Genomic DNA, 219908 nt, shown 5'->3' with positions numbered 1-219908 from the left:
CTCTGCAGAGGTTTCCCCCCTGCCTTGTGGGTTATGTCCCGTTTACACACCCCAGTAGGATGTTTGATTTTCTCTTTGCGTGTGACAGCACGGCGCTGTTTGTGCTTGGCTCCTGATCATCAGGCTCCTCTCCTGCAGATTTGCTGTCTAGCAAGTTGTGTCTCCACTGTGTGTTCAGGCTGTTGACTTTTCCTATCTAACTGAAGCCCCGTTTTCACGGGGGTGTTGAACAGCTTTCTGCACCAGTTTGTGGAAGATCCTGCTGTCTGTCTCGATAAAGCTTTAATTCATGGGCTGGTTTCTGTCTGTTTAACAGAGAAGCAGATGCTCCTGGGATATTAAACTCCTACAGGTTTCATGGGAAGTGGTAGGTGGATGAAAGAGAGGAGCAGGCCACCGAGGGAAGGCTGCAGTGAGAGTTGGCCACCTGGTGCCTGGTTTGTGTTTAGGGGATATGGAAAGGAGATGTAGGTGTGCTAGGGCATGGGAAAGGGAAGAAGGAACTGCTTCTCACTATCAACTGTTAACAATAAATCTATGACGTAGCTTATCTGCCAATTTTGTGCTGTTTATCCTGGTTTTGATTTGGATTGTTTCCTTAGTTTGACCAAGAATACCTTGGGAGCCCACTCCACAAACCTTGGTAAAGTCAAGAATATATGATGCCTGCTGCTTATCCCTTCCCACAAGGTTTTCAGTCCTATTGCAAGGGAGATAGGTAGGTCTGCTTTGGTTTTGTTCAAAACAAAACAAAAAATTAGTAGGTTGGATTTTTTCTTGCATTCTTTTTAGTACTTTTAAGTACTTTGTATTTCCCTGGGGATTATAGTTGAAAAGATGGTGTTCAGTTTCCACTTCTTTTTAAACAGAATTTTGTCCTATTCACCTCACACCTCCTCAGATATTACCACAGCAAACTACTAATAGATGGCTTGACAGCTCATTCTTTATGTGGCTTAGGATGAACCTCATCAAGACCATCTTTCTAGTCAAAAATCTGAATTATTTAGGTTGCTACTCATTACCAGAATGGTGGAGACAGCCCCTACCCTACTGTAGAAGTCACATGTGTGGGTCAATCTCCAAAAGCTGTGTGAGCTCTCTGGGTGACCTGGGTTTGGTGCACCCCCAGAATTGTGCTGTCTCCCTCACTCAGCCACCTCAGGAGCCTATGGCAGGTCTGTGGAGGCATCTTTTATGCCATCTGATCTGCACACAAAAAGCTGCAGACTGCTGAAACATGAGGTTTTTTGTGTCTGGTGTACTGGGAGAAAAAGGTGGGCAGAGAGAGGGAGGTTTCTCCATCAACAGGGCACTTTCTTCTTCTGTGCTATTTTTGCTCAGTTAACCAGAGCCCCTATAAGTAGCAGCTTTCCATTCATGCAGGTGTAGAGGTTTTAATTTAAGCTTGTAAGTGTGCCTAGGGCCTTGATGAGAGGGTCTGCAAGGAGAATTTGTGTCTTTGCAGCGGTGGGCTTTTTACCCTATTTTTTCTTCTGGTTTTGCTGGGTCACTGCCAAACCTGTCAGCTTGGCTGAATGTTTAAGATGTATTTTTTTCCATGAGTGAACTTAGAGTTGGAACTTATTACAGCAAAAGCTCCAAAACTGTCCTGTTTTTAAAGAGAACATTCTGTCAGCTGAGGTAAATGTATGAGAAGGAAGAGGGTTGTGTGTGCTTGGTGGGACAGGGGGAGGGTGTCAGTTTTGCTGCTGAAGCTCCTGATCACCTTTACCCACCCCCATCAACACCATTTGCTTAAATTCAGCTTATGATATAAATTAGAACAGCTGATAAAATATATATTTAGCTGTTATACTCCCCACCTGAAGGGGAGAAAACTGTGCAGCAGCACAGCAGTGTCTGTGCTGTACCCTGTCCTCCACATGTGCCCTTGCCCAGGGAATGGATGTCCTGTGTGAGGGCAGCATGTGGCAGGGAGATCCAGGGTTCCTTCACAGGTTTTAAAGCAGTTTAAAAGGGTTACAGGGCAATGCAGGGCTTGGTCCATGAGGAGTTAATCCACTGGGAAGTGGTTGCATGGGGCTGTTAAAACAGAAGTGTTGTGTGGAATGTTTTCATACGAAGGTATGGAAACTGTAAGGCAAGGGGAGAGAAGCACACTCCTGCAGCTTGGATGGATGATGTGAGGGTGAGATGGATGGGAATATAACCCCTGCATTGTGTATCCTTCCTGGAATTCTCCTCTGGGCAGGAAAAAAGCCTGTGCTCAGTGATTTATCCAACATGCCAGGATCATGCCAGTGACTGACCTGCACTGAGGACTTATTTTGGCAAGAGGGAGGGTGGGTGATGAGCTGATTGCTGTACAAGAGTGGAGGGAAGTGATTTGCAAGCAAGGAGATCGTTTGTGGCTGATGGCTCAGGGTTTCCTGGCCTGCCCTGCTGCTCTGGAGCAGAGGGCACAAGAACAGAAGGATGTCCTGGACTGCCAAGGCAAGGCTGCTGAGGAAGGTTGCCAAACTTTTGATAAATTATTCCAAACAAATGACCTGGGGTTTTCCTGGGGTGCCCTCTCTCAAGCAGCATCTCTTCATTAGTTCCTATTAACTCTGAGTTGGTTTTCACATCTGACATTCAGTTTTCTTCCTATGATAAAATGTTTAAAAACTGGAAATAAAAGAAGTAATTTTTATTATGTGCTTTGGTCTCACTTGATGCTATTTTGCATTCCAGGTGTTCCCTGCAGCCCCTACCTGTTTAGTGTATCCTTTGGCCTTGGTCTTGGGCATTTAGACAAAGCAAAACCACTCATAGAACTCTGAACCTTCCTTAGCCATTAAGAAACTGCTGCACTGGATCTGCCTGCTGCTGGGTTTTTTGGTTCTTTTCAAATCACTTGCTCTTTTCTTCCAGCAGATAATATGGCATTATGTAATTATTGTTATAGCTGCAGTTGCACAGGGCAGAAGAGGAGTAATGCTTGGCAGGGCAGCAGCAGTACAGCTGTCAGGCTCGAGGTGTGAAGGATGGGTAAGAGGGGTAGGGTAGAATCTGGCTCAGTTTGCTGTCACAGCAGGCAGGGGGAACCAGCTCAGTGTCCTTTTAGCCACCTGCACTCCCCAGAGAAGATTCTGGTTGTGGTGGTGTGGGACTGACAAGACTAATGTGTGTACCTGTGCTGTACCTACTCCTTGTAGGGGTGAGAGGAACATTCCTTTCTAGGGCTGTCGACTAAGTGTGAAAATTGACCTGCTGGAGGGAGAACACTGGTTTTATCATTATTTTAAGCATGAGGGAATTAATGGGTGAATGTTGGAAGCTGTATGGCATACCAGGAGGGGCTGTGACTCCTCCCAGCCCCCTCGTGGGATGCTAATAGGGAGGAGAGGTCCACTGTCCCATTTGAAAGAGAAGGGCCATGACCAATCGATGTTAAATGCGGCGGCAATGCCTCACACGGTGGCCGCGGGATAAAAAGGCAGAGGCAGCCTGAACTGTAAAGACATTTCATTTCCCTGGTAATGAGGGAGACACACTGTGGCAATGAAACCAGGGAGAGAGAGGCTGCGAGATGCTAATTTCTGCTGCTGCTGCCGCTGCTGCTTTGATCTGAAGCAAATGCCCGTTTGAAATTGCAAACGGATGCGAGTCAGATATCATCCAGCCAGGGGCTTACAGGCTTAACGAAGTGGGACGTAGCTGCTGCCTGGTAATGTGAGCAGAGGCAGGCAATTCAGAGGGGAATTACTGAAGGTCTAAGGAGACCGGGAGCAAGGATGGGGGGTGTCACAGGCTAACTCTCAGTGTGGCACAGTGTCCCCTACTTTCTGTCCTTGGGAAGCCGTGCCTGTGGCTAAGCCCCCTCCAGCCCCTCTGTGCTTGGAGAGAAAGCCTGAGCAGGCTGTCCTGGTGTCACATGCCCACGTTTTAAGGCACGTATCCTGTGCAGGCAATGCAAGGTCATCCTGCTCTTTGGTCTCTGTCTTGGTTTGAAAAGACAGCAGTCTGTAAAGGAAGGCAAGAGCCTCCTGTGAAATGGAAAAGGTAAACCCCCTCCCTCCGAATTACCACAATTTCAAAATTAAAAGGCTCTCAGGCAAAGATATGGGAATGGGAATAACAGTTCTTTACTAGAAAAAAATCTAAATATAAAAAAAATGTAATTAGTACAAATAAAACTACTGATAGAGTCAGAACCCTGACACCCTGAGGAGTCAGGGTGTTGGTAATAGTCCAGTTAAATGGTGGCTGCTCCTCCTGCAGTGGCAGATGAAATGCTGCTGGAGCAGGGATCTGGAGAAGGGTGGAGTTTTCTCTGAAGGTCTAGTGTAGAGTAGATGGGCCTGGTCTTCCTCTGGGAATCCAGCAGGGAAGAAGCTGCTCCTCTGGGAATCCAGCAGGGAAGAAGCTGCTCCTCTGGGAATCCAGCAAAGGGGCTGCTCTGATGTCCCAAAAATGCTGGTTTTATGCAGATAGGGCTGCTTGGCTCCTCCCTCTGGGCGGAGCATCTCACAATGGGATGATGTAACTTTACCAGTCATGCAGTGAGTCATTCAATGGCCCATTAACAGAAGATATCTCCCCGGAGGGAGACATTGTTCTTGGAAGAGATAAGAAAACTGCCCAACCTTCAACAGATGGCAATAGAATACATGCTTATCTTACAGGTCAGGACAGTCTCAAGAGCATGAATATCAATTTGGGGCATTCTCCAGGTGAGGCAAAGGTACGGGAGGCTAGGTGTTGTTCATTTTCTACTATCATTTGGACATTTAATTGAACTTGGGCAAGACAACTGACGAAGATATTCTGGGACAGACCCAGGGGCTCCTTGGGATGGAGTCATTAATCCAGAAGCAGTGACCTGGAAGCCTGGGAGCTGATACTGGACAACGGCATCTTCTTGAGATTCTTTTGGGGAAAGATCAGAATTGTCTTGAAGAATGAGTGTGTAAAGGGGTATTTATTATACTCTTCACTAACACAAGGCTTTTGGGTTCTAGGATGAGGCTGGAGTTTGTTGTATGCCTCCTGTGGGTATTCAGAGGTTTGGATGTCTCAGCAAGATGCTGCACTTGACCAGGCAGACATGAGAAATCTTGGGGACCTGCAGGCACCTGCAGGGAGGATTGACCTCTGCACTAAGCAAAGAAATGGTCTGGCTATTGAAAAAGGCTCACAAATCTGCTAGGTCCTTTGAAGGAGTCAGCATGTTAATGGGAAAAATCTCGTGGCTGTAGTCTGTGTGGAGCCAAAAGAGACTCCACAATGTCCATGGTTATTACAAAAACTGAATAACGATAGGACAAAACTGGCAGCTCCTCGCAGGGTTAAGCTATTTGTTAAAAATACCAGGCAGAAAAGAAAGTAAGTGGTTCTGACAGAAAAGGGAGGTCACTAGCGATGAGACCTGTGCTGCTCAACGAACACAGAAATGGTCCAGAAAAGAGGATGATTGCTAAACAAAAAAGATAATATTAAGTTAATCAAGGTATTAGCAGTAAAGGCTGACTCTGATGAAATTCACAGGGTGTTATGAGACTTTTATGACATTTGTCTAGGTGGCTGTAAAGTGAGACATGGTGGCAAAAAATTAACCAGTCTGAGCTGATCATTCAGAAACAAAACCTTCATGTGAGAATAGCCAGGTGTATGTGACAGCTGCACGATGACCAGAGTAGCCAAGATAGCAAAAAAAAAAAAAAAAAAAAAAAAAAAAAAAAAAAAGAGTGAGTTATCAGGAAATAAAGACAAAACCATAATTTTGCTGCTGTGTACACCTGGGGAGCATTCACACCTTCCATGAAGGGCTGTTCCTCCTACCCCACAAAGGACAGCACATCTAGCTAGGGCACAGGGAGGGCTGTCAAACAGTTTTGGGTTTTTTCCTAAATACGCTTTTAAAAGCATTAGAATTCCCTTTCAGTGCAGTAAATCATGTTAATCTGTAGGCCACTAGGCAAGATGAAGATTTTAGATTATCCATTATCCTTTCTACAGCATTCAAGGACTTCACACTATCACAATAAGATAGTTGAGAATTTTTTCTGCTTAACAAATGAGGGAACGTAGAGATAGTGGTTTGCTGTGAAACAGGGAAAGAAGTAGGAAATCTGTTTTTCAAGAATATCTCTAGCAAAAGAGACAAGAGAAAAGACTGACTCTAATAGTGAGAATCAAAGGGAAAAATCTCTCTGCTGGATCCCAAATAAGTTTCCATAGAAACAGATTTTTCAGAGAATGAATTACTGCAGTATGAAATTAAGACTGTGGATCTAATTCTGCAAAATATTTAAGCATGTTCTTTGCTTATCCCTATTCAGCTCAAGATGCAAGCGTGTGATTTCCATGGACGCTTATGTGCTTTATTTGATGGAGGTAGAAATAAGGATAAGCTGCACTGAAGTGGGATCCAGGTTTTCTTGTGCTTCCTTATCACTGACAAACTTGCAACTTATTTTTTACGACAACATGTGTTGCTTTGCTGCCAGAAGTGTAGGCCCCAGTGCCTCAATTTGAGAGTTCAGCACAAAGTTCCATCAGACTCTCCACTGCTGGGGAGTGGAGTCAGCAGAGTTTTTACATTGTTGGGTACTTGATTGTTTTGTTAATTAACTTTTATTTTCTATTTACATGCAGGTTTAATTTTAAATGGGATACTTATTGAATGCCATGGTGATTATCAGATAATTAATTTGAGAAGTGATGGTACAAGAGGTTGAGATTTGCTCATAATCTGTCTTTTGTGTGCCTCTATTTGTGGCCCATAAATATTTTAAAGACAGGATAGATTCTTAATATTTTGCCTGCTAATTGCTTTTATTGTGTGTTCTGCTAAATGATTTGGTTTAATTTAAGCTATTTAAGATTGTTTTGTATATCTTTTTCTCCCCTCTCTCTGTTGTGACTATATTCTTAGCTGAATTAACAGGACAAGTAAGGTTTGACTCAGAGTTTTATTTCCATTTACTGTACTTGGAATAGATATAGCTCTTGTGTAGCCAAGCTGCAGCTACTCTTCTTCATGCAAACTTTCCATGTTCTTATTCCCTCTTTATTTCTCATTATCTTCTAGCTTTTTATTTGGGGAGGTGTATATTTGTAGACCCCCTTCCAAGAATTTCCCAGCAGCAGTACAGAGCCCAAAAAATGAACTTAAGCTAATGCTAATAGTGCTTTAGGACTCTGTTGAGATGATGCAGAACAAATAATCCTTATGGAAATTGCATGTAGTTTTTTTGTTCCCTTCTCTGAGCCTTTGCGCTTGTCCCAGCCAAAATAAACTCTCAAGGCATTTAAACAATCCATCTTCATGTGATGTTCATGTCAATGTTCCATCTTAATGTGGAAGCTCTTGGCTTGCTTGGGTCCAGATGAACTATTTCCCCCTGCTTGTCACCCACCAGGCCAGCTGTGGCTGCAGGGGGTTCTTGACTGCTGTGGGGTGGTGATGGTTGCAGATGGTGAACCTGATGCTGGAGCCCAAATTCTTAGCAGGGGAACAGCAGCAGCAGCAGCTGAAACTGTCCCCTAGCACTACTGAGCTTCAGTGTTCCCTTCCAGCTGGAAAGTATTCTTTCTCAAAATTTCCCCTGACAGGGAGATGGAAGACACACTTAATCTCCCAGAGACTGGGTTGTTCCTTGTGCTTGCTGAGAGCCACGCTCACTTTGCTGGCATCCTCCCCTCCTCCTCCTCCTCCTCCCTGCTTTGGGACACATTTTTTAGTTTAGTCAGTGCCTGCCACGCTAGTACCATCAAAAGGGCACATCAGAGGTGGCAGAAGTTATGCCTCTCCTTTGGTGGTGGTTTTCAGCTCCAAGCTTTTCAAGGTGTGAGGAAAGGATGCTGTCAAAGGATATTACATTCCTGCAGCAAGACCACTGAGGGGAGCCTAATGGACAGCTTTTCTTCTCAGATGATTTCAAATCCCTGAGGAGGCCATGACCTATGTCAGAGACCAAAATGTTGAACAGATTTGCATGAGAAAAGCAACTTTTACCCCCCTTTTGCTGCCTCCTCAGACCTCTGGCCCCACATGCCCAGCACCCAGTGCAGAAGCCAACCCTGCCCACTCTCCAGCCAGGCTTTTCCAAGTGCCCCCTGTGAGGCATCCCAGACCCATGACACAAACTGTGGAGCTGCACACACCTTCCTCTGTGCTTCAGACCTGAGCCAGGTGAGTACATCCCCACACAGACCAGCTTTTCTGGCCCCCAAGCCAGACACATTTCCCCTTTGAACTTGCAAAGCCTGCAGTTTGCATGCTCACTTGAAGCAATGGGAATGGATAAAACCAATCTATTTTTAATCCAGTGCAAGATCTCTTACTCTTGGCTATTTTTTTCATAATTGGTTCTGTTTTCTGCTAATGATCTGAAATTTAGCATCTATTTCTGCCTCAGATATTTTGATAACTGGTGTTGAGGAAGAAGATTAAGACTGTTTTTAGCACTGAAGGCTGCAGGACATATGGATGCTGCAGACCTGTTAGTGACAGACAGAAAGTTGTTTGGAGGCAACAGGACAGATTGTCTGGGATTCCTGGCTTAGTCCCAATGAAAGGCTGATGAGGTAAGTAGTGCTGGGAAAATCCTGTTAGGGAAGGAAAAGAGCAGACTGGAGCTGAGAGATCACTGGATGTGGTGTACTGAATATGCAGTTTATCTACAAAATTTAATTCACTTTTGGCACAAAAATGGGACTCGTATTTCTCTCCTTGGTGCACTTGCTTTGTTAGCAGGCTGGTAAGGCACTCTGGACTGTCCAGCTTTTAGTTTTTGGATTAAAACAAAAAACTTGTTCTGAACCATTGAGGCAGTTGGTTCAGGTTTGAATCAGACATTTCTGACTCCAACCCATTTGTAGATGCCATAGTGTGGGATGAAGCATCTGGAACAATATCCCTAGATCTGGTGCCTGTTGATATGATGGAGATCAGAACCTCCAGTGTAGAAACATTCCTTGCTGAGCTGGAGGGGACCTGCTTCCAAATTCAGGCAGGGCCTTTTGGGCAGTGGGAATGTGTACACACGCATTTGGTAACCACCAACACCATCCCTCCAATCCCACCATCCCTGGGAGCTGCTCTGGAGCTGCAGTCTGTGTTTCCATGTTGGGCATGTTTTACACTTCCCTGGTCCCTTTGGTCTATGGGTGATTTGTGCTCCTTCCTCTGCAATAAGTAGATTAGCTGTGATTTATTTGGGACAGGCTTGGGACTGGTGATTTGTGTGCTGCTGTGGGTGTAGGAGTTGTGTGATGTCATGCAAAGGGTGATTGCTGCAAAGCGCAAAGGCACAGATTAGGATAAATGACATTCTGGATCCAAGAGCTGAATGGGGATGTGGGTGGGATATCCCAAATCCTTCAGGTGCATTCTTAAATACATGCCCTTCCACTCCCTACACTCTTTTGATTAGGATCAACAAAGTGGTAGGATTGTCTCCCCTTTCATGCTCTGCTTTTTCAGGAGAAGGTGAGAGGAGAAGCAAAGGACCAAATACTTCTGCAGAAGAAAAGAAGCAGAAAATTGATCTGCAAGCAGAGAAAAGGCTTCTCCTGTCAAGGGCATGTGCTGTCTGGTCAAGACAGAGCCAGGATTCCCTCTAGTAGGAGGCAGGGGAGGGAATTCCAGGAGGGATGGATGGAGGCACTGTCCCTGAGGAGCAGGAGAAATGCACGGGAGGGGGTCTGCACAGGGGTCAGGAGAGGCAGGGAGCTGGAGGGAAGCTGGGGTCTGGAGATGGGACTAGTCTCAGAAGCACAGAACAGCCTGGGCTGGAAGAGACCTTGAAATATCATCTGGTTCCACCTTTCATGAGAAAGAGAGTGCAGACAAGATTCTCTGGTGCCCTGTCCAGTAACATCTTGAAAATTTCCAGCGATGAAGCTCCACCATGTCCCTGGGGAGTCACTCCAGTGATTGTTCTCACTGTAAAAAAGGTATTTGTTATATCAAGATTAAATCTCTCCTCCTACAACTTATACCAAACTTGTACCCTCTCCATGTGGTTCCTTGTGAAGACGGAACCTCTGTCTAAATTGTAGTCACCCTTTAGGTCCTGGAAAACTGCAATGAGGTTCCTCCCTGAGCCTTCTCCAGGAAAAAAAGACCTAATTACTTCAGTTTTTCCTCATACTGAAGGATCTCCAGCCCTTTGATAATCTTTGTGCCCTCCTTTGGCCCCTTTCCACTCTGTCAACATCTTTTTTGTTTGTGTTGTGGGGACCAGAAGAAGATACAGGATGACAGGTGTGACCTGGAAAAGCACCGAGGAGAGTGGGACAATCCCGTCTGTATTTCTGCTGGCAGTGTCCCTGTGGATGCAGCCCTTGGTCTGTTTTGCCTTTGTCACTGCAGTGCTGCACTCCCGACTCATGTTCAGCCTGTCCAGTGGGACCCCCTGGCCCTCTGAGTCCCCCTGTGCAGGTAAAGCCAGGAGAACGACAGGGAGCAGCTGGTTTGTGTCACTGCAGGGTTTGTGTCACTGCAGGGGCACTGCCACGCTGCAGGGTTTGTGTCACTGCAGGGTTTGTGTCACTGCAGGGGCACTGCCACGCTGCAGGGTTTGTGTCACTGCAGGGTTTGTGTCACTGCAGGGGCACTCCCACGCTGCAGGCCTCGACATCCCCCTGCAGAGAGGGGAGCTGGCCATGCATGCCAAGGCTTATTTGCACACTGAAGGTAGGCAAAACAATTGCAACATGGGTCAGGAAGATTTTGATGCAACAGGAACCCTAAGCCACCATGATGTGTCACCTCCCAGCCCTGCAGAGAAGCAGCTTCTCCTTTCCCATGAGAAGTGGGGGGGCTGGGGAGGCCAACAACACCCACGCTGTGGCTTCTGCCTTGCAAATCTGCTGCCTGCTGCTGCAGGCCCTGGATCTACACATCTTCCAGGCAAGGCTCTGTCCAGCTGGCATGGGCATTTGGAAAGCATTTTCCTGATGCTTGTAAAATGCCATTTTTCTTTTCAAAATCCCCATCTTCCACATCTCTGAGTGGCAGAGCTGACCCCTGGCATCCTAAATCTCCATATGGAGCCATCACTTTCCTGCCTGCCTGTCTTTTTCTTAGATTTTCATGCATCATGGGAGTGAGTGGAACAAGAGCCTTCCTGTTTCCCTAGCTGCAACTCAGCATCCTGCCAGCAACAGCAAACCTGCAAGAGGCTTGTCAAATTTTTCCTACAAATCCATATGAAAATCTGGCACCTGCATGAGCTGCAGATTCAGCAAGGTAAGCAACATCTGGCAATCGATAAATTTGGCTGCAACGACAACATGGAAAATGAGAAGTACTGTCGGGAACATGGGCACATCCCACAGCATCCAGCAGGCTGTGGTTGAATTGGGAGCTATCCTGCTCCTCTTCTGTAGACAGAGGGGAAGCAATGCTTGGACTCTGAAGTGAGATTTTGGGGAATGCAACCTGTGCCATCCTCCCCTCAAAGAGGTAGGATGGTGGGCAGGGAGGAGTGGCAGACTTCCATGTGAAGTCAAATAGCTGTTACCAGCTCAGCTGGCTCTTGAATCACAACTTTTCCCTTGAAAGACGATTAGTCTCTGTTTTTTAATCTTGTTCAAGAGGAAGTGAAGAAAGGTGGCTTGGAGACCTGTGACAGAGGCCCCAGGGCCATGACTCACAAAGGAATAAGGAGTGATCCAAGGAAATTAGGGTATTTTTGTGGTATCTGGTTAAGAAATGGAGAGGAAAGCTGCAGACCAATCTAGAATAAAGTCAGAACCATGGTTTGTTTCTTCAAGATGCTGAGAATCACCAAACCATGGCAGAACTAGAAAAAAACCACCATCTGAAAGGGTCAATGGGCTTTTGGTCTGGTGGTCAAAACCAACATTATAATCAGCGGAGACCTGAAAGTCTGAAGGGGTTTGTATCTGAAAATCAGGCCTCCAGCCTCATGAGCAATCACAAGAGTGAAATATTTTGTTGGCCTTGGGCAGGGCTCTGTCTAGGCCTGGATGAGCATCTGCTCAACCTAGAGCTCAGAGAAAGTTCTGCTAGGTCGGGGAGGGGGGGACACAGTGTGAGGCACAGTCTCTGTCCTGCAGCACAGCCCCTGGCTCTCCCTGTGGCTGGGCTCACAGCACACGGTTATTGCCCTGCCAGGCAGAAATCCTGTGTCCCCTGGGCTAGTGTCCAACACCTCTTACCCCTGGCCATGTCTGGGCAGCACAGTGCTGCTGGGGGGCTGGTCACCCGGCCACTGGGCTGACCAGCCTTGGCAGCTGTGTGTGCCAGGAGCTGGAGAGCAGCTAAGACTTGCACCCAGTGCCACCGACTGCCACCACCACCAGCTGTCCCTTGTGGTGGGACTTGCAGCTGCCACCTGACAGACAGCTCAGCATTGTGGTTGTTTCTCCACCCTGTTACCAGGCCACATGTCACATCTCTCTTGGTCACCTTTTAAAAGCTTTTACTGTGAGGTCCCAGATTTTGGGTCTTGGTTAGCCTTGCAAAGCTGCCAGAATGCTTTAGCTTTTCACTTGGATCCTTGTGTTAGGTCTCAATAATGTTGGAGTGATGGAGAAGTTAAGATGGAGAATCTCCAGCCCTCCTCTTGGTGTGAACTACAGTGGATAATTACCCTCCCCAGCTACGAGCACATGGCTTTTCTGACAGTCACTGAATTTTCTTTTACTTTTCTCCACCGAATCCTTAGACTGTTCTGAAAGCACTTGCTCAAAGCATCTCACAACTGGTTTTGGACAACTCAGACTAAGCTTTTCATGCTCTTCACCAGACAACATTTTTTTACCAGTCTTAGAAGATCAAAATGAGTTTCAGCATGCAGAAATTTAGAGGTAAAAACACTGATTTCCCACATAACCCATATACCGGGAAGTCTGCTTAAATATTTGAGGATTGAGTTACCTGTAGAGAGCAATTAAGGAAACTAAATATGTTCTTGAAGAGCTGAATAATTCCTTCACATCAGTACCCACTATGAGGATTGCTCTGGAGGTGTTTACTCAGATCTTGCCCTTTTCTGCAGCAGGAGCAAATAGCATCAGAGACTGAGAGAGGAGGAGCTAGAGCAACCAGTAAGTATTATTAAGCTTCCAGGTCATGATGGTGTACAGCCAAGAGGTCTTGGGGAACATGAAGATGAAAGGGTCGTATCTCAAGAAGAAATATTTCTCTTACTGAATTAAAATGAGCCCCACACTCACTTAAAAAAAATAAAATAAAAAAATGGAGAGTGTTTTAGTCACTTTTATCAGTTCTTGGGCTGATCTGGAGAATTACAGGCCTCTTTGACATGCATGCAAATGAATGCAATGCCTAGCAAATTAGGAAAATTGGCCATGAAGCTTACATGGCTTAAATTGCTTAGAGGTGCAACCTGCAGAGATTCTGCAAAAGGAAACCACATTTCCTGCATTCGTGCAAATCTTTGAACAAACCAGTGAAAAGAAGAGCTGCCTGACATAACTTAGTTACCTTTTTTGGCAGGCTTTTTGCAAGTACATCTTCAAGATGTGGCTGCAGACATCTCACCAACATCAGAGGAAACAGCTTATCACTGTGGCTCTGACACTGGCCAGGATATGGGAGAGCAGGTGGTCAGTGCTGGTGTGGGATGAGGTATCAGTAATATGCCTTGATCAGCCATGTCAACCTCTGGGGACAGGGAAAAACATGCCAAAGCTGCAGCAAAGCTCAAGAAGGTCACTCAAGAAAAAGGAGAGGTAGGTGGAAGACCTGAAGGAGGAAGCAATGGATTCAAAAGGGTACCTATGCCCAGAATGGTGCTATAAAGAGGTACTGAGGGGTGAAAGTTGTTGTCTCCTCAGCATTGTGTGTTTATGTCCCTGATGCTGGAGATCTGGGTGTATGGGACACCAGCAGGCTGGATGTGAGACAAAACTGCTTTGCCAGGCAATTTCAGGGGTCTATGCTAGACCTGTCCCAGGGGAAATGCTGAAAAAAATCCAGAATGGGACACAACCCAAAAAAGCAGTCTGTAAGAGGAAGAGAGTACCCCCTTCCTGAGTCAATAACCTCCAAGCATAGAGGACCGGGCTCTTGCTGAGCCACTGAAGCACAGCTGATCAATAACTCAAAGTCCCGACTTGCACATTAGCAGAGTCAATTATCAGCTCTGCCCTCTGCTTCCTTGATTATTATTTCAGCATGTAGCAGCTGCTTCACAAGCGTTATGGCCCATCGCACTCTGAAGGGACTGAGTTAAATGCAGATTATTGACCGATGAGGCCATAAGAATGTACTGTAAAATATACAGTCATGTTCGCCCATAAATCCCCAGTGAGAGTGCTTTCCAAAGCAATTCCTCTTCTGGTGGGACTCTGGGTCACTGTCAAGGCCATGAAAAATGTTTTTTTCCACCTTATTCCCGCCATCTCTGCTGGGGTGGTGTTGTCACTCTTGGCTTTACACCAGCTGTGAACGTGGGCTTCTCCCCACCTTGAGCTGTTCATCAGGACCCCTGAGCTTCTGCACCTGGGCTATGGCTGACTTTACACACGGGCAAAGTGAACTGTATGTAATATTTCTGTTCTGGCCCCAGGTTTTCTGCTGCTCCTGAGTTTCCCAAGTTCCTTCAAATCCCTCAGTTTTGGCTGTATTTGTGGGTTTATGATTTGCAGCAGACTGAATTCAGGCGAGCACAAGCGAGTTAAATCATGAGCTGTTTGAATGTCAGGTAATGACAGCTTTCAGTTCTCTGCCAGTCTGACGAACTGCTGGCCATCAGCCACGTGCTTCACCATGCCCTGCTCGTTTTGGTTTGCAAACCTCCTCAGCTTCAGCATACAAATCTGTTTCAAGGAAAGGGATGAATGCCTGTGGTGGTGAACTGGGAAAGCTGTGTGTCTGTACAGAAACTCTGTCTCCACTGAAGACACTGGTAGCTGGGCCAGCAGTGATGAGGTGCTCAGCAGCTCATTAGCTCAGTGCCCTTCATGTGGAACCTGAGAGCAGCCTGGACTCATCCTGGATAGATTGATGGTTGTTGTTTTTTTTTTTTTTAAGAGTTTTAAAGTTTTGGGGTTTTTTTTTAAGTTGTTTACACTTTCTGATGTTTACATATTTTTACTGAATTTTCTTACACTGTTCTTGTAAATAATGATTGTTTTGCATTCTTCTTCATAGGTAAAGAAAATGGATAAACTGTTAGTTTAACCAGTGTAGTTGGAGAAGTAGCAATTTCATCCTCCAATCGAATGTCACTTTTAATATTCTATAGATAGTAGAGTCAGAAAATAAAATCTCTTTTTAATTTCTTTTCTTTCCCCTTTTACTCTAGCGTCCATGTGTGAGTTATTTCATGTTGTACTGTAACAGATGGTTCATGGCAAGCATAGCACACACTGGCAGCTCACGTCCTTCTTCTGTGCTGCAGAGAACATTGCTCATTTTGACCATTGCCCCCAGGCTGAGACCTGCTGGTTTACCCCAGGCAGTAAAGTTTCATGCCCTTGAAGGTAGATCCCTGCTGCTGGCAGCCTGCTGAGGCTTCCTTAGTGCTTCTAAGGATTTCTTGATCTGCTTCTCCCTGGGGTGCTCCCCTTCCAAGGACAGCAGAGGATTCCACATGCTTTGAGCTGGAGAGATGGTTAATTCAGAGCTTGGCATGTTACAAAAGTTTGGGGGTTCTTAATGTAATTTTGATGTGACTCTGGGATGTTTTTTTCCCAAAGCTTTCCCAAAAGCAGTTTTTTTTCCCGAAGCTTTCCCAAGTTCTGGCCACAGTTCTGGCTGCAAGTGTTTTAAAAACCTTTCACTGTTGGATCCACTCAGATCCTCAGGACCAGGCCTCATGAATTCTCAGGGAGGCCTGAATCCACCAAGCTGAATCCACACATGAAACACCTTTAAATGTTTAAATATCAGCCTGGAAAAAGAGGTTTCCTGGTGATAGAGTTGTCTCCTTATCAAGGATATCATTACAGCAGGGCTGAACTCATCAAGGAAGGACAAAATCTTTTGAAGATTGTCCAGGAAAGGACCACTGTGAAGTGACCTCTGTCCCTTAAAAGGCCTGAGGTGCAGGGAAAAACCAACAAGCTACTGAATTTTTTTCTTGCTTGTCATTGTCATAGAAGTCTAGCCAGCTCATAGTTTCTTAATTGCCTCATGTAACCCATCTGGAGATCCAGACAATATCTCCAGCACATTATATATGCACTAATGTTCACTGCTGCCTTTGCCTGCTCTAGAAATGTCAGGCCACATGCCATGAGAGAGCCCTGTGGTGTGACATGAAACCTCAACACAAACTGCAAGCAACTGAAACCACGCTGCACCAGCACAAGCTGTTTGTGCCACGCTTCCAGCCTTGCAGCAGTGTTCAGAGTGGCTTTATCTCACTTCTTTTAAAACCTTCTATGTCCTCGCAGTCAAAGACTCGTGCTAGACCTGGAGCTGTCTCCTGGTTAATGCTGATGGGGGCATGCCAGACCTACACCTATTATACAGTGACTTTCAGGCTGAGCCCTCTCACATCTCCACAGATGTTTCTCATTGATCACCTTGGATATGTTCTTTGTCTTCAACCTGGGCCACCAGGGCAAGGGTAGGGAATGAGATATGGTTATATTGGCACTTTCAGGGATGCAGTTTAGGCCCCCATAACCCCAGCTGTGTCCTTTGAGAGCTGAGGGATGTGAAAACACTTCAGTTTTTGAAGAGGAGGAGGCTGTCAAAGAATACAAATAAGGTTTGCTAAGCCCACAGGCAGCAAACAGGGAGTTGTTCACCCAACCCTGCAGCACAGCCACTGTGAGACCCTCACTGAAACTCCTACACTTCTTTGGAAGAAGCTACAAGAGGAAGCACCTCTTCATGCAGCAGGTCCTGGATACCTGGCCCTCTGCCCTTTGGAGGCAGGCAGCCCCAGCAAGGTAAGAGGTATTTGAGGACAACAGCCTCAGGACTGGGGTACTCCAAGGGATGGGAAGTGCCCTCTCACACCCATGGCTTTGAGAGGATGGGAGCAGTGGGAGGATGGTGGGGACAGAACCCAGGAATGGTCAACCCTGTGTGCTCTTTCCCATGGCTACAGTGGGAGACCAGACTAGACAGCCTATCAGTGTGACCTGGACAGGCATCTCCTAGGAACCTAATTCCAAGATTTAAAGCCTTGAGAGAAATCTCCCTCTCTCTGAGAAAACTAAGGATTTGGAAGCTGAGAGGTAATACAGACTGAGGGAATTATCAGGAGGTTAAATATGTGAAATCACACTGGTGTCCTCAATTTTTCTGCTCTTGTTTCCTCTGCTGTGGCAATGTCCGAGCTTGAGTGTTTTCCTGCTGGGTGATGTCTCACCTTTTCTTGCTGCAACACGGAGGTCGTGGTTTGTGGTTGAGGGCCCTACTGGTGGCAGTGACCCAGAGAGAAATGAGCAAGCTGAACCTTCTGATTAAAAATGCCCCTGTGGGGAGGGAGGACATACTTACTGTGCCCTGGAGAGCTGTAGCTGCCTGGTGGCAGCTGAGCAAAGGCCAGTGTGATGGTGGGGGTCGCAATCCTCTATCTGCTTACTCACATTTGTGGAAATATAGCTGAGACTGCAACCCTTTCTATCAAATTTCATTGCAACTTGGAAGAAAGGGCAGTGAGAACACATCCATGGGGAGGGGCAAAACGTTCTCTCAGGCCTCCTTACTGATGAAACCAGCCTGGAAATAAACCTTGTCTGGAGCAAGGCTCCATCCAGGGCTGCTTTCGAGGCTGGCAGCTGCAGGGTGGCTGCAAACATCTCACAGCACTGCTGGGAGGGCACTGCCTGCCTGCTGCCAGCCAGGCTGGTGCCTGCACTGACACACAAACGTGCTCAGGCTGCAACTGCCAAAGATTTGATCAGATGTGTCAGCCAGGAGGGGCTGAAGGGGAGAGAGAAACCCCAGATGTGGGGCAGAGACCCTGGCAGCCAGAGGCACCACTGGCCCAACCTCATGAAGAGACAGGGATGTTTTAAAGCAAGGCTGAAACACCTGCATTCCCCCAAAAAGCAGGAAAGCATTATGGATGCTCGTGCCTGTGGAGTGCAAGGCAGGGGAGAGGTAAGGTAGCTGCATCCTGAGGTGAAGGCTGGAGGGACTGGAGACAGGGCTGAGATGCCTGCTGGAGGAGAGGGCTGGGATGGTGCTGCTTGGGAGCGTGTACAGAGAGGAGAGGCTGCTGTCAGACTGGGAAAGGTCCTCAGCATGCAAAGGCAGCTGGTCCAGCTGGCAGATTTGGGACTAGCCCTCAGAGCAGGGAGCAGGGTTTGGTGATACAATTCCCTGCATGAGGAGTGCAGGGGAAGCTGAGGGCACTTGCCAGGCAAAGCAAAGCTGGCCTGGCAGCTCTCTGCCTGACAGCTCCCACATTCAGGCTCCAGCATTAAGTCCCCTCCTGGAGCATTGGCTCTTTGTCCCAGCACTGCTTTCCAAGGGGGCCCTGCTCACTCAGCTCTCCCAGGCTCCTGGTCACAGGGGTGTGCTTGGAACCGTGGTTTCATGGTTTTAATAACACGTGGGTGAGTTTAGCTGTTGGGTGTAGATGAGGAATGGGTGGGCTCTCTGCCCTATAATTTAAAAGCTGACTTTTGTTTACCTGTGACTGCATCACCACCAGCTGGGAGCACCAAAGCCCATGTGGGTGCTTGAGGTCAGCAGTTTTCCATCCTGGTGTGGAGTTCCCTGGGGACATATCCTAATTTTTGGGGTCTGAGGCCCATGAGTTTGCTGTCTGCTGGCTGTCCTGCCAGACCAGTGCTGGATATTGAGGCACTCCCTCTGGCTGTCCCTGAAACACCCCTGTGTGGCTTCCCAGGCTGCTGGTCCGTGAGATGGCACAGCTTCCTGCATCTTCACCAGCCTCTGGCACCGTCCAGCTCACAGAGAGGTTTGGGAAAACATCACTGCTGTGAGAGTCTGAGGTACCCCTAAAAGGCTGGGGAGCCCTGTGGTTGGCAGGAAGGGCCTGAGCACAGGGGAAAGTCTGAACTGCCTTAGCAATGAAACTCTCCCTCTCCCTCCTCTGCTGGCATTTGACATGGAAATGATCCTGATTTATTCTGGAATAATAGGATGAAATGGTGCAAAGGAAATTTTTACACTGAGGATCGAGATAAATTGCCCAAAGCAAAGTCAGCCAAGAGAAGGGAGGGGGAAATTGCATTGCTCCAGAGCAAACATCGCAGTGGAAAATAAAATCGTTGGAAACAACGAGATGCCGGCCAAGGAGTGCTGGCTGAAGTCAGGGAGGTGGATGCCGATCTTCTCACAGCCTCCGAGGAATTACTACCGCTTGGTGCACGGCCTCCCAAAATCTCGCAGCCCTCCGTGCCCGTGGCACCCCCGGCGGCAGCTCCCGGCAGAGCCGGGCCGGGCTCCCGGAGGGTTTCTGACGGTCTGGCACCATCTGCTGGGGCTTTCCGGGACACGGAGCGGGCTCTGGGAGCGGCGGCTCCCGGGATGTGCCCGTGCTGGCTCTGCCGGCGAGCCGGAGATCCCAAAACCACGGAGTCCTTTCGGCTGGGAAGGACCGATAAGGTCACCGAGCCCAGCCGCCGACCCAGCGCCGCCGTGCTAAACCGAGTGCCACATCCTCCCGCCTTTGGAACGGCTGCAGGGGTGGCGATTCCGCGATTCCCGGGACAGCCTTTTCCAGTTCTAACCGCCCTTCCTGGGAAGAGGGTTCCCCGGTACCCAGTCCGGGGGAGCCGCTGCAGGAGGCCGGGGTGTGTCCTGGGCTCGCTCGGGTCCCGCTGCCCGGCACCCGCGGCCAGCCGAGCCGTGGGGACAGCGGGATCACCGCGCGATTGGCACGTGCTGGGCGTGGGATCCGCGCCTGGCGGGCACTGGCTTGGAGCGTGACCACGGCATGATGGACATAGCCTGTGCTGATCAGGCAATTCATGCGCGATCGATGTGATGGTCGCTGCACGAGCCTTCCGTGATTTTGGCGTGGTGCTGTGATCCTCACGTGAATGGCTCCCGATTGACACATGGTGGTGATTGATCTCACCTGAGCAGTGTGTGATTGGCACCTGCTCTGCACACGACTGGCTCGTGGTCATCCCGTGATCGACCCATGAGCATCGAATGACTGGGGCAGGATAAGTCTCTGATTAGTGTGTGATTGCTACGTGATGGGTGCGAGATTGGCATGGCACAGGCACCTTCCGTGGCCCTCACCATGTTTTGTGCCGGGATTTATCCATAGAATGAATTCACCCCTCTTAGCCAGGCTTTTCCTTGCCACCCAGATAAGTCTTTTTAGTCTTCCTCACTCTTTCACTAAAGCTGGCCCTCACGCAACTTGAGGCCATTTCCTTTTGTCCTATCGCTTGTTACTTCAGCCTCTCCTCCTCCTCCTCCTGGTCACTGCCTAGCAGTGAGTGTGTCCTCAGTAGCACAGTGGCAAAGGTGAATGATGGCCCAATTTAGGGACCTGGAGACAGCATCCAGCTAGGGTCAGCCTGGGGACCTCTCACTGCTTCACTTGGTTTAGCTGAGGGGCTGGGGCCATTCACATTTGGAGAAGGTGCCTGACTTTTCTTGGGCCTGGCAAGGTCAACCTTCTTGCTGGGGGGTTTCCTTCATATCCTTTCCCTTTCTCTTGTCTCTCCTTGCCCAAAGGTGGTGGCCACTCCTGTCCCAGTCCCTGGTTTGCTGCCCAAGCACTCTTGATCTATGCTCCAAAGCTGCTTTAACAATGGGAAGGCATTCCAGGGCCACTGGGATAGGGACATTCCTGGGAATGATGGAGTGAACTGAATCAAGTGCTTCCTCTGCCAGATGGGCCCCTGCTGGGGTGTGTCCTGGGGTTGGCATTGCTCCCTCCGGGAGGTCTGGGAAGGAGCAGCAGCAAGGTGAGCACACATTGAGGAGCACATCCCTGACTTGTGATCTGGCAGCAGGAGCTAGCACGGCTGTGTTTGCAGAAACCACCATCCTCTCTACTGCCTGTACCCTAGCTGGGCAGCAAGAACACCTCCCAGTTACAGCTACACTGCCCCTCCCCAAACTTGTCCACATCTACTGGATGAGGCTGTGCCTGGCCCCAGCCTCTGCCCCACGCAAGCAGCAGACAAGAGATGTCCCGGATTCACACACACTTGTCCTTATTAGAGGCTCCAGTGAAGCAGGGAGGGAGATGGAGAAAGGCAGAAGTCTGCCTCCAGCAAGACGGTCTGCACAAATGGACTGGCTTATAAATGAATTTATAAGTTGAAATTGGCCTATAATGAGAGAGTTACTGAGAAAAAAGAACTGTGCACTGCAAACCACTTAGGAATCGGAGATCTCGGTGCATTATGCGGAGCCAGAGGGGAAATGCTGGGTGCTGTGAGCAAAGGCATCACAGATTGCTGTGAGCAGTGACAGGCAAGCTAAGGCCAGTTATGCTGCCTACCCTGGAGCCCTTCACTGGCCCTGAATGGCTTCCCCAAAAATGCATTCCCCTCTGATTAAATTGCAAGAGTACTGGGCTCTTGAAACTGCTGCTAAATGCCGTCATTAGAAACGGTTTTATTTCAAGGCAGCTTTCACTAGTAATGGTTCTAGAGTCAGTTCTCCAGAGGAATATGCTTGTTTTAAGTTTTTAGGGTCTTTTTACTAAAAATAAAACAGTCTCCCAAGCCCACTGCTATGGCTGAGCTTTGTGCTTACAGGCTTCTGTTGACAGCTTGCTTGATGAATGAAGATGTGAGGGAAGAGAGCTTTTCAGTGAGGAGGCTGTGTGCTTCCCAGGGCTGGAATGGTAAACAAGACGTAAGCAGTGATTGAAAACATGACATCCTGCACTCAGTACTCCCCAACATATGCAGAATCAATTTCACCTTTTGAATTCCTTGAAACCAGAGAAGAAGCTGCTGTGCTTCCATGCATGTAACCTGTGAATTATCTGATTGGGAAGTCAGTGAAGATTCAGGTTTCTCTGAATTATTTTCTCTGAATTATGGAGGTGTGGGGAAAGTTCAGCCTACAATTTCCCTTCTCCCACAGCCATCTGATCCCCAAAGCTGTCCAGAAACCTCTTGTCTGATTTCACCCTCCCCCAGCCGCTCATCTCCACCTCAGGGCTGCCCTTCTGAGGTGCAGGGAATAAGCATTTCTCTCCTTTAAGTCTGAAATTATGTCAGGTGCCATCCCCAGCTGTGCACGTGAGGCATTCACACTGTCCTGTCACTGGAACTGTGTCTCACTCTGGTGCCTGCAGCCACGGGGGATGGAGACCAAGCAAGCTCACCAGGAGGGTGTGTTGTACCCTCATGCCTCCACACTCATTCCACGATAAATCCACTCTTTGCACGAGGGAAAGCCACACTTTTCTTGAAAGCTCAGCAAGCCTGGCCCCCTCTTAGCCAAGTGTGTCACTGGCATGATGGTGACCTGCTCTCCTTGCCTGTGCAAAGCTGCTTCTCCTTGCAGGGCTGCTGCCTTTCCCACAGCCTGACCTGGCATTTCTCTTCCCGTGCTGGGAATGTATTAGCATATTTTCTCTCCTTACTGTCACATGCAGCTATAAAATCTGCTCTCAAACAATTGGCCTGGGAGCTTCCAGAGACCACTAATAGAAAGAGAAAAACAGCATCTATATAAGGAAAATCAGCCTCAATATTCAGCTGGCATTGCTCAGAGCTGAAGGGCTTCAAACCTCCTCTGTGACAGGGAGGTCTTTGGCCATGGGAAGAAATGCCAAGCAAGGAGTAAAAGCCAGGGGCAGCAGCAAACCTCCTGGGAATGTCCCGTTTTCCTAGGGGGTACAGAGTGCAGACACACATCAGCTTCTGGAGTCATTTTTAAATGAGTTCTGCTATCAGAAGTGGTTCCCTGGCTCCTGCAGGATGAAAGGGGACCTGGAGGATGTTGGTGTGTATTGACCCAAAAGTGCACATCAAAGAGGATTCATTTGGTATCAGCCAGAAACCCAACAGAAATGTCTTTGTGGGTGCAAACATCCCGTGGATATGTGTGAACAACCAAATTTCTCTGGCTATGACCTCTCCTGGGAATAGCTAGGATAACACAGAGGCGTGATTTTTTCTTTAAAGTGCAGTGCATCTGTGTTTTCTGCTGAGGTCGATTGGAGCTGTGGGAGATCAGAGGCTGATGAAAGATGAGTGCCTTGCTATTGCCTTACCTCCAGAAGTAGTGATCATTTGTTTTCTGAGTTCTAGTAAAGCACTTATTGGGAGTCATGTGAAGAACTCTTGGCTGCTCTGCATCTTCCCCAGGGCAAGGAGGCAACCAGCTAAAGGAAGACAGAAGGAATGGCAGCTGGTTTGGGTTGGCCACCTCTCCTCCACCCCATTCCCAATGCAGTAGCATGTCCTAGAGGGCACGATCCTGTCAGTTCCTGGGACTTGCTTGCCCTAGGGGTGCTTGGCCCTTGCCTCCTGGTTTTTCAGCATCTGCAGATGCTGCGGGAAGCCCTCGGCCTTGGAGGAGGCATCGGTGCAGGAAGCACTGGTGCTGCTCTGGTATTTCCACTCTTGTTTTTAGTAGAGGAGCTGAAGCTCACCCTCTCCTTAGGTGGTGTGATCCCTGGGATTGCTGCCTGTGTCTCTCCTGGCTGGAAGAGACAAGGAGCCTCACAAAGGCTGCCTTCCTCTCTGCATGGCTCCTCAGAGCCCTGGCAGGGCACGAGGGAGGGAGGCAGGGATTTGCCTTGACACTGATGTGACTCTGCTCTTGGACATTCACCTGGAGGTACAACACCACCTGGAAGAACATAGTGCTCTCCCCCAAACACTAAGGACCAAGCAATGCTTGCTTGTTGCTTGGCTCACACTGCATCCTTCTATTCCCTGTGCCAAGGCTGCTGTGTTTTTGTCACTGGGGGAGAGCCAGGCAGCTGTTTGCTCTATGACAGTTGCCTGGCTGACATCCCAAAGTGTTTTGCTGCTTTCTTTCCTCTCCTGGCAGACAGATGAGTGGGATTATTTGGCTGAAGGAGGTTTTTTCTAGCACCAGCCTCTCTGGTGGCAGCCTTAGAACAGGGTCATCCATTTGGCAGTGAAAGAAAGGCAATGCCTTCCCTAGCACTGACACGTCCAACACGGCACTCCCTTGGCTGGCATCAACCTCCTGAATTCCACCAGAATTGGAGAGACCCCTGGACAGATGTCAAGACTGAAAGTTGCTATCTTTTGTTCACAGATACATGAGGGGAGCCCCTGGCAGCCAGGGGCAGGTACAGCCCAGAACTGGGGCACCTGGGAGAGGCAGATCCCCTGCTCAGGCTCTGCCTGGGGTGAGAAAGCAAGGATCACCCAAACCTTGATGGGAAAGAGGTCCCCAGCATGCCAGAGTCAAGTGTGGAGGAATTTAACACTTGCAATGCATTTCTGAGAAGTCCCTCTACTTGCTAACCATTCAAGGAAAGTCTGGAGGTCTGGCTTTGGCTAGAGCCATGTATGGAAATCTGGAGCTACAGCTGCTACTGTAGAACCTAAGAGACAGGAGAGAATGTCTGTGTGGTTTGGGAGCATTTTAGGCAGGTTTTATCCTATTCTGTCCACAAGTTTAGTAACTGTGGTAGCTGCAGGCACAGAGGGAGGGCAAAGGCCTTTTCTTGCACACACAGCACTGGTAGGGGCTGTGCTCCTCTTCACTGGCCCTGGGATATGTGCCCCTGGGAGAAGGGGGCCCTGCAAGCCAAGGAAGAGCTGACTGCAGCTGTGAGCCATGCCTGGTGCACGGCAGGGAATGCCAGAAGGAAATTTAACTAATGGCTCTGCCCTGAGCTGGCTTTTGTCACCTCAGCCTCCTGGCACAGGGGACTGCAGGGCTCCAGGGTTTGGCACCTCCCTCCTGCTTTTGTTTGCAGCAGCTGGAGGCAATGCCAGTGTGTCACAAGCTGATCCAAATGGCCACAAACTGGACAGGCTTTAACACATGTTTTTAATGCTTTGCAAATAGCCTCCCCTTCCCCATGCTCTAGCCACAGCTGCCTGAGAGGCTTCCCTTCTGCAGCTCCACAGACTTGCCCATCTTGTGTTTGCCTGAGGAGCCCAAAGCATGTGAGCAGGACAAGCAGCAGAACAGCCCAGAGTTTTTGGTCTCAAATGCAAGTGGAAAGCAACAACACTAATACTAGCAGGCAGACTCTCTGCAGCTTAGCTTCCCCTCACAACCCTGCAGAAGATGTGTGAGGTGAGCCTCCAGGCAGGAATTCTAGAAGGTGGACACCAGTTTGGCCCTGCTGCAGCCTTTCCCTTGCACAACTGCTCCATTGCTGACACTCAGAAATGCCCATAAAATTGGAAAGGATGTGTTGTTTCTCTGCTTGGAGCAAGAGGCAGGGCCCTTTCCAGGGAACACGTGGCTGTCTGCCCTTGATGTGCTAACTGTGTGCCAGCCTGGCTTTCCTCTGAGTGACAATGCTCAGACAGAAGAAATCCAGAGGAGAATTTCACCTGCTGACAGGGTCTTTCTGGAGCTTCTTGCACAGGATTCAGGAGCTGTGGCTGCTCCTGACTAGCCAGAGAGCCTGTTAATTTCTGAAGATGTGCCCCCTTTTGCTATGCCCTGGTGGCACGGTGGCAGTGTGGCTGTGCTGTGTGGTAAAGGCTGTGCTTTGTGTTTGCAGCTGGGGTAAAAGCAGGAGAAGGGAGAAAACCACAGCTCTCATGAAATACTGATAGGTAGGTAGGACAAATGAATCTCTACCTCACATGTGGGTGCTGGGTGTGGCAGTACTGACAGGTGAGGACACTAACCAATATAAAGCCTTTAATCAATAAAAAGGGCACGTGGGCTGGTAGCCTGGTTGGGAGTAGAGCATGTGCCTGCTAGGGGCTCAAAGCTGTGACATTTAAACTGGGGAAATTTCAACTGGGACTTGGGAAGTATTTCTTTAGAGAGGGTGCAGTCAAGCACTGGAATATGCTCCTTAGAGTGGCTGATGCCTCATCCCTGTCTGTGTTTAAGAGGCATCTAGACAAGGCCCTTGGTAACATGCTTTAACCTGAAATGGTCAAGCAGTTGACTAGGTGACCCTTTTATGTGTCTTACAACTGAAATGCTCTATTCTAATGTGCTCAGGCACAGAGAGAGCAGTGGCTCCCTCCTGGCAGAAGACACACTTTTTCTGTAGTGGTCTTGTGTGCCTGATAATCAAAACAGCACCTCTGGGCTGGTGCAAGGATTTGCTTGCTGGCCATCCCACCTAGCATCCACCCCTCTCTGTGGGACAACGCCTGAGCTGGTGCAGAAGCAGGGCTGTGACAAGGTAAGTCATGTGGGTGATGGGACCTTTACAGGCTGCTCGTGTTCAGGTGGTGGAGAAAGTAAAGCTGGGGATGAAGATTAGAGACAGGAAGAGGAAACACTGCCCTGGACTAGCAACAAATCAGCCTGGAGTAAGCTTCCAGTTCAGGGCCTGCCTTCTCTACCAAATCACAGCAGGTAATGTGTCCCTGGAAAGCAGAGCTGTGTGGTGGGAAAGGGATTTTTGCCAACTGGAGGTTACACTGTAGTGAAGACAGAGAACAAAAATTTTGGGGAAGGGATGGATGAAGTAAAGGATAGCTGCTGGCACTGCTTTTGACTCAGCAGTGCTGGAGCTCATCCTCACCCCTTTTTGTTGATAGGCCCTGTGGTTGCCAAATGCTTGCTATGGGTGCCTGGAAAGGTCTGAAGTGAGGAGGAAGGTGCTTAAGGAAGAGAAAGAAAACTTTAGATGGTTAAGTGCGTCTGTCCTAAAAAAAGATTGGGTACTCTTTGAATACTACATAATGGGTGTCAACAGGTTGAAGAGGGGAAGAGGACTTTTCTAACATTTGTGTCTCAGATATTATAAATGTTTCTTACTGCCCTGAGGCTCAGACAGATCATGGGATACTCTAAGCCAGGCAGTGCTGTGCCTGCCCTCCTTGTGCCAGGTGAGCCAGGCGAGTTGTGCTTTGTGTCAGCCTCAACTATCTCTTATCCTTCTTGTATTGCTGTTTCTTTCCCAGCACTTTTCTTTTGAAGCAGGCCAGAATTAAAGGTGGGGTTTATCACAGCCTGCCTTTGGGAATGGTAGATTTGTAGAGCAAAGACTCCTTGTGCTCTGAAAGGTGATCACACTAAAAGAGAGAAAGAAAAGCTTTAGTTCTTCCCGGCAGGGTGAGGTCTAGAAGAGCTGGCAACCTGGAGAGAGAAAGGTGTGGAGAGGAAGAGAAAGCTCCTAGAGGGAGGCATGGCCCCCTATCTGTTTCTGCATGGCTGTTATGCTAATGTAGAAGAACAGCCCTCAGGCCCTGGAGTCCTAAATCTTGAGCTTGTTATTAAACCCTCATGTACACAGCACTCCACAAAATAAGAGGATGCCTAGGCTGCGTTGTCACGGATGAGTTTGGGAGGCTCCTGCAGTGGTGCTCTCAGGGGAGGGGGTGTGTCTTTGCTTCTCTTTTCTCCTGTCACCTGCTGAGCTGCAGCAAAGAACCCTTCCAGCAGTGGGGGAAGGCTTTTCTTCCAACAATCCTTATCCGTGGGGACTGGGATTAAGCTACAGTACTCCACGACTCATTTACCACACTCCACCAAACAGCCTTCGGTCGGTAATAATTTTCACTCACTGCAGTTTTGTGTTTGGAGAATTAATTGCTTTAATAAGGAGCTTAATTAGAAGTGCAAAAGTAGAAGAAGCAGCAGAAATGTTGGATAAGAGCTGAAGACTGTTTCCATAAAGAGAAATGCTGCCCTCCTGGTAGGAAGAGATGTTGAGTCAAGCAATTGCATGGCTGTGTCCTGCAGCTGGGATTCACACCTGGCTGCTGCTTCTCCTGACAAAGCCACCCAGCAATGGTGTGGTGCAGGGGTCTGCGCTGAGGGGAGCTCTGATGAGCTGCTCTGGTTGGAAAAAATACGCTTTTTGCAGCCCTTGTGGCCAAACAGCATTTCCAGGCTGCCAGAGGCTTTCCCAACAGGTCTCTATGTACAATCCCATTTTTTTTTTATGTCCTGGGATGTTAGGATACCAGAGCAAAGGCAGGGACTGCAGCCTTCCTGATGCTAAAGCATAGAGCAGTGCACCTTTGCCACCCCTTGCCTGCAGGCTGTTTGCACGGCCTGGCCATTCCCACAGTGAAGATGAACATTTCTGACTCCAGCTGAGTTAAAGAGCTTCAGGAACAAATGAACTCCAAGGTAGAAATAGGCTATTTTCCCTTCTCCCCCCTGAAGCAGCTATCAGCAAGGAAAAAACCCCTCAATTTTCAGGGCAACTGAATCCATTTGCAAATGCATGTCAAGTGCGACAAATAGTTTGGGCTTAAATAATGGAGGGTGGCTTTTTTCAATCTAAGTGTTTTATTCCCACAGTTCCTAAACAAAACATTTCCCTTTTTCATTTTGAAATAATGTTCTGTTTTGAAACACGATTTTTTAAAAATGAGCATAAAACAAGACATAAGCCCTCAAAATGAAGTAAATGGCACTGCATTTCTCTGTCAAAAGCAAGGATTTAGCCAACTCAGTGTGTTTATTTTTTTCCATGGTAGGTGTCGGCAAGCAAACTGGAAAATCTGCATTTCTGGACAACCTAAAATTATTCTTCTTTTCCACTCCTAACAGAGAGCTCAGAAATCAATTTTCACAGGTTCATTTTCGGAGCAATCTCATCGCTGCTGTCAAAATGATCTCTCTACTCTTATTTGTACCCAAAATGGGAAGATAAAGAATATTCTTGACGAAGAGGTGCAATTCCTCTTCCTGTGTCAGCCAAGCCCATTGGCATTGCTCTGATCTAAATATGATGGATCTTTTCCCCCCCTTTCTCCCCAGAGCAGCTCATGTTTCAGGTGGTCACAGGATCAATGCCATCACCTTGTTCTCCCATAGCACCTGAACTTCCTGGGGCCCTTATTGTTTAATTAAGCCGGGCAGTGATGCTGTGAGATACACAAAGCACACACGGTGATTGCTGCCAAATCCTCATCTGTCAGTGATGCAGTCTTTTTTCTCTGTTGTTTTTTTTTTTTTTCCCCCTCTCTCAGCCTCACTTTGCACTTGGGCTTTTCCAGCCATTGCTGCCTGGTTCCTTTCTGACTCTGTGGGTAAATTGGCTGATGGCATATCTATCCCGTGCAGTCAGACAAATCACGCTGCTGCGAACTATTTATGGTCCCCTAAGCATTGCTTGATTAACTTACTTGGCTGGCGTGCAGGGCTGGCTTGCCAGCTGACACAGGGAGCCGATGACACAAGGTACTTTGGTTTGTTGTATCCCTTGCAAGCCTGGGGGAGGCAGAGGGCTGCGCAGGAAAAATCACAGGCGAAGCCCAACCACCAGCGAGGTGCCCTGCAGCTCTGGAGCCAGGGGCTGGCATGTCCCAGGCCAGGGCTCGGCTTGGAGTTTTAATTGTAGCCTGCAGACTACAGGGGGTACCTGTCAGCCAGTACCACGGTGCTTTAGCTCTGTTTCACAGGGGAAGTAGCGTAGGAAACCCCTGACTGCAGAAAGAGAAAGCTTCCCCTTTCTAGATGCTTCCCTGGGAGGCTCCTGAGCCAGCTGGGAGGGTCTGGTGCTTCGCTGCCGAGCACTCCCTGCCCAGCTCCTCTGCCTGCTGCGGGTGGGCGTCCGCTGCCCTGTACAGGTGCAAATGTGCTGTTCCACACGCTCGCAGGGCAAACGCAGCTCCGTGCCCTCTCCTCTTTGTTGCTCACACTTCTGTCCCATGTCTTTCCAGGCCCTGCACGGCCGGTTCCACGCTCGTTCCTCTCTTGCCCGGTGCCGGTGGCGCCCGGCCGCCCCTCACGCTGCAGCCGGGGGAAGGCGGGCGCAGCTGCCGAGAGATGGCGCAGGGGCACCGCCACTGCCGGGCCCTGGGCCGGCCTGAGGGGCCGCTCCGCACACCCGCTTCTGCCTCTGCCTGCGGGCACGGGGAAAGGGCCGGGCAGTGCTTTGCGGCTGCGAGGGCTGCACAGCCTGGTCTGCTCAGCGCCTGGGTGCCCGCATGGCTGTGCCCGGAGTGATGGAGCAGCTCGTGCTCTGTTTCTCCACGCATCCCAAACATTTGTGGGCGATCCCGGCACGAGTGTGTGGAGCAGGATGCTGGGGAAGGGGCCAGGAGAGTGCTTATTGTCCTGGTGGCTTTCTTACCCTTGCAGGGAGAGCGCAGGAGTGTCGTTTGGGGACAGCAGAGCGCGTTTTGTGTAGGTTGATGATGAGAGGGCAGGGCTCTCCTTTGCCTTTCTCTCCCCCAGCCTCAGAGACAGGCGAGGTCTGTGTCCTAAACTGCCCTCTGCTCATTGGGAATGTCCAAACCAGCTTCCTCTCTGTGGAGGTCTGCCAGCTCCACCTGCACCTCCAAGGGGAAGGCAGGGACTGTCACCAGCCAAAGCACACCCACCCACCCTCTAGGCTTGCATCAGCCAGGCTGGTGTTGCTCCTTGATGGAGGAAACCAGCCAACTGCTCTTTAAACAGCTGTCTGCACTGCCGGGACGAACAGCAACATTTATGGAAATGTATATATTATTTAAGGTGAAGCCAGGGTCAGCGCGTACCTCGGAGGAGAATCTCAGCCAGAGCATGAAAAGGATTTTGTGTTGATTTCTGAAATATTTTAGTGGTTTTTTCCGTAAGAGAGAATGCTGTATTTGAAAGTGAATGTTCAAAAGTAGAAGGCGAGGCTTTGTATTTGGGTAAAACCAACACAGGGTTTGTGACACCAGCTCATTCTGCATCTCCCAGAACGCCACTGAGCTCCGGGGCCTCTGATCCCTGGGGCTCTGCTCTCCTCTTTGGTAAGGGGTGATGTTCATACTGACCTGGGAAGTGCTGGGGAAGACAAATATCTGGACTTAGTCTAGCAGACCAGAATAGGCAGTGTTATGGCAATAAAATTCCAAATGCTAAAGCACAGGATTTATGTAGGGAAAACTGTTCTGAGCTGTTCTTTGGATGTAAAGACTTGCTGGATTGTAAATGGGTTTTTGACAGTGGCTTGATTTTCCTTGTGTTTGAGTGACAGCATCTGGATGTGCATCTGCCTGGCAAAAATTCACTGCTTTGGTTTTAGGCCTGGGCTTCACATTTCGGAGGCTGTGGATGCCTGTGGAATGGAGGGTGAGAACTGTGAGCTTGATCAGTGCAATGAGGAAGGAGTCAAAACACCAAGGCAGCTGTATTTGCTGCAAAGAAAATGGATGGAGGCTGCGGAAAGCAATCACTGTTAGGAGCAAGAGAGTGATGGTATCCAATCAGGAGACAAGGAAAGAGTTCATTTTGGAGCAGTAACTGGTGTTAGCTTCCCGTTAACAGTAATAATAACCATATCCTGGAGTGATGGCTGAGTTCATTTGGATCAGATACAATTATTGCTTTGTGTGCAACAAGCACCCTCAATTTGCTGTGCAATATTAGGCTGGAGTCAGCTTCCTTGCAGGCTATGGTTTCCAGAGGCTGGGCTGCTAACAAAGTGCCCTCTTGCTTTCACACACCATCACTCACCACACATTCACACACATCTATAGTCTCTGATAAAATCAGGGTCTTTGCAGCTAAATGCCAGGTGGTATTTCTTTCAGAAAAATCCCTGTCTTCCTGGCAGGAGCCTGGGACTCCCTCGCTGTCGACTCAGAGCACGCTGTGCTTTGCTAAAAAGCAGCCTGTTTGTCCAGTCCCCAAATCCCTGCCCCCCAGTTTGGGACTGGGGCAGTTGGGCTCTGTTGCAAGCATGTTTTGGGTGGAGAGTCTGGGAAAGCAGGGCACTCACCTGCCATTGGGAATGCTCTCATCAACCTTGGCAGCCTCGGTGCTTCCCCTGCCAAACTCAACAGAAGCCCTTGGGAATAATAAAACTGACACACCCCAAGTTTAAACTTGGACAAGCTTTTTAATACCCAGATGAAGAGATTACAGGAATGACCTACTTGTTTATACGTGGCAGATCTGTGAACTGTGCAGAAGGCTTTCTCATTAGAGGAGGTCTGCAGGGTGGAGTTGCCCCATCAGAGCCAGAGCTGCAGCCAAGCAGCAGATTAGATGGTGCCTCCAAGGAGCTGGGCTCTTTCATGTGTTTGGAAATTCCCCATGCCACCCCTAATTCCTAGACAAAATACTTGGTGTTGTGAGGCAGGAGTGGCTAATCCCAGCCTCTAAGGCCACCAGAGGTTTCCAAGCATTTCAGGCTCATCTGCGCAGCCAGTGCTGCCTTGTGCAGTAGACTTGGGATGTGCAGATCCATCAGTGGCATGCTTTTCCCTGCAAGGCCAAGTAGGTTCTGTGAGTGCCAAGGCATGCCATGGTGGAATCTGAGATCCACCACTCCCACATCCTGATCTTCCATATTGGCATTAATTAAAAGCCTTTTGGGCACATGCAACATCCTCTCTTTTCTTCAGGAGCTTCCATGTGCCCTGACTGATGCCCAAGATGCTCAATTTCTGAACAATTGAATTCCTGCCTAGCAGATGGCTCTTTGGGAGATTGCAAAATGCAAACAGGCACAAAAACAGTTTCCTTAGGGGAAGAGGTTTTTTTCTGCTGGCAGAAAGTACAAAGACCCCAGGAGCGTTACTGCTACCCAGGGGCTTACCCTGATCTGGATTTTGAGGACTTTCTGAGATGGGATCTACTGAAGGAGCCAGAACACGGGTTATGACTTGATAAATACAATAACTTGAGTGTTCTGTGCAATGATTGACCTCTCCCACAGCATGCCAGGCTGGGAGGTGCAGGAAAAAGGCTTCTGTGGTTCAGGTGATGAGAGAAGGGCACCCAGCTTATCCTCTGAGGGCCTTGAATACCCAGAGCCTCTGTGATGAGCAATGCTACAAGCTTGACTTGCTGTACATTCACCATTTGCTGGGGTGTTCCAAAGTGCTGCTGCAGTGGCTCTCCAACAGCTCATGGTCTTGTGACTAAGGAGGATGGACACATAGAGCTGGGACCTATCTGGAGGTGCAAGTGCTGAGCTTGGTGAGTCTCTCAGCAGGGAAGGAGGGCCAGTGAGAACCTTCCATGCTGTGAATCACCCAGAGCACACAAACATCTGCACTACTAAACTGCCGGACTTGGTGTGACCTGGGATGTGATTCTTGTGCTGTTCCCATTTGGGTCAGCCTGAGCCCACATTCCTCTGTGCCTGCTGCCTGCCTGTGAGGGACTCCAGGCTGGTACCACTGTGTGGGAAGGCAGGACAGGCCTGCTGGCGTATAGGTGGCACCTACAGGGGTTCTTATCCCTTTGCTGCTCCTCCTGCATCCCAGGCAATGAACCCAAAGCCTCCTGGGCAGCACTTAGCAGGCAGGCAAGCTGGATGGGCAGCAACAGCCATGGGGTCACAGCAGTGCAAATGCAGCCGCCGAGTCCTTGGGCCAGCGACAAGGAGGAAAAGTGTGTTGTTATAAATCTACAACCTGCTCTTAATGGCTTGGGGCTACAGGCATATAGATTAAATTTCAGTCCTATATTTCACAGAAGTCACACAGTGGCATGTCAAGGTGCTGCAAGTGAGCAGTCCTCTGATCGGGTTCTGGGCGTCTGGCGTGGGACTAACTAGAGCAATGAAATAAGGCATAACAACATGTAGACTGAAGAATGGGAGAATTTCATCCTGGCGAGATCAGGGCTGTAAAATAGCTTCTAGAGAAACTTATGGAAGCTTCTTCATGATTGGTTTATTTAAAAAAAAAAAAAAAAGATTGGTGTATATTAGCCTAGTGGTGTGAAAATCATTTCAGAAAAAGGATGACAGAAGGGTATGCTGTTCCATTTTCAGCAGTGTTACTCTGAATGTTGTTTACTTTTCTTTGGAGAGTTGGGAAGCAGGTTGTTTCATTATTTTGTGTTTGGGAACAGGAGGTTTCTTCAGTTGTCAATCTCAGAGAAAAAAGAAAGATATTTTAATTCTGAAGCATTTAGCCTGGGCACTTCCTTGTGGAGTCGAGGGGGACTGGAGGAAGGTAACTTGCACCCCACTGGTACAAGCTCCCCCCACAGAGGTTTGGACACAGTCCCTGCTGGTTGGACTGAAGGATGCCTCTCTGCAGCTCTCAGATGCAGGAATGGGAGGGGGAGACTGGCACAGACTGGATACCCATCGGGGGGTGCATGGCACAAGGATGGCGCCACCCTGCTGGGTGCTGCTCTGTGGCAGCTTCCTTTTGGGCTGCCCGGTTTTCTCTGTGCACGGATGTACAGGAAAGCTGCAGCACAGCAGACAAGGGGAGCAACAACCCAGTGATTTCCCAGCTGTGTTCCCTTGCAAAACCATCCTTGAGCACATCCTTACCCTTCTACATATCCCTGCTTCTCATATAGTCCCAGCATGGCTTTTCCCAGCCTGTGCATGGTGCTGTCAGCTCAGCCAGAGGAGAGGCCAGCAGGAAACATTTGGCCAGCGAGCAAAAGCAGCCCTTCCTCTAGTGCTGGAAGTGAAGGGTCTTTCTCTCCAGCAATAGCCTCCTTCAGCCTGTTCCTGACTCTCCTCTCCTGTGTAACAGCAGCAAGCCCCTTTATTTTTGGACACCCTGCCACAGCAGCCAGCTCTACCAAGGCCAGCAGTGACACTGTGCCCTCGGAGGGCTGCAGGGACCAGCCCACGGGGCCACCACAGAGCAGAGGAAAGTGCCCCTCACCCCAGGAAGGCTGCCTGGGTGTGCATGCTGGGGGAAGCTCAGTCCTCAGTATAAAGTGACGAGCTGGTAATAAATATTCAATTTATTTAGAATTGCAAATACCAGGGGAAGGAAACCAGTAAACAAAAGAGGCCGCAATTGTCATCGTGGCTAAAATTCTGGAATGTTGGGCTGCAGTGATGGATATAGGAGGAACAGAAGGCAGCGAGTGGTCAGCCAGCCTATGTGCTAGCAATTAAAACAAATTCAAGTCTAAGAAAGCAGAAACTCATAAAGGAAGCTGCTTAAGTTAGGCTCTTCTTAATGAGAGACAAATACACTAGAAAATATTGCCTGCTAACAGTATTCATAAGCTGCTCCCAAGATGTTTTGATTAAACCACAGTTGTCTTTCTAGTGTACTAATGGTTTTTAATCTCTCTTGATGCCTAGGGGCAAAGGGGTCTACTGATTCACAGCAGCTTGGTGAGCTGAAACTTGTCCCTGGTGAATGCATCTCTCATGCCAGAATCACGGCTTTTAATTTTTAAAAATGTAAGTTTTTAGCAAAGGGAGAACCCTTAGCATGTGAGTGGGGTGTAAGTGCCACGTGCTTGGATATGAAGAGAGTTCCTCTGGGAGAAAGATTCATGCTTCTCCCCCTTCTGCTGGGGGTGCACTGAATTATAATTCTGGCACTATTTCACTGCTGGGCAAAATCTAATTGCAGTTTCCTGCCTGGCTGGTGTGGAGGGGAAGAGGACAGTGCCGTGAATCCTGCAGCTGCCGTGCAGTGGGCAAGAACAGGGGTTGCACAAGGCAAGGAAGGTCAAGGTTCCTCTCAGGGGGCTTCCCACCTCTCCAAAAGCCATAGGGAATGATGCTGGGGTGGGTGATGCTGGGGGACTGTCAATACCTCTTCCTTCATGGGAGACCTCTCCTAAGCAGAGGGGGTCTGCTGTGTTTGCCAAAGCATTGGAGGCAGAGCACCACATGGGGAAGTGTGACAGCACAGCCATTCCTCAGCCAGAATTGCTGTGGGAGTGAGCTACAGGTGCTCAGTGTGGAGCATTTGTGCCAATCCCTCCCATTTATGCTTCCCTTCTTGCCAGCAGTTATGGGACAGCCCCAAGCCTTGACAGAGCTGCTCATGTCTTGGAAATTTGGCTTCATCTTCCCTGTGAGCATCATCTGGTTGTGCCACCTGGCTGGTTCATGGGCAGTGTTATGACTACAGAATTTTTTAAATTAAGAGATGGGATGTGAGAATGCTGATTTCTTATGTTCTGTGGCCCTCACGTCACACAGGAATGCTGGGAGATGAGGGCAGTGAGTTGGGCTTGATTTCTGGGCAATATGGGAAAGTAACCCTTTTTGTGCCCTAAAGCCATGCTCTGGGCTTATACCAAATCGGAAGCACACCTACCTGTTTGCCAGCAGGCTGTGTCTGTTGGGTGCTCAGCCTCCTATAGAGATGTCCATACCTCCCTCCTTTTTCCAGCCTCCCTGTTTATTCAGCATTCCTGGCCACCTTCCCTGACATGTGACTCTACCATGGGTGGGCAGCCAGGGCTCACCACCAGCCATGACCCCCTCTTTCTCAACTCATCCCAAAGCCCACAGCCAGCAACCTCTTCCCCTTCCATGCAGTTTTGTCCCCTCAGTTTCTTCCCCCAACCCCATCTTAGCAGCTTTCACAGAAAAACAGATGGGAAGGGAGAAAAGGTTTTTCTGTCAGCAGGTATGAGGGGAAAGTTCTGCCTGCCAGGGGCTTGCATGGCACATGGCATGGGCCTGCCTCCCACCTCCTATCTGGGCTGGGCACGAGGGAGCATCCCTGATGAGAGCAGACAGTTCCTCTGTCCTCTGGGTACAGTAGCTGCTTGTTGCTCACAGAGAATGAAAACATATTAAAGTACAAAACTGCTGCACTAGTCATTTTCCAATTCCCCACTTGGAGAACTGGCTTCCCAGGAAAATAGGTCACTTACATAAAAAGCACCTTATTATCACACCACAGCAGTGAAGGAAAGAGATGGCTCAAGAGACACTTTCATTTCGAGCCCCTGTTCCTGGGTACTTAGATATTTCTGGAAAATTGACCCTTTGGGCTGCAATTTCTCATGCTCGGTTTCAGCCCATAAGGTGAATTTCAGGACCTCATTCCCTCCACTGAGACAGATGAAGTTAGGGAGGGAAATGTGTTACATCTTAACCTTTGGGAGAGCTGTGGGTCCAAACTCACGCCTCTCTGTAGGGGTTGGAGTGAGCAACTATCTGATTTTTTATCAAGGGTGAGGAAGACTCACAGAGATTGTAGACTTGTCTCCTTCCACTTCCTCCTGCAGGAACCTCCTGCCTCCAACCCTCCCCAGAGATTCATCTGCTTTTCCCCTCTAAGCCCATAGTTCATGCTGATCCTGGGGGCACTGGAGATGTGGAAGGCCAAGCCCTTGTGAGGAAGGGACGTGGAAGTTATCTAATTTTCATTAAACCACTGGAGCTGAAAGAGGGAAAATGGGTGGGTGGAGAGAAAGGAACGACTCACTAAGGGCCTGTGTGGTTGGCTTTGGTTGGAGTCAGGTCTTCTTGAGTGGGAAAGGAGAGGTCTCTGTTGAGCAGCTTTGCCTTGGCTCACTTCAAAGCAGTGACATTGCCAAAGTGCTCATTAGTTCTATTTCTCAAAAATAAAAGCAGCTCTGACTTTGGTAAACAGGCTTCCTGAGAGACTCCAAGAAACAACATTCACCTCCTTGGTCCTGGTCTGGGTGCTGTGTTCTAACCCCATTTCAGCTGGGCGGTTCAAGGGCCAACAGGGAGTTTCCTCAGCCTCCCCTTTCTCATGGTTCTGGCTCCAGCCTTGGGCAGGATGCCCTTCCCACCGCTGTGCTGGTTATGCTGCAGAGGAGCTCGGCTTTCTGGCAGCCCTGTGCCCACTGGGCAGGCAGAAAGGGGCCAGGGTGCGAGGGAGCCCCAGAAGAAGACAATGAGGAGCAGGAAGTGGAAGGAGGAGTAGGACGGGAAGGAGTGAATACAATAAGGTGGGCAGATGGGATGGGAGGTCTGAAAGTCACAGCACAGTGAGAAAGCTGTGGAGAAACTTGGAAGCCAGGGAGGGCAGATGGAGGATGGGCCAAGAAAAGAGCAGCTTGCCAGCCTTCCACCCTTACCAGCCCCGTCCCCAGGAGGAGCTCACTGCTCTGGCACGCGGTGGGGAACATCCCTGCCACCAACACCTCCATGAGAACAGGGCACAAGACCTGGCGTCTTGGCATGGAGGAGGAGCTTCCAAAAAACATCAGCAATTACCTCCGCAGCAGCGGCAGCCAGCGAGTAATTTACATAGTAAGAGCCGGGAGATAGATGGCTCTTTAAACCAGATCTGTCATTCCCAGCTCTCTCCCTGTCTCTGACGCTTTGATGTTCCTCTTTGAAGAGCTCTCCTCGCTTGCTGTTCCCCGCTCCCTTGGTGCCGCTCCAGCTCTCCAAATGCCTTTCCCCGTCTCTCTGCCCGTGTGCCTGCGCTGCTGCGCCCGCATCCCGGCAGGAAGGATGCAGAGCAGGCCACAGCTGGCACCCTGAAAGCCAGCGGTGACAGGGGGCTGTGGGGAGGGCAGGTACTGTTCTGCACAAGGTCTGATGTGCCAGCAAAGAGGGGAATGTGAGACAATGACAGCAACGATGCCAAGCAGCTTTCGGTCGCTGTGTTGCCATCTGATGGAGGAATCCAAGTGTTCAGCCCAAAGGTACAAAAACTGAAGGTGAGTAGGGGGTTAGAGACCATGAAGTCCTGCTTCTCCAACCCTTCGAGGGTGCTGTGGGCCTCCCAGTATTTCAGCCCATGTGACATCTCTCACTTCCCCTGTGTCTCTGCTAGGTTCAAGTCCCTGGGTAAGGAAGTGAAAAGGAAGAATAGATTCATGTGAGAAATATGCTTTGGTGTGGTTGAAGTGATAGGGCACTTGGTGAAACAGCAGCCAGAGGCTCTTGTGAGCAGCAGCAGACATCAAGAAGCCTGTCACAGCAGCAAGGACCAGGTCAGAGGACTCTGTGTGCAGGAGGCACAGGGAAACAGCCAGGGGAAAGTGGGTTGGAGGAAGTAGATCTGTCTGCTGCAAGACACCTTCTGCCCTGAGCTCTTCCATCCTGAGGTGCTAGTAAATGAGGGCTTGGTTTCTTCAGTTTAGCAAAAAATCCCTTCACTACCTGCATAAGCAAAATAACAACCACAACTAAAAACAAAAGGCACTCCAATACCAGAATTACTGTCTCTTCAAGTTCTTAGTAAGGCTTAAATGCTGAAAGACATAAAAGCAGAGCACTTCTATTGGTGAAGGGGTAAAGAGGTCTCAATATAACTCTTTATTACATAAGAGATCCCTTGTGTGTGAACTTCATAGCCCAGTGGTGTGATACATGTGAGGATGGGTAAAGCTGGAGAGCAAACTACTGTCACAGAAACATGGACATACAAATGTTCTCTTGCTGGATATTTAACTTCTAAAATACTTTAAAAGGTCTATGCTTTGGAAATAAAAATCATCACAGTGTAGGCACTGTGCATGCAGAAATCCTAATTTGGTCTACTACTTTTAGAGGTACTTGGGTACTTGTTGCCCTTGAGAGCTGCACTTGAATTTTGGCTCAAGGTCCCAGGGCCAAGAGGTGTGAAGCAGATGTTTTGACTGCAGGCACTAAGCAAGAGTTTCTATTTCTGGTGCCAATTGGATGATGTCCATTAAGCCCAAATATCCACCTGCCTGGGAGGGAGTGTGTTTCCTTGCATCCCTGTGAAGAGTCTCAGTTTTTTTGGCAATACAGCCCAAATTTCTGAAAGTGAGCTCTGTCTTTCTAGGGCCACACTAAAGATTTGTTTTAGTTCCTCAGACAGGAGAGAGAGTTGTTTTGTGGCTCTCAGACAATTCATCTGCATCCTTTGCAGATGAATTGCCCTGTCCAGAGACTGTCTTTGGACACATTGGGCAGTGTCGGGAAAGGTTTGGAACAGCCTGTAATTTTTCAGCAAGGATCTCAGCCCTGTGCAGGGAACTTGGGAACACAGATCCCTCGTTGTGAACAGAGCCAAGTGGAGGCAGTCCATGTCTGATCTCCCTCCCTAACCACTCTTGCAAGTAGGATTTTTGTTTCTGCTCTCTGCTGTAAGCAGCTTCCCTGGTGACAGTACAGCCCTGAGTTCACCAGCTTGGAGGGATAAAACCCCAGCTGCATTCTGGATGCTCTGGCTGTATTGCCTGCTGTCAGCCATGCTGCAGGGGGCCATTGCTATTTCTCAGCCCCAGGTTTGCTGGCTAAGCTGTGCTTGCAATGCAGCAGAAGGGCTGATTCCCCTTCTGAATTGTTCTTCTGGCACAACAAAAGTGCTGCCTGACTACACGTGGTTAGGCACAGCACATCCAGTCACTGTGGCAGTCAGGCACAGATGTGGGTGAGGAGCACAGGCACTAACAATCAGCAGGCTCTGAGCTCTTTGGGCTTCCTTTTTAGTTTCTAAATAAGGATTGTTGCAAGAAGAGGGGTGGCAGTTGTTCAGGTGTGTGGCTGTCATCATTAGCACAAAACCCTGCCATGTTCAGAGACTGCTTTAATGAAAAACCATGTCAGGTTACACGTGTGGGTTAGGGACCCTCTGTCTGCTGCCAGCTCTGCAAATTAACTCCAGCCTGCCCCACAGGTAACCTGCTCTCCAGCAGGACAGCTATCCACGTGGCAGAGCAGCCAGGAGCAGGGGAAGTAGACTTGGTTTCTCTTGCACAAGTGAGGAGCTTGATTTTCTCTGTTGTGGTCTTGGGGCATGATGAGGGCAGAGTCTGGCCTTGGAGAACCAAGGCAAGCTGCAGCACCATGACATAGCAACTCTTACTCCTACCAAGATGCCTCAGGGCCAAATGACACCAGCTGTGTGCAGGTTTGGGGGAAGGATCATGGGGACACTGTTTGTCACAAATCCCCCCACCAGTGGCCTGGCAAGGGTCTCCCTGGAGAGGGGTTTGTGGCAGTGTGTCCAACAAGCTTGCAGCACCAAGAGGGAGCCACAATGCTGCTGCCTCCTTGCTTTTCTTATGTTTTCACTGTGGCTCATCTTCTCTTTCTTTTGGGTTGCAGAAGATTGGGAAGTTGGGCCCTCAAGGGAAATGAATCTCTGCGTCCTGGACCTCTGGTGTCACCTGTGGAGCAGAAGTATTGTCCCTTCCTGATGTGTACAACAATTCCTGTGACCACAGCCGCTCCAGCTGAGGTTAGGGAGGGGAAATGGCTCGGTGTAAACTGGTTGGTGAAGGAAACAAAGGATTATACTTCGTCCTGTGAGTACTAGTAAACAAACAGGCTATGAGCACTGCCAAGAAAATCTATAATTTGTAGAAAAAGAGCACTCTGACATTGTCACCTCACTTTAATCTCCTCTTGCCTTTAGTGATTATTTTCTCCTTGGCCATTGGAGACTATCTTGCTAGCAATAAGTACAGCTTACTCTCCTGTTCTGGTTCAACACTAACAGTTAATGATGTCAAGCTGTATTAAGCTTGAGCCACTCTGATCATCTCATTCTAAACATCCCTTGAATGCCATGGAGCAATTTTCTCTGTAAGAAGCTGTTGGTCAGTGGATTCATGCCTGCTTTGTCTTGCTGTTCTTGTCTTGAAAGGAAATTTTTGTGCTAAAAAATGTAGCTGCGTATGTGTTGCAGGAATAGAAAATGCCTGAAATGCACACTGACCTTCACTACATAAAGTGTTTTTATAAGGTTTTACAGACATAAATATTAGGGATCATCCTGCATTTTCAGAAAGGATAGAGGGCCAAGAGCTCAGCTGGTGTAAATCAGTGTAGTCTGCCTGAGAAGGGCTGAATTCTTCAGCTGAGAATTTGCTGAGTAGTTTTTGCTAGGGGTCTGTAAAAATCAGAAACAACATCAACAAGAGGGCAAGCAAGGAACACCATTGCCTAGTTGATGTCCTGGAAGAATAAAGGGGCACCAGGTAAAGCTGGCATGCTGGATTGTTCAAAACAGGGAGAAATTTCCACTGTTCATCTGGGGACTCCTTGCCAAGGTATGCTATGGGCTTGTGTTTACATGGTTCAGAAAGCATTTGGATAAATTCATGGATAAAAACCTCCTAAGGCTATTAAAAACCAGAACATACCTTCTTGCTCTGAAAGGTATTTCAGCTCAGGGCTTTCTGAGCTGCAAGTTATGAGAAACCAGGGAGAAATACATTAAAGAGGGCTTCTTGGGCTAGCTACACCTTAGAAAAGCAGGTTAGAAAAATCACTGAGGGCCTTTCAGTGTGTGGTAGAAGATGATATAGTAGAATGACCTCCCTGCTCATTCAAATTTTAGGCTGATTTTAAGGAAACAGGACACTGCACAACTAAAGCAGCCAGAAATTTCTCTCTCATTCTCTGAGATGGGCTGCTCAGGCAAAGACCAGCCATGTTATCAGGGGCTGGTCCATCACCACAGAGCTGGGAGAGCATTTTTGGCCAAGATTTCTTGCAGGTCTGCTGAGAAGGAGATGAGGTTCAATCCATCCAGACTCCCCCACTTCCTTCTGGGAGAGGACAGTAGGAGAGAATGTTGATACAACAGTGGAGGAGAGAGGAAGGGGAAGGCAATGGTAAGGGAAAGTCCTCCTAGGCAGGAATTGCAAACAGGAATGAGCCTCTGGCCAACCCATGATCTCAGGCTTCTCCTGAGAGAGGTGTTGAGAAATTTTAGCACCTAGAGGTCTGGAAAGCAGCAGCCTGAAGTTAAGGGTTGAAGAATAAGGGCTGTGTGAAAGGACAGGCAGTACCCTGTCATGAACTATCCAGAAATGAAACTTCTCCTGGGGCAAAAGAAAGGTGAGAAAAACAGAGGTGTTCTCCCTCCCTGAGTGAGTCTGACAGCCATATGGTGTAAGAATTGTTGTCATCACAATTAATTCATTTTTGACATTGCTCTGGCAGATGTCCACATGTCTGTAGGAGCAGGGCTGTCTTCTTAGCAGCTGCAGACAAGTGGAGTGAAAAATAAGTGGTAGGGAGGGTTGGTTCCTTTTGTTGTGCAGGCTAGCTGGGCTTGCATGAGATAGGATCATCTCTGAGGCTGAACAGATTCTTCTGTTTCTGTCTCTGCAGGCTATCAGAGGGACAGGGACTCCATTTTCTCACACTGTCACTCCAGCCCTGGGTTTCACCAGTGTTGCTGAAGCTGACACTTTAATATAAAGCAACTTGTGCCTTGCAACAAGGAAACAAAGCCAAATCAGAGCACCTATCTCAGGTAAACATAACCTTCATGTCTAGCAGTCATTTGACACTCTCTGCTAAAACACCTCTACCTCCAATTAGAATCACCTGAAGTGAGGGTTTTGAATTGCTGGGCACTAAGATTACAGCTCCAGAGGGACTAGTAAATGCATATGGGTTCCCCCTCTTGCTGCCTTTTGTGTCTCCTCTAAAGAAGGGTTCTTCATGAAACTGAAGTGGGGGAAGAAAGGCACTTTCAGATAGGCTAACCTTTCTGTTTCTAGTGTATCTTAACCATTAATCCCCATCTCTGGATTTCTGTGTACTGCCATGGTCCTTGCTCCCTGTGTTGTGTAGTAAAGGGCAGCCAGGGAGGCATACAGGTGGTGATTATGGACATTTCTGCTGTGCTTTCCATGCCATGGCTCTGGTGTGTTCTGGGGACATGACCTGTAATTGTGTGTTGGTTTGGGGTTGGTTTCAGCTACACCCCAGGCTTGAGACAGCTGTTATAGGCCTGGAAATCCTGAGTGCACATAGAGAACTCATCCCTTGAGGACACACACAGGGGACCAACAGCAGTCTTGCCTTGGCTGAGCTACCATTACATAGGGTTTTTTAAAAATTATAGAGGAGATGGATTACTGATGATTTTTTAAAGTGGCTGGTTCTTCGAAAGAGTCCAGTTTTCTACCTTTCATAGCGAGGATTTCCCTTTTGTGATTTGAAGCAGGGATTTTATTTTCCCTTCCCTTTGTGTAATTCCTGTTTATTACACAACCTCTCCTTATTGACATAGCATCTCTGGCTTATGCATCATTTATTGGTATCTGAACAGTTACTGGAAAGTGTTCCTGGGTAAGCTCTAGGGAGGCACAGTTGCCTCACTAATGGAGGAAAAACCTAACTACTTCCTAAATGAATTAGCCTGGGAGGCCAGAAGGCACGTCAGGCTGCTCTTGCCACGCTCACGTTCACACACCACAGTGGTCTGTGCTGTGGTGGTGGCACGGCACCCACAGACACACTCACTGCTCCCCACGTGGTCCCAGCCATGCTGGCAGCCAGACTGACATTTCCTGCTCAGAAATGTGTATTCCTATGTATCCATTCATTCCATACATCCCTGCTGCTGCACGTGCACTCATAACTCAGGGCTCAGCAGCTGCTGCTCCCCTGCCTGCCGCTGACCCATGGGGGACGTGTGCCTGTTCTCTAGCAGGCAGCCCAGGTCTCAGGCTGCAGCCATAAAAATTCCTGCTGTGTGACTCTGGAAGTCCTCAAGGTAATAGTCACCTCGTGTGCACATATATCCATAGAAAGCCCCTTTGTTCCTGCTGGCTGCAGGCAGGAAAGGGCTGCCTGCCTGCTGACAGACATCGCTGGCAGGGAAAGTAAAGGGGAATTTGGCAGAAGTCATTAGTGCTAATTATTGGCATGAATCCTGGGGTGAGACAGGGGTGTTGGGCTGCAGGGGAGCACACCTGACCGCAGTGCTGCCCTCAGCAAGCCAGGAGAGCCTCCAGCACTGAGCACAGGCAGAGGCCACCACAACACCTCCGCTCTTCGGCAAGAAGTGGGGCAGGACATTTGTCCCCCAAGGCCCTTGTACCTCCTGAGAGGGGGAGAGACAGCATGGGTGCTGTGGTGGGAGGGACTGAGAAAAGCCAACAGGCTGCAGATGGAGGAGATGCACAGGAGGAAGTAGACTGGTGAGTGTTGGGAAGTACAAAAGAAGGTTTGGAGCACAGGTATGAACAAATGCACAGTAGGAAGGTGAAGGCACTGAGTGGAAAGGCAAGAGAAGGGGCTGAGCAGAGAAGCAGGTGGGATAGAAGGGGAAAAAAAATGAAGCCAAGACAAAATGCTCAGCTAGAAAGCATGAAGACAAGTAGGGATTACTGGTAGGAGCTGGACTGCCTTCACGTGCTTCATCCAGGAGAGTGTCAACCCTGTGACTCCAAAACTGGAAGCTGGTGAATGAGAGGAACAAAGAGTTGGTGGCACAAGAATTTGTCTGTTCAGGAGGAGAAACATGGCTTAGAAGGAAGGAAAGAAAAAAGTGTAGAGCAAGACTGGGCTGGTGGCAGAGAGGATGTTTGGCAGATGTTTCTTCCATAGACCGTGCAGAGTTGGTGGGAAGGGGGATGTGGTTAACTGGATCTGGTTGAGCTGGGAATAAAAGTGTGAGGTCTCTGCAGTAGGGAGTAGAAGTGTAAAAGCCAAAAGAAAGAGGACCAGGTCAGGGCAGAGGGTGAAAGATGCCAGAGCTGTGAGCTTCAAGGAAACAAGAAGGATATTTCCTGATGAGTTTGAGTTCAGCTGCTAGGAAGGAAGTGGAGACACTGACCTGTATGTAACCTACAGAGATTCTGTTCCAGGAGGGAAGAGCTATTCAGGGAACAGACCTAGGCATCAATTTTGGGTGAGTCCCATCCCTGAAACAGCCACTGTGCAACAGGCAGGGCAGGGATGGGAAAGGAAGGTTAAGGCAAAGGAAGAGAAGGGAGTGCTGTGACTCCAGCTAGCACATTCCCAGGCCATATCAAATCCCCTCAGAAAATCCACAGGTATATTCCTGGCAAAGAGTAACATGCTCTGGACATAGTGCATGGTATCCCATGTCTGCACAGTGGTCCCTGGTTAACCCCAGGAGCTCCTGGGCAAGTTTCTCTCCTTGCCACCTGCCACAGGAGGAAGACCCCCAGCCTCAAGGTGCAGCCCAGGCTGAGGAGACCAGCAAACCTTATTTTCAGGGTTGTGCCACTGACTCTTGGCAGACATGAAAGGAAGCTGAATCACTGTATTATAATTTCAAGCTCCATTAAAGAAACATGGGGATAGTGGAGGGAAGGAGAGGACAGGGAGGGATGAAGAGAAAATTGAACAGAGCAGAGTAGCACTTGAAGGGGAAAGAAATGTTGCTCATAGGCTCAGAAGGGGGAATTGCAAACAGAGATGAGATTAAAAGGGAACCCTTGAGACTGTCTCTTTAAATACAGCAAGATTCACTTACTCCATGCTGAGCCAGGCTTGTTGAATGCTGGAGGCACGGTCCCACTGAGGTTTGCCTGCTGATGGAGCAGTGGAAATCTGTCTCTCCCAGTATACCAGCAACTTGCCCTCTTCCACCTATGTTATTTAGGAAGTCCCATTGCTAATAAATTTACTGCAGAGTGAGCCTAGTGGGGAAGCAGTTTTACTTGACTGCCCATCAGCACTGAGCATGTTAAATGATCCTTTTATCCAGAGGCCCATCAGACTTGGTACCGTGTGTCTGGGAGTGCAGAGTGGGGTGTCTGGGTGCAGCTTCTTGTTTGTTGAGAGTGTTCCCTTGCTGGTCCCAAAGGCAGGGAGGGAATCTACAGCTGCAAGAGGAAAAAGCAGAATGTGTAAGCATTACCCATGGCAGATATCACAGATTATTTTCAGAGCCAGGGGAAGGAGTGCTTTGGTGCAAAAGGGAATGAGGTGTCCAAGCCCTCTAGCTAAACCCCCAACCACTTCATTCTGCTTCAGGACAGCTGCAGGATGCTCACAGTGCAAACATTGATATGGCTGTGACTTGGGAGCAGCCTGGAAAGTCTTTGCCTGATTTGGCCTCTTACCTCCTTTAGGCATAATTTCAGCAGGTTTTTAATAGCTCACAGGGGTTGGCCAGGCCCAGAATTTGGGTGGGATGCAAATGGCAAGTTCCTTACAGCTGTAGTTGTCCCACAAGGGCTACAGGCTTCTTTTTCCTTCTCTGTACCCAGCAAAGGTCCTGTCCCCTGTGAGAGTGGCAGTGCTGCTGGCCAAATGAAAGGTGTGATGATGTGAAGAAACAATGAACTGAATGAGACCTGGTCATCTGAGCTGGTCTTGTCGATGTGCAAAGCACAGTGGTGCCCAGCCTAATGACCTGGTCAGATTGAATGTGTGTATTGGCATTCATGTTACACTGAATCTCCTCCGTATCCTCACATCCCATGCTTTGAATTTTTATGGCTTTGACAATTGAAAGAGGCTGGATTCCTTGGGATAGTAGCCTGTTTCCATTTGCTCTGACAAATGCTAATAGCGCTAAATAAATAGCAAAAAGTGCTTATAATGTAACAGGGTGCTCATTGCTGCATTTCCTGAGCTGTTGCCTGGTGCTGCTGTGTGCCGTTAGGTGTTTGCTAAATTATGTCTTAGGAGCTCCTGGGTCTTCGGGGTGTTTGCTTTGCAGAAATGAGAACGACTGGCAAGCTCCCCTGGCTTCAGTTTTGTCCGTGCGGCTCAGGCGGAGGCTCAGGAGACGGGCAGCAGCCAGCACGGATCGTGTTCCAGCCACGCTGCTCTCTTTCCCCATGGCCTTGCTGAGAGCTGAGCAGCTTGGAGGAGCAGGAGCTCAGGGGCTGACCTGCAAGAGGAGAGCTGTTCCTCCCCACCACCCTCCTTCAGGTGTGCCAGGGCAGAGAGGGGCTGCAAACCAAACACAGGTGAGGCTCTTCTTTATGCATGGGGGTCCTGGCAGACTTCATGATGTGTCTCCTTGTTTTCTGGACTTCCTTTTGATCTTGTGGGTGGTGATGGAATGGCCAGGATCCTCCATTAATCAGAAATAAAAGCAATCCTGCTACGGCCCTAAGCCTTTCCAAAGGCTGGTGGATCTGAAAAGGAGCAGTGTTCAGAACTGGTAGTGTTAAGGCACTAGGAAAGACTAAAACCCACAGGGCTAGAGACTCTTCTGTATTCACAACAATGCTTTTCCAAGGGAGTTTAAGCACACACCTTGTTTCCAGCTGTGAGTCTCCAGCTAAATATTCCCCACACCCAGAACAACTGCATCCTAATCCCAACAGAGGCCCCAGGGCACTATTGTAATGTAAATAATGATAAATAGCAGCAATAATAAAACTCCACTAGCACTTGCACCAGCTCCCTAGCAATCCCAAACCAGCCATAGCAAGCTTCATATCACCCAGGTTATGTAAAGGAGAGTGAGCAGTATGAGTGGAGCTGTCAGGGAGGTGACCAATTAGCTGGTGTAGCTGCCTCCTGCAGGCAGTAAATCTGCCTGTGGCATGTGGGCTGCCCCTGGGGCCGGGATGTGCTGGGCACAGGGCTCCTGCCCTGGCTCCCAGGGCTGCCCTGCAGGCATGGGGTGATAGCTCAGCCCAGCACTCGGGGTCATGTCCAAGTGGATGCCCCCCACCACCTCCATGGGGAGGACATTCTGGGGACAGCTTGGGGGTTATTGTTTCTGGCAGCCAGCTCTTCATGAGCACTGTGAAGGCTGGTGTCAGCAGGCAGACTGGCACAGGAGCTGTGGTTGCTGTGACCTGTGCTGCACACCTAGGCTGTCCCACAAGCACTGCTATCATTCCTTGTGTTATGTGTAGTAGATATAATTTGCGCCATTTCTAATATTTGTTGGAGTATACCCGTTTGTATTAGGACTCCCCGCACCCTTGCAGGCAAAACCTGGTGTATGTTGAAACCCAATTTACACGTAAAAGGATGTGGCTTGGCCAGGAGATGGGCCATGTCTGGAGAGATGGGGGTGGGACCCCATATGCTGATCGTACATGTGAATGCAGCATTCCATAAATTTCATCATGGGATTCAGCAACACCGGATACTGAATTGTTCTCCCTCATCACCAAAAAAGAATCTTATTAACATATGGACTCTGAATAGAAGAAAAGACTGATTGCTGAAATCTTGGCCTCAGGCAGAATTTTCCCTATAAAAACCGCTTGTGCCAGGATGGAGGTGTGTGGGCAAAACCTCTGCTGAGGCTGACTCCTTGTTGCACACCCAGGGCCGACCCTGGGCTCGGCTCTGTTCTTTCCTTGTGGCTGGCTAGATTAAATTTGATTGCAAAATAAGTATTTTATTTTTTCATATTAATTTGGCTGGACAAATTTTCATTTATAACACTTGGATTCTTTGTTGGGCTGGTTTCACCTGCAGAAGGAAGTTCAGTGCAGCAGCTGGCTGAGGTTAGAGGTGCCGCAAGAGCCACATTCCATCTATTCTCAGGAGTTGGTGGCTGTCAGTGGAAGCATCCCTCTGTGATGCCTTTTCTTCCCTGGATCCACAGACCCTGATCCTGTGCTCTTCAGACCCAGTCTTTCACACTGAGCTAATGAGTGTACAGAGGTGTTTTTATTTAGTAGTATTGTTGTATTTTACTTATCTCTGCTTTTAGTACTTACTCTGTCTTGGCTGTCAAGTATAAAGTAATAAGAAATTATGCTCTGGTGGCTGGGTGCTTCCCATAGGAGCTTCTCTCCTTGAGAGAAATTGTTAGATTAAGAGAAATTAGAAAATTCTGCCCTTTGGGCACTGAAATCTACTGCTACAGCTTTGGTCAGCCTTCTTCCACCTGTCCAGTGGAGAGCAGGAGGAGGGAGCAGGCAGGCACAGACAATTAGTAATAACCAAACTTCTCCTTCCTGCTTGCGGTTTGTTACAGCCCCACTTAAAAGAACATGCAAATGGGCAGCCTGGGACCCACTGAACGATTATCCTGCACTAGCTGTGGTGTGGTGTCAGAGGATGATAGGAATTGCTTAGGGAAGGAACATACTGAGAGGGTTAAAGCAGGCTGATGTGTCCTCGGGCAAACCTTCACGTCTCCAGGTTCAAACGCTTCCCAAGCAAAGGGACGTGCCTAGATTCCCTGCTGGAGCAGCTCCATCCAGGCCCAGCTTCTGTGCAGTTGCCTCTCAGCTCATTTGTCTTTCAGAATGTGAAACTGGATTATTTCTGCGAGGTGCTCAAAATCTGAGGGGTTTCTGCCACGTGGTGCCCTCGCAGTATATGGGAGCAGCAGGAGAGGACTCCAGGCAGAGAAGGAACAGCCCAAGGGGGCAAGGGGACTGCAGTGGTCACCAGGAACTGTGGTGCTGCTCGGCACAGCAAGCAGCCTGTGCTGTAGAAGGGGTTTGGAGGAGAAGGGGGAGGCAGTTTTTCAGATGTTTATGGGAAGTCTTCTCCAGTGTGAGGGACAAGGCAGAAAGCAACAACCAGTGAGCATGTCTGAAAATACGACACGTGAGCTGTAGGAGTTGGCACTTCCCTGGTGAAAGAGATGAGATGTAGGAGCAGAGGAGGTGTAGAGTCCCTCTTATCTCAGATACCCAGGGGAGAGTTTTTTGGAAACTGTGTGGATGTAAGTATTTATCCTCCCTGGAAAAGAACCAGGTGCTTTGGGGAGTGGATAGGAGGGAACTAGAAATCAAATTGCATCTCCTTGCACCAGCACCCAAACCCACACATCAAGGCCTCCTAGCAAATGCATGTAGGCTTCCTCTGTATTTCACACAATTAAAAGGGACCCTTTAAGTCTGAAATCAGGTTGAGGTGTGAAGCTCATTTAGATAAATCACAAAGGAGGCATCTCATTTGGAGTAACCACATGGCAGGGCCAAGGCACTGAGGTGGTGTGGTGGCAGGTTCAGGCTGGGTGTCTGGGAAGACAGGAGAGGTGTGAGCTGGGTGCACCTGGATTTGGCTGATTCCCACTCCTGTGGGGCTGCCCTGACTTGGCCCCAGCTCAGTCACGGCTTTGTCTGAGGTCTTCTCTTGCCCCCAAGCTGGGGATTTCAGTCCTGGGACCTATCAGTGCCATCAGGAGCCATGATGTAGCATGATAGGGTAAAATATATCTCAGCTATCTTCCTATTCAAATGGGGAAAACACACAGAGACACAACCAAACTCTCCTTAGAGACCTGCTGTTACCAAGACTCTGGAAACGAGGTGCCCTTGCACCAACCAAGTGTAATCAAGATGGGGAGGGCTGGGAGGGTCAGAGGCACTGGGGAAAAGGCTATGAAATCTCCTTTTTGATGGTGTCTTCTCCCTGAGGGCAGCCCCACTTACTGTGCTTGGCTCTAGCACAGGCTGAGGTGTAGCTGTGCTTTTGGGATAAGCTAAGAGAAGACTGTCAGCTGTTGGAATGGTTCAGTGTGGTAGCCCAGGGCTGCCTGGGCACCCACAGAGTGCACAGAGCAGCAGAGACCCTGGAGCTCTTCAATCCCAATAGTCTCTCCTTCCTAACAGCATGATTTAATTCTTCCTAGGGGCTTAAGTCCCTCTGCTAAATAGGTCAGCCTTGCAGGGAATGCAAGTACTCAAAATACACCTTTTAAAACATCATTCCCAGGATTTTTGCTCTTTTATTTACCTTGACCAAGTAATTCAAGCCCCAGATATAGGTGCCACTCCATTGCCACATCTTTGCATCACCCCCCAGTTGGATTTTTTTCTGTTTGGTGAACAGCATTTTTGGGTCTTACCAGACAAGCATGACTTTTGGAGACCTCGTGGGCTCAGGTACATTTTGTGCCTGGAAATGTGTCAACCCAAGTGAGGGTCCTCCTGGGAGTTATGGAGGCTGTGAGAAGAGTGGGCAGCCTTGCAGTCATGGGGCTCCTGTCACACACTGAAGCTAAAATGCCTGAAAGGACAGCTTAGCTGTACCATTTTTTTCTTCTCCCCTTTTGCCACACTTCAAATAATTTGATGTTGAATATTTAAGACTGTTTTGTTGTCTTCAGTTCACCTCATCTGACCTCAGGATCTTCAGGGTAATAGCAGATGATGATGCTGATAATACTCGGCTGTTTCACAGTGCCACTTCCCGAGACTCCGTGAGCCCTTCAGCAACGTTTACTTGTTAAGGCCTGCAAGTCATCTAAAATAGGTTAATTTATTATTCCTGCTCTGTGTATCGTGAGAAGCTGTGACCTGTTCAAGTGAGCTGCAACTTGACTTGTGGGCTTGAACCGTGGGGCGGGAAAGACCCTGAGTGCTCTCAGCACAGCTCCATGTCCCAAGGAAGGGCTTTTCCTACAGCAACTGGCATGAGAGCATGGAGGAAGTGAGGCTAGCCAGAGAGGAGAGAAGGTCCCTGAGGAGCTGAGAAAAAAAGCAACACATGTAACAATAGATAACAAGCTCCCACACTTTATCAACTGGACATTTGTATTGACTGCTGCAAAAAGGATGGTGATGGAGCTGTAGATTGATTGGAGATGAGGATGGTAGGTGGGAGGCTGGGTGAGCTACCAGGGCTCACGTACTAAGGGGCAAAATCCTGCATTCCTAAAATTAATTAGACCTTCCATTTTCCAGCCTGGCCACCCCTCCAGTGCAGCCCAGCTCGTGTTGGCTACAAACCCTCGACCCCGAGAGCCCCATCTCTGTGTGGGGTAGAGAGGCAAGGATCAGGCAGGAGAGGATCCCCCTGGCTCTTGGCAGACAGAAAGGAATAGCAAGGCTGTGGGAAGAGGGCAGGTCACTCCTGTTTTCTGTGGGATGCTGGAGGCAAGAGGCAGTGTGGATGGGAAGGGAAGAGCAGCACAATGGATGCTCTGACGGAGCAGGGAGTGCTCAGTTTGTGCCCCAGCTGCCTGGCAGTGATGGCTGTGCAGAGGCTGCTGGTGGGGATGGGAGGGCTGCCAGCCATGTGGCCCTCCGGGGGGCTGTATACTTGTTTTTCTTCTCTGTGACATTACATAATGCAAGGTAGAAAATGTTTGCACGGTAGCTGTATCGGTCCTTGGGGCCAGGGGAGAAAGGAAGGAGGCGGTGGATAATTTGAGGCTCTTTATTAGACCAATAAATCATTTATAATGCACCAGCTTTCAGGCTGGGCTCTTATTGCTCATGTCAGCCACAGGATGCTACCTGGTGACTGAAGCAGGCACAGCATGGGCTGGCTCCCCTAATTCAGAGGGGCAGAGCCCAGCTGCACAGGGCAGGCACGGCAAGGGCTCAGGGGGAGAGGAGACCCTGAGAGGAGCCCTGGGGACAAACCCCATGCAGCTGGTGGCAGGCATTTGGCCTTGCATGAAGCTTCTCCCAGCCAGAGTGAAGACAAAGTGTCAGGAGCAAGTCATAAGTGGGGGATCAGGTGGGCACCTGAGGGTGGGTGGGTCACCTGCCTTCCCCTCATCACCTGCAAGCAGAGATAGATATCACCCCTGTGGGTGATACACCCCAATGCCTCTCAGCCTGGCTGGAGGGGAGCAGAGGGCAAGACAGGTATTACTGGTGACAATACATCACCAAAGAGCATCCAGTGCCTCTTATCTTTGTGTTTTGGTGGAGCTTAGTGGAGCCTAAGGCTTGTCAGGCAAATATCTCCTACATTTCTTGTGTGCTCGGGGTGCCAGCGAGGTTGCTGAGGAGGAATGTCACCCATGTGGGAAGGGTTGTGCTCGCCACATCAGCTTGTGGTTTGCCACGTTTCACAGCTGTGTCTTGTTCAGGTTGAAGCCATCAAGTCCTGCAAAACCACACCTTTCAATAGCCTTTCTTATTCTCAGGTGCTTCAGAGAGCAGGAGTTGGCTTAATATTTTGACAAATTATATCCATATTGATTTCCCTCCTCCTTCTCCTTTCCTCCTCTCCCTCCTTCCACAGCAAAGAAACCACTTTTGATAACTCATCTCTGGAGCTAGGCAAACACAGCAGAGGAGACAGATGAATTCTCCTTTTAGAAGAGTTCCCACTAGGGTGGGCTCCCAGGTCATCTGAACAAACATGCTTCCCTGTTAACCAACCAAATGCTTTAGGAAGGGGGACCACTAAATTGGCAGAGCATGTGGTCCTGCTGGTGTGCTGGGATTTAAACCCCCTCCCCCCCAAAAAAAAATGCTGAACAGCTTCAAAGAAACCCAAAGTGGTTCCTAATGGGGAGCAGTAAATATAAAATATACTAATAAATACCATTCCCTCTTACGAAATGCACATCTGAGATGGGGGGAGTTGTACGGCACGCCTGTTTCTGTGGGATCTGATTTAACTGTAAGCTCTTTAATATGTTCTTTGTGTCCTCATGGACAGCCTGATGGAAGCAGCAGCTAAAAGCAAATCACAGGGTGAGAAGGTGAGTCTTGCTGGTGAGAATTAGCAGTGTCAGGAGGGAAATATCACACACCTTGCCGACTGAATTATGCATTATGCTGCAAAATCCCTGATGTCAATAGGCAAATGCTGTTCCTGTTGTTTTGCCTGTGATGATTGGCAGCAAAGGAATTCAAATCACATCCACACAGCAATTGTCCTTCTGTAACTAAGTCTCTCCTATTCAGGGGGGTATGCTTATGCAGGCAAAATCTATGCAGCATAGTGGGTGCTTTAGGAAGAGGTTTGGAAAAGGGTGGTGAGAATATTCTCATACTTTTAACAATACAAAATGTTGTCAGGTTAGCATGTACTGGATGTGGCAGCTTCTCTTTTTTTTCTCATGGGCACTAAACTCTGGGTATTACCTCAGACCTTGGGGGGTAAAGGAGAAGTCTGCACCCAGGTATTGAAAGTGATTTGAGGCACATGCCTCGATGGAAGGATTTCTCTCTCACCAAAAAAGGTAGGAGGATGGGAAGTAAAGCCAACCAAGATGTCATCCCTAATAAAAGAAGTAGTGGGTTCATCAGTATCCCTTCTCCATGTGGCTGGACTAAAGGCATTTTGAAATTACATGTAACAAATGGTAAGAAAATTATTCTTTTCATGAACACAAAAGTGTTAAAATTCCCTGCTATTAGATCTTGCTAGTGTGTTTGAAGAAGAGCAGATAACAAAGCTAGAAAACAGAATCTGCTTTTATTTGCTGCTTAAGTTGCTTTTGCCCTGCTACCAGCAGACATAAATCAATTACTAATTGCATTCCTAGTTTGAGGTGCTGTGAGCATTCATATGTTTAATCTGTCCCAGGTGCTTTTAGAAACAATTACAATTACAATTACTAAGGTGAGAATGTGAGTTGCACAGAATTTTCTTGCTCCTGTTAATATCTTACCTTTCACAGAATAAGGCTGTGTGAAAATCTGTGGGTTATTTTTTTTTCTGCTTGGTGACAAAATGAAAAATTTGGAATGAAGAAAAACAGACATCTGGGGTTTAAAATAACATTTTGTTTGCATTCTTCAGATGACACTCTCTTTCAGAACATAACTTCATCTTGAACCACCACTTCAAGATGTTTGGGAAACAACTAAACAAATCCAAAAATATTTTACCAATAAGCTCCTGCATTAGAATAGTTGCTGCAAAATGGAATTTTATTGCCTCCCCCACCCTCTCCAAGTGGAATAACCCATCTGCCTAAGGAATGTAGCCCTTCCCAGGTTATGAGCTCCTGAGAGGATTGTGTGATAGAAAAGAAAACATGGATTTGATTAGACGGAGACTGAGACCTCAAGCCCCTGTGGCACCACCACTGCCTGCCTGGCCCCTGAGCAAGAGGGGACAGGGGGGCAGGGGCTCAGCAGGGGGCTGGGAGACAACGTGGCAGGCATTCTCTCTGGGCTGGTGGGTCTGCCTGCTGCCATCCCCACGGGGCTGGGCAGGACCCTCGGTCCAGGGTCAGCCCTGCTCTCTCCATGGGGCTGGGGCTGCAGGGAGGGGGCATGAGCTGGCCCCTGCTGCAATCTGGGGTGGGGACAACTGGGAGGGGGGGAAGTGAGGGAAAGGAGGACTTAGGTCTGAAGAGTAAGCCAAGTTAAGAGGACAGGCAGAGTGGAAAAGGAATCTGGAAGTGCTGGAGGAGCCAAGCTAACAGAGGGTGGGAGAGGCTGTGTCTCCTCTAGGAGAGATTGGATACCATCAGCGCTGTCACACAGGCAACTTAAAATGAGCCTTCTGTTGGGAAGAAAGAGTTAAAACAATTTTGAGCCTTGCAAGACTCACAATCTCAAGTTATAACTGGTGAAGACTGGCAGCTGAGGATTATAAAGATAAGACCAGGGGTAACACACAAGAAGGAGCTGGTGGAGGATCAGACCACAGAGTACTAACAACAACTTCTCACAGGACAAAACATGGGCTATAATCCCTGGTCCAAGGAGCATAGAAATCATCCCAACGCCTTTGCTCAGACAGAGACCATCACCAGTCTCTTCTCCTTGAAGTTATGAGTGTCCACCTTTGGGATGCTGCTGGAGATGGGAGAAGCCCCTTGGTGCCTGCCCTTGCAGGGTTCAGCCCCCTGGCACAGGGCAGCAGGTCACTGTGGGCACTCTGTGGCATGGGCATTGCCTGCAGTGCCAGCAGCTGTGGCCTGGCAGCCTCCCCCGTGCCCACGTGCTCCTCGGCTGCTCCAGGTCAGAGCTGTCTCCTCTCATTTCAGCTGCTTCACTGCACATCAGGCATGCTGGGGAGCCAGGAAAAGATGGGGTAATCCAGGTCCACCTCCTGGTTTCCCACCTGAAATGCTCCCACCGGTCCTCAGCTGTCATTGCTCCTGCAAGTGGTCTGCCACATCCATGTCACCTGGCTGTCCTGGAGCTACCTGAGGGGTCCTGCTGGCCAGCAGGTCCTCCAGGATGAGCTGAGGGCATGCTTCAGGTCTGTGTTGTAACCAGGAGTCCTGGACATGGTTGTTCCAGGGCAAGGAGACCATGATGGTTTCTTCCAAAAGTGCTGGTGCTTCAGGTGTGCCAACGTGTCCTAATTTCTTGAACTGTACCCTTTTGCAAGGCAGTTTTTGACGCTGGCAGCAGCCTGACCTCTCTGTGAAGATCTGTGGGAGGAGTCCTGTGGCATAGATAGACCTGTGAAAATGATGGATTACGTTCATTCAGTCTATTTCAGGATCTGATTTCTGCTGGTAAAAGCTAAGGGAGTACATGGACATTCACATGGCTCAGCAAGACACTTGTCAGGCTTTTCTCACAATCTGGACTGACTTTCCTGTACCTTTCAGACACAACATTAAAGGCTCCATTATGGAAAGCTTGGGAGATGGCTCTGAGCAGAGAAAAACCTGCAGGTCTCCCACAGATGCAGTAAGGTGGAATTGCTTGGCATTTCCCAAAGATCTGAAAAGTTTGTGACTTTGATTAGCACCTGCAAAGTAAAGGAAAGCTAGAGTCAGGCCTGTGCTCACAGGCAGAGGAAGAAATGAGCAGAGCTGGGGTTTAGGCAGTTCAAGGATGACCTCTGGTGCAGGTCACAGGCTTACACAGGCTATCCCATCCCCAAACTGCTGGGTGCTTGGGCCCCTTGTTTTCTTACCAGGAGAGACAAACCCAAAGAGAGTGAGGCTTGCAACATGTGGGCTCCTGTCAACAGTGGAGACTTGTGAGATCTCCTGCGTCTGGGTCTGGGCAAGGAAGAGACCTTCCTTTCCAGCTCTGGAAAGAAGCTGCCTCATCCCTACATCACTCACCAGGAACAGCATGGGGGTTGTGCTCCAGCCCTACATCTTCCAAGCAAGCTTAGAGCAGCAGGCGTTTATCTCTCTGTTGTCTACCATGTCCTACTGCAGAGAGAATATGTCAAAATTTTGGGGAAAACCCATGGATTTCAGACTCCATTGCTTCTTGATAGGAGCACTGTCACTCCAGTGATAGTCACAGACACCCAGAAATGTGTCTGATGTGGGTGAGTCAGGGTCGTGGCAATACTGAAAGGGGCAATGTGCACATATTTGGGAAGAGCTGGAAAGACCAGAACTGTAGACATAGCTGGGATGCTTTGCTCCAGGCCCTTAGTGTAACAACCCTCAAGGACCATCACACAAAATAGCCCAGAACACAGATGCCTATCAAGAATCTTTTCTAGCAGTCCCTTTATGGAAAGGCCAAAACCATAAAACACTTCTCAATGACTGTGATCTTGGAGCAAGGATTTGCTCTGCACCACTTCCCTTTTGCAATGTGCTTTTTTCGTCTTCACAAAAGGCTTCCTTGGCAAAAGGGAGCTGCCAGCTGGCCAGATCCGGCCAAGAGGGTAACAAAAGTATTCAGCTCTACACAGTTAATGCCAGCAAAATTCTCTATTCAAAGAAAAGTCATAGTTTTGACTCTGTTTTTTCATCAGGGTTTATTACTCCAGGACCACTGCCAATATGATTTTTTTTTTTTTTTTTAGCTAATAAAGTAATTTAAAAAAAAATCCAAGCATGTTGAAGCCATACACTTTGAAAGCATCTCTCATCCTGGCTGATACCACTGCTGATTCCCATCCATGCTCCTTTTGATCCGAGTGGTCAATGCCTTTGCGATGCCACTTTGTTTCATCCCGGAAGTGGAGAGAAATGGTGACTTACCCCATTTCATTGAATTCCTATTATTAAACGTTAAAAACAATTTAATTCCTGATGGCTATAATGACATTCCTGCCTCCCTTTCTCCTTCCCTTTTTAAACCACCTCGAAATCTAGGGGATGGAACTGGCTGACAGGATTCCTTTAATTATCCCTGCTCCCAACACTCATCTCTTCCATGGTGCCTTCAAGGGACACCTCTATGAAAGGTTCTGTACACACAAGCACTACATCCACATCGAAGCAGAGAACAAAAATGAAATGTCAGAAAAGCCACCCTTATAGAAATTAATAACAAATACAAGCAGGCACATTCCATCCACCCCATTAGTCAGTAGTGCTCAGATACCATGGTGATGAGCCTCCCTATAAATACTCCCACAGCAGCAAAACTGCCTTAAAGGGGCTGCACAGCCTCTCCCATGCACCTGGGCAGATCCCATCTCCAGAGGCACCGCTGCGCTTCCCAGACTGCATGGCTGGCACCTGAGCCACGTGCCCAAGGAGGAAGCCAGTACCATCTGCTTTTCCTTTTCCTGTCACAAGCACCAGGAGCTGCACAGTCCTGGCATTGCGCCCCTCACTCTGCAATCCAACCCCAACCTGTTGCTGGGGAGGAGGGTGGTCTGCACTTTGCTGTGGAGCAGTTTCTCCGAGCCAAGGAGCCAGGCAAGCACAGCATTCCTTATCTGCACATCCTCAGCATCTCCAGCCTGAGCCCTCACCCTGCACAACCACAGACAGCAGCTTCAAGTGTGGAGCCAGACCTGTGCTTGTTTATCCTCCCAGAGGCAAATGTTTGTGGGGCAGAACAACACCTGATCAGGTTGTTGGGCATTTGAGAGCTCCTGTTCACAGATCCTCCAGAACAAAAAAGAGCCAAGCAAGAGGGGCAGGGAAGGGAGGGGAAAGAAACATGTGCTCAGATGTTTAGGTTGCTGCAGCCAACTTCTGCCCACGCTGGAGGAGAGCTTTGAGCTTCTTGCTCTTGATGTAACCACCACCAGGAATTTGTTTTCACAAAACCTTCTTGTATTGAAAGCTACAACTCACACCTCAGTACCTCCTCTGAGAAGAGATGAGTAGCCCTGTTATTAAGCTGTGGGCAGCATCACCTGGAGGGTGATTCTTCACACACCTGCCGCTCTTCAGAAATAGATGGGAAACTTTGTACTGCAAAATAATTTCAAAGGGCAGCAGCTCCAGTGGAATATGGATCATAAAAATAGAGAGTAATGATCATGTGAAGAAAAGCTGACCTAGACTTGATGCAGAAGACCCAGTGCATGGTTGCTCCTACTGCCTGTATAAACAAGATAGAAACCACTTGGAGCTGCTGACTTCCACATGATCCCAGCAGAAAGACTAGGAGAAGGAAGAAAAAAGAAAATAAATGTCTTTCCTATAACTTAGTGAATTCCTTGCAGGAATAGGAAGGAATGGGAACCTAAGCTTGTGCCCTCGTTGGGCCCCCTCCCACAACAGCTGTAACCAGTCACAAGGTAGGATAGAGCAGGGCAAGGTAAAGGTTGTGTGCAAATGCCTCGCTGAGCTTTCTGGTGTGGTCCTACAAGAGCACTTGGGGGTGAGGACTGAACTCTTTTGGTAAAAACAAGATTTTAACTGGTTGGACTGACTGCAGGGTGGGGAAGAGATGAAGAAACCTCTAGTCCTAACCAAGAAGCTGCTGCTCTCTTCCTCCATCACTGCAGGCAAGTTTCGTCTCTCCCCTATTTTCTCCCCCATTTCATCTTGCACCCTTCCTGGCCTTCTAGCCTGCTGTTTGTACAGTAGTTCCCAAGCACATCCTGGATGTATTTCATTTCCCTTAATTGCACTTTTTAAATGATACCTGGAGGTCCTCAGTAAATGGTAGCTGATGGTAGCTGAATGTGTGAGCAGTATGGAAGCACAGTGCCTGCCAGCCCCCAGGTGCTGGGGTATGTTGTTGAGTTGCTTGTCTGCCCTATTTACATGGAGACTAATCAGCTCTCCATGGAATTTCTGTTTGATCCTTTGGCCTGTCTCAAGGGAAACACAACACTAACTGACAAAATATGTATATTTTGGCTTTCAAAAACTATTACACTTTGCAAATGTCACCCAGACATTGAGCTTTGTGGTTGCCAGGGAAACATCATGGGAGATAACCTGATCGCAGCTGTGAACAGCATCCTTTCCTCTCCTGGTGTGAAACCTGCACTTCCAGAAATACCTGCTCTTGTCTTGGGGTATTTAATCTTTAGAAAGCAGAGGTCTGAAAAGTATTTATTGAAAAATAAGGTTATTTGCAGTCTAGAAGGTATTTCCTTCTGAAATGGAGCTATCTGTGGGGACTTGCTCCTAGGGCTCAAAGGCAATGGCTCAGCAGCAGAGGGTTTGTTGTGCCCCGATAATATCGGTGTCTGCTGGAAGAGCCACAGCCTTGTTCAGATAATGTGGGATAGAATCAATGGTGGGGGGGTTGTATAGTGTCAGCCTAGGGTTTGAAAAACTCGCTCTCCCTGGAGCTATCAGCTCAGAGGATCACAGGCTGGAGTCAGTGCTGGAGCTCCAGATAAGATAGATGGAGGCTCTTGTCTGTGACCTGGCATAAAAAGGGCTGTGCTGAGTGGTCCCAGAGGCTGTCAGGCATTGAGTGCCTCTTGCAGTGAGGGAACCTCAAGCTGTTGTTCCCAAAAAAACACGTTTCTGTTCTCCTCTTTAATAATGTGCTATGTGCTGTCAGGTGGAGGTGGGATGTCAGGGGATCTACTCTGACCTTCCCTCTGTGCCAGGTAGGGCCAACCCCCTGGGAAGGCAAAACTGCATCCTGCCTTGTAAGTGATAATAGCCCTGAGCATCTCTGCCTGTTCCTCCAACCTTTGAAGAGGTGCAGCAGCCCTGGGCACAGGTGGTGGTGAGCTCTGGGCTGGGGCTAGTGGGACACAGGCCATGGGTGTGCCACATGTGCTGGCAGCAGCTCTGGTGAGGGAGAAGGGGGGACGAGCACGTGGCCCCGGGGAAGCCTGATGTGTGTCTTCCCTTTCTGGTGTGACAGAATGGCACTTTAAAGATGTGAGATGCAGCTCTTTTCCCTACACTCAAAGAGCCAGTTGACAAGCTGCTGTCAGGGTAATGTTGTCTAACTCCCTTTCCCCCAATAATTTCCCTGGTAAAACTGCAGTGCAGTGGAATCAAATGGTGACAGAAACCAGTGGGGGAATATACGTGTTTTCTTTCTTTCTTTCTATTTTTTTTTCCAAGTGTGTGCCTGTATTGGGAGCCATGTGCACATCGGTAAATCTCGCCAGTTCAAAGAAATGTTTTTAGTGTTCATATTCAAACTTTAGCTCTTTCCCCTCTGCTAAAGAAACAACAAAGCCTTAAAGATGCTCCCAGCTTGCATGGGATTAAAAAGACATTGTGGCTGAAGTGAAAAACAGCATCTCATGTTTTTCCTTTGGGTTACATGTGCAGAAAAAGCCTCTCTGCTGCTCTTTTAGCTGGTGCTGTGAAAACTCTTCTCTGATGAGGAAAGGTAAACTGTAGGTGGAGGAGGGAGAAGAGGGCTATGGTTATAAAACTACCTTGCAGGCAGACAGCTCATGCCCTGGGTCATGCCAGAATTTCTGTGAGCAAACCTGGGAGTGGGACTGGCAGTGCTGGAGCGCTGCTGTGCACTTGGCCCTTGACGGCGTAATTACAATTAACGCCTCCTGTTTGCCCCAGTCATTTTCCTTAGGTGATTGGCTGTGGTTCACTGGTGGTTCCTCTCCTCGTTTCCAGAAAGAGGTGAGAATCTTCTGTGTGTACAGGGAGAGGGAAGGATCAAGAAGGCTGCAGCTTCCCACCAGCTTTGTGCAGTGCAGCTGGTGCTTCTCATTGCCTGATGCTGGAGTAGAAGTGTGGCTGCAAGTCTCCTCCTCTCATGCAGTGTCTTTCCTCTCTAAGGAAAGTCTCCATTATTCAATTTTGTTAGAAGCTTTTACTCTAAGAGCCCCTCTTTGCCATCCTAACTCCTGTCAGGCTTCACTAAGGGTTTTTAGAAGGGTCTTTCCTTACTTTTTAGTCTTTCCTCTAAGCTTAGCAGAGCAGAGAAGACCTGATTGTGTCCCTCAGAACGCTAACCATGACAGGCTGGTCAGCCCTCTCTTAGTATTCAAAGTAGGGTGTTTTACTCTTAGGATGGATGTAATTTGTTTTAAGGCAAATCCTTGGGGTTTCATTTTGCTTTCCAAAGTCCAACAGCTGCTTAGGCTACGTTTGCTCAAGAGCTGAAAACCCTGCAAGGGTTTGTCCATGAGTGCTGCCTTGGCTCATTAGGATTAATCTAAGCAATTGCCTCGCCCTTTCCTTCAAAGGGCTTAGGCCTATTTCACTCAGTGATGAATTTGACCCCAAAATTTAAAAATCTACTTATTTTGTACTTCCCATCCTCAAAAAACCCTAAAAAAAAAAAAAAAAAAAAATCAGATATCCTTTGGTAAAAGGGTACCGTAGTTTCTGCATAGAGCTAATAAGGCAGAGGGATGTGGAATTAATGAAATGCTGATTTTTGCCTTTTTTTTTGTTTTGTTTTGAATAAGCTACATCAAATTACTTATCACTCAGTCCTTAGGAACTGCATTAGCACAGTGGAAGAACTGATTGCATAAATGCCAGCTGTAACTCTCTTATTTTGGTAACAAGGCATTACTAAAGGCAGAAAGGCAGATTAATTCAGTGCCACGCTCCCATGAGACCAGTGTCCTTGTGTCTGAGCCTGGCTTAGGAACCCTCTGCTACCTGGTTTTTGCTTTCAGCCTTGGATGTGGGGATGGTAGTAGTGGTTCAAAATGCACATCTGTTTTTGCAGCAAGAAGTCATGAAGGGTGTGCACATATAGGTTAATTGTCAAGGGAAACCGACTTCAAGTACCATCAGACTGTTTTCAAATGTAATTGTGACATCTAAGAGGATGATCTTTGAAAGATCAGAGAGTAGAAATTATTCTCTTGCTTTGCACATCTGAGTGCAGTTTGGCTACAGTCAAAGTAGCTGTTTCAGCCTACACTGTCAGTTTGCTCTTATCTCCCTTTCCTCTTGTTGTATTATTAATAATAATGAAAAAAGTTAAAGACGGCGGTAAAGACCAATCTGCGTGGGGCAGGGCTGGAGCCAGCGACTGCTCTGAGTCATTGTGGATGGTGACCAGCGTTTGAGTGCCCCTCAAAGGGACGTGCGGGCCCCGGGGATGGCAGGGAGCTCTTTGCCACGCTGCCTGCGGGCGTTTGAAAGGCACGGCTGCTGGATTTGAGCTCGCTCGTTTGCTTCATCTTCCCTCCCTCTCTCCCCTCGCACAGCTGCAGTTAGTAATGAAGCTGGCAGCCTTAGAAAGTCACTAGAAGTAACCCAGCTGCCTCCGCGGGTTCACGGAGAGAACGACTTTGTAGCAGCTCTCAGTCAGTCCATTAATTGCACATAATAAGGCGTTTAGTGACAGAAGGATGGTTGATGAGCCTTAGCTGAAATAACAAGGGCCTGCCAAGGGCTGTGTTGCTTTGTCAGGGAGGGTTGTGGAGGGTCCTGGCGCTCAAGTGCGGAGCTGGAGCCGTGCAGGGATGAGAGCAGTGGGAACCTGCTGCTCCCTGATCTGGAGGGCGCAGAGCTGGCCCGGCACTGAGCAGGGAAGCACATCCATGCTGAAGGACTAGCAGGGCTGATCCGCTCTGGGGACAGCAGGTCTCTGCATCTCCAGCAGGGTCTGCCTGATGAAAGCCGTGGGGAGCTGCCCCACTGCCAGAGGGGCACCTGCTGGCTGCACCGCCAAGCACCTCGTGAGAGATGAGCTGCTCCAAATGGGCTGGATGTGGGACCTCCATCCCTGTGAGAAAGAGCAGGGCAGATTGCATGGGAAACCAGGGTGGACTGGGAAACTCGGGCTCTCTGGTTACCAAGCTGGCTCTCTTGGTTTTGATGGGAGAATGAGTAATGGGTTGAGGTGGGTGCTTGCCCCAGCTGTCTGACAGATTCTTTGTGAGCTGGCATGGGCCCAGAGAAGAGGAGGACAATGACATGGCAAGGGGATGCACTGGCAGTTGTTTCTGCAGGGAGGAGTGTGGGGGTGTCCACGCGATGCAGCCAGGCTTGCTTGGAGCAGCTCAGTCCCTCATTAATACAGCAGCTGTTCCCACAGCACCAAGCATTTCACCAGCATCAGCCCCTGGTGTTGTGGGGCTCCCTACCTCTCATTCCCAGCTCAGCTCTGTGGGCAAGCAAGCCCAGGAGTTGGCACATCAGAGCCACGCAGCTCCCATCCATCTCGGTGGGGAAACCGCTAGTGACAGCATCCACGCTGGAAGAACCCAGCCTGTGGAGGTAAAGAGGAGCCCAGGGTTGTCCCCCACAACTGGAGGGAGAGCAGGCTCTGCATGGCTGGCCCACAATGAGGGACACCCTGCAAGGGTGGGCATATGCAGGTGGTCCCTGGAGCCCACAGCTGGAACATCTGCCTCGATTTTGGTCTGTGCAGCTGCCTGGCTGGTTGGCACATCCCTCACCTGGCAGGTGGTCTGTGCTAGCAGTTGGCAGGAGGTGTTCCTTTGTCTGAATGAGCACTTGGGAATGTCAGCATTTCTCCAGGCTAGTTTACTGTTCTCCTTACCTATTTATTTTAATGTCTCTGTCATGTGCAGCACTACTTCTTCTAGAGGGTCTGGATGTTTCACAAAGAGATGTAAATATTACCCCTGCATGGAGAAACAAGGGTACAGCACAAATGATAGCTTTGAGCACAGGTTTTCCAGCCCTGAACTCTCACTCCATCATGCAAGGTCCAGAAGGAACAGGAGGCAGGTCTGGCACAGAAACCTGCAGGAGAGGGAACAACAGCTTTCCAGGTCAGATTACAGAGGTGGATTATGGCTTCTATGAAAGGTCTTAGGAAATGTGGGGAATTGGCAGCCCTGTTGGCTGTGACACCTCTGTGGATCTTTCATGCACCCCTTTACCATGGTAGAGGGGGACATGACCTGTCCCTCTGCTCAGATGGGAACATTCTGGGGGAGCTGTCCCATGAGCTGAGTGATACCATCCGCTCTGAGCAGTGGGTATTGATGCTGCCACCTTTATTACTATTTTTAATTAACACCCTGTCATGGCTTGGCAACATTCCCTGTGCCTCAGGACGTCTGGACAAGGTCTGGCTACCTTCCTCCCCAGGGCATTCCTGACAGCCAGCCCAGGGCTTGGAGGCAGACAGCTCCTTGGTGACATGATATCAAAGCTCACAGTTAAACAGCTGCTCCTGTCTGTGCTTTCTCCAGGGCTGTCCTTGTCCTCTTCCATGTCCTTCCAAGGAGAGAGGCAAGGACCTGGCACAGCTGGCCTGTCCCACTCCTGGCAGCAAGCATTGTGCTGATGTTTTGGGCAGCCCTGCTTTGCTGGTGTGCCTTATTTGTTGTACAGCTGAAGTGGACAGAACACAGGCTGACGTCAGATCTTTATCACCTACCTACAGCTTCCATTCATTGCTCTACTTCTCTCCATCTGGGAGGAAAGCTGGAAAGCTCTCCACCTTCTCTTTCTCTCTAAAGACTTCAGCCTCCTTCTACTCACCTAGTCTAGACAGCCTTGCTTTCATAGAGTTTTTGAGGTTTTGCCTTGAGCTTTTCAAAACCTGGAGACCTGAAGCATACACTGCTCATAGGAGTGTGAAGCTCTCTGGCCAGAACCCATGACTTTTGTTTGCTTTTCAACAGGGGAAACACGTCTGCAAATCCTCACATCAGAAATCCTGGGTAGATCATAACAGATCTTTGGTAGGATGCAAAGAAGTGGAATGTGTTTATTCACAGAAAATTGCAACTTCAGCTGGCAAATTATTTTGATTTATTCCAAAATAAAGTGTTACAGCTGGAATGGAGGGCTTTTTTTTTTTTTTTTTTTTTTTTTTGTAAATTTGTTGAAAGAGGGAGATTTGTCACACTTGTGCAAGCTAGATTTGGAGGGAAAGGTCTTGACCTTGCTTCCAAAAGGGGAAAAAAGAAGCATCAGGGCTCGCTTCTCCTGTTGTCTCACTTGACCTCCTTGACATCCTGCTTCATCCAGATGCAGCACGTGTAGAGACACCAGTTATGTTGCAGACAGGTGGTTGGAGGCCTTGGCTCAGGAGGCAGCAATCCAGAGGAGTTCCTGGGCATGTACTGCCCTCCTGGCTTTCCCATGTCTGCTGGGTAGAGGAAGAGCTCCCTCAAACACAGCAGTGGCTGAATGAAGCTCTTGATCTCCAAGCTTTGACCAAAAGCACCTCCCAAAAGGGAGACCAGGCATGACTCTGAGTCACACAAACATGTGGATTATTAAGAAAACAAAGCAGCATCTACCTTGGAAATCTTTCTGAAAGGGCTCTGCCCTGCCCCCAGCAGCAGAGACTGCTGAGCAAATAAATGGCATGCATATGGCATGCACAAGTGACCTTGTGGCTCTCCCAAACCTCCTGCGTGACGTTTCTCCCTCTCTCAGCCCCTAAATTATCAGGCTAGCCCAGAGATCTGAGGCCTTGAGGGGAGGAACATCAGGAGATGGGCAAAGATTTCCAAAAGAGGCTCTTACCCTGATGTAGTTGTCCAGCTCTTTTTATTGCATGGTCCAAGGGAAGAGCAGGGGAAAGAGGGCAAACAGAAAGGGACATCACCTTATCTAGGCTCTGGACAGGGAGGGCTCTTTTGGCTCTCTGCTAACCCTGTTGGGGCTGGAAGGAGGGATCTAGGTTTATCTGATTAGTGTCACAGGGGTCCTGGGAAATGGGGAAACATGGCTTGAGTGCACTGTAACACCTGTGTGCCCAGGAGACAGGCAGGGAGTGCTGCTCCTGGGCTGCCACAGCTGTGCGCAGCATCCTTGACCTCGGCGTGCTGGGGCAGCGTGCTCTGCCCTGATGCTCTGTGCTGCTCTGAAGCCTGAGCTAAAATAGGGAGGCCTGCCCAGAAGAGCTCACACACTGGAAATTCAGATCCTGGTGGCTGTGTCTGGAGCTGAGAGGTTCCTGGTGGGAGGCTCTTGCTGTAGGACAGGTCCATTATGGAGTGCTAGCTCATGAGCAGGGACTGCTGGAGCAAACTACTCTAGGAAACAGCCTTAATTCAATAAGTAGCTCTTACCTCCCAATCAATGCCAGACCTCTGCCCCCTCCCAGCCCTGTTGCTGGAAGTGCCATTCTTCTGGCAGAAGGCAACACTGACTCTGATAGCTCTGGCTTCAGCAAAGGAGCACAGAAGAGCCAGTGAGCCTCTGGGCTTGTGGAGTCCTCGCAGTTCTGGTGGCTCTGAGCTGCTCCTCTGGGCAGGTCTGAGGGTGCCTCAATTTACACATCAGACACTGCTGACTGAGGCCTTCCTCTCCGTTGCTTATTGTTCTGCCAGACCCCAAGTGCTGCAGCTGAGTATTTCAATGCCAAGTGTCTGCCCCAGGCTGATTTATCTTTTTTCCTTTAAACAGAAGCTTCAGCAATAATTGGATCTGTTGTTTCTCAGAGTGAGACTAAGGGAAAATATGTTCATAAAAAATGTTGCTATGCTGGAGAAATGCAATGCCTCTGGCCTCAGTGGGCATCTGCAGTCCCCACTCCTCTTACTTCGCACACAGAGTCATGAAGGGATGCCCAGCTGGCCACCTCTGCTCCACGTGCTGTTCCTCATGTTCTGGATGCTGGAGTCTCCTTTGGAGGGGTACAGAGCTGTCTGAGCATATCGAGGCAACCAAACTAATTTCCTCTTCATTTTGTACTGCCAGGACTAGTGGGTATCTCTGTGTCTCACCCCTCTTTCTCTCTGCTCTACAGGTCTTCAGGGAAAAATCAACTCATTTTAACATATGACATGAGCCCTGGTGCTGTAAGCATGACCTCAGGAGAACAGCTTGTGAAGAGAACTGTCACTGGGGAGACTGATGAGCAGCACACAGATGGCAAGGGGTACAGCCTCATTCCAAAGAGCAAGGCTAAACCTGTGTAAGGCCATACCTGTGCTTGTCAGGCAGTCCCATCCAGCCCAGCACTAAGTTAGGTAGGAAACCAGCACAGAAAAACATGCTGAAGAACCTGAGTTTCTTTTTTTCTACCTTCAGTTCCAGCTGTTATTCTTTTAGTGAGTGAGAGGAATTCAAGCTATTTGTTCCTGGCTGTCAGACCTTAGCTTCTGGGCTGTTGCCTCTTATTTGTTTTTAGTTGCCTGGCTCCTCACAGTGATCTATTTCTTCCTGTGTATTTGGTATTTCACCCTATGGGCAATGATTTCCCCTTTGTCACCAAAATATTGCATTACCATTCATCTATTTTTGTCTGTGCTAAGTTTGTTTAGAAAGCCAAGGAACAAGAAAACCAGCAGACTGAAAGGAGTTTCATCCCATCCTCTTTTCAGTGCTGCCTGCTACCAGCTCCTTTCTAGTCAGGTTGCTACTCATCTTCAGTGCTCACAGTAATTCTCAGCTTTGCTGGCTTAACTGTTAATTTTCCACTAGCAGGCATTTTCTGTAGAGTCCAGGCAGATGAGATCTGCTGCCATGCCTTTGTCTAGGGATGTATTTCACCAAACCAGTGCCATCTGTGTAGAATATGACTCACCTGTTGTAAAATCCACCTTGCCTCTGAATTTTGCTTAGCTTTGCCTTCCATGTAGGCCTTACCTTCTCAGGAGGTCTGCAAGGCTTATGTCCTGCCTGAGTGTTCAGGTCTGTGTATCCATCACGTGCTGTTCTTCAGTCTTCTAGTACCACATTTCCTCTTCATGCCCTGCTTGTTACATCCTTTAGAAACCCCTGCTACCAGCCCTTTGCTTTATTCTGGTATCTCCCTCTGAGTTTGGATTTGGAGTTTGTCTCACTGTCTCCTTCACTCAGTTAAAGCACATCAATTTTCTACTGGAAACTTTCATATCCAAGTCCTCCTCCCTATCAAACTTTGTACCTTTCCTCTTTTATTCCTGATCCTCCTCCTCACTGAGAACTTGACCTGATATTTCTTTCCTTTTAAGGTCAACTCTCAATTTTCTTTTTGACAAACAAAATAATTTGAGTGCTTTACATGCCTGCTGGAAAGCTTGGGGGTGTGGGGGGTGCCCCCTGGACCACTGAGATAATTTGGCTCCTTTCTAGATCCTCTTCTTCCAGCAATACTCTGAATGTTGTTACCACACTGGAGGCAGTGGGCTGGCATTCACATTACCAGCATGGATTACAGGTGTATTTGACTTGCTTCCTCATTATTCCCAGTGGAATGCCCATTACCTCTTGCCACAGCTTTATGCAGTTAGCTCATGTGCTGTCATGAGCTCCAAAACCCCTTCCAGAGCCTCTGCTTTCCAGTCACAGCATCCTAGGAGTCTGCCTGGAATTTCTTATTCCAGGAACAACTTCGAGTAGTAAAATGCCATTTAAGCGGGCTTTGCTCACTGAACTGTGGAGACTGCTGTGCATGGTTGCCCTGTGCTCCTCATTATTCATCACTTTGAATCTCTTTGTCATTTATGCACTGCAACAGCACTGAGATTTGCATCTGCTTCCCAGCCATGGAAATGCTGGAAAGTGTCAGGCCTCAAGCAGCTCCCCAAAGAGCCCTGCTTGAAACACTCCCATCTGTAGATGATTCACCACTGACAATTTCTTGTTGAGATCTGTCAGCCAGCTCTTAATGTAGTAAACGTGTGGTTTATTGATATTATATACTGCTGATTTTTTAATCAGAGTGTTGTACAGTCGAATGTCAAATGCCTTACAACAGTCCTCCCTAAAGCTGACTTGGAGCCAGCCTTGGAGTCAAGTGGTAGGTGTGATATGTGTCAAATAATTGTGTCATCTCATCAGGGAAAGCCCACAAATCTAGCTGAGCCAACTGTTAAATATATCCCCATCCTCTGCCATCACTTACCACCACAAAACTCTTGGGAAATTCATTCCAGTGTCTCCAAGCTTATTGCTGCCTCACTGTGTGCCCCCACATCCTCTGGAGCAGGAGTTTTGCTGCATCTTTCTTCCACCCAACATCAGTGTGGGCCTCTCCTCGGCCAGGCAGTGTACCTGATGCTCAGCACTGGGCAGGCCCCAAGGAAAATGGGAAGTGCAGTGGATGGTCCTCAACATCCTCTGTCTCCAAAGGCAGTTGAAGGTGTAATTATTGCTCTCCTCCCCCTGCTCCTTCTGGTGTGCACAAGCTGGAAACCTGGATTCTGGGGAAGCAGAGAGGATGCTGAAGAGGACCCAGTTCTACAGGAGATGTTCACTCATCCCAGAGCTGAACCCGAGACCGATGGGCCCAGCCAAACTTTTCCCTGCTGAAAAGACCAGTGATGCCATGTTCTTCCAGGGCCCTTGGTGGAGGTTGGAGAGACCATGTCCTGGGGGCTCTGGAGGAGCAGAGAGGGACAGGGGACAGGTGGTGCTCTGTCCCCTCTCTGCACTGCATTGTAACTCTGCTGCACTTAGTTTAAGTCAGCTGGTAATCGCATGCGGTGATAAATAGTGAGAGACAGGAGTTCGTTGCAAACAAATGAGCCTCAACTAACCTCATTTCTTCTTTTGACAGGATAACAAGCTTAGAGGATAAATTCTCCCCTGCCAGAATTTGTTTCTCTGCTGCCAGCCACCTCAGCATTTAGCAAAACCCCATTCTTTGCTCAATTCCAGGCTGCTTAAAGCAAAGGCGGGTTCAGACCACCCTCCTCAAGTTTTGGCTTCAGTCCCACAAGCTTTTTTCCTGCAGGCTGCTGTACTTGTTCCTAAGACCTTCATCTCTGGAGATGCTCAAGCCTCCCCACTGCCTGCAGCTGGCAGGAGAACTCTGGGGCAGGATGGCAGAGCCCACATTGACCTGAGACCCCGTGGCAGAACCAGCTGGGTGCATCAGCAGCAAGGCCATTTCTTCTCAGCAGCCCTTGCAGTGTATGAGAAGAGGCTGTTCCCGGGCAGCTCAGAAGTACTGGTAAGTAAATTGGCAAGAACTTGGGATTTTCCTTGGGTATCTGTCAGGTGTTGCTTGGTTTTGAGACATTGCTGGTGTTGGGCACTTTGGAAGTGCCTTTCCTACCCTTCTGGAAGTCATGCAGGCTCTCAGCTGTGTGTTGTGCCTGTTTTTAAAGGAGCTTTCTCTCAGCAGAACTTCAGAACCTCGCAAGAGTCCAGAAATGCCTGGAAATATATAAAGTACTTAGGAAAAGAGGCCAGGTTTGCAGAAATCTGAGAAGACCACTCAGAGGCTGGGGAGTTTGGGGTTCTCTGCCTGTGACTCAGTGTTTTGGAGTGCTCTGGTTATCCAGCGCCTCTAAAATACCCAGCTGTGAGATGCAGAGCAGAAAGTACATGAGTGAAAGTCTTCAGTAACTGAAGCACCCTGAAAGGACTTTGAAAAGGTCTTTCCACCCTGAAAATGTGGCCCTTTTCACAGTTCCTTTGTTGCAAATAAGAGCCTGGATCGTTATGTTCTCTTAGGCAAAGGTACTGGGTAAGTAGACATGATTAAATAATTAAAAAGTGCTTTTCTTCACTCATGGTCATTGCGTCACATCCTCTCTGAGCACAGCTCTGTGTGCAGTGCTAAACAGAGCCCTTTGCCAATTTCTCCCAATTGGTCAAGGTCTTGAAGAGTGAAATCAGCAGCATTCAAAATTAAGCAAAACTCTGCCAGCATTAGGTTTCGTTACAAAGTGAAATTTGCCCATGCTTAATTTTGAGGATTTGTTAAGGGGCGCAACCTGGGCCCCAATCCAAGCGGTGCTGGCGGGATAAAAGCCCTCCCCACGCCACCAAGGCAGACATTTCAGGGGCACCATTTGCAGTGTGGTGGTCCCTCTGTGCAAGGAAAATAGCTGTCCATTTCAACACAGGCTGACCTACTGCCTGCTCAGGGACTTGCCTGGCCTGTCTGTCTTTCTCCAGAAGTGCTGAGCATGTACAATTCCCACTGACTTCTTTGTGGGTAAGCTGTGGGTTTGACAGGTTAGATCCATAGTTTGGGGGATTTTTATCATATCTGGTGACATCTAAAAAATTTAAAATAGATTAAAATACAGTTCAATCTTAACCCTGCCTGCAGATTAGCATTTTAACCAAGTTCCCACCGTGCTGGATGAAGTGCGTCAGAGCGCCTTTCCTTATGAGAAACTACTGCTTGAGTGCAACTGTGATGCAAGAGCAGATCAATCTGCCCCCTTAGATTGCAGCTGCTCTAAAGTTTTGCACTTGTCCTGAATACAGAATTCAAAACAAAGCTTGAGAGCCTGCGTTGACTGAGAATAAGATTTGTGCAAACCCCTGCCAAGTGATAAGGCAGCTCCCCCTGGCTCTGAGAACGGAGCTTTCATCCCCAGCCATGCTCAGGTGCGAGGGGAAGCTGGAGCTTCTGTGAGAACACCCAGTCCTGCAGCTCTGGGGTATGTGGAGGCTCTTGAAAAGTGCAGACTGGGCGTCTTTCACCTGTGGTTTACCAGGGAGGCAAATCAACAATTTGCTTAAGAAAATATCTATACAATCCAGCACATCAATTATCAAATATGTAACGAATAGATGCTTGAAAGGTGCCTTGGTTTTGCATATCTCAGTTTGAATTTGTCTCCACAGAGACAATATGGTTTTCCCAAAGCTGCTTCCTGCTGTGTGTTTGCCTCAGGCTTAGATTGGTCACTGGGGCTCCAGATCACAAAAATCAGGTGGGATACACCTATCTTTGTTTTCAACAAAGGGACAAACTTTGCCCTTTGCAGTGCCTGCAGAGCAGTGAGCAATGAGTGTTTGTGGGAAGCTGGGCTAATAACCTGCCTGACCTTGCTGGGGAGAATCCCTGCTGCCCTTGAAAAAACGAAATTAGTCTCCCTCTGCAGCTGGGAGTCACCTGCCTTCAGGGAGTTTCACAGCAGAGGGCATGGGGAGATGCTGTGGGTGGGGGAGGCTCTCCCTGCCTGCCTCTGTGCCCTCTGAAGGTGCAGAATTGGAGGCTTTGCTGTGAGTATAGGCATGAACAGTCCACAGCCTTGCAAAACTTTATCTTAAAACAGAGACATTTCCCGATACAGCTGGAAAAAAGCTGTGCTCTGTTCTGCTACAACACTACCCAAGCTACCTGCTTTCAAACATCCCCCCTACCTCGTGTCTATTTTGGTGCTCCTTCTGCTCCCTTTTTCTGCTGCATGCTGTCCCTCTCCTGGCTTTGGTGGTGTTGTCCCTTCTGCAGCAAAATGCCTCTTGTCCAAAGAGGACTCTCGAGGCCCTCAGCTTTTGGGGACAGGCTCTGCATTATTGGGTGAGCTTCTACAGCACTTTCCTGTTCATAGGGTGGGTACATCAGCATATCTTCAGAGACTCTTGGGAGGTTTCTGTAGGACGAGAGGGTTTGCACCTGGAGCCTGGGTTCTCATTTTGGACTGCTCAAGGCCTTCCCGCTCGCAGAGAAGGTAGGAACTGGTTTCAGAGACTAACCCTGAGATTTAACTTTAGGATTCCCTTCAGGTGCCTGGCTTTGCCTGCCCATCTCCCCAGGAGAGTGTTACACTGCACCAGAGCAAGATCTGTGGCAACAGAGCTGGTGACCTCTCTTGCAGAGTCCCAGATACTGAGCTATCAAAAAGAAGTTAATGAGATAATCAGAGCTGACATGGAAACAAAATATTGCCCTCCAAAACTCTTCCTCTTGTCGTTTTCCTGCACGTCTCAGTGCATTTTGTCGTTTTCTGCACTGCTTGTGCACAGCAGCCCTGATAGCTGAGTCCACACCTCCTGGTGTGACTTGTCCTCCTCCATTCTTCTTGCTCAGCCCTCCCTCATCGAATCTGATTGACTCTGAGGCCATTGATTTTAAATAAGGTCTTGGGAGAAGGTCTGAGGGTTTTGCTCTGGTTGTGTGCAGCAGGCTTTGAGTTCTGGTTGGGAGCCACTGAGCACTGCTGCTATATTAAATGATGGTCAGCGATAGGAGCGCAGTCACCGCTTAATACCCCAAATTGCGGCTTTTAAGCGGGCAGGGTTTGGCTTCTGGCCAGATCTCTGTGCTCCTGGCAGAATGATTCATTACCTTGTTCTGGCAAATGTATTTTCATCTGCTAGTTTAAATCTGATTTCTAGTACTGTGTGTGGTTCTCACAGCTAAGGAATTTCCTGCCCTTTATCTGCCTGTTTTCTTCCAATCTAGGCTAAAATCAATACACTTAAATAAATAAAGCCATTGGGCTTGCGAGTACCTCCTGCTGTGTCAGCAGCAGAAGTAAAGCTGGGTGACCAAAGATTAGTTAAGCTATTTTCCTCTTCTTTAAGTAAATTTGCTGTTGTTGAGGCATGCTAGACCTCAGCAGGGTGTGTTTGCCAGCCAACAGATCCAACAGCATCTCTTGGCATCCCATCAGTGGCAGCTGCCTCCGTGGGGAAGAGTCCCTGTGCTGGTCTGTGGCCACCCCTGCCCATCAGGGCTTGGGTTCAGCATGGTTTTCTGGCATTTCTTAGTGCTTTGGGATAGAGATGTTCTGCCACTGAGCTCAAGAGGATGGGATCCACAGGGTGTAGCCCTGTCCTTTTACAGCACATCCCAGGTGTGGCTTTCACTTCTGCTCTTCCCTGGCAGACGTGATTTTCAGGTCTGCTTCTTCTGAGAGGGTTATACACTGCATGGCAGGGATTTGTTCCCACAGCTCCTGTCAGCCCTGCAGAGCGGGGTGCTGGCAGGAGCATCCCACACCAGGATTCACACATCCATTTCTTCTGGGGCCAGGGAAAAAGGGAAGGGTGGCATGAAATGAGGTCTTCTCTTTCTTCCCTAATGCCAGAAATTACCCCTGAAGCACTGAGTTCAAGGAGCAAAAAAAAACACACTTAGGATTTCTAGACCAAGCCCTAGGGTTTCTGCAGCCCTGCCCTTGTGTGTGGGGAGTGGACAAAATGGGGTTTTGTTGGTGAGTTATGAAGGGTATTCCCTGCCCTGGGTTGAGTTCACTGCTGTATGCTGGGCAGAGAAAACATTAGTGCAGTGGAAAACAGATCCTCTCCTGCCTTCCTGGGCAGTGCCCTCAGTTCCCCACAGAGCCCAGTAACTCAGCTTTGCATTCATGTGAAGAGCAGAAATTGTGCTCCTGGGCCTCAGTCTGGTGCCAGCTTCCAAATTACACTGTAAGCCCTCCTCCAAAGGTCTCCCCTTGACTCAGGGCAATCGTTCAGAGATGTCTCTGTGCAGCAGCTGCAAGGATGGAAGGAAACTGTCTTTTTAACATTCTCTGTATGTGCTGAGTTTTGTGTGTTTATGCTTTTTTGGTTTTTTTTTTTTTTTTTGTTTTGGTTTGGGTTTTTTTTGTTTGTTTCTTTTTTTTTTAAAGGAAAATTAGTTTTTACTAAATTGAAAATAGTGACAAACAAACATAAATTTTTTTATTAATAGAATCATAGAGTGGTTTGGGTTGGAAAGGACCTTTAAAGGTCATCTTCTCCAATCTCCCTGCCATCTGCAGGGACAGCTTCAATTTGATCAGTTTGCACAGAGCCCTGTCCAACCTGACCATGAGTATTTCCAGGGATAAGGCATCTAACTCTCTGGGCAACCTGTTCTTATGTTTTACCACACTCATTGTAAAAACTTTCTTCCATCAATCTAATCTGAACTGGCACTCCTCAGTGTAAAACCCCTTGCTCTATCACTACAGGCCCTGCTAAAGTTTGTCCTCATCTTTCTTGGGGGTCCCCTGTAAGTACTGAAAGGCTGCAATAGGGTCTCTCCAGAGCCTTTTCTTCTCCAGGCTGAACCACCCCAGTTCTCTCAGCCTGTGCTCACAGGAGAGGTGTTTCAACCCTCTGATCATCTTTGTGACCTCCTCTGGACTCACTCCCACAGGGCCCTGTCCTCCTTATGCTGGGGACCCCAGAGTTGGATGCAGGACTTCAGGTGGGATCTCAGGAGACCAAAGGGACAGAATCCCCTCACTCAACCCCCTGCCACGCTGCTCTGGATGCAGCCCAGGATGTGTTTGGCTTTCTGGGCTGCCAGTGCACCTGGCTGGCTCATGTCCAGCCTCTCAGCCACCAGTACCCCCAAGTGATCCTCAGTGGGGCTGTTGATCCATCCCTTCATGCCCTCACTTGTGTTGATTCCAGGATTCACCACGACCCAGCTGCAGCACCAGCACCTGGCCTTGTTGAAGATCATGAGATTCCCATGGAGCCACTTCTCAAGCTTGTCCAGGTCCCTTTGGATGGTATCTTTGGCACAGCCCTTCAGGCATGTCAGCTACACCACACAGCTTGGTGTCACCTTGCTGAGAGTGCCCTCGATCCCTTTGTCTGTGTCACTGATGGGACATTAAACAGTGCCTGTCCCAGTATGCCCCCCCTAGGGACACCACGGGTCACTGATGTCCATCAGGAGTCTGAGCACTGACCACCACCTTCTGGACATGATCTCCCCTTGATACTTGTTGCATGATGAAGAACAATTTCATAAAATTACTTCCCACTTTTTCTTCTGTTATCATCTACCCAGCTCTGGCTGCAGCTCACTCTTGGGAGCAGCTAGGATGTGTTACAGCCCAGCAGCCAAGCAAAGGCAAGGAATGAAAGCGGAATTCCTTCCCTCCTTCCTTGCCCATAATTGCAGGGCCTGGAGATGAAAGCACCGGGGGTTGCAGCATCAGGCTCATGGCACAGAGGTAAGTGGATGCCACATCATCACTGCAACCTTGCAATTTCCTGACAGTGGGTGGGATTTCCAGAGCCTGCCATCCCTTGGTCTCTCTGGACTGAGCTGGGATGCCCTCAGATGCCCAAGTTGGTGAGGTCACCATGCAGCTGGTTGAGCTGTGTGTGACAGGGCTGCCCCAGGAGTTCCTCTGAAGGTGAGCACAGGTATCACAAGCTGTGCTCCGATCTGGAGAGATGCAATGGAGTGGAAAGGAGACAGGCTCTGTTTACACACAGATACCTGTGCAGCCAGCAGTGTTAGTGAGAGAAAACAGAAAAGGACATGACAGTTACACTGGGTTTTCATTAAATATTAAATGGAGTGAAGTTTCCTAGAGTGTGTCTGGGCTGTTTTCAATTGTCTGTCTGATGGCATGAGAGAGAAACCAAGTGAGTGAACCCTGGGCCTGGAGGTGCAGGGTTTCCTGCTCAGGAGCTGTGCTGACAGGAAGCATTTGTGTGCAGGCTGCCCCAGGAGCTCATTTCACCCACAGCAGCAAACCTCCTCCAGCTGTCCCACTGCTGGTAGGGCCAGAGAGAGGAGTTAACTCTTGCAGGTGTCTCCAGCAAGAGTTGGCCCAGGCTGGAGCAGCAATGGCTAGCAGGAAACACTTACTGAGATGGGGAATTAACCACTCATGTACCCCCTTTCCACCAGGTTTAACACAGAGCAAATTCCCTGTGTGTAGGGAGTACTGAACAATTGCTATAGCTTCTTCGGTTTTTTTGGGGTTTTTTTTTTGTGCTTTCTTTCCCCACTTTTCCGCTGCCCCAGGAGCTGTAACACAGCCTGGGCACAGCCCATCCATCCCACTCCATCTCCTCAGCAGCCTTGCCTTTCCTTGTGCAGGAGCTTAGCAGGGCAGCAAGAAGGAATCTACTAACTTGGATTGGGTTAATAAGTTAAAATGCAGAGCCTTAATCCCTGCTGCTAAATCAGAATGTAATTCAGCTTATAACCACAGCCCAATCCATGTGAATTACAATCACTTTAAATACAGCCAGGACTAGCTGGGATTTAACATCCTCCCAAGAAATCCTGCAAATGAAAACTGGGACACTGCACTGCTCTGGGTGAACCTGCCATCAGAGGGAGCCGAGGCAGTGGGGCAGAGGGATTTTGTTACCCCCCAGGCCCCTCAAGAGAGGGAACCTTGGGTGCAACCCTCGGTCAGGGCACGTGGCTGGAAGATGCATGTGAGCCTCCTGCAAGGGCTTATCCCTGGGGAGGGGGACAGAGGCTGCCAGCAAACCCACAGCACTTTTATCTTTAATTTAGAATGTTTATCTCAAGAGATTCTTCCAGCTTTAAAACAAACATAAGGAGATCTTCATTTGCCTGGCAGCATCTGGCCTCTGAAAGCAGGCACGTACAGTACAGTCCCAGCAGCAGGGCTGATAGGGGAGGCTTGTTCTCTGCCTCCTTTCTCCCAACTTTGACCTCTGGCAGGATGAACCTTGCCTTCCCTCTTCCTGTTTCAGGAAACCACTAGAGAAAATGGGTCTTTCCAGAGCTGGAATCAACCGTGAGCACCTGGCAAGTGGTCCCATAAGTGCCTAGGAAGGTCTTTCACTGCTTTCACTGTTACTTGATGAAGTCCTGGCTTTCACAGCTTTGATGGGGAAAGAACAATTGGTCATAGTCTTCCTGCACCACCTCAGCCTGGGAAATGGGAGCAGCTGAGTCCTTCTGCCACCACTGACCCACAAGCTTTCCCAGGGAGCCTCAGGCAGTGTCTGGGAGCATGCAAATTAAAGGGTTCCACAGAAATTGAGGTTCTTAATGGATGCTCTTCCAAGCATTGAACTGGAAATTCCCTGTGGGAGCAAGGCATGACTCTTGTGGGCTGCCAGGCACAGATAAAGAGTTCAAGGCATCCAAGTTACTACTTAAATTAGTGGGTAGAGGTTAGAAAATAAGATCTTCTGCTCAGACTGGTGCCTATGTTTGAACCTTTTTAGGCAGAAACTGATGGTGTTTTTTTTCACATCACTCTTTTTTATGGTTTCTTCATATTTCTCTTTTTCCATTGGTGAAAGGCTAGTGCTGTTGTGCTATCACCTAGCCAGAATGAGAATGCATGGCAATTTCTCAAAGCTTGGCACGTAAAGTGCCTGGTGCACTGGGATGGAGAGTTTGTGAGTTTTCTGTGGGTGTGATGAGGCAATGGAAATTATCTGAGTTCTTGGGTGCTTTCCCAAACCCAAGCTAGCCAGTTTTCTATGTTTAGATATGGTTTACTTTGCAGCACTGCTAGAGTGGAGAGGAGAGCAGAGGATTTTCAGGCACCAACACTGCCTCCTGATGCAGCCTGAAACTGTTCCCTGCCCCAGCCTGTGCTGGGCTAGAACAGGGGGAACTTCCCAGCTCCTCCTCACACAAACAGCACACAAACTCCCAGCCATACTGCTCTTGGCTCTTTACAGAAATACACAATCATCTGATCAATCTCCTCCCAGGCAGCTGGGCCAGCTTGGCCCCACCGTTGTTCTGACATCCTCCCTATGTCCTCCAAGATGTGCCTCAGGGCCATTGTCCTTCTCAGCAGCTGCCTGGGCGTTCACCAGACTTAAGGGCAAGGGCTTTTTTTCTTTCCCACTGAAGTCATCAGAAAATTTTGAATTTTTGCAAGGCTTCACAATCACATTGTTAGTTTCTCCTGAGCTTTCAGAGGGAGCTGTGAGCAATGCTTCCCCTACTTTTGCTGGTCTAAGTGCAAAAAGGAGAGAGATCCTCATTTGAGTGTGACCAGGATGGCCCAGCTTTTATTCCTGAGAAAGGAGAACACACCACTTCCCATCAGGGCTGCCCATCTATGTGCACTGCATGTTGCAAATAGAAGTCACATCTTTCTATGGGTGACTCACAAAAGGTGCTTTGAAATGAGGGTGGTCCCAAGAACCACTTGTACTGCAGGAAGGGGCCATGCTGACCCTGGAGCTGGATTCTTGGCTTTGCCACCAGCAAGGCTCTGTCTGTGTCAGGGTAAGAGGTATGACAGAGTCCCAGGTGGCAGGCTGATCCATGCAGCCATCGTGGCTCAGGGCACAGGGATGTCATCTCTCTGCTGGTACCAGAGCTTGGACAGAGCCAGGGGCACCTCCTGCTTCCAGGCCTGGATGAGAGAGGTCTGGAGATGCTCACTTCTCCCAGGACATGGTGGTGGATTTGATCTCACTTAGTTAAATAATTTGCTTTTAATGGGCATGATGTCCTGGCTGGAGGTTCACACTTCCTGGGGAACTTCTGTGTACAGGCTCTGGCCCTTATTTGAGATTGCTGCTTCTATGCATGCCCAAGGATGCCTGGCTAGAGAACAGCCTGCAGCTGCCAATGGGCAGTTTAGGAGGGGTGTGTTTTCTTGGTTTTGTGTGGGAGGTTTATAGGCTGTTTTGCAAGGTTGCTTTTGAAGGCTTGAAGTCTCTTCCTATTGGGCTTTCTCTCAGGCTGAATGTTAATGGGCACTTCTTCCATCAGGAGACTCCAGAGCTCTCAGACTGGCAGTGGGCAGGCTGTCCCTGGAGAGGGCAGGTGCTGTATCCCTGCCATGCATCATGAAATGATCCCTTAGCCCACGTGCTGCCACACACAGGCGGGCATTGACAAAATAATGCTTGCAAGTGACTCGAACAGGGAATTACATCTGCGCCCTCCTTCATACAGGCTGCAATACTGGAAGGACTAAGCAATTTCATGTGAGTCTGGCCCCAGCTGCAGTTACTCCTGTGCTGGCAGAAATGTGAAGGCCAAAATGAAGGCTTCAGGGAGACCATCCTAAAACGGGGGGAGACTGGAGAAAGCAGGACCACTGTGTGCTGATCCCGCTCCCTACAGTGGAGTGAATGTAGAGGATAATGCCAGGACAGGTGACCCCTACTCTTGCCTTCTCCAAAGATGACCTCAGGACCAGAGCACTTTCATCAGCAATCAGACTGGTCCCTGCTGATGCTGAGACAGGGCAGGGTCCCAGACAGACACAGGACTTGATTCCTCTGTTCTGGATGTGCCTCTTGGCTGGGCCGCTGCTCAGCACCAGGATATCTCTTGTGAATAACAAATAACCAAAATGCTTTGTCAGCGTGGAAGCCCATCACACCAGCAGAGGCTGTGTCTGAAATACAGAAGCAGTGCAGTTTTTGCTGAGGAACTCCCCCAGAGACAGACAGCTCCTGCATTATTAACAAGGGTGCTGATGAATCCCTGTTAATGAGACATGCTCGCTCAGCCAGCCGGCCAAGAGGCCGTGGCCATGCTGTTCTCAGCTCCACACTGCAGCCTGTGCCTTGGGGAGCAAGAGATGATTGCTCTGGGGAGCAGTTGGCAAGGCTGTGCTGTAAGATTTGGCTACTCTCCCTAAAACTTGCACATGTCCTGCCAGACTTGAGCTAGGTAGATGTAGAAATCCTATGCTGGTTCTTTGGTGGCTGTAAAAAACGAGGTAAAATGCTGCCATCCCCTTGTGACTAAAGAGAAAGATCTGTGTTTTGGTGTGTGCTCTCTGCTCTAGAGAGCAATGTAGGCCATATTCTCTGGTCTATTCTTAAATGGCTCAACCAGGGGAGCTTCTTCTTCTCTCGCTCAACAGATTTCCATGTTAGGAGAAATCTTTATCCATTTTTTTTTTTTTAAGTCAATTTCATCTTGCTCCATTTATCAATTCTCCTTTTGGCTTCTGGAGGCAATTACTCTCCCACTGTGGTCATTATACCTCCTAGGATACTTGTAGAAGAGTATTTTATACAGCCTTAGCTGACGTTTGGCAAGGAAAGACATCTTATACTCTTTCAGTTTTTGCTAAGTCAAGCCTCCTCTGAGCTTTCCTAGCTGCATAATACTTTTTGATAGTATAGCACTGGGGATGGTATTTAGGAGCCTCTGTGTATACAGAAAGACTGGTCAACCTTCAGTGCATCACATAATGCCTCTGCAGTCCAGCACACTGTCGCCTGTTCCAATCAGACTGCAATCTGTGTTAATTCCCAGCAGTGCTGCCAAGATAATTCACTCTGCACTGCAGACACTCTGATGCCTTCTAGATACCACAGATGATGTCACATTCCCGATGTCATTGTTTCCTTATGCAGAACAAATCTGATAACCCAATCTGTTTGTGCTGCACCCTTCTGTCTGTTGGTGGGTTCCTGTAATGTGGAAGGTGTTGATCTCCAAAGTTTGTCTGTGCAAGTGGAGAGTAAAGCAAACCCGGCAGCTAAGAGGGCTGGTTAAGATTGCACAGGAGTAATTTAAGTAGCACTTCTCCTGTTGGTGGGGGTTTTTTATATTTTGAAGCAGAACTTCCTGCAAATCTTGTAAGGAGTCTGTGGAGTAAGGGCAATTTGGAGCCTGCAGAGCTGGGTCAATGAAATGAAAGGAGCAATGCTGGAAGAGCATCATGTCTCCCAACAAGATTGTGCAACACCAAAATGATTGATAAATTAAAAATATTGAAGTTACCTCTTTTATACTTTCAGATTTTAGATGTGTGACAAGAAGGTAGAAACAAGAAGGCCTAAGGTAGCCTTGAGGCCCTGGTTTTGGCAGCAGAGTTTTGCAATGTCCCTCTAAGCTCACATGAAACACCAAGAAACCCTGATGAGATCTTGTAGAAGCCTGCATCAACTGACAACCAAATCCAGAGGTGCTTTGGACTGAACCAGAGGGAGGAGAGATGGTTTGTTTTGGCATCAAGGTAGGCAGAGCTGAACCTTTGGAAGGGATCACAAAAGGAGAGATACTCTGAACGGGCTCTCTGCCACCTGGGAGGCAAAGTCTTATCTGTACGCAAAGTGGTGCAGTCCTGGGTAAAACATTACTGGTGTAGGAGTTGAACAGATCAGATGTGTAACAATGCAGAAACAGCCCTGCTAATGCTCAGGCTGCAAGAACAGCACTGCACAGACCCTCCTGTGCTCACCCTGTGTCTCCCAAGCAGAGGTGAATTCTTCTGCAGAGCAGCCTTGGGCAGTGCAGGGGAAACAGAGCCTGAAAAGGAGCCAGGAAGTCCCCGAGGGTGGGATGGGGAATGGGATTGAGGCCGTCTCCACTGAGCAAGAGATCAGCTTTCCTTCTTGCCTGCAGAAGCTGTAACTGTACTGACAGTCTGTGCCACGTGTTGAGTCCTCTGCAGGACTGAAATATCTTGCTTAATTGGTGGCAGCAGGTTATGCTATCTAAGTTTTGCAAGCCTATTGATCGTGCTCTAATCATCTTCAAAAAGGAACAGGTTAAAATGAGGCCTGCCACTGATCCCAGAGGTGCCCCACCACCCACCTCCTCAGTGCCCTGCCTCTCCAATTACCATCCCCTCGTGCTGCAGTCCTCCCGCTGGCTTTCTGTCGCTGTGGCAAAGCACCTGGAAAAGCCCCACTCAGTTCCCCTTGTGAAAGCACGGTTTCACCAGAGGGAACATGAGCACAGAGCCTGGCCTAGGAGAGCTGGGATGTGCTCCCAGGGCGTGGCCTGCAATTTGGATATCGCTACTTGTCCACCTTGTGCAGTGGGGCCGCTGCCTGCCAAGGGTCCCTGTTCCTCCATCATCCTCCTCACCTCTTGGCACTATTTCCCAGGCTTTGTGCTAGGAGCCTCTCTGTAGGGCCGGGTGATGCTGTGGGCAAGCAAGCCTGGTCCCCAGCACATCAGCTGCAAGGATGCTCTGGGGTGGTTTTGGGGCCCAGTGGTGCTGTCAGGGCGCTCCAGCTGTGCCCTGCCCCATGCGCCGTGAGCCTGCTGGAGCAAACCTGGAGGGCAGGGCGCGGAGCCCCGGCTTTCAGTCAGCGCCGCGATTTCGGGAGTAACCCATGGCAACCATCTGTGGAACCGGCGTTCCTGCTGGCTGGGGACAGGCAGCCGGGGTGAGATGGGGGCCGGGGCAGTGCGGGGGGAAGCTCGCAAGATTTGGGAAGGCAGCATCTCCTCGCTCCGGGTGCCTCTCTGCCCGCGCTGCCGCAGGAGCGGCCGTGGTGTCGGTGAGCCCGTTCGCATCCCACGCAGCTGGATAATTTATGGACAGCAGCAGCAGCTCACCGTCACTTTGTTTGCAATTCGCCTCTAAATATAGCTGTGCTTTAAGGGGGGAAGGCGAGCTCCTGCCCGCCGTCTGCCCGCGGCTCCTCCTGGGGGAGCGGGGCCGGGCAGGTGGGTCGCCCGTGTGGCACCTTTTCCATCCCGCATCCCACACACGCCCTGCCTCACTGGAGAAGGGCAGTGATGAGACACAGACCTCGGGCTGGTGGTTACACACTGGCGACAGTGTCCTGCCCGGCTGAGACTGGCGGCTTGCCTGGGTGCGCTGAGCCCGACCGCTTCCCAGAGAGAGCTCCCGTGGGAGGGCTTCTCGCCGCGCTTTTTTCCTTTCAGCAAAAAGTGCAGTAATGGCACCAGTCCTGACAGAGGTATAACACCAAGACTGGAGTAAAAGATTGCCTGTGGATATCACCTCAGCGAATTGCCACGCTAAAACCAAATCTGCTCTTGTTTATCCCCCTGCTGCAGGTGCCAGCCTTGCCAGTGAGCACAGCATGCTCCTGCAGACATGGGGACAGCACCCCAGTGGTGACAGCACCGCAGAGGTGACACCTCCCAGCCTGGGACAGGGGCCCTGCAGCAGCCCTGGGGCCAGGTAGGGAAGCATTCCGTGGCCTGGCATTCCTCATCCGCACGCAGGCAGGTAAGTGCAAGGCTCTCCTTTCCAGGCTTTGCGTTACCCCCAGCCCTGTGCTACCGGTGCTGGGGCTGCCAACCACAGTTCTGAGCAGGGTGACACATCAGGAGCTGAACCCAGCTCTGAGGCTGATGGCAAAGGAGAGGCACTGAAGTGCTGACGAGGCATTATAATAAGTACCAAGCAGAAATAAGAACCTACTTATGTTTTAAACATAACATTAATTAATAAAGAAAAGGGTACGCTGTAGATACTAAAAGCCCTCAGATAGTGAGGAGAAAAAAATCTCTTTTGCTCATAATTTAGAAACTGACAGAGCATGGTTCCCTAGACCTGGATGACAGCATGGTTACATCTGGGGAGGGGATCCCTCTGCAGTGGCACACACACACTTGCTCTGCCCCACAGAAGAAGAGCTCTCAGAAAAGAGTGTGAGGATAAGGGAAAAGGTCATTTTCAGACCGCACAACTCCATCACATCAACATTAATTCCTGTTGGTCCGTTACTTTGGACGTAACCGAATGCAGTGAAAAATGACTCTGTCCCAGTCTGGCAGTACACTTCAGCAAACCTATCTAATAGGTTTATTATAGTTTATTGAGCAAGTGTTAGCCCAGAGTAGATTGGAGCAACCGCTGAAATGCTAAATGGTCTCAGGGATGATGGCATTCCGGGAAGAATTATTGTGGCACGATGGGTAACTCAGTGTCTAGGGCCCCATGCTACCTCCATCACTGTCAGAGGAAATAATGGCCAAATTTCCTTCTGAGCCTCATGGCCCATTGGACTAATCTGCAAGGGCCAGTCTGTCCAGCATTTACAGAACCTTCAGCTCCACCAGCCTGGAGGATACTTTACAGTCCCTTTCTGTGAACAGATTATTCTCAGCATGAGAATCCATGATCCTGCTTCTCCTGCTACACACTGAATGGAAATTCCCTTTTCATGGTAAAGCAGCCAGTGTTACTGGACCACAACCCCTGTGGGGAAAATGTGAAACTTGTGTCCCAGCTCTTGGTAATGACACAATTAACTCTGGCTGGGAAAGACTTGAAAAACACTTTACCCTTTCTGAAAAAAAAAAAAAAATCTCTAAGCCTTGTAAAAAAAAATTGTCTTGAAAATCCTCTTTATAGAGAGACCATATTTTATTACCAGACAGAGTTAACGGCAAGGTTAGTTTACTACACCAACATAAAAGTTAAATGTCCAATTACTGTCTCTGGAAACAATGTTAGGGAGAGAGAAAACAGCAGAAGGCTCCACCAGCATCTGCCTGCAACCTTAACACCATCCTGCCCACCAGATCCAGATTTCTTTCATTCAGTGTCCAAAGCAAGGGTTTATTCTAAGAACACTCTCCCTGCAGAGGGAAGTTGCAAGAAACCACCCCTCCTTTCCTTACAGTCCATTATTTATGTCCCTATCTTTTCAGGAGAGTTGTAGAGTGAAAATAGAGTGCTGGATGTTGTCCTGGGGATTTTACAGCAGCTTGTGACGTTTCAGTGCAGGTCTCCAGAATCTCCTTATTTTCTGCTAATAAAGGGTCTCTACAGAGGGCTGTGGCTGCAGCCACCCAGCATTTGTGAGAATCCTAATGCAGCGCTTGCAATCTTATCTGAAAACAGACAGCTCTGCTGAGAAGAGAAACTCTGTAATCCTTATTCTCCAGCCTCTGCTTCCATCTCATCTCAGTCAGTTGATAAACTTTCATTGCATCAGTCTCCCAATTACTGAGTATATGAGTTCTCCAGCATCCCACAGCAGTTTCTCTTTTGGATGCTTCGTTTCTCAGCAGAATAACTTGCAACATGCTCTCTTAAGTGATTTCATAACAACCTGCAGAAAAATACTGTACTTTTTTTTTTCTGATTAAAACCCCCACCTCCCCATAACTAATGCACTCTTTCTGACACCCACAACCTGAATTACCCTAGTGCACTCCCACAGAGACTGCATCAGATGTATTAATGATGCCACCGACTGATTCAGCCCCTGGCATAGAACCATCTTCCCCACTGTCAGGTTATAAGGAACAGAGGTTTCCCTCACATTGGACCAGCTGTCAGCATAAGCCTGGTCTGAATTTTAAGCCCTTTCTGTTGTGCATGTGCTACCCAGGAGTACCTGCCTTGAGAAGTTTCCACTTGAAATACACCAGGATCAGGCATGGTTGTACAGGAGTGCAGAGGGTGGCAGTACCATGTACATATTCATACAGATATAAAAATCCCAGATAATGAGTTGACAGGACAAACTCAACTGAGTTTTGTGCTTAATGATGTTTCCAAGGAGTACTGCTTCTGCTGCTTGCAGAACTGGGGGTGCCAATGGCGCGTGTAATTGAGGTCTCTACTTGGTGTGCCTTGGTGAGTTATTCCAGGGAGCTGAAGGAGAAGGAAGAAGGCCAGAAGAAATCAAACGTGACCACACTTTTTCCACATATGACCATAATTGTTCATGCTACTTGAGTGATAGCACAGGGCCTGATGGCTTCTGGTGCTACTCTGTATTAACAACCAAAGAGGAACTCTGAGGCAATTTATCCTTAAGCCTTGTCTTGCTATTCCTCATGTCAGCAGCTAAGGGTATCCTTACCCTTATCCCAATTTTTTTTTTTTCCTTCAGGTAAGCAGAGAAATTGCCTTTTTCCACCTTGTTTTAATTACAGGAGCCATGTAACCCTTCCCTGGAGCAGCTGCCAAGGACCGTACCTAGTGCAAGATCACCAGGCCAGCAGACTCACAGAAAATATGTAAGTAGGTTACAGGGGGGTGGGGGAGGCTGTTAAACACAGCAGGATCTACTCAGCAGAGCACCTGTTAGGGGAACAGGCAGACACAGCAATACCTGCACAGCTCTCCTCTTTCCAACAAAACCTGGCTAGGCTCAAGGGGGCTGTAGGAGGCTGGCAGGGAAGGAGTTGAGGGTGTTTGGATGCTCTGGGCTGGGTGGCTGAGGACTCACACAGCTAACACCTCCCTGCTGCTGGTGGACAGCTTTTGCTGCAGGTGAGCAGGGAGCAGCTTGCCCTGAGCCCTTCTGTGGGCACAGGGGTGTTGTGACCTGTCCCCAGGGCAGGGAACAGTAGCAGTGAGGACAGAGCCAACACCCTGGCTTTAGACCTGGACTCCTTTGTAAAGGCTTTTAGGGATTTCAGGCAGATTTTCCTCATAAAATGTATGTAAATTCAAAGTTTTTAAGGGTGGTGTTTTGACATTGCCCTAAATAGCTTAAGGATTGCCTTATCTTTTGGAGAGAGGTTCCTCTGGCTACCTGGAGAGCATCTCTGGCATTTGACTAGCTGGGTGATGCTTTCCTTCTCCTTACCAAGGTAAAACTGCTCTTAGTTATGTGCAGTATGAGGAATTTTTTTCCCTTTAAATCTTGTATTTATATAATCTGTTTGCTGACAGATATAGCCAAATCAAACATCTAAATAGGATTAATGCAGGCAGCTTATTACTGGCTCTTGAGGAAGGCCAGGAATTATGGTTATCAACCATAACAGTGAAGTTGGGGTGACTGACCTCAACAACTTATATGTGAAAAATACTATACAAATATCTTCTGAACTGGTGAAAAGTAATTTCATATTCACTGAATAACAGAGAAGAGTGCAAACTAAAATAGCTAGATCTGAATATCAGAGTATATTTTGGTTTTGTTCTTGGTGACAGGAGGATGAACATAATTGTAAGTGAAATAAGTTTTGAGCCATATTTAACCCTCTCGACACCAACATCAAGACCAAACATAACTGTGTCAATCTTAACAAACATAATAAATTGCCTGACCACAGAAAACTACACGCCCTGTTTAGTTTTGGGTCCACTCTGCTATTGCAAGGGAAATATTCAGTGATGTCTCCTGCCCTTAGATGGGATTTAGCTGCAAAACCTGTGGAAAAGCTGCCTAGATGCCTCCTGGTTTACAGGGAGCCAGGTGGGGTGAGGTGCCCAGGACACTCCATATCAGGCTTATGGCTGGATGTGAAGGTCCTGCACAGTTTTGTGCTGGGGAATGTAGTGCACAAGGGCACGGTAACGAATGTACATTTTTTCCACTCCAGATGGCTCACTCAAATTAGTCCTGCAGTCACTGAGACTGGAAGTACAGTTCTTACCTCCTGATGGTTACCAGCAGCCTGTTTGAACAGAGCTGATGACTCCCAGTGGTGTTCTTGATGGGCAATGTCTCCATCTTTCAAAATCATCCTTACAGACAGGTGATTAGTTCCCTTATTGGCATTTTCACCTGCATAAATGAGAACTGAATGGGCTGAATGATCATTTTGCACAGTAATTTATGCATGTAGTCCAATATAGCTCATACTGAGGATCTATTCCTCTGTTATAATTGGGACAAATTCCATCTCTAGAAGCTCTTCTTCCAAGAGAGGATGAAATATCTAAGCCATCACCTGTCTAACACCATTCAGCTGGTATTTATTTCTGACATGTTCGTGTCAGTAGAAGGCTTTCCAAGCTCACAGAGATATTGGAAGGTTTCATTTATACAATACTGTGAGATTGCCTGATCAAAGGCATACAAGTGGAAATCATTACTGTTATTTTCAGACACATCTTTAATCACAGCCTCTCCCTATTCATCGCAATCATTGCAATTGTAAATCAGAAGTGAGTTCCCTCACCACCTGGCCACTTGGTGCTCTTTTAATTTCTGCCTGTTGCCTGTACAGTGAAATTCTCCTGCATTCCCCTCCACCTCTCTGTGACACAAACACGTGCACTAAAATTTGCTATGATAGCTCCACTTTATGTGGATTTGTTTCTGCAAAGAGAGGTGATATTGAAATTTCTGAATCTCTCCCACTAGGAAATGGGGATAATGCTTGGAGCTGTCAATGCAGGGACCATTCACCAGTGCCTGGAAACCTTGCTGAAGTGACTGAATTATATTCCTATCAACAGAAAGTAAGAAATGAGTTACAGTGACTTAAAGATGAGACTAGAGGAATTTGATCTTACTACAAAAAGAAATAAGCATGTTAACACCCTGTTTGCTTGATGATGTATATACTTTTTGTCTGATCATGCACTGAGCCCCAGTGCTGTGGTATCTTCTGGCCAGGAGAACTGAACTTACTCCTTTCTGTGGGATTTATGGCACATGATATTGTGGTAGAGCTGGTCTGTAGTCTCTCCCAAAACCAATGGGCACCTGACTTCAAGAAAGGAACTGAAGTGTTGGAGTGAGCCCAGAGAAAATCAAGAAAGGCACTGAAGTGCTGGAACTGGGGGAGGGTCTGGAGCCCAAGTCTGAGGAGCAGCTGAGAGATCTGGGGGTGTTCAGCCTGGAGAGGAAGAGGCTCAGGAGAGACATTTTCACTCTCTACTACCTGAAAGAAGGTTGTAGCCAGGTGGGGTTTGGCCTCTTTTCCCAGGCAGCAAGTGACAGCACAAGAGGACATGGCCTTAAGCTGTACCAGAGGAGGTTCAGGCTGGATATCAGGAAGAATTTATTAATGGCAAGAGTGGTTAACAATTGGAATGGGCTGCCTGGGAAGATGGGGAAGTTACCATCCCTAGAAGTGTACAAGAAATGACTGGATGTGGCACTTACTGCTGTTGAGTTTAGGTGCTTTAGGTGGTGATTGGTCAAAGGCTGGACTTTATGATCTTGGAGGTCTTTTCCAATGTTAATGGCTCTATCATTCAATGCACAGCCACTTGTTTTTTTCTCCTTTCTCTGTCACTGTAGAGACTTTGGGAAGTGTGGCAGGTGAGGGTGAAGAACCTGCAGAAAGGCCTATGTGAAAGTGCCCATTAGAATAATATGACAACTGTGCTGGAGATCCACTAGGGCCAAAGAAGACCATCTACTGCACTCCTGAGGTTTTTTTCAGAAGCTGGATATTTTATTTCCAAAAAGTTACAAGCACACAGAGTGGGGTATCTTTGCCCAGCAGCTCAGGCCAATCCAGGTTGACAATGGCAATGGAAATGTGTTTTGGTTTTGAGCCTGGCTTTGACTTGGGGCACTGGAAACCATGAGAGTGCAAAAAAAAAAAAGTTGATGTCGCTGATGACTGCCTCAGATGACAGCAAATCTTATACATCCTGAGCAGGGAAGTGCCTCCCTTCCAGCAGCTGCAGGTACTGACTGTTTCCATGTGTTTGTCTCATTTGGCTGAAGTCCTCTGTGGCTCTTTTATAAAGGCTAAGGTGTTTCCCAGCTCCCATAAGCAGAGATCAATGTCTCAGGAGGACAGGAATGGGAGGTAGAACCTTCCCATCTGAAATCACAAATTCTAGTCTGGGCCTAGGTCATCTGAAAGTTGTCATCACTTAGAATTTCAGCCAACTTGTATTTGCCCTGCATGATTAAATATTCATGCTGGGATATTGTGCCATGCACGATGAGAATACTCAATGTAACCTCACTGGAAAAACTATTCTGTGGATGTAGTCAATGTCCTGCTGCTTTCTGAAATGAATTCTACATTTGTCCATTCTCTAGCTTCTCTCTGATGAATGTCAGACTAGTCCCAAATGTCCGCATGATCATCCCATTCCGAGAGACTGATTTTTTGCACACAAACACCCTCCTTTTCTTGCCTGATATGGTAAAGGGGGTAACATGCTAAATATCTTTCTCATTCCCAGATCTGAGTGATCCATCTGAGAATGAAGAGAGTGCTGGGGAGCAAACCCTTTGCTCAGGATCACAGCAGAACAGCTTCCAGTGCAACTTAGCTGATGGCTAATTTGCTTGGGGCTGGCAGCCTGGTGCTTTCAACTGCCTGAACTTCGCTTAAAAAAATTATAGTGATTAAGTAAACACAGCTATAATGGAAATCTTTACTCTGCATATTACAAACCAAAATGGCCATGAAGGGAGCAATTATGAAATCTCAGGACTGTGGTGAGGGGAGGAATCGTTTGAGCTGTGCTGTTGTTTGTTTTTGTTCATCATTTATTTCCCCCGGGAAACTTGGCTCTGAAGCAGTCTCTGCTGCATTGAGAGATTCCTTACATTTTTGTAAGCCCAATTTCCCATCCAGTCTTAAGCAAGATGGGAGGAAATATAAGGGCTTTACATGAAATCACAAGACATGATGAGCTACCTTGGGGAAGGATTCCTAGATCCAGCTTCCAATTCCTATCCTAAGCCCCCAGCACAAGTTGCACACCAATTGCCCTCTCTCATTTTCTGTTAGTCATCACAGTGACATGACTGATTTTACAAAGACTTAAGGGAGTGGTGAAGATAATGCAGGAGTGGCAGTGTTACAGCTGTACTAGTGGGAATTGCAGTGATGATTCAGATGTAGTGGTCTCCTACCATTTCTGGGGATCTATGACTGGTCCTACTGGGTCTTTGTACTTGCCTGATTCAGGAAAATTATAGTGTAAAGCTGCACCAGGCTTTCAGCTTTAGCTGAGTTTTGCTGATATTTGTTCAAGACCAGAGAGAAATTAGCTGGTGGACTAGTCAGCTGTTAGTAGAAAATTGACGGAGAAATAGAGAACACAGCAGAGAAATAGCTGGCAAATGATGGGATGAGTGGTAATTCCTAGGTAGCAAAAAGATTGATGCAATCCAAAAGCCCAACATACTTCCCAAATGTGTATAATAATAGGAGTTAAAAAGCTGCTTCAAGGGCAGAAACCAACTTGGAGACCTTTTCCTTGATTCAACAGGCTTAAACAAAGAAAGAGGGTCCAGCATTTCCATTTGAGCCCTACTTAAAGCTGCAGAGCTATCAGCACAGGCGCTCAGTGTGGTGTACAAATATGACAGCTAAGCAAAGCCACAGGCTACCAACTGCTAATGGTCCAAGATCTCCATATGAGAACAAACATTCCCTGGTAAGGACTGAGTGTGCTTCAGGAATGGAGAGCAACCCACCCAGGCTTGGAAAAAGAGGCCAGAAATGTCTGGCAGTTCCCATCATATGGCTGTGTGTTAGCTAAGGGAGAAAACTGCCCAGGTAACCATCCAGACTTTCCCCTGGCATCATGGTGAGCACATCCCAGAGAGGTGGTGTGTGAAAAAAGACAACAAACTTTCTCCTTCCCAGGCAAAACACAATCACTTCAGGTACATGGCTTCAGAGCTGAGCTAGCTGGTTGCCAAGGCAGTCTGGAGCAGCAGCAAAGTGAGTGGTGTCTAGGGAATAAGGGACTGAGTTTGCTGGGAGAGGGACTGAGGAATAAAAGAAAGGACTTGATTTTTAGGGATGGGAGTGAATACGGCAGGATTTTGACAGCAGGCTATGGCTCTTGCCTCAGCAAACCAAGCAAAAAGAGGTAATCACTGCACACACACACTCTAAAGGACTTGTAACTATTGCTCCTATTCCAGTGCAATGATAAAACACATACCTGCAGGTTGGTCTGAAACCTCCTCCCCTGCTCTCCCTCACTTCTTCTGGAAGCCAATTAAGTCCTTCCTGAAGAGATGCTACATGAAACAGAGGTTTTCTGAGATTGGTAATGGCTGTCACCCCAGCAATAATCATAATGAATCACACTTGGGCTCCTGTTGAGTTCATATTTTCAAAGAGATGCTGGTTCTCGATCCATTCATTAATATTAATTAGCATGAAGTCACATTTCATTTCCCACTTATGTGCCCAACCTGCAGCATCCTTGTGTGTTCTGTGCTAAAGAACCAGATGCCATTTACGGCTGGCACAAAATAATTAGCTAATAGTTGAAGAATACGTATCTCAAGTTATTTAAATATTTATGCCAGACTTTTTACATTTTGGCTCCCAGCCCTCATCTGGGGGTTGCAATGCAATTTAGGGAGAATATGAGAAAGTTTTCACAGTTGTCTGCAGAAAGCTTTAATTATACATTCTCCATATGGATGCAAATGTTTGATGTTACACAGATGTTGGCACCAAGCTGACCACCAGGTACCAGAGGAGAAATAGCAAACTTCAGCAAGCAGATCAAAATCTAACTCCCATGTTGGGACTGGATGCTGCATAATGCAACAATCACTCTTTCACCTTCTATTCCACCCTCTTTTGCTCAGAGACCTCTTCTGCCAATACTTCCAGCCAAACCCTGCTCCTGGGGACCTCTGGAGGAAGCTGGGACCACAGAGATGTTATCGGTGAGAGCAAGGACATCCAGAACTCAGTGGAGCTGAGATTCCTAGTGTTTTGAGAAATTGAGGAGCATATCCCCCCTTCTGACTCAGTGTCACGCAGGGATTATTTGTGTGTGCAATTCCTGGTGTGGCTCCCACTAGGGAGCAGAGAAGGAGGCTGGCAGACAGGGATGACATAGGGCTGTTAGCTGGGTTTCTCCTTGAGGATATGCATAGAACATCTACTTTGTTTACTACTTTTTATGTGAATGACATTGATATATGAGGTCCCACTGAAGGCTGATTTTTGCTTAACTCACCTACCTCTCCTGTGTTCTGACCTTCCACTCTTAGCAGTGCAGAGATTCTTTGCTTTTGTATAGTCAGAAGAAACTCCAAATTATCTGTAATGTCTTGAGCACATAATTATATTAAGCTTATCGCTGTGATTCCTTGGCACTTTCACCTTACTATGCCCTCAGTGAACACAGTCCCTGAACCAGCTGTGGTGGAGATCCAGTTCTGCTGAATCTTTCATTTTTTGGAGCAGGTTTGGGCAGGGAAATGGTGGGAGGTGGGAAGGGGAAATGCTGGTTAATGCATATGTTAGATATGATACCAGGAGAAAAAAGTGCTTGTGATCAGTTCTCACATGAGTATCACGCCCTCTGATCAGGTAAGATGAGATGGCTGCTGTGTGAGGTGCATCTGGGTCCTGTGCAGGAGCAGTGACCCACACCTTTCCTGTTTCACCTGCAACCCTGGTGCTCCTGCCTCTGAGATTGCCCATTTTCACAAGTAAGCAGAAATGGGCTTACTCACTAGGTGGATGAAAGGACTTTAAGGAATATGTGGGTGCTCTAGTAGGTAGTGTTGCACTTCACTGAACAGAGCCCTTCCCTTTGAATCAGTCTCTGCTTTGGCGATTCAGCCTTTACAGGCAGCTCTTTTTTTATTTTTTTTTTATTTGGGCTAAGTTATGAAAACCGTGAAGGATTTCTCAAGGTTCCAGTTAAATTGCAGTTTTTGCCATTCCAATCCACTGTTCCATCTCTGCAGGCAAAAACAACTGCATTTTCCCTGCCACTCCTTCTGTGCTGTGAAATAGCTGTCAAGCTCTACCCCAGAGTTAGCTGCATTGTTGCGGGGGAAGAAATGGTTTTTTTCTGTCCATGCACGAAAGTGAATAGATAAATCTCTTTAGATGAAGAGGCAGTTATTTTGTCTTAAAGAGTGGGAAGTGAATGGAGGAAACAGTGAGAAGACTACAGCACGCTATAGCTCAAGAATCAGTTCAAGATATTTATTCCTTGCAGAGGCAAAGGAGAGCAATCCCACAATTTTTCTTCTCCTAGGTCAGGAACACAGGAGTGACACCACAGTAACTCACTTCTTCCCTCTTGAGGGATGGCTGTAAAGGCAGTGGTTTTAACTTATTGTATTTAATAAGGAGCTGAGAGACAATAAAGCAACAAAATGAAACTTCTGCCCACCACGTAGCGAGAAAGGGAAAGAGGTTAGACAAAAGTCAAAATGCCAAGTCTGAAAAGTGGAAAGCAGGGATGTACTACTTACAAATCACTTACACCACAGAGCTGGCCCTGAACACGATGGATGCATTCTCTTTTTCGTTGCCTACAGCTAACATCGCTCCCATCAACATTTTCTGCCATTTTGCCCTTTGCATTGCAATGCAGAACTGCAGGCACTAGGAAGAAGGAAAAGAAAAAGTAGTCTTGGCTGAGGGGTGAGACAGCCCTGCAGGGTTTAGTTATCAAGGACTGGTTTGTGTACTTTAATATGTCCATCACTAATTTGTAGTGCCTTGCTGGAAAGGATGCTTGTGCTGCAGCAGTGACCAGGGCACCAAAGCAATGCACAGGAGAGGCTCCTAAGGCCAGCCTTGAGAGCTATTCTCTGGATAAGGAGGTAGTCAGAGACACCTGGGAATGCTGTAATGCAGCTGCTTCTTTTTTCATTGCTCTATAAACTTCTGTAAAGGTGCAATATAGGCATTAGCCACACTGCCCACGGCATGAGAGGCCACGTTCTCAGTTGCAGAGAGGCTGACTGGAGGCCTGTGTGTGTTTCTGCTATCCCCGATTTGCACTTGAGAGCAGAATAGCTGATCTGCACCCCCAGGATGCTAAGGAAGAGTTAGGAGGAGGATTTCAGTTGGAAATATTCCCCTTGCCCTGGGTTTCCACAGGTATGTGCTTTGTCTCCTCTTCTGGAGAGTGCCTATCGCCGGCCAGGGGCTGTGTACAAGTCACGAACGGGACGGGACTGCTGTGGAACACGTCTCGAGCTGTTTATTTTTTAGCATCAGTCTCATTACATGGTTATGACAGTGGGAAGATGCCAGCAGCTCACATCCCAGGCAGCAGACCAAGAACTTAATGTTACAACTTACTTTGAAAGCTTTTTGACCAATCGCACAAAGAAAAAGCATACTGACAGTAGTTCTATCTAATCACTATAAATACATGTACCTTTGATTAAAACAATGCTTGCTTATTTCAAATACAATACTTGTTTGTAAACCTTAAGATACAATTCACAGAGCTCTATTATTAAACTTAGAACTTCCTACTATCTCACCAGAGATACTTTTCTGCAACTTAGGGAGTTATTCTACCCAAGCATTAATACACAGACCATTGTTCTATTTGTCGTTTCTTTCTACATCTTGTATAATTTTTCTGCTGACAAATCTTATAGCTACTGCTTGGCTCTAATCACCATCCTGCTGTCTCTGAGGCCTGCCTTTTGCAATGTGCCCAAAACCCTCTGATTTTAAGGAATCCCACAGGTGCCTCCTCTGCTCTTGGTTAAGCTGGAAAGAAGAAAGCATGGAAGTCCAAAACCAAGGAGTTGACTGAGCAGCTCTATAGGAGAAGTTCCTAAGTAAAGGAGAAATCCTCTCTCTCAGTCTGGTGAGAATAACACACGGTGCTCTAGTTACTGGGGGCACGGGTGAAGGAGCTCGTGAGGATGCCAGAAAAAGAGTGCAGCAGGCGTCATTGCATGGTGGTGATCTACTTTTAAGTGATACCAGAAAAACCTATTAAATATATAACCTCAGCACCCAGAAAAATGTGTTAAGAGGTTTATTCGTGTAGGAAAAGCTTCATCTTATAAATATAGATAAGGGCTTCTTTTTTTTTCCCCTTCTTCTTTTGGATTTCCTATACAGAAAACATATTTGGACTGTAATTTCCCTTCTGGGAAGCTCTACCTAGTTATGCTGCTTTCTGTCTGGCAGGACTCTGAGGTCCATGCTGAAAATGGGAGAGCTCAGTGTGCTGAGTTCTTCTGATCCCACTACATCCTGTTCCAGGCCCCATTCTACAGAGCTGTATGCCTGTGCTGCCCTGCAAGAGGGCTGGTAGTTTCACCAAGCAGACGTAGGACTGCTGTGTGAGGAGGGTGATGGATACCTGCTGTTCTTTTCAGGATGTATCTGCTCCTGATTCCCCTGAAAGAGAGGGAAAGATCCATAAAATTTGAAAAGACGGATCCCCCTCTTAGTTTCTCCTTCTCTCTCTCAGAATAGGCCCTGCAGAGTACATCAGCTGGAAATACTGTTGTGAAGATTAAGTAAACCTACTATCCTTCAGGTTGCCACTTCCTTCCTCAACAGTTCTCTTTCCTCTTTGAGAGGAAACAGTACCTCTCTGAGGTGCCCAGCCTAATCTACCAACAAAAGTCCAACTACTATCTTTATGCTGAACACAAATCAACCTGTATCTCACCTTTAAATCCATGTTCTCCAGTCCAAATTAAAATTTAATTCTGTTTCTTTATGGAGGGCTCCCAAAAGCTCAAGTTCAGCAATGCTAATGCTCTTGTTCACAATCCCCACATAGCTTGCACTCAGGGCTACCAGGCAACAGGTCCTTCCACCATGGCTGCCTTGCTGTCTTCCCCATCCCCACAACCTTGTCCTGTCTTGCTGATGTGCAGTCTTGCCTCATCCAGACACCTGACATCACATAATACCCCATGCCCTTTCCTCTGTCTCTATAGGAGAGTTTTGAAGAAACCCCTACCAAAGGATGCTGGACTGGGTCATCCTTGGTTTTTTGGCTTCCTCTCATTTGCCTTGACTTCCCAGGCCTTCACAGCTCCTCAGATGTTCCTGGGTTTCCCTGTTCCAAGTGACCTGGGGGGCACAGAGGCCTGTGCCAGCCTTCCCAGTGCAGTTGCTCAGACAAGCATGGTTGGGCTGTACCTGTATGACCGCTCTTGCCAGGGAGGAGCCTTCTGAGGACATCCACAATCATCTGCTGTCATCCCTTTTCACATCGCCTCTAAGTTCCTGAAATGTGTGTCTACAAACAAGTAAACTGATTATCTGCCAGTGTAGACACTCTTGGGGCTTAATCACAATGACTAACATTGCCTTATGGCTCCTTCATGCTCTTCTATCCACAACCATCTGCTCTTGCTTTGCTTACCAATCCATAACTCTGAATCAGGGCATTTCCTCTTCCCTTTTCCACCCCACCCCAATCTGCCTCTTTCTCCTAGGCGCTATGACAACTTCCAAAATCACCCCATTATCACAGGCAGGGCAACTCACGTCCTGTTGGTACAAGGAAGTTTCCTTTTATGAACGCTAAGGACCAGCCCTCCATGTGAGTTGTGAAACAAGATGACACCATGCTTGCATTAAAGTGCCATTGTATTTGGCATTATATTGGCTGAGGTGAAAGTGGAACTAGCTTATAGCCAGATTGCAAAACTCTTGCCTTGCTCCTTCTCAGGCGCTGTCATGGTCTGTGACACGCTTCCAAAAATCCCATTTCTGGTAGAGTGCTTTGGATATTTCTTTCTGGTTAGTTCTTTTGGGGGTTGAGGGGTTTTGTGTGTGGTTTATTGTGTTGCAATTTTTTTTTTAATTTTTGTTTTGGGAGTACGAAAATATCAAATCTGGTCTTTCAGGCTTTGTCCAGACTTCTGAGGTGAGACCTGTCTCTGCATCCATGCATCTCAAGTGCTAGTACAGGTGCTGGCAGCTCTTCTCCTTCTGGCAGGGGTGCTTGCCAGAAAATTCATGAGACACTGCAGAGACCATTACTTTTTCCTACTGGGGTGGAAACCAAGGCAAAGAGGGGTGCAGTATCCAGCTGATTATTCCAAAACAAGCCAGGAAGAAAGGTAAGGTTAGAGTACATGGCTTGGGCTGACCTCTTCCCACAAGCTGGGGCTCTTCCCACTGCTGCCATTTCTGCTGTCCCCCCCTGGGATGGGGCTGGTTCTGGTGGACAGGCAGCAGATGACCCTCTTTCCTCAGCTCCAAGTGCCCACTCTGGCATTAGCTCTGCCTGGCACATGTGTCTGCACAGGAATTCAAACAGTACTTGAAAGAAAACAAAGCAGAGCAAACGGCTCTTCTTGAAAAGCAGCTGGTGAACTCCACTGGCTGGAGCCAGAAGCCCTTTTAGGGCAAGTGGCAGCTCCCCTTCTCCCTTAGGGAAGAAGGATCTGCTGCTACAACAGAGGTTCCTCTGTAATGGGAGGTTGGCAGAGGAATGTGGCGTACGTTTAACCGGAGTAACGATTCAGATTTTCGGTTTACAGCAGCCCTGGTGTAAATCACATTTCCATGTGGGTGGGATGATCTGGGCAGCTCCAGCACTGCAGAAGAAAACCTGTCCGTGCTGGCTGGCCAGGGCAATTTGGCAGATAGCAAGTCAAAGTCAGCATCCCTTGGGTGTTTGTGAGGGGGCTGTGACTGAGTCCTGCCTCAGGGGAACCCATGACCTCAGTTCCCTCCTGCTGTGTCCCCTGATCTGTCTTTCCCTTCAAGGTAAAGTGGGAGTAAGATAATATCCCTAGGATTTGTTAACCATCTGTGTCGGGGCCAGCTTTAGTCACAGCAGTTGCTTTCAGGCAGGAAATTGCTGAGGACAGCAAATCATCCTGACAATAAACATCCTGCAAACCTGTTGCCTCTTTCCCCAGCTTTGCCCTGTGCCTGCTTCATCTCTATCTCTGCAGCTGATGCAGGAGGCAGAGTGCAGAGAGGGCAGCAGCAGAAGGCTTCCCTGGACTCCCTCCTCCCCCACCAGGGCCTCCGTGAAGAAGTGACAGGGTGCAGAGAGGGGGATCACACCAAAGAAGCTTCCAGGCTCAGGAAGTTATTTTTTCCTCGTTCTTGAGAAACAAATACCACATGACCTGTGTGGTGGAAGAGCTCTTCTCAGCACACGTCGAACAGCACTGAGAAGTGAAGAGTTGGCACAAAACCGTGTTGGCAGTTGACATTTCATGAGCACACTGCCATCAGGCTCAACTGAGAGAGCTGAGGAAACCCTGGAGCAGGATGGCCCCTTTGCATGGTGCCTCTGAGGGTGCAAGATATTGTCATGTGGGCAAGACACAAAGCTGTGAACCAAGGTCACCCCGGCTCCACACTGAAACTGGTGCCTTGTCCCCAATGTGGCTTCTTGTTTGCACAGAATTTAAGGTGGTGACACTGAAGTGCAGGAAGTAAAAGGTATTCCTGGTCCTCTGGAGTGGGTTTTTGACTGCATTTTGTTGTGGAAGTGTAAGTGTGCTTTTCCATCCACAGCCTGCCCTCCTGTAACTTTGTAAGGGTGACACAGGGATGCCTGGACAAGCTCCCACCATAGCTCACTGCAAGGAGAAGGGGCAGTGCTTACCCTGCCAGTGCACTAATTTAAACTACCTGGCTGCAGCACTAATACACAAAACCTGTTGCCTCCTTTGGGAGACTCTGGGAGCTGAGAAGTTGGAGGTGATGAGTCATTTGCAGTGTAGTAGAGAAGCCATTCATGGCCTGCCTGCATTGCAAGGTAGCTGGCTGCCTGTGCTCTGTGCTTTCAGTCCAGGTTGGAAGGGAAATAGCAAAGCCTGCTGTGTTTGGGAATGTCAGCCTCTTGGAGTGGGAGATTAAATGCTAAGGGAGAAAAAGAAGAAGGTGGTGGAGGGATAAACAGGGGACCAAGTCTTGTAATGTAACATTCAGGAACCTCAGTAGAAAGTGAGACTCCTGGGCTTTCATTCTAGCTGTCATGAATATTTCAAGGTTTCTATAATGATTCTTGAATGTAAAATGCAAAACAGTCGTGGGAGTAAGGGCATGGTGTCCTGGACTTCTTCCTCTTAGATGAATCCCAGACCATTTCTTATTACATAAAGGTGACCAACACCCACAGCACAATGCAAGCAGAATTGCTATCTTCTACTATCAGCTGCTACCTTGCTGTCAGGCCAATATTGAGAGAGGTATGAATTGGCTGCAGTCACAGAAATGAAGGTGTGGAGTCTGAAACCTAATGATAACATATTTCTTCCAGAGTAACAATGAAAGTGCTTATCATAGCTAACTGGATGAAAGAAATGTTTTAAGATAAATGACAGCAGCTGAGAGACTGCTTTTTTCTTTTTTCTTTTTTTTTTTTTTTTTTGTACAGTTGCCCAGAACTGTTTAGAAAGAATTCAGACACACCCAAAAAGTCTCACATTATTAGATTGGGCCAAGAAATTTAGATTTTCTTTCCTAAAAATGATTCTATGGAAAAATGGAAAGTGCAACCAGGAGCTAAAAGTCTTGCAAGATGAGAGGCTGAAAGTGTACTTGGCAAAGATGATTTATTCTTTCAATGTTTACTGCTGTAAACAGTAAACTTTCAATGAAACACCCTTTTTTTTTTGCTGGTTGCCAATGAAGAAATTAATAATGGAAATGTCCTCTTGCCCCTTTTTCTATGTCACTTTTCTTCCCAGGATGGAAGGAAAACAAAGATAAACCCCTGCTCCATCAGTGATTGTGAGGTTTGGAGTCAACCTTCTACTCACACACCTTATTCTAGCACTCTAAGTGTGGGGAGGTCTGAATTAACTGTCAAAACAGCACAAAACTGAGCTTGATGTTGGTAGGTATCAGGATTCGCAAACAAAAGCAGTGTGTTCATTCCCGCGTGGACTCCAGGCAGAGCCTACAGAAGTTTGGAAGGTCCCAGCAGCAGCTGCAGGTCTGGCTGGCCACGGAGCAGAGCTTACAGCAGCTTGCCAAGGAGTACCTGGGGCCTCGCCTCTGTCATCTGTGCCTAATGAGCCCAGCCTTCTTGGCCCTGAAGGGCTCTGCCCCTGTGATTTGTGCATACCCACGTCAGGACCAAGACATTACAGCAGTGCAGCACAGAAGAACAGCCTTATGGGCTGCTTTCTGCCTGTCCTCGGAGAGGAAGGATGCGACAGCTGAACGCTGCAGAACACAGCATCTGAGAGTTAAATCAGGAACAAGAAAAGCTTTGCCTTATTGTAGCTTTCTGCTCTCGCAGAGTGCTCCCAAGCTGCACTAATGCTCTAGCTGTGTCTGGAGGGGATGTGTGGGAGGACTCCTGCAGCTGTCCAAGCAGGGGTTTGAAACCAGAGCTGACCATAAGCCCAGCTGGGCAGCACCAGCCCTGTCCCCTGCACTGCCGTGGCTCAGCCCGGGAGGGATCCAGCAGCCAGCAGGAGTGTTGGAGAACTGCAGGCATGTAGTCAGTAGCCACCTTGTCTCTGGCCTTCTTCATCTTCAGGAAACATCCTTCACTCTGCACACGCTCCAAAGCTTGGAGCTGCTGCGTGTTTCTCGGAGAGATGTTTCCCTGATGTTATTTCCCAAGGTGGTAGTATAATGTTTTTCCTCGCAGATAGATCATAACCTCAGGCTGAGTGCAACATCAGACGTGGGTACATTTATGAAAAAAATTGGCATACTCTTCTGTCAAGCAACAGTTAAAAGAAAATCTGCAAAGGGATTAGCTGCCATACACTCTGGGGCTTGCTGACAGATGTCCTGAAAATCTGGAAATGTGTCGATCTATCTTTACACAGGGTTTTTGGTTTTTTTATTCATTCTCTCTCCTTCTCCCTCTTCTCATCCATCTTCCCAGGGCACACAAATGGGAATTCCTTCAAATCCATGGGGCTTCCTGGGAACTGCCTTGATGCCATCCACAGATCGGCATATGGGTCCTAGGGTGCAATCTGGGCTGAGTTAAACCCAAAACCTCAGTCTCGTTAGATGCCAGCTTCCCTGCAATGGCAGCAGTGCTGCTTTGTGCCAGGCCAGTTAGGGTTTTCTTTTTGTTCCAACTGCAACCTCTCAGCTCATTTTAAAGGAGCTTAAATGTTGGCCATTAAATATAAATATCTTCTTTTTCCTCTGGGTGAAACTGATGTTCAAAACTTCACAGAATAAATAAGGTCTGGAGAAAATGTTTTAGGCAATGATTCTGTCAAAATTAATGGCTCTGGCCGTTCCCCCCCATTTCAGATCAGAGCTCTAGGTGTATCTCCTCACTCTTTCACAATGTGGCAGAGGAGCTTTGACCTGATTGTGATGTTCCCCCAAGCACATCTTCAGACTTGAGACCCTGAGTTCTGTGGATTGTGTTGCATGATCTTGGGCAAATCACATAGGATAATTTTTTTAAAGTGCTTTCTGTTTCTGGATGGTTTGACCCTGATTGCTCAATCTGAAATGCTCAGGTGGCCTCTGAGAGAGAGATGTGGATACAGTCTCCTGTCTTTGAGCCATACAGTTTTTTCTGTTCTCCAGCTCTGGCCCAAGTCACTGCCCTCAGGGACAGAGTCAGTCCTGCAACTGCAGTTAGATCTCCCCCTCCTCTTTTCCCCCCACGATCTCTGCCTGCCCTACAGGAAGGAAATAATTTCTGCTGATTTACAGAGGAGTCAGGAGTCTCTTGCCTTGCTGAAAACAAGATGGGGTTGCCTTGCTCTGTTGAGTCCAGTCCCTCTTTTTGCTATAGTTTGTTACCACTAGCACCCAGGTTACTGCCTGCTCTGAAATCTAAGGATTGCAAATCTGTTTTGTGCCTTATTCCCTCTCCTACGTGCTAATCAGAGGAGTGGAGTAAATCCCAACTGGGTCCAAACTTGAGGGTGTGCAGTGTTTTGTCCTGAAAAAGGACCAGCATTGTTACTTCATAACGTACATAAGTTGCATTTCTGCCAAACCTCTTTTCTCTGAGGGCCAGACAATAATTCAACTTCACCGTTCATCTGTGGGCCACGGGAAGCCTGTGCTCATCGGGCAAGCAGCATGTTCAGAGTCTGGATGTTGATGTCACTCTGCTTCCCTCGGGCGAAGGACGCAGCTCTTGTCACAGCTGTTGTACTACAGCAGCCTCTGGCAATCCAGAGTTTGGGATGCATCTACCCTGATGGCCCTCGGCCACACAGCAGCCGCCCAGTCTCGCATCTCACTCAGGCACTCCTTGGTTGTGCTTCTGCTAGGAAAGGCAGGAGCATGGGTGTTGGAAAATCCCAGCTTTAGAGACGGGGCAGCTGAGAGGCATTTTAAAATATTTTATTCCATTATCAGTCTCACTGAAGGGTGAGACATATGAGGTGTAAAACTTAATGCCATTCTATCAGAAACCAATCTATTTCCTGGTTACAATACCTGATAAATGTTTTTCAGCCTATTAGCTTTTGCCACACAATGCTGCTAATATTTCTAACACAAATCCACAAATATTTTTACCCCACGTGGTCTTGCTACAATGCATCTTTCACAGTTCTAATTCTCTAAAATATCTGGTCTTTTTGCAAGGCCATCGTGTGCAACTTGTTTCTAGTTCAATCTCTCTCTTAACAATGTCATCTCTGCTCTGTGGCCTTCCTAAGCCAGCACATCTTATCTCAGTGTTTGCATACAAATGTACAAGACTGTGTGAGTTTTTAGCCAGGTTTTGAGAATCCTTTACAAATCCATTTCTCACACACAGGAAGTGCCTGCGACTTGGTATGAGCACTGAGCAGCCCAGCAAATGGCACCACGTGGGATCGTTTCCCCTTCTCCCGCTGCCCAGTCTCAAGTCCTGCCTGCCAAGGCAAGCCATAGGGAAGCAAGTCCCAGCACACTGCTGGCAATGATCGAGCACTGAGAAAGATGCTGGTGTGGGTTGTGACCTAATGAGTGTATCATCAGCATGGCTTGAGTCACGCCTGTCTGCCTCCAGCTCTTTCAGCTGCCCCGCTGCCAAAGAGCAACCGCGTGGCCCGACCAAAATGATCCGGCTGCTGCTGAGGACGGCGCTCCTGAATGACTCAGTTGTGCTGGGAGAACAAGGCAGCCCAGATCTGTCTTCCTGGAAAGCTGCTTCACGGTAACCTTGGGCTTGAAAGGGTCTTGTCTTTGAGGTGACTGTGATGCTCATTTCCATTCGGCCGCGTGAGTGAACCGCATGGACAGACAGACGTCCACAGGGAGCCAGAGCCCACCACGTGAGCCTGAAACACTGGAACCAAGCCCGAGGGAGGGCTGCCTGCCTCCCTGGGCTAGAAAAAGCTGTCCAGCCCGAGCCTCGGTTTCTCCACTGATGCAGAAGGGAGGCCAATGTTTTCCCCAAAAGACCAGAAGGTGTTTGTGAAGTTCTCTGAAGAGGGGCTCTCTCATGAACACCAAGCTATTTTTATTATTGGGGTCAGGGAGGAGAGCACATGCAAAGGTGATGAAGCTCTTGAAACACAGGTTCCCATTAATAGTCTTCAGCACACACAGTTCTTATTATAATCTAATTTGACTGGAATTGGATTAATCTTATAATGCTATAATGTCATTTTCATGGTCTTTTTATATTTTTATTGTTACTATGCATTAATGCAATACTCTGCAAGAGCTCTGAGAAGATGATGTGAGTTTAGTGAATCTCTGATAACATTTTTGCAGGGCATTTTTATGCTCCTGTTAGGCTTGTATGCTATAAAGTCACATAGTGCCTGGAAAATAGTAAGAATTCACATAAAATCATCTTGAATTATCTTCCAACAGGCTCCACTGGCAAAAGCAATGTATTCAGAGCCAAGACATCAGGCTTGTCCCTGACCTGTCCCAGGAAATCACCTGAATCATGCCAGGGTTTTTTCATCCTGTCTCTTCATTTGAGGATGGAAATAATGTGTCTACATAGGAATGTCATGAATCTGAGGTCTATATCCCTTGCCATCTAGAAAAACTACCTTGTATTCATGAAGCTTTAATACTTCCTGTTTTATTAAGTTTATCCTGCCTGTGCCCTGTATTTCTTAATTTGCCTTTTTTCTTTTGCTATTATTTATTTCTTTAGTATACATCTTCTGAAGCAAAAGAGTAAATTATCTTTATCCTGCATGAGCAAATGGTCTTTATCCTGCACCAGTTTAAAGATGTTGGATGTTTACTTCAAATAGCACCACCATTCTTGGTCCGAATACACGCAGACTTGTCCACGATGACTTACAATAGGACAAATGTGACAAATATTGGGTAAGCTGAGCAATATTACAGTGGATGACATTTCAGTCCTCAAATCATCTAAGAGAAAAGCCAAATAGACTGGTATTTTCCATGAATTCTTATCAACACCTCTGTTCCTTTTCCAAGTCTCACTTGAAGGCAGTCTCCATGCAATTAAAGCTTGAGGGCCAAAGTGTGAGCTTCACTTTCAGTGCAAGTACAACACTAACCCTTTCTCTCCCAGATCTCTGGTTATTCTGTTTTTTGGTTCCTCTGCTCAGAGAGCGTGGAAAAGCTTCAAATTAAACCTCCCACTCTGAAAACAGCACGCTTAACATTATTAGCCTGCAGAAACAGAATTTGCTGGGTCACTAGGAGCTGGCTACCAACGCATCTGCCATGACAGCCACGTTGGGAAGCAAGTCCATATGGTAATCCAGACAGATTCTGACTTCTGCTGGGTACAGCTTCTAAGGACTTGGCATCTTTTATTAGACAGTTTGGGTTTGTGCTGCTTTCTGCCTTTCTGTGGCATGAAAGGGTTGGGTTCCTACATTTGCATCACCAACACTTCACTGGGGACACTCCGTACGTAGGCAGAAGGGTCTCCTGTAGAGGATTCTTGCAGGATGGGAGCACTAGGAGGGTTACCTCATTCTGCTATTGCTGTCACTTCTGGCCTCTTTCTTATTTTTGTAAGCAAACAAGCAACTAGGAGTTTCATTTGGAAGGAAAATTGAAAGTCTGCACCCTTGAGAAGGGCTTTCTCATTCTCGTTTTATTTACAAACAGCCTCAGCCTCAGTGCCTAGTGTTGCCATATTTATGCATTTCAGTGTTTCGTGGATGTACTTTCAATGCACTTCTGCCACGGACACACTGTTGATTGACTGGGCAGCATCCCAAGTGCAGCAGTGCCCGCACACGGGGAGGGCTCACATCTGGCAGCCCGGCATTAATGCCAGCCCTGGATTCGGGTCTCGGCAACAGCGCATCGCAGCGGGACGGCCACGAGTTGATCGCAACTTGGAAAGCCCGGCCGCTATTTCTGGTTTGCATGGAAACAAAAGGGAGCATTTATACCATGTCCCAAGACGCCGGTTTTCCGATGAGCGCCCGAGGACCTTCTTTTTTTTTCCTTTTTTTTTTTTAATTGAATTATTTTTTCCCCTTAGAACAAAGGAACCCAGTTTATCCCTGCAGCTCCTTCACGACCCCTACCCCACGCCGCAACCTTCGCGAAGCCGCCTGGCCCCGCAGCGCCGTCCCAGCAGCGCCGCTCGCCGTGCCGGGCGGCGGGCGGGCCGGGGCGGGCCGGGGGCGGGGTCTGGCGGCGCGGAGGAAGCGCCGGGCGCCCGGCGGCGGCAGCGCGGGGCGGGCGGGCAGGTGAGGGCGGCGGGCCGGCAGGCTGCGGCCGCGGCGCCCCGCTTATTTTTGTAACTTTGCGGGGTGGGGTCTTTTTGTTGTCGCTCGTGCCTGCCCCCCGCCGCCTCTCGCCCGCACCTTCCCCGTGCGCTTTTTTTTTTGTTTTTTTTTTCCGCCCGTTGGAGGAGACGTTTTCTTCTCGCTCTCCTGCCTCTCCCGCGGGAGCCGGCGGCGCGGAGGGGAGGCGCGGCGGCCGCCCCGCTGCGGGGGCGATGCCCCCGCCTGCCTTGGCGCCTCCCCGTGCCGGCCCCGCCGCCTTCCCTTTGTGCCGCCGGGCCCGGCGCGACGCCTGCCCCGGGAGCCGGCGCCCCGCGGCGCCCCGCGGCGGGAGGTAAGGGCGGCCGCCGCCCCGCGCCCCGGTAGCCATGCGGACCCTGCGGCCGCAGCTCGCCTCCCTGCTGCTCCTCGGTAAGTGCCCGTCGCCGGCGGGGAGGGGCGGGACGGGACGGGACGGGGGTCTCCCGGTGCGGCGGGACGGGACGGGACCCCCGGTGGGCGCAGTCCGTCGCAAGGCGTGTCGGAGGATCGCCCCTTGTCAGAGCCGAGCGCCTGTCCCCAGGAGTTGTCACTGCCTGCGGTCGGAGAGGGGAGTGGCGAAAAAAAAAAGCCCTGTAAATATGTGTGTATGTACATATCTATATGCAAAATAAATCAGGGCTTCATCTCCAGCCGCAGCACCCCGGTGACCATTCCTTGCCGTGCCCCGGGGCGCGGCGCGGGGTCCGGCCGGGGCTGGGGACGGGCAGCTCCGGCTCCGGGCGGGCTCCGGCTGCAACTTGGGAAGGCGAGCGGCCGTCCAGGGGCTGCTGCTGGGGTCGGGGGAGTGTCTCGGAGGGGAACAGTAAGGGTAGGGAGTTACACGGGTCTGTGCTGAGCTTGCACAATGAAAGCGGAGAAAATGCCTGGGGTAAGGTAGGCTGCAGAAACAAAGTGCTCTGCTTGGCTCTGGAAGAGCGCGTTGAAATGTAGAGGGAAGGCAGTCCTTGCTGCCGTGAAATGCAATGTGATTGCTTTGTGCTGCCTCTCAAAGTCCTCCTGTAGTCCCTTCTCTCCACCGGCGTTTTGCACCCCGTGAACCGTTAAACGTGTGGTTTTGTCCCGTCCCACAAGTGCCTGCCCCAGGGATGACTGTATGCACTTCTGTAAAGTCCTTCGGGATCCCAGTGCTGGGTGAGAGATGCTGCGGGAATGCCAGATTCCTTCCTACAAATTTGGGAAAAACAGAAATACAAGACAGTTTAAACGCCTCTACGCTTCTTGCTGCGAACCGATGTGCGGGGCTTAAGCACTGATGAGTTGATAGGAACATTTGTGGGAAATACAGCAGGGCATCCTCACGCTGCTTTTTGCTTGTGTATGTGCAGAGCAGCTTCGGAGCTGTTTTGATTTGCCTTTTCATTGGTATGATTTTCTGCTGGCATTAATGCTATTGAGGGAAGAAGCGGCAGGGTTGGCAATTTTACTGTCTTGAGAATTGTCACATACATACCTGATCTACCAATTTGGAAACAAGATCTCTACTAGAATTGCAGTCATGCTTCACGTCTGTAATTTGGGGGTGGGGTGGGGGGGGGTTGGTGTGCTCTGCCTGTCTTTAGCAAAGAGAGAGAGCGAACTCTTTGAAATGGTTTTGGAGATGGCTCAAACTTCCCCTAACCACTAGCTTGCTTCCTTGGGTTCCCCGGGAAAAAAAGCCATCTCCGAGCTAAGTTTATCCAGGGTGCCTCTGCTCCGTGAGTGCAGGGAGGCTGTCGTAGCCCGCGAGATGGGTGTAGGCGAAGGGCACAGCGCTTGCTGCCTTGGCTTCGCACGCTCCATCTCCGCTGTTGAAGAACAATAGCACCATTCTGGATTAGGGATTCCTAATATGGAGCGCTCGGGTCTGTGGGTCGGTGCGCGCTCCCTCCGGAGCACGCCCAGCTGCTGCGGCGGAGGAGCAGCAGAGGGCATCCCTCCTCCTGCCCAGGGCATCCCTCCTCCTGCCCAGGGCATCCCTCCTCCTGCCCAGAGCATCCCTCCTCCTGCCCAGGGCATCCCTCCTCCTGCCCAGGGCATCCCTCCTCCTGCCCAGAGCATCCCTCCTCCTGCCCAGGGCTCCCCGCCGCTGGGACCCGCCAGCCCTGCGCTCCACACCCCGTGCTGGTGCTCACCCGGAGTCCTGCCTGCTGTCGAGGCTGCCCCGACCCCCCTGCTTGCAGGAATCATCTTTCTGCGTTTGACCTAAAAGTGGCTCTAACCTGCCTTGGTCCTCCCCGGGGAACGAGCTGCGAGCTGTCACCTGTCGCTTTGGAGGATAGCTTGCTTTTCAGTGGTCCCCAAATCCCATAGACATATTTAGTTCGTAAAAACATCGTGCTGGCCTCCCTGTGCTGAACGTGAGGCTGTATTTTAAGGGTAGGATGTGTACCATGTGTGTGCCTGGAGTTACTTTTCAGTCTTTTCACCTGGATTTCTTTAAGCTGGTTGTCCCCCGTTTGCCCAGCTGCCAGTTTTAATAAAGCTGGGGATGTGTGACAGTGCCTCAAAGCCACAAGTCACACAGAAGTGCTTTCATTGCCCCTTGTAGAACTGAGACATCATTTGATTTAGTCGAGTAAAGATGCATGTTTTGTAACGTAAATGTGTCTTACTAGAAAAGGACTGTTGCTTTCCAAACAAGCGATGTTAATGCTAGAATATGGTGATAAGATACCATGGATCAAATATGAAGAAAAAGAAATGCAACTCATTCTTTCCTTCCCCTTCTGCAAACTCATTAAAAGGAGGAACTGTGGTTATGGAAAGAGATGGGGGGTGAATTAATATAATATATCAAGATTAACTACCACCAAAATCCAAGTAACTGTGAAACTAGGGTCTGAAAACCCACATCTGGCATGTGGGTGTAACATTTGTAGATCTCTTTTTTTTCCCCCCTTCTTGCTGCAGTGTTTGTTACAGGGTTCTTTAAACAAGTGGCACTTCATCACAACAAGTACAAAATGGGAAAATAGAGCAAGTGCTGTAAATAATCCTCATGCAGCAATGAGACCATTAATACTTGTGCCAGCCAGTGCTAATCCTATGTGTAGTTGCAAGATTTACCTCCTTTTTTTTTTGCAGGGAGGGATGCAAAGTCTGGTACTCCTCATATTTATAGTGTAATATATAGGAAACACAATAGGCTTCTGGGAACGCTGAACTCATTCATGTCAGTGACTGGTTTATGAATAGTTCTGCTTTTGAGTCTCTTGCAGTCTCCAGAATACCACCTGTGAATGCAATTTATAGCTCTTTGTGTTCAAACATTGCATATGTATATATGTACATAGACTCATTACCCTCTTCCTCTCTCTATTCATGCATAGTAATTGGTGATTTATTTGTGATTCCTAGAGGGGAGCAGAGCATGCGTAAGGTCTTGAAAGCTGCAGCTCGCTTGTAGAACGGCATGTTGGAGTGAAATACCCATGCTGAGGTGACTCGTGGAGAATGGAGGGGTGATATTCCAGGCCTGTCTCCCAGAGGGGAAGGGATGCTGGCTGGGAAGCAGCAGTGTGCACTTGGCTGCCGCTCAAGAGTTCTGCTCCTGCACCCTCCCGCTCTTCTGCTGCCTGCCCAGGCGCACAAGTCTAGGTGCACTCGACCTGGGGACTGCTGGGCTGGAGGAACACATGGAGAAAACAGCGTGGTGGGTGTTTGCACACAGGGGGCTTGGGGGTGTTTTTGTTTACCACAGCTCGAGGCCCAGGAATGTTGCTGGCGCCTCATCTGCTCCTCGATGCATTGTCAGCAGCGGTGGCCAAGATCGTGCTTTCTCCATCTGCGTCTGCCCCGAGTCCCGCGCCGCGAGCTTCGTTCTGCCAGCCAATTCCGCTGCCCTCGCGCCTGCGCTCGCTGCTGTGTGTGCAGTGCCGGACCTGGGCTGATCCCGAGCGTGCTGGGCTGGGCTGTGCCTCTGCTTTATTTGGGGAACATCTCCTGGAATGTTCTCTGCAGATGGCTCTGGCCGTTGCCTCGTTCATGGCTCTCTGGGTGTCCCTAAGGTGGGAGACTGCTGCAGCCATTGGGGCTGGGCTGGCAGGCTCCGCTCCTGCGTGTCCCCAAGTGTGATTCTTCATGGGCAGACTCCTTCCCTGCAGTCTTGGCCAGACTGCCTGACATCCTGAGGCTCCTGCAGATCCTGTTTATTTACACAGGAGGTTTTGGTTTATGCGAATTGTTGTCTTTTAGTTGACCTTCCGTCAAGTTAGATGTCTTTATTAAAGCAGTTTTTATTGCAAATCGAATGTGTACTTAGAACACTTCTACCAGACCCATTATATAAAGTGAAAGGGAAAATAAACAGTGCTGCAGACCGCAGGGAAGGGGGTGGGAGAGAGAGGGTCATAGGGAGAGCATCACTTCAGTGTTGGGAGGCTTGTTGAGTTGGTTTTTTTTTTACCAGAAAATTGCCTTTTTTGAAAAAAAAAAAAAAAAAAAGAAAAATATTTTAAAGTTTTTTCTTTTGGTCATTCTTGGTTTCTTTCTTATCCGTACAAAACTGGTCATGCGGTCTGTCATTGATTTAAAGGTTATACAGTCTAGTTTGAAGCCAGAGGTGTTTTCATGGGTTTACCTTGGGTGAATCAGAGTGCTGTAACCTCAAACAGTGCTCTTTACTGTCCAACAGTTAGCCATCTGCAGGATTGCTGCAGGATTCCTCCTTCCCAGGAACTTAAAGCACCAGTAAAATCACCTGAAAGATTGGAAAATTTTCTAGCACAATAGGGTTTTCTTACTGCTGCCAGGGTTCTTCAGCTCATGATTTGACTTGTCTACTGGTATCAAGGGTGTTTAGGCCCTCCAACCAGTGTCTGGAAAACTACTGTACTGTGATTTGCCTCTGGCTTTGAAGTTCCTAAATACTTCTTAATGATAACCTGTTAAATGGGTTTTGTCTCCATTTTTATATTGGTATTTCTTTCCTAGTCATATAAAATCTTCTTAAGGAATAGTTCTCTGTGTTAGAATATTAGGAGACGTTTAGCATCTGTTTCTTATCAGCCATGGAGAGGCTAAAATGGAGCCTTTCCTGACAAAGCTGTGTTTGATCACATTGCAAGGCAAAGAAATTGAGTCTGCAGCTGCCTTTGGTGGGTCTGTAATGTCTCTGTGCATCTGTGTCATGTCCAGCTCTAACCTGTTGCTCACCCTGTCTCCATCAGGAGGAACATGTTTTAAATTATATAAGTCAGTAAGCTTTTTCTTGTTAGGTTTAATTAGCAAGTGGCAATGAGACAAGAGGAAGTCTTGCCTTTCTGACTGTTGCTAAAGTCACATTTCACTAAGTAATTGGACACGAGCACAAAACCAGATCATCTCAGTGAAGTGATGGGAAGCCTTTCTTGGAAAGGGAAAGCTTTGACACTCAGGACTCCTACCATTGCTGCACAGTACTTAAACAAATACCAAAAAGCAGGGATGCTCCTGAAAGGAGATGTTCCAGCCAGGTTCCTGCATGGTGTGGCAGGCAGGAGAGGGTGCAGGACAGGGTGCTGACATGAGGACCAGTTGGAGGGACTTGATTGATCTTAAAGCTAACTTGAGATCAATCAGTAAATATGTAGAGGGACTCTGTGTGTGTGTGTGTGTGTGTGTGTGTGATGAAAGTAAATCTGTTTTTCACATGGTCCTGCAGATGTTTGTGGGATTCCAAGGGAAGGGGGTACTGCAGAGGCTGGAGGGCATGGCAAGTTCTTAAATCTTACCAGCCCCCGACAGAGGCTGCCTGTTGTGTCCTGCTTAGCATTTCGTCTGTAGTTTCTGGCTGAAACAGTTGCCTGAATCCTCCTATGGCTCCTCTTTCCTGATTTTACTCCTGTGCTGGTAGTTCCCTGGTGTTTCTAGGTCCATTTCCTGCTCTAACTGGGTAATGATCCATAGGGAGGGAAAAGGTGATGTACTGCAAAGTGGAGGAGTGGGGTAAGGATCACAGACTGATGGAATTGTTTGGGCTGGAAGGGACCTAAAAGATCATCTAGTTCCACACCCCCTCCCTGCCATGGCCACCCACTACACCAGGTTGCTCAGGGCCCATCCAGCCTGGTCTTGTGTACTTCCAGGGATGGGGCATCCACAGCTCTAGGCAGCCTGTTCCAGTGCCTCAGCACCCTCTGAGTAAAGGATTTCCTCCTAACATCTAATCTAAATGTCCCCTTTTTTCATTTAAAATTGTTCCCCCTTGTCCTATCACAATCTGGCCATCTATAAAGTTGTTCTCCATCTTTTTTATAAGCCCCCTTTGAGTACTGAAGGGCTGCAATGATGTTTCCCTGGAGCCTTCTTTTCTCCAGGCTGTAAAAAAAAGAGAAAAAAGAAAAAAACAATAAATGAACTAAGGGAAAGAATAAGTGGGAGAAGGAAGGTGAAGAACCCAGCTGGTAAGAAAGATAGAGGAGAGCAGGCTCTGAAGGATGGATCTTGCCAAATGCCAGGCCTTACAGCATGCCAATAGCATTTCAAGTGTCAAAGAGTCCCGAGTACAAAAAAACTCAGATAGTGAGGATCTGTCTGTATTTGTCCTCTTCCTGAGCAGTGTACTTACCACTCCTCTTAGCTGACTTCTTTCCAAACAAGATATTGATTCCATCTGGGACTTGAAAAATCATCTAGCACTTCTCCTGTCTCTTCTGATTTTGGCAGACTTAAGACTTTGCTGGTCAGGAGGAGATGAGGTTGCTGCTGAAATGCAGGAATAAATAAGGAGGTTCCAGTGCAGTTTCTGGTGACAAAGTTGTCCCAGCTGGGATCCAGAGCAGCATCTGGGGCAGCTGCACAGCCATTAAAACTGTCAGGCATTTCACTAATGCCAGTTTTTGCTTTACTGTTCTGGATATTATTTTTCTTCCCCTTGCAAAACAGCTCATCAGTCTCTGATGTGTTTGGAGGTGATTTTTGATGACTGTTTGGGGCACTGCTAAGTTTTGGGGGGTTTTTAACTAGTGGCATGAATCTGGAATTGCTGTCATTTGCCTGGTGTTCCCTACTCTGCTTGCAGAAGTTGACAGTTTTGCTTCCCAGCAAATACGTTCTCTTTTAGAGTCATTGTGATTACAGGGGGAATAACAGGGAATGCTGGTGCATCTGGGGGATTTTTGGGGTGGTTTCTTCGGTTGTTCCTCCTACATTGCATTCCTGATGTATCTGCCTGAGGCCTGCTGTCACTTTTATGGCTTTTGGGCTTTGTGTGGAAGTTGATAAGCTTGTCAAAGGGAGATGGGAGCAGGGGGTGAGGTAGATCTATTTTTCAACAGACTCTGTAGTGCTTTGAGAGGGGCTCAGCAATGACCCAGGCTGCTCTGAAATGGGAGGTTTCTGAAGCTTTTAGAGAAATGGAAGGAGATACTGAGCCCCAAAATAGCAGAACTTTTGGTTGTTTCTTTGGGAAAGAAGGGCTCTGATCTCTCATGACAGCAAGGTTATTAAGATTTGGCTGCTTAGATAAATTAGGCTTTTTACATCTTGGATTAATCATTTTGTCTTCATTCAGCATCAGTACCATGAACATAGGAATCTGCCCAGATTCCTTTAAATCCCTCTGAAAGGGAGGCTGGACCTTGAGTATGACTATGAGAAGGCAGTTGTTTGTTGGCAGAAGTCGTCCAGAAGCTCAGTACTCTGGAAAATCATACTGCTGGAATCTGGCACTTATTAACTCGAGTTACCCAGTACCTAGGATCCAGCCAAAGGGCTCTGGCTGGCTGCCAAGCTGAAATTACCAACCTGGGTGTCAGGCCTTGTTGGTTCCTTCTTGATAGCTTGAAATAGGAGCTTCCCAACTAGCATTTGTGTGCTAGCCTCTTTTCTAGTCGTATTTCTTCTTACAGCTTTGTAAAGTGTTCCAGGTAATTATAGTACTTACTAATATTTATTCTGTTCTGAGCAATTATCCGAATGCGTTTATCTCCGGTGTGCTTTCAAAGTGCTCTGCCCCCTCGCACCGTATCATCTCATCTCCCTGACTCAGTGCTTTCTGCTCCTTCCCCTCTCATAGTCCTGGGCCCTCAGCTTCTTCCACCCTCCCAAATACGCTGTCGTGCTTTCTTTCCTCTCCTGGAGATTCCCAGATCCTGTTTTCCTGCTCCGCTGTCTAATCCCATTAGAGAGGAGGGATGTTTGCTCCTTGTGGGGGATGAGTGCTCAACCGCCCTGCCAGGTGCTGAGGAGCTTTCCAAGGAAGGACATGGATACCAAGGGAAGCTGGGCTGGCACTGTGCCACCTCCCAGCTCTTGGCTGGCTGCTCGTGGCCTGCAGACAATATCTGGAGAGCTCCTGCTGAAGGGTTTGACCTTTATGCCTGCAGTGTTACCCGGCGCCTACAGCAGGAATCACAGCGTGCAAATTCCAGTGCTTTCTTCTGACTTGAGATATGATGGTAGGCAAGTCACTCTGTCCCTGTTCTTGGCTGCTTGAATGAGAGAGAGAGTGGCTTAAAAGGTGTCATGGGATTTTTTGGGGAGGAGATACGCAGCGTTAGGGCTGAGGTCTCGTTTGCTGCCTGTAAGCAAACAGGCTGCTTTTCTTCTTACGCGTGGAAGAAAACGTGGCGTGGAAGAGATTGTTACGGCCTGATTGATTTCACTCTTGGTGTTAGAAAAAGAAGAAAATTGATTTTTACTTTGTGCTCTGCGGTGTTACCTACCTGCAGGAGCTCTCTTGCCCATCCTACCTGAAGGAGAGCTCTCCTCGCCGGCCCATGAGGCTGGTGGGGCACAGCCCGTGTGGCTGTAACGTGGAGCTGCTGTGATTCATGCCAGGCATCAGTGTCACAGCAGCACAATTAATCTGTGGGTCACTGGCACCTCAGGAGCTGTTACGTCTAATCAGTCCCATGCCATGAGCTGGCTGGCAGTTAAATCTAATCTAGAGTGTGTAGCTGCCAAATGCTTGAAGTTTGCCAAGCACTTACTCCTTTCTGCCGTGAATGAGCTGGACTTGAACAAGATCAGCTTCAGGTGCTTTTGCTGTGACTAGGACTCAGAGTCCAGCCTCAGATATCTGTGCTGCAGAGGGGCAAAAGTTGTGCAGAGTCCAAAGGGCTGCAAGGAGCGTGGCAATCTACCTGCTCATCTTCATATTTAGATATCAAAACATGCTTTTCTCATCTCACGTTGCTTTTTATCCCACCTCTTCCCCTTGCTTACATGTGAGGAGAGGTGTGTTCAGAGGTGATCTTTCAGCTACTGCCATCATCATTAGAACATAGAGGCACTTCATCTTGCATCTTTTATATGAATAAGCCTTGCCTGAGATGTCTAGTTTTTGGTTTTATTTCATAATTTCTGTTGCTCTTACATCTCATCCACTCCTCTGGAATTGTCCTGTTGTGCCTGCAGGGTCCCTCTGCAGATGCTACCCTGTGGCTGCCAAATGAAGGAAGGGCAGCACTTACTCAGTGGTTGTTCTGATTTGTGCCGCTGGTGTTTGGGCTAATTTTTTTGTCTTTCAGTCTTTGCAGGGAAGAATGTGGCTGCAAATGCATGGTGGGAAGGAGGTTTTTTTCCTCCTGGAGCAGTGGGGTAGTGAGAGAGAGTCTGAGACTGCCCTGAGAAGGATGGGGTAGTGTAGGGGAGGCAAGGGGCTCATCTCAAAGAGGTTTGTCACCTCTTCTCACAAGCCTGCCCCTGTTAAGCTTTTGTCACCCTTCTGGCTCTTATCTGCTTCTCCTTGGTTTTTTGAGCTGGCTTGTTTTGGGGGAGGGTGTAGGGAGGCGGGAGGTGAATGTGAGGAAAGATTTTGCTGTGTGTCAAATGCCTAATAGCTGCCGTAGCAGATCCACTGGGATACATTACTGAAAGCATCCTAATGATCTCAGTGTAATGGATTTGAGCCTTGGAAGCCCACTTGCTGGGAAGGGGATCCCAGAGCTTTGTGCTTGGCTCCTGGAGGTTGAGGGCTGGGTTCCTGGCAGCAGACAGGGCAGGCAGCAGGAGCTGCCTCAGAATCACAGAATCAATTAGGCTGGAAAAGCCCTCTGAGATCATTGAGTCCAGCCTATGACTGAGCACCACCCTGTCAGACCATGGAACTGAGTGCTGTGTCCAGTGGCACCTTCAAGGGTGGTGACTCCATCACCTCCCTGGGCAGCCCATTTCAATGTTTCATCACCCTCCTTAGGGTACCTGTCCCTCCATGAAGAAGTGTCAGAGAGAAGCCATATGCAGGGCTTTGGCATGGCAGAAAAATTACTCAGTAGGAGGCTTGGCCAAGCACCAACTCCTGCTCTTACCTCAGAAATGTAGATTACCAGAGGCTGCAGTTGTGTGGGTGCCAGCTAAGTCCCTGAAGAGATGTAATCTGAGGAAAGGGTAATTTTCCGTACAGAGATATCTGGGTGTTGGTGGAAGAGGGAAATGTGCAGAGGAGCATGACCATTAACTGGTACCAGCAGCCTCTAAACCTGGCTGCTGGCAGCACATGTGGGAGAGATGTGCTGGGGAGTGTGGCTCCCACCCCAGCTGCAGGAGCAGCACCTGGATCTGCTGCTCCCATTCCTCTAACCACTGCTCTTCCTGAGGTGGCACCAAGTAGCCTTCTCCTCCTGGTACTGGTGGTGGCCTGGGAAAGAGGTGGGCTGTTTCTTACCTGCAAAACTGACAGGATCAAGGCTCACATGAGAAAGGAAGGTTGATCAGTCCTGGAAGGTACTGGTGGAACTGTGAAGACCCCTACAGTATAGGTGGGGATGATGGAGAGGGGTAGAAATGAGGGTGGGAGACAGCAGGGATAGTTTTCCAGTGGATGGACAGATGTAAATGAAATGCATGTACATGATCTTAAAAGTGCTGCAGTAGAGATTCTCCATAGTTACTGGGGTGATCGGCATCATTTTCTAAATTGTCCTCCATATGTGGATGCGAATCTTGAGTGTGGGTAGGGTGAAGTGAGGCTTCTGGGGAAGTATGCTAGTGGGAGGCTAAAAATAAATTATCAAAAGAAAGAATTGAGAAATTAACAAAGCTAAACGGATGTATGCAGCTCTAAGAAAAGGGTGTCATATTTGAAAGCATATTTTTGAAAATCCATTTGCTTAGTCATCTTACAGATAACTTAGCTATTTTTGCCTTCTTTGCTCTGATGACACTTTACTGTCTATATAATAGGTTTAGCATCTGCATTCTTTTCTAGTGTAAAGGGAAAATGTATCTACTAATTTTGAGTTGGCTTTGTAGAATTGCTTTACCTTTTGGCTGTGAAATAAATAAGATACTGGTCCTAAAACTATTTTAAAGAGAATAGTTGGCATTATTTTCCTTCTAACTCATCTTTTTAACCCATCTGCCAATTCTGCAATCGAATTTGAATAGTGAATATATACCCTTGCTATTTCATGTGCAATAATAACTGTGCCCTCAACTGCTCCAGACATTAAAGTGATGATGTTTGGGTTCAGCACAGTAATCTACTGGGGAATGAATGCAAGATCAAGGACATTTGCAGGTTTTTATTTCTTTGTGTTTGCAGGGGCTGTGGCACTGCTAGTGGGTTGCTCACAAATGGTGTCTTAGATTACCTCTTTTGCAGGCAGCAAGATTTGCATCTTGCCATTCCTATTTGATCTGCAAGTGGTGATGAGAGCGGTATACTTGAATTCAGATTTTTCTGAGTAGCAGTCTGCAGTCATTAGGGCAGCACATGGACCCCAGAGGCTTTTTCCATGTTTTCATCCTGTTTCAGTAACCGTGTCTCTTGTTATCTTGTTCCTGAATATTTTCTCTAGTAAGAGAATGCTGTTTGTTGCAGCTGTTAAACCTCAAATGTCTTGAATCTCCCTTAGGGAAGAGAGGGGAGAGTTCCTGAGGTTTCTGTGTAAGCAGACTATAGAAACACCTACATGTCTTTCCCAAATATACAGCCGGGAGGTATTATTGGTGCTGTCCTACCAGCTGATGGAATCTGGCTGGTTCAGCCTGTGATTTCTCCCTCTTGCTGGCTCACTGTGTTGAAGAGGTTTAGTAAGGAAACAGGGATAACTAGGATTCTTTGGGTTTTTTTCCTTGGTGATTTTTTTTTTTTTTTTTTTTTTTGGCATGCAGTGGTACTGGATGGCTCTGGTTGCTTTTGTCAGAACAGTGTAGCTAGGAGGTGTCAAAGGAAATTATGGATGTTTGTTCGGTTTCCTGGCTGGATGTACCATGTGGGTTTTGGAGAAATGTGCATTGAATAAACATTGGGTAAATCTCCTAGGACTAGCATTGCCTGGGAGTGGTGTTGGGAGCTGTGCTTATCTTCATGGCAGGATTTAAAAAGAAACGTTTGTATGAGAAGAGTTTTGCACCCTGTGTTTGGTTCTCATCGGTTCAGTGATTTGTGATGTTGCTCAGTCTGTTCCCTTTAAAGCCAGCTGGCCAACCTTAGGAGAGGATTATCTGAGTAAAATTCTCCAAAGCCTATATTGCTGTCAGAATTATTTCTTTTCCTCCTCTTTCACAGTGCAAGAGGGCAGCCTGAGCCCAGGTGTGACCACTGCCACGTTTAAAATGTTGGGGCCAGCCCTTGGGATTTCTGGAGCCCCTTGGGAGACAGGTTGTGCCCCATTTGTTCCCCTTCACTGGGTGGCCGTGGGTGAGAGGGCATGACCTGGGCAGAGCCAGTGGGGATGGACACTGCCAGGAAGGGTGGGAGCTCTGTCCCAGGTGGTGACAGCTTGCTGCCTCTGCCAGGAGTGGCCTGTCCTGAGATGGAGCCCAAAGCAGTGTGTGCCATGGTCCCCTTGTCCCGGCTGCCCCCACAGGCCACGCTCCCTCCTCTCCAGGGGGATGCTTGGTGACAGGAAGAAGCCCTGTGGTGGCAAGAAGAAGCCCTGACAAGTGCCAGATGCCCCAGAACCTGGCAGGGAGCAGGTGTCTGTGTGGGCATAGGGGCACCTTCCCAGGCAAGGACAGCCTGGCTTGGGCATGGGGCTGGCTCCTGTGTTCTTTGGGACATTGGCCAGGAGCAGCCAAGTGGCTGTGGTGCTCAAGCCTTGCCTCACGAGCTTGTGCAGGACATTTAATTTTGCCTTCATCTTGGGAGGTGACATTTCACAGCTGTGCTAGTGAGTGCAACCCATGCCAACCCTCACCACCAGTCTGTTACTGCTGTGAGGTGAAGGAGGGGCATGGCCTCAGCAGCTCCTTTGGGATTGCAGTCCCACCAGCTTCCTGGCCCTGCAGCCCTCCCTTCTCCTTGTCTTTTTGCTGGTCTCCTCCAGCTGTGTGGGTCCCCGACAGATCTGGAGCGTGTGTGGTGTTTCGGTGCAGCTGCTGAATCTGTTCAGCTTGCATCAATTGGTCGCTGTTACGGCTTATAATCAGTGTAAAATCTCTAGGGTGCAGCTATTTGCAGGAAAAAAACAACCCACTGCACCCTTCCAGACTTGCATCAAACAAGAGTTTTATTCTCATTAATTGAATTCCTCTAGAGTCTGATAACTTGGGCATGTTGAAATCAGATAAATAAAACCCTCCCTCCCTGGTAGCTGTGTAAGCCTTTCCTTAACTCCCTGATCAGAGGGGACTAGCTTTGCTAAGTAAGTAGCTGAAGATGAAAACTTCTGCATACGTCTGCTCATTGGGGAGTGTAGGCAGGAGGATGCTCAGAGCGGTGTATTTAGGAACAGTTTACCATCCCCCACCCTTCCTTTTCTCAGTTGATTAGGAAAGGTTTTTTTGTTTAGTGACAAATGCTGTTTAGTTAGTCATGCTCAAACACATCGTCTGTGTCAAGAAGCTGGGACTCTGCTTTCTTTGAGACCTCCAGATAAACCTGCAGCCCTACAAAATGGCAAGTCTGCTCTTGCTGAGGTCAGGGTGTATTGCCTTTGGAGCATCTCTCGGGTTGTGCTGCCCCATCTCATCTTGTGGATGCCGAGACGGGCTGCTCTGGGAGGCAGAAGGGCATTTGGACTGGTGCCTGAGGGGTGGTGTGGCTAAGCTGATTCTGTAATCCTGAAAAAATCCAACTTGCAGCTTTTCCCAGACTCCATACATCAAATGAGACTTGCAGTCGTTAAGGTCATGTCCCTTTCTGTGTTGCCATCTCTCGTGTGTAGTTCTTGTCTTGGTGCTGAAGGCTGGGGCCCCTCTTGATCAGCAGATGCTGTTGGTTAGTCCAAAGTCATTCCTCCCTGTCCTGGGTCACCCATGCCCTAAGGAGGTACCTGGCTTGCCAGCCAGTCTTGATTTTCAGTCAGCACTGCTCCTCCCCTTCAGGGTCTTTCTGTTTTCCTCGTCCTCTGCCACTCTTGCTGCTGCTTTTTTTGTACACCCTGGATTTGGATTTCCCCCCACTCCTCTCTTTTTTGGCATTTCTCCCCAATAGCTGTTTACACCACCAGTGCAATGGCATCTCTCCTCATCCCCAGGACACTTTTTCTGCCCTCTCTCCCATCTCCAGCCCCACCATCTGCTGCTTCTGCTCCTGCTGTAGTGCAGTGGCATGAGGCTGGCATGAGTCCTCTGACCACGCTGACCTCCCCATCTCAGAGCTTGGCCTCTTCCCTCTCTGCCTTGTCTCTTGTCAACTGTTTTAATTTTTGCTGTACTGAATGATGATGGTGGTATTGCCCCCCAAGCTTGGATAGGCCCTTCTCCACCTTCAGATTTGTTCCTCAAGCTGTAACTTTATGAAGAGAACTGGCATACAAATGATTGTCTGTCTTCACCTGTTGGTTTTCTCTGTCCTGCTTTCCTTCTCCATGCTTTTCACAAAGAGAGAATTTCTGACCTTTCTGCTTGTCTTAAGGGTCTCAACTGATTTTACCTTGTCTCTGTCACTTGTTTTCCTGCTCATAGCTTCTTTCCTTCAATGCAAAGCTGCTTTATCCCCTCCTCCTCCAGCAGCTGCTGTGTCCTCTGTGAGCCCCATGGGATACTCTGGAGCATCCCAGCCTCCCAGCTCTGCCAGTTTAGTCTGTCTCTGTGATTTACTTCGCAAGGGCTTTCTTAATAGCCCCCACTGCTCTACATCTTGGTTGTGATCAAGTATTACTTTTCTTGACATTGTAATTGACCTTGCACTAACCAGTTTTGATCTCTTCCTGGAGAGATTTCCTCTAAGTTCTATTGTCTTTGCCTTTTCCTGCCTCTGACAGAGCTTTTCTTATGACCTCATGAGTTTACTCTGTATACCAGCTTCAGGTTTGTTCTTGTGTGCCTACAAGGGGTCTATTCTGTGACCCTGTCCACATCTTCCTACAGTCCCTGCCTCTCTGTAATTTTGTCCACTTCTAAAAATTGAAGTGGCCTCTCTCTGCTGGTGTTCCAGGCTTGTATATCTGTTCAATTCAAAATTCTAACCTCTGTCTCTAGTGCTTACTTACATGCATGTGCACACACCTGGGTCTTTCTGCTTAAGGAATGTAAGCTGCAGCATTTCCTATCCATCTCTGCCTCTGAAATTTGTTCAGGTTTTTTTTTTGTTGTCTGCTGGTTCCCCTGAACTCTCAAATTAGTTCCTCCTCCTCCTCTGCTGTGCCAAATGCAAGATGCGTGTCTTCTCTTTTAAAGCCCTTCTTAGCCTTGTTCTACCTTTTCTTTTTAGTGCTTCTTCCCTCTGTGGTTTTTGGTTCCCAGCCTCTGCCTCTCATTGCATTTCCTCAGGCTGGCTTCTCAGAGAAGGAGGGCTTATCTGATCATGCTGCCTCTGCCACCCTTTTCCAGATAACCTGGAAGCCCTTTGGCCAATTTTACGCAAATTTGACAGGAGCAGAGAGCTCGGAAATGAACAAGTTCCTGCAAGCCTTGTGAAGAGTAGGTGGCTGAGTCAGGGCAGTGACAGGGCACTGGAGGAGACCCTTTTCTTCAGGGCCTCAGCAGTGCTTCCAAATGCTGTGCCAGCTGTAGGAGAAGCTCCAGCTGGAGCTTGCAGTCAAGTCATTCATCTCAGAGACAGCCTCTCCCTCCTGCACGGGAAGCTAGGCTTCATTAAGTCTGCTGCTCTGAGGGTTGTTTGCTGAAAGTGGTGGCTTGGACCCCTTTTATTTTACTCTGTGTGATGGGGAGTAAGCTGCAGCGAGCACCTGCAGCACTCCTTCACTTGCTGCCTTTGCATAAGGCCTGCTAGAGACCATCAGGGGCTCCAGCAGAGAGAGACCCCGGCACTGGCTCCCACTCTGCCCTGCTCTCCTTCCCTGCCCATTCTGCACCCATCTGCTGGCTGGCTGAAGCTTCTGGCTCACAGTCTGGCTGGGCTGGTGCAGTGTCCCAGCTGCTAATGAAAAAGGTTGTTTGCCCCTATCCCCCAAAGGAAAAGGTGTTCCTGCTCTCTTGGTGAAAATTCTTTCCTTCGGTCATTCTTCTTTCAGCTCATGCAGAGGTCAAGCCTGGGGAGAGGAGCGTGTGTGTTTTGCTAGGAATAAAGTGAGTGGGAAAGCAAGACTGCTTTTTTGCCGTGGCAGCTGGTACCTAGATCAGCTTAACTGCATTGTGAAACCACATTTTTAAACTGAATCTCCTGGGATGAGGGTGTTTTTACCACCTTTTCGCTGTCGCTGCTGCAGTGAGGTCGCTCTGCATAGGTGTTTAGTGCTGAGCTAAGGTAACTGAGTTTACAGCAGTGGTGAAAGTGCAGTTTTGGAGAGTCCTTCACAGAGTATTGAGATTGGAAGGGACCTTCAGAGATCATCTGGTCCGAGTCCCTTGCAGGTTGCTCAGGATCATGTCCAGATAACTTTAAATTACCTCCAGGGTGGAGGCTCCACATTCGCTTGAAGCAGCCTGTGCCAGTGTGCAGTTACCACTCACTGTTGTGTGTTGGGTTTGTTTGTTGAGTATAAAAAGTGTTTTAAGTGTTTTCCTGTGCTTTCCAGCTGGTTGGTTCCCCCTGGTGCATGGGCTTGTTCCTCCTCAGGGAGGAGAATTGCATGATTGTCCTTCTTACTCACTGATAGTAGTACTGTGCTTAGAAGGAATGATTGTACCTTTCTCCCTCCCAGCCTGGAAGAAACAGTAACATAAATGCTTCTGCATCCCTCTGTTTTGTTTTGTTTTGGTTTTTTGTTTGGTTGGGTTTTTTTTGTTTGTTCTTTGGTTTTTGTGTGGTTTTTTTTTGTTTTGTTTTCCTTTCCAAATGCCAGAAAAGCTCCTGTCCTCCCATTTGAAATGAGAGCCTTGGTAGTTTGGTGACAACTGCTGATAGTCTGTGTAGCATGTCAAACTAATAAATTACAGTGTATGCAGATAAAGAGTTCTAACATCTTAATTAGCAGTAAAAGGGAGCAGGTAGCTGAAGAATCTTCCCTGCATCTTTGTCTGTCTTTCAGGGATGCTGTCTGACTGAATCACAAAAGTTTTGAGAGGCAGCATCTTGCTGCTGCTTAGTGAACAGGGAAGAATCCAGATGAATTTCTGGGGAGAAGATGGAAACTAACTGCTGCTATATGGCTGTAATTCATATTCCTGTGATCCTTTATGGTGGGGTGGGAAAACCATTTTGGAGAAATGTGTGATTTTAGCCAGTACCCTTTGTCTTTGGGGATATGTCAGTTTGCTGTTTACCTGAAAGCCCTTTTTGCTGAAGGAGTACAAGATGGCAGCTTTGCCTTGCACATGGAATGTTCTCTCTTGCTAATGGTCATGCTGAGGGGCACAAATGTTTCTTTAGCATGCCAGAAGGAAGAGATTGCCCCAGCTGCATTCTTTTCTAGATATTACATTTTAGGTGGTTTTTTTTAGTGTTATTTCTACATAGCTGTAGAAGAGAGGTGGGGAGCAGGTGCAGACCTGTGCCTGAGGATACAGCTGGAGTGCTGGAGGAATGGTGTGCCCTGGGAGGTAGGAAGGAATGTGCAGCAGGGCACTTTGTCATCAGCTCTTACAGCCTGCCAATATTTAATCGATTGTTGTTAAGTTTCTCTCTCTGGAAGGTAATCAATTCAGGGTTAAGCAATTAATAAATGGCTGCCTGAGGCTTCCAGTTTAGAGGTTGAAAAGGAGATGCTCCAGCCCTGCCCAGAAGAACAGAGATGCAAACAAAGTTTATAGAGAAGAGTAAGGGCGATGAACTACTTAGTGTCATCCTTACCAAAGCAAGGGAAAATCTGGAGTTGCTTGGAGAAACAGGAAGGGCAGGAAACCAAATAAGCAAGTTCAAGGAGTATGGAAAGATGGGCCAAAACACTGGTGTTTCTCTTAGGAGATGGAGGGAGGCACTTGTATGTCTGTCCTTCCTCCCTGTGTTTTAATAAAAGAGAACAAGAAGCTTTGTTTTTCTTTAGGAAAAATAAATTTGAGGGAAGGCAATAAACCAGGCTCTCCATGCATCAGATGTATTTTAAGAGATCTCATGAAAGAGAGGGAATCCCTTTAATGAAAGCTTGGGTAATAAATGCTGTTTCCTTTTGGCAAGGATAATGTGAAGGTGAGATTTGGGACTCCACACGCTTTTCTCCTGGGAGAGTATTTAAGCATCTGGGATGTTATGAGGTGAATTACAGCAATAATAGGGACATTCTGCTTTTTTTAATATTGGAAGGGATTGCAGAGCATGCAGGAAAACAAAAAAAGAAGTGACATTAAAACGTTATTGACTGTGAAACAAAATGAAGTTTCTTATTGTCTGAGAGTGAGTGATAGCACAGGGAATAATGCTTGACAATTCTTCGAATGACCCTAGACGTTGAACATGTAGGACTTGAAGACTAAAGAAGGATAATAAAAAGAAATACAGGAGCTGGAGGGCATAATGAACTAAGACAGAAATTTCCTGCCTAGCTTTGATGCTCAAAACAATTTCATTTCACCCCCTCCTCTTGATAGACTGGGACCACATACCAGCCAAGGGTTCAGCAGTCCAAAATGCTTCATAGTGTTGGTGCTTCATAGCATTGGTACTAAAATGGCAGTGCTGAATCTTTTAGAGGTCTGGGAGCAGTACTAGAGACACCAGGGTAAATGGTGTGTCCTTACATGTATTTTAACAGCTAGCTACAAGAACAGAAAGAAAAGTACACATAAAAATCTTAGGAGACTTCACTTTTTGTGCAGATCTGCACTAAATCTTACAGGGAGTGCATGAGGTGGCAGCTTCAAAACTCAAGCTGGGGATGTACTAATAAAGGCATCACTGCTTTCCATTGGAAAATATAAAAGTAGGCATTGCCTTGGGCATTCCAGCAGGCTGCTGTAAATGCTGCTTTGTATTGTAGTGCTTAACCAGACCTGGAACCAGCAGCAGTGATACAAGTCACTGGGGCATGGATTCAGTGGGCTGTGAGGAAGAAGAAACTCCTAAGAATAAGGCACGAGGAGCAGTGCAAGTCAGAAGTACTGCGTGGGCAAGACAACACTTCCTGCCTGCATACTCCCAATATAAGCAAAATCTGCCAGGGAGCTTCTGCTCTGTTCTTCCCATAGTGATAAGGGTAACAGTGCTACGTGTAAAGAACATGCTGATCTGGGAGATGGAAAAGGGCTGCAGAGGTCGTGTGCTGACCTTGGAAGAAGACAAACAGTTGATTAAGTGCTTCACAGGACAAGCTCTACCTCAGGTACAGAAAAAAGTTGGCATTCTGTGGGGTTAGTTAAAACGTTGGTGAATACAAGAATTGCAGGTTATAAGGCTTCTTTTTTCTCATCATCTTTGCAGGAAAGTATAAAACTGCAGTAAGCAGTAGGTGTGTTGCACAAAGATATTTGGGTCCCCAGCAGTCATTTACCATTCTGACTCTGAAGCAGCAGGGCAGCCAGCTCAGTCTGTCCCTCGTGCACCAGCGTGTGTTGTTACCTTTTACATCCAGGTACATCTTGTGCCACCAAGTACTTCAAAGCCCTTGTGAAGTAAGGAGGCTGAGCCCCATGAGCTCCAGAGCTCAGGGATCTGTGTGCAGAAGGACTGCCCAGCCATCCTCCTTCCTTTGGTTATTACGGGTATTGCTCTTTTTTCTGACCACAGGCGTGTCTGGCTGGCTTCTGGATGCTGAGTACTTTGACTTTTCAAAGTAAAGCCACACTAGATTAAAGAGTAGTCTCAGGCTTCTGTGCGAAGTAACTTTAAATATACTTTCTGGTGGGATGATTGAGAATGTTAGAACTGTAAGAGCAGGAAGGTCTTGTGTCATGCATCCCCTGGGACAGGTTCATCTCTGCCTTACGGTATCCTTGAAGAAAGTGTCTGTTAGAGGAAGCTATTGTGAGATGTCTTAGTCTCTCACAGAGCAGTCTCTCTGGTGCTTCACTTTCCTAGCTTCTGGGAAACTGAGCATTTAGCTTGCTCCCATGACCAGTCTGAATTTCCACTTTTCAAGTCCAAGCCTATTGTTTCTTGTCTTCTCAGTGTCCAACATAGATAGTGAATTATTATTTCATCCTTTCAGCATTTTTAGAAGTTTAAAGGTTGTAGCAATACAGTAACCTTGATCTGTGGCTCAAGAATATGCTGTTCTAAGGTGGTGTTAAAACTAGCATATTTTAACATACCTAATTGTAGAACAGGGAAGGAGCAGTTAGAGGAATGTGACATCCATATAGGATGTAGTTTGCTTAAAAAAGGGAGGGGAAGAAATCACAAGGGCAGATCACATTTCACACTGTGCATCTGCAGAATACCAATGCCATACTGGGGAAAATAAGGAAGTCTTCTGTCAATATAAGGGCCAGATCTGAGAAGAACCAAAGGATGTAAAATGGCTCTGATCTTGGCGAGGGGGTCGGATATCTGACTGGATGCATATTTATAGCAGAGGTACAAGACCTCTTTTACAGTCAGAACTTGGGAAGCTAGTCACAGGCCACAGCAATCTATGGTGATTAAAAGAAATGCCATCTCTTTCATATTTATTGAAAACATTTTTTTCTTAAAAGACAGTAAACATCTGCTGTGGAAGTGAGCGGCTGTGAGACGGAGCAGCGAGCAGAGATGAGGGAAGGCAGTGGTGTGGGAAGAACAAAGAGCTTCATTGGCAACTCCTGTCTGGTTTGCCCATGCTTTGATATTTTCCCACTGATTCTGATATTTCCATACCAATTATTGTATAAATTGCTCTTGGCTGACCTCGCCACTTAGCCATCCTTAGTTGGCTCAGTAGTGGGAAGAATTCAAATGAGGAATGATAATAGCGTTATGAGTTGGTTTAGGAAAGATGGCCCATGTGCTGGGAGTGTTGGGGTGGTGGCAGGAGTGGAGGAAGGGGAGGATAGGGGATCAGGCATCCATTTGGTTGCACCATTTGAACATTAAAGCAAAAGGGTGGAGGATAGGGACAGAGTTGTTCTGCAGGTGGCTCCAGCCAGCCTTTCAGTACACTCTGCTCTCTTAGCATGAGAAGAAATACCCCAGAAAGCACTGTATTTTCCCAGAATGAGGCTTTACCGTATTGGGGGAATTGTGGGGGCTTACCACATGTTTTCTTCTGATAGCATTGTTTTTATCCATCTGGCAGCAGGTTGCAGTGTATGGAGATTGTTCCTGCTGTGACTCATTTATGCAAAAATTAGGCTCAAACCTAATTTTTGGTTGTATGCTTAACAGGGGACTTCACAGAATAGCAGGTGTGTGCTGCTAAAAGATTGTCTCTGCTTTGGTGTTGCCTGGTGGGGCAGACTGTTTCCCTCAGAGATTTTATTAGTCTTCAGCCCATGGCAAAAAAAATTATGGTTGCTTGGGGAAGTATTCTCAGTGGCTGGACAATAGTGAGCTTGGAAGTGCCTTCTTGAAATATATTACTGTTTTGTGAGTGTCAGCCCTGCTGTGGAGTCCAGAGAAAAATCAGGGACTAAGTGAAGGACTGGGTTTGGCAAGAGGTGTCTACATGCTCTGTGGGTGACAGGAGGGAGAGAGGAAGTGCCATCCTCTGGGGAGCCTCGTGCATAAGCAAGACTGACAAATTAATCTGATTTAAGAGGGAATATGAGCTCAGAGGATGCTCACTGTCCCTGAGTATTTCACTGGCAGCAGAGGCCTGTGCAGGGCTCAGTGCTGCTGCTTTGGGGCAGGGCAGTCAGGGCACTGAGGAGGGGTGATGCCACAGCCTGCAGCTCCTGCGCAGCAGGACACGGGGAGCAGCAGGAGGAAGTCTGCTGGCACTTGCCTCACCTTAGATGGCACCATGCCATGCACTGGAGTGCAGTGGCCAGCTGGGTGGTCAGCCTGGGCTCCTGCAGGTCCCTGCAGTCCTGCAGTGGCCACAGCCTGTGGTGCACTTGCACCTGCTTTTGGGTTGAGCTTGACCGGAGCATCTCTGCGGCTCAGAATTAGGTGCTTTAGCATAACTGCCCTTTAACACTTATGTCTGAATTGTCTTCTTTACTGGGGACTTTCTGCCAGGTCCTGTGGTCTGCTGACGATGCTAATTTGTCATAGCCAAGTAGGATTTATGCATGTTCCCTTTCCCTCTCCTTCCCTTCATAGGGGCACAAGCTCCCCTGTCAGTTCTAAGGGTGTTTTGAGGGAACCAGTTCGGGTGTTCAGAGCAGAAATAGTCATGCTCTTAGAGAAGAAGCTGAAATGGTACCTTTTCTAGCTTCTGTTGTGGTATAACCAAGGCATAGTCTGCAGACCCACATTGCTGAAGAGTCCAGGCTGCAGTGACATGGGTTGTGAAGGGGCATGAGGACAGCTGTACCAGTTCAGAGTAAATCCTGTACCTTGCTCAGCATCATGCCCCAAAAAGCTGTAGGCAGGTAGCTGTGCAACTGTAGCTTGTTTTGGGAGCCTTATGAATCTGATGTGATTTACCTGTTTAGTTGTGCTTATCCCACTCATATTTTGACCCTTTTTCCATACCCACAGTATCCTTTGGCAAGGGCGTCCACAAGTCTGCTGTGTTCAGCTGCAAAAACTGCCTCACTTGTTATAAATCTGGATCTGACCAGTTTCAGTTGATAGCCCTTGGTATTTAAACTAGAAGAGATGGTAAAGGGTCAAATTCTTGACCATCCTTGACATGATATATATATATTTGTGAAAAAACCTTTACCAGATCCCCTTCAAGTCACCTTTTTTTTTTTCCTCCAGACTCCATTACTTCCGACAGAGAAGCCATTCCATAGTGTTCATCATCATTGTTGTTCTTCTCTTGACAGTTTCTCAGGAGCACCTGCAAGTTGAACAAACAATAGCGACAACAACAAAACCCAGATGTGTGCTGTGTATTTGTGAAAGGGAGAGGGATGTCCTTGTCTAATAACTGTAGTCAAAGGCACAAAGTAACTTTTAAAGGAAATTTAGGATTAGTATTGTCAGTTATTGACAAATAGTACTTTACAGAAGTTTTCCTTCACTGAGAATCTCTAAAGCTGCAGGGGTAGAAATATCCCCTCAAACCATGTAATCCGTTTGGTGTTCATCACTGCTAGCCCTGGTGCTTATAGAAGATATCTATATCAAGAAGATATGTATATCATTACTTTTTTAGTTGCTGCCTAGTGATTAGAGACCCAGGATAATACTCATAAGAGCTCGAGCTTCTCCTTCAGATGAAATGACTACTGGCAGTGAATATTGATATCGAAGATAACTTGGTACAACTGCTGCAGTACTTTTGGATGTGGTGCAGATGTAACCCATATGGTCTGAGATGGAGAGAATATTTGTGTGAGAGGCTCTTCATCATTCTGTCATGAGTTTTTATTTATTCTTTTGAGCTGTCAATGCTGTGGCAGAGTTTTTGTGTGCTCAGGCATCCTTTTATTACACCCACCTGTCCCTTGCAATCAGCCTTGAGTCAATGTTCTCAGCTAAAATTTTGCACACATGTTCTTCTGAAAGGGACCTGAGGGTCCACTTCCTTACCAGAAGGTAAATGTCACTTTCTGAAATGGGGCATCTTCAGAGTACTTTGGATCAGGCAGCTGAAATGACCAGCTGTGTGTGGAAAACCTGAGCTCTGAGCTCTGTGTGTGTCTCCGTGGAAAGGTCAGATCCTGCCCAAATCATCTGAGGCTGCTGTGGGGGTCCAGATTTTGCAAAGACACGGTGTACTCAGAAGCTGAGCTGCAGTACTGCTGGGGGAGATGCCTGGCTGGCAGGGATGCTTGACGCTCCTTTCTTGCCCTTTCTTTCTTGGAGAGACATTGAAATCCTGGCTGTGATGCGACAAGGGAGACTTGAATGGCTGTGTGACTCTGACATAGCATTTCTCTCTTGCCTTTCTTGTGCTTTTCAGAGCTGTTTCCCGTGACATTTGCAGTGGCCCTGCTGGGAGAGCTGGCATAGGGCAGGTGCAGGGACTGGGCACCTGGGGTTCCTGGGTCCTGGGCTGTCCCTTGCTGCTTCAGTCTAATCACCCGGCTGCACTGCTCCCTCTTGCCACTGCTCTTATCCCTCCAGGGCTTGGGAGATGGGTAAGCTGAGAGCTGCCTGGCTGTTGTTTGGCTTACTCCTAGCTCAAAAGGCTGGCAACAATAGCCTTGATCCATAGGGCATAAGGATCAGGGGATGGCTTCTTCCTTATCTCACGGGATTTGCTCTCTTTTGGAAAAAAACAGACGCACAGACCTGCAATTTCTTATTAATTTTAAAGTAGCACTTGGCTTACTACCTCCTCCCTATCAGCCCTTGCGTTGTCAGTAAATTATATTGGATTTGCAGTTAAAAGCCAGCTGTGCCAGTGCAGTACCAGCCAAATGCCACCATCACTGTCTCCTGAGTGTCCTAGGGAAGGTGTGGAGCACACGGCTCCTCCTGTAGTGAGCTCTTCTCTCACTTCAAGAGGGATTGATAAGAGTTTAAATGGGATCTCAGGCATGTTATTTTTGTTAATCAGAGCACTTGCTCACTAAGAAATGCAGTTCTCTTAATACTGTTTGTGGTGGATACAGCATTCTCAGAGCTTGCAAAATGCCAAATATCATGCAAAAGGTATCTGAGCACAACGTGTACTGGTGCATATCTGCCATATCCTATCAGGGTGATTGTTTTTCTTCTTTCCTTTCTTGATTAACATAGTTTTGGAGAAATACTTCTGCTTCTGCTGTTTGGGATATTTTAAAGTGTTGAAAAGCATTTGTGCCTACCTTTGTTGGAGCAGCAGTTTGCAGCCAGGCACAGTGAACAGCACCAAAGATGTGCTGCTCCTTCCTGCTCTGGAGATCCAGCCTGTTCATCCAACTTCTGAGCCTTTGTGTCTCACCTCTGGGACAGCAACCTGCTGCAAGTTGTAGCAAAAGCCTGACTGTTTTGTCTTCTGTCCATCCTGGAGCTGGGCAGGACTTAGGCTCCTGGAGCCAGAACGGGAAGCAAGGAGCCCTTTGGCTCTTAACTCGCTCACTTTTGGCTGCTTTAGGAAGGTGCAGCAATCCAGTGCAAGGGGAAATAGAAGAGGAGGAATGTAGAAAGTGGGTTTCTTCAGAACCTGGAGGAGGACTCCAGGTTAGAGTTATGGTGAAGGTCCTAAAAACCACTGGCAAGGGAAGAAGGAAGCCCAGGTCAGTGCTGGCTGTGAGGGTGGTGAGATTTGCCATCTACCAAAAATCTGTACTGTGGGTCCCTAGGGTTGTGGTCTTCCAGTGAGCTTTGGAAAGTTCGATACCCATCTCTGATAAAACACTATTTTTTAACTAGATAACTGGAAAACTCCTATTCAAAAAATCTAGCACCACGTTAAAACAAAGTTGTGCACTTAGCTGAGAAATACTTGATGGAGTGTTGTGTGTGAACTTCTAATTCCTACCACTGCATGTTTGCCTTGTGGTGCAATTTTGACTGCCATTGCAGGTGGGATATGTTGTTGTAGCAAGGCTACATGTGCATACAGAAATTGGATTATGGGCTGTCTTTAGGTGTGTAATAAAGATCTTGTCCTTCCTGCTGCTTTGAGAACAGTTCACTTCAAAGGCTGTAATATTTGCTTTGTCCTTTGGCCTTTGTGGTGTGAGAGAAGGGGCTGCCTGCACCATAGATGTGTTAGTTGTCTCTAGCAGTATCTTTCCCCAGGATGAAGAGATTGGTACAGCAAACAGTGGGGGAGTGTTTGCCTCTGTTGTTCCTCTCCCTGTTTGTTTCAAATGTGCTAGCTTTCCCTGTCCTCCCCTTAAATCACATTATTTCATAAAGAGTAAAAAGAAACATAATTTGGAGCAGCAGCAAGCTGAGCCCAAGTTAATAGTTTGAATTGCACTCCATCTGTTCAGCTGCATGCCCTGATGGATGTGCTGAACCCATTTTTCACAATTTGTTTTAAGCTGCTAAGAACCATCTCTCCTGGCTCCAGTCCAGGCTGGCTGTGGAGAAAAACTTCGTTTCTGGACATCGATGTTCAGAGGGCGGGATTGAATCAATAAACCCCAGATTCAAGGCTACCTCTTCCCTGCAAGATGCCAGCTTTTGAAAGCTTAAATTCTTCTCTGGACTTGAGCATTGTTATTGAAAATTAGAGGAGTGGGTGGGGGGGGATCCTCTGATGTACAGACGCACAGAGAGGATGAAATTTGCAAACGTGATTATGCAGGACCTGCTTTAAATCGGCTTATTGCTGTTTTATGATGGCAAGCAAGCAGGCACAGAAGCCAGGGTGATTGGCCTTGCCATGTGTGCATGCTGCTGGTAACTCAATAACCGGTGAACACCCACCGTGGTCTCCAGACCTCCAGCCTTTGATGTAGCAACAAACAAGATAGATTGCTGTAATTTATCTGGCCCCTGGAGGGCCGTGCTGGTAATGTGCCACGAGCCCAAGGGCCAGCCATCCATAATCTGTGTAAAAATACGGCGGATTGCGGTCACCATGCTGCGGGGCTGCCTTTGTTTTGTGCTGCACGTGTCTGTGTACAGCACCGGGCACCGGGCCCTGACTTCAGCAGCTTTCAGAGTGCAACGTGCCCACTCGCCCCGTTCACTTTAATTGGCTTTGTTACGTGCTAAAGGCACACCTTTCAAATAGGCTTGGGAAGGCAGTGCCAGCAACGTGATATTTCTCTGTGTGCCTTTACAAGCATAAGGGAGAATGGAGAAGGTGTGCTGGGTTTGGGGAAGAAGGGGGTTTTGTACCAGCTGAAGCCTCTGGCAGGTTTGCTGATGGAGGATGAGTGCCTGGGACATTGGGTTTGGGTGACCTAGCAACCAAAGGAGAGGGAGTGTAGCCCCCTGGCCACTCTCCATAAGAGTTGGAAAGTAAAAGTACTGAAAACAAAGACCTGTCACCTTGAGTTTCTGATTTGTTACTGCATGGTGCATTGCCCTTTCACACCTGGGTTCTTAAAACTTCCAAGCAAGGGGTTTATGTTACCTCAAAGCTGCTTCTTTCTCGGGGTGTTTTTTAAAACACTTCCATTGAGTCAGCAAGAATTCTGCAGTGTGACTCTGGGGTGCTGTGCCAGAACCTGCTGTGCCAGATGTAAAATGGGGTGTGAGGGCTTGCTTTGTCCAGCATGGCCGTGGAAGGGCAGGGATGTATCTGGGTGAAGGTGTGGGGATTGCCTGCGGGTCAGTAACGCTGGGCTCTTCTCTCCCACAGGCATGGCGCTGGCCCAGCGGCAAGTGACGGTGCAGGAGGGACCCCTCTACCGCACGGAGGGGTCCCACATCACCCTGTGGTGCAAGGTGAGCGGCTACCAGGGCCCGGCCGAGCAGAACTTCCAGTGGTCCATCTACCTGCCCTCGGCCCCCGAGCGGGAGGTGCAGATCGTCAGCACCGTGGACCCCTCGTTCCCCTACGCCATCTACACCCAGCGCGTGCGCGGGCGCGGCATCTTCGTGGAGCGGCTGCAGGGGGACGCCGTGCTGCTGCACATCACCGAGCTGCAGGACCGCGACGCCGGCCAGTACGAGTGCCACACGCCCAACACCGACGAGAGGTACTTCGGCAGCTACAGCGCCAAGATGAACCTCGTGGGTAAGCTGTCCTGCTCACGGCGTGGCTGCTGTCACACCCTTCAACCCCGCATGGGCAGTGTGGTCTGTATAGGCTGTCAGATAAAAATCCCGTGAGCGGGTGGCCCAGTGGTGTGAATTGCAGGAAATCACGGTGCAGAGGCACAGGAAATAGCGAGCTTTCTTCACTAATAAGGCCCTTATAACAATGAGACACCAGGCAGCATGAAAGCTAGACGGGCGTGGGACTGATTTACACAGAGGGAGAGGGCCAGGGAGTCTGTGTCAGATGGCACAAGTCACAGACCAAAGAGCTGCTTGCCAAAGGTGGTGAAATAACTGAGCAGGGAAGAGAGGAATAGTAATGAGCAGCACATAAAAGGGAACAGGGGAGATGGTCATCTTCAGGCTCTTACAGCAGTGCTCAATACGTCCTGAAACCACTGAGCAGATTGAGTTGTCTGTAGATTAGTGTGGAGAAGCTGGTTTGGGATTTTTTTTTTATTTTATTTTGGTTTTTTTTGTTTTGTTTGCGTTAGAAAAATCAAAACCAGGTAGTTTAAAATCTGGAGTATTTCCACAGCACCTCTTGACTAGAATATTTGACCTTTTCAAGCTTCAGCTTGCTTTCTGTATCTCAAAGCAGTATTTGAAGTGTCGAACTCGGCTAACAGCAGTCAAATGGCTCCCATCCAACTCTTTGGCTGAAGGACCCCTAAAAGAGCTCCTTTTCAACACAGACCCCTCTCTAGCAAATTCAAGCCCACAGACAGCAAGCAGGCTTGCTATCCTTAGGAGGTGTGTATGAGGCTGCAGCTTGAAACCACTTTGACATTATCCATCCCGTGGTGGTGTTCCTGGTTCAGGCTGTGTTGACACAAGAAATCCAGTGTGAAAGAAGCCAGGATATGATTTCAATCACAATAGCCTTACTTTGGGTTGAGCTTCTTGCCTCCAGCTTGCATGGCCTTGGCCTCTTTCCTTCAGAGGTGCAAGCCCAGTCACTCTCCTAGGTGGAGCTCCACAGCATGGGTGTAGGTGCTTATTTAGGAGCCATTTTTGCCACGAGTGGTTGGGGGGTAGATGCCTGAGTATTCTATTTTCTATTTGTAGGTCTGTGATTTGCTTTAGGTGGCCGGGTTTGCAGTTCCCACTGCAGTTTAAACAAGACTGAGTCAGCGCTGCTTTTGTTAAGTCACCCTGGGGAGTGAAACCCATTGAAACCAACACCCACTGAAAAAACGTGCCTGGGGGCAGGGTGGGGTTGGATGGATTCTGGGTGGCTCTGCCAAGGAGCTGGAGCTGAGCACAGTCAGCATATCCAGTGGCTGGGCAGTGGGAAGCTCCTCCACTGCTGTCCCAAAAGTCTGGGGAGCCAAAGCTGGGTTGATCTGTTTTTCCTCTGTCCTTCCCTTTCCACAGCTACAAGCCAGTAAGATCTGGGAGTCTGTGGACATGAACAGTGCTTGGAGGGCATTGGCTTTGGGGCTTACATGTGTCAGAGATACTCAAGAAAATTGATCTAAAGTAACTTCTAGTGGATTAGTTAAATCACATCCCCTTCATGGATGCTTGCACTCAGGATTTCGGGATCTAATTTTGTTTAGCTTAATTCATTTCTAAAAATTCACTTTGGGAATGACTTGGGGTCACTTGCATTTTGAACATGTGCATCTGTGTAGCTCCCTTTCTGTGGGTTAGCCAAACTCTTGACAGAAGCTGAATTTTTCAGAGTGTTCCAAGCAATGACCTGTAGACAGCAGCCCTTTACAGAAAACCTTCCTTCTGCCTCTCATTCATGGGAAGTGGTGCTGACTTCAACTTTGTTGGACCCTGAAGTCCTTCTGGGGAAATGGGCTCCTCTCTGCAGAGCTGGGTGGATCACAAGTCCTTTCTGTTTTCCTGTTATTTTAGCTCTAAACTATAGGTTGGCGTTTTTCAGGCTGGTTTTGTTTCTGCAGAGAATATCCAAGAAGAGGTACAGAAAAGAGTTACTGTTCTCATTTTCTCAGAAAAAGAACCAAACTTTTTTTTTTTTGTTTTCATTCATCCAGTTATGAATTTTTAATTGACTCATTAGATTGAGTGGCTCTTTTCTGGCAGCAGCAAAGCCTGAAGGGAGACAGGTTTGTTAGCATCTCTATTCTCTCCACTTATGTGTGAAGTGGATGGCTTTGAAGCAGTGTTGATTTTAGGCTTGCTGCTGTGGGACCTTGGAATTGTTGTGTCCTGTGGTTTGAGGAAAGAGCTGAAGGAGGAGTTTCTTCTCTTTCCCACCTTCATGATACAGCCCCGTGGCAGGGGAGCTGCATGGGATGCTGGTGCAGCAGCACGTGGGGCTGCTGTCTGCACCGGGGCATTTCAGCTTGCAGCAGAGCAGCTGGGATGTGTTCTGCTCCTGCCATCCAAGCATTCTTGAGGCTGCTAAAAAATCATATTGTCAGCTTCAGAGACATGCTAGTTTGGCTTGAAAGTACACTTCATCTCATGAACAGCAAGCATGCTTAGTTGTCCCTCTCCCGTTCTTAATGTCACCACTCCAGATTCCTTTTCCCTCACTGAGACTTTGGCCATGGTCTAGTACCACTTTGAGGACCTGATGTCTGTGGTGGCCTGGAGTAAGAAGTGCTCCCCAGGCACTCTGTGGGACTCTTATCTGAATTTTAGGCATGCAACACAAGTGCTAATCTCACTGAAGCTAGGAATGAGGCCAGTTGTGTGGTTCAAAGGCCTTCAGTCATGCAGGCATGTGTATCAAGGCTTAATCTTCTTCACCAGTCTTCAATTGCTTCAAAAACAAGCCTTTCTGTATTTTACTGCTCCTCTTCTCATCCCACTCTGAGCTGCACCTTTGTGATGATGGAGTTATGCCTGGGCTGTGAGATGTGTTAGGAGAAGAATTTAGGACATCTCAGGCTGAGTTTCAGGTGCTGAGGGAGGTGGAATAAATAAAAAAAAATTAAAAAAAAAAAAAGGGGTGCAGCTCTTTAGGATGTTGTGGAACCATGACCTTGTGACTGATTTATGAGAAAGGATTAGCCCATGTACAGAATCTGCAACTCAGTTTGCCTTCAGATTTCAGTTGCCTGAGGCTGACACAGAATTGCTGAGGCTAGTTCCTGCTCTTTTACTCAGGGTGGCGGGAAAATATTTTGGACGATTTTGTGAGTTGTCTGCCACCCATTTAACACCAGACTCGCTGCCTAAGGTAGATATCCAGGCAATATCTGCCATCAGAAGATAGAAAAAGACAAATCTAGAGAGCAGTCCATCTTTCTTTAAATTAAGTGCATCATTCTCTGTGTTGACTAAAGAGAGATCCTACATGTTAGCCTCGAGCTAGTCACTAGTGGCTGTAAATTTGGCTGCTTTTGAAGACTTGCCTTATCAGGCTTCTAAGCAACTGGTGGGAATTTTGACTTTGTGGTTGAATTGGAAGGACACTTGGGTTTACTGAAGAGGGGAGGTACAAAATTGAAATTGGGTTTAAATCACAGATCTGGGGACAATGCACACAGTCGTATTGGGGTCCTGCTTATTGCTGGCTGTGATAATTATGTGGACTGTCCCTTCACTTTTTTAAGACGTTAAGGGACAGCAAAGGATTTGCAAGTGAAGGAAAGCAGCATCCCAGAAGCACAGCATCACCACTGACAAGACAATGGTATTTTCCAGGTTGCCACTGGAATTATCCCTTTTCTTAATTCTTGAAATAAGGGCAGAAGAGGAGATTTCTGCACAGTAATTCAGTTGGTGAAGCTGCAGGGGTGCTATGCAAATTGAGGTGCTGGTTTGTGCTTCTCCTGTTGATGGGTAAACTTGTGTTTTGCTGCAGGGTAGAACTGAGCACATGGCAGTTCCTTCAAAGAGCGTGAGTCACTGCAAATTTGTACTCCACTATATCTCTGCGAGGAATTGTTTGTGTGCCTGTACCCTTACTTAGATAACAGTGAAGAGGCCCAGGTCTAACCTCTTCAGAAGTTTCAGACTTTTATCTCAGTGTTTTTTCATCTGTGCTCCCAAAAACGCTGAGATCTTTTTCAGAGTAAGTGATTTGAGGGAAGAAATCAAGCTTTGAGGTTTTTCTTAAACAGGTAGTGATTGAGCGGGAGGAAAGGTTTCAAAGCACTTGAGGAGGTGGCAGGTCTTTTAGTCTTTATTTTGGGGGAAGCAGCTGTACAGCATCAATCCTAAACAAGTTGAAGCAAAAAAATGAAAGGGGTTTGGATGGGAGGAAACCACAGTCCCCACGGTACCACAGACTGGGAAGAAGCAATGTCAGTGAATACTTGAGAAACAAGGAGCACTCAAACACAGCTGCCTTTGCAGTGGGCAGGGGCTGCTGTGGAGCTGGTGGTAGTGCCTGCAGGGATGGTCACCAGGACCTTCTTCCAGCTAGGCTTAGGTCACAGAGGGCAGAGAGGTTTTGGCTGGCTAGGTGCTATTCAGTGGCTGCCCTGTCAGCCTGGTCACACTTTTGCTCTCTGCTATTTCCCACTGGTCTTATCCTGCTTGGGTAGGTTGGTGCCTTGGCCTCTGTCCTGTTCTGTGTCCTTCATTACCTGTGATGGCTCCCAGGGAATCTGTGTGGTTTTTTGGCTGGTAGCCCCGTTGTGGTGAAGTTTCTACACCGTGCCAAGCTTGGCAGTGGTGGCGGGCAAGGGCATTGATGGGGTGAAAAGCCATCTGCCTCTCTGCCTGAGGTCAGGGCTGGCTGTGGCTCTGCGTGGTGGGGTCTTGTCTCCTAACGCTGAGCTGCCCAAGGCACTTGCAGCTCTCTGCAGAGCAGGACTCAGTCCATGGGCACTAAGACCATGCCTTTAGGAGTTGCCTTCAGGATCCTCTGAGCCCTGCAGCTGTGCCCTGTAACTGTGTGGCCACTTGGACGCCCATGGCTGGGGCAGGGAGGACTCGTGTAGGGTGTGTCTGAGAGGCTTTGGTGGCATGGGAGGTAGAAGAAAGATTTATGCAGGCCAGACACTTAGCACTAAAAAGAAGGGTGCTGCATGTGTCTCAGACAAGACTTCAAGAGAAGAAAGTGGGTCTCTTTTGTTGAATTTGCCACCAAAAACCTCCAGGATCTCTGTGCTGAGCGAAAGACTGTGTAACAAGCAAGAAAAAAAAAAAAAAAGAACTTTTATTATCCCATACCAGCTGCTGCTGCGTGTTGCCAGCAGCTTCCCTTGTTCTTCATCAAGTGCTGCCATACGTGATCTGTCTGAGCACAGAGTAGAGGGAGAAAGTCACATCACAGTTTGGATTTGGGAGAGCACAGTCTGCTCCTGGCAGCCTGGATGAGAACAGCCACTTCTCTCCATGTGGGGCACATGGACCTCGGTGGCTGCTGGTTTATTCCAGCTGTCAACAGGGCTGAAGGTGGCTTTGCTTGAGGCAGGTGTCAAGGAGAGAGATGGCAACCTCAGAGACAAGGACCTACCAGTTTTGATAGAAGTCTTTGGGGGCTCTTCTTTCTCTGTTGCATTTTTCTTCTTTGTCTTCACCTGAGAGACAGGGAAAAGTGTTTGTCACCATACTTGAATGAGCAGCTTGTGTCCTGGGGAGACCAGGCTTTTTGCAGATGAGCAGCAGTAGGGCAAAAATCAAAATAAGCAGTTCAGCCTGTCCTGAAAGGTTGCAAAGGCTTCCTCTCTGGAGGCTTTCAAGATGTGACAGGATCAAGCTCCGAGTGGCCTTGTCTGACCTTATAGCTGGCCCTGCTTGACCTGTAGCTGCACTGCAGACCCCCAAGGTCCCTTCCACCCTGAATTGTCCTGTGATGAGTTACTTGGCTGCACTGCAGAAAGGAACCACTGTTAGGCAGCATTTTGGAAGGTTGGTGCTAAATAAAGGAGTTTGGAGGGTCAGAGCTAAATAATGCCATAACATAGATGATCTCAACTAGGTGAGAACACCGAGGACCTCTTTTACATCCCCAAATAATATTTTTTTTTTTTCTGGCACTTTCTTTATATTTCATATTGTTCTTATTTCTCTAATGAGGTTGCAGGAGTTTGTCTCTATTGCTCTGCTCTGGTGTATGAAGGTGGAACTTGGAAATCCTAAGCACAGATGTCCTAATCTCTATTAGTCTGTCTTGGCAGCTTGGCTACCTCCATGAAACATGTGTGTGCCTTATCTGGCCAAGCTGTGTGAGTTAACCAAAGTGAGCTGCAGGATTGGTGTTGTGCTGTGTGAGTTACATTCATCTTTGCCTGTTTGGGCTGTGCTTGTTGCAGTAATTAGCTCCCCAGAGGAGTAAAATGTCCTTCACTTTCAAATTACCCTTTAGCTGGCATTAAAAAGGGATTTAAAAAAAAAAATCAAATGCCTTCTTATAGGTGGTCCTTTGCAGCTAGACACAGGGTATTTTGTTCTTACTGTCCTCTTTTACATGCCTAATTCTCTCTGTAGTAACCTTCACAAAAAATATTGACCTATGCTCCTCTGCTTTTTCTTTCTGTTCCTGCTATGGATGGAAGTGAAGTATTTGTCTGTTAATGGGGGAGGAGTGGGGAGGGATAAACATATTTACCTCTTGCAGTTCCTGTGGCCAGAGCCTGGGGAATTGCACCTGGTTTGAGATGCTACAGGCATTCAGCCCTGTTATGCTGCCAATTTGCTGCATATCCCTGGATATGGTGCAATCCATCTCTCTCACCATTTTCCAGCTGGTAAAATTAGGGATAATAGCACACAAGCCTTTTACAAAGTCTATGCTAAATAATTGTGATGGGCTTTGAGCTCCTCAGATAGCGGGAGTTAAAAACAAAGGCTTATATTTCAGCTCTGCCTGGTAATAATGCTGAATAGGATTCAGCTCCTGTCCTGCTTAGTCATTTTTGCTATCTTGAAAGTGTAGCTGCCTAAGCTCACACAGTTTTCCCCTGGCAGAAGCTGTGAGGCTGATAGGCACTGCCAGACTGGGGGGCCAGTGATCCGCAGTGCTGTGGGCAGGTACGTGGGAGCCCGGCACAGGCAACCCTGTGCTTTAGTCATGTACAGTCTGGCAGTGAATTCCATGGGCTGGTTATTCCTTGTGCTTCCTAAACCACTCTTTTTGTAGATGTCAGTCAGATTAGAGCTGGTGGCTTAAATCAGGAATCTCTGTGCATGTCCTCGCATAGTGGGACAGGGCTCGTTCATTTTGTGTGTCTTTATCTCATCCCATGTTACTGTGTTTTCCTGCTAAACACTTCCAGTTATTCCTGTTCTGTTGCAGTATGCAATCTCCTATTCTTTCCGGTTGGAATTGCTTGCCTGGCTTTTTCTTTCTTATTGTTGTATTACATTGCATCACTTCTGTACCTCTGAATGTGCAGGAGAAATGGAACAAATGGTGGGCAGACTATGCCTAAAAAATGGATAATCCATTGTATCCACTCTTTTGTTTCTTCAGTTTCTTCTTCCCCTCCCTCGCCTTTCTGCCTTGTCCTTCAAAACCTCAAGCAGCTTGGTGGCATGACATGCTTTGTGGGAAGGGCTCTCAGTTGGGGATCTGATTCTTTCTTTTTTTTAATGCCATCCACCTACCCATTTCTCAAAAACCTGGCATTAGACACATTTGGAACACATCACTGTATTCCATATGTTTTTCCTATATTGTCCCCTTTGAGGCAGAGGTACTTTCTTAAATTTAGCTAGCATGTGGAAAACAATTACAATGAGAATGCGTGTCCTTTTTTGGACAGACCTATACACTTCCACCGATGCATTGTAAGAAAAAAATGTATTCTAAAAGCTATTTCTAAATGTAAATTAATACAGCCTCAGGCAATTGCACAGCCCTCTGCTCACAGATCTAGGCTTGTTTTAAAATGAGCCCTCTTGCTTCCAGACTTTCTACATCCCTTCCTTGTCAGGAAGGCAGGTGTGGAACCCCGAATGCTGACTTGCCCTCAGACTGTAAAGAGCTGCGGTGTTTTGCTTGGGTGGGTTTCTGTGCAGTGCTGAGCCTGAATCGTAGCATCAGGGCAGTCAGCTAAAATGATCTTTGAAAACTAAGCAGCCTTTCCTGAAAAAGCCTTTTTTCCGAAGGCTCAGATTAATGCCCTCCAGTCTGCTCTCCAGCCGTGTCTGGCTCCTCTCAGGTGTCCCTCAGGGTGATGGGAATGTGGCACTTGCTCTTTGCTGAGCCCTGTGCCTCCTCAGTCTCAGTGAGGCTGCAGGGCTTGGGGTTCTCTGCTGCCCTGAAAGGAATTGCTGAAAACACAGCCCTGCTCAGACCATGTCTTCTTTGTGCTTCTCCTGCTGACTCTTCCCATGTGCTTTGCCGGTTCCTGGTAAAATGAGGTGTTTGGTAATCCTGATTGCCATGTTTTGTAGGATGCCTTTCAGTCTGTCCCCAAGTAGAGGGACTGGTGGCATAGCTAGTTGTGTGTATTGACATGATGTGCTGAGAAGAAGTAAAGGATACAGAGGTTTTTAAGAATAGGTCTTTAGGATAGAAGAATCTCTACTCAGAGATCCTGGTGCATTTGAAAACCAGCTCTACCACCAGTGAGTTATTCAGCAGCCTAGGTTCAAGCCCAGGGCAAAAGGTTGTCTGGTGTTAAAACAGTTTAATGCTATCTCCCATCCTGAATTCAACATTTCCTCCTAATGTTGTGTGGGCACTTCCAAACCCTTTTTTCTCCCCCACAAATGATTACTTTTTCACTATTACTTTTGCACAACCAAGAGAAGCTCTGAAATATAAGAAAAAAAATTACTGCACACAAAAGGAGAGCCAGAAGGAGCTGGGCTGGGTTGGGTGAGCAGGTGGTGGAGCCAGCAGGCTGCAAAGTGGGATGGGCAGAGCCTGGTACCTGCCTCCTACCTCCTGTGCACTCGGCAGCTTTCCAGGGGCTGGAGGGGAGCTCAGGGACACCCATCTCTTCTTCCACCTGCAGCTCCCTGCCAGTGCCAGGCATGGAGCAGCCAGCACGGCCTGTGGCTCCCTGGCACGGGGACCCTCTCCCGGTGTCACTGGCAGAGCCTGTTGGCATTTCTGGCAGCCTTTTTGGAGGGCTGGGTGGCGGGGGAGAGGCACAAAGTGTGCAGGTTTCTGTGCTCGTGTGCCTCCAAAGAGTCTCTCAGCGTTAAATGGGGAAAGCGACGACTGTGAGCGCAGCTGGTGACATATGGCACCCGTCCCCTGCCTTAGCAATTGCTCAGTGAACTCTGAAAGTGGAATACGGTCCCCGTGGCTCCAGCCAGCTGCAGCACTGAGAAATCCTGCAAAGGAGCGGCCCCTTACTCGATCACCACCAAAAAAGGTCATGTTCCACGTTGCCTATTTTTCCTGCTGTGCTTCCCTGGGGAGGTTTTTGCTGTTCTAACTCTTCCTCCCGCTCTTCTTTTTTTTTTAAATTTGTTTTCCCTGGAGGATTGTTTTATTTGTTCTTTAATTCCAGCCCCTCAGACTTGGTTGCTCTGCACTTCTGAGAGGCCGGGGCAGCTGTTTCTGCTGTTGATGTGGTGCTTTCCTTGAGTTCTCTTGGAGAGCAAGTAGGTCTGGGGATGAGCAGTGGAGTCTCCACGTAGCAGAGGATGAGTGCAGTGTCCATTGCTCAGCTCTGTGCCACAAAATGCTCCCTGTGGTGTGGATGTACATCTTATTGAAAAATAGCAAAACCAACAAAGTGAAAGTGGTGGCCAGTGCTCAAGCAAACTGCAGAGCAGCACAAGTTTCTCCTATGAGCATTACCAGTCTACATCAGATCTTTTCTGTCATCTCAGATAAGATAGCACTAAACTTGAAATCCTACTGCTTCTGTGCCACCCCTAGCTCCAATGATTTGGAATCCTTATCTCTAATTAGAGATGTTGCTATTGAGCATCTGGAGGAGAAGAGTTGGGGGAAGGGGGAGATGGGGAGATTTCTTTAAGTTTAATGCTCCAGAGGGTCTCTGCCCTGCTTATGCTACCCACAGGAGAGGTGGGAAAGGGAAGATAATTCTCTGGTGCTTTAGAGTCCCACAGCAGCCTGTTCCTCCTCCTTCTGCCCAAAGCCCTGGCAGGACTGGCCTTCCTCCCCTCTCCCTTCAGCTCCAGGTGGTGCAGGGCTTTGCTTTATGTGCTGAGAAGGAAACCTGACCTGCACTGGGACAGAGCTGACCCTCGGTAAGGAGAAGTTGGGGAGAGAAATTTTCCATCTTGATTCTGTGTCTGCCCTGTCAGTTTAGCCCCCTAACAGTTTTACAATCTTTATCTGATATAGGTTTAAGAGGATTTCCCTGGGCGCAGTGGGATTATTATAAGTCAGAGAGCAGTCTCCAGATGATATTCCTTCAGCAAGTATTTATTTTAAGTGGGTTTACCAGTATTTAATTTTAAAAAGACCCCCAACTTTCTGGGTTGTTTTTTTTTTTCATGGGTTGCAAGTAATTGTTTGTGCTATCAGAACAGTAGAGTCTGAATAAAATGAAGAAATGTATTATTGCTTTCCAAGCTGGGGGTGGTGGAAGGAAAGCAGCAGCTGGAGGTGGGGAGGACAGAAGATAACATAGTAATGTGGTGGGAAAAGTAACATTATTCCATGCAGCACTGATTAGTAATACTGCCAAACAGCTGTTTATAAATGGGAAATGTAATGGAGAGGGGGGCTGCAAGGAACATGAGAGTGCTGCAGGCACTGCTGGGTCATCATATGAGGAGGGGAATGACTTCTGTCAACCTTTTATCTGCCCCCTGGGGTATCAGGGGCTGTGCTGCTGCAGCCCCCAGGAGCATGGGGGGCTGGGGGTGTCCCATCTACCCTCCCTGGCCTTTGTGGGATGGTGCTCGCTTGTTTTTATACATAACTGGCTCCCACTGATTTAGTTTTGTGTCACCTTCAGAAAAGAGGAGCAATGACGACCTTTGGCTTTGGGAAGGCTGTGTCGGTAGGAAAAAAATCTCCTTTCCAGCCACATGTGGGCTGTTTCTTTATCCTCTTCCCCCCTCTGGCAGGCTTTATTGATGGCAGACGGCTCTGGGGCTGGATGTGTGTGCATGCATCCAGAAGTCAAGCTGTCTTAGTGAGAGCCGCCTTCTGGCCACCTGCACCCAGGCAGCATCCTAGTCCTTGGAGCATTTCAGAGGATGCTAATGGAATGGGATTAGCCGCCCCACTTGCCCTTGCCATCAACAAGAGATGCTTCTGGAGAGCCTACAAAGAAAAGCCAGAGCTAACAGGGCAAACCCGAACAAAGGCGCTTTAGAATGCAGAGAGGAGCGTGATTTTTACCCTGAGGAGGCAAGAGGTGGGGCTGCTCTGCTCCCCATCTGAAGTCTGAATGAGCCTCTGCCTTCAGGGATCCTGGATGACTGAGTTGGTGCTAATGGGCTGGATGCCCTTCAGTGTCCGGGCTCTGCCTTGCTCTGGTTCCTTGACATTGTGGTTCAGCATATTGCACCCTTCAGGGCTTTATTCCTTGCTGCTTGAGAGTTAAAATGATAACTTAGGGCTCTCCGAAGAAATGTAGAGCTAGGGATGCCTGCCCTGAGGAAGTGTGTCATGGCAGGGAGAGTGTTCTGGTCGGGAATGCCTCTGTGTGCTAGGCACGATGTGCTCTGAGCACTTAACTTTCTCAGACCCTGTCATCCTTCATTTTTAGCTGCCTATTCAAGAGAGCAATATTTTTATAAAGCCATTTCTTACCAAAAGCATTTCCTGATTGTAACTTGTAATGCCAAACATACTGAGGGTGAGAAGGTTTAGCAAGATCAGTTTTCTTTATGGCTTTGTGCTGCTGCATGGAAGTGAAGAGATCCAAAAGCAGCAGGTTACTTATCAGAGGGTTCATGTTGGTATCCGTGTCCACTGAAAAATTGCAAAAAACTTGCATCAGTATGCCACAGATGACCGCAGGTGCTCTGGCAGTCTGTTGTCACCTTTTAAGCTCTCTCAGGTGTACTGATGCCACCTGGCCACTGCCAGGAGTCCTTGCAGAACTGCAGGTGATGGTTGTGCCTGACGGGTGGCCCACCTGGCACTGTGGCTGGGAGAGGGAGCACTGGCACAGCGATGCTTACCCGTGGGGAAGGGAAAGTGGGTGGAGACGTGGCCTCATCAGGGCATGAATCCATAATTTTGAGAGATTCTGTGTTTTGAAAGAACTCCTTTGTTGTGGGTGCAGGCTGGAAGGGCTGCCCTGAGAGGGGCAGGTGCTCTGGGACAGAGTGAAAGGTGTGCTGTGGTCACGGGGGTGCTTCCAGTGTCTCCCCTTCTGCAGAAGCTGGGAGCACTGCCCATCGTCCAAACAGCCCCTCTCAAGTGCAACAGCCAGATGAGTGAATGAGCATATCCAGAGGAGTGGTGCAGGGAAAGGCACCCCTTTGCGTGAGGGGTTCCTGCCTCCAGGCAGAGTCCTGGGGTGCAGGGTAAGCTGAGCCAGAGATGGACCCCTTTGGCTGCTGTGGGGTAGGAGATTGCCCTTACTGAGGAAAGGGAAGGTTGTGGTCATCCCAGTGCTGAGCAGCATGAAGGAGAGCAAATGAAGGCATGCAAAGCAGAGTAAGTGGGCTGAGGGAGATTGAGGTGACAGGGTTAAAAACCAGGCAGAAGGTGAGAGGAGGGAAGAAAGGGATCAGGAAGCAAAGCAGTAACAGGCAAGAGGAAGAGAGACTGTAGAAGTGGCAGGTGGAAGACCTTGGGTGGGAGTTTTTGTGCTGCTAAGAGCAGTGGGGTGTATAGGTTGGCATCTTGGAGGCACTGAAGCAGGGAGAGCTGAAATGGGCATGACCAGAGAGGGACTGTGGTTGGGGTGAAAGGAATGTCCCTGCTTCCTCCTGCAATGGGAGAAGACCCCAGAACTGTCAGAGACATGAGTCTCTCTCCATCTGGCCTCCTTCTGCACAGCTTTGTGGGGACTCTTCCCCTACCCTTCCCATGTGTCCTTCGAGTGCCCTAGATGCTGTTTCAGGCTTTTGACTCTGGAGCAGACAATGGGGGTTTCAGTGCTGTCTTCCATCAGGGCTGTCAGGATGCAGTAATTACCTTTGCACTGCTGCCTCCTACCCTTTATTCCTCTCCCTTTGTGACTGGGATGTCAGAGGCAGTGATGGTGCTTTGAGGAGCTCCTTTTGAAGTGACTTTGTGAGTCACAGGACTGGTGAGCAGTGGGGAGGGAGACGCTGATGCCCAGCACTCTCTGATCCTTTCGGCTCTCTTGTGTCTGTGGCCAGAGCAGTGTGTCCTGTGTGCCCATCCTCAGAGACACCGGGCTCCTTGGATCTCATCTGCTTAGAGAGCCTCTTGGTGAGGGTTTGATGTGGATGGAGGGAAGGGGAGAGAAGGAACAGGACACCAGAGGCATGCTGGGCTGGGCAGCAGTGCTGTGGTTTTGGGTTGTGCCCATGGAGCTGGGCTCAGCCGGAGCCTGTTGCTGTGAAAAGCGCAGCGCTAGCTCAGGGTGCTGCATGGGTGCTGAGCTGCCCCTGGCAGAACTGGGATGAGTTTCTGCAGGCAGCCCTGTCACAGACCATCAGAGCAGCAGGATGGACTTGCTGTCTCCTGTGGTATGTTCGGGCCACAGGATGCTCTGGCAGGGCTCAGTTCAGCTGATCGCTGTGGGCAGTTTGCACTAATGAGATGTTTTAGATGACACGTGTGCCCCCAGGAGCCACTGTAGAACCCTCCCCTCCTCGACTCTCTCACTTAAAGGCTAGAAGGTGCTTTCCATCACTGCTAAAGTGTCATGAGTTAGAGCCAGGCACCATAGTCCCAGCCCTGTTACTGGTCCACTGAGCTGATGCCCACAGGGCCACCCGTCCTGTCCCTTACTATCTTCTTGCTGAAGTTGACAAGACTGAAATGTGAGTCCTCTCGTTGGCTGCTAGGACTTAGCACTGCTGTTGAGCGTTCAGGGATGCTGTGTGGAGCAGCAGGACAGCCAGCCAGCCTGTCTGTGAAACCCCTGTACGCCAGCCAGAGCAGAGCCTGATTAAGCTTATGAAACCTGACAAGATCACAGCCCAAGGTGGTATTGCTGGAGGCTGCTTGACTGGGAACCATGTTCCTGTTGCAGCAGCACGAGCATTAGGGATGTGTCTCTTGAAGCCTGTCATGACACACAGCTAGCCCCTGAGTAAGGAGCACGTCTCTCACAGCTTTATCCTGCCAGCAGAGTGCAGGAAGAGCCTGCTCCCAAAAGGAACCCTGGCAGCATCTGCTTGCAAATGAGGAGCAGTTCCTCCTCCTCTGCCATCTTGGCTTGGAATGGATGGTCCCCTGAACAAGTAAATGCTGACCAGGGCACTGCTGTTTTGGCTCTGCAGGTACAGCAACCCCTCCAGCTTGGCTGGTGTGTATCCCCAAAATAATCAGGCTTTGTGACCTGTGAAGGGCATCCCCATAGCCTGGCTGCTCCATCAATGGCCTGTGTGTCACTTTGACCCCAGATGAGAAGCTGTTGCCCATCTGTCAGGGCATGGCAGTCAGTGCTCAAGGGTGCTGTGTGCTGCCTGCTGTAGGTCTGGAAGCTGGCAGAGCAGGGACTGCTGTGGGAGGTTCTGTGCTCTGCTCACCATCAGCTAAAATAAGCTCTGAAGCTCGATGCATCCTGTACTATAACCTGGGTGGGAGACTACCTGACTCACTGCCTCTGCCTAGCAGCTATTGCAGGGATCTTTGTGCCACTTGTTGTGGATCTGCTTGAAATCAGAGGCTTATATTTCCTAGCAGTCAGTATTTCTCATGCAGGCACTACCCTCAGATTCCTCCTGGTCGGATTTGTGTTCATCTGGGAGAAGCAGCAGCAGCTTCTTAAACAGACCGGCTCTTACGCCTTTGTTTCCTTCAGCCCCACAGGGTTAATCTCCTTCTTGGCACCTGATTATTTGCTGCTGCAGGGTGTGTGTTTGAAATTCTCATTTAGCTGGCTTTAATCCCCATCTGGGAGTTGTGTCCAGGTCCTAGGGGCTTAATACCTGAGCCCCCCCTGAGCAGCTCAGTCGCCTCTGCCTCTCTCTGCAGCTGGTGGCTCTTGGGTATCCCCAAGGGAGGTATTGAGGTGAATGGACCACTTCCCAAATGGTTACTAAGCATTTTGTGTTCCTTTGTGAGACTGGTGAGCATTGATGTTGCTGGCTTAGCAGCAGGCCCGCTGTGAGCAGGGATGGAGGCTTGCAGGGCTGCGTGGTCAGGTGAGAGATGGAGCTGCCCTTCTTCTCTTGCCATGAGCTCCTCTCCTTCACCTCTGAAGCACATCACACATTGGCACAGCTGGAAAACATCACTATATTTCCACAAGCCACTAGCTTCTCTCACCCTCCTGCAACTCCAGCTTTTTGCTTGGCACTTCTGCAGGTAATGGCGCCCAGTACTTTTCAAACCATTGCTCTATCTTGCTGCCTTCTCCTTCCATGCCAGACATGCCCACAATTACCTTTTCAGTGTTCCTCTGCCACCCGCTTGCCTTGATGCCTGGTCCAGGCTGTCACCCTGCCACCTTCTCCTCTTCCAGTGTCCTTGCTCCTTTGGGGCATGACCATTCCCAGTGGAGCTCTGGGTGCTCTCTCCCTGCCCCACAGAGAAGCGGGTCTGGTCTCCCTAACTCCTGCCGTGAGTTCCCGGTGGTTTTTTAGGATGCTTGGTTTCCTTTCCCTTTGCTTGCCCCCCCGCCCCAGGTGCTTCTGTGGGTTGTAATGAGCTGGCACAGCAGAGAGGAGTGGCTCCCCGGGGTGCTCTCTGGCTGACACGAGCAGCAGACGGTGACTAAAGCGGAGACAGCTCCGCGCGCGCCTGGCGCGCTCCTCGAAAGGGATCGCAGATGGGAATGAGCGGGAGCGCTCTGAACCAGTGGCACCGTAATCCCCCCCTGCCCCCGCCCCTCTGCCCCTCTTTTCGCAGACATTAGTTTGATTAAAATTGCATGAGCCCACACACGGGTGTGTTTTATTTTATTTATTTATCTCCTCCTAGTGAGAGACTGGTTTGAGGTCTGCTTTGTGGGAAAGCAGCCAGAGGGATGCTGGGGAATTCAGGGTGTTTTAAAAAATTTTTCCCTCTGCGGTGCTCACAGCTGGCTGCTGTGGGGCTGGTTGTACTGGTGAGACCTGCTTTTCCTGTGGGATGCTAAACATGAGCACCTTCTTCCCAGCAGAGCCTGAGGTCTTTGCTGGTGGTGCCTGGGTGTGTGCTGGGCAGGCAGGAGCCCCTTCCAGCGCTGCTGTGGGGCAGCAGCATCTGGAAGGGTGCAGTAGAATTGCTCCAGCAAAACTTCACCCAGGGCTTGCCACATTACTGAGGGCGTCTCCATGGGTGAGGGTGGGTGTAAAGAGCCAGTGTAGAATATAGGGATTAACTCACAGTATAGGTAAAACAAAAATAGATGCATTCTCTTTCAGCCAGGCTTATGCACTCAGATTGGCCACAAGTAAAATTTACCATTTGAAGGCACCTTCTATCTCACCTAGAAATGGGGAGAAGGCATGAAGAGTTAGATTGCTTTGTTCTGCAGCCCTATTCCACTCTGTGAATGCAGTATTTTTGCCAGTGCTGAATCAAAACTCCTTGGTGGGCATTAATAGTATAGGCTGTCTTACTGCCTCACCCAGGGGCATGTGTGGTTCAGCTTTTGCATATTTTCTCCCATTTTGGAAAAGATGGATGCTATTTTCTTCCCTTCAGGAGGGTTTACTTTTAATGAAATGTTGCAAAGTGCAGTATGACTCCTGTGAGGGCTCTGTTAACACTCCAGGCTTGGTTTCCTTGTCTGTATTTTTGTTGAGCCCTCTGCGTTTTTCCCCTGGCAAAGCAGTGAGCAAAAGATGCCAGCAGCTCCCAAAAGCCATCCCAGGGCATTGTGAGCTGCCTGGAGGTTTCATCTTTTCTTCTCAGACACCACTGTGCAGCCCAAGGCTCTGGGAAGATGGGCTGCGGTAGTGGCACCCCAGCTGGCTGCTCAGCCCTGAACTCCTCCAGCTCAGCCTTTCTGTCAGGTCTGAAAGTCCATGCACTTTTTAGAAGGTGGAAATTCAGTGGGAGCTGTATTTGCCAGTAGGAGATGGCTTCCTCTCCTCCTCCTTGCCCATGGGGATGAAATGGCTGTGTAGTGTCTAAAGGATAGCAAGGTTTCATGTAGGATCCTGATGGGTGCTCTGTGCAAGGGGTTCAGGATTCTACAGGGTCCTTCCTCTCTAAGGCATGAGGAGCCCCCACAGCCCTTGCCATTATCTGGTGCAAGATGTGGCCATCACCTGATGTCCCCTGGCATGGAATGCCTATAGAGACACCCCCATGTGATACCTTCCTTTAGGAGGAGGGCCCCTCTGTTGGGCAGTGGGACCCTACAAGAGTCCCTGTCAATGCCTCTGGTCTCGCTGCAGGATGCAGCAACTCTCAGGTTTGATGGGAATGTCACCTGCAGGACACAATTCCCTGGGTTTCTTGGGAGTGTGGCTGCTTGCCTTCCCCGTGGACTGGAAATCTTTACTGGCTGGTAGGGGTTAGCATAACAAAGCATCAGGTGAGAAGGAAGCATTGAATTTCAATAAACCAGCAACTGGGGAATGAAATCTCCTTGCTTCTAATTCGAGCCCAGGCGTCCCTCTTGCTTAGCTTGGAGCAAATCTGCTGTAATGCATAGGAAACAGCTCGGCAACTGCAGCTCTGGCTGTCATCGAGGTGCAGGCTGAGGTTTATTAAAGACCTGCAGAGGTCTGTAAAAAATATTTATGATCTTCTTGGGCTTAGTCATTGCAAGTTAAATATTTGAGTAGGTAGGGGCAAGCATTTTGCTGAAATTGGATGATCCCTTTCATATTTATGTTTGGTTACGCTTGCTCCGCATGTATTTGGATGCTTGGCCAGGGGCGGAGAGGGAGGTGAGGGATGAAAGGGACTTAGTACAGAGAGGGGAAAACAGGAGCAGGGAGTGATTAGAATGGAGAAAAAAGCAAAGGAAACTACTGAAGGTTAAAAATAATAACAATTAGGCTGGGGGGACCAAGAACAGGCAGCAAAATAAATCAGAGCCTTTGAAGGAAAAGGGGATAGACAGTGAAGCCTTTTATTAAATCTAAATGGCTGACTCTGAAGATAAATGAGGTTGCGAAGAAACAATGAAAATAATAAAAAGTGGAAGACAGGAAGGAGGGAAATATTTAAAAGGAAAATGAGAGGTTTTCACAGGTGTGTGCGATTGAGCATGTCAGCAGAGATGCTCTGTAATCTGCTCTAATAATGTGACAGCCACTGGGGCTTTGGAAAAACAAACATAGCCCAAACATTGCAATTATTTTCCCAGTGAGGTGAAGTTTCCTGAGTGTGTAAAGCTGATGGTGTCCTCCTTTTGTGTATCTCTGGGGCTGCAGGTTACAATCCAGCCTTTCCTTTCTGGGATGTGTCAGGAGCTGCTGCATGGACAGTAAGCAAAGCCTCTCCCAGGGCACTGCTGGCTTTTGTTCCAGATGCAGGGAGGCTGGAGAGGCAGTGATTCAGTGCTTGCCTGGGGTTGCACAGCCATTTGATCACACCTTGGGAAAATCCTGCCATTTTCCACCCAAAAGTGTTGTGCTGCAGGGGGCTGTCTGCCTTGTTTTGGTCTGTTGTGCTGTGACAGTGGAAGTGGTTAGTGGTTTTGGGAAAGAAGGATCAGGGCATCCTGCTTGCTAAGGAGAAGCCAACCTCCTGTTGAGCTGCTAAGAGGATTTGTAAGGTGGTCACCCTGGTTTTGTGTAGGTCCTTGGCACTGTGGGAGGTTTCTTGGCTTGGTAGGACATGGCTCTGATGGATGAAGATGTCAGAGTCTGCTCTGGAGAGGTGTGATGTTGATTGCATTTCTGGGAGGTCAGGTCTGCCCCATGGACAGGCAGGTGGAGGAATGTGGTTGCTCCAAACCAGGCTGGGGTCTTCAGTGCTGTAGCTGTGCCCTGCAGTATGGGGAAGAACTGAGTTGGTTGACCTTGCTTTTCCTCCTTTGCCAGTGGAGCAGCTTCTTTAAGGTGTGCCTGACTCCCAGCAGGGACAGTCCTGCTGCCATCCACCAGCCATGCATGCATCAGTCCTTCTGTGGAAATGACATTTCCAGGAGGGAGCCAGTGCTTCATAGTTCAGTGGAAAACCCTGTCTCAAAATGTCTCTCAGTAGTGTATTGGTCTGCACCTAGGGCAAAACCACAGCAGTCACCACCAACTGTGGAGGTGGAAAACAGATATAAGATTCTTTTCCTTAAAGGAAAAACATTGAATCACAGGGACCTAATTGCTTAAAATAAATGCAGGGAAAAAAAAGGTGGGAGGAGACTGGTGGAGGTGAAACTCAGCAAGCCAGTGCTGGTAGCCCCTGTTAAGCTGCACATCCACCCACTGTCTCTACTGCTGTGTTCAGGGTGAACATGACACATTTCTCGGGGACGACAGTGCCTCTTACCCACTCTCAGCCTGTGTTTCCACAGGCAAACATCTTGTGTGCCATAGGAAAGTTCCCAAGCCAGGCTTACCCAAAGCCAGTGGAAGGCTGTGCTCTCAGTGTTCTCAGTGTGGTAGTGTTGTACCTCTGCAGCTCTGGATAAAGGGGGAGCATTTGTCAGCCTCCTAGGAATTTAACCTTCACATTTTCCTCATACTGTTGCTGGGTACTCTTGGGGGCTGAATGTGCATTGAAAGGAATGAAAGGAATTGGCTTTTCACTTGCAATGTGTGAGATAGTGAGTTTTGCACTTTGCCTGTGTATCTTTTCCACAGTCTTATTACCCTCACCCCTTTGTGGTTACCCTTAAATTCCTGAATTAACAAGGTGAACTGCGTGGATTAAAATCTGCTATAAATACCTGTTTTAACAGCAAGGATAAGAGGCTGCATTAGTTTAACTGAAATCACTTTGTGTGGATTTCTCTGGCATAAACCAGACCTTAATAGATCCAGAATGTCTGAGGATGATGGAGTACTCAAATAAACTTGCAATGAATTTTATGTGAAAATAGCTTTCTGTCTCTTTTGTGTTGTGGTTTTTGTTGTTGTTTGTTTGTTTTTTTTTTTTTCCAGTGATGGCTAGAAGAATCAACATTTTTCTTAAACAAGGATGTTTGCTTTGTTTGGGTTTTTTTTAAATCTCTTCCCTGCTTATTTTGGGGCAGCAGTGTACAATGTTGCTATGTAGTCTGTTTTGCTGTAGAGAGGTGGCATTTCAAAGAAACAGGCTAAAAGAGCTGTTTGGAGCCTCAGGTGTGGCCATCTCTGCTAACAGGCCACAGGTAAAAGGGTGTTTCCCAAGGAATTTCTTTCCCAAGTGTGCTTGTTAATAGGAGCTGTAAGTCTGGCTGAAGCTCCCTTCCCTTTTGTATTGATTTCCCACTTTCCCATCTGTGCTCTCATGATTCCACTAGTTCTTCAGTCACCCTTGAGTTTGCCAGGGCACAGGAGACTTGAATACCTAATATGCTCAAGCAAAGGTTTTAGAACATAAAATACCCCACCAGAATAATTACGTGGAAAAAGGAGAAAAACCTTCATACCATTTTAATGTAAAAGAAGAAAAGGAACAGTCTAAAGCTCTTCCCTTCCTTTTTGAAGGCTGTGTTTATAGGAATTTAGCTGTGATCTGAAATATGATAGCCTTTAAAACTTTACTGCTTTGTTACAGGGAACACAACAGTGATAAGCAAGACATGTCCTAGCTATGCCACAAAACAAGACTCTTCAGTGGGTTTATTTGTTTGAGTGGGTTCCTTGTTTTAGACAGGATAGAATGCTGATACCAGTGCTAACTTTGGAGATTTTCATAAGAGAAAGAAGAATAAATGTAGGCAGAAGAGCTACTGAAGTTTGGTTTCCTGTGGGTTTTGCTTCATGGTTAAATTACTAAGTCTCTAAAAAAGTGCAGTCACCACTTTTCCTTGATTGCCATACCCTCATGGTTATTTTCCAAGTGACTTCTTTGGCGTCTGAGGGTTGACCAAACATTTCGTTGTTTTCCACAGAGAAATATTAGTATGTGGTGGGTATCTCTTCTGCTTCTCCAGCTATTTAATGAAATCTGCAAAACTTATTCTTGAACTGCTGTCTTCCCTCTCATTTTGAGAACTTTAGCCATTCTCAAAGTAGTGGCCACTTGCTGAAGTTAGGTGGGAGGCAGGTGCAAACACTACACTGCCAGGTAGTGCTGTCTCTTCTGGAAGCCTAAATATCTGTAGGAGGAGGTCAACCTGAGAACATGTAACAGCCAGAGGCTGGTACAAAAAGTGAAGATGGAAAGAGGAACTGTCCCAGAGTCTTGCAGTGCTGAGGAGCCCCTCCTGAAGACTCTTGTCTTTCAGCAGTCTTAGAAGGATTACCTTCTGTCTTGCTCCCTTGTTTTTCTTTCATAGCAGCCCAGCACACTTAGAGATCTCTCTTTCTGCAACTGCTTAGAACTTGCCTCGCCCTCCCTCTGCTCCAGAGTCATTTCAGGCTGATGTGAGTTGGTGGTGTTTCCATTATGCTGAGCTTTCCTCCATCTGCTGAGCTGACAGCACCCAGCCGAGTGTCTGCTGCTCTTCCCAGCCTTTTCTCCCTGGGTGCCTCAGCCAGTTAAACTCCAGAGCCTACCTCTGCCCAGGGCATTCCTGGGGAGCAGCCTGGGTGAGATGCTTCAGGCTGGCCATTTTGCCATTTACCTGCAGGGTAGGGAGCAGCAGCTGGGAAGCCAGCAGCTTGCAGAGCCTTTTGCACTCTGATGCAATGGTGAAACTAGCACAGAGTGGGAAAACTGTGGGAGCTGTCTGTGGATCTGGGGACAGGAGTGTGTCAACTGTACTTGGCTCTCATTCAGAGGCTTTACCAGTAGAAGGGCTGCAGGCCCTATAAATAAAATGTGGAATTCTGCTGGAGTCAGTGCTATTGATCCTGCACTGGAGACATCATAGAAACTTCCTATTTACTAGTTTATTTTGTGACTTATTTTCTTTACTGTTTTGAGTGGGTTTCTTAATGCACTGCTTTGATGCACTGTGTGCCTTTGGGTTAATGATAGGTGCGCCAGAAGCATCTTCTGCTTATTTTAATGAGAGATTTATTTCCTGAACAGTTATTTTTAAATGCCCACAGTCTCCTGCAAAGGAATTGGGGTGCCCTGGAAAACATGGAGCACTGTGGTGTAGGAAACCTACCTGTATTTTTGAAGACTTAGCTTTTCCTTCTGACTGTAACCATCAGTGGCCTGTCTGTGCTGCTGAGATCAGTGCATATAAAAATAAACTGATTTATTAAAAGGTACTAATGCAGAGGTGCCAGACACTCTCATGCAGGAAGTCAACCGGTTGTATATGCCACATTAGGTTTTCCAGACTAGCTCATTGCTACACAATTACACTTTTTGCAGTCTGGAAAGCCCAAAGGTTTCAAGCAGAGCCATTTCACTTCCTTTTTACTTATCCTCTGTCCCTCAAATTACCACCACCTGAACTAGACAAAGCTTGGAAAGGAGAGATGACCATAGCCATGTGAGTAAGAGGCCAAACTGCAGAAGTACAGTAGAAAATAAACTCCTCAAGAAAACAGATTAGAAAAAGTGGATGTTACCTTGCTTTATCTTGACCAGATGGCAGAAGGCTGTCAACTGTTTGGCTGAATTTGCTTTATTCATCTTAATTCTGCTTTCCTCAGTTTCTAGTAAAGGAGAAGAACAGGTGGTCCTTGTGTCTGGGGAGCTTGGACTCCATCCTGCAAGAGCCAGACTGTGCCTTTTATTCATTATGAGGGTGCCAGCTTCAGAGTAACAGTTCTGACCTGCCAAAACCTTGTTGGAAGAAAGTAGCTTGGAAATATGCAAAAGAGCCAGCACCCTTCCTTCCAACTTACAGAAATCCCTCCAGCTCATGCTGACTTTGTGGCTCACTAGATGGTTATTGTCTGGTGAAGATGTGTGTTTGTAAAAATATGTTACAAATAATTTCCGTGCTTTAAACAGAACTGATAGATGAAGAAAATATTTGCACTGTCTTAGTTCATATGGGTTTTTTTTTTTGCCTTAGATTTCAAAACTTCTTCTAATCTACTAACTATCCTGTGTCCATAATCTGCATGTTGAAGGGGTGTGATTCTCTCCTTCCCTGTCTGTGCATCAAGATGCCAGTGTTCTCTCTTTGTCTTTCCATGGGAACTTGAGACCCAGACCTGTGCTGAACAGGAATTTTAGCTGTAATAATAGAGAGTAAAGCCTAATTCTGTGCTTTCTTTGGTACTTTTCTTGTGAGCATTGAAATGTTCCATTCTTGTGTGTTCAGCAGAAAAGTGAGCTTTGGAGGGGATAGACTCAGATTCTGCTTGCAAAAACCATCTCCCAGGTGTGCCTTGGTCTGTGTTGTCTTGCCCTGGAGGCAGAAGTAAACCACTGCTGAGCCTAAGGAGTAGGACAGAAGGGGCTACTGGAAGTTGAGATTATGGGTTTGCACCTCTGGGGACAGGTTAGGTGCCCAAAGGCAGATGGGAAAAAGATGCTTGCTGGTCTCAAAACCTTCCTTATTGAATAAGTGAAGGAAAAACAGCTCTCACGTGCACACCTTGACCTCCTGTGTGATCTCTGCTGAGCTCTCAAAGCGGGGGCACTAATCTCTGAAAGCAGCTCTTGTGCTCTTATCTCCTGGTGTTGCTTGTATAGGCGAGGTAGAGGAGAATGAATCCTCCTTGAAAATTGATTTTTGAGAAGGGTGACTTACCCGACTATGAAGCACCACAAACATTTTTATAGTCCGGGGGGAATGTGGCCTGGGCTGTGTATTGAAATGGTACTACATGACTCTCCATGTTCAGCCATTCGTATTGCCTGTCTGCTTAAGTGCACTAGGTGGAATGGAATTAGGCTTTTCAAAAAATTGGAGAAAAGAGGATTTTCTAAGCTTCCTATTTCTGTCATTTCTTAACTTCAGCTTCAGAAGTGTAAAACATTAAGACAGTGTTACCTGCACAGCTTCAGAGGAGCCCAGGCTGCATCAGCTCCGTGTTTGCTCCTTTTCTGCTTTCCCTGCCTGTCCTGCAGGCTCCAGGAGGCTGTGGCTTAGCAGGTTGCCCTGTGCTGGTTTAAGCCACAGCAAATTCCCACATCCCTGCTCTTAGCTCACAAGTGCTGTTAAGTAAAACACATCAGCTTAACCCTCGGTGGAAGAGTTGCGTGCTGATGCGCTCTGCCCTCGTGTTTGCAGTGGCTTAGGCTTGCCTTAAGCTGCGGTAGCTGCTGGTGCTCGGGATCAGCGGGAGAGCTAAACCCTCACAGAGGTGAGATTGTGGCAGGGAGGGAGGTAGAGCAGGATTTGTGGTCTGTCTCACCTTGCCTTGCTGCTGGAGGTTATTGCCTCCACAGGTCTGAGAGGCTGGTGTGGCACATGGTGGTCTGCAGCCCACTGCTGCCCACCCTGGGTGTCTCCCCCAGGATTTGTTTTGCAGGGGTCTGTGGGGTGCTTGGTGGGGCTGGGCTGGGCTGGTAGCCTGGCCAGGTGTCACTGAGCACAGCAGCTGGGGCAGGGACAAGCCCCAGGGCCAGCATCACCCCGAGCAGAGCCAGGGTGTGAGCGTTACCTCTGGGAGAGCAGGGCAGTGCCATAGTGTGCCTGCATCATGCCTGGGGCTTCTGTGACCACAGAGCCTAGTCAGGAGCCACCTCCTGCCAAGTGCTGGGTAGTTGGGAAGGGAAATCCAGCTTTTTACCAAGCACAAGTTTCCTTGTTGCAGAGCAGCAAATATCCATGTCCTTTTGGGTGTCATCTCTGCCACCTCCTCAAGGCTATTTTTTACTTGCAGACTGATCTGCACAGTCCCTGCAGAGCGAATCTACCTCTCAGAGCAGGATTGCAAAAAAAAGTGTACATATGTGAGGGAATAAAGGTTTTCCTCCCTGAGTTGGCTGGGAGGTGGAAGCAGGGATGAATTCCTGTGCTGCCACACACCCAGCTCATGGCACTTCTTGGCTGCCTCTCTGTCCTCAATGTCTTTGCCCTTTGGGCTGCTGTCATCAGGATGTGCTCTGCTGACGTTCCAGATAATTTTTGCTTAATGAACAAATGATGACTCTCACTGCTGGGTGCCGCCTTGTCCTTTTACCACCCCTTTCTGGTTTCTCCTATTTTCTTTAATTTTAATGAGGTCGCTTGAACTTTTCCACCTAAATTAGCTGTCCTAATAACCAGATGTTCCTTGGGATGCTTTGGGACAGGGGTGGATAGAGGAGAAGGAGCTTGTTAGCAGGAGCCTGGCTCCTGCTGTTCCCAAAAGCAGCATTAGCTGAGGGCAAGGGCTGTGAGTGTGCTCCCAGCACCTGCCACACTGCACCCAAAGCAGTCAGGGGAAGGGGGCTAGCATTTTTGGAGGAGCATCATACTCAAAGGAATTACCTAAATAGTGGGGCTGGTGGGGCTGGAGCCCCAGAGTAAAGCCTAAGGAAAAGGGGTGAGCAGCTGTGCTTTTTCCTGGAGGTGAAGCACTTGTGAGAAGTTAGAAAGCTTCAACTCTCCCAGGTCCATCAAGGACAAGCCAGAACTGGGGCTGAGCGTGTCTGCTCCCCTTGCACTCCTGCCCTGGATGCACAGGGAGGGCGTTTCTGATGGGGTCCTGGGGTACCTGCTGCTGACCCTTGTGGGTTTGTGTGGGGCTGGGGAAGCTGCAGGAGAGCATTGCTGTCCTGTGTGCCTGGGGTGTGTGTGTTGGCTTCTGCCCATGATGTCTGGGGGGGTCTCACAGAGCTCAGATGTGCGGGAAGCACCTCTTGCAAGGGGCATTGTGGAGACGTGGAGCAGGTTGTGCAGTGGGACCCTCTGCCACTGCCTGGCAGGGAGCACAGCCTCAGGTGGGTGGGCTGGATGTGTGACTAGTAGAGCCCTCGACAGGCATGGAGAAGTTCAGGCCCTGAGTCAGGAAGCTGACCTAATTTCCACTTCTTGCATCTTCTGTTGGATTCTCTTCTCCCCTTTCTCCTACATTAGTTACTTCTGTTTGGTTTTTTTTTTCCTGTGCCCTTTCTCACTTGCTGCTTGAACTCACCCAGTTGCATTGGGAGATGCATTTCTATTGGCATAATCATTCCAGGCAGTCATTAATGTACCAACAAGGATACCATTGTAATCGGAGGATTTATTACTGCTGCTGTGAAACAACTGCCATGCTGTCTCACTTAACTCTTCAGCTCCCCTCCTGTCTTCTGCCAGCAGCCCAGCCAGTAGCAAACTGCTCTTTTAAAAGAGCTGCAAGCATGCAACATGGGGATGTGTTATTTTATTATTGTTTTTTCCTGCTTTTACCGTAGGATGCTGCAGTGATACGAGTGAGAGTTCAGTGCTTCACTATCCATTTCTGGATTGAGTTGCAGCTGAAAGTGACTTTGTTGTTAAACTTCTCATTTAGAATAAGATTTAAATATTTCCATGAAGATGAAAAATACATTTTGACTGCTTTTCTTTAGGTCACAGCAGTAGTGTGGCCTAAAGAATCTTGCAGGACTTTGAAATTAATTTGATATTTCAGAGAAGTGTATGACTTCTTCTTTAGTTTAGTTAAACAATTGCTAGTATTTATCTGCCTTTAACTTATCCTTATTTTTCAGTGCAGAATGGGCTTTGCTGAAGGAAAGTAATCCCCAGACAACCAGACTATTAATACCTGTTTTTCCCTTTGGTAACCAGAGCCTGTGGCTATATGTTGGTAGGCAAGGAGGAGAAGAGAGAAAGTTCTGCACAGAGACCCTGCACCCTCAGTCACAGTGAAAATACCTCTTGGGGTGGTAGGTGTTACTTCTCAAATTCTGGTCCTCAGGTAGGACCTTGGGCAGTGGAGGGAACTTATAACCAGCAACAGCAGAAACAAAGCTTTCCTCTGCCTGCAGCCACCTGAGAGTCTCTAGCTGGTGTTTAAAATTAAGACAAGCTGAAGAGATGCTAGCAGTGGTGTGATCAGCTCAGATTTTTTTCCCTCTTGCAGAGGTGACATTGAGGGTCTTCATCAGTTTTGCAGCGTGCCAGGGTGTGTATTTGTTCCCTGCTGAAGGTGCTGCACACGCTCCTGACTGACAGGGAGGAGTGCCTGGTGCTGCAGCAGGTATGGATCAGCATGTACAGCTAATTGCCAGGCAGGAGGGCTCCAGAGGATCACACTGCTAATCTAGATACTGCTCCTGCCTTACCACCACCCCCTCCCTCCCACTGCACGCCTGCACACGTACTGGGTCCTGTAGGGAATAGGCATCAATAGTGCTGTGGGGGAGGGATGTAAGGAGCGTGGATCCCTGAGAGCTTCCAGTGACTGGGAGACAACAGGTCCCTTCCAGCTGCTCCTGTAGCAACAGGGTGTCCGTGGTGGCAGACCCTGCCTCCTTCCCTGGAATGGTGTGGGTGGCCACGAAAAGGTTAGCAGATTTTGCAGAGTCTAATAACAAAGTGCTGTGTTCCTGTTCCTCATATTCCCACCTTCGTTGCCCCCCTTCAGGTGCCTCCCAGTGCTCACCTCTGGATTGACCAGGGTAGCCCTGACATTGCTGCTCCCCTTGAGCATCTTGTTTTGGAAAGTTTGTTGGTGCTGAGCTGTGATCCCTGTGGGGCAACAAGATGTTTTGGGACAGATGGAAACATATCTTTTGCACTAATTCCCTGCAAAATCCAGGGTGTATATCTTAGCCAGAAACAGCTTCTTAGGGGTAGGGAATACCTGTATTTGCTCTTCCTAAATAGTTCACACCTGATACTTGGTAGGCTTAGCTCTGTCCAGGTGGCATGAAGCAGGCAGCTGGGGGCACAGGGTAGCACCATAGAGTGTGACACACCTTAAAGTGTGTCAGTGGGTAAAATGTGTAAGGAAATCAAAGGGAATAAAACATTCCTGGGTTTTGCTTGTTCTGCAGTGGCCCTGAGGTGGTCCAGATGTATTGGGTAGCCTGTCTAAGCTGTTTTATTCCTGAAGAGCCTGAAGAGTAAGGCTGCTGTGGTGCTAAGTGATTTTCACAGCATTGTTTTACCAGCCTCTGGCTCCCAGCCTGATGCTCCTCCTGCATCACTTAGCAAGGAAAGGGAGTCTCAGGCAGGTTTGCTGCCTTGCCTGGGAGTAGAGAAAATATTAGTACATCTCTGCTTTGTGTTGGCTCGTAAATGCTGTCATAACCTACCCCTTGGAGATGTCTGGGGTTTTGGAGAGCCAAGGATGAACCAGGGCCAGGCTGGGGAGAAGTGAGACACCTGGATCATCCTTCTGAGCGTGGGCAGAGTTCAGCATGGCACTGGGAGCTGCTGGAAGCCTGGAGCCTGTCCTGGGGCTTGGAGAAAAGTGTGTTGAGGAGTGCACCAAGTGCACACCTGGGCGCTCCAGTTTCTGCTCCCTGCATGTTTTCTGGGAGACTGTAAGCCAGTTCCTTGTCCTGAAATGAGCCGTAATTAGCTCACTGAGTTCTCGTTGATCATGTGTGTGTGCATTTGAGGTGGGTTTGACTGGAGCTGGGTGTGCAGGCTTGCTGAGGAGGGCTGCCCTGGCCGGTGGGGAGCAGCTCTGAGCTCCTCCTCCTGGGACTCTCCCTGGCTGAGTCCCTGACACCCTCTAGTGGAAATATTTATATTTAATATTTCAGGAGCTTTCAAAAATTGGTGGTGGTTGTGAGCACCCTGTGCTCAGCAGCCCATCCAGCACCCTCTGCAGTGACCTGTGGCCTGGGGGCTCACAGGAGATGCTGTATGCCTTGCTATTAAGTGTTGTAAGTACAAACTCAAAGCTGCCAGCTGTGACTGGCTCAGGGATGATAGCACAGTAGATTTGCTGCCAGGAATTGCTTTTCAGTCACTCCTCTCCTTGTCCAGCTGCTTGCTGCCAAACCTAACCTTGGTGCTGAAGAAAAGGGAATTCTGCTGACACTTGCAGAGGGTCATGGCAGCTGCAAGGATGGACTTGTGTTTGGGGACAAGGCTGGATGCTGGGGGAAGTGCAGAGAACGCTGCCTGGATGGCACATTGAGAAAAGAGGAGAGGAACAGGCAGGAGCTGGGTGAGAAAGAGCAAAAGGATGTGTCCTGCAGCATCCCACTTGGCTCTGATTCAGGTGTGGCTCTGCTCCCTTTCATACAGGGAGGTGACACTCATCTAAGCTTGTCCTTGCTTTCAAGTGGAGCTCGACTTGCAGAGTGTCCCCAGAAGCCCTGGTGCTTTCTGTGGCAGGTGGCTGCAGGGTGAGTGGGTGGCTGGCAGCAGAGCCAGGGCTCCCAGGTGAGCGCTGTGCTGAGACTCACTCGTGTCCTGATATGCAGACTGACGTCTGTGACACCTGAGCAGGGTGACTGGCTTGGGAGGAACTGCTCTTCTGAGAATGCACATCCTGCATGCTCTGTCCTGCCCTGGTGAGCAGCTTCCTGGTGTTCCCTTTTTTCTCTGTGACTTGCAGCCCTAGTCTGCTCCAGCCTGATGGGCTAAGCCGTGCCTGTAGCTTGCTTGTCACGCAGAGTCACAGAACAGGTGAGATTGGTAGGGACCACTGCAAGTTGTCTAGTCCAGTCTCCCTGCTTGAGCAGGGTCCCCCAAAGCACATTAGCACATTACTCAGGGCTGTGTTCAGAAGGTTTTTGAGTATCTCCAGAGAAGAAGCCTCCACAGCCTCTCTGTGCAGCCAGTTTCAGCGCTCTTGTCATCCTCACAGAAAATAAGTTTCTCCTCATGTTTCTCTCCTCCTACTGCTCAGCACCACCTGGCTGCACCCTTCTGATGCCTGCCTGCCCTTCTGGCACTTGAATACATTGATGAGGTTCCCTCTCAGTCACCCCTTGCTGGTGCAAGCCAGTGGGGTCTGTGCCTTGGGAATAGCATTTTCTGTTCTACCACCTTCCCCCCTGACTGAACACAGCACCGAGGCACATCTTACAGTGTGAATAAAACAGCTGTTTGTGCATCACTGGCCAAGAATGAGAGTGATGGTGTGAAGCACAGAGCCTCACCACTGTCCCAGCCACCTCAGGGCTGTGGCTTGTTCCTCCCTGATCATCTGATCCTTGGAAAATGGGGCTTTCATTTATCAGTATATGTCAAGTCCTCCTGGTTAGGAAGGTGGCACTGACTGAAAATATGTCCCTGCCATGCTGACGTAAGACAACAGCCTGAAGGCTGTGTGTAACCCAAAAGGTCTTACCAGTTCCTCTAATCAGGAGGATCTTAGTTGGCTTTTAAAAGTAAAATAGCAGGAGGAATGCAGCACAGTGTGTCAGGTGTTACCACAGTTAAATTACAGCATTAACCACGTGCTGACACCTCCTGATTTTTCCCCAGGAGTGCACATTGCAAAAACTTGCCTATCTGGGATAAAGGATGCTAACCTTCCAGCCAGGTTATGACCTGGAAATACAAAGTCATGGTTCCAGATGACAAAATTATGTCTGTGCTAGCCTCCAGCATGCTCAGGGAATGGTGTGGTAAGTGCTTGCCTGAGACCCAGCCTTCAGACAGGCTTCCCATTGTATTACTCCCGGGAAGTGGGCAGCTCCACGTCTGGCAGGCCAAGTGCCTGTCCCCTCTTAGAGCATGACCTGGCTTGTCCTGCAAAGCCAGACAGGCTCCTGGGGTCAGCAGCTCCCTGTGCTTACCCAGAGAGCAGCTGTGCTGCTGAGCAGGGCTGGGGGCGCACAGGGAACTGGTGGGGTATGCAGGGCTCTCAGACTGGGGGAGGACAGGCACTTTTCCTTCACAGGTACCTGCCTTCACCCCGTAAGCTGTTGCACAGAGGTTCTGCATTCAAAGCATCTCCTCAGGAAAGTCACTCCAGCAAGATGATGATGATGAGGCTTAATTTATTTAAATAACACATGAGAAGTTTTAAGAGCTCATGGCTGGAGGGTGAAGAGAAAGGAGCCGTGTATCTGTGAAAATTATTCAGTAAGGTTTGAAATGAGAAGTTTAAAGCTTGTTGTGCAGGCATGGTGAACTGGCAAGGTTAATTGTTGCTGTCACCGCTGTCTGGGAGTCAGGGATAAGGGGGAAAAGGAAGTAAGAAGGATCCTGGCCAGAAACTATTGTCAGCAAGCAGGGGATGGGAGTTCCAGTGAGAGGGATGAGGGGAAGGGAGGGAGTAGATGTGTGGTGGTCACAGGAACAGAGACAACCACCTGCAATGTAAGCAGCCTTACAAGGTACTTTTCCTGTCAGGCAGTAACTGGGGTGGTGAATGTGTAGTAAAAGAAAATGCTCCCATCTGGACTGGATGTGGGAAGATTTCTCTCTCACTTACTCCCAACTTGTTCCTTTTTTTCTTTGTCCTCTTCTGATTTTGACTTTTCTGCCATAAATAATCCCAGAGGTTGTCTTCACTGCAGCTCATTGCTCTCTGTAGCAGTGCCTGAATGAAACAGATGCAGCTTCTGGCAGCTCAGCTAATTTTGTCAAACCATCCAGTGCTGTCAATGAAACCAAACTGAGATATGTTAATTATATTCCACTGGCATGTGGCAAAACTGTGGGCATTAACAGGCTCACTAACACTTCTTTGCCTGCAGAGCTGGGGAGAAGGTTTACATTCTTCTTTCCACGTGATGTTTCTTGAGACAGCAATGTCTAGAAAGGCTTCTTTATTAAAAAGTCTTATCTGCTGGTGGTAAAACCTTTCTCTAAATCCTAGTAAGGTTGGAGGGGTAAAGTTTTTGGTTTTTATCCTGAATTTAGCAATAGTACTTACTTTCCTCTGGTTAGTCAAGTGGAAAAGTAGCCAGCAGTTTTACTACAAAGTGCCTTGATGAGCTGGTCAGGATGCAATTGTATTGCTGCCCTTAGAGAAGCCAGTTCCCTCTGAATGCAGAAACCCCTTCCTTTGGCTGGAGGGGGTCATTAAAGGTGAAACAATACAAGCTTTGGAGAAGGGAATTTGATCTCCTGACTTTTTTATGAGGGAAGATTAAAGAAACTGAGTGTTTGGTTTGGACCAACCAGTAGCTGAAGAGGGGTGAAGACCATGCCTGAGGAGAGGATGAAGGATGTGGGCAAGGGCGGGGGGTGGGAGGAGGGGGTCACAGAACATGCTTGGGGGCACATGATGGAGGAGAGGCTCCTCCTGACAAAGTGCCTTGATGGGAAATTAATACAATAAACTGTGCTGCTCTGCAGTGTGGTGAAAAACCTTGTTCAGTTACTGGGGCCCACTGAGTAGGAATTTAAGCACCATGTTTGGAGCTTGTGCTGCAGGTCATGGTCAAAGGCTTTGGGGACACTTGTCTTCTTCTTAGCTAAATGTAGCCTTGCTTACACTTAATGTTTAATTGCAACTGTAAAAAGAAACTTCTCCCCTAGCTCTCTAAAGGTGTTTGGCCTTTACCCTCAGCATTTTGGGGTTGCTAACTCTGGGCTGTTTCTGTCCTGCTCTGCTGCAGTGATCCCGGACTCGCTGCGGGTGACAGCCATCCCGCAGACGCTGAACAAGGTGGAGCACGACTCCCTGGAGCTGAAGTGCGAGGTGTCCAAGAGCACAGCCCAGCACAGCCACGTCTCCATCGCGTGGTACCGGCAGCGAGGCAGCGAGGCGCCCGTCGAGATCATCTCCCTCAGCCGCGACTTCGTGCTGCGGGCGGGCAGCGCCTACGCCCAGCGACAGGCCACGGGCGACGTGCGCTTGGACAAAGTTGGGGAGACCACCTCCAAGCTCACCATCTACAACCTCCACCCGTCAGACCAGGGCGAGTTTTACTGCGAGGCAGCAGAGTGGATCCAGGATCCGGACGATTCTTGGTATGCCATGACCCGCAAGCGCTCCCAGGGCGCCATCGTCAACGTGCAAGCCACTGGTCAGTGTCTCCTCTGGCTCTTCTCCCTTGCTGGGCAAGTGGGAGGAGATGGAAAATGGGGCTGTGCCGTGTTAGGTGGCTGGAGTTCAGCTCCTTGCTTTGCAATGTGCCCCATTCAGGGGGCTGCTGGCAGGGTGAAACAGGGCAGAGGAGGACCCAGGCACTGCCTGCTGCCAAGGGGAGTGTCAGCAAAGGGCAGCAAAGGGGTTTGGATGGTAGGCTCTGTCTCCTGATGTGGTCAGGGATCTGGGGCTGGCACAGAAGCTAAAACATACATCTTAAGCACTTGGTACTAGCACAGGCAATGAGGATTTTGGTAAGTTAGGATGTAAGAGTGATACAGCAGGGAATAAAACAAAAAGTTTCAGCAAACGCTTTTATATCGCACAAGGTCCATTTACAAGTCAAAATTCTTCTCCTAGCACCTAGCACAGGTTCCTGCTGAGGAATCTAAAGACCCACCTGAGCTCTTTGTTCCTCTCAGATATCCCCAAAGGTTCTGCCTCTTGACTCTGGCTGAGCAGGGTGGGAGTAGGACTGAGGAAACCTTTGCTTGCTCTTTGCTTGATGGGCAAGAAGGTGCCTCTCTGGCAGCACAGCCCATCTGTTCTCCCACAGCAAAAACAAATCCCGAACCTTCTTACCTCTGGATGTACTTGTCTGAGGGATATTGGCTATGCAGGGAGTAGCAAATTGTGAACACTTGACATGAGGTGTACTGACTCTCCTTTGACATCCTGACACGAGTCTCTCTCCCCAGACAAGGAGTTCAGCGTCCGACTGGAGACGGAGAAGCGGATGTACATCGTGGGTGAGCCGGTGGAGTTCCGCTGCATCCTGGAGGCGCAGAACGTCCCCGACCGCTACTTCTCCATCTCCTGGGCCTTCAACAGCTCCCTCATCGCCAGCCTGGGACCTAACGCCGTGCCGGTGCTCAACAACGAGTTTGCCCAGCGTGAGGCCCTGGGCCAGCTCAAGGTGGCCAAAGAAAGTGACAATGTTTTTGTGCTGAAGATCTACCGCCTGCGCCTGGAGGACAGCGGCAAGTACAACTGCCGTGTGACCGAGCGGGAGAAGACCGTGACAGGGGACTTCATCGACAAGGAGAGCAAGCGGCCAAAGAACATCCCCATCACTGTCATGCCACTCAGTAAGTAGAGGCGTGCCCATCCCCTCCTGAGGGCACTGCTGTACTGGGCAGGTAGCTGGGAAAGGTGTGATGTGCCCAGACCACAGCAGTACAGGAGAAGGAGGATAGGAGTTCACATGCTGTTCGGGCTTGGAATCCCAGCTGGTGAGATGTATTTCTGTTGTTGGGAAGGGGTTGAAAAGGAGGGATGTGTGTCAGGTTCATAGGTGGGGAGTCATGCCCCCACCTTGGTAATGACACCAAGCTGGCAGTCTGTTCTTGAGCTGAAGGTACATGTGACAGCCTCTGACTTCCTCCTCACATCTTGCTCCTGGCCTTGCTCTGCAGGGAGCTGGGTGCTCTGTAAAGTACTCAGCGGGCATAGCAAGAAGACCAGCTTAGCCTTGGTTTATCCTAGGAGCTGCTAGGTTCCTACAGGCTGTTATGTGATCGTGCTTCAGCTGTCTTGCAAGACAGCTGTACTGGAAGAATCCAGGTGTGCTCCTTAAGCCCTGGTGCTTTTCAGCATGAAGCTCCGTCCTGGTCACTGTGTGTTAGCCAGCTCTGGTGAAAACAACTGGAGGCTTGCCTTAAATGTCTTTTATATTTGTGAGATAAACATGGTAAATACAGAAAAAAACAGGTTGAGAGGAGAGATTCCACTGACTCGTTCCTTGTTTTGCTCTCTGAAACTGGTAGCCGTGGCATGGTGAACCTTTCATGGGTTGCCCAGGCTATCATGGCAGTGGGCTTGGACCAAGTAGAAGGTAGCTGCCAGAGGATTTTGTGCTATATTGGCCTCTTACCTCCTAGATTTGAAGGGAAATGCAGCCCTTTCCTCTAGCTTTTTTCTCTCTCCTCATTTCTCCAAAAGAAATTCTATTTCTTTTTTCTCCTACTGATATTTGGTCTCATTTGTTTGGCTTTGAAAACCACTCTAGCTAGAAATCTTGCACTGGACAAATTTCTAAAATATATTGTTTCTAGACCCAGCCACCTTTCAGACAGATTTGATTCTTGCTTTTGATAAATCACCAGCTGTAGGAACAAATGTGATGATTTTTTTTAAGGGTACTAAGTGTACATAACTGTGATGGAAAGCAGCAGGAGTAACCTCAGTAACCCAGCACTCAGTATCTCTGAAAAACCAGCCACAAAGCCTTACACTGGGAAGCTCAAGATACCAGATTTTTTTTTTGAACGTTACCAAACAGTGATAGCTACCTATAGTGTCACGAACAGTGGGAGTCTGGGAGAGCTTCTCCCAAAAGGTGTTGGTAGGAATGGATGTGGCAAGATGGTGACCAGGATGATGCGAATTGAAAAAGCCGCAGGGCGCTGGAAGTTTTTTTTTTTTTTGGCAGAGCCAGTCGCACGCAGTGCATATTGTAGCAACAGAAATTCCCTCAAGTTTTGCTGAGGTCCCATCCTGGGCCTGTGAGCAGAAGACACGGCAATGTCTCCTGAGCCATAGGCAGAGATTTTTCCCAGCTTTGGCCTACACCTGCCTTGAGTGTGCAAGTCACCAGGAGCAGCTCGCTGCCCACCAGCTGTTTTTGGATGTGGTCACGCATGAGGTTAAGACGTGCCTGGACCCAAACGTGTGGGCAGTTTCCTGCACCTGGTGGAAAGCGTCTCTGGCCAGCAGCGTCCTTCTTGCAGCCCGAGCAGTGGCGAGTGTGTGTCATCTCCGCTGTGTGTATGCGTTTCTCTCCTTAGAGACCAGCATCTCCTTGGAGATAATCAACAACGCCACCAATGTCTTGGAGGGAGAGAGCCTGCGCTTTGGCTGCAACGTGCGCTCGGGCTTTGGGCCCCAGAGCCGCCTCTCGGTCGCCTGGCAGCTGGTGGACAAGCTGAACCGGCGCAGCGAAATCGTGCGTCTGGACCGGGAGGGCACCTTGCACCCCGGCCCCGCCTACGCGGAGCGCAGCAGCTACGGGGGCATCCAGGTGGAGCAGGTGCGGCCCGGCTCCTTCACCCTGGAGATCTTCAACAGCGTCAAGGCGGACGAGGGCCACTATGAGTGCCGGGTGGCCGAGTGGACACGGACACTGGATGGGGAGTGGCAGATGGTTGGGGAGCGGCACATGAGCACCCCGGTGTCCATCACTGCTCTGGGTGAGTACTTGAGGCGTGGGGGGCCCCGGGGCCATGGTCCCTCCCCCATGTGCCTGGCCGTCCCCCAGGAGGTCACCTGCAGATCACTGAGGCTGTTCTCAGCGCTCCTGCCTTTGCTTGCCAGCAAATGGAGGCACCCAGCAGCCTGCCCACGCTCTTTGTAGGTTGGTGCAAAAGGCCTGCATGCACCCGTGTGTGTGGGGGCGAAGTCTGAGGGGTGGCTGTGGCAGGAGCAGAGCAGGGAATGGCTGAGGAGAGGAATAGGGCTTCCAGTGTCCTTCAGAGGAGAGAGGCTGCCAGTCCTGTGATGCATCCTGCCAGTGCTGGAGCTGGGTTTTGGTCAGTGCAATGGTGGTGCTTCACCATGCACTGACCAAAACCTGTCCATGGATATCGAAGCCTCTTTGCCTGCCCTACGTAAACCTTACTTCTGCCCACACCAGATCAGGAGTGCAGAATGCTGTGCATCTGTTGGCCCAGAAGGCAGAAATGGTGGGCATCTCTTTTTAAGTGTGAGTCAGGAACGGCCCTTGCTGCCTCTGCAGGGAGGCACTAAGGTGCTGGCCCAGAACCACAATGTTGTCCATGACCAAAGTAAACCAGTACCTTGGATCATTTGCAGCTGGTACTCTGCTCTGCCAAGGTGCTCCTCTGTTCCAACACAGTGAAACCACATCCATTTAGGAGAGGGCAGGTAGGGAGTTTTGACATTGTGCGTGGATTGTGAGTTACTTTGGTCCTCTTAGGCTGGTTCCATAAGTGATCTGCAGAAGGCTGAAGAAGGGATGACTGCTTCTGTGAGGCCACTGATTTTCAGAATGCCAAGGCTAAGACAATCAGGGAGCTCTCCTGAAAGGTTGAGATAGGAATTTTGGCAGGAGAGTGGGGACTGTGTGGCTCTTTTGGTACTCTGAAGTATTAATCTTAAGCTTTGACAAGATATGTGTGAGACCAGACTTCAAAGTCATATTGTATTCTGATGAAAATCTTGCCTTTTCCCTCCTTTCCTCTCCTTTACTTTTGACCTCCTTTCAGAGGCTGTTTTGTCTGGACTTAAAAATCTTTTCTGTGTAGCTTCCAAAAAGCAAGTGAGGATGTTCTTTTGTAAAGAACTAAAGGAAGATTCTCATCTAGTTTCAATGGTGTCTTCCTCATGAGGTCAGCAGCATTTGGCTGGCTACAAGTCCCAAATGTCAGCCCTTCCCTTTACTCTGCCACTTTTAAAAGTCTTGAGATTAGGCAATGAGATTTTAAAATATGTCACTTCTACTCTTGTTAAAATTTAAGATGCTCAGAAGTGCACAGGAGTTCCAGAAGATGTGATGGAAAGGTTGTCCCACCTCCTTCGCTCCCCAGTCACCGGCTGTTGAGCATGTTCTGTCTAGTCTTAAGAAATTCTTAGGTTTCTTTAACTAGCAAAGCTGAAGTACCTCATAGAAATGTAGAGAAACCATTGAGTATTGTTTTGCTTCTGAATCTGTTGTTTTGGTTGGTTTTTGGTTTTTTTTTGTTCAGCTTCATGTTTTTGAAATGTCCTGCGAAACTCAAATTCAGGGTACTAAGAAAAAGCAGGAGAGGTTCATGGCTTCAGAAACTGCTGTCCTAAAAAAAATGCAGTAAATTTAGTGACACTCACATTACAAGTTAAGGTCTCATTTTTTGCCAGACTGCCAGGGTAAGAAACTCTTCAGCTGGTGATGTTCAGACCCATAAATCTAACCACAGGGTGGTTCAGAAGCAACAGCCAGAAAGAGAGATGTGCTGGCAGAAGAGACCAGATGTTCCTGAACTTCTGAGGCTCTTGAGTGCGTGGCATGGACTTAAGTCCCAGTCTGGCCATGGAAGGAGGAAGTGAGGGAGTGGTGTATTTTTGTATGGAGGTTTTACATAAAATCAATCCACTTCTATGCTTTTTGTACCAAGTCCCAAAAGAAGGGCTTTTCGTTTGTTAACTTAAATGCCATGACCATGTTGATGGAGTTGAAGACCTGAGAAACACACCTGGCTTCTGCATGACTTCATGAAGCTTCCTTGCCCAGGCAACTGGAGAGTAAACTTGATGAAGTCAGCTGGTCTTGGTGAAATTAAGTTGGCTTTCTAGGGCCTTCTCTGGCTCACGGTTTCTCTGAGCTGGGCCTGGTAACACACTTACTGGGGCAGGAGGGCTGCTGCAGGGTCTGAAGGTGAGGGCTTATATGGGGCTGAGATACAACAGCTCTGCAGGGGAGGCAGCCTGGGTCTCACACTGCCCTCCTGGGTAATCACTGAACATGCTGTGAGAGGTTTTAATCCCGAAGATTGACCTGTTTTCTCAGTAATTACACATCCTGGAGCTCTGGCACGGTGACGCCGTGGGGTTGCAGAGGCACTGCTGGGAGTGTGCAGATTTGGTAGGCTCCATGCTGTGCCCGGTCTGCCTGCAGCAGCAGGGAGCTCCTGGCTCATCTTTTCAAGCCAGTGGCAGGCTGAAGCTCCATGCTGATCCAGAAGATGTTCCTCTTTTGACTGGGCACTGTCTGGGGTCTCCTCAAGCAGTGGCAGCTCTGCTGAGAGCTGGGGTGGTCAGCACTGCAGGGAGAGGGGGAGCTGTCAGCCCATGTGGGATGCTCCATGCAGCCGTTGAGGAGGGGAGCGCTTCTTGGGCATGTTGGCAGAAGAAAACAAGGTCCCTGCTAAGTCTGCTGGCCACACTGAAGTGATTGGAAGAGAAGAAAATGTTTCTCTCTGAGGCTTGGAGCAAATGAACAGTGGAAATACTCTGCCTGAATATGTAAGCCCGATTGGCTAACAGGAATATGTTACCTTTTAATTACTAATAATCTGCTGATTTCAACTCCTCTAAAGAAACAGAGTGCTGGGGGTAGACAAGTCAAAATGTATTGACCAGCCTGTAGAGTGGCAGACATGTAAGAATAACTGCATAAAGCTGTCCTGGAATTGTGATGTGGAAGAGAACAAAAGCTGTATGAAGAACAGGAGCAGCCAGCTTCTCTTTCAGTTTGCCTCCATCCTGGGGTTTTGTAACCATTGCCACTTCTATGATGCATGTTTTGAAGGCTGCTACTTCTTGCTTTCCTCATTCTTCCTCCAGCTGCAGCAGCCAGATGCAGACCTGGGTTGGGGGACAGAGTGGGATGCCCTGCTCAAGAGGTGGATGTGGATCACAGGGGGCTGGTGCTGAGTAGCTGCTCTGCCAGGTGCTGCTCACTTGCCATTGTGCTGCTGCATTTCCATGCAGGGTTTCAGCAGCCTGCAGAGGCTGTGTCTCAGGGGATCTCACTCCTCTGGGCAGAAATCCAGGGCAATCCTGCTATGGCTGCAGCCTGTGCTCACTCAGGCAGTCACTGCTGCTCAGGCAGTACCACTTGTGTGTTTTTGCCTCTGCTTTTCACCTCACTTGGCCATACCAGATGAGAAGCTGACACAGCTGGAGTGGCTGATCACACCGCTGGATGACCACACTGGCTTTTGCATGCTGACAGCAGGGCCTCCATAGGCAGGTGTCTCAAAGCCCTCTCCTCTCTTCCCACAGAGGCCGGATTTGCTGTCACCGCCATCTCCCGCACCCCGGGGGTGACCTACAACGAGTCCTTCGACCTCCAGTGCATCATCAAGCCGCACTACCCGTCGTGGGTGCCGGTGTCGGTGACGTGGCGCTTCCAGCCGGCGGGCAGCACCGAGTTCCACGACCTGGTCACCTTCACGCGCGACGGCGGCGTCCAGTGGGGCGACAGGGCGGCGGCCTTCCGGACCCGCACGGCCATCGAGAAGGCCGAGTCCAGCAACAACGTGCGCCTGAGCATCAGCAGGGCCAGCGACACCGAGGCCGGCAAGTACCAGTGCGTGGCTGAGCTCTGGAGGAAGAACTACAACAGCAGCTGGACCAGGCTGGCCGACAGGACCTCCAACCTGCTGGAAATCAGGGTCCTGCGGCCAGGTGAGTGCCGAGGGCGTGTTGGAGGGATGGGGTACGTGCTGGTGCTGCAGAGGTCTCCTCTGTGCTAGGACTGCTCTTCTGGCAGTGACCGATGTTTCTCACTTGTAGCTGGCTCAGCTCTTCGACTGTGATTATGTTGGAGTTCTTTTATCCACCTCTGGGGAAGTGGGTCCTCTCTTTGCCTCGTGTATGCTGTTCCTGGGGTTTTCTTCTGGGAAGTGAGGTGGCTGAGCTCAGTCCAGTCTCTGGAGTGTTCCTGTGAGACAAAGGTGGTTTTCAGGTTGCCACCTCCATTTATCAGGACAGACTCTGAAAAGAGAGGAGAAGAATGGGGCAAACAGGATCAAATAGAGAGATGTGTTCCCACCAAAGCTGCATGTGCACCATAGGTAGGGTGCTGCATCTCTCATTCTGCTGGAGGCACCTTCAAAAACAGATGGTGATCAAAGAACCTGATTTTCATTCTCACCAGAAATTGAGCCCTCTTGGCTAAAAGCCTCCACAGCCATGGGTGCACACACAGAATGTGCAGCAGATACACAGGCACCTGGCATGGCAGGGACAGAAAACCTACAAGGTGCTATCCTTGTAAGCCACTGGAGTGAGTGAGCTGCCTTCTGTAGCTTGTCACTGATATTTTGGTGGTGTCCCTATTGTGCATGAACAGTGCAAACATACGTGACCACGGTAGCTGTGGGCTGCTGCTGAGCTGAATGATGTATTGCTGTCTTGGACTTAGGGATGGAATTAGTGTTTGGAGTGAGGCTTTTAACACCTTCAAGACTGTTGGCTCTGGTCCTTGCTGCATGTGAGTTCTCCTTTTGTGTTCCTGTGCAGAAGGACTCCTTCCTAGGATCCCTACTGGTTGGGCTTTATGTTTTTCCCATCAGTATCCCTCTTCATACTCCCTCCACCTTCCCCAACCCTGTCTTCAGACAACTCAGGGGATGCTGTGAGCTCAGGCCTTATGAGCTCTCCATCATTTTTCTTCCCTCTCTCTCCCTTGCCCTCATCTCCAGGTTAATCTTCTCCATTTATCTTGATTATGCTGCCTTGTAATACATGTTTTACTGCTTGCAAGGTCGAGTTGCTGATGTTCATCATTTTAGCTTACTTCTTTAGGAAGCAGTGTTGAATGGATGTGGTCCCTGGAGTAGCATGCTTCTTCACAGACCTGTGCATGCATATCTGTGTGTGAGGCAGAGAGGGAAAGAGAAATCCTTGATTGCAGCTTCAGGAAGACAGCCTGTGTGTCACAGCTCAGGGTGGCAGGCAGCTCAGTTAAACCATGCTCTGGCAGCATTTTGTTCTTTACTGGAGCAGTAACACTCAAGTGATGCCTTAACAGAACAAGTTGTCCAGGTCTCCATGGTTTTTACCTTTTTACCTCTCCTTGTCTCCCAGCTGCTCAGCAAACAACTGCAAAATAAGTCTTAGCTGACAGTTCAATGAGCCCTGCAAATGTTTGAAGCTTTATGGCTCACAAGTGGGGATAGAAGAGGGACTTCTCAGAGCTCTCTCAGCACCATGGCTGTACCCTCTCTGTGTTTTGTTACCATGTCCCAGGCAGCCTCTGGGAGTGGGTGGTTGATGTTCTCCATTAATGAACTGTAGGGAGCAGACCAGGGACAGCTCTGGTTCTCTCTGGTTTTGTATGTGGTGGCAGAGGGTTGTATTGTGTCATTCCTGGATGATCTCCAGAGAGGATCCAGGATGATATGGGAGACACCTTCCCCAGACACTTCTGAATGAATGAATGTCCTAGAGCCCTCCCAGTGCAACCTGTGCTGTGTGGGTGCTGGTTTTCAGATAAATATCCAAGTCTTCTCCAAAAAGGGTCATTCAGGACCCTGGAACGATTAAACAGCTGAGAGAGCTGTCTGTCTACTTCTGTTCCACTAGTCACTAGTTATCTGAGATGAGTTCAGGTTGCTGTTTGGTGTCTCAGTCCTAGCCTTTCCTTTGCCATTAGCCATGGCTGTCTGCCTTCACCCATATGCTTGGGTGACCTATCTCCACTACCAGTCCACTAAAGGACACCATAAAGAAGGCTTGTCTGGAGGTGTTTTGGCAAATGGAGCCAGCATGTCTTTCTGGACTCTAAGTTAACATGGGGATTCTAGTTCCCACTCCAACCCCTGCTCCCTGTTTGAGTGACCTTTCTATTTGACAGGTTCCAGGTGCAGACATGAAAGTCAGTATACGTCAACCTTTGAAGTGTGTTGAGGAGAGAAAGGTAAATAAATGGCAGCCTCCTTGCTTTGTGAAATCCAAGAAGAAATGAGCAGTATTTTGAGAAATGAAAAATGTAGGGGCTGAAGAAATGAGCAAGGACAGACAATGGCAGCATTAACCCAATTCTAAGTACAAGGTCTGCAGGCACGATGGCACAAGTCTCCTATGTGGCATCTGAGCCAGTTTTGGCCTTTGAGAGTGACATTCCTGATTCCTTGGGATCTTTTTGTTCTAAAGACTGGCAGTGTGAGGAAATTCCCTATAAAGGGTGCTGGCTGTGTGTGTGAGAGGTTATAGAGAATTTAGGTATCATCTAAGTTCACCAGCAGTAGCCCTGGGATCCACAGCTCCCTTTCCTAGCCTGCTGCTCAGTGTCATGCAAGCCTGCACACCTTGTGTTGAGAGCTCATGTGTGCTTTATAGGGACAGAGACCTGCACTGCTTTAGGGCCACTGCTGAGTTTTAACTTCTGTAGGCTGGGGCAATAATCCAGGCTGGTGTGGAGGGCTGTTAGACATGACTGGAGACCAGACTGGCTAGATAGCCTGTGGCTATTTCATTTCCCTACAATTCAGTGCTCTCCTTTTTACTTCCATCTCTCAAGGTGCCTGTTGTTTCTTTCTTGGTGAGCTCTTGTTGCAACAGAAGGGGAAGAACAGTAAAAGTACATCTCACTTCCCACCAGCTGCTTGCCTGAAACCAAAGCTGGCAGGAGACCATGCACAGTAGTGCAGCCTGAACTAGAAGTGAGCCCCCAGTGCAGGAGTAAAGATTTCTTTTGTGTTTGGGACTCCCCTTCTGCTGAAGTATCTGGCCTGCCTCTGGAAACCTGGGTCTTTCATCCCCACGGCCATCATCCCTTTCCCCTGAGGGTTCACCACCATTTTCCCATCCAAAGATATTGCTTTGCCCTTTGTCTTGCCCCTTTCCAGGTGGGGAAGAGCAGCCAGTATGCAAAGCTTAGTGGGCTGATATTTGGAGAGGACGTGTGTGGTGGCTCCCTGGCACTTACAGTTTCCTTGGGTTTTAGGGGAGGCAGAGGTAGCTTTTAGAGGAAGCAGGTGATTCCTTTTGAATCCAAGTGGCTCTCAGTGCTCACACTGAGATGCCAGCTGACCTCACTGTTCCCTGCCTCACACAGCACGGAGGGGAAACAGCTCTTGGGCTCTGGGGCCTGAAGGAAGGTGGTAGATAGGTTCAGAAAGGTCAAGGGGAAGACCCAAGGATTGTCAGGCAGGCTCTGTTCCCATTTCCTCCTTGGATCTTGTTTCTCCCTGCCAGGTGTCCAGGGATGAGACAGCAGGCGCTGTCTGGGAGCAGTGCGTGCCCATGTGGTCTGCAGGACTAAGACAAGGGCAGCAGACAGTGCACCACGGGGGCTGTGCTGCAATCTGGGCAGGCTTGGGTGTCTGCAGAGTGATCTCTCTTTTGGCAAGGAGGCTTGAGGCACATTTGTGCTGGTGTATTAAATTGCCATTGTCATTGTGTGTGTTACTGCACTTATCATTCCCCTGAAGCACAGATGAGGGGGTGATTCAGCAAAGTCCTGGGGTCTGAATGCTGGAGAGTGTATCTGGCAACAGCAGAATAAGAAAGCAGGGCTTTCACACAATATCCCCACCCTCAGAGCACCTTCTCACCCCTTTCATACTCATGCAGCTCTCCACCCCTCCATCCTTGCATTGTTCCTTGTCCTGTTCCTTCCTGACTAAATCTGGACCGGGCACTCAGGGAGAAGCTGCAATTGCTTCTATAAATCTGTCCTCTTGCTGCTGGGATTGACAGTTATGAACATGGGAGGAGGGATGGCAGGGGATGATAACTGAGCAGACACCAGGGATGCTGGGCTCCTCACTGCTTTTTTGCAAGCCAGTCTACAGTAGATTGACTGACCTGGGAGCTGTCGAGCAAACAAGGCAGTCATGCTCTTCATTAGAGCATTAATTAGCTTCCAGAGGCTCTCCAGGGGCTGCTTCTTAAAGTTTGGTTTATTAGAAGCTGTCAGGTTGAAACCATCATGGAGGGGGAGGATGGAGGCTCATCACTGGCCTTGCAAGAGCTGGAGGTGGCTTCTTCCTGAACCTTACTTTAGGAGTGGGGTGAGCCAGGGCTGTGCTAGCCCTGGAGCCCTGCATTCTGGTGGGTGCAGAGCCCTGTGCTACTTTCTGGTCTCCACAGGAAACCAGAGAATGGCTGTGCTGAGCTAGCAATGGCCAGAGAAACCTAATGAGTGGAGAATGAAGGACTCTTACCTCTTTGTTCAAGCCCATCCATGGCAGCCACAGAGAGACTATTCTGTCTCATGCTCCTCCTCTCTGAAGGCTCATTGACGAGCCAAGCAGTGCATGGTTGTGACTGTGCAGGCTTAGGATGCTGGGAGGATGAGGAGGGTACAAGGCAGAGGAGAACTGGAAAAGGAGGCTGCTTTATAGCACACTTAATGCTGGGAGAGGAGGACTTACTTTCAAATAATTAACTACCAAGACATTTGTGGAGTATAGTGAGAAGCTTTCCTTAACTCAGATATTTCTGTTAATGCCTTTATTCCATCTCATCTTAGTAATTCTTAGTAATTCCAGTTAAGGAAGCCTCTCATGGATGGATGTGAAAGATGCCTTTCCTACTACAAGTGGCCAGTGGGATACCGACCAGACTCTTGAGTAGAGTCTCAAACAAGTGTTTTCAAAGGCCACAACGTTTCTGCTTTAACCTGACACTCTTGCTTCTGGCAGCATCCAACAATAAAATTAAGCAAGGAAAGTTAATGAGCTGGAAACTTCCTTACAGAAGTGAAGTCTGGAAACTGAAGTTTGCTGCTTGTTTGATCCCAGAGTGGTTTTGCTCTGTAGAACAGCACTGCTTCCCTGCTTTACAGCTGCCTGCTCCATCTGGCAAATGGTTGTACTCCTGCTCGAGTGCTGAAGAGCTCAGAAGCGAGGAGCCTGTCCCTCAGCAGCAGTGGCTGTGGTGCAGAGCAGCCTCCTCTTCCCTGTGTGCTCAGGGACTTGCTCCTTTCCCTTCACTGCCAGTGGGGTAAGACCTGCTGTTCTTCCTCAGAGCTGCTGCTCCTTCTTTCCAGCACACTGAACACATGAAATGAAGGGGTTCAGTGTTGCATTACCCAGAGCTGTCCCCTTGCATGGACCTGCATTAGTGACCCAGCTGGGCCCTTTTTCTTCTGCAGATAGCAGAGGTAGGGTTGATTCTCCTACTCTTGCCCATTTGCCCTGGGGAGCTCTGTTGCCACACTTTCCAGGTCCTCTGGGACAAATACTCCACTTAGACTTGCTGTCACCTCCTTGGCACAGTTATTTATCCCAGGCCAGCACCCCAGGGTGCTTTTTCTCCACGTTTAGCCATCACTCCTTTCTCCAAACATCCCTGTCCTCCTGGGTGTAAGCAGCAGGGGAGGGAGCTCGTGCTGGAGGTGCTGCTGCATTCCTGATGCTGTACTGGGGACGCTGACACTGGCCTTGCAGGGTCAGAGCTGTGATTCACCTCTCCCTGCATTTGGTTTTCCTTTTGGGAGCAGTGCTGCTTGGCTCCTCTGAGAGCCTTCTGTAAGAGCCAGGTGTGTTGAGCTGATTGCAGCCAGTGATGTTCAGGTTTTCTCTTGGGACTCCAGCCTGGAAAATACACAGAGGAGCGTGACCTGAGAAGCTGAACTTTAATTGGATGTAGCATCTTGGATGCATTTCACAAGGGTGAAGAGTGTGGGAATGCATCCTTGTACCTACCTAGTGGGACCTTAACCTGACTCGGCCTGCTCTGTGTGTGCCCCCACTGATCTTAGTGCAGGTAGTCTTTCTTTTCAGCCCCCCAACAAGATTGACAGTGCCAGGAAACCTGGGCCATATCCAGGATATGCTACACTCTTCAGATTAGCTCTCTCCATGGTTACCTTTTAGGTCCAAATTTTTCACTTCCATTTCAGAGAACTCTCTGCTTTCTCTCTTTGGTATCTCCTGAGCAGTTTTCCACTCCTGTTTTCAGCATGGATACACAAAATCATGGTGTCAGCCTGTTTGCAGTCCGTGCACATGCACCTTCTTTGATGTTTTCGTGAACAGTTTCTCTCTCTCCACACAGTTTAGCTTCTCATCGATTCCCTGTTTGCTTTCCTTGGACTAAAATACTCTACTGTGAGCAGTACTTAGATAGTGTTGAGCTCTAAAGCTTTGTACCTCCTCCTCTCCTTGAAGATCTCAAAAGCAGAGTCAGCAGGGGCAGCTCTTGAGAGAGAGGGAGACTGGTGATGAGCAGCTTTGCAGCCAGGTTGACCACTCTTCTCCTGTCCCAGTCTCTGCATGGAGCCCCAGCTCTCCATGAGGTGAGTGGCCTTGGGGCCAGCAGGCTCAATGCTGCAGCAGCACAATATTTCTCTTGCTGCATTCTCAGCCCTCCAGTCAGAGCACTGCCCAGTCCAGGAGTCCCTCCCTGTATGCCCAAGCAGCACCTTTTGCAGTCCACCCCTGTGCATGGCACCTGCACCATTTTTCTGTGTTCCGTATCCTGAGGAATGCTTCTCCTGGCATGAGAAACTGCAAGTTCTGATATTGGTCAAAGACTGATTCCTGGGTTCACTGAACCCGAGATCTGCTTCCTTACAGCAGAATGTAAACATCCTGAACCTGTGGCTCAGGTTCTTTTATTTTAATATATGTATGTATACATAAAAGTTTTCTCTCAAGACCATCTTACTTTCTTAAATAAGTATTTGGGATGCTGCTAAAGAAAATTACTGTAGATTTCCTTGTCCCAATTAACAGAGAAGCAGGGAGTTCAGATGACGATGTATCTGTAGCTCATTATGCTGAAATATGTCCTCACTCCTTAAGAAGTTCAAGAATACAATTCCTTAAGAAATGACAGATGGCTCATTTCACTCGGTTGTTTTTCCAGCAGTAGTTGTACTCACTGCAGAAGCAGCATCATCCATGAGCATTCAGTTTTGGGGAAATGGTATCTTCAGCTGCAATTAAATGTTGCCATTCCCAAGACTTGGTAAAGTGGCTTCTAGGTGAGAAGTAAACCCCTGCAGGTGGAGCTGGCACTTTGCTGCATAGAAGGAGGTGATCCTCATTCCCGATGTGGGCTGCTGGCTGCGTGGTCCTGTCCCATTCCTTGTGCTGGCACAGGTGCTGCTGTGCTCCAGCTCAGTTTAGTACACCTGCAGAAAGCTAGTCCAGTGAAAAGGAACAGTTAAAGGTGAGTGGAGTGAGCTGATGCTTGGATGAATTGAGCTGTGTGCTTCTCAGAGGACTTCACTTTGCATGGAAAGCAGCACCTGATGCTGGCAGGGCTGGTGCGGGTGGTATCCAAAAGATCTCCTGATCCTGCCTGAGGTCTGTCTGGAGAGCTTGCTCTCTGGGTAGCAAGAAAATGACATTTCACACCACTCTAAGCAGCTCCTCTCTATCTGCCCAGCACTCAGATTTTCGGCAGGAGCTGCCGAAAATGCCCAAGTCAAGCACAGCATGCCTGAAAGTCAGCCCAGCACTACAGGGTGCAGTTGTGCTCTGAGTGTGCACAAAACTGCCAAGTTGTTTTCTGAGGGAAGAAATATCCAGCCTCCAGCACGGCATGGGAGTTGGTGTGGTGCTGCTGTGTGTGTTACAACTTGCTCTTTGGGTGTATTTAATTACTATTTTTCCTAATTGACAGAGCACTCCTTTGTTTGAAATCTTCCTGACGAGGAGTTGATTAAATATCTCTGTATGTTATTTTTTAATTTCTGTATCCTCAGTGCCTGTAGGTTGGTACTGAATTTATCTTCCAGTGATCCTATCTCCATATTTTAATTTACAAGTGATCAGTGAGCCGTATATTGTTTTCTGACAGCAGGCACAACTCATGCTGGGAATCTTTTATTCCTCCCTCCCCTTCTCTCTCTTGTGCAGAACTTTTATGTGCATTTCAGGGCTTTGCAGGAAAGTTTCTGGTTTTAGGTTTATGAGGCATTTTGCTTTGGGGTACATTTGTTTCTTGCTGTTCTTTACACTGACATGGTTTCTGTTTCTTGGGGAAAGTCCTGTTTTCTCCAGGCCACTGGTACATCCCAGCTGGTGGTCTCTGCCTTAGCCTTGGCTGGACCTGGGAGGCTTTGAGCTTCCCAGCTTTTTCCATCCTTGCCTTTTCTGTATGTGCTGGCAGATGTATGGCTTCTGGGCTTTAAAGAGCCTTTCTGGGTCACACATGCATTCCTCCTCGAGGCCCCACTTGGTTACCTGCTGGTTTGTTAGCTGCTCCACAGGCTCCAGCACGGCTGCTAATGCCAGGCTGCTCCCTGGCCAAGCACACATCCTTGTCACTGCCTGCAGTCTTCACATGCAGAGATGGACTTGACCCGCTCCCCCAGTGTTTGGTGGGTCTGACTGTGCTGCTTTTGAGGAGGGGCAGGCCATGGGGCCACTTGTAGGTACTTTGGCATGATCAGACTTCCTGGGGCTGGAGCTGGTGGGGGTGCGGATTAAGCAAGCGGATCCACTGTAGGGTTTGAGGAGAGGTGCCTGTTCTGCTTTGCCACAGCACCCTCTGGCACCATTTTGAGAGCATCAAATTCCACTCCCCAGGCTGCAGTAGCACAGTGTCCTTCAGTTCTGTCCTGTGCTTGTGGCCGAGCGCTGGGCAGGGCTGTTGGACGGGTGATGGTCAGCATGGATGTGCACGGCTACTTGAGTGCCCAGCTGGTCTTGCTGCAGCAGCAGCAGCTGTGAGGCTGGGGAGTGTCTGGGCTGCCTGCTGGGCCATGGACTTATCAGCAATTTGCTGAACATGGTGAAATGCAGGTCATTTGATGGTGTTCAGAGTCATAGGCTCAGCTCTTTTATCTGACCTCATGGGAGGGGGCTGAAGCTCAGCCTTCCTCAGGAAAGGGTTAACACTGTCTTTCCTTCCCACAAAGCTACTCTCCCAGTAATTCAATCATGTCAGCCTGTTTGCAGGCAATAATTCATTGTTATAGGAACACTACAGTAAAGTGACAAGTTAATAATGGCAGTAATAATGGCAGGCAAAGTCTAATGCTATTTCCCTTTCTGCTGCTCCTGTTGCACCAGCAGCCTCCCATGTTGGCTAATGCAATTTGCAACCTCACTAATCCAGTTTCAGGAGGAATTGTGTTCAGTTAAAAGAGAATAGCTGGAGTCGGAGCTGTGCTGCCATGTTCCTGCCTTCTCTGGGGAGGTTGCCCCAGTGCTGGAAGCCTTTGTCTTTACTTTGCTGTGATTTCTGTGCTGCTGTGGTTAAGCTTAATGAGCAAAGTCCTCCTAGGAGCATCTCGTTTTCTTCCCTTCTGCAAATGCCTTTCTTCTGGTGCCTCCTCTCCAAAAGGGCTTGCACATCTTTCCCTTTTGAACGTTGGTTTGATTTCAGCTAACCTAATAAATGTGAGTCACCCAGCTCTCACCATGCTGAATCAGTAGGCTGGCATGTACTTGCTTGACTCTGTTCAGTCATTAAAGCAGGAGTCCTTACAGTGTCTGTCTGGGGAGGTTCCTCAGCCCTGCTTTGTGGAAGGGAGAAGAGCTGGCAGAAGTCTGAATGTTAATACATGTCTAAGCCTGTGGCAGTAACCTGCACACTGGTCTCTTGAATCCCAGGCAAACTTCCTCCTGGAGGAATTCAGGCACTTTGTGCTTTTCAGGCCCTAGTGAAGGACATGATGAAGCACTTCTGGGATGTGACCACAGGCTGAGGGAATGGCTGAGTTTGTGCCGATGGCCTGGCCAATGCCCTTCAGGGTTGTATGCTGAGCCTGCTGGGGAGAGAGGGGTTCCTTGTAGAAGTCGCTGTGGAGCTGTGCTCATGGAAAAGAATCTCTCATGACTGGCCTGCTAAACCCACTGTATGGTGTTAAACCAGGGCTGGGCTCAGGTTGGGCTGGCCTCATTTCTGATCCCCCTGCACACACACCTCAGCACAGTGAAATCTCGGTGGAGGCTTTTAAAATTAGGACATTTCCCTGGAAAACGTTTTGCAACCTTTCATCAGTTCTTTCCAAGCAGAAGTGTTCTCTGGAGGAGCTCTCCCCAGTGAGCAGCAGCCTCCAAAGTGGGACACTGCCTCCCTGCTGTGGTGACAGGACTTTCTGGGGACTCTCTGGGATGGTGGTGGCCATCCTCCTGCCCACCCTTCTGTGCCCCAGTTGGTGGTTCATGCAGAGCTGGCTCCTTCCCCAGCAGACAGCCCCCTCCTCCTTTCCTGCAGGGGCAACTTTCTGGGGGTTTGTATGGGACTGTTCTGGGGAAAGGGTATCTTTAGCTGCAATTAAACATCGCTATTCCCAGGACTTGGTAATAGCAGCTCCCAGGTGGGAAGTAAACTCCTGCTGTTGTGTTTTCTTGCTGCCTACAAGGCAAAATAGTGTAAGGTGTTTGAGACAGAGTATCTTCTTATCACAGCATTTTTAGGTACAGGTTGCAAAGTGTTTTGCTGAAGGTAAGTGTTGTAACCCCAGCTTGATGATGAGGAAACAGAGGGGAGGGAGCCAAGAGGCAGCAACTCAGCAGAAAAACTGTGAATCACATCACTGTCTCTGTCCTCTTCCTCTGATGACTGCTCTCCCTTCCCCCAAATATTTGTATAACTGTGCTTATCCTTTGCACAGCTTGAGGAGATTGATTGCCTGCTTGATGGTGTGGAGAAAATATCTGCTGCATATTGGCTTGTAGAGGATCAGGCTCTGTCATATCCTGCTGCGTTTTTAAGGTGTGTCTGACCTGAGCTCCCAGCCAGAGGTGCAAGCTTTGAGGACCAAAAGCTGCCACAGGCATCTTGAGATAATGATAAAAAAAAACAAAGAGGTTTCTAACCATGACTTGTTGCCAGTGTAAATTGAAAGCCTTAATAGCATATGTAGGGCCAATTACAGTACATTAAGGTACAATATCCTCTTTACTGGCACTCTCCAGGGAGCCAAGAGACATTGTGGCAACAGCATTATGGTTTGCAGATGATATGCACGATAACTTCACCTAGACACAGGCACCTGTTCCTCTCACAGAGCAGATGTTCAGGAGGCTGTTAAGAGAACATCAGCCTCTTGACAGCCAGCAGAAAATGCTGGGTAACTGTGTTCACACTGCTGTGCCCACTACCTCTGCTGCCTGACACAGGGCTGGACCAGCCCTGCTGTGCCTCACCAAAACCCCAGCCCCTGGGGCACACGGGGTGAACTCAGCCTTTGAAGGCCAAGCCCTTTTCTGGCTCTCTGCCTAGGCAAATCCTCAAGCCAAGAAAGGGAGTTTCCCCCTTGTCAGTAGGGCGAGGTTTCACTGGCTGAGTGCCTGGGGTGTCAGACTTCTTGCAACCTCACTGGTGCACCAGCAGCTACAAGCATTTCCATGTCATGGTAGCATCTTTAAACATGAGCTGGCAAGGTGCACGTGGCATGGAGAAACTGAGTTTGCACTGGAATAGGCTTACCACCAGAATGGGAAGAGATGGATGGACTCCGTGGCATCATATTGTACCATTCCCATTACCCTGGACCACCAGCTTCAATATTATCTGTTTTCCCCTTTTTAAGTATTTTTTCCCAAACACAAAAAGAGCTTTGTGGATTTGTTTGCATATCTGTGAACAGTGGCTGATGGTCAGCCCTATGGGAGAGCAGAAGTGTGAGTTACCCATAAGGCTTCCCATGTCTTAACCAGGATTTTTCCCTTGCCTGGACAAGCAAATCAGCCCAAGGGTTAATCTGCCCCAAGGTAACCTGTGTGCCACAGCATTTCCAACTTAGCTGTTATCAGCCTGTGGTCCATAAAAGCCTTAAATCACTACTATAGGATCTGCAAAAGGTAATGAATAAGAGATGGGTGCCTGTATACTATGCAGGAACCAGCACCAGGACATGGAAGCATTTGGCATTCACAGAATTGGAAAAGACTGAGAATGTCCTCTCTTAGTTCTCTGGGAGGGAAACAGAACCTTCACTTGCATCTTCTGCGGTATCCTCCCTTAGGAAAATAATTCATGTTTGATGAAAAGTGCATTGGCAGGGATGTCATTACATATCACTGATACCTCTAATCTAGAGGAAACATTGTGCACCGTTTTGAACCTCTGCAAGAGTGCAGTCTGGCAAAGAGAAGATCTGTGATTCCCTGCCAGGGCTTGCTGCTCCAGCTGGTAGCAGCTGTGGAAGCGCTACCTCATCAATATCTTGGGGACTCAGTGCAAATGTGGGCAAATTCCTGACTGCTGGCTTCAGTGGCTGCCAAGGATGGCTTGGAAGGATTGGGGGGAGCGGTGTGTGCGAAAATTAAGATCTCATTTTTGTCAGAGTTAATAAGATTGCCTTCCCCATTGCTCTCAAGAAGATTTCTTCCTAAAGCTTGCATGAGAGCAGGGGAAGCTGCTGAGGAGCCATCTAAGAGTCCTTGGATGACCTCAGGGGTCCATGCTGTTTGTACACAGTGACAATTACTGTGATTATGGTCTGGGAACAAGCCCTCACTGCTTCAGTGGAATACATCTGTCATGTACAGGGTGGGTTTGTTGTCCCAGACACTAAGATTAGAATTACTCAGTGTCAGCCATCCTCATTTCATCTTCTGGAGGTGTCACAATGTGGGAAGAGCACTGAGAGAGGTAGTTGCCTCTCAGCAGCTCTGGCCTGTGTGTACCCTGGCTTTGTGTGTGTGTTGATATTGAACAACCCACCAGACACGGCATGTGTGTATATACTGCATTTTAATAGATATAGGGCTACTGACTTAACATACACAGTTGCTATAGTAACAAAGGTTTCCGTAGTAACGGTTGCAGAAAATAATCCAGTACCAATTAAAAATAAACTGTTTGGAAAGGGGGCTGGGGGAGAAAGGAAACTGCTGAGAACCACCTTCTCCTTTATTGGTTCATCTCCTAGGGACTAGGAAGATTGATTAATGCTCGAAATAACTATTCTTAACCAGTGGTGGGCCAAACAGGTGGGATGAGGGTGGGTGTGGTGGCTAAAGCTGTTGTCCTGAAGTGAAACAAAGGGGAGGGAATGTGTCTGGGGTATGGCAGAAATACAAGAGGTTGGTGCTGACTCTTTCCATTAGGTTGAAATCCCTAGGGAGGCAAAACAAGGACAGTTTCCTTCCTTTCCTTCCTGCAGTGTCTGCATGCCATACCCCAGGCACAGAGTCTTTATTAGCATACTGATTAAAGCCACAGGCAGTGCAGGCTCCAGGGGAACTTCGGATGCGATAGCAGGATGCCTATCTCAGATATGATAGCACAGAAAATGTTGGGAGTGTGTTGGGAGTTCCTCCCATTTGAAGTTGTCTGTGCCCGTCCTCTCCCTGGGCACTGTCACTCATCACTGGTGCCGACAGGCATCCGAGGCCCTGGTGCCCAAGGGAAGCTGGAAGCAAAGCATGATGCAAAGCATCATGCCTTGGTGAGAGAGAGAAAGACAACATTGCTTCCTCACAAACACAGGATGCCTGGGATGTGTTTCCAGGGTGTGGATGGGCACAGGTACCCTGGCAACCTTTAGTTGTTTGTGCCTGTGGTTGCCACACTTTTGTTGTGCCACTTGTACCTGTGCACCCTTCAAGTTTTATTTCAGAGATTTGCAGCTTGTCAGTAGCAAGGCAGCATTCCCCCTTTCAGAGGAGAACCACAGGGGTATGAGGAGAGGTGAAGGAGGGGAGGCCCATGGTGGAGAGCTGCTGGGAGGAGTGGTGTGTGCAGGTGGGTGGGAGCTGGCAGGGACTCCAGGGCACACCGAGCACGAGTGTCACAGGAGGGCGCCTTGTGTCCTCCCTGCTGACAGAATGCCCTGGCTCAGGGCTCAGTGCTGGGGTGGCAAGCACAGCGTGAGCATACACTGCAGTGTAGGTAGGCTCTGTCTTGTGGTTGTACAGGGAGAGAGGAATTGGGAACCTGTGTGTCTTGCCTTACAGAAGCTAGAGCTAATGATTCTGCTTTATCATCCTCAGGACCGTGGGACTGCTTAGCTACAGCGTGGGAACTGCACTTGTGCTTGGGAAGCCAAGAGAGGTGATGGGCCTGTGGCTTGTCCTAGGCTGTGCAGTTTGTGGTGGACTTGGAGCCAGACCTTCTGGCAGTGGGAGCAGAGCTTGCTCCCTGATGATCCCTTCCAGTCTGGTGCTCTTTCTCCTTTTCCAGTTGTGCCTGCACTTCCTCCCCTAGCTATTGCGTGTCTGTGGCATGCATCTCACTGAGATGGCTGGCATGTGACAGCAGTGGGGTCTCCTTTAATTCACTTTCTCAGAAGTGGTTTTCTCTGGAACTGGTCAACAGCTCATTACTCTGAGGTGCAAGTGGTATGATTTCACTATGAGAAAAACCACTGAGTTTGGGTGTAGTCATCTTACTAAGTCTGGTGCCTTAGACTACTGTGAATTAAAAAGAGTCTTTTAAAGGTCAGACTGTGAAAAAGCAGCCTCTCTTGCTGAGGGACACAGTGGGAGGATCCAGGAGTAGACAGGGTTTGAAAGGAGAGATTTGGTAGAATATCTAAATGCCTTAAAGGCATATGGGACCCAAGCAAGAGGGGACTCTCTGGTTCACCCCAAAGGCAGTGAGTTTCTTTCCTGTGTTAATGACCCACCTGTCTTCATCCTTCTCCATTCCCCCTGGCAGTGACCAAGCTGCAGGTGAGCAAGTCGAAGCGCAGCATCACTCTGGTGGAGAACCGGCCCATCCCCCTGAACTGCTCGGTGAAATCCCAGACCAGCCCCGACTCCCACTTCGCTGTGCTGTGGTACGTGCACAAGCCCTCGGATGCCGATGGGAAGCTCATCCTGAAGACCACCCACAGCTCGGCCTTCGAGTACGGCACCTACGCGGAGGAGGAGGGTCTGCGGGGCCGGCTGCAGTTCGAGCGCTCCGCCTCGGGCGGGCTCTTCAGCCTGACGGTGCAGCGGGCAGAGGTGCGGGACAGCGGCAGCTACTACTGCCACGTGGAGGAGTGGCTGCTCAGCCCCAACCACGCCTGGTACAAGCTGGCAGAGGAGGTGTCAGGGCGGACAGAGGTCACCGTCAAGCAGCCAGGTGGGGTCCTCTTGGCATTGACTCCTGTGACATTGACACCCTGTGCTTGCATCCTCATGCCTGCGTGGAAGGAGAGAAAACCCTCCTTTGATGTGACTCTTGTCACTTCAGGCTGAGCTTTTGTGCCTTTCAGTGTCCCCACATGAAGCTTGTCCTTCCCCCATAGTCTATAGGATTACTGCATCCAGCCAGGTTCCATTATCCTTGAGAGCATCATGTAGCAAGAGTGTCAACTAGTGACTTACTGAGAGAGAAACCCTCAATGTGTGCCTGCCTGGGAAAGCATTTTTATGTCTGGCACACAGTTTAATTTTACTCTGTGCCTGTATCCTGGCAGACACAGGGAGCCTTGTGTCTTTTCCCTTTGCACATGAGATGGGAATAATGTTTAATGAGGTGAGGAGCTGGCTGCCAGGAAAGGAGAAATCTGCTCTGTGGGTGGTTTCCGTGGCAGTGGATGACACTGATAAAGGCGAGCTGGTGGAGGAGCTAAATATAGCCCCTACAAGCTGGGGCAAAGGGCAAAGGCAGGGAGGCAAGTACTGTCCAGAGCATTGGTACTTCATGAGGAAGCCTGCCTTGTTCTTGCTTGCTCCAGCTGCCTGTGTCTGGAAGATAAAATCCCTCAGGCAGGATGGATGCAGCTGGATATCAGGGCTGGAGTAGGGTGCTTAGTGCATTTTGTCTGTCTGCATTTGGCTGGCTAGACACAAGCTCTGTGGACAAGGGTGCAAGAGGAATGTTGGATATGGTTCCCAGGGCAGTTTTGCCTGGTCACACATGCAGGAAGCACAGCTTGCTGCCAGTGCCAGCTCCTCATTTCTGTCTGCAGAGTTCCAAGATGGCTGGGGGGTGGTCAAGGACGGGGAAGCTGTGACTGTCCCCTCCTTTGCATTGCCCGGCTCTCTCTGGGAAGTACGGTGCTTGTTGCTTGCTGCAGCAGTGGTACCAGGAAAGTCCAGGCTGGCCCTGGAAAGAATTGTGAGGGATTTAGGAGAGTTCCACACGTCATTTCGCATAAAAGAGATTATTCCAGTCACCCTCCCCGTGTATCAATGAAGTTGTGGAGCAAAAACCAGGGACATTCCCAAGGCAGCAAAACACTGCATGTGACTTTTCCCTCATGCCACTTCTTGTTTTGCAGTGGGGGTTCCCTGTAATCAGCTGTCTGTTCTCTACCTTGCTGGGTTTTTTTCCTTTTTCCACAACTGGGGGGGCTTATTGGTTGGGGTGTGATGAGGCTACTGCCTCATCTTAGGAAGAGAATAAGAAAAGAGTGAGGTGTGATCTCCCTTCATTAGGTCTCTGTGCACTTAGGACCTCCCAGGTCCTGCTGGGAGATTGTGGATTTCCAATTCCCTCCACTGAATGGGTTATTGTTGGTGACTAGCCTGAGATTTTGAGAAGACCCTAAAAAACACAAGCTTTATTTTCTTGTCGTCCTCTAGTTTTTTTGTCCTTTCCTTTCTCTGCCATTTTTTTGTTCTACTTCCTTAATCACACCCCATGCAGGAATTGCAGGAAAGGCTCATGGGGAGACAAAGGACCCTTGCAGCCTTTGGTCACGTTGCATTTCTAACGGGCTTTTCCTACAGATAACCGCCTGCAGGTCAACCAGACCCACAGAAACATCACGGTGCTGGAGAACGAGTGGGTGACCCTGGAGTGCCTGGTGAAGAACCGGACCAGCCCCTCATCCCAGCTGGTGGTGGAGTGGTCCGTGTGGCGGCCGGGCCACGCCGAGAAGGAGCTGGTGGCCTGGCTGAGCCGGCAGAGCACGCTGCACTACGGGGAGCCGGCGGCGCTGGGCGACCTGCGGAGCCGGCTGCACCTGGAGAGCCCAGCCCCGGGGCTCTTCCTGCTCTCCATCCAGAACTCCACCGTGCGGGACAGCGGGACCTACGGCTGCCGCGTGGAGGAGTGGCTGCTCGACCCCAGCGACCGCTGGTACAAGCGGGCAGAGGACCTCTCCGGGCTCACCACCCTCACAGTCAAGCAGCCAGGTGAGGGGATCTGCTGCCATCTGACTTGAGCAGCCTTGTGCTCTCTTGGGCAAACACGAATCGCCATCTGTCTGTCAGTGACAGTGAGTCCAGGCACGGGGCAGGACCGCAGGACAGACCATGCTGGTTCCTTTTTCCATGTCTTCTTGATTGCACTCTTGCTTTTCTGGAAAGAGTGTAGAGCAGATTCTGCAAATACAACTAGGTAGGCTTGGCATTTTGTCACTATATGTACAATTTTTTTTCAGCCCTTTTGGCAGATTAAATAGGGTAGACTCCTGATGTTACTCACATTTTGATTGAGAATAGGATGGAAGAAGCTACCTGTGCTTCCCAGGTGTGTGCCTCAGAAGCGAGGTTCTTTCATGAGAAGAGGGCCGTGGAGGCACACTGCTGAGTCCTACTGAGCTTGCTGTCAACCAGCACCCCCAGATCCCTTTCTGCAGGGCTGCTCTCTAGCTACTCCTCTCCCAGTTCTGCTTGTGCATGGTGTTACTTGGACCTAGGTGTAAAATCCAGACAGTTCAACTTGTTAAATTCCATTCCATTCATTAAAGTCCAGAGCTCCAGTCTATCTAGATCACTTTGTAAGGCCTCTTGTCCCTCAAGAGATCAGCAGCACCTCCCAGTTCGGTATTGTCAGCAAATTTGCTAATGGTGCATTCGCCTCATGTACCGAAATCTTTGATAAATATATTTAACAGCACTGGCCCTAAAATTGAACCCTGAGGAACACCACTGGTGAATAGTTACCAGCCAGAAGTAGCCCCATTCACTGTATCCCTTTGAACTCTGCCCTTCAGCCAGTTCTTCACCCAGTGCACCACGAACTCTCCCTCATCCCACAGCTGGAAGGGTTCTCTGATGGACAATATGAAAAGCGTTACTGAAATTGGAAAACTGCATCCACTGCCTTCTCTTCATCCACTGGCAGAGCAGGTGGCACAAGGATATTGAATTATTTAACCAGACTTCCCCTTTTTGAAGCCATGTTGGCTGACTGATGACTGTATTGTTCTTTGAATGCCTTTCAGTAGTACACAGAATTATCTTCTCCATAGTTTTTCCAGGAACTGAGGTCAGACTAACAGGTCTCTAGTTTCCTCTCATGTCCTTCTTGTAAACTGGAATATGTGCTGGCCAGGTTTCAGGCAAAGAGCACTTCCCTAGACTCACAGGGTACTTGGATAATGTTCAGGAGGAGTCCTGCCATAACACCTGATGAATCCCGTCAGGCCTCATGGACTTGTGGACACTCAGTTGACACAGATGATCCCTCACAATTTCAGAGTCTGCAGATGGAAAAGTTACTGTTCCTGCACTCATGGTCCTCTGACTCATGGGATTGGGCAGCCCAAGGTCTATCAGTATTGCAGTATTTGCCTCAGAAAGACTGAGGCAAAAAAACATTGAGCGCATCTGCTTTTTCTTCATCCCTATGAAATAGGTAACTATCTTCAGCAGGTATCAGGTCAACATTTTCTTCAGACATCTTCTTGCTATTAGCATCTTCTTGCCTTAAAAAAGTGCTGACACAACACTGACCAATTTCAACTCTAATTGAGCTTTGACATTTGCCTCTTCTCCCTGCATATGTGAACTACAGCTCTGTAATCTTCCTGCAGAGCCTCATTTCCAGAGATCATACAATTTCTTCCTCCTCTTGAGCTCCAGAAGGAGTTGCTGTTTAGCCAGCCTTGCTTGACTTGGGACACAGTGGAGTTGTTTGCTCCTGTCTTCCCAAAAGGTGGTCTTAAGACTGACCAACACGGATGGACTCCTGAACCTTCAAAAGCAGATTCCTAGAGTACTCTGCTAAGTTTTGCTTGTTTCAGCAACAGATAAGGTGCAAAGGCAGTTTACCTTGGAAAATACAAATTCCCTAGTTTTTGAGGCATATGACTCAAGATTAAATGTCTGTCTTAAAGGCTGTAGGACAAATAACAGTATAGCCCTCCTCCACTGAGTACTTTCCAGCTTCTAAAGCAGCCACTCTCTGCGTGTTCTGTAGTGCTTCATGCCTGCCCATTCCAGCAAGATGTCAGCCTTGTAGCTGTGCAGCAGAGCTGGCAAAAGTGTGAGGTTCTGGAAAGAGTTCAGTGATCATTCCTGGCACAGATTTGGGAGCAGGGGACAGCAGAGCTCTTATCTGCCTCGTCTTTGCTTGGGAAGTTTTGCTGGCCAGAGTGGCTTGAGCAGAAACACCTCCCTGGACAATTGCTGTGCCATGCTGGGTACAGCTCTCCATCCAGTGTGATAATTGCCAGCCCTGATGGAGTGGATAATGAACACCAGGAAAAATCTCTGAGGCTCCTCTTGAATTGCAGAAGACTGTGGAGTGAGAAGAAGCGAGGGAGTTAGGAGTTCACTAATTGAAAATTATTTTTTTTTCTAAAAGTGCTTTGTTGTTGTTTGTTTTTGTTTCATAGCAGTCAGTGCTTAACAAAATGACTAATCGTGCCTGTGACTCATGTCTCATTAGTGAGGATCTCCAGCCTCATCTGTCAGGGCTATAATCATCAGCAAGGCGGGAAAGAACCTCTCAGCACCTTCACACATCAGTTCTCCTCTTTCTGCTTAACCTGCTAAAGGTCAGGGAGGCTTTGTGTTCATTTTGACAAGCCATTTCCTTCCCTTTTGCCTTTTTACCTTAGTAGTCCCCAAAATTTCATGATTTAACTCATTCCTGTTTCTGCTCAGGAGTCTTCTTTAGGAAGATGTGAACTGCATATACTCATATTGCTTACGGCCTGAAGAGCTCTGGCCTTAATGAAGGTTTTCCTCACGGGACCGTTTAAAACGTGTTGGACAGGTGCTGTAATGAGAAGCCCCCTGAGCACAGCAGCCCTGTGGCTGAGGAGAGCTGAGGGACAGCAGCCCCTTCCTGAGAGACACCCAGTGTCTGCACAAGGGAGGGCTTGCCCAGCTCTCCTCACTGGAGAAGAAAGTGCCTCTCTCTTTGGTAAGCTATCGACTTGCCCTTCCTGCTCAGCTCCCACTTTGGAAGGGGCTTTTTTATCTTTAAATGAAAGCTTAGATCCAGACTGATTGTGATCCCTGGAGTATGTGCTCCCTGGCAAGATGACTAAACCAAATGTTAATTACTCTTGAAGTCAGCCTTTAATCAACTCATTGTGGATTCTGGCCACTGTGTCTCAGGTAAAAATATCTCTTTAGCCTTGCAGCAAGCACTAGAGGAAAAAAAATGAGGAAGACTTTTGGAGCATCCTTGCTGCATCAGTGTTGAGACCATCGCTGTGGAGTAACCTCTTACCTAAATGACTTTTCAAGCTGCTGGAAAAGGTCTTCTTCTCTTATGTCATAATGATTTTCAAGTCCTTTGAGCACTCTCAAAGAAATAAAAAGCCGGGAGTGCGGTGTTCTGTGCAGCAGTAGCTGGGGAGGAATAGCACATGGCTCCTCAGCACATGCACCAAACCTTGGTATCCTGATACATAGAATGTCTGGATGAGCTGCAGAAGCTTTCTCCTCTTGTCCCTTCATTGGGGTGCAGATGGGCAGGGGTAGGATGGTGCTTGCAGCCAGTGCCTGTTTGCCCCTGTGCAAAATGGTGCATGGTGAGGTGAGGATGCTGGGCCTGCAGGGTTGGCCTCAGAGGTCCCTGTGAGTCTTGGCAGGCTGCATCAAGATTTGGGTTTTGCTTGGATCATGCCCGGCACCAGACATGACAGTTTGTGTTGAGACAGGGTGGTTTTGATGACAGCTCAACACTCACCTCTTGATTTTTGTCATCTCAGATCCCACCCTGCAGGTGGACACAGCCACCGCCAACCTCACGGTGCAGGAGAAGGAGTCCTTCCCACTGGACTGCAGCATCCTGTCCCGCTCCAGCCCGGAGTCCCACTTTGCAGTGACATGGTACAGCCTGCGGGCCAAGGAGGTGGGCGACCACGCGGAGGAGGGAGAGGAGGAGGAGGAGGAAGAGAGGGAAGCGGTGCTGAGTGTGGGCCCTGATGCCATCTTCAGCCCCGAGGCCGGCCGCTGGGAGGGCCGCCTGCGCTTCCAGAGGCTCTCAGCAGTGCTTTTCCGGCTGACGGTGCTGCAGGCCGGCGATGCCGACACGGGCAACTACTCGTGCCGAGTGGAGGAGTGGCTGGCAGATCCCAATGGCGTCTGGTACCGGCTGGCTGAGGAGGAGTCGGGGATGGTCGCTGTGCACGTGCAGGGTGCAGGTGAGAAGAGGTGATGACTGTCTGGGCACATGGCCCTGGCATCTTCTGCATCTTTGGTTGAACCAAGATGAAAAGGCCAAGGAGTGGGACTGGGGCAAGTCTGTGGTGCTGGTACATTTCCAATCAGCTCAAGGGTTTATAAGATACTATAAAATCTCCTCTAGGGAGGACTCTGTCACTCATGAAACTCTTGAGGGGATAAAGCTGAAACATGCCCTGTTACAACTTTCTTTTGTTCTAATACTGTTATTTTTCCCATTGCTCGATCTCCTGCTTTGACATAGAATAATGAACATCTGGTTTTCTGAGGAACTTTGCATGCCCTGATTAAAGAGAAACCATGAAATGTGACCACCCTTGTGTCTCTTTCCAGGCTCCACGCTGCAGTCTGTCATCTGTTCCAATGATGCCCTCTTCTACTTTGTGTTCTTCTACCCCTTCCCCATCTTTGGCATCTTGATCATCACCATCCTCCTGGTGCGGTTCAAGAGCCGAAACTCCAGCAAGAACTCGGAGGGCAAGAATGGGGTTCCTCTGCTGTGGATCAAAGAGCCTCACCTCAACTACTCTCCCACTTGCCTAGAGCCACCAGTCCTCAGCATCCACCCGGGAACCATGGACTAAAGAGGCAGAAACACCTGTAGGGACACACAGAGGGAGAGAACTAGAGATACACCAGGAACCCTGAGGACCACAGTGGGGTTTGTTGTTCTTGTTTCATTTGTTTCAGTGTCTGTGCTCCAACAGAGTGGCTGAGCTCTGCCCAGCCAGCAGGAGCAGGAGGGTCCAAGGCTTCTTCCAGCACCTGTGGGAACATATCCCCTCACTCCAATGGACAGAGGTACTTGCTGTACATAGCAGATGTTCCTCTTGGACTAATTGGACTCACATCAGTTGCTGTCTTTTGGGCTGTTGCTTTTGTTATCATTTATTTTTTGGTCACACAAAGAACTGTAGACTTTCCCTATCCTCCACACAGTGTGGAGTTCCTAGGAGGTATTTGGTCCTACGATGATGTCTTTGGAAGTAAACATATATGTTTTCCAAAACAGACTGTTTTTCCTTCTCAGACTCAGTGCCACAGTGGAGAAGATCTTTTCCCAAGGTGCACTGAGCTAGCTCCTCCCTCTTCCAAAACAGACAAAGCCAGGTCTGTCCCCAGAGGGGTTAGCTGGGCTGTCTGTTAAGAGGTCCATTTCAAAGACTGGCTGTAGCCTCAGCATCTTCTTGCCTCCATTTTACTAATTTTCTCAGGAGGGAGCAGTTCACCTTTTGGGAGTGTTCCCAGGTCTTGGAGAGACTGAATATTGAGCGTGCTTGCGGTCAGGACAAAAGCAATTTAGTCTGTCTCATGGAACTGGAAGGGGGAAAGGAAGAACACCTGAAAGCCCTGTGTTGTAGCAAAGAGGGTCCTTGTACGGTCTCACCAGAGTCATGCTCCTCCGTGGTGTCCATGCTGCCACCTCTGATAAGGCAGATCTCCTCTGTGCCCCAGTCATTTGGGAATGGGAGGCTTAATCCAGTCTCTGAAGGCTTCAACATGACCAAAGTAAAGACTCTAAGAAGGAGGAAAGGAGAAGCTCCACGGGTCAGGTTCATAGTCCCTGGGTGGTTCAGCCAAGGAGCCCAGTAGCAAACACGCCACGTAGCGGGGATGTGCAATTAAGCACCATGTGTCAGGAGTTTTCCTGTGGCTGCACTACTCCCCAGTGTGAGCCTGGACAGAGCAACAGGCCATCAGCACCCTGGGGACTTCCCTATCCCCTTGGCCAAGAGAAATCTTCCCTCTGTGTGTATGTGCATCTGCTGTTTGTTTCTGAGACTTTAGGAAGAGAATCCATTTCTCCATAAGCTCCCCCTCCTGACAACGTCACCTGCTCTTCTAAGAGTCACTGTGGCAGGAAATGCTGTTCTTTCTGTGAAAGATATGGCTCTTGTGAACCAAACCAGGGCTCTTGCCACGTGGGGCACCTGACCTCCTGCACCCCCTAATGCCAAGAACCCCTACCCTGTCCTGTGGAGGAAACCGCCTCCTCCCTTGTGTTACGTCTGGCGGAAGAAAATGTTTGCCAAAAATGGCCTTTTGTTGTCTTCCTTGATGTCTTCCTGGCAAATCCAGCCATTTGGGTTTTTTTGCAGCATGGCTGAAGCCAACTGGGGGCAGACGGGTGCAGCCACAAGACCCCCTGCCTCACGTGTGAGAGGTGCCACACCCACCACTGTTGTCCTCTCCAGAGGGTCGGACTGCTCTTTGGGAGCAGAGGGGACCTCAGCAGATGCTCTGTAGCACTAAGTCAGTTAGACCCTGATGCCTTGACATTTCAGAGGTGGTGAAGCTTCAGGTAGGAGATCTGCACCATGAAGCCTCGCTCCTGTCTGGGAGAGGACCCATGTGGCTGCAGATCGTCCCATGCAAAGGCATTTGAAGTTGGCCACCTCTGCACCTCCACCAGAACAGCACTGGTTTCTTCTTCTGCTGGGAAGCCCCAGTTTCACTCGTCCCTCTGTGAAGTCTGCCTCCTCAAGAAGTAACTGCTTACTGGCCCCAGCATATGCATAAAATCACATTCCTATATCTGTATGTATTGCACACCCGCACACTTGTCTTCCCTTTCTGGCTAAGACGTCAGCAAAGAGAGGAGTGGGATGAGAAGTGAATGGAAATGAAGAATCAAGGTGCAAACAGCTGCAGCTGCAAGCCAGTGGTTATTGTTTCCTAACTGTACTATCTCCTGTATGTACTGCTCCTATACATACTGTTCCTAGGCCGGAACCACGACTCACTTCAGCTTTAAGGAAGAAGAGAATGAAGTCAGCGGGAGCTGTTCTTTCCTGGGAGAGCTCTGCTCTGCACCTGAGCCACGCTCCTCCTTGCCAGCCTGTCTGCCCCAGAGCAGGGCTCTCCCGGAGGCCTACCACAGAGGCCAGACTTTCCTGGGAAGTGGCTCCCACAGTGGTCCCTGAATGTACCTTGCTGGTGACATTTCTCCACTGCTCTGGCAGTGTGTTGCCCAGTCTCAAACTTCTCTCAGTTTTTATAAGGCAGCCTCTTCCTGTAATGAGTTTTAACACAAAGCTTTTCAAACCACTCTATCTGCAGTAACTTTCTGTAACAAACCCAAGAACAAAGAGAGGGACCCTGTCCATGCATGATGTGGAAAAATGTTTGGGATTTTTAAAAAAAGAAAAAAGTGAAAAAAAAACCCAACAAAAACTTTGTACTATGTTGCACTAAAACATGTTTTATACAACACACCCGAGAGCTGTAGTAAACTGTGTTGAAATTGTGAATCCTATTGCTGCTGGTTTTTGTCAGAGCTGGGCTTTTATTATGCCTTTATGTGCACTCACAGCATAAAGGTGTGCTGAGGCCCTCCTCTTGGGAACCCTCTCCCTCTGCCCCTACTCCTTGATGCAATAACTTCTCTCCCTACCACTGGTAGCACATCTCTTCTCTCTTACAGCTTGCAGACACCTGGCACCTCTGATTTCATAACCCATCCAACCCTCAACCCATGCCATAATAGAACACAACATTTAACAGAGGTCTGTCAAGTCTTTTTATTGAATGGGATAAACTGGTTTTGAAATTGTTCTGAAAACAGTTTAAGTACTTTGCTGTGTCATAGTCTGGATTTGAAGAAAAATCTTATTTTAATAGAATTATGCATAGCAAATGTTAAGCAAATTACCTTTAATAACCTTGATGAAAGCAGAATATAGTTCACTACAGAAGCTGATGTACAATGCAACCTGTTAATTCTCCTTTACCCACTTTTCCCTTAAGTAAGGATTTGGTCAGGAGTCTTGAATTCTCCCACATTCACTGAAATAGGGAAGTTAGCATGATGCATTCCTACCTGTATTGTAGAAGTGGTGTGGAATTGGGTAAAATGCACTGCTCATACACCTTTAAGGTCGAGTTTGGGGTTTTTTCCACATTCATTTGAAACAAAAAACATCCTCTGCTAAAATAATTTTATGTGTCCCCAGACACAATGGGCTGCTTGTGCTCCCTGCTCCCCTTGCAGGGGGAGGATGCTGGTTTGGGGCAGCCTGAGTAGGGTTTGCTGCCTGTCCTGCTGCTGCAGCAGGACCAGCAGGGCTGCTGTGGGTGCTCCTGCTCCTCTTGAGGACCAGGTGATATGCAGCCACCCTGCAGCACAGGAGGGATGTCTCGGGGGACCACTGTGTGTTCCCATCAAAACACCAGCCCCAAACTAGCACCAGTGTGGCCTCCCCACTGAAGCCAGCACACAGAGAAAAGGCAGGTCTGGCTCTGGGCTTACATTCTTGATATTTAACTGGCAGGTTTGCAAACCAAGCAAGAGAGCACTGGACGGCCCTGGGTAAGTGTGCCTGTGGGGTGCCCTGCCATGTCCTGCCTAGATGATGCTGTACAAGCCCTTAGCTACCTTCTCCAGGCGGTCCTTGTACTCCAGGTGGGCGTAGAGGGAGGGCGGAACCCCCTTAAAGGCATGAATGACGCCCCACCAGCTGGCGGCGATGGCAGCCGTGGAGTCACTGTCACCCCCGTGGAAGAAGGCGCGGTGAGCCAGCTCCGTCCAGGAGTCCCCCGCGCCCAGCAGGGCGTCGTAGGCGATCATGGGCGCGTCGTGCCCGCTGCTGCCTCCCCAGCCGCTGTAGCTGAGGGAGGCGTAGAACGAGTCTCTCTCTTCCACGCCATACTTGGCTGGGAATTTGGGCGACGAGACCCCGTCTGAGATGCCTCTCTCCGCCAGGTATTTTTTCCACTGCTCTTCGAAGTAATACCTGCCAAACAGGACGGGATGGAGCGGCTGTAAGTTGTCCCAAGGCAGCAGCACACAGCTGAGCGCCACGCAGGCGCCAGCGGAAAACGCGCCACGTCAAGAGCCCGGAGCGAGGGCTCGGCGAAATGGTAGGTGGCCCCCATTTGTCAAAACTAGGGATGTGATTTACGGTAAGAGGCATAAGGACAAGTTTCAGTGAGTTAGATTTCCCCTCCCTCAGTCACATGGGAGAAGGCAGCCCAGCACCTGCAGGATTCAAAGGCTCAGAGTGAGAACTGAGTCATCCTCCCAAATTCAGAGCAGCTCTACCTCTCTGTGTGCCCCTGCAAACGGAGGTGCAGTGAATATGCAGTCAGATTTGGTTATAACTTTCAAACTGAGCTCAGCCCTAAGCTCGATGCTGTTCCCCAGCCCTGCTTGCCATCTTTCACAAGATCATGGTTGCTTGAGATGACAAGTCTACCTACTTCGTACTGAATCCAAAAAATGGTCACAAGTATATGACCCAAATGCAACCTGCTTTTTCTTTTTTCCTCAAGTTAAGGTATTCTGAATTGATTTGATCCTGTGGCAGATGTGTGCTGCCCTAGGAGTTTGCCATAATACGATTACTGAAACTTAAGTACGCGCAGAGCTCGCTTTGTCGTACAGGGGCTTTACGAAATGGCGGCGCAGGGAGTGCAGCTCACCATTGCTCCATGTTCTCCTTCACGAAGAAGCCAGACTCCTGCACGTAGGCTTTTGCCTGCGGCAGCACCTCCATCAGCCCCTTTCCCCAGGCCACGGGGGGCACGCTGTTCACTGCGTAAGCCGTGAAGAGGGCCGAGGCCAGGGCCCCCAGGTAGCCGGTGGGGTGGTGGTGGGTCATGCGGCCGCTCTCGATGCTGACTTTGACCAGGGTGTCCAGCTGGGCAGGCTGGTAGAAGCGCAGCCCGATGCACATGGCGCGCATGGCGGCCCCGCAGCCTCCTGCCCGCGGGCTGAACGGGATCTGCCAGCCGTTCGGCTGCCCTGGATCCAGCTTCGTGGTGCTTTCCAGAGACATGGCACCTGGAGACAGGCACCGCAGAGCCCAAGAGAAGGAAGAAACAGAAACGTCAGCAGGAGGTAGCTTGGGGAACACGGAGAACACAGGCAGCGCAGTAGGGAAGAAAGCATTGCTCTCTATAAGGGATTTGAGCTTCCTTTTAAAAACATCAGTTGTCTGCTCACATATCCTGCCTAAAACTGCTGGAGCAACCTGCATCCTCCCCAGCAGACCTCACAATTTTTGTTTGTGAAAACAATTACAAGGTCTAGAGGTAGGAAACACTTCACTGATCATTTACTGACGTGATTTATATTTACCTTTTGTGTTAGCCAAAAAAAAAAAATACTAATAGACACAAATACCTAGATCTCTCTGTCTCTCTCTCTCTCTGTAAACAGAATTGTAGAATCTCTGACACAAGGCCAGTCTAGATTACTGCTTTTTCACAGGACTTCTAAAGGCAGAGACCCCACAAGCTCCTCATTTGCCTTACTAATAGAAAATATACTGACAGGAAATGTTCTCCAGCTCTCCCTTGCTGCAGTTTAAGTTTGTCAGAAAGCCTTGAGTGTACCAGCTCTCTCACCTCAACACAGTCTGCATAACTGACTTTAGTGTACTCTTCTTTCATAAGCTGAACAGCAGCTTCAGCTTATGAAAGAGGAGAACCAAAGGTTTGTCTGGCTCACTAGTTCATTGCCAAACACTGCCACTAAAGGGTAACTACAGAAAGAGTGTGAGAAATGAGGCAAGCCCACCTCCATCTCTTTCATATTTCTGCTATTTACTTTTAAAATAAATTACTCTGCTTCTTCCAGTGCTGCTTCTTCAGATGAACACTTATTAGTACAACACATTCATAGGACAAAGAAAGCACATCGTAATTTCAGAGTCCAGCCAGCTCCCCTTGCCAACACAGTGAAATGTTTGGAGAGCTAAGCCCAAATGCTTGTGTGTGTAAAGAAGAAACAGGTTTGGAACACTGAATTATCTTTTATTCTCTTCTACCTTGCTTTTTTTCCTCCTAGTCTTCTCTTCTGGCCCAATTGTAAATACTTCTTTTCCAGCAGGAAGGTAAATCAAGGCAGGTTTCAAGCAGCTTCATTTAAGTTTTAATGTGCTGGACAATGGCAAAAGGTGGACTCGACAGACTAACCCCAGTGTGCTGAGTCCTCTCTCCGACACACAGGGTAACAGCAGCAGCTGGCTGTTACCACAGCCCCAAAACTAGACTGTTGCTTGTACACTTTGTTCCCTCACTGGGGCAGGTAGCTGATGAACTTGCAGGTGCTCTGTTACTTTGGAAATCAAACTAAATAGAACAGAGTAGCAAGGAAGAAGCCTGGTCAAGCAAATTCGCCTCACTTTGGTGTAACTCAGTCACCATGATCTGTGACCCTGCTCGTCACAGCCAGATACTGCACTAAGTCCCCTTCAGAGCTCTTGGCTTCTGCAATTCCATGTACATGTTTGGCAGTAGGGTTCGGTTTATGGCAGCCTGGTTTACCTATATGTACAGCACCCTTGTAACTGAAATATCTCCAAAACCATGCACAGCTTTAAGACTGGCTTCTGGACATACGCTAAAAATAACTAACAGCTGGCCACTGTCAAGAATAATGTCACATGCTGGGCCAAGTGTCTTTAGCTCTACTGGGACTGGTCACAACCAGCCTCTAACTGAAGTGTCTGTGAGTTTGCTTTTAGGATGTCTCAGTGTGGGAACATGTTCAGGCCTCTAAATTTCATGTAGTTTACTAATTCAGTGCTGGCTGCTGTGTATCAAAATTGTTAAGAGGGATATCAGCATAATTTCCAACTTCATGATGACTAACAGAAATTGAGGCATTTTTCTAAAAATCTCACCATACCAAGCATTGTACCCAGTGACCTGTGACAGGACATTAAAATGAACCTGTCAAACAAAGCCACGCTTTTAAAAAGCTGTGCCAACTATTCTGGTAAAAGAGAATTTCCAGGAAAGCAAGGGGGAAGGGAGGGAGCACAGGGACTAAGGTTGCTTAAAATCAAAATCTGCATAACAAAAGCTAAGATTACTCTTGCTGAAACTTCGAGAAAAAAAAAAATATTTCTTCAGGACCAGTCTGGGCAGGCTGAGACCACACACCTCAGTCCTTGATAAAAAGTGAGATTATTCTTGCACTAATTGTACTAAAATAAAAGGGAAGATGACAAGGCTTTAAATGGAAAGAAAGATTGGTTATTTTGCAATACAATTTGCTTGCAGCTTTAAGCCTGTGCATATTGTTTTAGGAAATGACTACTGATAACTCTCAAGTGGAAAAAATTGTGTAAAACAAACCAGTGTATGACAGCTAAGACTTACAATCTATGATGTATTACAAGTAGTATCCCTCACACTTTTGAACAGTTAAAATATTAAAACATTGGAAAGCTGATTTAGGAAGACTAAGATGGAATCACATCAGGTCTTTTTTTTTTTTTTTTTTAATAGGTTTTAAAAAAACTGCTGTAGGGAGTTTTTGAATTAGCAAATTGTTTTGGAAGTTCTTTACATCCAAGTTAGGAATCCTTTGTACTAACAACAGGAAATTAAAAGTAACCTAAGTATGGTACTGGTCTGAGGAAGGAAGAAATACAAGGAAAAAGTAGTGTGTGAATTAAGGCAACCTGGAAAAGTTTCAAGAATAGCTGGACTCAATTTTTGGGATAGGCCTTCATTCCACTTATCTAGACCTAGGGTAACAGTTGTTTGGGGTTGATCAGTACACATAAAAAAATGTGAGTTATACAAACCACATAGTGGTAAGTATTTCCAAAGGGAGAGGACTAGGACCAAAAGGCAATTTTGAAGCAGGTTTCCTGAAGAAATGCTTTAGTTGTACAGTGAAAAAAATAAGTCTGTCTATCCTTGTGTTGCTTAATTCATTGGCTTTGTAAGCTGCAAGGAACAATGAATTTGGGGCTGTGGCACAACACAAACACCAGTAGTGGATGTAGGGATTACCTTGTCATTGAATTACTACCCCAGAGTTCTCTCCTGGGGCTGCATCCCCGAGGGACCCTGCTGTGGCTGTCCTGTGACTCAGAACGTTGTGGGAATCTCTTTGTTACTGCAGCTTTGGGTTTGCAGGTCTGGACTGCCTCATGTGAGCCATCAATGTGACTTTCCCCCACTGTTCTAAGGAAATCTCTTTGGTGTTGGGCAAAAGTTCCAACAGCAACTTTCCACTCTCAGCCTTCAGGTCTGCAATTCCCTGGTGAGTGCTTAGGCCAGAAGAGCACCACCTTGGGTTATGTTCTCAGTTAAAATCCATTTATTCTGAACTGCCAAAAGAGGTTATTGGCATGCAGCTTTTATCATTAGGACTTAACAATATGGCATGGAGAATCCAGACAGCTTTTCAGGGTATGGATTAGGTATTCCCTTCAGTGGGAATTAAACTGCTAAAGGTCAGGATTTAAACTCTCAGAGCTGAATGCCTTTCCTGTACCTGCAGCAGGAGCAATTCTGATTGCAAAATTTTTAATTTTTTGGTTTTGGACCCACTAAACAATGTGTATTTCTTTTTTTAGATAATCTAGATAATCTGACCTTTCCTTGTCACTCCTCTTAATGTGCATAGCAAGTCTGCTTTCAAATTCATCACTTCTAGGAAGAGGAACTTCTTTTGGGCATATTGCAGCTCAGTTTAGTCAAGAAGGAATGCAGTAGGTGTCCCTTTATGCTTAGATATTATTTAAATTTTAACATTTAAATTTTAGGTTCTTCTCTTTTTCATCTTAGGTTTTGGTCGCCAAGGTTAGAGAGCAAAAATCCTTCCAGGTGTTGTCTCACTGGCAGCTGTGGTTAGTCCATCTTGGCTGGGGGTACTAAACTATGCTGCTTCACCAAAACTGCCATGAATCTTTGGAAGTTTGATCTGCCAACTTCAGCTGTCCTGACAAGCATCATTACCCCTTCCTAAATGCTTTATTAATTAGGCCACTCCCAACAACTGGGAATATGGGTGTTAAAAGAAGACTGATAATTCAGTTCTTTACACAAGGATAGGAGCCCACTGTGGAAAGGTAAGCAGAATAAATTCCTGCTCAGGTTTCCAACCTGGTTTATTTTGGAAGTGCACAGCTCCGAAACAATATTCTCAGTGGCAAGATTTGGCCTTTCCCATGTTTAATGTCAAGACAGAACACTCTTTACATACTCTGGCCACTCCAAATAAGCACATCTAAGTATGCATACAATTTCAATGTATAAACTTTGCACAGGACTGCTGAATTTGAGTGTTTCCTGGATACTTCATGCCTCCTGTACTGCTCAAATTAGAGGCCCAGCCTAAGCAGCTCCAATTTAAATGTAATCCAAGTATCCAGAAGAGCCTGGGCCATTAGGGTCCTTGGGGAAGAGCTGGGTCAGAAGGGCTGGGTGAACTAGGAACCACAGAGATATCATACATGTCTTGGCTACTGTAGCCTGTCACAATGCCCTTCCTGAATACTGCCAGGCCCACTGCTTGTGACACGAACTCAGCACCACTGTGTCTATGCACAGAAAAGAGAGCTGTTGGAAGTACAAGGTTCAGAAAAGAAGATTGACTTGACTGTCCTGGTGCTGAAATCAAGCATGCAGAGCTAGCCACAAGTAGACTTTGGGTTTAATAAGTGTAATTATTCCAAGGATCTTTGTGCCTTTAAATATATTTTAATGTAATTTGTTGCCTTTATGATGAGAAGTTCTGTATTAATTATCTGTTTAAATGTGCTGCTTTAACACAGCATCTCAGGGTGTGCATTACAGTAGTTGAATGTGAATTTTTTTTATCCACTGAATGTAGGAATCCAAAGTGCAAAAGCCATCACCCTTCCTGAGCTGAGGCTGGGCCTCAAAGACAGCCTGTTTTGTAACATGAACAAAACAGTATCCTTTTCATCTAGTTCAGAGAAGCCCAAACCACTTCAGCTTGCCTTACTCTGTTCTCTTTATCTCATCCTGAAACAGGTACTGAGTGTGGCACACTTTTCCTTTCCGTGAAATACTGTTAACGCTCTAAACAGCCAAAAGCAGAGTCGGGGCCAGCCCCAGCTCCAAGCTGCAGGAGCGACATGAGCAACAGCACAGCTCTACCCAGACAGACAGCAGGATGGAGGGGTTACCTGGAGCTCTGCCCTCCATGTCATTCATGCACTCCTTGTAGTTCCTTGCAAGCAGAGTGTAGAGATGTGGTAATCTTGGGTTTTTCCCGGCTGCTACCAGGGCTTCGGCCGTGGCCAAGTGCATCACGGTATCATCGCTGACTATCCAACCCTGGAGGCTGATGTTGCCCAGTCCCCCCATGTCTGCCAGCTCCTTGTGGATGACTGGGCCACTCTTCTGGAACTCCCATCTCCCGTTGTAATATCCGAGCGTGTCACCAACTGCGCTCAGCACTATGGATGCCACATAGTTTTCCACCCCCTTAGGACACATTTTTTGTCCCATGACTACTTCAGTGTAGAAGACACTGTGAGAAAGAAAAAAAAGAAAAGGAGAATGAGAATTAAATCTTTCCCAGTTCAGTATGGGTTTATCCTGCTAAGCTCCAGCAGGCTGGATACGCAGCCTGGCACATGAGTCTCACCAGATGATGTATTTCTTCACAGCACACGGACCCTGGGCCAGGAGCACCTGGAGATACCCTGCTGGGCTGCTGGCAGGATAACGGTGCCTACCCTACCCAGCTCCAAGACCAAAAACCAAGTGCAGGACTGCTGAATCATGTGCAGGGTATGTGGCCACAACCGTGCTCTCCACCCTTCTGAGTGCATGAGGAAGCTCACGTCAGCACCCGCCGGCTTTTGTACCCTGGGGTAAGGCCGACCCTCAGGGGTACAAATAAAAGGGATAAGGGATAAGGGGTAAGGGATAAGGGATAAGGGGTAAGGGATAAGGGATAAGGGGTAAGGTTTGGCTGGCCTGCTCAGCTTTGGCAGTGCCGGGCAATGGCAGTGACACCCGGCCCTGCTCCCCGGGCAGGCTACAACAGCGGGTGCTCGCACAGGCAGCACCCCCACCCCGCGGGTGCCTCACATGAAATACCAACCACGCCTTCCCCCGGAAACCCTCCGCAACTCGGGCACTGCTTCTCCTTTTCTCTTGTGACAAGCAGAAGCGGCGAAAGCCGGCGGGAGGCCCCGCGGGTACTCACACGGCGAGCGCCCCGATGGCCGCCAAGCCGGCCAGCCCGGCCAGCGCTTCCAGCGGCCTTGCCGGGGCCCAGCGGAGCCCGGCCCGGCCCATGGGGCGCGGCTGGTTCTCCGCAGCCCGCGCCGCGGCCCGTCTGCCCCGGCCCGGCCCGGCCCGGCCCGGCCCGGCCCGGCCCTCCGCGGCAGCCCGGGGCGGGGCACCGGCCCGGCTCCGCCCCTCGGCCCCGCCGGGCCGTCCAAGCAGTGCCCCGGCCCGGCTCCTGCCCGGAGCTCCCCGGGCCGTCCAAGCCCGGCTCCTGCCCGGAGCTCCCCGGACCCTCCCTGCAGTGCCCCGGCCCGGCTCCTGCCCGGAGCTCCCCGGCTCCTCCCTGCAGTGCCCCGGCCCGGCTCCTGCCCGGAGCTCCCCGGCTCCTCCCTGCACTGCCCCGGCCCGGCTCCTGCCCGGAGCTCCCCGGGCCGCCCCGGCACTGCCCCGGCCCGGCTCCTGCCCGGAGCTCCCCGGGCCGTCCCTGCAGTGCCCCGGCCCGGCTCCTGCCCGGAGCTCCCCGGGCCGCCCCGGCAGTGCCCCGGCCCGGCTCCTGCCCGGAGCTCCTCGGACCGTCCCTGCAGTGCCCCGGCCCGGCTCCTGCCCGGAGCTCCCCGGACCGTCCCTGCAGTGCCCCGGCCCGGCTCCTGCCCGGAGCTCCCCGGCTCCTCCCTGCAGTGCCCCGGCCCGGCTCCTGCCCGGAGCTCCCCGGGCCGTCCCTGCAGTGCCCCGGCCCGGCTCCTGCCCGGAGCTCCCCGGCTCCTCCCTGCAGTGCCCCGGCCCGGCTCCTGCCCGGAGCTCCCCGGGCCGTCCCTGCAGTGCCCCGGCCCGGCTCCTGCCCGGAGCTCCCCGGGCCGCCCCGGCACTGCCCCGGCCCGGCGCAGGCGGACGGACTGGCTGCCTTTCATTTTCGGGGCTGGCCTCGAGAGAACCGGGCTGAACCCTCGGAACCGAAACCGGCACAGGGGCAGTATAAAAAACTGTTTTTAAAAAAAAACCGCTCACAGCATTTCCCGAGGACGAACAGCCCCTCCCTCCTCCTGGCTGAGCAGCTCTTCCCTGATCCTGGCTGGATCCCACTCTGTGTCTGCGCTGGAGAAAGATTTTGGGAGGGATTTCCTCACCTTTGGGTTTTGTTTCCCCTCTGTGAAAAACACCAATCACTTGATTTTTAATTTTTAAAAAGTTAATAATATATAAATGGTTATATATTTATTGTTATAATAATAATAAAATGGTTATAAAAATAATAATACAATTAGAGTAACAAAGTTTAGAGTTAGGACAATTACAAGACAATAAAAAGGAAAGAATTACGGACATCCGGATGCTCTCGGACACTAAGTCACAAAAAGCATCCCTTGTGACCAAAGGAATAACTTTAAAAGCAATAGCCTGTTGCATGTTCATACATCTCATACATGATGCATAAATTCCTTGCAAATTAAGAACTTTTATGGTTTTTTGTCAACTTCTTCTCCTTAATCTTGCTGGTTCCAAAAAGACAGAGAGAAGGTGGAAGAATGTTTGTCTTTTCTGATAAGGAGGCTGTAACTTTTTATGGGCCTCCTTCGCTGGCATCTCTGTGTGAAGAGTTTCTTGATTATCTCATCTTCCTGCTTGAGCTTGTAACAAATCTTATATCACAGAGTTTCTATTTTAACATTATGTTGTAACCTAAAACTACATTTAACACACTACTTAAAAGAATTAATACAGCATAACTTTCTAACATTACACATATAATATTCATTGTAACATTTGCGGAAAGCCAATCATAAAAGATGAATTTTTCACACCCTACTTGCTGCAGTGTGAGCAGAGCCTCCAGCCTTTGCCACCAATATTTGCCCCTATGCCTGCCCCCTTATAGAACCACAGAATTGCTGGTGAAACTGCAGAAAAAACAGGAACTCTCTGACAACGTCTTTTCAGTGTTAGAAAATCACAGCATTACTTTATTCTGACCAGGATGTGCAGTAGAAATTATTATCCGCGCATGTCCGGGTTACGCAGTGAAAATCATTCCACCATATATGGTTCTAGATTTTTCACCTATTTATACATAAAAAAATTTCAAAGACATTCATGTTCATTGGTCCTAAATTACACAATCCTTAGTATTCAATGGTTACTGATCCCCTTGCCTTAGATGCTGATTAAGTCTTCATTCTTTGGTTCTCTTATCAATCTTTTTCCAGACCATGGGTTTCTGACCCCACCCTGTGTAATATTCATTAATGTTCATTTGCCTCCTGTGTATTTTCTGGCAACTCCCAATCTAGACATTGAACTCATCAGACCTCACCCAACTCTTTGAACAGAATCTTTTTAAAGAGAAACTTCAATTCCCCCTCCCCCTGAGCAAAGGTGAACAAACCTAAAGTGACATAAAAAGTTTTTAAAGTTGCATCATTTGCAACAGAATCATCAGGGTTGGAAGAGACCTTCAAGATCACCAAGTCCAACCATCCACCCAGCACAACACTTTAACTCCTTAACCACTAAACCATCATCCAGTGCCACATCCAGATACCTCTTGAACACCGCCAGGATGGTGTCTCCACCGCCTCCCTGGGAAACCTGTTCCAATGCCTGACCATCCTACCAGTGAAAAACCCTTTCTAACGCGTAGTCTGAATCTCCCCTGTCCCAGATTAAGGCCATTTTCTGTAGGCATGGTAGAAGAGACTAGAAGAAGGAGTGGTAGAGACCAGTGAGGTCACTCCTGAGCCTCTTCTCTAGACAACCTCCTTTAGCTTGAGTATTTGGGGGCAATGCTCTCCCCACAACCACAGTGTGGCCCAGATCAGCTCCCTGGTGAGCCCAACCCCTCCCAAACCAGGGCTGATCTTTGCTATGTCTAGCGGTGCTGTTTTACATAGTGTCCTGAGGCACCCTGTGATCCCATTGCCTTGCTTTATCCTTTATTTTATTTCTGCTAGTGGTTAGGCAGCTGAAGGAGTCTGGTCAGTGGGTGAGCAAGGCATAGGAGCACAACACAGGAGCAAGAAACAGGACTGAGCATGGCTGGAATTGCACTTTGTAGAAACTGAACATTTTTAGCAGCTGGCGATCACCTCCACACCAGGTCTCCAGAGTCCTTGTTCACCCCAGAAGGTACCAGCACCTCTCACATGGAGGGAAAGCAAAAATTTCCCCCTTGGTGCCTATGGGAAAAAGCAGTGGTAGTTTTTGAGCTGCAGCCCTGGGGGATTTCAGGACAATCACAAATGTAGTGCTGGGTCAGAGCAGAGTCCCTGGGGAATTTGGGGGCAAGTCAGAGTGGGGGGCTTGGAGAGGGCCCTAGGGGACTTCAGGTAGCTGAGAACACAGGTCTGCATGGGTGCATCAGCCCTGGTGGCCTCAATGCTTCATCATGCCATGTTCATTCCTAGATCTACTCCTCCTCTGCGCCCTGTTGCAAAGGCAGTGTATAAGAAGCATCTCACAGAAGAAATAGTAACAGAAAAGGAAGTGGAAGAAAAAGCTGCCAATGTTCCAGCACTGCCAGCAGTGCCTGATGACCTTTTCTGCTTCTTTGGTTCATTTTGTTTTCTCTAGAACAGCACTGAATTTACCCAGGTTGGTGCAGTGCTCAAAATCAAAGCGGGGTTTTTCGCTCCTAAGGTTTGGGCCTGTGAGAGGGAAAACCCTGTTGTATTTTTGTTTTGTGGAATGGCTATCTGTGAGAAATGGCTTCTACTCCAGCCTCAAGGACAGAGGAGTGGAGAGGAAAGTCACAGTGCTCCACAAACAGAGAGGGAAGATGGGACAACATCTCTACATTAGCAAAAAATTGCCTGTGGCACTGAGATGTTTGGTTCTCCTAATTGCTTCCAGCTTTTTCAATTCTCAGCTTCCTATAAAATGAAAACATGATGTGCAGTGCAGTTAAGTGACATCCAAGAGATGTCAGAGAAAAGAGCTGAGGGCTCCTCGCAGACAGACGGTGGATAATGATCCAGCAGCAGGAACCATCGGCAGGAGCCTGCAAACCTAGGGTGAGGAGAGCGGCAGTCTTCAAGCTCAAAGGGATGCACTGATCCCAAAGGGATCTCCATGTGTGAGTCCCATGGGATGTCCACAAGTGGGTGAGGAGAGCATTCCCCATCAGGGAGCAGCTCCATCTCCAAGACGTTGCAGGGAAATGTTGCCCTGGCTCAGACTGTGGTGTGGGGAGGTGGGCACGAATCTGCCCCTTTGCAAAGATGAGCTGAGCACTGCAAAGAGTTAAACTCACCATGTTGCACCATTCTGGGGGGGTTGTTGTATCTTTAATTAATGAAAATTTAGGTTTCTGTGCACCAGTGGCCAGGATATGCCTTCTGGAAAATACCACGTTGGAGCAGCTTGCCGACCTGCCCTTGCCATGTGTTGGACACTGTGGTTGGCGCTCAGTTAGACTTAGAATTTTCCATCGCGTTCATCTGGGAAAAAGGGTAATTCTTTCTGACTTAAAAAATATGCCTTTTGAGATGAGCTAAGGGTTGAGGGTCCAGTTTGAGGGGGCTGTGAAGGACAGCACTGCAGCACTTGGAGTTACAAACTGGTTGAGACCCTGTAGGACATTTCCTCAGAATTACATGAGGCCTTCAGGCCAGGAGTTAGAAAGAAGTTGAACATTAAAAATGTATGGTGCACTTAAACACATCAGCGTCCCTGTTCTAGATCCTACAGCTGTTCCCAAAATGGCACTGCAAAGGCACATCTGGAATTCTCATTTTTCACCTCCCCTATCCATCTTCTCTTTTTTCCCCCCAGACTTTCCACAGAATCTTTTTGGGAACTAAAAATATCTTCATTTTGGACCAGTGCCAAACTCTTACCAGTCTCTTTCCTATTCTTTTAATAGCAGCTTTTTCTCTGTAACAACAGCAGGCGGGGGGTTTTTTTGTTTTGTTTTGGTTTGGTTTTTTTCCTTTTTGCTTTTGAGTGGGGAATATTTCTGGGCTTACCCCAGTTCTCGGTCCCCAAGTATACGTGTGTCACTGGCTAGTAAATAACAATGCTCTGCAGCAGGGGCATTCCAGGCAGGGGCAGCAAGTGCCACACGAGGTCTGGATCTCTGCAGTGAGGCTGGACAGAGTCCTGGTGGGGCAGTGGTGCCTGCCTGTGCGAGGGAAGCACTCACCCTTGCAGGATGCTCTTGCAGGACCAGAGGTGTCTCTGGGCAACTGGCTCACAGGGAATACTGCACTTTGGTCTCTTACTGAAGAATACAGAGTTGTTGCAGAAATATCAGCCTCGTTCTTTGCAGATTTGTCTTCTACAAACTGTCCAAGAGAGGGCCCAACTTACTCTCCAGGGCAAAAGGGAAAATTAGTGTGTTCTCCTCTTTGTGGGACCTACTGCTCTCTTCATGATGCTTTCAGAAGTTGTCTTTAACACAGATTTTAAAACAAAAATGTAAAAAATACAACAGAGTCTAACTGTTTCAAATAACTATAATTCTGCAGAAGATAAGCAGGGTAATTGCCTTACTACAAAGAGAGGCACTGCAATGCCAGCTTGGGGCAACCTGGAAGGTCAGGGACACACAGAGAACATCTCCTGAACTGTGATCACCTTTCCCTTTCCATATCTATAATTGGAACTGCAAACTCATCTTTATTGCCCTTCATTGGGTTCATAACTGACATGTTGGTAAAGAGGGGAGTGTGGGCAGGGACCTCCCTAGTACACTCCAAATCCTGTTTTTGAGCCTGGGAACATCAGTGAAGCAATCCCAGGGAGCTCTCCTGGAGATGATATCTGGCTCCAGTGATGGACCTAAAGCTTCAGGGCTGACAGGCTGGTTGCTCCTCACTGTGAATCAAATGACATTTTCATTTTGGATTGTGTGCTGGCACTGTGTTCCCCACTTGCTGGTGGCAGTGTCTGAGGGTCTGTGTTGTTGTCCCTTCAGGTGCTTTCTTTGCAGGAGCTGCTGGCCTTGAGTCTCTGAGTCTCTATCCTTTCAGAGAGTATCAGGGTAGAGGGGGAGCCCATCAGAAGTGTGTCATGCCTGCAAGAAGAGGGGCCCATCAATCCTGCCTTTCAACCACTCTCAACTCACCCTACAGCATCAGCAGGCTAAACTTGGAGGTCCTTGGCACTTGCCAATGAAAATGAACCCTAATGATGTTGTGAACGAATGTGGTGCTTAGTGATGGGAGGGGAGAAGGTTTCATCATGCTGTAGGTTTTGAAACAGTGATGCTCCCCCTGCATTGCACAAGCAGTGATGTTTGAAGTGTTAGATGTGCTTTCTGCTTTGAGAGCAGGTTTCTCCTTTCTGTGAGAAAAGAGACAATCTGGGGAACATGACTGCAGCCCATAGTGTAGAAAAGATGTGACAGGTGTGAAGAAAATGAAGGGCAGCTGCAGGAGAAGGAGCTCAGTCTTCTGGGACAGAAAACCCTCCAATCCCAGACAAAGTTCTGCTGAGGGTCCTGGTTTTGCAAGGATAGAAGTAGTGTAAAAATAAGGATGATAAATGAGCAAGGTTGATAAGTAAGGGCTTCTCTTTCTTCTGCCAGCAAGTTGCAAGTGTGTTCAAGGTGTCTGAGGAAATCATGGGTTGTGTACAGGCACAAGAGCTAAGCTTGAGGGAGAGAGAGTTGGAGGCAGTAGTTGAAATTTAGGAAAGCAGGTAGATGGGACTGATAGTCAAAAATTCCTATTGCCTTGCTGGGAGAGCTTATAGTACCAGGACTTGGCAGGGTGAAGGATGACTTTCCTTGGGTGAAGGATGACTTTCCTCAGCTTGAATGACTTAAACTTGAGAGTAGGCGAAATTGTAGGTATGATAGGTTAGGAAAAGCCCTGTGGTGGCTTTGAGTTACTTGACTGGGTGATTATATTCCACCACAGGGATTTCTTTGATGCTGGGTTGTGACCAGGGTCATCTTCTTGTTTCTCTCTTGTGGCTATTTCTTCATCAGGTCCCTCTGTAATAGTGCTGTTCTTGAGAATGACTCCTGCTTTTGAACATGTACCAGAAGAACAAAAGGGCATGAGAATTCATGAGAAAGGGCTTAGGAACACCAAAAAGCTCGACATTTGAAAAGTTACTTCTGCATTTGATTCTTCATGAATTGAATTTCAGAGAATTGGGAAGTGCTGGTTTGTGACGGAAGAGGAACATGTGAGCAACATTACTGAATGCTCTATTTTATCCATTGGTCTGACAAAGCTTAAAAATATCTGCCTATGTTTCCATTCTCTATTTACATCCTTTGTGTGATGCAATTCAGTGGTGACATTGTTTTGATGCATGGAAAAGTCCTCCTGGAAGGAGGAGGAAGGACATTGACAGTGACATCCGTTCTTACAGCTTAACCCTCACCCTGCGCATGTACCCAAACTCGCAGGGCAGTGCAGGCTTTAGAGGGGTCACCAAAGACATTGATGCTGTGTCAGTCCCCTGGTGTATTCCCAGGATGAGCCTGGTGCAGCAGAAAGGACAGGCAAGCTCCTGACAGCAATCACTAGGCAAAGGAAGCTGCCAACACTGAAACCTCTTGCTCTTAAAACTGAGACAGCACTTGAGGTCTAGGAGGACATGGCCACTGATCTACCAGGTATGTGGCTGCACGAAGCTGCAAGACAGCAGGAGGAAAAAACTAAGCATATTTGATATGGTGTCAGACCTCATGTTGTTGAAAGTTAAGCAAATAACTCCAAGAGACAGAGAGAAGCATAGGAATAAGGATGCTGCCCTTCTCATAGGTTTAGAATTGCTGTGACCATACCACTCTGATGACAGTGACTCTGCACTGCCTCCAAGCAGTCACTTCTATTTGCAGCAGAGGAGAAAATCACACTTGTGCTTTTATCCTGTATCAGAGACTCCATGCCTGTGCTCTACCCCAACCCCACAGCAACAGGAGCACAGGACAGCTCCTTGTTTGACATGGATGTGACAAGAGCATGAGCCCAGGGCTCCAGTTTGTGTCAGCACAGACAAATGCTGGGTGTGGGAAATGTGTTAGTCTCCGCTCTGTCAGCGCTGCTGCCGCGCTGGAGGAGCTGGGGAGATGCAGAAGGCAGAGGAGTGTGAGATCTTGGTGCACGCTGTTCATGCTGTTCAGTCACCTGCTTGCACTGGGACCAGTGCTAGGAAAGTGAAATGTTGCTTATCCTGCCCTCAGTCCCCAGAGCTTTCTCATTTTCTTCCACTGAGTATCCTTGACATGCCAGCCGCTTTGATGTAACCTGCTCATGCGTGGCTTGAGTTGTTTTGGCTGTGATAGTGAAACCTGTGAGGCCACGCTGGGACTGACATTACTGTGTCCAGCCATAAACTAGGCTGGCTATAAGGAACCCCTCAGAGCCTTGGGCTGTGGCCAGGAGGAAGCAAACCAGAAGAGCTGCTTGCACTCCTTGCTGAAAAGGGTGCAGGTGGTGGTAAGGGGAAATGGGGACAACATAACTGCCCCGTTCAGGAACTGGCATCTGAAAACACAGTCCAGTGGTGAGACTTTCTACCAGTAGCAAAGGTCATTGCTATCATTAAGAGACTAAGGCTGGAGAGCTGTGTAAGCTGGGATCCCCAAGCAACCAACTAGCCTGACCTCAGTAAATGGGAAATGAGATCAAGTGCAAAGTGAGTTTACCAAGGCTATCTAAGGCCTGGCTATCTTAGTAGGTTTATTTTGATAAGATAATTGACTATGTAGACAGTGGACTTCAGTAAGGCAGTACTTAAGTGCTACAGGCAAAGCCATTAAGCTGGAGAACCAGGGGATTAATGTGAGCATTGTAAGGATTTACCTAAAGAAAGGATGTCAGGAGGTTGTGCCTCAAGGGAAGCGAGCTGGGTAGAAAGGGGTTATTAATGATGCTCCTCAAAGGGGTGATCCTGTTTACCCAACAGGAAAACAAGCTGTAATCAGATTTGGTCAGATTTGAAGGGCTAAGTCACTGCAAAGATTTCTCAGGCTACAGGAAGAGAAGAACTGATAGCATTAAGGATGGAATAGGGAAAATAGGGTAAAAAGCAGCAGCACAAAGTGCAAGCTTTCATATGCAGACAGTAGCTATAAGATGTTTTGCTCCCAGCTTGTCCTTTGCCATTTGAAAAATACAGAGTAAGTGGAGTTTGACTGAGGATGAGTTCTCACCATAGTGTCACCAAGAAAAAGAGGAAGGTGAGCACATCTGGTGAAGAAGCCAAACACAGCACCCGTGCTGTGGCATTGCTTTGTCTCTCCTGGCAGATTTTCATGGGCACATTTAGATCTCAGGCCTCCCCTCAGTCTTTGCCCTAAGTGGAAGACAAGATACATTGATGGAGGAGCTGTATTGTCCAGACAGCCTCACCTGAGCTTCACAGATAGTTGATCTGGCCTCTGAAGAAAGGCAGATCCAAGCCAAAGGCTCCCATGTCCCAGCAGCCTGAGGATTTCCATTAAAACAAATTGTGATGCCCATTTAAAAGGGGAAACCCCACAGCTCACACTTACAGAAATTACTCTCTTTATGTTCAAATGGAAAAGAAACAAACCAAAGCTGGACATCACATTTAGGTTTGAGGTTCTGAATGTTTTCAGGTTTGGTTCTTGTTTTAGGTTTTGGGGGCTTTTGCCTTTGTTTGTTTTCTCCTGAACTCCCCCTCCCACCTCCAAATGTCAAGCTGGCAGGTTTCTGGAATTGAGTCCTTCTGAGCTTTGCTTCCTGAAAGCCCTGAATTTGCACTTCCCATGTTGCTGTCTGATCTGTGTACACTACAGTGAGCTATGTCTGCTGATGCATCAGCAAGGGCAGATACATTGCTGTCTCTAAGAAAGCAAATCTGCCAAGAAATGTTGTGTTTGGCAAGAAGACTGCTCCAACATGAAGACTGGCCAGTCTGTGGGTTGCCAGCACAACCTTTCTGCAGATGGAGGTTTTGGAGGTTTTCTGTACTGATCCCTCTCCTGAGCACATGCAAAATGAAACCAGCTAATGTTTCCTAACATACAAAATATGAGCATAATTTTTCAAAGGGTTGGGAAAAGCAGGGGCCCTGACAATGCTCTTCTGACCATTGAATTTCATCTTCCAAGACAGAAAAAAGCCAGAGCCCAATAAAGATATTACAATCACAGCCTCAGCAAAAGGAAAAAAATACTCTTTATTTTTTTACTATTAGTGGTAGAAATACATGTCTCTTTTCTTCTTTTTTTTTGGTGGATTTTTTAATAGATCTGTCTAAACCATATCTGATGTGAAAAAAAAAAAAATATCATCCCAGCAGGTTAAATTTTTTAAATGAAGCCTAACCACAGCCAAAGCAGACAACAACAAAGCCTAGCAGGACTGATTACAGGTAGTGCTTTCAGCTCTGCCTTTAACAGAGCGTATAATTCTGCTTTTTGGGCATGATTTCCATTGAAAATAGTGTTGCACTTTTATATATAAATCTGTGTCAGAATGGCATTCACACTTAAAAATATGGTGCTTGTCCATATGGGCAAATTGTAGGTAGGAAGCTGGGCTGCAAGATAGCAGCATGCTCATTGGTTCTAATTAATTCCTTGATTACATGCTCCTGTGGATACCAGGGGTTATTTACTTTGCTTCACTTGTACAGGCAGGAGAGGTTTGAACACAATGATTTGGGTGAATATATATATAACATTTGGAGCTGATTTAATGCCCATTTTTTGTCAACAGTCCCTTCTCTCTTTCTCAGTCCACCACACCCTACTGCTGATGCTGGTTCCAGTAAATCAGTGCAATTCACAAAGATGGCCAAGAAAAGCAAGTTTGTTTAATTTTTTTTTCTTTGCAGGGTTAGCATGTTGAACCAAATTCCAAGGGGACACTGAGGGATAAATATTCAGGGGTGAGATTTGTCCCTGCCTCTAATCAACCGTGTGGAAGTAATTCTTGGGATTTTTGTAAGCCTGCATCTTACCAAGCATCATGGGAATCAACTGTGAATTGCTAAAATCAAAAACAATGTTCTGATGAGCAAAACACACTTACAGTTTGTCAGTCCTTAAACACATTGACAGATTCCTAAGCTAGCAGGACAAATGCCCAGCAAACCTCATGGAGAAGGCAGATCCAAAGTGCTGCTTCTCCAGCACAGATTGAATCAACATGAATCAACACCTTGATTCATTCCTTTTGCAGGTGCATTTTCATCTCCACATGTCATCCTCTTGGCACACAAACTTAAATATTTACTTGCTTCTGTTTGCAGTGTGTCAGTTTCTCATTGTCACTGTGGTTTCATGGTTAGGACACTGTGAATTTCTGTGGATCTCTGCAAAACCTCTAGGACCAAAGTCTTCAGATTTTACCTCTGTGCGACCCACTCTGAAACCAACTCGGAACCTTACACTTTATTCCCCAGTGAATGCAAGGGTAACACAGGGAAATACAGTTCTAGATAGGAAACAGCCTGAAAAATCACCTTCCCCTTGGTGCAGTCACTTGTGCCAAATCGCAAGATGCCTGATTAGGCAGAGCTTTCCAGGGATCCGGCTGTCCTCAGCTGCACCCCGGCGCTGCTGGCGCCCGGAGCAGGGAGCGCAGGTGCCCTGCCTGCAGGGAGAGACAGGGCTCCAGCAGCCCTTCGAGGTGGGGGAACAGGGCAGGGACCGTGCTCTGAATGTGCAATGCAATAAAATAAAATTAAAAAAAAGAAAGATGTAGTCAGGATAAGGCAATCTCAGCCACAGAGCTGCCAGCCTAAACGGTTTCTGAAAACAGGATGAAGGCTCACAAACCCTTATGAGCCAGCAAAGCCTGCAATGCACCCAGCACAAACAGTAATTTAAGTCACAGCACAGCCTGACAATGTTTGAGTTGCCTGTGTGCTGAAATAGTTGGTGGGAATATTAAAACCAACAAAAATGAGCCTGTGTCTTCTTCCCATCCTGGTGCTGCCAAGGACTGTGACCATTGCAGGCAGCCCATCCTGCTTTGGTGAGGGAAACCAGTGTGTTTGCAGCTCTGTCATCACTCCCGGGGTGGAAACCACAGGAGATTGCATCCTCCTTCATGAGCACCTCTGCTCCAAGGGAAGAGCTTGCAGGAGCTGCCCTGGAG

General features: G+C 48.5%; 2 protein-coding genes and 1 long non-coding RNA gene across 8 annotated transcripts; 2 read left to right on the top strand and 1 right to left on the bottom strand.

Moving 5' to 3' along the window:
- Positions 1-64110: 64110 nt before the first annotated feature.
- LOC110476647 (uncharacterized) lies at positions 64111-105328 on the top strand. Of its 2 annotated transcripts, XR_014950283.1 has the most exons (7): positions 64111-67805; positions 70319-70714; positions 75856-76406; positions 81910-84104; positions 86771-88327; positions 88939-89036; positions 89824-105328. It is a non-coding gene; the product is annotated as an uncharacterized LOC110476647 (long non-coding RNA). The 2 variants fall into 2 exon arrangements; XR_002466463.4 differs by having other exon boundaries at positions 64111-70714.
- A 1480-nt stretch (positions 105329-106808) lies between these two features.
- On the top strand, positions 106809-199181 carry IGSF3 (immunoglobulin superfamily member 3). Of its 3 annotated transcripts, XR_014950091.1 has the most exons (11): positions 106810-107265; positions 134250-134627; positions 166848-167258; positions 168019-168408; positions 170107-170508; positions 174041-174445; positions 189284-189694; positions 191290-191697; positions 195456-195890; positions 196264-198714; positions 198788-199181. XR_014950091.1 is itself a non-coding variant. In XM_021541594.4 (10 exons), exons 1-10 carry the CDS (start codon positions 107223-107225, stop codon positions 196512-196514), a joined length of 3534 nt encoding a protein of 1177 aa, XP_021397269.3. In that variant the 5' UTR covers positions 106810-107222; the 3' UTR covers positions 196515-199181. The 3 variants fall into 3 exon arrangements, 2 of the variants coding, with proteins under 2 accessions (XP_085416906.1, XP_021397269.3); XM_021541594.4 differs by having other exon boundaries at positions 196264-199181; XM_085560780.1 differs by lacking the exon at positions 170107-170508 and having other exon boundaries at positions 106809-107265; positions 196264-199181.
- Positions 199182-199437: 256 nt separating this feature from the next.
- On the bottom strand, positions 199438-208988 carry ADPRH (ADP-ribosylarginine hydrolase). Of its 3 annotated transcripts, none has more exons than XM_021541606.4 (4): positions 208888-208988; positions 206829-207175; positions 201352-201712; positions 199438-200663 (listed from the first exon to the last, which is right to left on the bottom strand). In XM_021541606.4, exons 1-4 carry the CDS (start codon positions 208890-208892, stop codon positions 200276-200278), a joined length of 1101 nt encoding a protein of 366 aa, XP_021397281.2. In that variant the 5' UTR covers positions 208893-208988; the 3' UTR covers positions 199438-200275. The 3 variants fall into 3 exon arrangements, with proteins under 3 accessions (XP_021397281.2, XP_021397303.2, XP_021397300.2); XM_021541628.4 differs by lacking the exon at positions 208888-208988 and adding an exon at positions 207755-207993; XM_021541625.4 differs by lacking the exon at positions 208888-208988 and adding an exon at positions 207860-207993.
- Positions 208989-219908: the final 10920 nt, after the last annotated feature.

Source organism: Lonchura striata, chromosome 1 (genome assembly GCF_050655825.1).
Source record: "Lonchura striata isolate lonStrDom1 chromosome 1, ASM5065582v1, whole genome shotgun sequence".
NCBI lineage: Eukaryota > Metazoa > Chordata > Aves > Passeriformes > Estrildidae > Lonchura > Lonchura striata.
This window is presented reverse-complemented; position numbering and strand designations above follow the sequence as displayed.

Coding starts and splice junctions, on each gene's coding strand:
- IGSF3 (XM_021541594.4), top strand. CDS start 107,223: ATGCGGACCCTGCGGCCGCAGCTCGCCTCCCTGCTGCTCCTCG. Junction 170,509..174,040: donor GGTGTCCATCACTGCTCTGG/GTGAGTACTTGA, acceptor CTCTTCCCACAG/AGGCCGGATTTGCTGTCACC. Junction 191,698..195,455: donor CCTCACAGTCAAGCAGCCAG/GTGAGGGGATCT, acceptor TTGTCATCTCAG/ATCCCACCCTGCAGGTGGAC.
- ADPRH (XM_021541625.4), bottom strand. CDS start 207,951: ATGGGCCGGGCCGGGCTCCGCTGGGCCCCGGCAAGGCCGCTGGAAGCG. Junction 207,176..207,859: donor GCCATCGGGGCGCTCGCCGT/GTGAGTACCCGC, acceptor TCTTTCTCACAG/TGTCTTCTACACTGAAGTAG. Junction 200,664..201,351: donor AAGGAGAACATGGAGCAATG/GTGAGCTGCACT, acceptor CCTGTTTGGCAG/GTATTACTTCGAAGAGCAGT.